At 42.9% G+C, this 246,774-nt stretch overlaps 5 protein-coding genes across 13 annotated transcripts; all 5 read right to left on the reverse strand.

Moving 5' to 3' along the window:
- Positions 1-4,642: 4,642 nt before the first annotated feature.
- On the reverse strand, positions 4,643-21,071 carry arl8bb (ADP-ribosylation factor-like 8Bb). Its single transcript, XM_061219935.1, has 7 exons — positions 20,862-21,071; positions 11,920-12,000; positions 11,534-11,607; positions 10,726-10,819; positions 10,182-10,249; positions 8,502-8,572; positions 4,643-8,013 (listed from the first exon to the last, which is right to left on the reverse strand). Exons 1-7 carry the CDS (start codon positions 20,982-20,984, stop codon positions 7,964-7,966), a joined length of 561 nt encoding a protein of 186 aa, XP_061075919.1. The 5' UTR covers positions 20,985-21,071; the 3' UTR covers positions 4,643-7,963.
- A 5,038-nt stretch (positions 21,072-26,109) lies between these two features.
- Positions 26,110-30,255, reverse strand: bhlhe40 (basic helix-loop-helix family, member e40). The gene is made up of 5 exons (XM_061219654.1): positions 29,772-30,255; positions 29,571-29,634; positions 29,158-29,265; positions 28,560-28,683; positions 26,110-28,248 (listed from the first exon to the last, which is right to left on the reverse strand). Exons 1-5 carry the CDS (start codon positions 29,846-29,848, stop codon positions 27,398-27,400), a joined length of 1,224 nt encoding a protein of 407 aa, XP_061075638.1. The 5' UTR covers positions 29,849-30,255; the 3' UTR covers positions 26,110-27,397.
- A 4,892-nt stretch (positions 30,256-35,147) lies between these two features.
- Positions 35,148-144,139, reverse strand: itpr1b (inositol 1,4,5-trisphosphate receptor, type 1b). Of its 6 annotated transcripts, XM_061220788.1 has the most exons (61): positions 143,963-144,139; positions 141,482-141,594; positions 136,882-136,952; positions 121,979-122,094; positions 121,550-121,636; positions 119,031-119,189; positions 117,410-117,508; positions 116,525-116,608; positions 116,162-116,308; positions 115,417-115,512; positions 114,936-114,992; positions 114,815-114,844; positions 113,747-113,901; positions 109,735-109,834; positions 109,440-109,600; positions 109,184-109,325; positions 108,930-109,088; positions 107,698-107,870; positions 106,922-107,041; positions 106,014-106,208; positions 105,389-105,640; positions 105,098-105,239; positions 104,834-104,987; positions 104,375-104,565; positions 103,994-104,126; positions 103,605-103,659; positions 102,968-103,133; positions 102,633-102,809; positions 102,457-102,534; positions 101,777-101,914; positions 101,127-101,252; positions 99,889-100,089; positions 99,178-99,429; positions 98,339-98,464; positions 97,611-97,739; positions 94,588-94,708; positions 94,192-94,376; positions 92,395-92,543; positions 91,320-91,431; positions 90,324-90,359; positions 80,553-80,600; positions 78,726-78,855; positions 77,006-77,196; positions 64,647-64,833; positions 64,097-64,350; positions 61,796-61,996; positions 61,441-61,551; positions 61,155-61,250; positions 60,829-60,963; positions 57,363-57,470; positions 56,385-56,577; positions 54,401-54,523; positions 49,588-49,763; positions 49,021-49,185; positions 48,534-48,723; positions 48,135-48,227; positions 45,846-45,991; positions 44,708-44,873; positions 43,710-43,870; positions 39,060-39,221; positions 35,148-36,571 (listed from the first exon to the last, which is right to left on the reverse strand). In XM_061220788.1, the coding sequence occupies exons 2-61, from the start codon at positions 141,571-141,573 to the stop codon at positions 36,485-36,487; spliced, it is 8,289 nt and encodes a 2,762-aa protein (XP_061076772.1). In that variant the 5' UTR covers positions 141,574-141,594; positions 143,963-144,139; the 3' UTR covers positions 35,148-36,484. The 6 variants fall into 6 exon arrangements, with proteins under 6 accessions (XP_061076772.1, XP_061076769.1, XP_061076767.1 ...); XM_061220785.1 differs by lacking the exons at positions 80,553-80,600; positions 90,324-90,359 and having other exon boundaries at positions 115,408-115,512; XM_061220783.1 differs by lacking the exons at positions 80,553-80,600; positions 90,324-90,359 and having other exon boundaries at positions 56,346-56,577; positions 115,408-115,512.
- Positions 144,140-161,825: 17,686 nt separating this feature from the next.
- Positions 161,826-165,368, reverse strand: setmar (SET domain and mariner transposase fusion gene). 2 transcript variants are annotated; one of them, XM_061220796.1, is made up of 2 exons: positions 165,132-165,368; positions 161,826-163,017 (listed from the first exon to the last, which is right to left on the reverse strand). In XM_061220796.1, exons 1-2 carry the CDS (start codon positions 165,206-165,208, stop codon positions 162,216-162,218), a joined length of 879 nt encoding a protein of 292 aa, XP_061076780.1. In that variant the 5' UTR covers positions 165,209-165,368; the 3' UTR covers positions 161,826-162,215. The 2 variants fall into 2 exon arrangements, with proteins under 2 accessions (XP_061076780.1, XP_061076779.1); XM_061220795.1 differs by having other exon boundaries at positions 161,826-163,022.
- Positions 165,369-195,700: 30,332 nt separating this feature from the next.
- LOC133110219 (leucine-rich repeat neuronal protein 1-like) lies at positions 195,701-210,706 on the reverse strand. 3 transcript variants are annotated; one of them, XM_061220163.1, is made up of 2 exons: positions 210,602-210,706; positions 195,701-199,006 (listed from the first exon to the last, which is right to left on the reverse strand). In XM_061220163.1, the coding sequence occupies exon 2, from the start codon at positions 198,735-198,737 to the stop codon at positions 196,572-196,574; it is 2,166 nt and encodes a 721-aa protein (XP_061076147.1). In that variant the 5' UTR covers positions 198,738-199,006; positions 210,602-210,706; the 3' UTR covers positions 195,701-196,571. The 3 variants fall into 3 exon arrangements, with proteins under 3 accessions (XP_061076147.1, XP_061076146.1, XP_061076148.1); XM_061220162.1 differs by lacking the exon at positions 210,602-210,706 and adding an exon at positions 210,209-210,529; XM_061220164.1 differs by lacking the exon at positions 210,602-210,706 and adding an exon at positions 209,707-209,767.
- Positions 210,707-246,774: the final 36,068 nt, after the last annotated feature.

Consider the following 246,774-nt stretch of genomic DNA (forward strand, 5'->3'; position numbering starts at 1 on the left):
GTTCAGGATAAGCGGGTTAGGATAATGAATGAATGAATGAATGAATGAATGAATGTTTAAATGACAGCAGCTACAACAACACCAGCAATCCACTGGAATTAGTACACTTCATGAATGGTCTTGTACACTCAGTGAGCACTTCATTGGGTATTTATGACAACATATTTTTTGGACTTAAGTCTTCTGCTGCTGCAGTCTATCCACTTAGAGTTTTGACACACTGTGTGTTCAGAGATGGTCTTTGCATACCACTCTTGTAATGTGTGGTTATTTGCGTTACTATCACCTTCCTGGTCTGAAAAACAGCTGAACCTCTTGTCTGCTTGCTTTTATGTATTTAGTTGCTGCCACATGATTGGCTGATTAAATATTTGCATCAACAAGCTGGTTTACAGGTCTACCTAATAAAGTGATCACTGAGTGTATACCCGTATAATTTTTTGATGGCACAATCATGGGGCTATCTGCTGTAGTGATATTAAATGAAAGCCAGTCTCCCCACCCCCCAAAGCTAGGGATACTGTAATGTATCACACACAAGGCCAGTCATGGTAAAGATACAGGGGGTAAGGTTTAGCTATACAGTTCAGCTGGTTTTGCAAACGTAGTGATACTGTGTTAATATATTTTCTTTCTTTTAAAAAATGAAACACAGTGTTATGGGGAAACCAGCCAGTGTACAATTATTATGGAATATAAGGGAAATAAACAATGTGATGTGGGCAGATCTTAGTCAGAGCTGAATGCACTTTCCGGGGTTTCTGTTATTCGTGGCTATTACAAAAAAATGAGGGTTTGGCAAATGCTCATTCGTTGAATTGCTAAACATTTGCATTAATTGAATTCATGTTAAAGAGTGCAATTAATCAGCATGGAAAAGAGGGCCGGCATTGTAATTCTCTGAATGCAGAGCAGGCTATCTGATCTGTCTGCTGCACTGGCCCTCTGACGGGAGGTCTCGGGGGTCTGTGAATCAGCACCAGCCTGAAAGGCTGCGTTTGTTTCTGATGTTCTCTGCCTGTGTCGGGCAGGGCATGGTGGACAGGCGGGTGGGAAGGGCTCTCATTAGCCCCAGTGCAGGCGTGACCCTGGACACCCGTACGGGGTCCTTCTTCCCCCTCTCTCCTGCTGACCAGGGAGAGTTCACAGAGCACAGACAATGTTCTTCAATACCCCCACCCCCCCCATTTAAAGTAACAGGAGCAGACAGCCTGTGTTCCTCCCCACAGATGAGAGAAGAGTATCTGGATGCAGTGCTGTCAGTGCTGTCCAGCAGGCTCTACCTCTGACAGATACCTCATACCTCCCTTATCCCTCAGAAACCTGCCAAACAGCTCAGCTTTCCTATGCTGTGATATTAGTGACGCTCATTAGCTGCTGGCTGAATCGTGAGCATTCTGCTGGAAAGTGTTTGTAACTGGTAAAGCTTTCTTCTCATTCCCTGATGGCCCCTAGATGAGGCTGATGGGAAGGAAGTAGGTACGTGTGAGGGGGGATTCTGGACAAGGCCTCAGCGCACACCCAAACCCCCCGCTGCTCACACTGGAGCCCATGTCGTACGAGTGACATCACCGCGCGCACAAAGGCAGCCGATCCTATCGCAATCTCCGATCGGGGACGGCGGTCATTAACAAGCCGCCGCAGCCAGCGAACTCTCCCAATCTGTCTGCGTCCCTCCCACGCAGAAACACGCACGCACACGCACTACAAAGCGGCCGCGGACACAAAGGCGATTGAGGAAAGCCAGGCGGCCGGGGCAGGGCTTTGGCGTGCGCTGAGAATGCGCCATTGTTCAGGGCTGACAGGGGTGCCCTCGGCCCCCATCACTGAGGGACTGGTGTGGTCACCACCCCCCAGACCGTCACCAGCCCACAGACCGTCTTATCTGATCCGAGCTGTGCGGTGATGTCACCCCGCCTTTGTGTCCAGCAGTTGGCACGGCTGATAAGGAAGACTTTCACTGCGATGTTACTGAACAGCTCATCCATTCGCTTTATTTCACACACAATGCGTCGCATGTGCAGGCTTTTCAAAGCAAGCTGAGCTAACAGGCGCACTTGCCTCTGGATATGCATGGCTCACACCCTCTGCTGCTTCAGACTGTGTTTTTTAAGAGATAAAAGTGCATCTGTTGAACGGATTTTTGTAAAACAACCTGATGTCATCAAAGATGGATGTTATCGGGTTTTGAGGGCATGATCTGAGTAGATCATAATGACAACCAAATTAAAGTGTTGGAGGAAACTGTAGTTTAGTTTGTGGAGCAGCTGACTCTCAACACATATACAAGTTCCCCTATGTGGCTGAGGGCTTGATTCCTCATCACGCCACTCACTACTGTAATCACAACTCTATCTGACACTTGTCTGAGTACAGTTAGGAGGGGGGGCTTTCTGCTCTTTTAAAAAAAAGACATATGGTGCCAGAGGTGTGTCTGAGCATATCCAATGGAGTCACTGCCGCTGCATTCATGTGGCAGAGCCCACTCATTCAGGAGCATGTCGGAGCACGAGCATGTATCTAGCTCCACCTTAACTGCGCTCAATCAGCGGAAGACGGAAGAGGATACATGTGTGTTCGGCGGTTATAGTTCCAACCGCCTAACTTCTCCGAAAACGACATCTCTCGTTTTTACTATTTCTTTTCCTTACACCTTGTGTAAATAAGACAGCTTCGGAGTTGTGTATTTATTCACTTTGAAGGAGGCTACTGACTCCTATAGGTTTCAATTCTTTATGCTAACATGGAAACCCAGCCAGTGAATGCAGAAAAATTTAAATTTTATTTAGCATCTCGTTTAAGTGTGGAAAAAGGTATATTTCCCAAAATGTTGGTGTTGTTCTTTAACCAGCTGCCCAGCCTGTTCATTATTATTTTTATTTTTTTGTATTATTCAAAATATATAATAATAATACTGGGATCAGAGCTACAAACCCTCAACCACAGGGAGTGAGCAAAGCTGAACGAAGAGCAACACTGCCACCTGTTGGCGGTTGCATATAGATCCTTCATGTCAGAAGCACAGTGGAACACACAAGCTACTTTGGACAGTTAAAGTGAAAGGGAAGGGTTTTATTAAGCATGAGTGCGCAGCCCTACCCTTCCCAGTGCACTTCAGTAAAACAGCAGAGTGCTGTCGGCTTGATAAAATGAGTTGGGATGGGGAGTTAGGCCCTCTGAGAAGATTATCCAAAGCCTGAGCTGCATTGAGAACTTAATCCAACAGCACTCTCTATTGGCAGATATGCCAAACAAAACTGTATTTCTCAGATGGGACACGCTGCAGGGCCCGCCCTCCAAGCACACGGCAACGGCAGCAAGTTCAACTGATTTCATCATATCTAACAACAGAGGGATGCATGCTACTGATTGCATATACATTTTTGTTAAGAAATAAACTGTCCTGGCCTTCTACATGGTTGCAGATGGCTTGATCAAGTGACATCTTTACGTACCAATGCGGTTGTTCTTCAGAGCAGTAAAACAACCAAATGTCAATGTTCAATAAGAGACAAGAGTAGTATAATCTCATCACTGTGGCTTCATGGTTACAGTGATCAAATGGCAGCTGAAAATAATATTCAAAATAATTTTAATACAATGTATATACTTTGGATGACTGGTGATTTCAGAAAAATTGCAGCATGCAGCAATGGACTTGAACTTAAGTTCAGCACTGACAGCGTATTAAAATTTTAACAGGCTTGATTGCAGTGATGTCACATTGTCATGATGAGGAAATACCGTGCATGGGACAGTAGCCTGTTAACCTGGAATGTGTACATGAGCAGGGTGTTCGAGGCTGTAGCGTTATTCTTTAGGTTCATTAACTCAAGTCTTAGAAGGTTGTGCATATGCGAGCGTGTGTGTGTGCATGCGTGCAAGATGTCCTCTAAAAGCAGAGTTTTGAGGAACTTTTCGCCCTCAAAGTGGGATGGGTCCACAGTTACTTCCTAGTCACAATTAGGAATGTATGATGCAAATGATTGTCTCCAGTGTAAAATGCATTAAAAAACACAGCCCTGCACATGAATATTCCATAAACACAGCCCATATCGTAAACAAAAATACTAAATTTTGTAAGTTATATATTGACCTTTTAAATATATCCTTATATGGCTAAGGGACTCCAATACTTTATACTATCTTACTTTATTCTTTAGTCAAACAATTTTGACCTCTAAAATGTGTCCCATTTGTACAAGTGAACCTGGGGTCTTTTACCACATGGAAGTGAAATTACATGTCAAGTACAAATAAATGATCAATAAATATTTGCTAACTAGACAAGATTTAAAATATATATATATATATATCTGCAATTATCAATTGAGAGATTGATTAAAATGTCTTACTAAGTAAAACTTAGAACTTAAGTTATTAATTTATTAAGTTCTAAGTATAAGTTATGTTCATTAGAGGTTATTGGATTGGAAAAGTAAACAATGGAGCAAAAACAAAAAGAAAATCTTTGAGAAGGTGAGTAATAAACAGGACCCTCTGAGACTGTTCACTCTTTCACTTGAACAGGACTGATCATTGAACCAAAGATTTCACATCAACATCCGGACTGAAAATGTTCCATCTGGTAACCGGCGCAATGTCCAATCTCACAGTGAATGTGCACGAAGAACTGACAAAATCACCCTCAAAAACCCAAAATTTATTAAGCAGTCAGACATAAACAAAAATGCAATACAGACAACAGCGTTCACCTGAATAAAAATGTTAACATTTCTTATTTACAAAGTCTAGAAGTGAATGGATCTGAGTTTTGCACATGCAGTTACAAACACATAGGGGATAATGCACCTCTGGTTTTTGTAATAGTGTCAGATTTGCGTAAAATGCAGAGGGTGGTTAAGTACTGTAGCTCAACACCAGGTACACAAGCCTTTACCCACACAGCCTCAGTGAGTCTCCGACAGCTGGTCCCCACATTAAGCACACAACAACAGCACTGCATCACTAGGCCTAGTCATGGGAGAGGTGTCTCACATAGAGCACTGCAGAGAAAGGAGGAACAGCCTGTAAAGTTCAGTGTTAACAGCATAATGCACACTTTTAGTGGAGTCGCATGGCCTCCCACGTTTCAATGAGCGAGACCGGCATCCAAGCACGTCACCTCTCTGTAGGGTTCTATGCCCATACTGATCTTATTCTCATCTGAATGGTGTCCATATGGGTTTCTGAAAATACACAGGCAGTAACACACGTGTGCGGATACTCTTCATTGACTTGAACCATCAGTCCAAACATACTTTAAAAAGACGTTCAGCAAATGTCCAGCAAGCTTATAATTGTGACTGTGTGCCATTAAAACTGGATGGGCACTGTAGCGAGAGCTAAGAGCAGAGATGGGCCAGATACGGTTAGTAAGCATGATACCTCAGGCGACCGACGTTAAGCTGGCAAAGTATGGGCAATCTCAGCTGCACCATCAATAGACATATCGCGGCTTCCAGTTTCACACGTACGGTGAAAAATATTTACATATATTCAATGTTAAAAAAGCTAAAACAAAAAGCCCCACAAACCTAGAGCCAGTTCTGTAAGTCTGATGAAGTCAGAAATCATGAAAGGAGAGAGATTTCAACACAGCTTTTCCAGCAGCTGTGCTACTGCGCTACTGGGGCTGGTCCCCAGAAGTGGCTAATCTCACCTGCTCCTGGAAAACAGGGGCTAGTCTGAGCTCCAGGGGCATTCATCACTCCTCCATATCCTCCTCCTCAATACCACACCCAAGCAGCAGTGGGCAGAAGCTCAAACAACTTCACTCTCACCCAGAAGGACCAAGGTTCAGATCCCTGGCCAGGGTGGGATCCCATGGCTGTTTCTCTGAATGCTCTGTTAAAGCTGAATTGCTTCAGCAATGCTTCACATTGCAGCTAGTAGTTTAAATGCATGTTGTGTAAATGTGTAACCCAGTAAGCTGTACCGCATACCGGACATATCAATATTTACACCGCACTAATAAATAAAAATGGTCAACTGTTCTGGACAGTTTCATGCATCCGGCTACAGAAAGGTCTTTCTGAAAGCTTTAAATTCACTGCAAATTGAGGATTTTTTCCAGTATACATGATTGTAATTTGCAGTTATAATTGCACCATGGTACCACACCTCCCACCACCTGAGTGATCTGTTCAGTCCCAGGTAAACATCCAAACAGGGTAAAACAAAAACAAGCCTCTATTTAAAATAAATTACTAAATAAAACTCCATTTGAGATGCTCAAAATGCTCAGGAAGATCATTCTTTCCAATGGCCGTGTGCTGTGTGACACATACGATGACCAATTCTCCCTGAATGAGAATGTGGAGAGGACAGGTCTTAACATCAGGTTAATCCACACAAACACCAAGGCCATTTCTAAAGTTGGTGCAGAAATGGGAGCAGGCCTGCCCTGACAGTGAACAGAGATTAAAGCTGTCCTCTGTCTAAAACAGTCTGTAATGAGGCCAGCTCAGTTTAAAAGGTTGACCATTCCGGTGACACTCTGAAAACAAACAGAAGCGTTGCTCACCAAGTCTCAACAACACAAGACATCGAGCAGTTCAGTAAGGCATTAATGGCGGAACATCCAGCACAACATGGCTAGCTCTCGCAGAAGCTTAGGCCTTGAGGCATCTCTACGGCCTACAGCCTACAGCCTACAGCACACACTCACAGATTACAGACTGCAGAACTGACCGGCAGTGAAGATGACATCACGGCTACACGACTGACTGACTGATTATGGGCCGGACTTGCAGGCTATGACACTGACCACCTTTGAGGCTGACAGACCATGGGACTAACTGACTGACTGGTCAACAGACTGACAGACTGACTATGGGCCAGACTGGCGGACAGTCCCCCCCCCACCTAGGCTTCTAAAATGGTGCAGACGGTGTGGCTCTCAGGGGAAAGTCCTCGTTCACATTCCCCAGTAAGAAAGCAAAGCAACGGCTTCCAAAACTCAGCTTGTGCTTTATACATCACACTGTGCACATTTCATCACACAACTCCCACCTGCTCAGCGTATTTACATCTGTATTGAATACAGTGGGGCACCTCCAGAGTTGTCACTAAAATGTCCACAGAAACAGGCCGTCTACCTGGGGGAGCCAATACGAATTCAAAAAGAGTAGAACCCAATTAAACTGTGCCTTCCTCCATTTCATTTATTTTTGAATTTCAGGGGGTTTCAGGGGGCAAAGCAATTTGCAGAAGGCACTTTAAACTCTTCAGTCCAAACTGGTTCATCATATGCAGTTTCACCTCATGTCCGTTATTCTACATTCATGCTCATAGTTTCTACATTCATCATTACACATGCTCACCCGGGTAATAACCAGTATATGTTGAACATTTCTAATTATTTGACCTCTTCAGTGCTTTTGGTTAATGTTTGGGGACACCTGTACCACAAATCAGTGCTACATGACTGAATTGGACCGGCCAAGGGGAACAATTCATGAAACAATCTCTGTGTCAAGGCAACAGGGCCAGAAAGCCCAATCCTACCTCACGCAGAAAGGCATGGACCATGGATGGTCCTGGACCAGTGTGACAGGCCCCTGAGAAGACTAGTTTCTGAGGTGGCAATTTAGCACACGGCAGGCAGAGGGCAGTCAGACTCCCTGTCGACAGTCCCGTGACAACTCTGGGACTTTGGAGAGCTGTTGGGGGTTAGGGAGCATCTGGAGGCCTGTGTCTTTAGTGGGGCGTGGGGCATGCTGTGAGCTGGGTGTGCGGAGGCGATACGGAGTGAGAGGAACTGAGAACTGGAGAGAGAGAGAGAGAGACAGAGAGAGAGACAGAGAGAGAGACAGAGAGAGAGAGAGAGAGAGAGCACGCGCAGCCAGGTGGGAGCATGACTTCATCACTGGGTGAGTAATGGGAGCTGACGGGGGGAATGGTGTGGCCAGTGGGACCAGGGACCAGGGGGCAGGGGAAAGGAGCGGGGGGGGCTCGGCCCTCAGCTCCTCCGGGACTTTGAGTGCTGGATAAGCCACTGCAGTGTGATATCTGTGGACAGAAGGAAGGAGACAGAGGGTGTCAGCATGTCAGCATTAATTTACAATGCTAACATACACAAATCTCTCACACAGACACATGCTCACATGCGCATTATAAAAAGGGATTCAATTCCTACACCGATCACCCACTATGGCTGTAAAAACCCTCAAATAAAAGGGGACAGTCTGAACTTCCTTAACCTCAAATTCATTGTTTAATTTCAAATCCAATGCGCTGGAGAACAGAGCAAAAAAATTGGTTGGCTGTCCAAATACTTATGGATTGCACTGTACATATTGTACACACTCAAATATAACATGTTCACACACAAAGAACACAGGCACATGCATGTACATAATATCTGTGTGCACTCATAGGACTTCATAGAAGGTCGGTTGGAGCAGACTTGCAAAAACAGTGCTAAGACATCCAGAATTTCAGGTCTCGTTTTGGATCATGAATCAACAGACTGCTGCACACCTCTGCTCCCCACTCACCTATGTTATCCTTCTCTTTACAGGAAATAGAGTAGCAGCAGATCTCTCTGTCCTGAATAGCTGCCAAGTTCCTGTGGAGTAAAAGCAGGGGGTAATTAAAGGTGTGCTGCCTCTCTCCATCACAAGCAGTCTGGGATTAACACTTGATTACGTAACCAGACTAACCACTTCATCCACTGCGGTAACCATTAATAGGCAGTTTTCTCCCCTGATTTTGGGAGCATAGCTCACTGGATCTCCAAGGTCAAGAGCGAATACGACTGTTCTGGTAAAATGCTTCACATAAAATAGGAGACAATAATTCCATTTTATGAGCTTGGCTGTCTCCGTTAGCTTTTAAAACAGACGGCACTGGAGATAAAATGTTAAGCATGGGGAAGGTGTATAATTATTTCCCAGGTGCTTCTCAACGCAGCACGAAGATCACATGACCTTTTAGTTTACCTAAAATGGCCATACCTAGATTTGAGTTGTTTCTTTTACATCAACATACCCAGTATTTTTTTTACTACAGAATTCAACCACTCTAAGGTCTATAAAGTCTCTAATTCTCATACTGTATTTCAGCAATAGTTCCAAGCACAACAACCGTATCCGCATTTGGAACCACATTCTTATTTTAATGAGTGTAATTCAATTTAAATTCAATTTGAACTATAGATGTAGTTCAGTGCTCCACACGGAAATTGCTCTCATTAAAACAGGAATGCAGCATCACTTTGTAGCAGATACCAAACAACTCAATTTGGAGACAAAACAACAGAAACATGTAGAAATGTAGGACAAACAGGTTTCAAATCCAGTTAGATCAGTGGTTTGGTCATGAGCTAATAGAAGCAGGGTTGTTGTTGTGCAAGTACGCATTCTCCTGCTTAATTCAACTTTAAGCCATGTGAGAAATGGTACAGTGGGATGCAAGAAAATGTTAATACCATGTGGTATATCATCAGTTATACCCCAAAAACCATTTATTTCCCCTGGGTTGCTACTTTCTAAATGGGTAACATTTGTGGATTTAATCCTAGCTTCCTGTCTAGAGTATAAAATCAGATTAACATGATTAACCATAGGTCATTACGACCCAGTCAATCTGGTTTGCTAAATTAGCTTGTAAATGTTCTTATTCGAGACTCCGTTACAATCCTGTCACACCTGTGTGTACCGTCTGCTCAAAAAGTACATACAGGTGATGTACTCTGTGGCAGGATCATGTACATGGCATAGGCATGTGGATAATATCAATATCAATATCAACGGTTATTCCTGTTATTCTAGCCATTCTAGTATGTGTTTTTCGGCTTAAATGACCAGTTAAATGACTGTACTTACTTACTGAGTTACGGTGGCGTATCATGTAATATAAATGTATAATTTATTTTTTCTTATTTGTTGCTCAAGATAAGATGGCACACCTCGACAAAAGCAATACTGTGGGAAATGCTACTGTAGGCAGAGTTCCCATGAGCTGACAAACACTTGTTGACTTTAACAAAGACAAAATCTACTCAATGTCTCAGAGCTTTAGGGTGACTCACTAAGAAAGCTGCGTCTGACATGTGACAGCTGCAGTCATAGGAGTTTGTGGAGCTACACTCTCCCACCAGCAAGAGGAACTCCAGTACAGTACAGCATATGTGTTAAAGGCTTACCGGCATGCAAGAGGCACTGCATGTTACTCACATTTTTTCAATAAGTTGCTTCTCATCCAAAGCAGTAGGAAGATCTCGTTTGTTCCCGAGCACTAGCACCTGATGAAGGAAGGAAAGAAAAACTTCAGACGAAGCCATATATCTTCCCCTGACTTTATGGCTCTTCCTCTCTGTAATTACAATCCCTGTTTCGCCTCTCAATCACCAAAGTTCATCAGATTCAGCGCTATCTCCAAAAAATTTAAAAATAAAAGGGAATGAAAATGAGAAACTGAGAGGTCTAGAGATACATCACTTTTTTTAGACAGTTAATCAATAGGACTACGGTCCTGTTCCATCCGTCCTTGAGCTGTCATTGGATCTCCGTGTCTAAAAAAACAGCAAAGGTGTATCCTCATTGGACTCGGACCAAGCGGATGGCTACTGGCATCATCTGTGATGTCAGTCACGTTCTCCAGCATGGTAGAAGCTGGAAGAATCATGTTGGGACAGGGTGGCGAAAAATAATCACAATCTTGGATCACCTTCTGGAAAGGAAATCGAGCTCTACTGGGTCACTGTTGAGTGCAACTCACAGGGATTCCTTGCAACTGAGGTTTGTCTAAAAGGTTGTGCAGTTCATTTCTGGAGGCCTCGATCTTTTCACGATCTGCAGCGTCCACCATGTACCTGGAAGCAAACAGTAGAGGAATTTCAGGTCACCACAAAACAAATAAAGAACTACAGTAGCCTCTACAGACTGCAAATGAGTTCACAGAGCATGAGTAATCCTATCCATCACATGGGACTTAACCAAGAAAAAACTTCCACTTGTGGACTAGCTCATGGAAAGAACGGTTGGAGCACTCAAAAAAAGCACCAAGACAGGCAGAGATGTTATCTTACGTTAAGCCTGAACACAAGATAAAATCTCTGCCTGTCTTATTGCTTTTTTGACTGCTCCAACTGCTCTTTCCGTGAACTAGTCCACAAGTGGACACTTTTCTTGGATCAGTCCCATATACTGTAAGTTTGTCATGGTTGTAGAGCACCCCCCTTTTGTTTTCTGAAACGCAAAGGCACACCTGAACTGATCCTATCCATTATATCCAACTGGGCCAATCAGCCCAAGATGTGGGCCAATCAAAGTGTGTGAATTAAAAAATGCTGACTAGCATGGCCAGCCCACGGGGCAACATAGCTGAGAAACTAGACCAGGCAACCAATCATCAGGGACATAACCCTAATCACCTGTGCATTCCCCTGTCTCCCCTGGGCTGGTTGTGCTAAGACAGAATAAGAGCGAACAAACCCACAGTCAGTGCTCAAAGATTACAGCTGCACCTGTTTTTGGGTTCCTAAAGCCTCACACAAGCCTAGCAGAGCCTAGCTGTAGAGACTCACACGATGGCGTTGACTCCTCGGCAGTATCTCTCCCACATGCTGCGGAAGCGCGGCTGCCCCCCTATGTCCCAGATCTGCAGGTGAACACAGAGCCAGCGGGCACTGCTTTGAGTCATGGCTGGACACAGCTAGCACAGCCTCCACGGTTCAATTCAAAATAATAAACGGAAAAATGACTCCATATACTCAGTGTTTATTAAAACATGTTACCAATGTTTCCACCCTCAGGTCTTCATCAGGGCGATTGCGGGTCAAAACACTAATAAATTCTGAGTGTGCTCATTTTTTCCTTTTAATATACTGTATACGACCACCAGTGACACCAACAACAATAATAAAGTATACAAACCAACATAGAGCGCGTCATAATTAGATTACAGGAATACCTTTATGGTGACGTTGCCCTTGGTGACCTTCCGCATGTTGAAGCCCACCGTGGGGATCATGTCCTCGCTGAACTGGCCGGACTGAAAGAGCAGACAAACGCAGCCAAATCAAATGACAGGAAAACTTCAGTCTGCACGGCGACCTGCGTGAAGAGAACGCCAGGCCTGCTGGCCCGAGTCTGCACTGCTTTTCACAACACAGATGGTTTTTATGAGAGCTCAAAATAGATGCGTCATTAAATTGCCGTACGCTCCCCGGCCAAGCACACACAGCGCTGGAAACGGTCTGTGAAACACGCAGACGTGTTTACAAAAACAAAAAACTACAGGGCCTAGTGACCTATCACATGCGATGAGTACGTCACATCCCTGGTGACGAGAGCAAGTACTGTAGATGGAGCTCACATTTACTGTATGACACACATGTTTACAGAACATACGTATACAGGCTGCTACAGTATCTTAAGGCCACGGGCGTGAGAGCTTTCATTATGAAGAAGAGGAAATCCGATTTGTGACCACAGTGCTAGTCATATGGGGGCTGTGGTGAGGTGCTGCCACTCTTTTTGAGAGCAAACAGTGGTTCTCTGTGTAAGCGAGACTATTCAGCCTGAAGCACATGACTGCCGTCGGGTCACCTGACAGGGGCTAAGTGGAAGTGAGTGAGGCAGTCTTGTGACTTTCCAGCAGGGGTCCCCACTGCTGTCCCAACATGCAGCTGGCTCACACTGCTATCCCAACATGCAGCTGGCTCACACTGCTGTCCCAACATGCAGCTGGCTCACACTGCTGTCCCAACATGCAGCTGGCTCACACTGCTGTCCCAACATGCAGCTGGCTCACACTGCTGTCCCAACATGCAGCTGGCTCACACTGCTGTCCCAACATGCACCTGGCTCACACTGCTGTCCCAACATGCACCTGCCTCACACTGCTGTCCCAACATGCACCTGGCTCACACTGCTGTCCCAACATGCACCTGCCTCACACTGCTGTCCCAACATGCACCTGGCTCACACTGCTGTCCCAACATGCACCTGGCTTCAGAAAGTATTAAGACCCACTGGAATTCATTTTAAATGGATAAAACTGCTATTGTTGCCCATCAATCTACACTCCATAACCATAATGACAAATTTAATTCAAAATCAAAAAATGAAATCTCTCATTTAGAGAAGTATTCAAGCTCTGTTAGAGTGATAGTTGGGTTCTTGGACACCTCCCTGACCAAGTCCCTTCTTGCATTACATTACATTACATTATTGGCATTTGGCAGACGCTCTTATCCAGAGCGACTCTTATCCAGGTTACTCAGATTGGGCCAGATGGCCAAATGTAGGAAGTTGAGAATATCTTGTAGAATATCTGAGGGATGTTATAGGTTGGCTACTGGTCTAAGCATTTTTCTTTTATGTCAACAAATCTACTTGATTTTAGAAATAGTTAAACTACACAGACCTGGAAAAAGAAAGCTAGCTCTGGCCAACACTAGATATATAGAACACTTAAAAAACATTGGATAGTGATTGCACTATTAGGCAAAGTTAGACTCAATCAAAAACATTTTTTGGATTCCATAAAATAATGAACAGTGATCAAACGTAATTATAGCCTTTATTTTTCAACTTTCCTACTTAGTATATTGTGTTCAATATTTGTCCAATGATTTATGGCTTTATTTGATTTTATATATATATATATGGCATAGTGGAAAGCTACATTCAGTTTGCCAGTAGTTTGAATTTGTGTGTCAGCGAATAAACACACAGTCCTCCGAGAGTCTTAAGAAACGGCATCAGTGAAATGATAGCTACAGATTTAAAACACACATAAATTATGATACTGCACCATTCAAATCCCTGTAGTGTTTTCATTCTTAACCCTGAAATAGCCAGAGACTGCTTGCTAGGACTAGCTTGACGAAATACCATTTCATCTTCAGAAATAAGAATCGGTTATCGGGCAGTAAACGTGTGCAATTCCGTTTCAGTTCACCGTTTAAATGTTCACACCCCTATTCTAAACTATGTCCATTCAATTCAATTTTCCACAGGTGGACTAACAAAGTTCTAGACGCATCAATAATAATTAAAACAAACAGGATGCACCACAATTTGGAGTGCCAAGGCAAAGGCAAATTGACTCACTGGCGCAGCTGGAACAAAAAAAGCAGGGCCTGTGGAACTTTCTAGACTTCACATTGACAGGGTTAGAAACCTGGTAAGGATTCAGAGAGCCACTTATGCACCTTCCTCAATAGTTGAACTACTAAAGCACAAAAAAATACTCTGTGCTTTAGCTCATCTGAAGAGTGGCTCTGTCATTTGGCTTCTCCATAGAGTGGCAAGCTGCTTTGGCTCTTCCACATAATGGATCTATGTTTTGGCACCTCCGTAGAGTGGCTCTGTGATTTGGCTTCTCCCAAGAGTGTCCGCCTGATTTGGCTTCTCCATAAAGTGTGTACATTATGTAATTTCGTTCCTCTGTAGAGTGGCTCCAAGATTTGCCCTTTCTACAGTATAAAGTGTGTACCGTTTGTAATTTTGTTCGTGTGTAGAGTGTCTCCATGATTTGGCCTTTCTACAGTATAAAGTGTGTACAGTATCAGTATGTAATTTAGTTCCTCTGTAGAGTGTCTCCATGATTTGGCCTTTGTACAGTATAAAGTGTGTACAGTATGTAATTTCGTTTCTCTCTAGAGTGGCTCCATGATTTGGCTTTTCTACAGTATAAAGTGTGTACAGTATGTAATTTCGTTTCTCTCTAGAGTGGCTCCATGATTTGGCCTTTCTACAGTATAAAGTGTGTACAGTATCAGTATGTAATTTAGTTCCTCTGTAGAGTGTCTCCATGATTTGGCCTTTCTACAGTATAAATATGTACAGTATGTAATTTCATTCCTCTGCAGAGTGGCTCCATGATTTGGTGTTTCGACAGTATAAAGCGTGTACAGTATGTAATTCAGTTCCTCTGCAGAGTGGTGCTATGATTTGGCTGCCCTGTAGTGACTCTTTGCTGAGGTCACTGTACTCTTCGTTAATTACTCACCATGCGCATGTTAGCACTGCATCCTGGCCAAACCCCACAAACTATGATCACTTAATTAGGCAGCCCACGAGCCATAAATACGTCAGTGTACAACTGGATCCATACCAGACTCAAGGGCAGGCTCAGGGCTGAACAGAAAATTGCACAAACGATAGAAAAGATGATGACAGAATGGTCCTAAGGAATCAAGTGACAAAAGAACATGATGAGCAGAACACTCATATCAGGCACAGTGCTTAAAAACCCCCAATGCAGAAAAAACATGATATTGAAGTTTGTTTGCTGCATGGCTGTGGCATATATAAGAAAATATTTTCCAGAGTTGGTGCTTTAATGGAGGCATTAACATTCCTGAGTGAGCCCAGGAATGAGTCAAAATCTTTGGACTCTTTTAACGCACGCTAAAATAGCTCTGCTGCTGTATTATGAAGAGCAGGGCAAACACTTTGTTCTACAAAACAGCACAAGATGGCCCTTCAGTTTTATAAACTCCAATCTACATTTATGCCAACTGTCCAGTGACTTTTTGGTCAAATGTTGTTCACACAATCTGTTAATTTGAGACTCCAACCAAACCCTTGTTTAAAGAAGCACTGTATATTCATGAGCAGTAGACAACTGCTGGGAATCTGGAATGGCAAGTCTGCAACAGCCACCCCAAATCCAATATTGTTTCATTCCAGTAACTTATTTATTAAAAAAGCAGTTTGCACTGCTACATTATGCCTCCAGAGGTTGCACATGTGTGGAGTACCCCATTATTCTTCAAAAAATCTTTTGCTTTTTGGCAGGAACAATTTCTTTTGACACAGTAAGCAATGTCTTAGTCGATATGATATAAAACTGATATTTATGTTTATAATTATGAATAAAAGCTGTAAAATGAATCGGTTTTGGCAGGGACAGATCCTCTTTTGTAAACTGGTTAAGGTCCCTGTGGGTTCCTGATGAACAGGGGACATGGCTACACTGAACACCCTCCCCTCTTCCCTCTGCTCTCTGTGTAGAAGAATGCCCTCTACAAAACATCACCACACAATCAGATTGGCAAGCTTCTACATCCACCTAAGGCCCAATGCATCCAAGAGAGGAAATTAGTTCATCTAAATGCAAATCTAAAGCTGATCTAAAGCTAGCTGAAGCTGGTCTAAAAGAGCAGGCCAAACGTTACATTAAGATCCAGTAACGGCATAATTCCCCCGGGGTTCAGAGGAAAACACACCTGTGAAATGCAGTTTACAGCTCACACATCCTTGCGTTCAGGAGCTGAGTCAGCACTTCTACTGCACCGTGGAGCAGGGAGAGCCCAGCCACGAGGCCCTGAGATCCTGTTACAGTGACCAGGCACCACAGAACACCCAGGACCTACAGTGACCAGGCACCACAGAACACCCAGGACCTACAGTGACCAGGCACCACAGAACACCCAGGACCTACAGTGACCAGGCACCACAGAACACCCAGGACCTACAGTGACTAGGCACCACAGAACACCCAGGACCTACAGTGACCAGGCACCACAGAACACCCAGGACCTACAGTGACCAGGCACCACAGAACACCCAGGACCTACAGTGACCAGGCACCACAGAACACCCAGGACCTACAGTGACCAGGCACCACAGAACACCCAGGACCTACAGTGACCAGGCACCACAGAACACCCAGGATCTACAGTGACCAGGCACCACAGAACACCCAGGATCTACAGTGACCAGGCACCACAGAACACCCAGGACCTACAGTGATCAGGCACCACAGAACACCCAGGACCTACAGTGACTAGGCACCAGAGAACACCCAGGACCTACAGTGACCAGGCACCACAGAACACCCAGGACCTACAGTGACCAGGCACCACAGAACACCCAGGATCTACAGTGACCAGGCACCACAGAACACCCAGGATCGACAGTGACTAGGCACCACAGAACACCCAGGATCTACAGTGACCAGGCACCACAGAACACCCAGGATCTACAGTGACCAGGCACCACAGAACACCCAGGACCTACAGTGACCAGGCACCACAGAACACCCAGGACCTACAGTGACCAGGCACCACAGAACACCCAGGACCTACAGTGACCAGGCACCACAGAACACCCAGGACCTACAGTGACTAGGCACCACAGAACACCCAGGACCTACAGTGACCAGGCACCACAGAACACCCAGGACCTACAGTGACCAGGCACCACAGAACACCCAGGACCTACAGTGACTAGGCACCACAGAACACCCAGGACCTACAGTGACTAGGCACCACAGAACACCCAGGACCTACAGTGACCAGGCACCACAGAACACCCAGGACCTACAGTGACCAATTTACCGCTCTCTCGCTAAACCTAGTGTGTAGTTACTCTACCATATAAACATGCAGATATAGGCTAGACAGATGACATTCCACCGAGGTGCCAACAGCACTCAAATGTCATGGTTTTACAAAGAGCTGTTGGTTTACATATACAGATAAAAATAGCTTAATAAGCCAATTTAAGCTATGCCAAGATCTAATTGAGGCACTGTATTTCTGATTAACTTCATTTATTTTAGTTAAAGAAGAAAGAGCGCAATTGACAGCAGCACTTAAGCTATTTCCCCCACAAAGAATAACTGAATTTAAAAACAAGGCAGTCTTGTAAGAATTATGAAGTGCCTTTGTCCTTTTAGAGGGGGAAGGGGCATGGATTTAGCCCATGAGCCTTGTATTTCACTTACATTCTATAAAAAACAGCGAGTGGCAAAAGCACATGCGACTCTGAAGCTGACGTCATACCTCATCGGCAGGCTGCAGCGAGAGACAAGCTGCAATCCGGCGATCCATCGCAGGCCACACCCAGAACACGCGCTCTCCCAATTACTGCCCACTGACTGAACAGAATGAGAGCTACCAACAGAGCTACAGGCTACTGCATGCTTTTAATCCTAGAGAGCAAGACCAGGAACATCTCAGATAATTTAGCATTGCGAAAGTCCCGCTTGCTGCAAATAGTTAGCCATGCTAACTTGGGCAGGACCTGAGAAACTTTAGCATTATCACTGGGATAGTTGCAAAGCAGTACACCACCAACCTGCATGGGTTGGGGTGGATATAAACCACAGGAGCAGCGTGGTTTAGTAAAGGCTATACATAGTGCATAGTGCGCAGTCAATGGTTTCAAATGAGTGATACCGATCCAGATTTGCATATAGGACTTTTACAAAGGAAGGCAGAAACATTGGTTTCACGGCTGCAGGGCCCATGGCCTCATACAGGGCTGTAGTAAGAGGGGTTTCCACACCTTCACTGCAGTGAGGAACCAAAGGTGCTGTAGAGAAGGCTACCATCATGAGGAAAGGGCGCTGGCAGTTCAGCAATTACATGAGCTTTCACTGTAATATCATCTCAGGGCTCACTGGAGTTTTAGGATTCATGGCAGATGGTAAAATTCACTGCAGCTAGAGAATCAGTGAAATGCAGCTCAGTGACAGCTCAGACCACGAAACCAATAATCTTACATTCACAGATGTTATCTGGCCAAGGCATCCCTATCCTCAACCAATTGACAGTTGTATGAATCTCAACAAAAACATTTTCTGTAATAAAACAGTTACTCACTGAAAACTATTTGCATCGACGTAAAAATGCAATTCTTGAATTGAACAGATGTTATAGGTTGAAGTACTCTAAGCCTAAATATTGATGAATTGGAGTGACTGCTAGCCTGGGGCATTTCTGTTCATGTGGCAGGAGAATGAGAAGGAGAAGCAGAAACACATGGTTAAAAAGAAGATGAGAAGTCACAAACACAAAGCAGCCCAAGCCTGGACCAGGACTGAGCAGCTGGGTGAATCTGAAAGTGCCTGTTACCAGAGGGCAGAGACGTTCATGTCAGAGAGCCAGCAGTCATCACAGTTATTTCTGAGATTGAATGTGTTTTTCAGCATTGGCAATATGCCCAAATAACCTATATATTTACATATTTTAGATTAGCCACTGGAGTTACAGTATACGTGGAATGTCAATAGTAATTCTCAGCACACCCCACACTGCTGTCACTGTAAATGTAGCACTAAACGTCTGTATTATCAGCACTGTCGAACTGATTACTCACATCAGTTTGTGTTGTTGTCTTCATTTGAGTATCAGATACTGATCCAAAAAGCCCTCAAAAACCCTCAAAGCACCAACAAAATGGCATTGTGATTTGCGACACACAGAGCAGGGCACTACTTTGCCTCATAAAGCCTCATTTCTATTTGGCATCACTATCTTTGCCTCCTACACATGAGTCATTATAAGGCAGCTTCCCTAAAATCCTCATTAAACTCATTTAAATGTTTTACTCTTAAGATGTTTCACACATCTTTTATAGCAAATGCATGAATTTTAAGCCAAATCTGCTGTATACTGATAGGCTATTTACCAAAATTATACAGCAACTGATTTTCGTCAAAATTCTAGAGTCATATGATTAATATTTTTTCCATGGACAATGAATAAAGGTTAATATTAGACAGTTTACATGGGTAACTAAGCAAGCCAGTAATTATATTAATGTTATCAGCTAAATATTAACATTTCCGTATTTATTTATTTAACAGATTATCTTTTTTATATATAAAACAGGATACCAGTAAAATGCACATTCAATTAGAAAGTGCTGCTAATGTGGTAATTATCAATACATTATATAATAATATAATTGATTCCATTGAAAAAGTAAAAACAATTACTTTAATTGCGTTAATTAGTGCATGACTATTATCACAAAGAGTTAAGGTTAAAACAAACAAAGAAATTTTTAAGTGATATGGTGTTGAAAAATATGCTAGTTTCATCTTGCTCAATCGTTGACGCAAAACACCGGTATCTATTCATTATGACGCAAACTCACGTGACGCGAAGCTCCTTTGGTCTGTGATACCAAAATAGATCTCATGCAACATAACAATAATAAGAAAACATACTTTCTCTATATTATCATTAACACATTTTCGTGTCGCCTATCAATTGATCAGAATCATGATTAATGCAGAGAAATGTAGCTAGCCAGCCAATGCAGAATTTAGACAAAGTTTGTTGCAACTAAAGCGGTTTAATCTGTCAACTAACTTACTTTCCTGCAATGTCAATTCTCCCTAACGAGAACCTGGTTTGAGCTCAAATGACAATACTTTGCGCGACGTTCTGATAGAAGACGAAGTCTCGAGTTTGTCCAATTGTAAAATTATCAAACTAGTTTGCTTGACTTCACCTACAGTTAGGGTTGTTGCGAAATCCTGCGCAACATTTTGCCTAGAGAACTCACAAAGATACGAAAGAGGCCTCGTTAGTTACATTTTATCCGTCTCAGATCATTACCATCGGGCTGTATCAACATATAGGCAGCTAGCTACAAATAAATATACCAAGACATAAATAATAAAACTAGCAAGCCGATATATTGCATGGCATTTCAACCGGCCTTGCTCTTACCCTAAACACCAAGCATTATTTGGAAAACATCACAATAACGAAGACAACACGCTTAGCACACTAGCCAGCTTAGCTAGATTTTCACACACGTAAAAACATGTATTAATATAGCAAGCTAAGAGTAATAAATGATACGCAGTTGCATCTTGCCATCATGCTTGCTTGCCAGCCAGCCATATAAGCTAGGGTGTTTCCATGCAGTACTGTTGACCATAGCTAGCAAGCTAACTTAGCTAAATGTAGACAGCTACCCAACTATAAAAGCACACATAGTAAACCAAATATTTACCTTTTGGAAATGAAATTCTGAAATAACCACCATCGTAATAAACTGGCAAGCATCTGCTTTATTCACAATGTTATAGCAAAATATATGTAAAACAGAAGCTAGGTAAGTATGTAGGTAGCTAGCTAGCTAACGTTAACTCACAGCTATCACGTTGACGAAAGTGGTCTTCCCAGAATATTGAAGTCCCACCAAAGTCAGTTCCATCTCCTCCTTCCAAAAGAGGGACCTGAACCAGTCCAAAAGCCGGTTTATGAGCGCTAGCATCTTGATATCGACAAACAATCGGAGATAAACAGAGTGCTGTTGCTGTATCCACTACCAGCTGCTATGTGCAGAGTGTCTACAGGAAGTGCGGGCTGTCATATGACTATGAAACAGCACGGGGAGCTCGGTTAAGAAAGGTGGACAAGTTTGGTTTCCTGGAACAGAGATCAACAGTTGGAACAGCGACATCTTTTGGTACGTAATTGTAAATGTTGGAACGTAATCGTGAATAATATAAAATGTTCCAACAATATTGGCAGTTCTGTTCAAGTAATCGTGCACATAGACTATGAGCTTACATTTATTGTAATTCACATTGTATATGTCACACCAGTTTTTTAGCATTATGTCGTAAGTATATTTGTTGGAAGAAAACTAGTGCTGTTTGTGCATTTTGAGCATGATATAAACTGTTGCACCAAGCTGTGTGTTGTATGAAGAGTTTTGAATAAGTGAACTGTAAACTTTGACTTAAAGTGGAAAATTGTTTATTTCATTGATTGATTTATTTAAATTTTTTGTTTGTTTGTTTGTTTGTTTGTAGGCCTAACTATGTATCTACTGACTTGTCATGGCTAAACCCCTTTATCCTCTTTGCCTTTCTGAAGGGTGACATGTAGCTTCATGATTGATACCATGCAAATAAAATAAAAATTCTGGATACTACGAGAAAGAATTCTGGTGGGTGAGAATGACTGACAGCTTTTTTTTAAAGATTACTTATCTTTAAAAGTAATCCTGCCACCCACCAATACAGTTCTACAGCTCAACTCGGAAATGTTTGCACACACTATTTCAAAACTTGAGTGGACGGGAATTTGCTAAGCCACAAATACCAAATTGAAATGCATTCAAAAGCCTAAAAAAATGCAGACTTTGCTTCTGATTGTGAAATTATATATACAATAGATAGAACAATCACACCTGATTCAGCTGGATACCTTCACAGGTAGAGACAATTACAATTCCATCTTTGGAATGATTTTGTTCAAGATGGACCCCTGAGGAAATACAAAAGTTGAAAGAGGAGGACAAATGGCTGGATGTTGGAGAGGGAGTGGTGTATGAATTTCTGGTGCCATCCAACAGAGAGGATGGATACCGGATGTCTGGATATATCAGCTGATTGCTTTCCCCAGTGTATAACCAGAGCGAAAATGTGGTGTGATGTTGATGAGAACATGTGGCTCTGTTGGTAGACAAAAACCAGCATGACTGTACTTCTAATATTTTTTTCACTGTAAACTACATTAATTTTGCATTAGAGTAAAGGAATTCTGTTTTTTTTTTTTCATTTGTAATGGCTGCCAATAAATCCTTTGCTTTTTAAAATGATTGTGGCACATTAAATGCAGTAAAGATGTGGCATTCTGTTTTGTAATGGAAAGTTTATAAAGTAGTAGTACAAAATTACGTACTACTTACTGCAGCTATTGTAATGCCTCTGATTGTTTTTAGATCATTGTGCTATGACTGACAAAGTAATTTTGTTGGAAGAAAACTAGTGCTGGTGTTTTTATTTTCAGTCCTGTAAGCAGTGTTTTGGTAGTTTTGGTGCATTTTGGGCATTACATGTTTGGCGCAGAGAGTTGTATGAAAAGTTTTGAAAAAGTAAACTCAGTATTGAAAAAAGTTTGTAGAAAAAGCTTTATGGGCTTGTTATGGATGTATGAATCAGTATGTATTAATAGATTGTATTTTGGTTCTTGTTTAGTACAGTTAATTTGCATTGGTGCTTTAGTGAATAGCTTTAGAAAATTGGTTGGTAGGTTGTTCCCAACATAAATACTTGCCACAGATATTCAAATGTTTTTTTTAAAATGTTCTCTTTTCTACTTATACACTACAGTATATAAAATAAAAATACCAAATTTGTATTAACAATCTAGGATGCCTAAAAACTAATTCTGTACACTCGCTTAAACTTAAAAAAAATTTTGTATTGGTCTGCTGCTGTTGTAGCCTATGCACTTGACGTGTTTTTGTGTTTTTGTGTTCTCAGCATACTCTAGAGCAGGGGTCACCAACACGGTGCCCGCAGGCACCAGGTCGCCCCCAAGGACCACATGAGTGACTAGTGACTCACTAGTGAGCTGCATCTAAAATTAAATTTTATTCTGTTGCTATTTTTTTTAATCACACTTGCATTTATATAGATTTTAAAATGACAATATCTTAAAAATATGTTTATTATACATGAAGTTTAGATAGGTTTAGGTGAACTCTGACCTACTCTAGTTCAAAGGTCAGTATTGTGCGCGTGACAAAACAAATTAGTATGACTCAGTACCCATGAAGTAGCTCTCAGTTTCAAAAAGGTTGGTGACCCCTGCTCTAGAGACTAGTGTGTGTGAAAATCCCAGGAGATCAGCAGTTTCTGAGATACTCAAACCACCCTGTCTGGCACCAACAATCATTCCACAGTCAAAGTCATTTATATCACATTTCTTCCCAATTCTGATATTTGGTCTGAAAAGCAGCCGAACCTCTTGACCATGTCTGCATGCTTTTATGCATTTAGTTGCTGCCACATGGTTGGCTGATTAAATATTTGGATTAACAAGCTTGTGTACAGGTTTCCCAAATAAAGTGCTCACTGAGCCAATAGTATAGTAGCCAATAGTAGCTAAACAAAAGCAGTTAATTAATCAGGAAGTGGCTTCAGGACAATGTAATCTTAGGGTTACAAAATTTGGTAGATTGGTCTGATACTATTAATCACATAAATCTGGTGAAGACACTTGTACCCTACAAATGAATGAAAGTTATCTGTCACATGCCGTGACACACCCATGATCAGCCTTTCACATCACTGCCACAGCATCTCTATTGGGTTCAAGACCTTGATTAGACCTATTATTTAGTAGTAGTAGTATTGTTATTGGTATTGTTGTTGTTCTTGTTGCTGTTGTTACTATTATTATTATTATTATTATTATTATTATTATTATTATTATTATTATTAGGAGTAGGAGTAGTAGTAGTAGTAGTAGTAGTATTGTTATTGCTATTGTTGTTATTATTATAGGGAGGCAGTGCTTGGTAGTGGTGCAGAAGTTTCAAGTGTGTCTATATTTTTCTGCCATGAGATGGCAGTAAAGTACCATGATAAAAAGTATAATTTAATAGATATAGGTTGTATGGCATTATCCTCACAAAAAGAAACCCTCTATTACGTTTTATTAGATGCAAAGCACCTCATGGACCTGGCTTGTAACTCCCTCATTCACTTACAGACTCACTCACTCAGTTGAGCTTAGCAGGCTGAAGATTCTGCACAAGGAAGCACAAAAGCAGCTGAAATTCAGGGGAGCTATGTAAGAGTGGTGCTTTGCATCAATTACATCAATGTGTCTTTGTTTCTACAGGGTATGCTTCCAAACCCAATTCTCCTATTGTGCAGCTTTTTGGGACCCCAAAATACAAATACAGTTTTAACAGATGCATCTGCAAACCCTTAATATATATCATAGGCCACTAGTTAATATTATATACGTATTGTTGTTGATGATGATGATGATGATGATGATGATGGTGATTATTATTATTATTATTATTATTATTATTATTATTATTATTATTGTTGTTGTTGTTTTTGCTGTTGTTATTTTTGTTGCTGTTGTTTTGTTGTTGGTGTTGTAAATATTAAAAATAATCCCGGCTTCTCGCATAAATTCAAAGACTCAGGCCAGAGTAGAATTATTTCTATAAATACATTCCATGGCCGCTTCGTTTGCAACAGCCAATGTCTGAAGCGGTGAGAGGTAAAGTGAGGTTAGAGACTGTCGTTTGCCATGCTTGCGGACAGCTGAGCTCTCAGTCTGAATCACGCCCCCTCAATGCAAAAGACTGTGAAGCGAATTGGCCAATCGCAGCTCTCCAGTGCTGAGGGAAAACAGTGTGGCAGTACATGTGACAAGACACAGCAAGGAACTTGAAATGGGCGTCGACTCGACACTCGATAGTCTCGAGCGCTCCTCTTCTTGGACGATTCTTTGCAAGTAAACCGCCCTGAACTTGCCTGTAAACTTGAAATAATTAAACTGTATTCCAGTAGAGATAAATTAACTTGGTTTGCACATTTTGTACCCTAATTAATGCACCTATTTATGTCAATGAATTGCATGAATCATAGGAAATATTCTATATAAGAGCAGGGACGGCGGAAAAGTAAAGGGTACATCCACCTGTATGTTCTAAAATACCCAACGGAAGGAGGGGGGACAGTTATATAAACGCGTGATGCATGGTTGCTATGATACCATTTCCTATCGATCGAATCTGAAATTACGGTTTTGTCCTAAACCAATTTATTCTGATATACTCGTGCGCGCGTAGGCACACGTACGGTTGCTCTGGTGCCCTGGTGAACAATAATAATTTATCTTCAGTTTGGATGCATTTGTAAATTGACCACTAGTCTATTTTGATTAGTAATATGTATTTGTGTCCATTTGCAAGTTGATCACTGATCGACTGACCGCATGACCAACACCCTTACCCTTTTTTTAAAAACATTTTTCGCATTAAATTTGAAATGAATACATCTTTTCCCGTAATGGGTTGGCCCTCCCGTCTGAATTTCCACCTAAACAAAAGCAGTTAATTAATCAGGAAATGACTTCAGGACAATGCAATCTTGAAAAATGTAAAGCATTCTGCAGAAGTCTACTTACCAGCAGTATGACATAAGTGACTGCAAACAGACACAGACAGGATATATGTAATATATATACTCATTATTGTTGCTGTCATTAGTAATTTAATTCATTCACGTTGGTAAAATATATGATCTACTATAACTGGTGCCATAAAACTGTTGTTCTCGGTTGGTGTGCCCTTTTTTCACTTTCAGCATCTGGTCACACAGATGGCCATGTTCGTGATATATAACTTGTGTGCACTAACATTAAAAAATTAAAAAATCTCAGTCAATATCACCTGCTGGGCTCAGTAGTGGGAAATCCGATTCTACTTCCATTTCATTCACGCAGGCCAAACTGCTCCCTAGCTTATGTAAGTATTATGTAACAATGTGTTATTGTTGTGCGGTGTAAGGTTACTTTGCTGTATAAGGTTACTTTGCACCTAAACATGTTCACTCACAGCCATGAATCAACAAAACTTTTTCCACAGGAAAAAATATTTTATTAATACACTTAAGTAATTTATATCAACATTTACTTTATAGACAAAATATTTACATCAAGCAACCTTCTGGTAGGTTCCAAAATGAAAACCCCAAGTACCTCTTCCGATACAAAACTAATATTCTGTTTAAAACATTACATTCACGTTTCTCTTTCCACTTCGGACTCCAGAATATACTCAAATACAGTTAAACATCTGTTATCAGTTTGTCAGCTTTAACAGGTAAAGGCAACATAGAACAGGCTTAACTTGACCAGAAATGAATACGGAGAGTGAGGTAAACCAGCTTTAGCATGGTGCTATGTACATGTTATCTTGGCATACAACGAATGGCTGTCTCAAACTCCCTCTAAATAGAATGGGTAATGCAGACTTTGTAGGTCACGTATCAAAAATAGAGATGTACAAGTAGTATAAAGAAAATAATTACAACAGGTTCCATTACCATTTTCTCACAAGAACACAATCTACTTGACGAATGGTAGTGGAGTCAAAACGCAACACTAAAATGCATGTGTGATCGTGTGTCACCCCAAGGTGCACACCGGGTCTAAAGATGGCAAACTTACAAACTTAAAATATGTTTTTGTGGGATGGGGGAGCTTGGTGTGATGGGAAAGGATGGGAATGTGTCATTTGGGATGGTTGTGGTCAACCCAATCTGACACACAGCAAACGCTGGGAAAGTGTCACTGGTTATTTGGTGTGAACTGGTCAAAAGGGACAGTCTGGTTCCAGCAGCTACAGGTGCAGGAGGCACAGAGCTTCCCATCACTGCTCTACAGCATCTTCAGAGGCAGCATCTACTGGGTATTCTGTCTTTTTCTCATTACATTCAACCAAGGTGTGTGTGTGCAAAGGGCAGGTCCTGATCACTGGGGGGCAGTCTGTGAGTCACATTCAGAGGATTTACACTGACATTCAGCACAGGAGCAGCGGAGACATCTCCCACTCTCAACCACAGCACATTTTACTGTCCTCACATCCACCGTCTTCACAGTGTGTTGCAGTGCAACGCAGCAACTCTCTCTCTCAGTCCTCCAAGCCTTCTCCCACTCAGGTGCTGGGGTGGGGGCAGGATATGAGGGGGGGGGGGGTCTCATAGGGGAAGGTATGGGTCCTGGGGGGGTTTGGCTTGCTGGGTGGTGAAGGGTGGGGGCTACCGCTGCTACTGTTTGAGGGAGGGGCTGCTCCCATTCTCCTCTTCTCTTCTGCCTTCTCAACAGCGCCCACTTTCAAAGTGCGGGGCTACTGAAATGTCCTCAGTCTTTGGTTTCCAAGTTCAAGGGGGGGACCTGCTTTAAAGCCTGCAGCAGGGCAGGCGAGTCCATGGGGGTCTGGCAGGGGGGTATGGGGGACCCCACTCTGGGGGACACGGCGAGGGACGAGGGGTGCTTCTCCGGAGACATGCCCGCGGCGGACGTGCCCATTCCGGGGTATAAGACGGGCAGGCCCCCGGGGTACCAGCACTTCTCCAGCATGGGCAGGTAGGCCGCAGCGGCGGGGGGGATGAGGTAGAAGGGCATGCAGAGGGGGGGCTGGTGGGGGGAGAAGCCCATGTACCCGGCGCCCATCATCTCTCCTCCCGACAGGGACTCGTCCTCGGAGGACTCGACTCTCTGGCGCTTGGCTCGCGGCTCCTCATCCTCTTGCTTGATGCCTTCGGCCCCCCTCTCGGAAAGCGCGTAGCCGAAGCCGCCCTCCTTGGCGTAGAGGCCCTGCCGGGGGGCCTTGGAGTGGCGTTTCTCCAGCTCCCCGCCGTAGCCGCTGTCTGTGTCGGTGTCGCTGCCGCTCTGCTCCCCGCCCTGGGGGAAGGTCCTCTGGATGACGGGCACGCAGTTCTTCCCGTGGAGCTCCGCACCCTTGGGCAGGGCTCCGGCAGGCTTCTCCTTGCGCTCCGGCACTTTGTGGGGGGGCTCTTCTGCGTAGGGGCCGGGCGCCCCCTGCAGCAGGTCCGTCGCCACCTTGTGCAGGTGACTGATCATGTGGGAGGGCGACAGGTCTCTCCCGCTGTCCTGGTTGGCCAAGAACTGGAGAACCTCCTTGGCACACATGTGGAACCCTGAGCGGAACACCTCCTCGCTGGTGCTGGGGCAGGGAGGGGGCGGCTCGCCTGACAGAAGCAAAACAGCACTTTAAAAAAAGTAAAAGGCTGAACAAAACTGCCTCCAGTTAACAGATTTTCAAGAAAAGCATTTAATATTTTAATCAATACTTGACATTTGAACTGTGTTGAATGATGGATGTTTGGTTTGGAAGAAAAGAACATTGTTGCACAATGTAATAAAAAAAATACTCTCGTGATCCTTTCAAATGCATCCACTATAACATTTTATTTACATAGATTAACAATGGGAGCATGTCGGGAATGGGCATGCAGTTGCAGGTGAATAAAGCAGCTAAAGAGCTGGGCGTTTCACTCACTGATTTGCATGCCGCTCTGCAATGCCATGATTTTCTGCTGCTGTTGTTCCAGGAGGCTGGTCAGCGCTTTCACGTGTTTGAGGGTAAGCTCTAACACCACCGCTTTCTCCAAATGTCCCAGCGTCTAAAACAGGAAGATCTCCGATAAGCACGTAGGTCTCTTATGTAACCATCACAGCGAGCGGAGGACAAACGCGATAGAGGCGGGGGCGCAGCTCAGCCACACAAAAGCAAACTGCTATTCAAATACTTTCCCACCAAATAATTTATTACCTAACACAATTCTTCACACAATCAATTAATTAACGTTTTAAAATATTGGTATTGGCAAAAATTGCAATGTCTATTTGAGGGCAGCGGTGCAATGGTATATAGCATAACACGAATATATGAATTTGTGAGTTAATAAATGTGCAGCAACAGATGTTGAAAAACATGTCTACATTTATCAGCAATATCACTAAAATTCACTTCGAGTGGTGCACGCACTTGCTGAAAATATTAAGATAAGGCTACCCTACGTGAACAACCAGATGGCGCTTTAGATCTGTTTTTTTTTCTTCTTTTTCTTGCGAATATGAGTTGATTCCAAACTTACTGTAAGTTTAAGGTGCTCCGGCAGTAAATCCTTCAGTTGAGCAATGCACTCGTTTATTCGGTCACGTCTTTTCTTCTCAATTAACCGGTGGGGTAACTTGTACGTTTCCTGCAGGGTCAATGCAACAGGTAAGGTTGATATAAACAAAAACTTTTATTAAAATGGACTATATTAATACACTAGGGTGATAACTTATGTTTAATGTCCACCCAGTTGTCTTCCGTTCAAACAACAAATATTTCAGTTTAATAAATTTAAACTTGATTTACTGAGGGTGATATTCACAGCAATTGTACAGCTATACACATTGTCCCAATGCCACGAAATAAAGTAACAGGGTAATAATAATAATAATAATAATAATAATAATAATAATAATAGTAGTAAGAAGAAGAAGAAGATAAGTTCCGTACCTTACTGTCTTCCCCGCGTTTCATGCCCCGTCTAGGTTTATACACGTACATCGGGAAATCCATTCTGTACACAGGAGAAAATGATAATGAGAAACAGTCACAGTTCTGTTCGTATTCACTTTATCTTAACAATGTTATGGGTGCAGTAGTGGAGAAGCAGAGGCGCACATTTTGATAACACATTTATTCCTTTTGACTTACCCTTGCATGTCAGCGATCTCCAGCGACGTGTGCTTTGCCATACAAGGTGGTGGCTGCGCACTTGTAATCCTTTCCATTTAGTTTCTTTGTAAAACCCCAAAATACACAATAGAATCTACTTTATTTTCTCCACTTATTCTACCGTATACAAAACAATATTCTATAGTTTTGCCAATAATGTCCTTGGAATAATTTTGTTCCCACCGTAGGTCTGTCTGTTTATTTAAATAAATCGTTTGTATGTTTGCTTTACTGTTATTTCCCCGATGTTGTTTTTCTGGAATAGTTCAATAACAGACGATGTTGCCACACTGCCATCCAAACGTGGTCGGCAGTCGTCCTGAAGCTGCAGTCCTGGTTAAGTGTATGAGTGTGGGTGGATTGCGCTACGTGTTAAATAAACCCTGTGACTACAGACACGTCTCTCGCTCAGAAACTGACCTACCTCCGTCACATGAGCCTCACGTGTTGGACAGCGCTTTCAGTTCAACTGAGAGACCAGCCCATTTTCTCTCGGTAAGGAGAATCCGCACGAGAACGTTCCTCCTAGTCACTGCAGCCGCCCAGTCCCGTGTAACACCATGCTTTACCCCGACTAGCCTATTAGTAGGCTAGAACAACCCGGAGCGAAACGTGCACGTCGACCGTGTTTACTATAGAACGTGGGACAGACTTTCTCTAAACATAAAAGAGGCGTCCCTCTCCTTCGCCAAACGTTTTTTATAACTCGCATTTGACGCAGATATTCGGGTAAATTTCAGTAGATTTTAAATGCGTCAAATAAATAAATAAATAAATAAATAAATAAATAAACACATTAGATTTTTGAATGAGGGTTTCGGAATTCTTGAGACTACTTGTCATTTGAATAATCTGTTTGCTAAAATTAACAATCCTACCCCATAACCCAAACACTCAATTATATTTTAATGTAAACTGAAAATGAGTTCCACAACTTCATGAAAATTAACATTATTATACAGTGCTATTATGCAGTGGGCTCCAGAATTATAGGCACTCTTGATAACTATCCTTGGAAAATACTGTCAACTACAAAATAATACAGTTATTGCCATTTATTTTCATGTAGATAGTCGTGTGCTTTCTTAATGATATTCTTTTCATATATATATTCATATATTCTTTTAATTAAAAAAAAAACATTTCCCCCAAAACAGGTTTCAGAACTGTTGGCACCCCCTGGTGTAATACTTTATGCAACCACTTTTCCTATAATGTGATTTAATTATTCACTTAACAATTCCTGTGTGAATTCTGATGGATACGTATATGTTTGAGTCATTCTCCAACTAGAAAATCCACCTACGACCAAGTCTCAGCCTCCAAGCAGAGACAACCAGAATTTCTGCCAAAATGTACTGGTACTTTGTTGAATTAATTATGACATTGATCTTAAATAGTGCGCCTGGACCACTGGTACCAAAACAACCCCAAAACATCAATGTCCCACTGCCATATTTGACTTCAGGTATGAGGTGCTTCTCCTTGCATGCATTCCTCTTTTGCCACCAAACATGTTGATTGGGTGTATGGCCAAAAAGTTCAGTTTTGGTCCAGAGCCATACTGCTAACCATACAGTATAGCACTCTCTTCCAGTCATAATTCCAAACTCCATGCGCTTGCTTTTGTTTTGTGTTCAGTAAGGGCTTTATTTGTGCCACTCTTCCAAAGTTGGTACTGTATGGAGCTGGTGTTTTATGGCTCTCTTTGACACTTAGTAACCCCAAGATGCAACCAATCTCTATAATTCATAAACCATGAAGCTTGGGTTCTTTATGGCCTCCCTCACCATTTTCCTTACTGTCCGTGGGGACAATGTGCACTTACGTAGCCTATTCCTGGCAAGTTTGCAACCAATCTATTTTATTTCTAATTTAACTCTGTTTAATTTTATATGAAATAAGTGTTCGGGTGACAATAATTTTGACACGTTGGTGTGGTTTAAAAAAAAAAAAAAAAAGAGAGAGAGAGAGAGAGAGAGAGAGAGAGAGAGAGAGAGAGAGAGAGAGAGAGAGAGAGAGAGAGAGTGTGTGTGTGTGTGTGTGTGTGTGTGTGTAAACGTATTGAAATAATATTCGAATTAGTTTTAAACAATTTGTTGCCTGCCAGTTTATCAACGCATTTAAAACGACGGCATATGTTTGCGTTGTTTGTAAATATACAACGACGCTTGACACGATGCTGGAACATTTGCTTATCCGCGTGCACCTGTTGGGCAATGTGTCTCTTCTCGGCTCGGTCTGTCTGCTGCAACAGTCACGTTGATCTCCTCATGGCTGAGAACGGAGGACTGGATCCCAGCTCCTGACGTCAGCCACTCATTACAACTGAAATCGCCGAACGTTCAGACCTCAATGCTGGCTCAGGGTGTGCACAAACGCATGGCCACCACTTGCAATTAACGTGAGCCTGTTGGATTTGTATTAGAATCGCAAGCGGAAACTCTAGCAACGCAAGCTTCAGGGGAACTGAAGCCCCGATTTCGCGACAAGCATAAAGACAGAACCTGTCTAGTGAAAGTGGTTCGCTAACCGTTTGGTATAGACATAAAAGCAGCACAGGAAAGTCCTTGGGATCTGATGATGAAGAGCAAGTCGATGGAATGGTTATATTAATAGGCAAGAAAAAAAGCGAGTTAAAATTTTATTGTCTTCGATCAAAACTACAAAGCGCTTTAGTATTAAATATATGTAAGGCATGCAAGAAGGTACCCCTGCTGCACTTATGAATAAATATGCCCACGCACTGAAAATCCGTATTCAATGTGTAAAACACGGGAATCAGAATCTTGTTCTGGAGGGAAACCACAGACACTAGCCACCGTGGCCCGACTGGATTAAGGTCTAATATTAAGTGCACAACTCTGATCGTATATTGGTTACGGGACACTATGGTTCCATAGTGTAGTAGTCATCACATCTGCTTTACAAGGTCCTGGGTTCAATCCCCAGTAGAAGTACTTCTTTACTGTAACCTAATGTTTAGGGCACTAAATCTAAGAGTAAACAAGTTTGAATGCTATTTATCATATAATATGGTTAGCAACTGGTTCTGAAAATCTACTGTCTTAGCTTTATTAAAGCTGTGATTAGTCACTACGGTTTTAGTGAGTCTTATTATCTGTTATGGAATCATTCCACAATAAGCAGCATGCTAATCCGAGTCTTCTTGCTGCTGAAAAGAGTAATGATTTTATTTGACCTTTTTATCGTCAACGTCCACGGTACTACCACTTTAGGATGCCTGTTGCATACCTTATTCCAAGGTTTTCTATTATTTTCTTATACTTTTAGGTTAAACTTTTATTGTACAAGAAAACAAAACAACTGCTGAATGTTAAAAAGAAGGGTGATTATTATTTTCCAAAAGGAAAGAAAGAAAGAACTTTAAAGATTTTAAATAGCAGTTATGTCAGAATAGCACAGAACAGGATTGATGGAAGGGGCCTCTGTGGGGGGGGGGATGCACAAACTGCCTGCCATTTGAAATGTTTTCCCAATCAAATGGGAGAAATGTGAAAAGTGAAAGACACCGTAGATGGACATGGATAGCACGTCAGAGCCCCTGATTCATGTGCCAGTTAAACCAAAACTTGTTTATGCAAGTTATGCACATAAACTGTGCTCAGGACTGTTCAGGATGGGGAAGGTTAACATTTCAGTTTCAGGCTCAGTTTGACAGAAGTTCCCAGAACATATTTCTTCACCAGGGATGTAAACACTCAAGCAGCCACAACCACGGACTCATGTCACAAACTTGTCACCTGCTTCATAGAAACAGTGGTAAAGCATTATCCTGTCGCAATAATATTAAATATTGGGAGCAATCTAATAAAAATGCTTCCTTGCAATTCAGTCAATCTGTCAAAAGTGTAACGTAGTCGCCAAACCAGACCCTGCCCTCCCTCCAGTAAAGAAGGCACTTGTACTGTATGGTGTAGCCTACAATTAGAGTGTTGCAGGTGTCACAGCAGTGTCAGACCACGCCAGGGGATTTCAGAGAGGATTGTGAAATAGACCCTTTTTCGTCTGACTTTCTCACTTCCTACCACCGGAATTAAAAGCATCAGCCTGTTGAGTCTTTGGGGCACAGTTCCCCCTGTATTGTATGCGGGGGGGGGGGGGGGTATCTTACCCAAAAGCAGTTTTGGAACACCCAGGTCATCTGCATGGCAGATAATTATTACAGTCCACCGTTAACCAAAACAAACCATTAGCAAAAGCTTTGATGGGTGAAACCTTTGATTGACTCAACCTGACTTCACACAGACCTGTAGAAATCAGGCAGGGTGAATGGCAGAATCATCTGCACAGGTTTTAAGACGGGGTTTAAGCCCCAGGGGACTCCAGACAGGTGCTAACCAGTTACACATGCGCTTGTGTGCTTTCAGGAGCCACGCTAGGACTGCCACAGAGGAAAGCCATTACCACAATGGCAGTCAAAAAAAGCCACACCAATTTATATATATATTCAAACCTACATCATATTGAGGACTTAATTTTTTCCTGAACAAAACAAGATTAATGTGGATACTAAATTTCAACTATAGCATAACAATAACAGCATGCCAGCATGGGTATTTGATGAGGGGCTGGAGGCTTATACTTGAAAAAACTGACTAAAGTCCCTCTGCAAACTGGAGCTATAATTGAATCCAAATAATTTGTTGCACAGACACATCATAAAAAAATATACCTTAATACAGTTTTGTACAATGCCACAATCATCTTCCAGGAAAGTCTTTGTTTTGTACTGCTAGTTGTTCATATCAAATCAGTTTAACTATCAGTTTAACTATGCAGAATTTTCTCAGTACTTTCAAACATGTTCAAATGCATTTTCTGTATGGGTTGTGTTTATGATTCTCTAAATGGGTTTAAAACACACACATGGGATGCAAGAGGGGCTTTTCCTTCCTCACCATACGATCTGTCTCGTCTTCCATAGTTCATCTGACAGATGGAATGCGTTCCATTCATTTTCTGAGCTCACAGGTGACATGAACAGAGGAGAAGAGGTTTTATTTCAATAGCATAGCTGTAAGCCTGCCATTCAAAACCACAGCCTTGAAATGCAGTGCTGTAAGTCAGAAACATAATGCATGTTTCCTTAAGGTTCCTCTACTTCATTTTAGAGCCATTATATTTCTCAGAGATGATGGCCCATTACTCCTCATTGATTTTCTTCACTAGTAAAATAAAGTTTGTGTGATAAAAAGTGGCTCTTGATATCATATGTGTCAGAGGACTTCTGTGAAATGTAGGTTTCTCTGTATCAGTCTGGCAATCATGTCTCAGTTTCTTGGCTTCCGTCAGCATTAGTAGGTACACGCCAATAAAAAAACCCATTGCAGCTTGTCAAGGTAAATGAGACTTGTACATTTTATTAAATAGCTTTGAATGAATTTTACAATTTCAACAGCATTCTGTCCTTTCATATTAGTACTCAATTTTTCAGTAACACTATTTCTTTCTGTAAATGGAGGTCTCTATACAAAGGAAACAACAGACAGACATGTACAAAAAGAAAAAAAAAAGTTTTTAGTCCACATAATTGAGAAAGCAATGTAGTTTTTTTTTTGAGTGATGTAAAAAAGACAATGTATTTTTCACAGGTAGAACTGTCAGTGCTCTCCTAACAACAAGTCTTAATACCAAAAACAGGAGCCAGGGACAGGTGTTATTCACAAAAAAGAGCATTATAATCCATAAACGCTGATAATGGAAACCTCACTGTAAGAGCCTGCACTTCAGAATGAACTAAAATCTATCACAGCCTCCCCAGCTTTAAATGAACATTATAAACCTACCCCTAAAGCAACTGTCCTAAAACATTCATGTCCAACAGTGGGTATGAATATAGATATCATAAAATACATTTATAATACAGAAATATAAATGGTGCAAACACTTGTGAGATGTGTTATTTTCAGAACACAGGAACCTATATGTTGCTTCCAGATAAATATACAATTCCTATTAAGCGCCCTGTGAATAACTTAAATATAAATTAAATATATACTTTGAATGAAATAAAATAAATAAAACTAAAAAGGCTCGTACATGCAATGCCAACTTGGTCCAACTGCTACCCTAAATGGAATTTCTTACATGAAATCTCTAACAACAGATTTCAGATTAGATTTTTTTTTCTCCCAAAACATTTTCTCTTTCAGAAAATGAATATGTTCCCTTTGAAGACACAATTTACAGATCACACACATTGACAATGGTTGCATATTAAAGTATTGATATTGCACGTAATACAAAAATAGGACGTTAAATACTGCTCGCTCTACGGGTGGTGAATACAAAAAGACGCTTTCGGCAGGCCTCTCCTCGGGCTCCGGGCTCTGTTGCATCCCTCTGAACGGCGCAGCTCTGCTGTGTTTCAAGTTCACCCAGTAAAGGCCATGTGATTGGAGTTTACTTTCCTTTTTATAGAAAACATTTGGCACCAATCCCAGCTGGACAGTGTGGGGGGGAAAGGGGTGTGGACAAAGGATGCCTCATATCTAGGCGCCTAAACTTTTATATGGCTAATTTTTGTATTTTTTTTAAAAAACACTTCTGCTTCTACTGGTACACTACGCACTGACACGCTCAGTAGTTGAAATGCCGGGACTCCTATGTGCAGTAGCAGCAGCTTCCTGTGGCCCCAGCTGGCCGGCGGCGGTGCAGGGTGTGGCCCCTCACGCAGGCTGCTGGGGGTTCACGTTCATGTGGGGCGGGTGGCCCAGGAGTCCGATGCGCTGCTTCTGTTTCCTCTGCTCGGTCATCTGGAAGGAGGCACAGCGCGGGAAGGGATTGAGGCACACAGCAAACACAGTGGTGTGTGCTGCCCCACGAACAAACACTAATCAAAAAAATTAGTGTGGAAATGTGGGGCATATGCCCCATTTCTGTTCTGCTGACAGAAGGGGGAGCAGGTTGAAATTTGGGAAATGCAGGGAGTGCAGGATGGTTAAAGTGATGGTAAATGACAGTAATTCCACTGCAGGACTAACTCAGGACATGGATTGCAGGTTCTGAGAGAGAAGTGTAGAAAAGCCATGCTGGAATAAAAGCCTGATAGGACTCCTGCAGATTCAGAAAGTGACCCTATTCTGGGACAAATAACTGCGCAGAATCAACCAAAAAATTAACGTAGGCATTAAAGAAAGCCATAATAAAATCATCACAATGGGTGGGGATGACACTGGAATAATATTTTTTCGGGACACATGCTCATTGAGCTAGTTATACATTAATTTAATTAACTGAAGTCCTTTGACAAGATCAAGAGGCATGTCAATGACCAAGCATGCCATTGGGTTTACATAATAAGCAACATCACTGTGTACAAAAAAGGGCTTTATCAAGCAGGAATTTGACCTTAGGCTCTGGGGTTCCCATGCTAATGGAAGCAGACAGAAGGTCACTCACAAACCCACAAGGATTTCTTAACTGGATTAAAAAGCATCAAACTGTTTAAAACAATAAATTGCAGGGTCATTGCTTGGTAGTATGCTATGTCTTAGTCATTCATGAAAAATCTTCTTTCGACCTATAACTCCAAATAAGAAGAACCATTAGCATACCTTCTGACACAGCTATAATGCAAGTTTCAAGTATGTTTTAAATATCTGTCTGTGCCAAGTAATTTCGGACTGAAACGTGCAGGTTAGCAAATCAGAATCCAACATCCAGACCAAATAAGCAATCTCTAATATCGCTGGATTGGGCAATAGCTTTAGGAGAAGATGGGTTTTTTGGGTTTTCTCGGAGAAGATAACGATATGGCCAACACCAAGGCCATATGGTGAACCAGCGAGGACCATTTACTGTAATGTTCCACAAGCTTGGTTGAATATCTGGTTTTGTTGGAGTAATCAGCATATCGTTTCCCCTTAAATGGCACCTCAAGTGGTCACATATAAGGCAACTAGTACCCCTTAGGTCCCCTAGCAAGGAATGGTACCACGTTTTGCATTAACACAACAAAGCACTGCAGAGATATTGTTTACTTCTTCTTGTTTGGCAAAAGTCACCTTTTTATTGTTTGACATAGCAATTTCAATGTACATGCCAAATCTCAGGGTGATCTGTTTAATAGTCTAGGAGGATATAGTCTAGGATGTGTTGTTCAAAAAATAAAAAATGGTTGAAAATATAATATGGAGAAAAATCATGGAGAAAAAAAAAAAGAATACAGGCCAAACAGTTCAAAGGTTATGGGTAAAAATCTAGCATCAAATTTGGGCTGTTGGTGGTGCTAGAGGGGTAGATGAACTGACCCCAAACTTGGTGACTGGATATCTTGGTCTGCCTTCTATCAATGTGCAAAATGTAAAAAAATAAATAACAATAAGCAGTTATATGGGTTGCCATAGACAACATTCCACTAATGATAGCAAAGAATTCTAATGATTACAATAGGTGCCTTCACACCGCGGGTGCTTGGTCCAATAGTAACAATAGTAATTTCAGACAGACATTCTGGTTTTTCCGTCTGGAATGTCTGTACATGTTGGGGAAAACCCTGACCCATGTGCTCACACAGTGGATGCTCCACTTAACTGGAATGAATGGGTTTGAAAATTAAAAACAGATATGGCACCAGCCCCAAGGATTTTGAGCCCCCCAAATGAGTTTACGCATTCTAAAAGTAAATGAGAGAAAAAGGTATTTTTTTCATTGCCACTTCCAGAGACCAGACACATCCTTTCAAGCCTTTCAGCATGAGTTTCCCTCTGTCTGGACCTAAAGTTCCTCTTTAACACTTCTCATTTTGCCACTGCCTCACCTCTACCCACACTTCCTCTACCTTGTTTCCAAAAATGGCTCTTCCGGTCAGACCAGAAGTCTTTCCATCTGTGCTTACATGCACATATTTTCATTCTGCTTAATTCACAGTAATCGTGTCTCGACAGCTGCCCCTGTCACAGTGTACCTTGGCCGCGTTGCTTGTAGCCATTTTGACGGAAAACCAGTAATGCCGCAGCTCTGGGAATTTTCTCCTATGCAGACACCAAGAGCTGATTCATTTCTAGGTCAGCACATTACATTACGATCCGTGACGTGCGTAACATCAGTTGAAATAAACCCACAGGGGCACTGGTGAGACAGAGGTGACGGCACGAGACATGCCTCCTCCACGTCTGCTCTTGATTATCCACCTCCGTAAAAGCAGTCCCAGAGGCATTTCTAGCACACTGTTTGAAAGCCTTCATGACAAAAGTTTTGATTCAAATGAAAAATGAACACAGTTTCAGCAGCGAGCCTCACCTGCTCCTTGAGTTCAGTCAGCTGGCCGGAGAGGTTGGACACCAGCTTCATTGTGGACTCTAGCTTCTCCTGCAGGCTGCGGATTTCATTCTGCTCGCCCTCACCATCCATACTGACCAGAGACATGGCCCGCATGCGAGGAAACCAGTCCAGATTATGCTCCTGCAGCACAAGATTCAAGAGCTGGTTGGGGGGGTGGAGGGTATATGTCGGTACTCCAGGAACAAACCCTACAGAGAGGCTGAGAATTGTACTGTTAACCTTGAGTCAGACAGATATTTCAGACGGGTCAATTCACAATAACATGCATTCTGTTTTATTTGACCTTATTTCTGATCATACCCAGTAGTTCAAAGGCACAATATGTTAAAAAAGTAAACTATACATGAACGAGGGCATCTGCCCAACAAAAAGACATTGTGAAGGATGTGGAAAATTCCAAAGCAGTGTTGTTGTGAAGAGTACTAAAAATAACAGCGCTATTGGGGAAGGTGCATGCCTCCAAGGAACATCTTTGCTGCCCACACCTCTGGTTTGCTCACAGGGGGACCTCAGCGATGTCACTCTAATAGACGTTACAGCCGCAACGTGTGGCACAAAATCAGACTGGGCCTATCAATTGCTATCTACTCAAACTGACAAACAAATGTAAACAGAACTAAATAAGTAAAAACTAAACACCAGTCATGAAAAAAATCATGACTTCTAAATGGTGTGCTGTAGAAAAGCAATGCCCCTTTACTTTTTGCTTGGCATTGATTTTGTTAGGTTTCTTTTGATATAGCTGACATTCATCATTATACAAATCCCTGGTTTTAATTGCATTTATATTGCAAATAGAATAACTGAATTGCACCAATGTGATTAATATTACAGAAATATATCTTACAGAAATAGATTTATAGAATAGTCCCTGCATTTGCTTTGAGGTGGTGGTATTTTTATTTCAGTTAAAACAAACAAACAAACAAAACAAAACCTCATGAACTCATAATGACATCACATGCACTGTTGCCCCAGTTGGCAGTTTGATTCACTGATGTCATTCACATGGATGAATCCCTCTTTGTCTCTGTGCCAGTTAGAAACTGAGCTGAAAATTATTAAATGATTCGGTCACATGAGAGGGGAAACAAATTTGCCCACATTTCACCATTAGAAAAAAAGAATGGATCAGTTGGTTTAAATCATTGCAACTGAGTTAAATCATTAGAGCAGACGGGCCTGAATAACAGTGGGGCCCCTAGTTTCTGGTCCTGGTGAACATGAAAGGGCTCGGTATAAGGCCAGTTATTCATAGAGTCTACACTGAATCACTGACTAATTTGATCACTCTTGATGATTCATATCTACCAAACAAACTCTAGTTTGCCAGACACTAGCATCTCCAAATTATTAGATTATTAGATGCTAGACTTATCATGTCAAGCAAAGCGAACTAAATATATTTCTCAGTCGGTTTGCCAACATTACAGGAATGAAACCTTTATTTCCTTCCTGTGTTCTGGTCACAACAGACAAACTTTCAGTACTAGACTTCGAAGTAGACATTGAATGACTTGAAAAACGTCTGCAGTGGGTCAGGAGAACATCCTCATCCACTGCACTCAACACAGGCCTGCCACATACCAGTGTTTACAGTCTCAACCTGGCCTCCAGCAAGTGTATTGCATTCCCATGAATACAACATCACAGAGTCTCTCACTGCCCCTGTACTGTAATCACAGACATGGGGGCGGAACCTCAGTCTGCCTGGGGGCATTACTGGATCCTCTCAGACCCAGCAGGGGAACCACATAGACTCATTCTGAGAAGCGAGGTGCAGGGCATACAAGCCACTTTCTGAAGGCAGTGAGTTTCAGGGTCTGTGCTTACCTACCCTGCACGTCCACGCATCTAATGACACAGCTGTGATATTGCCGTCATCTCACCATTACCTCAACGCTCAAAGACTGCTTTACCAAATACTCACTGCTGCTCCCCAAGTCTACACTGTTGTACCACATTGACACAGTTTCTCTCTAACCCAACACTGCTGTACCACAGTGACCCAGCTTCTCTCTAACCCAACATTGCTGTACCACAGTGACAAAGCTTCTCTCTAACCCAACACTGCTGTACCAGTGACAGCTTCTCTCTAACCCAACACTGCTGTACCACAGTGACCCAGCTTCTCTCTAACCCAACACATCAATAGTGTTTTCCCACATAGTTCCCCACACAAAAACTACTGTAAGGACCAACAAGACAATGTAAGGTCATCCAGTTTCATCTACAGTACTTTTCAATGTCATTAACTCAATTGATTAACTAACAGCATGTAGACGCCCATCTGAATGCTAAACCCAACATTTGAAGGACTGTGTGAGTTTTCACATGAAGCCTAGAATTCAACACCTTCCATTAAAGTCACGTTGACATTTTTCAGTAAGACTTCACATTTGACATTTGTCAAGGCATGGTCTTCCACCCACCTCCAGCCCTTCAGAGATATTTATGTTTGACAACAATGCCAGTAATTCTCACACCGCTACCACCTCATCACATTCAGCCACGTCCTCCCGAGAGCCACAGAAAACTTCTACAATAAAGTTTTTTAATATAAAAAAAGTTTATTTTCCTGCAAAAATACATTTCAGTGAAGATACTTTAAAAAATAAGATTTATTTTATTTATATTGAATGCCCGTTCTAGGTTGCAGCATAGTACAATATAAGATTCTTTGGATTAGGACAAGGAGACTTGTGTCTCCTACAGGGGACAAAAATGAATTGTTGGGGCTTAGGAAGTATTGATTCATTGGAAATGACAGATTTTTTTTTTCTTCTTATAACCACAGTGAAACACAACTTGAAATTAAATTAAAACCTCAAGAAAAAAAATCCAGCCCCTGATTCAACATAGGATTTTACATGACAAGCTTAATCAGAGATTTAAAAAAAGATTTTAAAAGATTTAAAAAAATCAAGCAAACTCTGACATTTGCCTGTCAAGTTTCATTTCATAGTACACAGACATAAAATTTCAACACCTGTGTTTTTGATGTATGGGAGACTTTGGTCCAAACGACCTACAGTACATCATGAAATGGCATTTTAATAGTAATATGGGGCACACTGAAGCCATTTTTAATTTAGCGTTCATTATTACCTCTGTGAGAAGTAGTTGTCTAGGTTGATTCAGTGTATGAGTCACTCCGAGCAATCCAATCGGAGGAGCTTGTGGAGCCCCTGTGTGGGCGCCCCACTCTGGATTCACCTGGAATGACCTGGAATGACCTGCTACACTCTGAAGCACCCCCAGGCCGTCAGGTCAGGGAGGCTAAGCTGCTATCAGGTGACTCCTCACAGGACTCCATGGCGCCCCACAATTAGAGTGGGGGCAAGTTGCATGTGACCCGGAAAAAATCACAATGCCATCAATCAGAACGGCCCCTACCGATGAGATGTATATGGCCTCCCATCAACTGGACAGCTGCTTCACACAAAGTAGCCCCACTCGGAAGAGCCGAGTCAGACTATTTATGGTGCACAAATATTAACACTTTGCATGTGAATATTTACAAAAATTATATTTTGATATTCTGTGACTACTTAATAATGGCATAACAAATCAGCAAAAACATAGGGAATGCGCACTCATCTAACCAAGTTCACAGGTGTGTGTGTGTGGGGGGGGGGGGTAAGACTGACAACGAAATGAGGATACAGTGTTCTATGAGCTCCCAAAACAAATCTTTTTTGTTTGTTTGATATTGTCTACAGTGCATCATAGAGATATATACTATTAGATATATACAAATGTTCCATTTCCATTTCCCACAGTGGTCAGTTAGGGAGGAAGGTGCTGAGGATGGCTAAAATCAGGCAAAACTGGGATTACGGATTAACACATTCCACGCCAGGACTACTCTACCTCATTTCCATTTCTTCCCCTGACAGCATGATAAAGATCTCAGGAATTCACGATCACAAGGCAGAGATCACATAGTACAATGGCAGCTTTTGAGGAGCAGACACACTTTTTGGAAAGAAATTGATTACAAGAAAGCACTGGCCCAAGAAAATAAGACAAATGTTGGGTCTATACATGATGCATACAGTCGTCCGTTCTCAGTGTGAGGTTTTATTTTCATGCAGTAACAGCCTCTGATGACTCCTCCACACCTCTTAACTTAACACATCAGTGCTGGAATGTCAAAGCTGCTGAAAGATAGACTCTAGCTTGTGGGTAGCCTTATCACATCATGAATATGGGTTTGTACTGCTTATCATCATGGGAAGATATTTCTGATGTTCACGAGAGGAAATCAACAATGTGCACTGAAGCACCAAATTGTACTCTCAGGAAACGTTTTTTTCAGAGATCAGATATGATAGTGTTGTAACATCCAGGCACATCCACTAACACCCCTGAGACGAAGTAATTTTAGCACTGGCTCCTGACCCACACTGCCCTGAAAACACCACACCCCGGCCAAAGGTCATACTTCCGGTCATATGCGTCGCCCAAAGCCGCCAGTCAAAACTTTCTGCCCAGTAGCCCCCGCCAACCCTTATTCTCCTGCCATACCACACTGCTCCACACACCCATCCCCCACTGGCCATTTCTGCTTACAAGATGCGGAGGTTGTGTAGATCATGCACGTACCCTGATCATCTGGGCAACATAGCTCTCTGGCCCGGTGTACTCCGTGGAGTCCTTCACCTTCACAAGAACTATGAAGAATAGGTAGTGCCACATGTTGTGCTCCACCTTGATGTGCTCCTCAAAGGTGACCGTCTTGTTGTCAAACTTGTCCCTCTCCAGCCCTGCAAACACAGAGGCACATGTATTTTCGGAGGGATCAGATGACCCTTGTTACTTGTGCCACCTCCCGGAAAGGGTATGAAGGTTTCACAACAACGATTGAACAAGAGCCGAATCCTAAAGTCCCTGCAATTTTGGTTTTGTCTCATTGACCATCGTGTGTTCCACAAAAGATATACAGTCATGTTGTAGAACACTTGCTCATGTCCCAGAAGCCCTCCAAATAATTGAACTATGTCTTCAAGGCTTTTACACAGCTTTCTACAATTAGATGCACGTATGAGTTTTTCATCGTGCCAAAGTTCTCATGGCTCATCTTGGTACGACCAAGATGATCAATTCAATTTCAGCATGCAGTACACTTGAACTTATTCCATAACGGAAGCAACCCCCATGGCACTAGACATGGTCCGGATGAATAGAATGAATGATTAGACAAAGCAGCATTAAACCGAAATGCATTCATGGAAAGAAGCTCTGCATACAGCTATGTGAAAATACCGAGCGGGAACACTTTCATGGCCCTTGAGGAATCTTATCTGAGGCTGTTGACTCAAGCAGTGAGAAGCAACAGGAAGTACTCCTCCACAGCAGCCATGACTAAGCCTTCTGGGAAAAGGGGTGTTGTGGGGTCATGGCTCATAGCAGATGGGGCCAGTGTTTACTTAACCAAAGAAAAGCACCCCTTATTCTGAAGCCCAGCTGTGCAGCAACCCACGACGTGGCCTCTGCTTGCTCAATGCCTGGCAGACTGCTTGCATGCGGCTGTGGCGTGCTTGCGACGCACCCATCTACCAACCAGAAACTCTGCCAGCGCAGGCTGAAGTTTTCCCACTCACCACAGATGAAGCAAGTGGTTTTGAGAACCTCCTCTTTCTTCTGCTTCTCGCTCCTGAGGTCGGCGAAGGTGTCGATGATGACTCCAAAGATCAGGTTGAGGACAATGATGATGACCATGAAGAAGAACAGGAGGTCATAGATCACCCTGGCAGCAAACAGAGGCTCCTGCCAAGGTGAATGTCAACACAGGTGAGACACTGTCTAGACTAACCACCTTACATTCCCTCATCTTTTACGACAAGGGAGTCATGTGGAAACTTTATAATGAACTCTGATGAGCAGGCAGCACGTTTGGAAGCAAAAGTCCCCTTTCAATGCCAAGCCATTGCATTTTAAATTAATACTTTTATTCTAGTAATCCGTTTCAAGAAGTGACTGACACATCTCTTATTACAGAAAACATTATTTCTACCCTTGCTTTCAGAGATGGTGTAGATCCTCACCGTTCCCCTGTTGAGGCCACAAGCTTCCTTTGCCACTATAATTCCTTTCAAAAGTAGGAATGATAAAATGCAAAGCCCTATCTTCTGTTCAGGAGGGGAAAGAGCATGCCTTGCTTTTCGCTCAATCCCCAAAGTAATTCTTGACCACGCACAAACCACATATCACTGAACTGATCTTTTTCCCTGTGTTTTTTCTGATGGCCGATTGTTGTGCTATTCATGGGCAGGCTCTTTAACGGGGGTTTTGTATTCCGTTGCTCCCTCTGATGAAAAGCTCCAATGAGCAAGGCAAACTCACTAAAGGAAGGAATTGAGCAGTCTGATTTTAGCCTAAGATAAGACATTTCAGAATGCTGAATCATGTACAGTAATCACAAGTGCTTGGTACATATTTGTACATATGACATTAAGATTTCTCTCAGTTGACATGGATCTGCACATCTTTGATTGTCTGTCAGCTCTGTCTTGTGCAGCAGGGGGGATGTTGGTTTTGTAAATATACGTTTTGCAATATATGAGGAAACAGGATCTTCTTGACTTGAAACACCATCACAGAGAGCTGCTTACTTTTTTTGGGGGGATGCCACATGATCAGTAAACAGACATGTCCTCTACCCGGCTTCTCTTGGCCACCTGCCCCCAACTGCCCTCCCCTCCACCTCAAACACACACAAGCACACACACACAAACACACCTCCTTGGAAGGCTTGCGTAAGACGTCCCCCACCCCTCCTCCACTCCGCAGCCCGTGACTCAGGACAGTGACGATGCACATCAGCAGGGAGTCACAGGTGCGCTCTTTGTCCTCGATCACCATGGCCGATGGCTGCGTGACCATGGCTGGAAAACGCCAAAAACACAGTGCGTCATTAGATTCTGCAATAACAGGCCAACATCCAGCCTCACGTTCACTGCTACACACAGCTCAGAACAAACCATAACATACAACTGGTATCGGTATGTGGTAATTATTGGCAAGCACATAAATTATGTTATTATAATATTAGGTAATATTTTTAAAAAAAATACAATTATAACAGCCAACTTATATTTAGACATTTGTTCTTTATATAATGATTATATTTTATCATTGCTCAGCCATTCACTCTTTTCAAGCATTCATGGTCTTAATCCAGATAAAATGTCCTTTGAGTGCCTGTAGATGTGTATTAGTCTCTATTTACGACAGCATGTGACTATCAAAGGCATAGTATGATTGCTTCAGTCAAATTTAAACTGAAACATAAGGCTAAAATAAATGTCCTTTCAGAGGAATGGTATCAAGCAGCATCAGTACATGAGGTGCAATCAGGCTTATGTAACTAAACACGGCAAGGCAGCCAAATCCTTTAAAGAACTCAAAACATGTTTTTAAATGTGGGGATTTCAATACAAAAAAAGGACAGAAATCCCAAAGAGATGTGGGATTTTATAAACAAAGGTGGGGGATGGAAAAAATCTATAGTGATGGTGTGGAGGATGACAAAGCAGCTGATGTTTTAAACATCTATTTATGGAAGCATTGACCAGCTGCACACTCTTCTCTGTCTTTCCTCTTCCTCAGTCCAATGGGGTGGATGACCTGTGCAGCATAGCCCAGGTGAAGCCTGGGAAGGAAAACCCCTCAGAAGGCCCTCAGAAGGCCCTCAGAAGGCCCTCAGAAGGCCCTCAGAAAGCCCTCAGAAGGCCCTCAGAAGGCCCTCAGAAGGCCCTCAGAAGGCCCTCTGCCAACAGTCATCTCAGAATGCAAAAAACGATTTGCCTACCTTCCTATGTCCAGCTCTCTAACTTCCCTTGTGAGAAGAGCCACACACTCTTGGCTAATCCCAAGCAGCCAACAATGGTGAGGGTGTGGCTGACTGTCAAAACATTGGACATGTCAATGTGGATCATGCCAAGCTATTGCGACACCTGGTCAACATGGATCTGTGTCCCAGACTTCTTGCTGGTTGCTTAGCTACATGAATGGAAGGCCATACCGCAGACTAACATCGTCAATCATCAACATATTCTTGGGGGCCAAGCAGCTGGATGAGTAATATGTTGCTAAATGTGAAAGTCAGTGGAACTGAGAACTTGTATTTCCAGGAACCCATCACAACCACTCCCTCTTCTTCTGGGATGACGAGAACTTCCTGTAGACGCCTCAACAAAATACCTTGGTGTCCACCTGGACTCAGACCGTAGAGGAGATACACACGTGGAGCAGTCAGTGAGAAAAGTCTCAAAACAACAAACCTGTGAGGACCTGATCAGCAACTACACCTCCCTGGTAAGGCCATGTTTCGAGCATAACGAAGTCATTTTGGTTGGGTGTAATAAAAGACAGAGGACACTTATGGGAAACAGTCACCTCCCAAAGCATCTTACTCCAGCCAAAACCTCCTTCACTACAGAGCAGGAGAGAACATGCAGCACCACAACAGGTGAAGGACGTGACACAACCACAACATCACCCAAGCAAGCTGCTCCCACCGAGCAGACTCCCATGCGCAAACAGGATGCTGCAGAGTAACACACACACGTTTCCAAGCCAGTCCAAACCAGTCTTAAAGCAGCAGTCCAACCCACTGTTGTTCGGCTTTTTTACAAAGTATATGTTTTTTGTTATATTAATCTGTGCTGTTTTGTGTCTTTTACCATGCGACTTTTCTGTGCTGTGCTGTATGTATATCATTCTGTGTTTATCTTTTTGTGTATAAATTCCCCTTTAACCTTTGACCTAGTCAGTATGGAGGTATTGCAGTTTGACCCCCCCCCCCCCATCACCTCTGACCCCTTCCCCCTGTTCTCTTGGAGATGCATGGGGCCTGAGAAGCGCTTCTACCCAACCAGCCACACTTCCCTGAAGCCTGCGGCAGCAGATTTACAGCTCCACAAGGTCTGGGCAGGGGCATGAGCAGTCTCGCGGGTGGGGATGCTGACTCGGGGGCTTCTGGGGACATGGCGGGCCCAATCCTCATGACAAACGCAGCAGCCTTACCTTCTCCCACAAACTCCGCTGAGCAGTTCTCTCCGCTATCCTTCCGACACACTCCAGCTGACAGGAAGTCCCCAACCATGCTCGCCCCACCCTCTGTAAAAGGGAACAACAGGAAATTAAAGTCATGCATATAGGTGGTAAATAAATACACTAATATGGAAATAAATAGATCATAATTATAAAATACATTAGTACTGTTAATCAAATAGTGTGTAAAATAAACATCACCACCAGATTCATGTATGTATGAGCAGATTAGCCATTAACTTCTGTTCAAAGTAGGTATATACCTTCAATGCATGTAAGTGTGTGTGTGTGTGTGTGTGGACGTGTGTGTTTCTGCATGTGTGGATGAGAGGGGGGGTGGTGAGTGTTATCAGGTCCTGGCAGAGGCCTTACCTAGGGTTTTGTTTGGTATCCTATCTACAGCCAGGATGAAGTCATCCTTGAAAATGATGTATCCCACAATGGAGAAGAGATAGACTAGGATGAGTGCCAGCACTGCGGTTAGGACAATAGATCGGCCATTACGCGTCACACTCTTAATCACGTTTAGCAGAGTCTCCTCTCTATAGACCAGGTCAAAGAGCTGGACAGGGGGAGAAAAGACACCGGGTTAAAAAAACAGACCAATATTAAAGGGTCTAAGAGCTCAATGACATTACAGTAGACATTATACAATATAAGAGCTGGGACACAATAGTTCCAGGATCCAGTGACCCTAATCTTAACATTGACTTAAAGAATTTGTTTGCATTAGTTTCAAGACAAGTCTGGTGATTACTAGCAAATATCATTAGCAAATATTTGCAATCAATTTGAATCTGAACGACAATGCTTCCTTTCCCGAGAGGGAAATTCCAGAAAGCTAAGCAAAGACACTCACCAGCAAGCTGTAGAAGAACACGTGGACAAAGACGCCCAGGCTGCAGATTATTAGGTAGAGTAGATGATAGAGGAACTCTACATCCATTATCATGGCCTTGTAGCCTCTGGTAAATGTTCCACGATTCCCCACAAAACTCATCAGGAAGATGATCTTATTGCCGACCTTTAGGGTTTCAGAACAAACAGACAGACTCTGTTGTGACCTTAGAATTATGGAGGTTCTATCTGCATTCTGAGATATTGAGCTCAACGATTCCAAAATGAATGGGCTCCAAGCCTTGCCTAAAGCATAAAACATAGACAGTGCGCACACGCAGGATTCAGGTCTTAAAGCCTGTTCTGATATGGATAAAATAATACATCTGCTTTTATGCGATTTCAAATTTCAGTCTAGAGGAAGAGCAATGGAGAATTAGTCCAAGTAAGAGCATTCGGAATGCGGTCCCTGGAATGTGCCGGTGACGCATTACACACCAAACCTCCATGAGTAACAAGGGGCAGAGGAAACAGTGCAGGGGGAGGAGGGGGCTGCCCGGCCACGACAGCCTGGCGGGAACACACTCACATTGAAGGCGCCCAGCAGGAACAGGGTGGGCTCCAGGCCCACGGAGAAGATGAGCCGGAGGATGGTGGACGCGATCAGGGCCCGGATGCCGTGGGGCTGGGGCAGGACCATCACGATGGCCAGGGACACCAACATGGCCGACCACAGCAGGGCGGACAGATGGGGCTCCAGGGTGCCTGAGGGACAGAGCGAGTCATGGTAATGTTTGGGGTCCATTTTCAACCCCCAAAGTCAAAGAATTATTATGAAATATAAATCCATTTCACTGGAATTTACATTTCCTAAGCATACCCCAGACGCGTTATTGAACAAAGTTTTCAGCAATAGCATCATGTCGGTGTCTCTGTCTCAAAGGAACTAGTTAGTGAGCATATCACAGACAAGAGCTAGAGAGAGATTTTGTACTTTATAATTGCTAAAGTTTGCTTCAGGGATCTTTGTTTGATCTTGTAGTAGGCTACTTGCAATTATTTTTATTTCTACTGAATGCTACATGGAACTGGATTTCAGTCAAAAAAATAAGAGTGTGCTCATAAAAAGATTATAAATTGTTCTTCCATTCTAAAATCCATTCTAACATTCAATACCAATATCTTCTCATTTGGATAAAGCAATACATCCGTACATAAGTATTCTATAGCACTGATAGAGTGGAGAAGGGGCTCACGTCTCTGCAGAAACGGCAGGCAGACATACAGCTCTCTCCCTCATTTGGGGGCCCGCAGTCAGCTTGGAGCTGGTTAATATTGCAGTCTATATAAGTAGCTTGGTCTGCCTCAAGATGCACCCAGATTTCTCATTGAAATTGTGATACTGCCTTTTATGCGGATTTCAAATGAAAACTCTTACTACGAGAGCAAATAACACACATGGCTTCTTTAACAATTTTCTTTTCTCGCCAGATAAGTGTGGTCTCGAGCATTCTGCACAGGCAGCGAGAGCTCTGCTCTAAAAGAGAGGGGTTACATAACAGGGAAAGAGTGTCACAGCTGGGTGTGCTGCACCTCTGTGAGACATTAGTATGGAGCTCTCTAAATCCCTGGGTAAGTCCCAGCATGGTGTCACCAAGGTCAGTGTCTTGCACGCTGCCAAGCCCAAACTCAGCGTCAGGTTCAGCAGCAAGCGAAAGACAGGGACAAGCGCTCAGCTCAAACGGCATGGAAATGCTTCTACTGGTGTGTGTGTGTGTGTGTGTGTGTGTGGGCGTGTGAATGTGCATGTGTGTACATGTGTACGTGTGTGCGAGTGTTTGCGTGTGTTTGAAAGGCATTATCTGAACTAGCGTGCGGCTCTCCTCCTCCCCCATCCTCTCCTCTCCATGAGGGGATCACATGACAGGTGGCAGTTACATAACAGCCGCCGCTAAAAATACAGACGCGCCTGAAAGATTCATGAGCGATGGTCGGTGTGGCACCCTGGGTCCCGGGGCTGACAGCACACACTGCACTGAAGCTCCAGACCCAGAGAACCAGCTGAACCAGAGGCTGATGTGCTCACACGAGAGAGAGAGAGAGAGAGAGAGCGTGGCTCCCATCCCCAAACCACATTCACCTCCCCTCCCATTCTCCCTCCCAGGGTTAGAGGAGGACAACACAAATCACCTTTGGCTGCCTCTCTCACATCCAGATGTTAACTCCCGGGAGAAAAAAAAAAACCCAACCCAAACCGTGTTTAAAAGGGACATGCACTCAGTTTGCTTCCTGAGATGGGCCAAGCTTCCCAGCTGCAGTCAGCCGTGGCAAACGCGCGCTCCTCATTCAGGGCCCTGTACACCAGCAGCCGGCGTGGACTGCCCTAGTTCCAGCTCTCTTATCTCACTTCCATATCCACATTCCAGCCCTGTTCACAGGAGGGTGGAGGCTCCGGGAGCCACTCGGAGCACAGCTGCAGCAGGTCAGAGGCATGCAGGTCTTCACGTGACTGCTGCTAAATCAGGGCTGTCGGCAGGCTTCTGGACAATAGAAATGTCTGTACGCTTACACCCACTCACTGACTACTCATACTGGTTTCCAGGTGTGTCAAAATTACTTAACGCAATTCTGAAATGGTTCCTACTGTAGTTACATAAACTAAATAAACTTAGACTGACAGAACGAGAGAGATAACATACAAGTGATAGACAGACTGAGCTAGACGGACAGGTACTTAACATTCCACGAGTGTACCAGAGAGTGCTGTTCTTAAAACGTTTACCGTCTTTGGATGTCATTCTCTCGCACAGGCGATGATATACATCTAGTTCGTATTTGCAGAGATTAGCAGTTAATGTCCAGGCAAAGATTTATTGCAGTGGTATTATCAGTGACGCGTGCGTTTTATCTGCGCCGCGCTGCGTGGCCGCGGCTTGCGTTCCTCCCGTTGTGCGTGTCCTGAGATGCACCGCTCAGCCAGCAGCAGTCTGCTCCATCAGAGGGAGCGTTACACAAGGGTTTCAGACAATCCCAGACACTGCACAAGGCAAGCGGCGCCTTCTCGCTCTGAGCAAAAGGACCTCTTTTTTCCGCTCAGCCGAGGGAGTCTGGAACAAAAGGGACCGCGCTGCTTTACCCCGAGAGGGAACAATCGAAAGTTTATGTGAATCACAATGTAGCCGTTCTCCCTGCACATCACCGCCGAGACAAAGAACGTCCTCATGGCTGTGAGCACAAACATCACCGCAGACCAGAGATAGCGAGAGTGAGAGTGAGAGCGAGAGTGAGAGTGAGAGGCAGCCCAGGAGAGAATAAGAGGGAAGAAAAGCAGAAGGATGAGAGAAGAACAGGTAGCCAAACTGTGCCCCTAAACATACATATAGACACGGCTACCAACTACTGCTAACATCCAGCCTACTCACACTACCAATTAACATAACACAATCCGATAAAACAGAACAGAGAAAAGTATTCCAGCACTTAACAGGACCCTGAATATGTCAGAAGACATCAGACGAGGACTGTATGGTCTTTCCCTGGCCTTCGCTTCATCAAAAGGAGCATTAGTACTGCGCGTTTACAGTTGCACTATGACATATCGATATATCGATAACCAGGTCAGGCCCCGGCGGCTGTCGTATGGTCAGGACTGCTGTAAGGGAGCGCTACTCAACTCCACGTCCAGTGGGCCGCAGTGTCTGCAGGCACTTGCTCCTACCGTGGGCTACACCACTGATTTCACAAATTATTTTACCTGCTTGGTTCAGACAGAAAGCTAATTGGTGAAATCAGATGGGCATTAAAGACAGTGAATGTTCAGGACAGCAAATGTGAGAGCTATGCTTTCAGCAAAACGTTATTGCCATCGATTTTAAATGAACATCCCATTTTCATGTTCACAACCATGATTTATTGCTTACCTGTGATTTATTTTTAAAGGCAAGAACAAATAATTGTCAACTTTCGTTCTCTCTGCGTTTTCTCCAACAGCAGCCATTTTTGTTCAGCCCACACTACCATTTCAAACTGCTAGCTAAAATTAGCTAACGTTCGTGGCAAACAGAAAAAAAAATTTGAATATGTTTGTGAATGTTACGTAATGTTTGCCATCTTGACTGCAGGTCAGGTGGTGCAGCTCATGGTTGAAGCAAATGCCTGCAGACACTGCGGCCCGCAGGACATGGAGTGTAAGGGAATGCACACCAGGACAGTCATCACTGCAGCAGACAGGGACTGCATTGCTGAAAACCCCTTCTCTCTCTCCAAACAGGGGGTGTGCTTACATCAGCAACCGCCTATTCTTCAATTCCATGGAACTCTAGGAAGTGGTGTAGATTAGTGGTTAGGCTGCTGGGTTTGTGCCCAGAGACCAAGGAGGCGGGGCACTGCTGTTGAACCCTTCAGTGAGGTGCTTAGCTTGATTATCTCCAGTAAATACAGAGCTCTATAAATGGATAATGTATAAAATGTTATATAAACAAAGCATTGACGCAGTATGGTGGAATCACATGACTTTGCACTATTTGGTGACCCAGTTTTCGGTCCATTAAAAGGTAGATTTGTGAAAAGCTAATGTCGCACTGTGAATGTGCACTCTACTTCAGCTCTGTGGTCTGAGTCACTTCCTCCTGTTTCCTGTGTTCTGATAGATTTTTGCAGCACACAGGACGGGAAACACACAAACACAAATAAGCAACCACACATACATGCACAAACAGGCACGCGCATACACATGCAAACAAACACACAGACACACACACAGACAAACACACACGGAACATGTATGAAGAAACATGCATTCCCATAGAATTTGACAGAAGCATACACACATACACTAATGCAAGCAAGTACACACAAAGAAACATTAAAGCAAGTGAACAAATGTAAATGCATCATATAAATATTGAACCTTTTTGAGGCTTAATGATCATTGGAATGACTGATATAAACAGGAAGCCTTCCACAGCTGTAAAACCATTTTTGATCAAAACAACGGAAACGCTACCATTAAACAAATCTTTTTTACTGTGAACCTTGTGAACAGGCTCAAGCTTCAGTGAAACCCCTTCAAAGCTCACAATCAAGTCAATTACCCTCATGAAATATATGACTACTGACAACCATCTTCAACTACATTTTCTACAAAAAGTAGAAACATTTTTCCTCGACCAAACCACTGAAATATGACAGGCTCCACAATCCCTTCCAGTCCCCCCTCACTTTGACTCATTCCCAAGGTTATCATTGCTAATGAAAAACTGAGCTCTCATTTGACCTCTCTGGTTAAATGAAACTTATGTACCACACAGACGGGTCGCCATCACATAAAGTAGATAAGCTGCTTGCAGGGCACATTTCAAACTAATCCATTGTCGAGCTGTGAATGCAGTGGGCAGACTTACCTCCACGGATGCCGTCCAATGGATAGAAGAAAGCAACCAACAGGTTCATGAGCACGGCCAAGTTGAAGGAGATGCTGCTCCAGAAAGACATGTTTCGGGAACACCAGTACAGGACAGGCTGGGCTGGAGGGCAGAACCGCACGGTCTTCACACACAGAACCCCTCCCCAAACACCAACACCCTTATCACTGCAAGCAGGCACTCCACAAATGGTTATAAACGTCAAACTATTCATCCATGGTCTATCTACTGTAACACTTTACATGCACTACTATCACATGCACATGCACAGTTCTACAGTTCAAATGTTCTCAGAATAAGGTACACACAGTTGCATTGGTCACTAAACAGAAAGACGATGCAAACGTGCCACAGGGTTCAAATCCTGAGATACAGTATCTAAAAATCAAGGTTATATGGTTATCTAGTTCATTTCCCCCATTGTTGGATGGCTAACATTAGGTCCTGAAGACTCAAGTGTCAGTAGTCAAGTCACAGTAACCCAACCCTTATGAGAATACTGTTGGCCCAACAGAGGCAAGACATCTGTAGCCCCATACAGAACCTGGTGACATGTTTGCAGCACACATAATAAGGTGTAGCTGTTTCTTTGTTTGATTTTGCATTCTTGAGTCACAACATTGGTTTGCGTGGCTCACTTATCAAGGCATACAGACATGGAGAGTTGTGTGAAAGCTAAAAGTGCCAAACCAGTACTATCTAGAATGCGACCAGATTCAACCAAGTAGGCCACCACCAAAACCCATTCTCAAACTGGTTTCTGGTGACTGCCAGGATACAGCGATAAGTCATACCACTTCAAAGCCAGCGGCTGAGTTAAATAAAATTTTAATTCCACCTCTCGGGGGGGGTTTCCTTGGCCCCGACAGCGATAGTTTTCAAAACCATTTTGAGCCAATCAGGAAAGAAACTTGTCTGTGCGCACGTACGCATCATAGGCAATGCTTCGGTTATGAGTGGTATGGAAAAGATTACATCAAAGAAATAGCTTCACCTCTGCAAAGGGAGCAGAGACATTAATGGTCAAAAAGGTCACTAGCACTCCAAATCTGGAAAGGTGTTTTTTTTTGGTACACAAAGAGAAGGCACTTCGACAGCGCCAACGACAGCGATTATAGCAGCGATTTCTGAATCAATCAGATGAGACCGACGTCGTCATACGTCTAAGGGCTGACATTGCGGAGGATTACTTTCCTGCACCATTTATTTAAGTTGTTTATCTCAAATTTAAAAATTCATATTTTTTCTGAATTGTGATACATGAAAAAAACTGCAGTGATTCTGAGATGAACATGCCAACTGCAGGTCCACAGAAACTCTGCAGACAATGCACCGAGAGCACAGCAGGTGATTACAGCCAGGTGCCTGTGTGTGCATACATGTGAGCGTGTGTGCATGGGTGCACAGTCATACACAGTGACTATTAGCCGTTTTGTCAGAGAATTCCCAGCTCTCGTCACTAATTCCTGCCCTGGTTTGGCATGTAATTGCCTCCAGGCAGTAGGATTGCGAGGCAATGTTCCCCAGTGTCTTTCAGGGCATCTCGATTGAATCCCCTCCTCACCTCTCCTAGCTCAGGTGGCTAACAGCGGCCCCAATCTGGTGTGGTCATGAGCTTTGCGGTCATCCCCTCAAGAAGTTTAAAAAAAAGCGCTATATACATGTCAACCATTTACAAACACTTCCTCAATCTTATCAAACTGATATACTTACATACTAAAATGCTTTACAATGTCTTAAACATCTAAACTTATCACATTTACACACCCTCAGCCCTCCCATCGCCCCCATGTCCAGAGCACTTCCTGTTTCGCTGGCAGCAAACCAAAACCAGGAGCAGCCCTGGAGGGGTGGTGGGGGGGGCAGGGAGGACAGGAGGGCATGTAAAAGAGCTACTAGTAGAGAGATAGGGAAAGGAACGCACAGGGAACCGTTTTTGTGTTGCCGGGAGCCTCTTGAGTACCTCGCAGCTTCTTCTGCCAGTTCATCTCGTTGAAGAGGTCCTCGGCTCGCAGGAAGAAGTCGTTGATCTTGCTGCCCTGTTCGTCACGCTCTGTGGTGTAGTACACACGCAGCTTGGACTCGCTGGTCAGGAACTCGCAGATGTTGGGCACCGGGAAGACTATCTGCTCCATGGTGCGATCCAGCCTCACAATCTGAACACAAGAGCCCTGTCACTGCGTGGGCATGGCCCTCATTGGCAGGGCTAGGCTACTTTAGCCCCAGGCTTGAGGAAACTTACATAGAGTAGGCCCTGAGACCCTGAACCTAGAGTTCCTCGCCTTGGCAGGGCTTGACAACTGTAGCCTGGGGATCCTTATGCCAGCCCTACGCTAGCCTGAACCCCAGGGTTTAGGAAATGGAAAGCAGTGATTGAGGTTTCATTTTGATTAGGTGTTCTCTCGTTTACTGATCTCAACAGAAAATGTGACACAAACTGAAAGGGAGGGACAGAACACAGGGGGAGTCCATCTGCAGTGTACAAGTTGGAACTATGTACCACGCAAGTCTGGTAGTTTCAACAAGAGAGTTTGCTTTGTATTATGAGTCGCACCTAGGAATTTTTCTTTCACTTCTACCCCAATATATATAGTACATAGTGGAATTGTTGTTTAGTACTTTTAACAAGTAGAAGAAGGAAATAAAGCAAGTCACTAACAAGACAGTGAACATGTTTTGACAACAACCTCGAAAAAAGCAGCAAGACCATCACCTAGCATGCTTCAGTCTATACATGAAACAATTTAGAATTTTATACACCAAAGTGCTCTTTCTTCTCAAAATAAATAGTAGAATACAAAGTAGACAGACTGACTACATAGCCTCAGGGAGAACTCCAGAGCAGTAGGGAACACAGTTACAGGCCAATAGAGACGCAGGCCTAAAGATCAGCGCAGAGGAGTAACGGAGGCTTCAGAAGCCCATGGGCGTGGGCGCTGACCTCGATCTGAGCCGTGTGTTTGGCGTAGAACTCCAGGGCCTCGTCTCCCTCTCCGTATGAGCCTCCTGGCTTCAGCATGGCCTGCAGCTCCTTGTTGTGTCGTGCCAGCTGTGGCATTGCAGCAGGAGAGAGCGAGGGTGGGAACATGGTGCACAGTGAGGAACCCCAATCTCCATCACCAACCCAATCCCATCCCTGTGTGCAGCATTCCAATAACAAGTATAATCCTTTCAGAATTACTGATATCAAACTTGATTCTGAATTCTAAAAGCGTACTTAAAATAATTTTATTTGTATTTTCTCGGGAAACTCCAGAATATTTCCGTCTGAGGTATCGAATGATGAATACTTAAGAAGCAGAACGTACAGTTAATGCTACACGTTCGATGGCTCCACATCACATGCTGACCCGCTGATGTCACAGGAAAAAATGCATTATGGGAAATGCCCATTGACGTACAGACAGGTTTCGGTATTACTATGAGCTAAACATCATGTACCCTCTTCCGGGAGTGGAACACTATCCGTCTTCTATCACCCGGAATTAATCACATTTAATAGGATGAGTGGTTATGCAGCTGAACTAAATTAAATCGGAGATAAAATGATAATGAGTTAATCAGACAGTAATAGAAGGGCAGCTTGTTAATTCTGATGAGTAAAATTACAACAACTTCGCAACTACAGATCCACAAATGCGAATAACCTTGGACTCATGATACATCTCTTTATATTACGCTACTAGCTTTAGAAGTTTATTGAAAATGTAGATCTATAAATAAAAATAAAACATTCATTCATTCATTCCTTATCCTAACCCGTTTATCCTGAACAGGGTCGCAGGGGGGCTGGAGCCTATCCCAGCATACACTGGGCGAAAGGCAGGAATACACCCTGGACAGGTCGCCAGTCCATCGCAGGGCACACACACCATTCACTCACACACTCATACCTACGGGCAATTTAGACTCTCCAATCAGCCTAACCTGCATGTCTTTGGACTGTGGGAAGAAACCGGAGTACACGGAGGAAACCCACGCAGACACGGGGAGAACATGCAAACTCCACACAGAGAGGCCCCGGCCGACGGGGATTCGAACCCAGGACCTCCTTGCTGTGAGGCAGCAGTGCTACCCACTGCACCATCCATGCCAAAACATGGTTAGCTTATTTTTTATTGGTAGTTTGAAGAAAATTGCAGCCCAGGATACAGTAATGTTAATAGATATAGAAACCTCCCACTGTGTTATGATAGGGAGCAGCCACTGAAGTCTATGAAAATGCGATTACTACTGCACCGTCACATTTCCTGATGTTAATTTCAGAGAAGATTCTCTTGGCTTTTCATACAATACCCTTAGGGTATTCAAAGCACTTCAAAATGAGAGGATGTTCTGAGCAGGTACAAACATGTCAAACACTGTATTACCTCAGATAATCTTGGTCTTTGAATATATGCTGCCTGCCCTTGTAATGAAGGTTTATTTAAATTATAAATAATATACACAATTAATAAAGTAAAATAAATAAATAAAGAAAAAAATAATGCTAATATTTTTTTCTACCTGTTCGAGGCTGTCCAGAATTACTTGGATAGCCAAAAGCAAGCAAGAGAACGAAAGTCTACAGAAGAACTGTAGCAAGTTCTCCAAGATGTTTGGTAAAACCTTCCAGCTGATTCTCTTAGGAAACTGCAAGGCAGAGTAGAGTACCTACTGCAAGATAAAATATTTTTAAGGTGAAGGATGGTCACAACCAATATTGATTCGATTTAGTTTTAACTGTCCACTGCTCTTTAGAGTTCCTTTTTCTGATATTTAACTTTCACAATTTTTGAAAGAATCTTTGCTTTACATATTTTACATGCGCTTATATATTTTTTTCATTTTCATTTTTCATTTTACTGCACTGGTGCTTAGCTCATCTGGAAAACAGCAAATAAACTACATCTGAAAGGATTGTGCCAAAAGCTGTAGAAAGACTCTTCATCAAGGTTATGACTACTTGTGCCTGTGCAACTGACATGAAACCTGATCCATTAGACAGGTACCTAAATGCATGCATTACAGGATTCCTATGAAATGAAATGTAACTGAGCCATAGCATTAAACATTAAGCATTAAAGTGTCATCAATTATGTAGAATTATGTGCAATTAAGATATTCATCTAAATTTTCATATGTGAGTACAGATGTTTGTCTGTGTGTATTTACAGTATTTGGCCAAATTTGTGTTTGTTTGCGAGTGTGGGTGTATGTGCATTTGTGAACATTTATGTATGGCCTTGCAAGTATCTGTTCCCATATTATGCGCAATTAAGTTATTCATGCAAATGTTAATTTGCGAATACAAAAATGTGTCCGTGTGTACGTACAGTATTTGTCCATATTTGTGTGTGTTTGTGTGTAGGTGTGTGCACGTACAAGTGTCTGCCCATGTTTGTGTTTTTGTGCGGATTGGGAATGCATACATATGTATGTGTGTGTACATGCACAGGTTTGACTGACAACGCGTTCGCGTTCATGTATATGTTTATCGCTGCGTGTGTGTGTGTGTGTGTGTGTGTGTGAGTGTGTGTGTGTGTGTGTGTGTACATACGGACCAAACTTTCCCCACCCCTGTAGTCGTACAGCAGTGTCTGCACAGCTCGGTCCAGCCCTGCAGCCTCCCCCACAGAGCCCACACTTACTGTACACACAGGGTACTTTCCAGAACCCACTGTACTATCAGCAGCTCTGCAGCCTGGCCTGTCTGGCACCGTGCTGCAGGCATTACTGAAAACCAAACACCAGCCCAGACAGAAACTGTGAGACGGTCTGGCTCAGTCTCCCGACCTCGGTCCGACTGGCGTTCACACACACACATACACACACACACACACACACACACGTGATCCCCTCATGGAGAGGAGAGGATGGGGGAGGAGGAGAGCCGCACGCTAGCTCAGATAATGCCTTTCAAACACACGCAAATACTCGTACACACATACAAACGCAAACACACACACCTGCACACACACACACACACACACACACACACACACACACACAGTGTGAGTGTGAGGGCTGAAGGCAGTGTCGTTCATATGTGGTTTTTTGCCTGCCAACAGCCTTTTTTTGTGCAAGATTTGCAGAGCCCTGACTTTGTGCACCTGAATGGCCTTGGGCCAGAAAACAGGCTTTGCCTGGAGCACTGGCTCGTGTTTAAAAACTTTCGTAACTGCGATGAAAGGAGGGTAACAGCTCACTGATAACAGCTCCGACAGGAATGCAACCTCAACCGACCTATGAGGTCTCCACAATGGAGCGGTATGTTAATATACTGTATACGGATACTCCCTTTATTACAAAGAAAAACACTTCTTATCACTTTCAGCCCTGCTCAACTTTTTTTTGCTAACCAGAGAGAGCAGGTTTCAGCTCTCTATGAAAGACAGTGTCTGAGCCGCACACGGCCAGCTGCCCACCTGGTGAGCGAGGATGTAGATGTTGTGGCCTACGTTCCGAGGGGAGGCGGCATGCTCGTCCTGGCCCTCCTCATCCTCGCCGGGCTCTTCGTACTCCACCTCCCCCTGCAGGTAGGCCTTCTTGATCACCTCCACCTGCAAACGTCCTGGTTGTCAATCAACACTTTCCATCGTGACCCCAGAAAAAGGGGCCCCACTGGCACAACAGGGGTTCTGATTCTGGGGCCTCACATATGCTCACATTGCTTGACATCTTTCGCCCTCTCTAATGGCCTTTGGTCCTTTGCAGTGTTGTGGTGGTTAATATAGATTTAGCAGCAGCTCACCAGTTCTTTGGGCCTCATGTTGTAGAGGATCCTCTCAGCGTTCTCGCTGTCATGGCGACTCTCCATGATAGCCAGCAGCAGTTTGGACGCGTTGTTCTAGAGGAGGGAAAGAGACAAAAAGCACATAACATACAGCAGAGCTGGCATATGAAAATATCCCCAGTCAAACCAGCACATAATTAATTCTGTATAGCATGAAGCAGATTGGGACACAGTAATGTTGATGTTAAATTAGCCACTGGCATAAGGCAGCAATACAGACAGTTGGTGACTGTAAACAACCCACCTTGAGTTCCAGCACAAGGTCCATTCTCTTCTTCCCCAAAGGGTTGATGTCATTGAGGATCAGGGCGATGATGATGTCGATGCCATTGCACTCATGAGTGGCGATGCAGTTCTAAACAAGCAAAAAATAAACAACCAAGTTGTTACTGTTCACAAACATGGCGCATCGGTGTGTGAGTGTGCTTTTGAGAGCATATGTGTGCGTGTGTATGAGAGTGTGTGTGTGTGATTGTGTATAAGAGATGAAAGAATGTGTTAGTGGGTGCTTTTGTGAGTGTGGGTATGTGCGTGCATACGCATGTGTATGTGTACAGTGAGTGTGTGTGTGAGAAAGAGGGTGTATGCCTGTACTCCACCTGGTTCTCGTGGCAGGGGCCCTGGCAGTATTCGGTGAGGCTCTCCACAGTCTGGTTGATGAGCGCCACGTTCTTCTCGTTGATGTAGAGGCCCAGAAGGCCCAGGCCCCCCGTGGTGCTGCCGCAGATGCAGTCCAGGAACTGCAGCGTCTCGCACACCAGGTTGTAGTTATTCTTGTTGTTCTGGCAGCGAAGGAAGTTCTAAGAGAACAGGAGGAGAGGGGGATATGTAGGGCGGCCTGTAGCGTAGTGGTTAAGGTAAAGGACTGGGACACGCAAGGTTGGTGGTTCTAATCCCGGTGTAGCCACAATAAAAAATCCGCACAGCCGTTGGGCACTTGAGCAAGGCCCTTAACCCTGCATTGCTCCAGGGGAGGATTGTCTCCTGCTTCGCCTAATCAACAGTACGACGCTCTGTCTGCCAAATGCCAATAATGTAATGTAATGGATATGCGTTGTGTGGGCGGAACACAGGTCAGGAACGGGACACGGATACAGACCCGCTGTTCTGGATCAGGAACTCCAGGGGTCAGGGGTCACCAAAGCCCAAGTTACACAGTCCAGGGAAACCACAGCTAACAAGCTAAGCTAGTTTCAGTCAGAGCTTTTTAGGTAATTACAGAACTGTTCAGCATTTCAAAAAGCCCAAAGGGATTCATTCGTCCCAAGAACACTGTGCAGGCTGGCAGGTTCCGGCAGAGGCTCATTACCCAGCATTCAGGCTGCTGTGAAGAACACAGGAACCAGGGAGCCCAAACCTTCCAGGACCACAGAACTGAAACCTGTTCAGCCTTCTTCACTAAGAGGACCTAGCCCTATTTAAGTGAGAACACATCCTTTTTTCTGACGAACAGTACATGGCCTTACCCAATGAACCCAAAAGCCTTCTTTGTTCTGGACCTACGGAATTGAACTCTGTTTGCACTATATCCTCTTCATAGTGAAACCAGACTAATCATCTCATGTCCGCTATCTATTTTCATTTCTGTCTGGCTGTGTAAATCTACCGGTGCAGGCGATCAGGGCCAGATGTACATACATACAACCTTGGGCACAAGTTGTCTGACGAGGCCATGTTAGTGCGTATCTAATCTGTGTGACATTATTGTCATATTTACTACGCCTATGGTTAATTACATGCTCAGCAAAGGAGACCGCCAACTAATGACATATTATGCATTAAGCAGAGCTTAAAAGGTGCAGTTTAGTCTACTGACCATCTACACTGGATGTGGGGAAATCCATGCATCTGCTGGTGGACTGGAGGAGTGTAACCAGCACTATGTAAATGCAGACCGATATTCCGGCAAATCGGTTAAGATTAAAATGTTGCTTAAAATGAACCAAATGCGAGATGGTAATGTTGCAAGGAGGTTGACCATTGCTGAGATGGAATGGGAATGTTGAATGGGTACGAGAAAGTTGCATATGTCAATGATTTTTTCCACATTTTTTTATTGCAATGATTTTTTCCATTTCAGGGTTTTTTCAGCAGCTCTGTGAGTTTCCTCATTTTAGTGCTGAGATTTCTCTGAGGCTTTGGATGGTAACAGGCAGTCTTAATGCAACCTGCAATCAACTGCTGCAACATAGCCTACACCATTTACCAAAACTAACTTCAAAAAAACAATACGCTGGTTGTTTTTTTATTTTAGCACTGCACTTTAAGCATGCATTGTTTCCAATAATGTTTTCTCACAGGCAAAAGCATGCTGTTTTTGCGATTGACCAAAGCGACTATGCAAAAATGCATTTTTACTGGCAGCCCTTGTTACTGTCCCAACAGTTTGAATGTTTCAAACATTTACTATTGCTGCATATGAGATCGATTTAATTAATTAATGAATACATTAACACATCAAACACAGATTTCTGCCTGTCTTTATATTTTTACTTTCCTGTGACTGCTCCGTGAATTTTCTTTGACTAACACGCAGACTAGATTAATGCGTGACTCCTTAATTTGTGCAGTTTGATGATTTCTTGCTCAGAGAGTTGAAATCGTGTGATTCTTGCTGCAAAGTCTTCTATCTCGCTTGCATCTTGACGTATGCCAGGTTGAGGCAGATAAAATCAAAGCAAAAATCGCGAAGCGATTCATCACCTTGTGATGACTCGCTTCTATGAGGCACAAACTGCATTTTCCGCCCCGTGCGTCCGTTTAACACATAACACGCATGTTTCTGGGCCAGAATGCGTCATATGTACATATGAAACTAGTCGCAAAACACTGAGAACACATCAGAATACACATTGTTCCGGGGCGGCGAATGAGAGTGCTCCCCCTGGAGGCCGGCTGACCTGCAGTTCACGGTTGTGGTTCTCGCACAGCAGCTGCATGAGACGCAGGATGGGCTGCATGATGGTGATGAGCACGCTCATCTCGCCTTCCTCCTGGCCCTTTTCGGCCACGCTGGGCTGGCTGTCGGGGGAAGACAGGTGGTCTTCCGCGTCGGCCTCGCGGCGGTACGTGTTGAAGGCCTTCTTGGTGACCGTGGAGGCCTCCAACAGCTGCTCTCTGACCTCCTCAGTCACCACAGCAGCTACGTCCTTCACTGTTTACGCAGGGCGGGGAGAAGTGAGGAACAAACCAAGCACAGCACACAGCAAAACAAACAGACTGAACTGCTATGGCCCCATTCTTGGACAGAGCGAAGTAAACGGCATCTTACACAGACATAGGTGTTGGGATGTTTTGCGGTTTACGTTATGAGGGATAGACCCAACACGCATGGGCCAGATAGCAAATATTTACTGGCCTTTGCACTTTGTACAGCCACCTGTCCGTAGTCAGGTGGGGGAGTGGTGGCGACCTTCTTACATCACAGCAAAGCAAACTGTGTCCTCTGACCTTTCTTGCGTACGGGCTTCTCGTCCTTGTCAGGTGTCTCGTCGTCCTTCTTCTTGCTGCCCAAGTCGCTGGTGTTGACCGACACCGTGGCTTTGATCTCCTGCTGAGCCAGCTTCATGCGCTCATAGAACACCTTGAAGAACTTCTCAGATTTCTTGTCTTCGGTGAGGCGGCAGAAGAAAGAGCGCTACAAAAATGAGCATTAAAAAAAAGAGCGTATGATGAACACACAAAGCTTAGAACACAACATGTCAGGGCAAAAGACACTTCAAGCAAGTTTATTTTAAATACATTTTTGTAAAGTAACTTACATTTCGGCCATTGATAGTTACATTTGCAAATTTTATTTAGCTATCTGTGGGAGAGGTGGTTACTTTAGTTACAGCTCCAACTGCTTGAAGCACTGTTTACTGAGCGTGGCGCAGTCCGTGTCACCGTGGTTACATAAGGCCATTTACACTGGCACAGTGATAACCTGGAAGCACTCACCTGGCCTTACAACCACCTGACATACTCCTTCAACTTTCATCTTCTCCTAGGCCAACACCATCACTGATAACTATTTGTTACTTAGAACTGTGAAGACCAAAGACAGGACCTCTAACAACTATGTAAAGAAACATAATCCACATGCATACTCCTGTGACAAAGTTTATTTTCAAAGTTGTGATCGACAAGGAGCGTACAGTATAAAATGTACCAAAAGAGTACATAAAAGAGCATCTTCATTTGTATAATCCCCCCCCTGCCAGTACCACAGTTCAGATGTGCACTTCACGATACTTGTATAGGCTTTGCAAAGAAAAATAAAAAGTATTTGATAAATGTTGCAGTTTCATGGTGACATGAAATATATATTTAATATTTATTTTCTTCACCGTTGGTACATCCTGTCCCATTTCTGCTGAACAATCCCACTCTGACGTAAAGGCTGTAATCCGCTGAGTGAGCTCCACTAGTGTTACAGTACACCAACAGTAACAAACAAAAAGGAAGAAAGAAGGGCGAAGGAAAATCCTACCCTACTTTCAGCCGGCTCAGCCAGGGGGGAGGTGAAAGGAGAGACTGGGAGGAGGGGGAGAGAGGGAGATATCAACCGGTAACTGGGGCAGTTCTGAAAGCCCCGTTACATAATCAACCTTCTTCTGTCCAGGTTGGAGCTGTAGCCGGGCCCTGGCCAAATGAGGAGAGTTATAACAGGGCCACAGGAAGTGAAATGGATGACTCTAACACTCCCATCAGCGCTTGTAAGCCACTAGGATGCCACAGCTAAAAAAAAGTAATCACAGTATGTAAGACAAACGCGCACACACACACACAGACATACAGCTGCTGACAGGTGGATTTTGAGTGCTACTCTGGGGACAGATGACATACCCCTTAAAAAATACTCCATGACCAAAATTTCCCCTGCCAAAGAATGCAGGTTAAGCCTGTGCATAAAGACTCACTGACTCAATTTATATTTTGTCACACACGCACATGCACAAGTACAGACACACACCTAGATCATGACATTTATATAGAATTGCTCTTGTAGCACAGAGCAAGTAAAGTCCCTTGGGGACAGGGGAGTGTTCCAAAGAACAAATCTGTAATCCATAAAAAAAATGTAATAATCATTACAAACATAGGGCATGGTGGTTAACATTCTGCCCTCCAAACAATCATTCGGGATCAACAACAGCAAAAGAGTGTGTGCGCTCAACACCCAGGCACACAGTGTGTGTGCTCAACACCCAGGCACAGAGTGTGTGTGTGCTCAACACCCAGGCACAGAGTGTGTGTGTGCTCAACACCCAGGCACAGAGTGTGTGTGCTCAACACCCAGGCACAGAGTGTGTGTGTGCTCAACACCCAGGCACAGAGTGCGTGTGCTCAACACCCAGGCACAGAATGTGTGTGTGCTCAACACCCAGGCACACAGTGTGTGTGCTCAACACCCAGGCACAGAATGTGTGTGCTCAACACCCAGGCACAGAGTGTGTGTGCTCAACACCCAGGCACAGAGTGTGTGTGCTCAACACCCAGGCACAGAGTGTGTGTGCTCAACACCCAGGCACAGAGTGTGTGTGCTCAACACCCAGGCACAGAGTGTGTGTGCTCAACACCCAGGCACAGAGTGCGTGTGCTCAACACCCAGGCACAGAATGTGTGTGTGCTCAACACCCAGGCACAGAGTGTGTGCTCAACACCCAGGCACAGAGTGTGTGTGCTCAACAGCGTGGCACAGAGTGAGTGTGTGCTCAACACCCAGGCACAGAGAGGAAAACGGCAGTTACATAAGAGCCTGGATGGAAAGAGCCGTGAGGAAAGCAGCAGGATAACTAACATAACCAAGTTCAAATGTGCAGGCAGTGCGTCGGAGATTGTAAAGTAATAATCCCAGCTAATATCGGCCACATTTCCCCTAATCTTATTTCTGGAAAACCGCCCCTCCCAAAACAAACAGAGTAAAATGTTATCCGTGAGACGGCCTAAATACTTATAGCAGAATTACACAGCCAGCCATGGGAACACAAACATGTTCCAAATACAACGTTGAGTTCTCTTTTATGCGATTTAAGAGGAACATTTAATTCCATACGCTGTGGGGAGGGCGAGCCGCTGTCAGATCCGGAGGGCAGTCACAAGCCCATTGTTACAACTCGAGCCGCAATCAGACACCTCAGGTGGCACACACCACAGACTTAATGCTTCCTGTAAGGTTTCTCCTGCATAATACAAAACACATTCTCATGAGGGCTGGTCTCCATAAAAAATTGAGAGCAACAAATGCATACATGAAATACACTGCTGTGAAATATATTTGTTATAATAAAAATTTTAAAACTCACATTAACAATATTTTGCCACATTTTCAATATCCAGAAGAGAGGAAGGTAACAATGTTCCACAGGCATAATGCATAATAACACACAGGAACTACTTGGAACTCAGTTTTATTTTATTGCGGGGTAGGTGGTTACTGAACCAACATGAGTTCCCCCCACAGTGACACAAGAAATTAAGAAAGACAGAAGAAAAGAAGATGGATGAAATAAAGAAAGGGTACAGGCATGATGTACTAACACCCATTGCATTTTGCAGAGAGCTTTTGTTTGACAAAGTATACAGTATTCCAAAAAAAAAAAAAAAAACTCCTTACCAACCAGTGGCTTACAGTATAGCACAGGCACTGGCTCATGTACCAGTAGAGCACACGCTGGGAGGGGGGGGTAGTGGCTTACAGTATAGCACAGGCACTGGCTCATGTAACAGTAGAGCACACGCTGGGATGGGGGGGGTAGTGGCTTACAGTATAGCACAGGCACTGGCTCATGTAACAGTAGAGCACACGCTGGGATGGGGGGGGTAGTGGCTTACAGTATAGCACAGGCACTGGCTCATGTAACAGTAGAGCACACGCTGGGATGGGGGGGAGGTAGTGGCTTACAGTATCGCACAGGCACTGGCTCATGTAACAGAAGAGCACACACTGGGAAGGGGGGGTAGTGGCTGGCGGACATAATCCCGTTGAGCTGCTTGCATAACATGCACTTTTACACTGTCTTTAAAGATTCAGGTCAGCACCCCCTGCCACCAACCTACCACCCAACGCCGGGGGCTGTCTGAAAACTCCTAATGTAGACCCAGGTGTACACAGCACAAAAAGAGTGTACACACAGCTCTCACCTATACTTACACACACTGGAAGCATGAGGCCTCAAAAGCAGTCCCAGAATGCATTTCTCTCAGTGCCAGTAAATAATTTGGGATTCTGTTGCTTCCCTTTGGCTGAAACTAACAAACTAACACCTCTTTCACAGAGACACTGCTTTCCGCCAGTCTTATCACACCTCCTGCATATTAAAGCTCATATATCCATTTCTCACACTCTGGTGCAACTTTACCACACAGCCTCCTGCTTATATTCATGTTTTACATTGCTCCCCTTTACATTGGTATATTACTGTCGAGGAGAACTGTAGCCTACATAACATATTTGTGTCACCACTTTGTTCAATGAATATCAATCACAGACAACAATAGCTTAATTAAAAATTGAATAAATGATTCTATTTTTCATAAACAAATAAAAAATTACATCGCAAAAACTTTCTGGAAATCAACAGCTTTAGAGTATAGACATTTTAGATAAACAGACTGAAAGAGTGAGAGAGAGACAGAGTGCATGCGTATGTGTGTGTGAGTGCGCCTGGGTGCGTACACCGTGTGTGTGAGTGCGCCTGGGTGTGTACACCGTGTGTGTGAGTGCGCCTGGGTGCGTATGTGTGTGTGAGTGCGCCTGGGTGCGTATGTGTGTGAGTGCGCCAGGGTGCGTATGTGTGTGTGTGAGTGCGCCAGGGTGCGTATGTGTGTGAGTGCGCCTGAGTGCGTATGTGTGTGTGAGTGCGCCAGGGTGTGTATGTGTGTGATTGCGCCTGGGTGCGTATGTGTGTGTGAGTGCGCCTGGGTGCGTATGTGTGTGTGAGTGCGCCTGGGTGCGTATGTGTGTGTGAGTGCGCCTGGGTGCGTATGTGTGTGTGAGTGCGCCAGGGTGCGTATGTGTGTGCGTGAGTGCGCCAGGGTGCGTATGTGTGTGTGAGTGCGCCTGGGTGCGTATGTGTGTGTGAGTGCGCCTGGGTGCGTATGTGTGTGTGAGTGCGCCAGGGTGCGTATGTGTGTGTGAGTGCGCCAGGGTGCGTATGTGTGTGTGTGAGTGCGCCAGGGTGCGTATGTGTGTGTGAGTGCGCCTGGGTGCATATGTGTGTGTGAGTGCGCCAGGGTGCGTATGTGTGTGTGAGTGCGCCTGGGTGCGTATGTGTGTGTGAGTGCGCCAGGGTGCGTATGTGTGTGTGAGTGCGCCTGGGTGTGTATGTGTGTGTGAGTGCGCCAGGGTGTGTATGTGTGTGTGAGTGCGCCAGGGTGTGTATGTGTGTGTGAGTGTGCCCGGGTGCATATGTGTGTGTGAGTGTGCCAGGGTGCGTATGTGTGTGTGAGTGCGCCAGGGTGCGTATGTGTGTGTGAGTGCGCCTGGGTGTGTATGTGTGTGAGAGTGTGCCAGGGTGCGTATGTGTGTGTGTGTGTGTGTGAGTGCGCCAGGGAGCGTACACCGTGTGTGTGCGCCGGTGTGTGTCTTGGGGGAAGACAGCCCAGTACTAAACAGCATAAAGGAAGTGAGCTCCAGTCAGGTGACTTCATGCAACTGCACTGCAATGAGGGACAGGAGGCTTCCCAGAAGTGTACGCTACTGCAGTGAGCTCAGCCTGCACGGGAAGTTTCCCTTCCAGGCCCTCTCCGACTCTCAAAACTGCACCCCCACAAATGCCCAAAGGACCCTGACGTAGAACAGCCCACTCATACATATTCCATACACGGCGAGCTCCTGCCCACCCCTTCTCTCTCTCAGCACTAAGCTCCTGCCCACCCCCCCTCTCTCTCTCAGCACTAAGCGCCTGTCCACCCCTTTAGAGACGGTCCCTCAGCGGAAGAAGGGTTTTCAGCCGGCGAAGCGGAGGCGGGTTCTGAAAAACAAGGTCATTCTGCTTTTCTTTTTTTCCCTCCCCTCCCTCCCCTCTCCCTTCTGTCCCGCTACTGACATCAACAAAGGGCCGTTATGCAAGCTCTATTTATATCAGCCCCGCTCTCCTTCACTGCGGGCGTCTCCGCGCACCGCTGGAACGCGAGCTGAGATCAGGGGACGACCCGCGGCCGCACCCCCGCCTCGCTTGCACCCCCGTGCTCATCCTCGTTCTCACCCTCATCCCGTCCCGCGCTCCAAAAGAGCCGCTAACGCCCCGTCTGTTCCGCGAGACCAGAGCAGATGAGCGCGGCAGCTGTGGGTGGATGCAGGCTTGCAGTCTCATTCCTTTACCTTCACCTTCTGCGTACAAACACGCGCACTGCTCTCAAACTCGGCGGAACACAGACACGCACGCCCACGCGCCTTACTCACTCTCTCTCCCTTTCTCCTCTCTCTCTCTCTCTCTCTCTCTCTCTCACTCTCTCTCCCGCTTTCTCTCGCTTTCTCTCAAAAGCTTATACAAACTTCCCAGCTGCCCGTCGCCTACGGAAGCGCTTTTGGAGTTGTTCGCCTTGTTTCCGTCTCACAGTTTCGCCCACTCTCATCTTCGCTCCACTCTCCCATTCATGCATCGGAGTGTTGTCTTATAACTCTGCCAGACCCAGGGACTGACAGACTGTGGCACTGTCCAGGACAGATGGAAACCTATCAATCAGTTGGGCAGCCTGTCAGGTCTCTCCGTATGGAGAGTTTATACATTTTCCGCTTTTTCCCCTCCCAAATTAGGAATGCCAATGTCCACACTGCAGTACCCGTCACAGCCTCCTTTGTCGATTTTGGAGAACGCCGACAAGCTTGTGCTCTCCCTCGAAGCGTGATATCACACGCTTCTTTTCACTCTGCGGTCAACAGGTTGGGGAGGAAGCCCAGGATGTGAATGATGGGAGTCCCAGTTAAGCATCGCTCTGCATGGCTGTGGGCCAGTCTGCTCACTATTCAGGTTTGGGACTGGGAGGCCCACGGATGCTTCCGATAAATGCAGACATCACTTTAATGTTTAAAAAGCATGCACCGCCAAGTAAATGACAGAAATGACGCAGTGGAATGAATGACAAACAAAATCTTTACTGACAGAAATGGAAAATAAATCCTGAGTGCGTGCAGTAGAAATGTCACATTTAAATGCTGCGTTTTAACAGTGTGTTCACAGGTGCCCTTTCTTAGGACGACGTAAAAAAACATGCACTGTAACTTCGGTTCAGGATTAAAGTAGGAGTACCCACCCCGGATTTAAACCTGCAATACCTGTTCTATTATAACTTTGCCACTCCTCAAACTGAGCCTACTGTTTACTGCAGAAAAAAAGCATATGCAAGAATGAGGTGGCATTAAATCTATTATTATCTTGTAAGCTGACAGAGAATAATGTATATACAGTGCAGTGAATAAGCAATTGGCTGATTTCCCAGGTCTATTGGGTTCAAGTAAAGATCTTGACACTCAAAAGCCATTTCTAAGCCTCTGAAAACCCAACAAACCACAGAGAACAGGGGTGAATTTTCTCAAGAAGGGAAAGCCAAAATTTCTCCAAGGGTGCAGTGACAACTCATCCAGGAAGTCACAAAAGATCCCAGAAGAACATCCAAAGAACTGCATGCCACTCTAAGCTCAGGTATGGTCAGTGTTCTTGACACAATAAGACAGAGACTGGACAAAAAATGTCATTTATCCAGACTCATTGCTAACCAAGAGAAACATCAATGCCCGTCTCTCATCTGCAAAAAAATACCTGGATGATGCCCAAGCCAATAGGGAAAATGTTCTATGGACAGATGAGCCAAAAGTGAAACCTTTTGGATGACATGGGTCCCATTACGTCTGGCGTAAAGTAAATGCAGCATTTGACAGTAAGAGCGTCATACCAACAGTCAAACATTGTGGTGGTAGTGTGATGGTGTGGGGATGCTTTTTGCCTTAGCACCTTGAGAACTTGCCATTATTGAAGGAACCATGAATTCTGCTTGATACGAAAATGCTTAAGCAGAATGTCTGGTCAGCTCTCCGTGAACCAAAGCTGAATTGTAACTGGGTTATGCAGCAAATGGTCCAAAACACAATTAGAGGAACCATTTAGTTGCAACTATTCCTGAAAAAGATAGTGCAACCAGTTATTAAGTTGAAGCAGGCAATTCATAATAATATAATAAATAATGTGTTATTTAGCTGAAGGTTTTATCCAAAGCAACCTAAAGTTGATTAGACTATTAGACAATTCCCCCTGGTGTATTGCAGGGCTAATAGCCTTGCTCATGGGACCATTCAGTGTGATAAATATGCAAAAATAGAGGAAATCCAGGATAGGGGCAATTACTTAATCATGACACAGTATACCCAAACACTAGCGAGACTGAGGTGTAAATGAGAGCACTCCATCTTCCTTCCCACTGAATCACATTTCTAGCATAATCACTGTATACTGTATGACAGCGTACTCTCTTCCCCATTCTGATCTACTGTGACATGCAGCGAGGCACGGCATCCATTAATGACAAGTTAAAGATGGTAATCTTATCACGCCCTCACATTCTAATCAAAGAAACACGAGCACATTTCAGAAAAGCCAAAACAATATAGATATTTTTGTCAGTACTGGATGACCTTGTATTTTGTATTGTTACAAGTGAAATATTTAACATGCCAAAACATAAACACAAGCAAGAAAAAATGATACAAATGTGCTTCAGAGATTTGATGGAATGGCATGTGAGGATGTGACATAATATCTGCAACTGCATTCACCTACTCTCTGTTTGCCACATGCTACAATACCCGTTTGCTAAGCAATGATCATCATTTGGGTAGTAAGGGACTTCTTTAAATATGAGGGAGCCACCAGGTTTCAACAGTGCCTACACTCCAGACTGAAGCAGCAAAGGACAGGTCATACAGTCATTCTCACGATGACTGCCGTGATTCCATTATGGGGTTGTCTTGTAAAAGGAAGAAGAGAATGTCAGAGAGGCGATTCCTTCCCTCGTTCCCCCTGTAGGAGAGGTCTGGGACTTTCCGGCAGACGGGTGAATGTCTCGGATGACAGTGGCTGATAACAGAAAGAGTGGGGGGTGGGTGAAGATAATCCATTATTACTGCGCTTGTGCTGTGCTTGTTAATCTTCTCGGAGTCAGTGGAGAGGGAGCGGAGGTGCGGTACGGTCGGGTACCACGCTCTCTGCCATTCGGTGTGGAGCGGCTCCGACGTTCACACACCCGGCAGCCGGTTGCTATGGGGTGGGCGTCAGGCTTGACGTCACTGGCCGCTCAGCCACCTGCGGCCAGCGCGCGTCACCCGACCGGCGGGCTGGTTATAACTCGCCAGCGTTTGCCCTTTCAGGGCGCAAGGGCAGGAAAGCCGCAGATGCGCCATCGCTGAGCGCCGCGAGGAACGGCTCTGAAAGGTGCGAAAGTGAGAGAACTCACGGGAGGGCCGGGCTCAGCCCCAGGCTAATGGCTGTCAGCTCTGTGGAGACCGGAGCGGGGCCGGCTCCTAAAGGAAACTGCGTGGGCAGCAACAGCTGTGCCACAGAGCCCTGTCCCGGAATGTAGAACCACATCATCTACAGACTCATAACACCCACCACACCTCACTGTCTGCAGCAGTGCTGACAACCACAACAGCACCATGGACTATCGGAAACCCAGAGGTAGATTTCCCGGACCGGACTTCCTCTCTTAGAAGGGAGGTGCTGGGTGCTGGTAAAATATGATCAACATGCACCCACTGAACCCGCATGCAGCTTTGAAGGTTTGAGATGCATTACGCCCATGTTTGCCCACAGAACTGGCCCCAACTAAACTCTGCCTCATATTAAAATGGAAACTAGCAATGTTCATGCAATGGAAATGAATGACAGAAAGAGATGTTGAAATCAGAACTGGGCAGTAAATGCATTTCCAGAGGCAGCACAGACGACGTGGAGCTCCCTGTCCAATCTGATGTCACACTTCAGCATGGTTACGCCCCAGGCCCCTTCCTCGCACGTGCAAAACACCACTTAGGGCCTTCTGCACATTACTTCACTTCTTTATTTACGCTCTCCATTCAGAGTGGCTGCAGTTGGCCTGTACAACTCTGCTTAACTTCAATTTCCTTGGCCTTCTGCTTGTTTATTTTGGTGTGCAAGTTGTGTCCCGCTGCTGATTAAACCGAAACCCCATGTCGAAAAAATAGGGGTTATGGCTGTAGCATTATGTAAGTGCACAAAATTTCAGTGCGTGTTCCAAAAGCAAAGAGCATTTTTCCCTGTGAAAGGAGCCACCATTTTAAACAGAAACAGAAAAATGACAGATAGTGCTGAAAAATGTTTGAAATGGCATATTTATTATGTGGCAAAATATAATTTGCAATGTTGAACATGTCAAGTTCAATCCTGATTTTAACATAAAATATTTAGGTTGAAACATTCACATTGAGGGATACACTGCAGAGTCAGCGACCATTTTATGCATGTGCCTGTTTCAGTACAGCCATGGGCTACAATAATACTAGAATGCTCAAGTTCAAGAAAATGCCTCCAGATTCATTGGATGGTGCTTCATCCTACAGCAAGACAATGATCCCAAGCATACTGCTAAAGCAACCAAGTCGTATTTCAATGTGAAATACTGGAAACTTCTAGGCTGGCCAAATAATTTGCCCAATCTGAGTTCAATTGAAAAAACGTTTCATGCACTGAGGAGAAAACTCAAGACAACCCCTGGACAGGAGCTGAAGATGGGTACAGCACAATCCTAGCAGAGCACAACCACAGAAGATAGTCAGCTCAGAGTCACAGACTTCAAGCAGTCATTGCATGAAAAGGGTATGCAACAAAGTACTAAACTTGGTTACTTTCATTTACATGACATTAGTATATCCCAAACCTTATGGTGCCCTGAAATGGGGGGAGTGACCAACGGGCATCAGCGAGAGCTTGGGGCAATTGTGGGGTAGAGAGAGAGGGAGAGCAGCCAGTCCTTTTTGTTCAGACAGGGGAGGCCCCGGTACTCCAGTTCCTCCCTCAGCTCACTGTGACCCAGTTTGAGTTCAGATGGAATGTTTGGAAGCCTGATACTTCCCTGTGCTGTTCGTCTGAATGGCTCTTATGTAACACAGTCACGTGAGAGTCTTTGTGTGCGAGCCGTGGGAAGGCCGGGTATCGTCAGGTAAAATATCTATGCAAATATAAGCCCATTATGTAAGCGCTCGCTTGCGCAAGCACTTGTGCTAACACCACGTCGGGTAGGAGAGAGGAGCTTGCCCTAGAATCAGACTCGCCACCCCCGTGTCCAACCCGCCCCCACCCTCCATTTTCTCCACCTTTCCGCGAGGTTTCCAGAGCGCGGCGTTGCCACAGCAACCCTGGACAGGCTCGGCGGAGCAGTGCGAGGGCGGGCGGGCTGGGGCTAGCCGGCCGGCGCAGAGTCTTGGACCTCTCCCAACAGACCATTAATCCACCGTCCGCCTCTGCTTCCTGTTCTTCAGCTTCCAGAAGAAACCTTCACCTGGGCAGTGTGGGGCTGAATTATTCACATCTGCGTGGGACGAGGAACAGGTGTCCTCGGTGCGGCAATAAACGAGCTGACTGAGAGGAGGCTGGCAGCTCCGGGTGTTCCCACAGCGTTTCCTGAGGGGACACCTTTGGCTTTATTTGGGCAGTTGGAGCTGTCGGTGGCCGTCCCCCTTCCCTCAAAAATCCACCATGGGTTCTTCCTGAGGGGCAGGTGAGGGGGTGGAGGGTATAGGATGTGTGTATTTTCTTAACAGCCAACACCTTTGCATATGGATGGATAAACCACTCCACAAAACATCGTCAGTGTGACCTTATCAGTCACAGCTCCCCAGTGTTTCAACACTCCTTCCGTCCATCTCCGCATCGCACAGATGGGTTTTTATGAGTCGACAGAATTGCGACATTAGACAAGTACGATAAAGGCATAACCTCAGGACAGGAAATCATGACCTGAGGTTATGTAAAAGTAATCCAGGTCAAAAAACACATGAAATACAGACATTTTAACCACAGAGGTCAGGGCAGGACAGAGTGGTAAACATGCCATAAATTTGACTAAAATGGTCATGCTTGGGAGCAGCAGTATTGGTGGGGTGGGGGGGATCTATTTCTGCAAGTTATCTTCATCTTCATCTTCCGCATAGCAGTGTGTAAAATGCACCTGTAATTATGCTGAAAATGTGCATTACTTACAACCACACGCATTTTAGTTGTATGCCATTCAGAATACTACTTGTAACGTCAACAATTGAAACCAAACAAAAAGAGAACTGCCAATCAAGTCAGTGGAGCATGTTTCTGGGATTTTTTTTAACGTTTTCTTCCGTTCCTCAGAAGGATGACTCCCACACAAACCACTGCTTCTCAGTAACTGAGGCTATCCGAAACCATGACCTGCGAGCTAACACTGAACCTACTGCCTTCATTGTAAATGGATGCGGTCACAAACATCCTCAAAACAAGACGGCGTCCTTAAAAGCTCCACTGGCAGAAATTAAAACTTCCAGTCTTCTAGCAATGAAGCCAGCAGGGATTGGTCCTCATATGCTCTCGTATAAGCAATAGGCATTAATAGGTTTGATATTCTGCTCAGCTTGCGGACAGAGCACAGGGACAGAGTGCCGCATTGCTACGTGAGAGGATGGTGAGGGCTTTTAATGGGGAGCTGGGGGGTAACCAGAGACTGCAGCAGCTCAGACACACTGACCTTCTGCTGGCAGTGATGACTATACCCTCCTGGATGACTAAAACAATACTTTACCGATCGACAGAACCCACCAGCCAGCCAGCCGGGGTGAGCCTCACCTGTATGACCGGATTCCCGCCTTCCAACAGGGCGATGGCCAACAGGATGCTCTCCTGGAAGATGCGGTCGCTGGTTGCGTTCATGATGAGATCGATGACCAGGTCAGAAGCTCCTTCCCGGTCCAGGTGGCACTGCACCTCGGCCATACTCATCTCCCCCCGACTCGCCGCCCCCGATCCCCCAGTTCCACCTGGAGGAGAGCACATGTCCGGTCAGCCTCCTGGACCACTGGAGCTCCAACCGTACCCTCACTATGCGGTCCGCACAATGACTACCCCCAACACACACTGTGTCAGTGTTCCTACAGTGATGTCTTACCACAGTGTTCCTACATTGACAGTACTGATGCCTCACTGACTGCAATGGTGCTGCATTGACTGAACTGTATCGACACTAACTTTACTGTCTCTATAGCATAATCTCTACCCAGTGCTCTCTCTGCTTGACTGTGATGGGGTGGTCAGTGCAGGGCAAAGAAGCACACAATTTTTTGTTTAAAGGGGCAGTCTGCAGCGTAGTGGCTAAGGTGCTTGACTAGGACCCGGAAGGTTGGTGGTTCAAGCCCCAGTGTGGCCACAATAATATCAGTCCAGTTGTTGAGCAAGAGCATGCCCTTAACCACACATTGCTCCAAGGGGGGAATTAGCCCCTGCTTAGTCTAATCAACTGTAAGTCACTTCGGATAAAAGTGTCAGTTAAATAAATGTGTTTTCAAACATGTATTAATTATATTGAAAAGTGAAAAATATTAGCTAGATAAATAATTAATGAAAATGATGCTGTTATTTTCCAGCTGAAAAATTAAAATGACTTTGGCATTTACTAGTTCATTTTATTTTTATAGCCCTGTGCCGTATGTGCTCTTGTTATCATCCATGCTGACAGTACAAGCACACTAATAACTGAACATGTAACACAAGGCACACACAGCCTTGCATGTAGCCATGCAATGACTGCTCTCTAATTTCAAGTCCAGGTGCAATCAGGAGACAATTCTCAAAGGAAGTAGGCTCCGGCTTGCGTTGCCTAGCAACCAGCAGGCCTGGATCGAATGTGTGGAAACACTTCCTGTCATCTGGGACACGGCCAGCCCCACAGCATAAATGATGGAGGACAAGGCGGTGAACAGGGGCACACCTCTTTATCATGCCAAGTGTCACCAAATTGCCATTGGCAGGGGGTACGGAGCAGTTACTCAGCTCATATAATAAGTAAGTATAATAGTACTTATATTAATATAATAAGTAACTCAAGCATTTCTCCTCAGAAGCTAACCTTGCTTCTTTTTACTTTTAAAATGCAGATGTAAATGTGGAATGCATAATTATATAAATAAATAAGTATTTTAATTATTATTTGCATTTGCGTGCAGTGGTTGAGAAGAAAAAAAACTACCACTTTGTTCAATTAAACAGCGTTGACAGTGAGGTTAACTTAGGTTAATGTTAGGTTCAGCATTCATTTACCACCAATGAAATATGCAGTTAAACGTGTAAAAACGAAAAACAAAAGAGAACGGGGTAAAACTGCACATCATCCATTTGAACTCGCACACTCACTCAGACCAGTAGAGGCTATGAGTGTCCAACTATCTTACAGACTGTAAACAATAAAGCGGCACACACATACAGTAAACAGATAGTGAGAGAGGGACCCACACATTTACACATGCGTATCTGTATACCCTGACACGCCCTTACGGTAGATGCTCTCACGCACCTGTCGGGGCCTTCCCCTGCACCCCTGCAGTGAGGGGGCCGTTGCTGAAGCTTGTCAGGCTGTCCCTCCTTCCCCCAGGCTTGAAGTTTCCATAGTAACGGTTCACCAGAATGTGCCTCAGTGCTTCACCCTACAGTCGGAGAGAGAGGACTGTCAGCTGTCACTCATCACTGGGCCAGCATCAGCTCTCTACAGGGGCCATTTCACATTTACCCACTCACCCTCCCCCTCCACTTCCCACAGAGACATAGCCACTACATGTCACAACCATAATCTTAATGAAATGCGGTCAAACCTCAATGAAGGGGATGAGCACCTAAACGGAACATGATCGGGGAATTAAACAGAATCAAACTGGAGTCATGCGTCAGCGAACGCAGCGATGCACTTTCCATCCACCCCTCTCTCTTTTGCCCTCTTTCATTGATAAAAATGATCAATAGCACAAAAGACTGGTCGCCTCAAGCATGAGTCATAGCAGAAGAAAATCATCACCTGGAATCATGGCAACAGGAGGTCAGAAAGTACAGGACAATGGTGGGGGACTTTAGTGCTGCTGGTACATGGGAGTGGAGCAGATCCCAGGAGAGGACATGTCATGGCTGAAGGTGGGGTTACGGGAACTTGGACAGATCAGAGTTTGGCTTGGTACCACAACTCGCACTCAGTCAACTATTAGTCAATGTTCAGGTGCGGCATAGGTAAAAAAAAGCACTGCATTTGCACTGGAAATTTCTCCATTACAACCAATATATGTCAGAACGAATGTACATTGGTGCCTGTAAAGGGCACTAACCAAACTCAAGCTCAAACATATCCTTTATAACAATTTCCAACAGAACTGACACAAGCTGATAGCTGAGGTAGAAAGCCAGGTGTGCATTGTTCTCGGCGGAACAATTTAGGGAAGACTGGAGCGTGTGCGCGGAGCCAGGTCAAACTGACAGCGAAACGAGGCATCGAGGACATCGGTTCCACGATCGACGTGAGATCATACTGCACTGCAGCAGCGGCGAGCCCTGAGGCTGGAGACGACGTAAAAAAGGAACATTTCTAAATTAAGGATGAAAGTGCCAAGGTGAAAAAGCCTAGAGCTCTCCGATTCACAGACGGGGCTCGCAAGCAGACACCTGAAATATGGTGATGAGTCACCGCGCATTACCACTGGGATCCAGGAGTAGGTGTGAGTTATGGATATCATCCGCCACAAGGGGAAACTGAGAAGCAGGAGAAAATGTTCACTGCCCAGAACTCTCCTCTTATTTACTGCCCGGGCAGTCTCAACCCCCCAAAGTGCGGCTCTGTTAGCAGGTCACTGACTGGCCCACCACTTCAAAATGCTCAGAGGCATACTCAGAGAGGTCTGGGTATAACTCCGACATCTTTAACCAGCATCTCCACTCTCATGCCCCCTCCCTCTCTCTCTCTCTCTCCCTCTCCCTCTCTCCCTCTCTCCCTCCCAAAATCCGCATACTTCAGGGTCTTAAGAGCCATCTGCTCCAGTGAAGCAGGGAATCCCTTACATAAGCCCTATCACATGGAGCCATGGCACTGTAGGAGCCCACATTCAGTACGCGTTTTTAATACACACACACTCACATGCACATGCACATAAGTATGTGCACGCACACGCACACATGCATACATACACATTTCAAAACCTGTCCAGAAAACATTATGAGTTATGATGGTCTCCAGCCCTCCTGTAGAACCTGTGGCTCTGTACATGCCTGAGCAGACAGGTGACATCAGAAAGGAGGAGCCCAGGCCTGTGTATACGGTCTTTGAGCTGGGGCGGGGGGAGGGGGCAGGTTATCCGTTACCTACCCTCTTTTGATCCTCCAGTTGCTTCTGTGGCTGGTTTGGATCAAGCTCCTGAGAGTGACACGTTAGCACAAGGCAAAAACACGGGGGAAAACAAACACATAAAAAGAAAAGAAATGAGAAGTATTAATACTGTGCAGATTAGTCACTTTAATGACATGCATGGAAGTGGGTCAGGTTATATCATGCAGTCACGTTGGGGGGGCTGAGGAGGGATGGGGGTGTTGCTTGAGGTGATAATATAATCATGCGGTGCTGCTGACGAACTATCCACTCAGCTAAGAAAAGTGACAAAAGAAAACTTAAATAAGCCTACAGTAAGAAAAAAATTTTTTTTAAGAAAAGAAGAAAAGAAAAAAAAAGTAGCTCAACATCAGAAAACGCAGAACGATTTCCAGTTTTGAATATGGAAATTCCGCCTGCTCTGAAAATGCTAGCAAATTGTTAGGAGTGCAGTCTTTGCTTTGAGGAGGGGTTGGCCCCAATGGAAGCAAGCGGGGGGTCAGGGGCAGAGCCAGACCCAGGTTACATAACCACAACCCTGCACTACTGACATAGAACCAGCTAAAAGCCCCCATCTGCCACCCGGATGATCCTCTAAAAACCAAGAGCTGAAGATCAGCGAGCGGGACCCCTCGGACAGAAAACGGGGAGGAATAGAGAACAATCACGCCAACGGGATTTGGGGGGACGGGGGGTCCTAATCGAGGATCTGAATAAGTAACACACAAAATAAAATCACGGGATAGCCGTTAGGGTTCTAGCCTTTGAGGTTGAAATGGGGAGGGCGGGGTGGGATGTCGTAATCTCCTAAATGACTGTAATGATGCGTATCGGTATTGTAATGACTTATGCACATACGCGTATATGCGTATATGGTGAGGGTGAAGCGGAGGCGTGCAGTGTTCTGGAGCGGCCTGTGTCGGCACGCTCAGAGCAGACACGGGAGAGGGCACACACCTCACCGGGGACCTCCGGCTCGGGCGGGGGGGCCAGCTGATCAAAGAAAAAAGTCCTGAATTAGTCCCCACCACAGCACACCCTCTCTACCCCCCCTCCTCCCCTCCTCCCCTCCACAACCTCCACCTCCTCCCTGAGCAAATCAGCCAGCGGCCTGCAGGGTCACCTGCTCCTCAAAGTAAACACGCTGCCGCGAGGAACCCGGACGCGGCCGCACTCGCTCCTCCGGTTAGCGCCTGGCAACCGCGGTCAGGTGACTGTCATGAGCCTGGCCGCACCGGAGAGCCAGGCCAGGGCCAGAGATAATCCCCACTGCTGGAGCACAGAGGCCCTGTCCTGTCCTGCCCTCCCCTCTCAGGATGACTAGTATCATTCACACTATCTATCACCTATTCAGTTCATCTTGCTATTCCGGTCATTAGCAGAAGGTCTTCTTAGGGGACTTAAGCAGCACAAAGTACAGAAATAAACATGAATATGAATTTACATAAAAAATAAATACTCTAATATATATCGCAGCCGATTAAATTAGTTAGCCTCTCCAGATTTTCCCAAAACAAGGGCCATGCTGTTGTTGCAATTTGTTTTCGAACAACACTGCACTAACCAATGAAGTAAGACAACTCATCAAGATTGTGGAGTAACAGCACTCCTAAAAATGGCTGCCGGGTAAAACAGCTCTCCCTTATCCTCATCCTCCTCGTCCTCTTCCTCCTCACTGACCCACAACGAGCAAAAGGAACAGAGCGGACTTCCAGAGATGGAGACACGCAGGGGTACGTACAGCAGCCACACAAAGCAAAGACAAGGGCAAAATAACCGAACAAACACGTAAAGTGGGCTCTCGCACTCCCCTTCATTCACGCTGAAGAGGGGCTGACCGCTTCATCCACACTACCCGGTAACAGTGAAATCAACAGCATGACTCGGAAGTGCAAACGCACTTGTTTTTCCAAGGTTCAACACTGCAAGTTGCTCTGGATAAGATGGTACTGGTAAATTTATATGTAATTTCTTAATAAGTGAACCAGAGTACTCGGTCACTTCAACAATCAAAGGAGGGTTGAAAAAAACAGCAGTGTAACATGAAACCGTTCAAAAACGTCATTAACTACAAAATAAGAGTCAGATAGTGATACTGACACATTATCTTAGTTGCACAGGAAATAGAGAGGTTTTATTTGCATGCACAGATGCTGTCTTGAATCATTTCCTCAGGAGACACAAGAGGTGTGAGTAAAAAAAAAAAGAAAAAAAAGAAAGTTCTCTAAGCAAGCAGCTATTAGATTTGGAAAGTGTACTGCCATACACAAGGAACACAAGTCAACATTCAGCTCAAATCACGACCCTGAGAAGCCCACGTAAACACCAAGGGGGCCAAAGGGGGAGCTCTGAGGTACGCCACCTTCCAGGAAACGCAGCACTTCTCCAGCAGTGCTTCCTCTACACAACCCCACAGGCAGGTTCACAATGACCCTCATGCAACACTCACAGCTGGGAATAAGGACAAATCTCCCTAAAGGTGCCATCTGTTTAATTCAAAGAGGTTTATTAACCCTCTGCATCAGGTTTGAATGAGGACAACCAAAAATAATGTATTCCTTTTAACTTCCACAGCATCCAAAAACTGTAAAATAAAGTGATGATTGATCAATTTTTGGATGCAAAGGAGATGCACTGTTTCATGTACTCTGTACAGCCCCAGCCCTTTGTCCAGGCCAATTTCTTCTAAAGAACCTTCCGAAAGGTTTAGAAGAATAAGCACATTTTTCACACAAGGCTTGAACAGCACTTTCCAAATAGCATTATAAAATTGCCTCTTATCACCTCAGACTTATTCTAATATACTAATATGCATCATATCTCCAATGAACAGAAAGTATGTTCGGAAGCGTGATAGTGAAGCAAAATATTCCCCCCCAAAAAACTACTGTTTTTGTTTTGCTCATCACTGAAAATCGACCTAAATCTCTTCACTAAAGTATTTAGAGATCGATTGTATAGTGCATTGAATGGATGTTCATACCCATCAGATTGAATTCTCCAGCCTTCTCCTAAAGCAATTCCCTCAGTTCTCCAGCCCTTGCATAAGTATGGCCCTGGTAGAGATCCATAGAGAGCGGGGTCTTTCAGCACTCCCTGGAGCCCTCAACATCTCAAGCCTCCACACTCCCCCATGCCCACCCCCAGCCTCGAGGCCTCCACACTCCCCCATGCCCACCCCCAGCATCGAGTTGACTAGATAAGAAATCTGCCAACACATCCCACCCATACTAACATCACAAGGAATAACAGGGGTTCCTTCATAGATAACTGGGAGTTAAACTTCTTGAACGCACACACGCACACACGCTATAGGCCACTGAGAAAACCTGCTTCTCAAGGAAACTGTTTCAATGTCTGTCCAAACCCCACCCAGTATTTCTCATGCCAAGATGATAACACGCCAGCATACACAAACCCATATGCAAATGTGCACCATTTCCACATGACAGCAGATAATGGAAAAATATAGCTTCATGCCCTCAGGACAAACGCTCTAGCCACAAACACACACATGTACAGACACATACAAATGCACAAGTGCAGAAGGGAAATGTCTATATTCTATCCACTATATCTATCTGATGACAGGCAGGGTTGTCTTGCAATATACTTCAGTTACTTAATCATCAGACCATCCCAAACACACCCTTCAGACAGGTAATTGTGTCACTGAAAACATTCACAAGTAGAGTAGCACATTTGCCAGAGCAATAGGACAAATGCCAGTACGGCTTAACACCAAAAGTTACGCCAGGAATATCGTCTGGCATTTGAAAATAAAACACCAACGTCACTCGCCATTGTTATTAAATTCATCAGGCAATTAAATCGAACAACATTGGCAGGATTGTGATGTCCCACTTGAAACAAATAATGTCAGCAATCCAGCTTCAGGGCAGATAAAAAAAAAACAAAAAAAACTTAAGAATAGTAATGAAATAGTGTACACGTAAACAGGGGCATTCGTACAATGTAAGTTTTCAAACCGCCAGTGTTATTACTTGTATTACAATATTTGGCCAAAAGATTTCATTATTATTTCCACAATAATGATCAATTATGTTTATATTTTCCAATGACAAAGAGAGAAAGATGGAGAACAGGAAAGAAGAGAGAAAATAGTCAGTGACAAACAGAAAGTTACAGTAAGCGTGGGCTCCTTATCCAGGTTTCTCTGGCCTGCTTTCCGTCCGACACTATTACATCAGAGTCACGCTTGGGGCCAGCGGCGGGCTTGAAACAGTTAAACATGGCCGACAGCGGGGGCCAGAATAAACGCGCCAATACCCTGCCCTTCCCCTCCGCTCCCCAGCACCACCCAGCGCGGCGCTGCCAGCGTCTCAGTAAACAGCTCCGCCACACTTTTATTGGCAATTACTGCTGAAGGTCACACATCAGTGGAGAGTCTGAATTCCAGGAAAAAAAAAAAAAGCCAACAGCAGATCTTATGTAACCGCCGCCTGAGAGCTGGCGGGAGCCCAAGAACCTTTCTGCACGCAGACGGGGAAAACTGGGACACTGCCGCATGAGCGCACGGAAATGCTCACAGCTCCCCCTGCTGGAGAGCGTGCCTCATCTCACTCATCGCAACTATGAGGACAGCCGAGGACAGCCTCCAACACCCGCCGGGATAGCTGCGAGTACGCTCTAATGAAGAGAAAAAGAAAGAGAGGGAGAGCGAGCGGGAAGGAGAGAGGGAGGAGAGGAGGAGGAGGAACAGAGTGGGAGGCTGGGAGGAAGGAAGAGAGCTAATTGGCAAGATACAAGGGCACCGTGCAAGAGAGAGAAAGGGCTGAATGAATAAATCTCACATGAAAGGGACAGGATGAGAGAGGCAGGGAGGGAGAGACAGAGAGAGAGATACAGAGAGCGAGAGTGAGAGAGACAGAGCGAATAGTCCTGTGATCACAGAGGTAATATGTGACAAAACAATAAAGTAAAGTATAAACCCCACTGGTTACGGAGTATGATAATACAATATGCAAAATCCTACAGGTTACAGCACATACATGTCCCTTCAAACTAGCACAAATATGAGAGACTTGCAGAATGCAGCAAATCAGAAGCATGCCTGCTCTGAGCACCATACTCCCATGGCATATTTGTCTAAATATTAATACATATAATAAAAGAGTGAGAGAGAGTGTGAGTGAGCGGAAGAGCTGAGACCAGGTGCTTGCGACAGCAGAATGAAGGAGGAACACATGTTGCTGTCAGACTCCACTGTACTCCGATCATCTTGAAAGATCATCTACTTAGACCACACCGCTTCTGCAAACAGTTCTGCTGTGAAAGCTACATTCTGAAGATGTGAACACCTCTGACATTAAAGGCTACACTACACCAAACCAAACAGTGACAGATTTAACATGACATAAAGCCTTATAATGATGTATGTGATACTGCCCTTCACTTTACAATGTTATGCTACAGACAACCCGCAGCCTACAGCGAATTGCAGCACATAATACTTGGGGCTCACTTAATTAGAAACTCAACAAAATCTCTTTAATGTGGTTCTGCAAGATGGAGAAGAGTTAGTATGCTGTGGAGTAAAAACAGTAAGAACGTACACGCAAAAAGGTGCTGATTAACAGACCATTAGTCAAAAGTGAAAATTAAAATCGAGAGAGGTGGGCGATTTTCATTTTCTTCAGGCATGCTGAAGATTAAGTCAGCGTTTACGCTTTTTATTTATTCATTTTATTCATTCATTTAAAATCACGGCCTGCTGCAACCCATCCCACAGCCCACCGTGGAGAAAAGGCATTATCTGCAGGGGAAGGAAAGCGTCACATTACAGAAAGGTGAGAGTAATATGACTGCGTTCAAAGGGCAGGCGGTGGTGGGGAGGTGTACAGTGCGTGGGGTTATGTAAGCGCGGTGCCTGGCGGTGGTGGAGGAGTGTACGTTTCAGTGGGGCCCCGGGGACAGGGACGCTGTGTGCCCTCCCGGACGGACACGTGCCGAGCGTGTTTGGCATCACCGGGGAGGGCCGGGGGGGAGGGCCAGGGGGGTGACCCGCGCATTCTCCAGACTGTATTATATGAGGGAACAGAGTGTTCAAGCTTGCGAGAAGCAGATTCTCCAGAGTGGGTCTGTCGCAAGGAGACGGATGCAGTGGCCGAGCTGTGGCTGTGGAACGTGCAGGGCCCTGGGGCCTGGCTCGGGCGGCGCGGGGGGGTACTGGAATGCGGAGTGCCCGACCTGCTGGCAGGAGCCCAGGGGGGCCACAGCTGCTCCTGTCAGAGCTGTCTTCACCACAACCCACCCAGCCACCCTCTCTCACTCTCTCACTCTCTACCAGTCACTCTCGTCATCACACTCATACACTCACTCTTACTTTTTTTATTCTCGATCTTTCTCTCTCATATATGGCAAAATTATGTAATGAGGTACATGGATACATTTTATCTCTTGCTTGATTTTGTATAATAGTATAATAGTATATAGTTGAGCATATAATTAAAGTGGCACTGAAAAAGTCAAATTATAATATCAGATTCAGGTAATGGTACCCATTTTATCTCCAACAATCTCTGCCCAAGAAGTCTGCTGTTACAAGCCAGTGTTTCTCTCTTTGTACAGTGCATACATCTGCTGTACATACAAGTGAAACTCGAAAAATTAGAATATTGTGCAAAAGTTCATTTATCTCAATAACTCAACTTTAAAGGTGAAATTAATATATTACATACACAAATTACATGCAAAGCAAGATATTTCAAGCCTTTATTTGTTATAATTTTGATGATTATGGCTTACAGCTTATGAAAACCTCAAATTCAAAATCTCAGAAAATTTGAATATTACATGAAATCTGAAATGAAGTATAATCATGCATATGTACTCAGTACTTGGTCTGGGCCCCTTTTGCACGAATTACTGCCTCAATGCGGCGTGGCATGGATGTGATCAGCCTGTGGCACTGCTGAGGTGTTATGGAAGACCAGGATGCTTCCATAGCAGCCTTCAGCTCTTCTGCATTGTTCGGTCTCATGTCTCTCATCTTTCTCTTGGCAATGCCCCATAGATTCTCTATGGGGTTCAGGTCAGGTGAGTTTGCTGGCCAATCAAGCGCAGTAATCCCATGGTCATTGAACCAGGTTTTGGTACTTTTGGCAGTGTGGGCAGGTGCTAAGTCCTGCTGGAAAATAAAGTCAGCGTCTCCATAAAGCTTGTCTGCTGAAGGAACCATGAAGTGCTCTAAAATTTCCTGGTAGATGGTTGCATTGACCCTGGACACAGTGGACCAACACCAGCAGATGACATGGCTCCCCAAATCAACACTGACTGTGGAAACTTCACACTGGACTTTAAGCATCTTGGATTGTGTGCCTCTCCATTCTTCCTCCAGACTCTGGGACCTTGCTTTCCAAATGAGATGCAAAATTTGCTCTCATCAGAGAAGAGGACTTTGGACCACTGAGCAACAGACCAGTTATTTTTTTCTTTAGCCTAGGTAAGACGCTTCTGGCGTTGTTTGTTATTCAGGAGCGGCTTCACAAGAGGAATACGACATGTGAAGCCCATGTCCAGGATCCGTCTGTGTGTGGTGGCTCTTGATGCATCAACTCCAGCCCCAGTCCACTCCTTGTGAAGCTCTCCCACACTTTTGAATGGCCTTTTCCTGACAATCCTCTCCAGGATGCGGTCATCCCTGCTGCATGTGCACCTTTTTCTTCCACACTTTTTCCTTCCACTTAACTTTCTATTAATGTGCTTTGATATAGCACATTGAGAACATCCAACTTCTCTTGCAATTACCTTTTGAGGCTTTCCCTCCTTGTGGGGTGTCGATGATGGTTTTCTGCACAACAGTCAGGTCAGCAGTCTTCCCCATGATTGTGAATTCTACTGAACCATACTGAGAGACAATTTAAAGGCCCAGGAACCCTTTGCAGGTGTTTTGGATTAATTAGCTGATTAGAGTGTAACACTTTGAGCCTACAATATTGAACCTTATAACACAATATTCTAATTTTCTGAGATTTTGAATTTGGGGTTTTCATAAGCTTTAAGCCATAATCATCAAAAATATAAGAAATAAAGGCTTGGAATATCTCACTTTGCATGTAATGAGTCTATATGATATATTAGTTTCACCTTTTTAGTTGAATTACTGAAATAAATGAACTTTTGCATGATATTCAAATTTTTCGAGTTTCACCTGTACCTACATACATACCTGCAGTTCAGCTGCTGTTATACCTACATACATACCTGCAGTTCACCTGCTGTACATACCTACATACACACCTGCAGTTCGGCTGCTGTTATACCTACATACATACCTGCAGTTCAGCTGCTGTAATACCTACATGCATACCTGCAGTTCACCTGCTGTAATACCGACATGCATACCTGCAGTTCAGCTGGTGGTATTGTCTGAAGATTACAACGCCCATACTGACAGGGCAGAATGTTTATACAGTTTTCTAAGTCACTCGCCTATGCTACTCTCGGCTGACTGTGTTCAACAGAGCTCTATGGTCTCCACTATTTTAGTTTTGCCTCCACAGTTCATAAACATATCAGAGCCATTGGCCACTTGTACAAGAAGCACCACACACACACACCCATGCACACGCACACACATCTCTTTAGCTACATAATTGAGCATTTATAGGATTGCTCCTTGTTCTAAATACTCACACCCGTTTTCCCTGAGGGAGGAAATGTGCTTACAAAACAAGGGCCCTTCATCCACATCCGATCCTCTCTCAACAGAGAACCCCCTGACAGAACATGTTTTTTTTTTTTCCTCAGCCTCATAATGGCTTCCTTGACTTTCATTGGTGCACCAATAACAGATTCGAAAGGCAATTAAAAAAATCAAATCAAGACGATAATGAGAACTCTCCAATACTGCCAGTAAGTAAGAGATTGAACACACCTGACTAATCAGAAACATGTCATCAGTAAAAGCAAAATGGTAATAAAAGCATAAGTAAAATGAAATTCACATTATGCACCTAGACTCACTAAGGACACACTGATAAACACTCTCACACAAACACACACACACACACACACACACACACACACACACACAGAATTGCCATTTCCTCAGACTACAGACAGTATATCATCATGTCATACAGACATCAAAATGTCAAGTTGGTCACAAGCCAGTAGTATTGTGTGGATGGTTGTTAGTACTTTCAAATAACAAAAGGAAGGGTAAAAATACTTCAGTGATGTGTGTAGGGAATAATGCAGGATATACTTTAAAGTGCAGGAGATGTTTTAAATGCAATACAGTCACAACAATACGCGCATAATTCATTTTGGTGAGGAGACAGACTACCAAGTTGGAATGCCATTGCAATTGCTATTATGTGGACTCAAATGTCTAAATAACCTGCAAGGAGTATCTGGTGGCAGTCTTGTGCAACTTACAGTATTATGAGGAAGGGTGGGGGTTAAAGCAGTCAGCCACTGCCCAAACTCTGAGAAACAGGCTTTCGACACGTGCACACATGCTGGCAGCGCATCTACAGCCCTACAGCCAGGTAAGTGCCCGTACACAGCAATACAGTAATCCCATGGAATTACTACGGCACGAGACACATGGGAAAGGCAGGTGTACTTACCGACTCTTTGGGAGCACTACGAGAGGGAGTTGGAAGGGGCGGGGGGGGGGGGGGGGGGGGGGGAGGAATCAGCACACCACTACACAACATCTAAAATACGAAAAGAAACTAGCACAGCACAGCTAAAGACAGAAACAAAATATAGATAAAATAAGTTTAAGAAATGATCAACCTCAGCCACATCGATCTCATCATCAAGGGTAATCAGCTGGAAGAGAAGAGTATAGAGCGACAGTCAGAAGATGCGTCAGTATCAAGGTTTACAGATGTGAGACTGAGACAAAACCAAAAAAAGACATTCCGTACTTAGTAATGTTAGTAAGCAAGTAGAAAATTAAAATGAAGAAATAACAGCATTTCAAAGCATTGATCCATATCAACGAAAACAGAAGCGGTTACAACCAAGCCCAGAGTTAGGAGATTAGTAAAGAAGAATTTAGACAGCCTGCATACAGCTCATTAGTCAGGGAGGCTAAAACATGCTGCTGATGTCACAGTGAAGACATGCTGCTGAAGTTTCTGCCTCCGGCCTCCATTACACTGAAGTACAGCCTGCTACTGCACAGACACGGGGTGAAATCACCAGTGTGGGGTTCATATGCAGTCTTCCGACCTGCATTTCAGGACCGGAGAATAAGGGCTACTGTGTGTGTGCGTATGTGTGCGTGCATGCTTTCACCTACAATCAATAAGGGCCTCAATATGTTAGAAGCATCTCCTGCATGTGGTGAAGACACTGCAAACTCCAGGCTTCACAGCAAAATATTCTTCAACATAAATGATCACTGACCTTTCACACTGCCACCCCCATGACCTATTCCTATATGTCAAACATGAGTAACCAGGCATTCTGTACTTAGTCAGATAAACAAGGCAATACTTGCACTGAGTTGACCCACCCAGTAGATACACGGAAATCACAGCCCCTGTATAATAGCTGCTTGGCCTTACAATCCAAAGATTTATGTCATAAAACTAGCCCCTGGGCAACTGACAAACTGCCAAATCCTTCAGAAACATATTTCAGAAATGAAGTTGAGCAAAAACAGGGAACTTCTCTTTCCTGAGTGGGAGCTCATTTGGTGGGAGGGCACATTCACCCAAAGTTGCACTCTTGCCATATTCAGTGAGAACACCAGCCACGGGCTGGATGGATGGGTCTCCGTACCTTCTCGCTGTAGCCTCTGTCTTTGGCCATCATCTCACGCAGAGTCTGCAGCACTTTGATGCACAGGCGCTCCTCGTTCTCCTCCAGGAGCTGTTTGGTGTGCTTGATGAGCCTGGCGAGAAGGGAGAGAGATCACCACCAAGCTATGGGCCAGCACATCCTGTCATTCACATTCATAACGTCCCACACAACCAACCTGATGGTACACAGATTTCATGTGGAACTGAGAGTGACTTAAAGGCTGAATGTTAAAGGACAAACATTATTGAGTGTCTGGGGGCAAAAGCCTCACTTTCTAAACGGACTTTCCCATGCGAATGAATGTGAGGAATGAATGTGTTTCCTTTACCAAACAGACAACAGTGTGGCTCAATAGCAGTATTCAAACTTTTGAAAGTTATGTAGACTTGCATCCTTGACACCAAGGAGAAGGAAGCAGACAAGATCAACAAACAAATACTAAAGCCAGCGAACGAGTGCGAGCCAAGACTACAGACTGATCAGAATTCAGACAAGAAAGGGGAATGATACTTTGAAGGAAGTTTGGCTCCTCTCCCCATTAGACTGTATGTCATCCAGGCCTAAGCAATCGGGGGAAGGGAAGTCAAGAGCAGATCTGGGTTTTATTTATTTTTTTAATCACAGTGACCTCACATGCTATGCCACGTGGTAATCCCTAGGATTTACAATAGACTAATCCCGATGAAGCACCTGCTGAAGGGCCTCTTGAGACTAGCAGCGCTGTAATCCTGATAGACAATGCGCTGAGGTGTGCCTGCGAGAGCAGGGCATGCTGGGAGCACCACCAGGCCCCATCAGCACAGCTGTCTGACTAAGCAACACTCTACACCAGCACAGGAAAAAGAACCTTGCCTCCATTTGCTTTTGGCATTCAGAGAAAACTAATGACTAAAAATGACTAAATAATGGGGGGAAAACAAAAAACGGAAGCAAAAAAAGCAGCACCAGGCTGGATGATCTCAACATGGTTTCTAATGCTCAGACACTCAGACACGGAGGTTAGGTCTCTGGCCAGGGATCCTGGGTTACAGCCCCTGCAGTACCAATCTCTCACTTGCAGATGAAGCCTCCACTCTCGCACTTCCTCCGTGCGTCCGTGTTTTCCGGGAACAGCAGCTCCGGTCGGTGCAGCACATCCACCAGCACGGAGAGCTCAGCCTGGACCAGGGGCCGGAGACGGTCCTCCAGGGCGGAGACGATGTCCTGCAGCATATAGTGCAGGGGAGTAGCCGTTACCTCACCATAAACCAGCACTACACAGGTTTATGTTCCATTTCATTCCATTTCATAGATATAAAACACATTTTCCCCCTTTTCTTCTTCTGAGCCACCCCTGTGCCATCTGAGCATCCGGCTGCACACTGAATTACTGACAGAGGGGTCTGTAAGAGTGTTGGCTGTGGGCTGTGCTGTTTTCAGTCGTGGTGTGGTCATCACCGCTGACTCAGACACAGACGGAACACACCCTGGACAGCTGTGCAGTGGCAGGCGGAGGGGCAGGAGTGGGGGAGAGAGCACGAGGTCATAATATGGTGCACTGGCACCACGGCGTGAACACGAGATGAACTCAGCTGAGCTCCCCCCACTTCCCTCCCTGCCTCGTGGGCAAGGCCAGGAGTGACTCTGCGTGAGCATGCAGGCGTGTGTGCGTGTGCGGTCGTGTGCGTGTCACAGTATCAGCCCACAGTAATGAAACTGCGTTCAGTCTGATTCCTCTTTATTCACAAGGCAACTGGATGGTCAGCCAAAAAAAAAAAAAAAAGAAAAACTGTTTGTTCAACAATTGTTAAATGGGTCGTTTCAATCCTGGATGCAGATTGGCTGAGAACGCATTCTGTAGGGATTATAATCCAATACAGTAACAGTTATTCAAACAGCCTGTTTTTAAATAATATCACTCTGCGCACAAACCACTATTTACTAAAAATATTACATTATCAATTAATTGTTTCTAAATGTTGTAACCATTGACAATACGGCACTCAGTTGCTGGCACTCTGCTTCACACTGCCTAACAAAACCCCCTGTAGCCAACACAGCGCATCCTCTTGCGTCAGAATGGTTGTAATTATGACGAGATGACCACACTGTAAATATTTTAATGATCAGTTGATTTAATAAAAAGCAGATTAATGAGGTGTTCCGTGAAACAGCATTGCCAAACATCCTGTTACCCTGAAGCTCAGAGATCCGTCAGCATGCCCATAAAGCATATTTTCAGGAAAAAGGAAATGTAATCAGAAGAACTACAGAGAGAACTTTTCAGGGCAAACATCCCATCATCACGACAGACAATAGATGGATTGTTCCGAAACCTCCAAAGAAAATAATTCTCCTCTTCCTTGTATATTATAAAGTTAGAAGCTACTTTCTTTACACTGTACTGTTCTGTGAGACAAAAGCGGTGTCACACACTCATACAATCTCCACGCATGATCAAAAGGAAGTTACCATAGAACTGGACATGAGCCATGAACTTGCGATGTCACCATTTCCTGTTTTGAGTGTACTCAGACACGGGTTCTTAGAAGCCCTGCCTGCTTTCCTTTCCAACTCATAGCACCTGACCCTCGAGAACAACCCCTGGACATTAAGTGACCATTTTAAGTCTCCCTCTTTCCCCTCTCTCCGAATTCAGAACACTCAGTCATATTCACCCGACCATTTCATCAGCAAAACATCCTTCACCACTCTTCCAAAGTGCTGCCACCCACTGCCTCGCAACCATCCTACCTGCTGAGTCTCGGCCATTACGACAGAGGAGTGCATTCGGCTCCATGCACCTCAGCGAGGTTTCACAGCTAGTGAACTTATCCTGGCTTCATTCCCATTTCGGGTTCGCAGCGGTCACCTGCAGCCTCTCGATGATGTTCCTGTAGTCACGGGACGTGGTCAGCGTGGAGTCCCTCCTGGCCGAATTCCGTGCCGACAGCCTCCAGCTCAGGGCCGTCTTCTGAACGATGTTGTTAGACTTAACAAAAAGGTTGTTCACCTGACTGTCCAGGTCCACAGGGATGGCTATAGCCCGGCTTTTCGCTGTATAACAGAAACAGCCATAGTTTACCCTGATTGAACAGTGTGTTACAGGGAACAGGTCTCTTGACTTCACAGTCATTAGATTGAAGCTGGAATACATTGTATTAGTATTGATGAATATGGAAAATGTAATTTTAAGTGGGACAGATTACCATCTTCACTTACAGTACCTGGTAATAATTAAGAATGGATAGGTGCTTGTATATCTTACCCACATCAGAGAGCACTTTGATACAACCCTCAACAGATGCCTTCTGTGTGGGCATCAGCCAGCTACAGTGATACACCCTGAACACTCCTTGTAGGAGCTGAACAAACACAGGCTGTCGAGTCTACAGAAAAAAGGTAGATGGGGAGAGAGAAAGGGAAAGATTATACTGGCATCATGTCAGGATCAGTCTGTTACAGTCTCTCAGCTGAGCCTATTAGAGAGGCTACACCATAGCAGTCACAATGTGCCAAAGCAATCTCTCAGAATCAACCCATCAGTGTGAGTGGTTAACACAGTCCGGGCTGTAATTCAAAGTGGCGTCGCGAAGGAGACAAGTACCAGGAAATGTGTTTAGGGGGGCCGGGGGCGGAGTAAGGTCTGAGGCTAAGAAGCAAACAGCTAACATACAGACATGATATCTTGACATGATATCTTACTTCCATGCCTTATTTGAGATCTGTGAGACCACAGAGCAGAACAAATAAAAGCTTACTTGTACCCAAAACTGGGTAACTAAATTCTAAAACAGTCTTGTGACAGTGAGCAATTTCATGTTGTCTCATGACCATAGTCCTGTGTTGATGACAAAATCCCTTTAGTCCAGATCTACTGGAGGAAATGGGCGTTTCAGTGCTTCAACGTCAAACACGACAAAGGGGTTTATATCTACTGATATTGTACCTCTTCTTCACTTCTACAAGTGAAGAGTTTAAACACTCTTAAACTAGTAGACCAGCAGGGTTTGCCTGGTATGTAGCAATTTTGCAATTGGTTTGTTTTGTTTCTCAACATGATCACCCTTGCAAGCCTACCAGACGAGTGTTGCACATGACACCACTAACACCAGTAAAACACCCTGTGCTACCAGGACACCAGTAACAAATACCTCAGTCATTTTCCCGAGAATGGACGCCTGCCATGAGAGAGAGAGGGGTTAACACAGTCACTGAACTCTGCATGTCGACCAGCCTCCACTGACCATTTTTTTTAACACTGCATCAATCTCAAATGGGAAGGTGAAGAGTGATTCCTTTCTACTATTTATAAACACCATCAGTGGGGTTAAGTGGGGCAGAGAAGGGACATCATCTCAATCACCTCAGACAGGGTCACAGTGCTTCCTAGTCTCACTGAAAACACTTTAGAAGACGATGTTTACCAGTTCACAAGTGAAGGGCCTGAAATGAGTTTATAATGACACATTTATTCTTTCTGATGATTAAGTGATAAGAACACTGTCCTGGTAAAAGACGTTGAGAACAGGAGGGCAAAATGGCGGAACAAGGAGCACTGCGCGCTGCTGAAGGCTTCTCTCTGAATATTTTGAACCAGAGTGGAAACGCTGAACACCAAAGCCATCAGCAGCACAGCCAGCTACTCCATACAGGACGTGACAATGTTCTCATACACCCAGAGTCTCCTGAGCTACGATCATTTCTAACACGAGTAACGGGAGAAAGATTAATGATGATAGCAGCTGGAGGGAGGCTCTGTCGGTGTAGAGCACGCCCTTTGAGATCACCAGCTGGGGGACGTAAATGTGGAGAGAGACTGTGTGTCATGTCACCAGAGTGGGGTGAAAGGTCCGTTCATAATTGACCAATTTTACCTGCAGTCCGAAGGGCATCTAGAACTGTATCAATCGGCCTAAAACACTTTGAATGTCTCTGCTTCTATTAGGTGTTCTGGTGTGACATTGCATATACTGTAGTGAGAAAAAGTATTTGCCCCTTTCCTGACATACTGTATTATTGCATCATTTGTCACACTGATGGTTTCAGATCTCTAGACAAAATATAATAGTATGTAATATATGCAATTATCAGATTCAGCAGAAATAGAATGAGAAAAAAACAGATATTTTTTACTACAGTATCAAATGTGCAGAATATGTTTTCCCACATATGTGAGGGTGAACAGAAGTGGTGTGACAGAGCACAAGAGGAGACTGAAGCAGTGATGCTGGGGAGGTGGTGGTCACTGAGGCAGTGAAGGGAGCTTCGGAGGAATTCTATTTTAAAAAAGGAACAAAAATATTGCAAGCAGTTAAAACCTAAACACAAACAAAAACATCAGAACAAGCTCCTAGTCGCTTTAACCCAGACAGGAAAGTGACTAAGCCTTACTAAGAAGAGAGGGGGTTGTGGTTTGGCCATCATTTTGTTCTAATCAGTGGTTTACCAGCGTGAATAGCCACCCCAGTGCACTGTGGGAGCTGTGCGCAGCACTGTAGGCTTTCTTGCGAAAGGGACTTGCCCAGATCTGGGAAGTGAGGAGTTTAAGACCTCGTCACATGATGTGGCTCGCCAAACTGTTCCTGGAAACCACTGACTGAATTCCTCAAATCAGTAAAAGCATTTCTAAAGAACTACAGGGAATGATGCAACTATCCAAGGGCTAAGATCGAGGCTAAGATTCTAGGGAAACAAACTGCCCCATGGGACCATGACTGATACTTACAAACATATATCGTGCAACCTACGTTGAATAAATGTAGGGTTAGCATTAATCAAAGTCAGAGAGAGAGAGAGAGAGAGAGAGAGAGAGAGAGAGAGAGAGAGAGAGAGAGAGAGAGAGAGAGAGAGAGAGAGAGAGAGAGAGATACTCCTCAGATCTCTGTATAGGGTCACATGTTCTCCAGGAACCACTAACCACAATCCCTTGCTCTATCAAACCACTCTACTTGTACATTAAGGCAGCCTCTCCCTTTCAAAAACATTTAACATTACATTTCTGTTTTATCAGGTGCAGATAATTGTGGTGCTGCTGTTTCTGTTGGCAGAATTGCACTGCCTGTGAACTCAAAGTATTCAAACATCTGACTGGATTCTGCTGATGCACAGCACTAATGTGCTTTGAAATTCGATTCGTGGTAATACCATGATCACTGGATTTTGACAGGACATTGGCTTTGCTCTTTGATTTGATAATTGAACTGTATTACCATAAACCTTTGCACTTTTTCCAGAGCAGGTCAATGCGGACCATACATTTTGACTATGTAACCAAGTTGCCAAGGTCACCTGTAGACTGGTGCTCTGATCAGAAAACGGAGAGCTGAAGAATGTGGTGACGATGCCCATGACAGTCTCAGTCACATAGCATTCCAGGACAGTGTCCGCATGTTTCCTGTCACTTGTGTTGTTACACACCTGCAAGGAAGAAAGTAACAGTAGGTTTAGAACAGGGATACACCATTTTACCCAGAAAGATTAGTTAATGCCAATTCATGTACCTTATTCTAAAGCAGGGACACTCAATCTGTCCCAGGAGTCAGTGTGGGTGTAGGCTTACAGTATACACCTGATTCTAATCAAGGTCCGTAGCAGAGACTCAAATGGTTGATTAGTAGAATCCGGTGTGTAACTGCTTGGTTGGAACAAAAGCTTGCACTACTATTGGCCAGGTAACTGGGAAGGGCTTCCCACAGTGAAGTAAGAGGCACAAATGCTTAACCACTCACATTTCCTACCTTACCTCACAAGAGGAATACAATAGCAGTTCTTTATTTCTTCACAAAAATATACAGGCAAATTAATTGAATAGCTGCCAGAACATATTTTGCAGACTAAAGGCCACTTCATCTTTAAATGTTTTGGACCAGTAAAGCATATCTTCCAAATCCCTTGCAGCTGCTATTTGGCAGTAAGCACAATTACACCATCTACAAACATTGAAAAACATCACTGAACAGTGTGTGACCTTTCCTTGGGTAATTTTCAGAGTGCAATGCGTATGGATTTTTAATTACCCGGCAGATGTCAACCAGGAAGTTCTCAAAGAGCTTCCATACATGGTTGCTGGTGTATATTTCCTTCATCTCCACCTCTGTGTCCACATAACAGTGATTCAGGAAGTTTATGTAGGCAATCTTCACCTGTGGGACCAGAAGGAAACATATATTTCCATACACCGTTCCAAATACTCCATGTTGTCGTGAGAAAAACAAGCTAGGGAAGGGCAAGTACAGTAGACACAACATCTCTCTAAAACTGGAAAGTCTGAAGTATCTTGGCTTGCAACCAATATATTCATGTTCAACTCCTTGGTGGGATACAGCTTTTCTAATCTTGGCCAGAGATGGGTGACAGGCTGTATAGAGGGATAAAGATACAATATAGTGTTAGCTACGTGGGTCACCCAGATTAAGAGATCATTTCAAGTGAAATGAATAAAGTGGAGAAAGGTACTGTAGTTTACTTTTGGGTCAAAACACAGTGAGCATCCAAAAGTTTACACAACCTACTTCTAAAGCACTAAGAGAAGGAAAGGCAAGTGTGCGCATGAACATCATGGTGGGTGTGCGTGCGCACATGCACGTGAGTGTATGTGTGTCGGTGTGCGTGTATTTTATAGGGATATTTTTAAAGCAGCACTTGAATGAACACCTGCAATGGCCAGCTTCAGTGAGAGATGAATTTCAAGCAGCTCATTAAATACACCAGCATTGAGGTTCAGCGCCAATTAGTCCTTTCTGAGACGCTCTACACTATCCAGCAGGGCTGGAAATCCGTGAGGGCATCAGCCAGACAAACAAAGCATCGGCGCCGAGCCGGATTCCCACCGCCGGCCAGACTGGCCCGCTCTCACCTCGGGGATGCAGTCCTCGTGAGTGACCACGCGCACGATGTCGTCGAGGGGCAGCAGGGAGTTGCACTTGATCTCGGTGTAGACGTTCTTGCCCTCGGTGCAGACGGCCAGCAGCTCCACCAGGTGGATGTGGTACATGAGCGGGCTGTTCTCATCCACACGCTCGCGCTCCGACCGCATCATCTGCACCAGCGTCTGGAAGGAGGAGCGGTCGTTGTAGAACACCAGCACGTCCTCGCCCGAATTCACCAGCTGTGGGGCGTGGAAAAAGGGAGAGATAGCATGTCACATAGTACCACATAATAATAATAATAACAATAATAATAATAATAATAATAATAATAATAATTAGTTATTTAACTGACACTTTTATCCAAAGCGACTTGATTAGACTAACCCAGGGACAATTCCCCCTGGAGCAATCAATTGATCAATTGATCAATAAATCAATAAATCAAGCTGTTCCACATGAAAGAGCACGGGTAACAGTGAGGTACACATTCAGAATAAAACTGAATGTGAACATTTAGTCCTAGTGCTTGTAAGTTCAATTTCATGTTACTGTACATCCCAATGAAAACAAAAAAAGAGTACCAAATTAAACAAAAACATCTACACAGAGCCACACATGCGCATGTGCACACACACATGGGCATGTCCACAGACACAGGAAGCAACAGGATAGACAGGGTCAGTACAGCGGCACATCACCTCAGCCATGACGATGTCCTGGCACTTCTTGATGAACTTGTTCTCGGCCTTGACGATGGTCTGCAGGAACTTGAGGTACTGCACGTTGCGGCCGTGCGTCTCGATACAGTGCACAAAGTGCTGCACCACGTGCTCGCTGATCTCGCTGCACAGCTGGAAGTTGTTCATGAAGATGTGCTGCATGGTGATGGCCTCCAGAATCTACAGAGAGAGGGCCAGAGCCCGGCTGAGTAAGGGCCAGAGCCCGGCTGAGTAAGGGCCAGAGCCCGGCTGAGTATGGGCCAGAGCCCGGCTGAGTAAAGGCCAGAGCCCGGCTGAGTATGGGCCAGAGCCCGGCTGAGTAAGGGCCAGAGCCCGGCTGAGTAAAGGCCAGAGCCCGGCTGAGTAAAGGCCAGAGCCCGGCTGAGTAAAGGCCAGAGCCCGGCTGAGTAAGGGCCAGAGCCCGGCTGAGTAAGGGCCAGAGCCCGGCTGAGTAAGGGCCAGAGCCCGGCTGAGTAAGGGCCAGAGCCCGGCTGAGTAAGGGCCAGAGCCCGGCTGAGTAAAGGCCAGAGCCCGGCTGAGTAAGGGCCAGAGCCCGGCTGAGTAAGGGCCAGAGCCCGGCTGAGTAAAGGCCAGAGCCCGGCTGAGTAAAGGCCAGAGCCCGGCTGAGTAAGGGCCAGAGCCCGGCTGAGTAAAGGCCAGAGCCCGGCTGAGTAAAGGCCAGAGCCCGGCTGAGTAAAGGCCAGAGCCCGGCTGAGTAAGGGCCAGAGCCCGGCTGAGTAAAGGCCAGAGCCCGGCTGAGTAAGGGCCAGAGCCCGGCTGAGTAAAGGCCAGAGCCCGGCTGAGTAAAGGCCAGAGCCCGGCTGAGTAAGGGCCAGAGCCCGGCTGAGTAAGGGCCAGAGCCCGGCTGAGTAAAGGCCAGAGCCCGGCTGAGTAAAGGCCAGAGCCCGGCTGAGTAAAGGCCAGAGCCCGGCTGAGTAAAGGCCAGAGCGCTAGTCTTCGGATCTCAGAGCTGGGGGCTCAGATCCACTGGGCGATACTGTTATAGCACTATGGGACCAATACTCTGCAAATGGGACAAATGTGCATTTAAAAGATCAAAGATCAAAAGATCAAATGCAGAAGAATTACTTTAAAATACAAAATCAGTTCTATAGGGTTCTAAAGGCAAAATTGAAATAGTACTGGAAGGAAGTGAAATCTGCTGACATTCTCAGCTGAACCTGGAAAGGTTCCTAAACTCCCGTCAGGAGGCTCACCCCAGGGTTGAGGAAGAGGCCCAGGTGCTTGTGGAGCAGGGCCTGGTTCTGCTGGTTCCCTGCACAGAAGTTCTGCAGGAACTCATGGGCCAGCTTCATAATCTCCTGCATCCGCACATCCTCCCCCTACAGGACACACACAAGTTACTGACAGCGCAGTTGACTGTAGGCACACGTACACGCACACGTACACGCAGTACACAAGATTTAAAACAAAGTTTGGTGTGCAATTCAACTGGTAGACAAAACTACTCTCAAGAGTTTCTGTGATACCATGTGCTTTTGGAGGGGGGGGAGAGGTGTGGATATTTTCTCACACAGTGATTGCTGTGGGTATTGTAACACAGTGGTTGCTGTGGGTATTGTAACACAATGATTGCAGTGGATATTGTAACACAGTGATTGCAGTGGGTATTGTAACACAGTGGTTGCTGTGGGTATTGTAACACAGTGGTTGCTGTGGGTATTGTAACACAGTGATTGCTGTGGATATTGTAACACAGTGATTGCAGTGGATATTGTAACACAGTGGTTGCTGTGGGTATTGTAACACAGTGGTTGCTGTGGATATTGTAACAGTGATTGCTGTGGATATTGTAACACAGCGGTTGCTGTGGATATTGTAACAGTGGTGGAACGGGGCGGGGCACCTTCTCATAGGGGATCTGCAGCAGCTCCAGAATGACGGCGTGGGCCCCCATGTTCCTCAGGAGCCGCTGCTGCTGCTTCCTGCTCTTCTTCCCCGAGGCCCCCTCCTGCACACACAGCTTACTGAGCCGCAGCAGGATCTGAGCACAGAGGGGAGACGACCATTGCCAGGTTATTAAAAGCTCCTCACCTGCGATTACGCCTAATATGACCAATATGAATTATAGGATGAGGCTTAATTCACTATAGGCACGATAATGCAATAAAGGTATAATGTACAGTAAAACCGGGTGATGTATTACTTTTGAGTTATTAACCTAACCTACTGTTACATTTTGAGGTTTTAAACAATATATACATATTAATTTATTGAGTTTGACATCACAATATTGTGTCAGAAATGAAAAATGGAGCAGTGGCTCCACTCTAAACAAGGCTTCCTGGAGTTAGACTGAAGAAGGGCCTAAATAATGCAAGGCTTCTTTATAACGGTGACAGTGTATGATAGAGGTTAGGGAATTTAGCTCATAACTCTGAGGTTCAATTCCCCAGGGGAGCACACTGAATATGAGCTGTGTAAGTCACTTGAGATAAGAGCATCTGCTCAGTGCGAGAAGTGTACATTCATCACAGATATGAGATACTGAGCTGGAGGTACACGGTGATCAGACAGAAGAGATACCTCCTTCATCACTCTGTAGTTGTAACTGCTGGTGCTTTCTGGCTTCTTCTTCTCTGAGCCACTGGAACTGGAGTCTCCCTAGAAAGAAAACAAATAACAGGAAAATGCCTTCAGCTCCAAAACCACATTTTGGAATCATCTACAACAAGTCGTGGTAACTGGAGCAGGAGCCACACCTTTTTCTTGTGATCGGATTCAGGAGCAGGCCCATCCCCCCCGTCTAAGGCCTCGTCTGGCCCTTGCCGCTTATACACCCACAGCTCTGACTTCTCCACGATGGAGCGCAGCTGGTCCAGGTCCGACTTTATCTGCTTGTAGTTGTCCACATCCTGGCTGGTCACCAGGAGCTGAACCTGGAGTGAGGGGGGGGGGGGGGGGGGGGGGGTCGCAGGTTCATCAACATAGGGAAATACTGTGTAATTAGACGGTAATTTATGTTGGAGCTGTGCTATGAGGTAAGATGGTGGACTGGAATGAAGCCCAGATGGAGCAGAGCTGTACTCTACAGTACCTGTTTGAAGGCCAGCAGCACCTCCTGTCTCTGGCTGAAGTGTCTGAAGAGCAGATGCAGTGCTCCGGACACCAGAGGAGGGTAGTCATGCATGGTGAGGTGGAGCAGAACCCGCAGGAAGGTCCTCCCTCCATGGTCGTCCAGGTCCAGTGGCGTGTTCTCCTCACTAGGCCAAAAACAAGAGAAGAAACAATCAAGTCAAGGTGTTGACTTGAACAACTCCGTAAAGAGGAACAAGCTTAAATTTCACCACAGAGATTTGAAAGACTGAGGTCACATTATAGGAAGTGTTTGGTTGCAATTCTTGCTGCACCAGTTAAGTTGAAGGGGGAAATTTTCACATGGGTTGTAGCATATGGGCGCTTTATAAGTTCTTCCAAGAAAAAAAAAAGGAATTATAAAGTTAATTATTAAATAAATGAATTACCAATTTAGAAGAAAACGTGATTTGTCTTTCCTTGGATTTCCCTTTGTCTAATTTAGTACTTTGTCTAATGATCAGAAACCATTCAGGGTGACAAATATGCAATAGAGGAAATCAGGAAGGGCACAAATACTTTGACGGCACTGTACCGTTCTGTACGCACACATACCCCCTCCCCCCTCTGGCTTTAGGGTTTCGCGTGAAACTCTTTACCTTCCACCAAATATCCCTTCTGCTTGTTCTTCAATGTTCTCAAAATCAAGTGCTCCTGAGGGAACATAGTGTTCATAAAAACAGGGTTATCAGGACATATACTGGATTGCTTGCAAACTTTCATTACATAAGGCACATACCGCAGCATACTGTACTACACAATGGCATTATTGTGGTACCCTGATTCTGACCTTGATTGCAATTTCAATGTGCACATTGATATCCTCAAAAAAGTTACTGCTAAAAGGGGGTAAGCTGTGGGGGAGGGGGGGGTTAAGTCCAACTAAGAACCTTTTGGACACAAATCAAATGCCCTCAGTGGCAATGGCAAATGTGCTAGGAGGGAAAATACCTCATTTATACTCTCTAGTTTAATCGTTCTCTCTCACCAGGCATGTTTTTGGGCCCGTCCAGACTGCCCGCTGACATCAGGTCCGCCTGGGAACTGCTCTCATCGAATTCCCGTTTGAAGATGCAGAGCAGGCAGGAGATCCGGTAGTCCAGCCGCACATTAAGAATGAACTGCAACACAGGGAAGAGGGGCTGTACAGCAAGGCTTCCAAAGCACAGGAATACCCGTGTGTGCTGCCTTTCGGTTGACCAGCTAATCTTGTAAGTAGTCAATTTAGTTGAGAATATAAGTCACCAGGATGGAAGAGACAGAATGGAACAATGGTTCATTGTCATTCACTTTTTGAAGCCAATTTCAGGTTTCAGCAATGAGGCATTTATACTGTATCTAGAAGAGATGAGCGATGTAGGCCTGTTACCTGCAGTATTTCAATAATCTTCAACTTGGTGTCCATCACCAGAATGTCTTCCTTCTCCGGCTCTACCTGTGCCTTCACCACGTCTCCATCTGGCGGGCTGGCGGGGGTGGAGGGCAGGAAACCACCTCCCCTCAGGACCACCTGTGTCATCAGCTCACCCACGCCATGGATGGACCTCATGACATTACTTCCTGCAGACACAAGATACACCCGGATTAGTCAAACTGCACAAACAGGGCTAATCCTGATCATTCAGCATTCATCCCACTGAGCCAATCACACAACTTATGCAAACTGAACTATTCAAACATTGTTCACAGTACTTGTACTAAGAAAGTGTTTCATCCTGATTGATTAATGCATACATACTCAAAGCTATTGAACCAATCTTATTAATAATGTCACGAGGCCAATCGTTACATTATATCAGAATTAGACCATTCATGCATCAGTGCTTACCTTTGCTCTCATCTCCCTTCTCCATTTTGTTCATGGGGTAGATGGTGCTGACATGAACACAGTCAAGAATAGCCAGTAGGATCTTAGTCAGCCTCAGCAAATCATTGAAGTTATAAAAGCCAAAATAAATAAGGTTTCGGGCTAAATTCACAACCTTAAAAAGGGTCAAAAGAAAAGGTAGAATTAACAAGGGATAATTGCTCAGGGTTTGTGATATAAAAATCACAGAAGACTTTAGCCCAAGTTGTTTCAAGGCGAACCCACCTCATATGTGAGTTTATTTTTCTCCTGGTCAGAAAAGGGGACATTCTGACTGACCACATCTCTTAAATAGTTCTCCACAAACTCCATTGTCTGGGCAAAGCGCTCCTTGATCTCGTCCCTGGTAGCTCCATTGTTGTCATAGCTGGGGCCATAGGAAAAGCAGCATCGTAAGCCGAAGAAATGTGAAAACACGGTCACTGTGACCTTGTTTACATGAACATAACAGCATCTTTAAACAATTCAACCATTCCATTAAAAACAAGGAAGCGCTGCTAAATCCCAAGGACTCACTCATCGATGGCAATCTTGGATGGGATCTCGGACCACAGCCGGGCGTATTTGACTGGAGTGACCTGCTCCTGGGGGTCACGGTCCACGTGCATGTGCAGCATCATGCGGCAGAAGGAGGCCCGCAGGTCGTAGGGCAGGTCCTCGTCAGACATGCAGCGCAGGATGAGGTCCACGTCCAGCTGGCCTGAGATCTTGTTGATGGCCAGGTACTGTCGGTCCAGGCACATGCGGGCGAACAGGTTCAGCTGGTACCTGAGTGGGCCATGCATGGAAAACACATTTCATCTCTACAATTATTAATACCGCCTTTTATCAGACACAGTAACACTAATAATTACAGGGTGGGCAACATACACAGCAAAGCCAAGTCATGCAATAATGTCAATGTATTCCATGCTTGAAAATATGGAAGTGTGGGGTAGGTAATGCAATAAACAAGAATACTAAGATTGAACTCGAGTAGCTACGGTACATATCCAAAGCAACTACACACCCAAAGCTCTGAGCTATAGTAAACATATACCCAACAAAGTGAGCCAGAGTAACTACATACACTTGCTCTGAATCCCTATAAAGGTACTGAACTATACGACATGGTAATGTAGCACAAAGCTCCTGCCATTACCTGTAGTAGCTTACCACCTCCTGGTCCTCTTTCTGGCCTTCCTTGGCATCCTGGGCCAGCTCTCGAATGCTCTTGCTGCGGATCTCCTTGCTGTTGTCCTTCCAGAAGAGCCATACCTCCTCCTCGTCTTCTTGAGACTCCACAGGACTCTCTCCAATCACTACCCCCTCAATCTCAAACCGCGACAACACAAGCCTAACATCACAGAGCAGGCACATGGAACATGCGTCACACTAATAAATATACACATCAGCACTGCACGTTCATCATTCTCAGCCAACTGAATTGACAAAGGCTCAAGGCTTTAATTTAGTGAAAGATTCACATTGAAACATTTCCTTCACAACAGCATTTGTGAGTTTCTGTTTTAGGCATTATTTATGAGAGACTTTATTTATTATGGCTGCAGAGCATATAACCAGTGAACACCATCAACCCGTGTCATGTTGCAGTTTTAAAAGGACTAGATTGCGATTGCAACAGCATGATGTTTATGACTGATTACATTGTTCGTTTACAAATAGCTTGTGTCAAAAGGGGAAAAGCATGGTTTGCTTTATGACTCAGAACTAGACTCAATGTTAATCTGCATATCAGCAGTGAAGTCCAAGATTAGATTTGTTTAGGGCTTGGTTAAACTTCACCTTGTCCTGTGTTGCACTGCGAAGGCTATTATGTTTAATGTGAGTAAAACAACTTGCCTTAACTGCAGTACAATTTTGTATAATTTTATTGTCATTACTTAACATAAGAGGTAATAATCTCAGTGTTAATGGATAAGATAAAAATGCTTACCCAGTAAGACAACAGACAGTACCCCACCTCCCTCTCTAATTGGCCTGGATGACTCAAGATCTCTCAGAGGTTGGCTGACTACAGTACTCAGAATCCTAAAGGATAACGCTCACTTGGTCTCAATGAGGATGTCACCGTTGGCCGGGTCCAGAACCGCAGTGCAGATGAGCTCCTGGGTTACAGGGATGGACTTGTTCATGGACACACACAGGTCCGATAGGTAGTCCAAGAACCTGTGGGGCATGAAGGAACAGGACACATCCCACGAGTCACACATGGGTCACACAAAGCCTGGCCTGAGAATCTCAAGCGGCTCCGTCAGTAAAAGCGCTCATGACCGTAGTCTAGGCTAGTGACATATCTGGGCTTTGGCCTCATCTGTGGCATCGACTAAAAACATGATGGGAGACCACTGAGGGCTTATAGGAACAGAACCGAGTATAGCAGCTTTTTACCTCTTTAATGCAATGATAAAACACGCTGGATTCTGACTAGCCTCACATGCAGTAAGTAATTGAAGCAAGGTTAGAAACTCCTGTGTCCAGGCAAGCTGTGTGGTCAAGCTGCTTGACAGTTCGGTTTTGAACACAGGTTGTTTGTCTGGCCTGGTGGCTCTCTGCCCCCAGACTCCAGCCGGCTCCCCAGCCCAAAATCAGTCACGTTTGTCACGTTGCGGGCAGCCCCAGACGTGCTTCCTGAGCGCTAGCTACGGCCTGGCTCTTCAGACAAGCGCACCTCTCATGTCTGTAAGTGCACAGGCATAGGTTTGTGCGGCTACACATTCCACAGTAGATCGGACGTAATGAAGCAGATTACTGCACGCATGAGAGGTCAAGTGTTTGAATAATATTTGTTTTTCCCCAGGAGCAGTTAAATAACTTCACTTCACCTCGGCTCCCGGTTCTTCCTCACGAGAGTGACGAAGGTGTCAATCTCTGCAGCCGTGATGTGCTTCTCCAGGAGCTTGCGGTTGTTGTGCAGCAGGGCGGTGATGGTGTCCTCAGCCAGGACGTCGTACCCGATCTGCTTCTGCATGAAGCGGAACTGCTTGGCGATGTATTCCTGAAGAGGTCAGAGGGCAAGGGTCAGATCTGCGAGGTCACTCATGGGGGTGGCCTTCAGTTACGAAGGGGAATCCCAGTGGGGCTTTTCTTATATTTGCAGAAGTGTTCTCCTGATTTTCCACTTCCACTTCCACTTCTAAAGATAAACAGAGGGACTGGACTTGGCCTGGAACCATTAAGCAAGCTAGCGACTAAAAGAAAATCTAGGTTTATGACATTCAGTTCAGTTTTCATGCTGAAAACAACTGTCACTTTACTGTACTGTGACAAATAGCAAGGGTTTAACATTGGTGAAGGAAGGAATTTACCACCAGATGAGGGTGAGAAAACAATGGCTGACTGCAAATTGGGAACACCAAATATCCTCCAGACACACCTGAGAAACAGTTAAGGAATGCGTAATTGTGTCACCTACTATGGGCAGTCAGGAAGGGGGGGGGGGGGGGGGGGTAATCTCCCTATTAAAATTATCCACCCATTGTAGGGTTAGAGCCTTACGATGATGTTAAACACAAATGAGCATGAGGAAGCATTCAATTCATCTTCAGCCATAACCAATACATTAGAGCACGAGTATTTCATTATTTCATCAACTCTAATGAAGTTACCAATCCCTGTCCTAATAGGATTTTGCTAATGAACTCAGAGCAGGAAAAACTACAGGGTAGTGTTCCACATGGTAACAGCCCCAGGGTATGGCCACATTCACCTCAATACAATGTGACACGGATCTAAACGAAAGCTGGAAGAAAAAAAACAAAAAAAAAACTCCCACGTATTCCACAAGACAGAGGCAAAAAAAAGGGTGCATTGATTGTATTCCCACATTTAGTGAATTACAAATTGCATATTTTCAGATAAAATAATCCATGTCTGGTTTAAAGGATTATTATGAACATTTTAATCATTATATTGCACTGTATAGCTACAGGAACAGATTACATCATAGCATAATGACATGACACCTTGCATATGCCTCTATTACAGGTGAATAAATAACCATGGATTTCAGCCCACAGAGGGCTTTGGGACACAGAAGGTGGTTGTCCATTCTCACCTGGTTCTTCCTGTAGTCTTGTTGGGAGTGTCGCAGAACCCGGTAGCACAGGCGGCAGATGTGCCTGAATGGGGCGTGGCGTTGGTCGCCCAGCTCCTCCAATCGCAGCATGGGGCCATCGCCGCTGTCCGTGAAGGGCGCCTGCAGCAGCTTGAAGATCTGTAGGACAGAGGTCATGAGTGGAGTGAGGTCATGAGTGGAGGGGACATGGAGGTGTAGAGGCTTCAGATAGGACGAGGCAAGGTGAGACCCACTTGTTTCAGGATATTCTGCTCCCTCATCAGCTTCTGCCTCTCACGGTTGGGCTTGTTGACCATGATCTCCAGGACGTCCTGCCCGCTGTTGGGGATGTCCACCACAAAGAACACCAGGTCCTCCAGCAGCTTGGTGACAAACCTAAGAAGAGAGGAGTGGACAACTAAAGATTCAATCAAGGGTCAAATAAGTAAACTATCAATTTGGCTCCGTAAAAGTGAAACACAAGGCTGGGCACAGCAGCAATGGACTCACCTCCTCTCATTCTGAGTTATGGTGCCCTTCTCCAGCTTGCTTGCGATGGATGCCAATACTTTGCTGGCGTCATTGGCAAAGTCCAAGTCTCTTACTTCTGCTGGGGGGACGGGCACAATGGCAAAGGCCTCTTTATCTTCCTTGACTGCAGACGTGCCAATCTTCAATAAAAACAAAACGATAAAGAGTATTCTCGAACATCATATGACACTCAAATCTGAAAAGAGTGGAAAAACTGGGGTGGGGGGGTGGACAAGAGGTGGGTCTGCAGAGAGAGACGATGCCATTCACTCACCCTCAGCATCACAGGCTTCTCCTCCTCCTTGTCTATGGGGTTGTTGGTGCTGTGGACCCATGTGTTTGTGCACAAGTGTCTGAGCCTCACATAGGAGCTCCTGAGATAGAAAAATATGGAACAGATCAAAGAATGGTCTCCAAATCTGTGTCTCAGACCAACAGAATTTTGGTGCAACACTGATCGGCCTTCACACATATCTGCCACGGAGATTCCATCACACACTTTGGCTGATGTAAACAGATAAGCAGTATCACTACATGTGATCATGTGGGCTCCTTGTCAAGGTCCTACCCTGGTCAATGACAGTCACAGTGTTTAAGGCAGTGCCCTTTTCAGGCCTGCCTTAAAAGGAGATCCTTTCTCCACCAACTCCCACAGTCTAGCAATAATCCAAGGCCCAGTCAAATGTACTGTGAAACTGAATTATGTCACAGCTCAATGTGGAAATGCACATTAAAGTGTAGCCAGCAGATGGAAATAAACAGTATAACACATGATCTATCTAATGAAAGAGGCTCTGCTGAACACAGTAGGCCTCATTCATGGAGAATGAGTATGATCATATTTCATGGCTAACCGTTCTTACAAACATTTCCACAAATTTTGGCATTTGTCATTTTTTTTCGTCTGCATTTGTTCTTTGGAAAGATCATAAAAAACCTCTACTGCAGCATACTGTACTTTGCACAAACATTTACCAATTAACACAAACATTTCCGTCCTCAGTGTCAAAAAGTGTACACAAATACCCTTTGCAATGTGCACTGTAAGCAATGAATTTGCTTGATTACAAATAAAAAATAGTGGAGTACAAAGCCAAATCAGAAAGGCACACAAAAATCTACACACACAGGCAGTATCAATCAAGGGAGCACGTGTTCTGCTTCCGAGAAATGTCCACGAAAACAGACACCACAACTTTATGGATGTTTTGCTAGATCAGTCAAGAAGTCATCTGTTCATCTTGTTTATTTTCTTTGAGCCTCCCAAATGTATTTTCCAGGAAAAAAAAAAAAAAAAGGAGTGATGGAGAACTTAAAACAAGCTGACAAGGCTGTTTGCTTCACCTGCATATGTAAACCAAATTATTCCCTCTGACTTCCCCACCCCACCCCACCCCACCCCCATGTGTGTACAGCTCCTTGCATGAGCTTCAGCCACAGGACACTGGCTGCATTCTCCCCCAGCATGGTGCTCTGTTGCGAAATCGACCGTTAGCCGAACAGGCTTACCTTTGTGCACTCCTGGGCCTACCCACTGTTTAAGCACTGCCAACGAGGCCCAGGGGTTATTCCAGGTTAGATGGTCGAGTGCCAAATAAAACAAGCAGATGCACGACAACATCACGCGATGCCTTTTCTCGACGCCCATGGGAGGTGCTCACCTTATCTGATCTCCTGTTTGCGCACACGCAGTTGAGTGGAGCTATGTGAGCTATTCCCATACACGCCCCCTTTCACGTGAGGCCATCAATCAAACTGACACACAGAGGTAAAAAAAAAGGAAAGATTTGTGTGCCCAAAAAGCTTGAGGCCGAGTAGAGTACTTCTTCTGCACAGCCCTTCCTTCACTTCACAAATTATGTTCAAATTACATTCAACACATATCAAACCTCCCTCTTTCAGTCTGTAGCAAAATAATGTCCCTAAATGCATTCAAAAACTAAAATTACCCAACTTTAGGAGAAGATTATGTTATTACTATTATTCGATTTTGGTTTTGCTACATTTGAATGTACACAGACCACGTAATGGAAAGTGTGTGCGTGTGTGTATACAGTATGTGTCTATGTGTGCGTGCATGCGTGTAGGTGGCAGTTCATTATGTAACGTCTGGCAACATTTGGAATCTAAAGATCTCTTGTGGGTCAGATGCAGTGACCTATGGTCACTAAGCTTCACAGACAAGGGACTTTCCTTACACAAATTTACTTGGCAGTACGAGTGTCTCATTTCAAGCCACAGAACACCACCCACCCCCACTTCCCCATTCCACAACCACACCCAGTTAAGTGGAAAAACGCTTGCCTCATGAGCACTGGCCCAACACATAAAACACCACGAAGGCCAAGCACAGGACAAAGCTCTGATAGTTCTGACAAACGTAAAATAGACAGAATTACAGTACACAATGCTGGCATCCTCCCATTGCAGACATTCAAATACAATATTACAGCCGTCAAAATGGCACGATCCCAATTAAAAAGCATTTTGCAGCTACGGAGGGATTGACTGATTCACTGCATAAAATGAGGGCTGGCTCTAGAAAATAAAGTAATGTCAGTTGGCCACCTGGACTGATCATAAATATCTCTTATTATATTGTAAAGATCAAGTACTTTCAATGTAAGCAGAACAATGGCAAAACTTTTGTTCATATTATTCTGAAATGAGTACTCTTTGTAAGAGACCCAATTCCAAGAAAATGAATCACTGGAAACCAATCATTAATCTCAAATGTCAAATGCGCAATTAATATACATTTCAAGAATAACATGCAGAGTATCCGGAAACTTACAGCTTATATATGACGATGTATGTACATGTATCATGATTCAGCTCTCAAAAAAATGGGCCAAAAAATATTTCTCAGTCACTTTTTTCCATTTAATTAAAAAAAAAAGCTAAATTGGTTTTGCAGTATGCACTTGTTGCATTGAGTTTATTTTTTCTGGCTTTCAAGCTATGATTACATGTTTAACAAAAAATAAAACTGCAAAGCAATATTTAATCAAACTTGTTGTTCATGCCCACATAAAGATGTGGTCTGCTGATCTTCATGATCAAGCAGTTAATGCTCGACTGTCTTGCAAAGGCATCACAAACCTACAAGGCCAGCAAGGCCAGCTTGGTCTTGGGCACTGAACCTTTAGCCAAATGTGACAGCTGTCTCTTCAGCATTCTGCAGCCATGTTAGCCATAATTACAGGCGAAGCTTTTATACATGAATTTATGACTGCACAGATAAGGGCTGTCAACTAAATCAAATATGGCTCTTCATTTTAGTACTGTAGTTACTGACCTAATTACTTACAGACTCAGCTTATTTACCATGTGTACTTGACTTAAAGTCCATGGCTGTACAACTGATTCTATTAAGATCATGCAACCCAACAATTCAACTATTACTTCAGATTTACCACAACATTCTCACTATGTAAGAATGACCTGGGGAACAAAATAGGTCAGGTCATGACGAAAAATCACAAAAAACATTTCAGTCTCAGTTAGCACCATCCTTTTGGAGAGTATTAGGCAAAAGCAAAAGACAATCTACTTGATTACAGTGCTGCATTTTTACTATTAAAAGCGCTCCTGCTTTTAATAGAAAACTTGCTCTGCATGAAGAGCTTGGAATGTTCCGGTAACTCTGCTGGTAGTGGCTCTTTGTGTTTATGATTATGGTCTGATACTGGTAATTATTTCGAGAACAATGATACAAGGCTCTTGGCTATGAAGACTGGCATCATGGAGGAGGGCAGCAGCACGTCTCACAGTAAGCACTGTGAAAAGAACAGGTCTGCCGCAAACATGTCACACACAACCGTGAACAATATACTGCTGTGTGCTTTTCACAACGAGGGCACGAGGACGGCCATTTACACTCAGGGCCCTGCCCTGCAATGAACTAATGTATCCAGCCAAGAGGGGCAAACCCATCAGCTCATCCAGATCAACAACAGTTTTGGGTTTCAGGGCGTTCTGCCAATAATGTGACCGTGACCGCAACTGACTCACGGCGTTTCAAAAGGACAAGCGGTGATGCACTGCGTTTCCTGTGGCAACCTCGGACAAGCAATCACTACAAAATAGCCTATGAGTGCATTTATATATTTATAGTTACTTTCTAAACAGTGAGGACTGTAGTCTCAAGAGTCAAATCTGATATCATGCCATATTCCCACCGAAGCATCCAGCCACATCCAACAAAATAGTTGATGAATGTGGCGCATTATCATAAGAGTCATGTTATAATATAAAATATGTGGTGAGTTATAGTAGCTCAGTACCTGGGCACCAGAGAGTCCCCCCCGCGCAGAGTGGTAGGGTCCAGCTCGAAGATGGAAGAGATGTCGTTGCCATCAGGAACAGATATCAGAGTGTACATGACCTTTTCCTGGGGGGTGCGTAAACGGGCTCTCAGGGCTTCATGGTCTGAGTCCAGCTGTTCAGGGGGGGGAGAGTTTGGGGCCTTCATCATATGAAGCATGAACTTATCTTAGCAAATCAGCTTTCACAACAAAAGGACCAGATTGGATGAGAATAACAAGCGTGAGATGAAGGAAAATGAGGAAGATCCAATTTCAGCCATGAGGTTAAGTGATGGGACCATGAAGATGACGTGCATCTTAAAATGATCTGTGCTTACCAATGACAACAAAGAGAGCTGCTGTCACTTTATCAGATAAATAGTAAGCTAACAGACTAATATACATATTAATGATTGTTCTGTCAATATGATTATGTTCACCGTAGGTACATAGTTCATGTTCAACTAGGTGCACATTATTCATGACTAAACTCCATACATTATAATGTATTATAATTTACAGTACTGGACTTTTCATTTATTTGACAGAGAGACTGTCAGAGACTTGCAAATCACTTACGGCAAGATGCGTATAATATAAGTAGGTACATCAATGTATATTGATAAGATCATAACCCGACCACAATCACAGGACCTGGCTTAACTGGACAGAGTTCTATGACTTGCGGAGGCCTATTCTTCTGTAGGTTCTAAATATTGCTGTTATTAAATAACAATTCTTAGAGTGATTCATAATTTATATCACATGGGATATTAAACAGAACAAAGTCAGGAGACCTGACTAAAATGAAGTTGTGTGCATGCAATATATAGTGACACACTGCCATCTACAGATGAAAGCTCATACAGCATGCTGCACAGACGACACTGGGTGATATAAACACGCGTTTATATCACGACACCTAGTGGTGCATTAGTCAAAATGACAGTTTGAAAATGGAATCTCTACCTCTATAATGGTTTCAAACTGAATGTGTTTTATGCAATGATATGTACAGACATTCACATACTGCATACTAATTTTTACCTGGAAGTTAAAGGGGATAAAGTCCGCCACCTGGGAAGAGAATGGGAGTCACATGGGGTTCAGAAGGCCTCTGTATTGATCAAACGCATGAGCCCTCAATAAAGCCTAATACTGTACTTACACACTCATTTAGTGTAGAGCGGGATTCCTGGCAGTCTTCCTCATAATCTGGGTTCACCTGAAAGGATGCACACCATGTATGAGTATAAGACACACCAACACGTTCCTCCAAATAAAACAAGTTTCATCTCTTAATGTTAATAAAAACAGCAATAGTAATTCTTATAATGTAATTATTATAATGTCCGGCCTGCCTGGTTCAAATTACAGTGAGCAGAAAAATGCAAATATAACCAGGAAAAGAGCTTGGCAAGTGAACTGAATGAGCAAATGAAAAGGTATAAAAACAATACAATAATGCAATACAAAGTAAAGTTAAATATGTACTGTATATTTACACAATAATGTGCAGAGAATGAATATTAGACATTAGAGGGGAATCAGAATTTTTCAGGCCCCCGGTATTCTGATAGAACAGACCAACAGAGGCGACCTGACAACAGGAAGTGACATGTATAAAATGCATAACACACCTGACTCACCTCTGCAGCCAGATAGCATCCAGTGGCCAGGTGCTTGAACCTAAACAGGCTGTTCCAGTAGCCAGCCCCTCCCCGGCAGGGGTCATGGTGTACCACCTGATAAAGGAAAAATATTAAATTACAGGGGAAGGACCCCAGGTGCACAACACAAAAAGGGTCAAATTCTATTATACCTTGTTCTATTATGTTCACCTCCAAACCTGGTTTTGATGACACATGGAGAAAATGTAAATTCAGCTGAAACATTAGAATGCCAGGAGGAGGAGGCTCAGTTACAGAGCCAAAATCTGTGTCCTCAAAGCCTGTTGCTAAACAATTCCTACGATATTCCACCACTGACTAATCTAAATCTTAATTTTCTCATTATAGTTAGTACAGGAGCTCAGTCAGAATACACACTAGAATAATACTACACACACCAGGAGTAAGACAACATCAAGTCTGCAGACGTACAAGTAACTCTCACTTCTCTTTGGTTATACCACTGAAAGGTGAAGAGAGAGATTCGAACATGCCTACAGTATTCCCGCAATAGGGCCACAATGGTCAAGTCAAACTACTCGGAAAAGGGATGTTGTTGTTAAATCTCAGCTGCTCAGGGTCAGACCTGGTCAAGTTTCTGGCACAGGCAAAATAATATCCACAGAGGGCGGAGTTGCTGCCAGACTCTTTCTAAAAGCTATAATAACTACCACCTGACATTTCCTGTAAACAGAATCCTTTGTTCCCGTCACGGTGCGCTCACCTCCACTTCCCACAATGCCTTGCTGCTGGTGGCGGATGTGGCGGACTGGCGTCCCGTGGTCCTGAGGAAGACGTACTGCTTTTTCCGGTGGTCGTCGCAGGTCAGGAACTTCTCCTGTTCTGCATGAAACAGCCGTACTACATCGCCCTGAGCACAGGAGTAGAGAAAACCTCCATTAGAGCACCATGACTGCTTCACAGGAGTTCAACAATGAACCATTACCTGTAACAGCACATTTCACTCTGCAGTGACAGCAAGATTAATAAGGCACTTAAAATAAAACAAATCTGTAATCTAGGAGAAGTGTTTGTCTTTAGTGATGCAAGGAGTGAACACAGGAATACATAGTGCAGTAAAGCTTACCCCTTTTAGTATGATCTCCTTGTTGTCGCTCCATTTCATGAACAGAACTATTTTCCAACTAGTGTTACAGTTCACAGAGTTCACCTGTGAGGGAAATGAATAAAAACAGAATCAGTACTTTTAATATGCGTCTAAATTGACAAGCACTGTTCTTGTTAGACATAATGATCACAGAATAAATTACCTTAGGATTCAGATCCGTGAATTTTACAGTGGGCAAGTAGAATTTGCATGGAATTTTGAAATTTGCATTTATGCATAGTACAAATTGTACTGCAACATTCTTCAACATTTTTATTTAATCATGAAAACTAAACTATCAAACCCATAATTTAATTTACAAAAAACATCCTTTCCTCTGAATAAAAATGTGTGAGCAATAATTTCAGACCAAGTTTGCTTCATTGGCAAAAGCAAGCAATGCATTATCTAAATGAGGCCACAGTAAATATAACAGGGATGGGACAGTTACCGGTTTCACAATATATCTCACTGAAGATAATTACACTGCAGAATCACTGTGAACACAATGAAATCAACATATCTGAACAAAAGTCCAAATATAATCCAGGATGAAGAAAGAAGGCATGCAGTCTTCTCATCTGCATTAGCGGTTATATTTTAATTAGCCAGAAGGGGGAGTGCCTCTCACATCAACGTTGCGTATCTGCCATAGAGCGTATTGGTATCCCCAGCGGTATCTACAGTGGTCTATTATTTCTGTTCAGTCCAGTAGCCTACTCCCCCATTGATAAAACGTACTAATATCTTACTCTTGGCCGTTCTTCACTCACACATTACCAAAAAGGAATTTTTGGGTCCTCATCAGTACTCATTGGAGAGAAAGCCCTGACTACACTGATGGACATAAGCCTGCCACCTCACCTCGTTACAGCCTGCATTGTCCACCAGCTGGTGACTGCTAGCATGAAGGGGCTGACCAGCATTTACAGGGTTAAGAACCACTTTGTCCCCAATCACCACCTGCAGACAGGTAAACCAGAATTATTCACACACACACAGACACACAAAGCACGCATGCACGCACACACGCATACACAAACCCATATGGACAGGTATGCATCCAAAAAGCATACTCTTACACAAACATGTGCACATATAGACACATACTCGCTGTCAGGCAGTCCAGGGCCCAGGGTCACAGGCACAGTACACAGAATAAAGCGCACTCTACTGAATGATGTTTATCACTGCAGGAAGAGGACAATGTCATGGTGTCCTTCATAAAAAAACGTAGAAAATAAATCAGTCCGGCACAGAAAGGCTGGCAGAGAACACTTCAAGGTGAAGTTCCCAGAGTTGGCAAACAAGATAGTTTGGCACGTGGGTTAGAATCAATGAAGGTCAAAATGCACTAGTACATCACCATTTAGTGATCAGCAGTCATTCTGGTTTAAATAAGAGTGATTTTTTATGTATGAGGATACATTTCCTCATCACTGCTGATTTTACAGCACATTCTTTAATTGAACAAACGGAATGATCTTCAGAGTTCTTTCACTTATGAACACCTGAGGTTTAGAATACGGAGTAAAAACACATCCAGAGGCTCCATGGTAAAATACTTGGAAGCGTGCATCATGCCAACTTCTGAACTCATTACAGTAATGTGCATGTGGACAGAGTATTAAGAGGGGGTCTATTTTTCTCCCCAAAAAACCTGCACTGTCCCAGAGCCAATGTTCTTACTGGGAACATGGAGATAATGTGAACACGAGTGAGATGGAGATCTCAGTCTTAGGGTTATATAACCTGAGGATCTTCGCCCACACATGTCTTTACCAGGTGATTACATCACAGCTCAGACCCACCCATTCTGCTATTGCCTGCAGCCCATAAACCAATAACATTTTTTTACAGGTAACTGCTGGACACTTGAACCTATGGAATTTATACAATATATATATATAACAGGTTCTCTGGTCATGGCCCAGGGGAATACAACCATTGCTGCAGCATTGAGGCAAATATAAGTTTAAGTGTGTCAGGTTCACAATATTAACCACCTGGCCACACTGTCACTGTACTGCAAGTCAGGAGATTATGCATAGAGGATGTGGTGACATCATCAATAATCCAGAATTAAGTCTGCGCTTTATTCTCCACTTATTCAAGGTAAGTGTGCAACTTCAAAGCAATGTATTTTTGTTTAGTTAGCTAAACATCAGCAAATATTTTGCTTGTTATATCAGGGAAAAAAAGGAATGTTATTCACAAACCCATTCTGGGTGGCATACAAAATGATATCCTATGTGCTTCACTAGGCCTCTCTCATGGTCATTGCACCTAACGACACCTGTCTGTGACCACACAGGTCCAGTGGAGTGTCTGCAGAGTTTGCCTTAACGCGCAATCTCTTTCAACCGTTCAGTCCGAATCCAAGCAGTTTGGCCCACCTGAAGGGACACGTGTGCAGTGGACAGAATCTCACAGCTACACAGCCGGTTCTGAATGTGACTTTGGGCCTCTCTATTGCGTCACTTACACTGTCCCCAATGGAGCGGAGTTTGTAGAAGGGCTGGATGTAGAACCAAGAGCCCTCATTTCCAGCCGAGTCCAGCGTCACCCTCATGGCGTTCTTTTCCAGTAGGGCCGGGAGACGCTTGTTCACCGTCAGGTACTTATTGCTTTTCACGTGCAAAAGCTGAAACAGAGGTTGAAACCATGACAATCCATTTGGAAACAGTACCCCAAAAAAACAGGGACTGAGGGACTGAGCTAGTTCAGCAGAGCTGAATGACACAGAGGATCATATTAACAATTGATAAAAACACAGGCAATATTCATTTGAGTCTTCTACTGCACTGTACAGTTTTAGTTTTAGTTTTATTTTCTAAAAGATATTACATGTTGATGGACCATTTGATGGTACAGGACTGCTAGGTAATGTGCTCTTTACAAACAACAGAATCTACAATTTTTTGATTATTCTAGATCGCATGGCATTTTAATAACTGCGAACCCATCCATCCATCCATCCATTATCTGAACCCGCTTATCCTGATCAGGGTCGCAGGGGGGCTGGAGCCTATCCCAGCATACATTGGGCGAAAGGCAGGAATACACCCTGGACAGGTCGCCAGTCTATCGCAGGGCACACACACCATTCACTCACACACTCATACCTACGGGCAATTTAGACTCTCCAATCAGCCTAACATGCATGTCTTTGGACTGTGGGAGGAAACCGGAGTACCCGGAGGAAACCCACGCAGACACGGGGATAACATGCAAACTCCGCACAGAGAGGCCCCGGCCGACGGGGATTCGAACCCAGGACCTCCTTGCTGTGAGGCGGCAGTGCTACCCACTGCACCATCCGTGCCGCCTAACTGTGAACCATGTGAATAAATTGTACCTATATTCTTGGAGCACTGAAAGCCACATAATGAACCATATGAACCTGAGAGCACAGTAAAATGTCAGTGTGAGAGATGGTGGCTTCCAGCACTGTGTTACTATCCTGATATTAACTCAATGCGAGGTCATTCCCTGTAGAAAACACATGATTCACCTTCTGGGGATGTGCTGTATCTGACTATCAGCGTTTGGACAGCAACAACTCCAGTAAGGTCTCAAATCCCTTAAATGTACAATGAAATGAACCCGCTGGCAACTGGACCTTCTTTCCTCTAACTTCTGTCTGCAAGATCTCAGTAGTTTAGGTAGCAGCTCGGCCACAGTGAGCGACAGGGTTATGAAGTGAACTACTGAACTATGTGTGACATAAACAGAGGCTACAGGCTGGAAGGAAGCGTGTGGGAAGCAGAGGTGGATGAACCCTGCTCTCTCAACAACCCCACAAACCTTCCTGGGGCCTGCATGGGTCTTACTGTACTGCCCACATAGCAATCCCTATGGGCCCCACTTCATAAATGTAACACCACGATGCTAAATTCAGCCTGGGGCCTACATTGCAAATCTCCCATCTAGATCAGCAGTTCCCCACCCTGTTCGTACAGATATACCTTCTACTGATCTAGATACAGTAAATCTCTTGGGGCTCAAGTAAAATGTGAGAATACACCGATTGCACCAGCTGGGCAGAGCACTACATCTGGGTGTAAATTGTACACATATTACATAGTAGGCCAAAGTGATATTTTTGGATTGTTCTCCTTGGTAACACTTTGCAAAAGAGAATACATCAGCCTCCGTATATGGAGCATCTCGTTTATAGATTGCACAAACAGCGCGCTTTCACATGCGAGAGAATATTAAGAGACCGGTTGAACCCCCTCCACATAGGCATATAAGGGGATAGCGAGCAGATTGAGTGCTTTTGTTTCTTTCAAGGTTGAGTCGTTTGAATTAATTGACGATCTCTCACCTCAATTAACCGGAACGGTGCACCTTTACTGGCATTGCAGTTGCGCATAGCAGCACTAAGATTTTATGCTAATGGTGCTTTTTTAGAATACTTTAGGGGATATGAAAAATAAACTAGTGGCAACATTGTAGCCAGGCAACACGCACAGCCTAGCAACAAATATGCAATAGAACTAAATCAACATGAAGACGCATTGTCTGCATCTAGTCATATTTGTAGATTTTTTTTGACCAACAGGTGTAAATATTAATCACAACGTCAGACGTAGCTACGACCGACTTAACAGTCAAGACAAACTTTTTTTATGTTCAGCTGGTGCAACCAGCTCCTGGAGCCTGAGAGTTCAAATACTGCTCTTTCACTCTTGGGGCCTGGGATATTAAAGTGGGACTGCAGAGGGGCCGGCCAGAGATGGGTCCTGAGTGGCCAGGGCAGGAGACCACAGTTAACTGAAGCAGGGTTTAAAACTGGGGCATCCGGTCTCTGGGGCTATCTGTATGCTTTACATGTATGTAGGAACAGCATCCACAGTGGAGTGGGGCTGTTGGTTCATGCTCATCGAGCAGACAGGTGGTTATGCTCTGGCTCAACTGTCTATCAGCAGCGTCCCTCTGCTTCCTGTCAGCTTGTCACATGACAAGCCCGTTGCTGGTAAGGGCGCAGACGTCACGCACCTGGATGACGTTCCCGTACTGAATCACCGTTCCCAGCAGCTTGCGGTTCTCAGACTCATTCTGCTTCTTCTCCAGATCAGCAGCATGCTGCAGTCAAAAAGCAAATTCACCAGGGCATGCCTTCCATCTGCGTGACTTAGACACTGACATTACGTGCTACTTATAAGCTGAACTGACAGTCAATGGAACACTGACCGAGTGCTCATCATCTCCACACCTAGAATTGGAAAGGTCTGCAGAGAAATCCTCACACATTTAACAAAGGAAAATTCTGTCATCCGTCATTCTGACAAGCACTTTTCCAGTACACAGCAGCTTAAAATCATGGTTTACAGAGCATAAAATCATTATTGCTATACAACTTCATCACAAGTAAAGTCCATAGTTTTGTGATGCTGTTGGTGGGAAACACACATGAACAGAACTCACATGCAGTTTGTTCAGGAGCACCGTGTCCGTAGTGCTGCTTCCCCCGGGTTTGGCAGCCTTCCAGAACTGTTTCTGTGCAGAGTATCTGTTCATGGGACACAACTTGAACAGGCAGTCTGGGGAGGGAAAGTTAGAGCAATACAACAAACCATTAACAGGGTACAGGTCTATGTTTGGGTGAAATTAGCCATTGGCCTAATATCCACAGAACAATTTAATTTTGGCAACAGAATGGCAGTGAGTCAGCAGTTTGTCTAAACTTGCTACCGCACTTTACATAAATACATCAACCCGGTCAAATTGCAGACCAAGGTCTTATTGACCCCATTCCCACACTCACAATGCACACCTAAACACTGTGAGAGTCCTTGGCCCAATGCACACATTTTCCCTCTGGCTGAGAGAACAGCTACCTGAGAGAGGCAGTGGGATGTTATTATCTGTGCCAGGAGTAAAAATAGCCCATTTGTGAACCAAGCCTGCACCAGGGAACTCTGGGAGGAGATGTCAAGAGACGAACTGTGGAACAAAGGGTGGTGAGTCACACAGGTGTGCTGGATCGGAGAGGCTAGGTAGGTCAAATGGAGATGAGGAGGTGAGCTGTATGGGTGTGTGTGTGTGTGTGCCTGTGTGTGAAGGAGGGTGGGGGGGGGGGGGGGGGTTAGAGGAGCAGGAGAGTCAGACAGTATGAGGGATGTGTGTGCTAGACTGCTCAGGAGACTTATGATGCATTGATCATGAGTTTCCAGCAGGTTTTCGATCGTGATCTTTAGCTGCAAACTAAAATGGCAGGCCATTCTGAGTTAGAACAATAAAACACATCATAAGGAGACAGCTTGGGGACTGGGTCTGAAAAGTACTGCATATTTCCAGAGAGACTTTACAAAAACCCTCCCCCACCTTTTCATTTTGTTTACTAGAACCGGAACAAAACTAATTTGTCTATTAAGACTGGGGTTTTGTTTTAATTTGGAAAAATGTGGCATTGTGAAAAGAACAGTCCAGGAATCTACAGAAAAAACCAAGTGGAAAGAGAGACCCTCATTTTGTTTTTATTCACATAATGGAAAAGATATCCTGAAAGGAGCAGACTGGCTCCTGAAAGCACTCACCCCAGCCTGTGTCAGATGAATCTGACACTAAAGCAATTACAACCACGTGGCTTCAGCCAAAGATCAGAGACACGGAAGCCAGCCTTTGAGTGGCAGGCTAAATCTCCTTTTAAATCGCTTAAGTGAGCTATTAATACTGAACAGGGAGATTTATCCCAGGTGCTCTTTGACACGATGCTGCAGCCCTGAATCTCTACCTCTGAAAGGGAGGCCGTGCTGGAGACAGGGCAGGGATGAGCACTAGCTTACACAGACCCAAAGAGCTCCACTATAGACACTGTGAGCTCATATACATGTAAACCCTGAACATTGCGAGCTCATACAGATTCAGACATGTATACAAATGCAAATGTTCACACATTCTCTGTAAGTAGAGTTGATATATTGTAGATATAGATATCTGTCAACAACAAATCTACAGCATTACAGCAAGTCAAACAGACAACACGGGCTGCCAGTCTCCTGCCCCTGCAGGTAGGTAATTCTGGGTTCAGACCCAGGTGGGGGCCATTGCCCAAGTCTGCCAAGTCTGGGTCAAGAGTTCACACACCCCAACAATAGCCCCAACAATCGCACTCAACATGCCTTAACACTGAGACACCCCATTCATAGCCACTACAGGAAGCGACTACTCCCTCCCCACCCCCAAAACCAATGTTTTAAACTGTGTTTTTTTTACTTTCACTTTCCAGAGCACTTCCTTTATGCAGGGGCGATGCGTTCGCGGTGAGCGGCCCTGATGGTCTGAGTCACTGTTTTCACGGCGTGTCAGTTGGGCTCAGGAAGCTGACGGCGTCTTGCAGCGGGTGCTGTTACTGCAGCCGGGGCGGGAGATGTGGCGTTCCTGTAGCGTAACTGCTGCAGGTGGGCGGGATGGAACCGCGCGCGGAAATGTCACGCAGCTGTTCGGCTCACACGTCACACACCGCCAACTCTACCAAGCATGCCTGAGACACCCGGTTCCTGCCCTGCACCTGTAGTACTACATTACTATGGCTGTTAATGCCAAGCCCGCGCACCACACTACCTTTACAACAGGGCTGCCCAGCCCTGTTCCTGCAGAACTACTGTGCTGTAACAAAGCACACCTCATTCAACGGCTAGAGAAAGAATCACGTCTGGCAAATTATGGTTGAAGTGAAAGCCTACTCGAGGGCACAGCTGTAGGTCTCCAGGAACAGGGGTGGGCAGGCCTGTTATAAAGAATGAGCTACCTCCCTGACCTTGAATCACTATGCAGTATACAACCATCTCTTTCCCATTCAGCTATTGTACACATACAATGAAGAAGCTACAGTATGTGATCCCAGAGAAATGGAGGATGTTTCACAGGTTTGAGCTACATACATTTTGCATAATTTCGGCTACATCTTCAGCACTATTCGGACATGAGCCCCGCCCAGTCCAGTTCCCCACACAGTGAGCCAGTGTGCAGCAGCCTGCAGCTGTGTGCTGATAGGCTCGGGAGAACTGGCCAGCACCGACACACTGCTACAAACCAGCCATTGTTCCACGGCCTTCGTATCCATTACTGCCCGATCTGAAAGTAATCACCTCTGATATCCAATAGCCCAGGTCCAGCAGATATTGCAGGCAAACTAACTTATCTGTCACATAGGGAGTCCAAAGTGTCTTGTGGGAAATTTTTAATTGGCTCACGAAATATAGCTCATATGGCATTAACTGTGTTATTTGTGCAAAGCATTAATATGTGCCACTTCTACTAATGTACAGAGAGAAGCTGTCTACCAGTGGAAATTTCCACTGAACTGTAGCAACGTGAGCAAATATGTGTCATAGGGCATGAAAAAGAGAAGAGGGCATAGGGTAAGATGAGAGAATCAGAAACATTTGTTTCAAATATCATCACGAGCTTGCAGAAAAACAGGAGTCCACCTAACCACGAAGGAGGGGGCCACACTGGATTGATCCCAGAGCTTAGAATTGTTTCTCTTGGTGCATGTGTTAGCTGCTGACTGGAGGGAGACAGGGACTGCCCCACTCTCCCCAGCAACAGAATGTGTATATAAGCTGTAACGATGTATAAGGCATTGCTCTCCGCTTTGGAAGCGCTGGACCCGATATGCATATTGTATAAAGCTGTTGAAACTCTCACTTGTGCAGAGCTGTTATTGTGTTGCAGATTTGTATCCAACATAACTTGGGGGCTCGTCCGGGATCCCAACAACCCGAATCTCACTGAATACCAAACCTGAAACCGTGCACGGGGGGAGTCTGGGACTCCTGAATAAAGACCTCTTCCCAGATCACTTAAGGAGATTTTTGGGATATCAGAGAGGCCAGGAAAGGTATCATTGAGAGACGGGGCGAGTGCCGGGATTTTCCTAAAGTTTAAATTATGAATGATGTTCTGCTTTGTGAGAGTTGGATACAGTGAATTTTAGTGCCGTGAGTCGGGGAGGACTCTAAATTGATGTTGTGCTTTCCGCCTTGACGACAATTACAGTTTTTGGAAAACTCAATATAGTCCGGGACTATGGGGAATAGTTGTGGGAAAGGCGGTTGTTGTTGTGGATGTTGCCGTTGTTCTTGTTGTGCGTGTTGTTATTGTTGTGAAGGAGATACACCTCTGTTGTATTTGTCCGGAGAGTATGGACTTGGGAGTGCAGGGAGTGCAAGGCATGTGTGCATGTGGAAAGAAAGGTTTAAATTTAATGGAAAATTGTTGGTAGAGAACACTGGCAAGTTGTCATTATCAGAGATAGAAACAAAAGCAGGTAAAAGCGAAAAGAAGCATAGGAAGTATGGTTATATGGAAGCTAGACTGTGGTTAACAGAAGCAACAAAAAGGAGAAAAGCTTTAGGCAAAAGACAAGCGAAAGGCAAAAAGAAATGACGCCATGTCATTTCAGGTGGTAAACAAAGAAGAAGATGATAATTATAGACCTCCGCAAACCGCACCATTAGGTCCCGCGGAGGGAGAGGCAGTTAACCCTCCCCAGAATATGCCACCGCTATATTCTGGGACTGTACCTAAATTGCTTCTGAGCCTGTCTCCGGCTGGGCCAGTACCTATACCCCACTCTGCTGGAAGGCAGATTCGGTAACCCAACCATATACCTGCCGACACCACCCGGCAAATCATTAAATTCTGATTACAGACCAAGACCTTGTCCAACTGACAGTCCATGCACTGCATGGACTAAAGACAAATACACAAATACATCAGTACCCCATGATACAAATGCCCTCGGGAGATGGGCAAGGGGGAACTCAGTGGGTCTACAGACCATGGACCTAGCAAGATATAAAAAGGTGATGGACTCACACCCTACAGAGGGACCAGAAGATTGTATCAGACAATTGGGACAACTGATACAAAGTTACAGACCAAATTTGGTGGAATTAGAATCATGTATGAGAGTGATGTTGGGCATTGAGTGGCGTGGAACCCACTCAATGACCAAAACCAAGCTGTCCCTTATCCAGATCCTCCTGTACCAGCTGCAGATCCTGGCCCCTACTGGGGCCCGATAAGGGGACTGCAGGACAGGCTCAGACAGGTCTATTACATTTACATTTTACATTTTAGTCATTTGGCAGACGCTTTTAATCCAAAGCGACTTACAAGTGCATAGGTTCTACCATAAGTCAGAGCATCACATCCAGAAACTAGCAAAATACACAGGAAATGCTGTTCTAAACATAGTTGTCATCAGAAGTGCATTTTTTTTTTTTTTTGGGGGGGGGGTTAGACAAGGATAGGGATATCAGAAAGGAGGGGCAGGGGAAATCAGGAGGGAGGACTAAGGTAGAGTTTGAAAAGGTGGGTTTTGAGTCTGCGTCGAAATAGGGGGAGGGATTCTGCTGTTCTGACAGTGGTAGGCAAGTCATTCCACCACTGAGGAACCAGAACGGAAAACAGGCGTGAACGTGCAGCTCGACCGCCAGGTGCACGTAGAGAGGGAACTGTAAGGCGACCAGAGCTGGCAGACCGGAGTGGTCTAGCTGGGGAGTAGGGAGTGATCAGGGATTGTATGTAAGGTGGGGCAGTCCCCTTAGCAGCCTGAAATGCCAACACTAGGGCCTTGAAACGGATGCGTGCGGCAATAGGAAGCCAGTGGAGGCCAATGAGAAGCGGGGTGACATGAGCCGACCTGGGCTGACTGGTGATCAGGCGGGCTGCAGCATTCTGGACCAGCTGGAGGGGCTTGATGGCACATGCTGGGAGACCGGCTAGGAGGGAGTTGCAGTAATCCAGGCGGGAAATGACGAGCGCCTGGACTAGGAGCTGGGTGGCTTTCTCAGTCAGGAGATGACGGATACGGCGTATATTATACAGAAAGAACCTGCAGGTTCTGGCAGTGGAGGATACTTGTGGAGCCAGGGTGAGGCAGTTATCAAGAGTCACCCCAAGATTCTTTGCCGTACGGGAGGAGCACTATGCAATGCACGCCGACTACTCTCGAGTAGCCGATTACGTGCAGAGATCGGACGAGTCAGTCATGCACTATTTGGCTAGGCGCGACAAGGTATTTAGGGCAAACAGTGGCATCCCATACCCTCAAGGAGCATGGGATGATGTAGGAGGCTATGCGATGCAACTAAAAAATGAAGGATGGAGATGCAAGACCTGCAAGCTGTAAACAAGGCGATCAGTCGAAGAGCTCCCATAGTTACCATACCAGATCCACATACTCTGCTGAATGACCTGTCACCAGAAGCAGGTTTCTTCTCGGTGATTGACCTGGCAAATGCATTCTTCTCAATACCGATTGCGAAAGAATGCCAGTTTTGGTTTGCATTTACATTCAAGGGAAAAAGATGGACTTATACTCAGTGCCCAAGGTTTCTGTGAATCGCCCACGATTTTCTCACAAGAGATGGCGGCTAAATTCGAGACCTGGAAAAAGGATACTTTGGCATGTCTAAACTTCCTCGCAGGGCAAGGACACAAGGTCAGAAAGGGAAAAATGCAATTGTGGAAACCGGAGTTAAAGTATTTGGGCCGTCTAATTTCCCAGAACGGTAAAAGCCTGGAAGATGGTAGAAAAACGGCCATCCTAAATGCACCAAAACTACAAACCAAACAGCAAGTGATGTCATTTTTAAGAATGGTAAATTACTGCAGAGCATCGATCTGTAACTACGTGGGACTAACCCAACCACTGACTGACCTCATAGACACCAGGCCTATGACTGCCCAGGAGAAGGTCCGACGGACACCTGAGGTGGAAGAAGCCTTTACGAAAGTAAAGCAACTGTTAGTTGGCTCTGCAGTGCTGGCTCGGCAGTGAAGTAAACCATTTCAACAGTCTGGACTGCAGAAATGGATTTATGACCTCAGTCTTGACACAAATATGCATACCCGATATGCATATTGTATAAAGCTGTTGAAACTCTCACTTGTGCAGAGCTGTTATTGTGTTGCAGATTTGTATCCAACAGTCTACCTGCATGTCTGTTACAGTGCATCTCTTACAATCTGCTATCCAGTCTGTTCTGTGCCCTGGAACTTAGTGTATTACGGTCATGTGTGTTGCAGTCCAGCCCATGTAGCACATTAAGAGTTTCATGCGTGTGTTACAAAGTAGTCAACCCTGTGGTCTGTGCCTCCTGAATGCGAAGACTGAGAGCCACATTCATACAAATACAATTCAAAGCCACTTTCCCCTCATTTGCATGCAGTCAGTTAGAGGGCTTATTGTACTGTAGCACCTCATTTGCATGACTAAAACCAGATATACCAGGCCTTCAAACATAAGTAAAGATTAATAAAACCAGAGATTAGCAAGGGAACGGGTACAATAAAACTTCAGCGCTTTGGCTTATACACACATCAGTACATACTGAAGTCCTGTATATTATGCTTCCAGCTTCCCAAATTTAAAAACCAAAAGGAAAAGCAGCACTATGATGTTCACAATACCTGGAATTTACAATAATGTCCATATACAACTGCAAGTCTATGATCATATCAATCATATAAAAGTTGTCAAAGTTGTTCAAAAACACATAAACCTCAGAAATATTATAGATTATTGAATATTGAAACTTGTCACTGAAGTTCATCTGGTCAAGGGACAATGACTACGGTTACAATGGTTACTTCATGTGACTTGTGGAATCAGAATTCCAACATCCAATCACATCAGGACAGATTGTGAGTTTTGTCTACATTTGACAGTTCAATGTGAGCTCTGTGATGAGATCGCAGTTTGGATTTCATGATCCCACACAATATTGAAATATTAAATAAGACAAAAGTAAACAAGATTTCTGCAAAATGGCATTCAGTGTTTGAGAAGGTAGGGCCAGGAAAAAGCATACACTGCATAGCATTCAGGAGCTATACATTTGTTGTGGCAAAAGGGGGGAACATTCCAGTTGCTATGCACATAATATATTTCTGCAAAATGAAAGCGTGTGTGTGTGTTCATATCAGTACATAATATTTGGGAAATACAGAAGTATAGCAGGAGACATACATGGAGCACTGTAGAGAAATTGGTTAAAAGACAGAAGTGAAACAATTCATAGAAAACCTGTGCTTCACAGTTTTGTTTTGTTTTTAAGCATTGACGGAGTTCCTCCTCACCTGCATGCAGTGTTATATCTCATTTATGCGTGGTTTTCACACTCATTTTATTATAGCAACAGAAACTAAGCCCAAACCAAACTGGTGATTTTGGGCCTGACATGGTGTTCAGACACCACAAGCCGCTGAAGCTGCTGATAATTAAATATTCTGAACAAAACGGGGATGCAAACATATCTCAGAGCCCATGAAAGCAAGGTCACCAGATTAAACGTTCCTCCAGGAACAGGAAATTGGTTTTCCCCTACTGTAAGTAGCAGGTCAATTTTGTTTGGTCGGATTGGGTTCAAGGTCGCCCATATTGCCTAGAACTTCATCAAGGAAAACAAAGAGGATCCCTTGTGTGTTTGGGCTTCATGCCAAAGAATTACATACTGCAGTGTACTGTTCAAGAATCAGTCTGCAGAATCTAACAACGCGTCATACTAGTGAACACTTGGGGCCTGAAGTGTGATTTTGTCAAGAAGTCTATGATTTCAGTCACAACACAAGAAATGTCAGTACAGCGTATATACACAGTATTACCATAAAATTGTGAAATTAGAGCCCACCAGGTAGAAAAAAATGTTCATGGGTTCTGCCAGCTGGCACAACTCAGCCTTTTTCAGCTGATACCAGTCACAAAGCGTGGGCTTCCATTTAAGGAAGTCAGTGGGCTGGAATGCACTCATAGGCAAATAAAAATAATAAAAATACAATTTGATACAAACAAAATATAAAATAGGCCATAGCAGAATATGCTTTGTACACCGAGACATTTCCAAAAGCTTACACCACACTGAGAGCAAACATGAAAACAGCTACAGTCTGTTACTTTGACCCAAATAAGGTCTGTATATATATAAAGCTAGAAAGTTTTTGTTGTTTAAATTCACACAATTAAAGGTTAAAGGCACATAATAACACACAGTTTAAACTCTCCCCTACCTTGAAAGCAAGTGTTAGGCAAGGCAAACAAGTCATAAGAAATAACATCTAAACATACATGGTTATACTTAAAAATTTAAACCAAAAAAGATTGCTAAGGGGTATTAATGGATCATTACCTCACTAAGCAAGAGCATCCCTCTGTCCATCCAACTAGCCACACCTGTACCATCCAATTCTTTGTAACAATGTATACTAATAAAAGCAGTATTACATTTATTTAAACAATGACAAGGCTAAACAAACAATGAGCAAATGCTTCAGATTACATCTTGTTTTCTCTTCGCCTAATTTTAACCTTATCAACCTCTTTTGCAAAACAGAATGACCAAATAAGGCAAGTGAGCAAGCCACAAAGTAGACTCCAGTGAGCAGGCAGGCAAACCACTGCTTTCCTCTGCCCCTTCAGTCTTGCTTCCCTGTACCGCCCTTGTAATTCAATTCTTACACTCCTGCTTCACACAACTACGACAACATCCCTCTCTCTGCATTCCACCATCTTTCAAGTCACTCTCCAACTGGCTATACATACACCACCAAACATCCGTTAAGAATGTATGAAAATCTGAATGTATGAATGAACTGCACACACAATGTCTCAGTTGCAATCTAAAACACTGTACAGATTGACCAATTAGACTTCAGCAAAAACTGTACCATGTGCAATCTAAACCATAGGTCTTATGCCAGCCCGGCATAGTATAACTAGTCAGAAATCAGCACACACACTCCTATTTGCTTTCCAACAAACTGCATAGTTTGTGTTGATATCTGATTGGTTATTCTGTACAGGGCTGGTCTAACTGCAAATGAGATGGTATGCACTGTGAGTACTGACCAATCAGGATTCAGCATATACAGTAATTTACCATTTGCAGTCTAAAGCCATTTGTTCCCATTTGCCCCCATTTGCTGCTATTTGCTCTGCATGGTTTGAACAAGCCTAACTCGCTACGCAGTCCTGTTTCAGCTGACCATACAGACGTAGGGAGTCCCCTTCTCCATGGGGGTCTTGCCTGATTGGCTGATTGGGTGGAGGCAGAATCAGCCTGTCCTAAGAGCATGAGGGCGGGAAGGCTGATTGGCAGTGCGCACACATGTCAATGGCAGCTTCGCATTCAGCCTCCTCCCTGCTCACAGCACCACTCCCACAGAGAACACACCTGCTGAACACAGGCCTGGACACCAGGCATTAGTACCCATACGCATGAAAAAGGAAGAGATTTGTATTCAGTCATAAAAGAGCAAGGAGAAACCAGCACAAAAACATAATATCTGCATGCCTCTGCAGCTTTCCAAAACAACCCACCTCACAGAAATGCAGGCAAGATATCAGTTGCTGTTGCTTATACTGCTTCAGACAAAAAGGCATTGATTTCATCTTGATAACCTTGATTCAGATCACTGAACTAGCATACGTGAAAATCATACGGGCAACCGTGTCAATTTATGATGAAATGGATTTGTAAAACCCTGCAGTGGGGATCTGTCAGCACCTGCATGGCCTCCATTTTCAGGCCCACTGCTGTCATATGCATTCAGCACGTCACGCTGATCAGGAAGCCTTCCGAGGCACAGCTTTGCCCATCGCCAGAACCTGACATCCTTGAAATGAGTCGCTAGCAGACAGAACACCATTACGTTGTGCCACATCCAGGCTGCAAGGATTTGGCTTTGTGGCGTTTACACAGTACTCTGCAGAGCTGGTGGCCTTGTTTTTGAAAACACATAAGAGCCATAGATGCTTTCTTTTAAGCAAGAAAAAAAAAAAAAGAATCACACACTACTGAAGAGGAATTCATCAGAGAACCAGAGTGTTTTATGCACTAAAGGTACAGTAAATACAGTATAGTATGGGTAGCACAGCTGTAGCACAATAACTGCAGGGAGAAACAGAAAAGGGGGCAAAATATCAGTGAACAATTATGGGAACCAAAGTATAAATGTGTAAAGAAAGTCAGTCAGTAAGTCCAGTAAGTTTCCATTTTCAAACAAATATTCAGTTAGATAACTGGGGATTGTGTGCCCATTTTTAGAAAATCTATGCGAAGAACTCACGATAGGATTATGTCTGAGCAGGGATACAGCAGAAACCTATATAGTAAAAGTAAACAAGCAATTTTATTATTTACATTCTTTACAAATGGAATGTTTTCATTTCGACAGCAAAGAATGAGTTCCTTGAATAAAATATTTCCTTTCCTGTTGTCCTGGAAACCACACACACTCACGCCTGTGCATTGCTGAGAAGACCATACCATTTCCCAGAGTTTTGAGATAAATCAGTTTCAGTTTCAGGGCACTCCTTTTTAATGCCACAGTCTGGAAGCCTGGCATGCTTGCTTTTCAGAAGTCTGCAGAAACTACATGAAAACTTTTCCTCACAACACTAACCACGGTGGGCAGCTGCAATCATCGAGTTAGACTGGACTGTCCCTCAAAAACACATATATGCATGAGTTCTGACATTCACAGAGAGATAAACACTTTCAAATACACACTAGTGCAGACAGGCACACCTATTCGCTTCCTCACAAACACGCTCTCGAGCTGACCCTCATTTTCATTCACTAAGGAAACACGAGCTCTCATTCCCTCCCTCAGAAGATTACACACGCTCATGCCCTCACTCACAGATGACTCACTCGCAGTGACATTCAAACACACACCAACCCTCATAGGCAGTACAAGCACCTCATGCTCAAACTGTAATAAACCCAAGGCTACCTTAAGCTATCAGAGTACAAGAATAATCAAATAATGGATGTTGAATGTGTGTGAAGACATAGCCTGAGGGTTTACCATGCATGTTGCGGTTGCAAAGTAGCTGAAAAATATTGACCACAAAGATTATGCACTTTGTGAATACAGTATCATGTCAGGAATAATTAGGTGAATTGCAATGGGCTCACTCATCTTATGTTTATAAGAACACCTGAAAGAGGTACGGGCTACTACAACACTGCATCTACCAATGAGCTGGCAGGGAGAGACTAAATGATTGTCATTTTGTTTTGCTTACTTTTTACAAAGAAGACTGATATGAATGAATCAAAAGAATTATATTTCAATTGTTAGTGTTTTTTGGGGGAATGATGGGAAAAGGTTTTCAGGAATGTATGTGCTACGGGAAGCACAAGCTCTTAGAGTCACCTCTTAGAGTTCAAGGATTTCACTAGGACAATGAAAACAAACTGTAGCAAAGGTCTTGCCTGTTCAACCTGGTCTACCCCTACGGTAGACCTCTGATAATAAAATAAGTGTGTATTCAAGTACAATAATTAGCCAATGCACAGCACAAGGCAACTATTTTTTTCTCCCGAATCGCACTGTGTACCCCCTGCTGCTCCATCTCCCTGATTACGTAGCGGCAAGGGAGTCGCATCAAAGACTTTCCTAAATGTCAGCAAGGATTTCGCAGATCCAAACCTTGCTGTAAATTACTGCAGAGGGATGAATAGTAGTCTAATCTTAGAGGGATTACTCCAAGGGTTTATTGGAAGGGGGGGAACCAAATCTCTCAGTTCTCAAGTCTTTTTACGAGTCGTATAAATGGGCTGAATTAGCTTGATGATTTAATAAACAGTTGTGAAACAATGTGGGGAAATTGCAGGTGTAGTATGTGTATGCACATAAAACTGAGCGCACCAACAATTAAAACGGACCACAGAAATATGTCAAGCTGAAATACAGCACAGTGTACTCAAGCAGCATCCTTAATGTGGACTCCAATGCCAATTCCTCTCCAGATCATCAGGCCAGGGTGAGACGACAGGATGGGCCTACACCCCACATCCCACACATTACCCCACACAGCTACAGTTCTGGACACCATAATACACTTCCACAACCTGACCTGTTGAGTGCATAAGGAAATGATTAGAAATGTCCTTTGTCGAATCTGTTGAAGTGCTGAAACTGGCCCAGAATGTTGCGTTCTGAGAGATTATAATGTGATAATCTGCTTAATAGCTGCAAAGCCAGTCCCATGTGCAAACAGGGCAAAGGAGAAGGCGGTGTTCTCAATCACACTGTAAAACATCAGACCCAGTGGTTACAGCAATCAACAGCAATGCTGGATCGCAATGACCAAAGCAAACAAGTGTCGAGCTACACATTTTTGGGTTGTTGCTGTTTTTTGGGATATTTGATAATGAAAACAAATGTGGTGTGCTACATAGAACAACACTGTAAGGAATGAGTGGCACAAAACCATGTGTTGCTACTTCAGATAAGTAATGATCTCAGCAATGGCTCAAATATCCAAGACCCAATTTTCTGATGATGGTGTTGAAAATTGAATCCATTTTTAAATATAGCTTACATAGCTGCAAATCAGATTTCAAGATCATAATCATCCATAACCCTTTCATACCTTGCAACATAATATATATAGCCATACAATATAGAGCTGGTGAAGACCTACAAACTGATGAAAGAACCATTTCTCTATGACCTAGAGTAACTGAGATCAAAGCCAAAGAGAAAATCAAAGTCGGAGTCACAGAAATTTGTTAGCCCATATCTCCGAGATTAACAATCTGAGATGAGTATAATCTTCTTCCAGTGGTTTCTTATCAGACTAAATTAGCATGACAAATCTGTGGCCATGTAGTACAAAAAGTGTGCTAAATTGACATGGAGTCACCATAATACTCTTCAATTTCATCTCTGAAGTTTCTGCTACTATTACAATGTGCTACTATTTGCCCTACACAGCATAATCAGTGCTTTAAATTTGGAGGACAGAAAAGTAATGAAAACTACAGTATGCAACCTAAATATACAACATACATGTATCCCAAACAGTGATGCATTACACTCTGTTTTTAGATCACAAGACTTTCGCGAGAAAAAATTGCCCTAGAAATGCCAAATGAATGATTGATCATGCCCACTACCAGCTCCAATATGCTGCCCATGGGAAAAAAGGGTTTTTTTCCAGCAATGATTAATTCAGGAAAATAAAGAGAGAATGATACCATAGCTACACCCACAGCTAAACAGAGCACATGGTCCATCAACAGTCCATCTCCACCTTGTTGAAAAGACCATATTTCAAGGTGTCCTGGTCATTGTCTGAAGAAGCACAATATATTTTTTACTCATTAGTATCAGAAGGCCAATGGCCACAAGGTTAATTAATATGGGAAAAGCTTCACTGGCACCGTTTCCCATTTTACAGCGCAGGTTTGCCAATGAATATCTTTACGACTTTCTGTGAATGACCCTTTGCAAAACTGTAAATAAGACTTTTTGTGTGTCTGTATGTGAGGGGGGGCAGATAAATTAAGTGCTGCAAAACCCAGCATAGCATTCACAAATATTATAAAATCCAACAAAACCAACACATATCATGGGACAGATCTTGCAAGGCAGCTCTTAATGAAAGGGTCATGTCATCAAAAGGTATGATATTACAGTATCGGAAATGGAAGCTCAAATGCAATCTACCTCCCCCTCTCTACATTCACTTTAGTTCAGTATACTTTATAACTAGAGCATGTACATTGCCAAAGTATATTATAAATTATATTTATTATAAAGTACATTACATTACATTACAAAGTGCATATAACGACTGATTGTTTATAGAGAAGCAATTATTGCTGCTAAAGGTGGCACAACCAAGAATGAAGTTTAAATAAGGAATTAGGATATTTGATAAACATTTTCATAAAAAAAAAAATGAAATTGTAACTTCACAAATGTCAGGGTCCCTTTGTCTAATATGACATCTTGTCTAAAAATCTGAAACTATTAAAAAATGCAACAATCAGGAAGGGGGAAAGTAGGGATAGGACTGTTGCATGTTCTGTTTGAGAATTTTTTTTATTGTTGAATAAATAAACATAGAATCACAAAAAAGGAAGGGGGAAATACTTTTTCACAGTACTGTATGTATTATAATACTTTCACACTTTATGATGTTTTGCCTGTAGTTATTCCGCTCGTGTGAAATTTCACAAGTCACTGGAGGCTTCTCTCAAGGCAGAAATGAAGGCTCTAAAATATTATTAATTTCTGCTAAATCACAGGCTCCACCAGCAATCAAGTTAAAAAGCATGGTAGTTCTAGAGAATATTCCCTGTCATTGCATTTATGCTAATTAGACCATGTGTTATACTGGATGCTGAAAACATAATCAAGGGCAGCCAGATTAAAGGAAAACAATACTATGCATCTGAATTTTTCAGTCTACTTTTTCCAATCGTTGAAATATGCACAAACGCCTTTCAAAACCTCACAGCCGATTCATGACACATCTCTCTGAAGATAGTGGGGGGAGATGAAGCATTCCTTACCTCGAAACTTTTTGGGAGGGTTGTTGAGGTCCCCCGTGTCTGGTTGTACCACACAGCGGTCATCTACAAGACTGAGGAAAAATAGCAGTCAATGAAACAATTCAATCAAAAGCCAATGAGAACACATGAATACATGCGCACAGATGATGCACACACACTGAACAGATATAGGGAACTTAAGCGCACTTACTGCAACTAAACTTACTCAAAGCTGTAATATGCATGACAAGACTCAAACCATCAACTCAAGAGTAGGACGATCCTACGTGCTTTAATGAGCTTCAGCTTTATGGTGAGTCCACACAAATACGGACGGATATCAATTATTTTCTTTAGCTAAGAGCACAAACCTTTACTTCACATCACCAGTTTTCCATGTAGAAGCCACACACGCACTGACACGCACACTGACACGCACACACTCAGGAAATTCCTTCTATTGCCCTCATCACCACAACTGAAGTGTTCTCCAATACAGAGCATACAATTTACTCATGAACGGGTTTGGCCGTTGAGCATTCATTCGGCCAATCGTGTCACCTCCAGGCCAAGGGTGTGTGCACCACCTGCCCTTCAGACCCCGCCAGGTCCCAGCTTCAGCCGTGTGTGAAAGATCAGCAGGAACCATGAAATGTGTCTGAGGTCAGTTTATCCTCTTTGCCATATGGTGCCCGTATCTCATACAGTGGGGGTAGAGCTGTTCTCAGTATGGGTGCTAAATGGCCACAGGAAATCAAGAGTTTGGACCCCATTCCAATTAAAGCATAAAGCCATGTGTGACCAGAGGATGGGGATTACTGGAAGCAACCAGGATTGAAAGCATTTTATACCCAGTGTGCAAGTCTGTAACCAAACTGTCTGTGCTGAAAATAGCCTAAATGCCAACACTGAACAAATACACAAGAGATTTTTATCATTCTTGAACACGATGTAATACAGAACAATATCAGCAGACTGATAATGACACTATTCGGTTTGGGATGCAGAGTTTGTTTCTAGACAGAAAAAAGGGACATTTACTGGTGGGGTGAAGGGTGGAACATTGCGCCCGGAAACAAATTTAGGTTGATTCCTTGACTAAGAATAACAGCCAACTGGACACTGTCCAGATTTTACAAAGTTCCCTAAGTGTACAAATTTGCATTGCATCACGCAGCATGCGGGAAATCTTGAAGAGGGCCAATAATAAACTGAGATTTTTAACCCTAAAAATTCAGAGACACAAAGTACCACCTCCCCCTTTATAGTTGGCACTGAGAGAAGGCCTGTATCAGTCCCCACCCTTCCCCCAGTTTCACTGTTTCTATCCCTTCTACACCTCCCTCCTGAGGACCAATCCCCTATTATTAGAACTTATACAGTAGACAGGGACTGCTTAGTCAGTTTAGGACAGCCAAGGCAAATAAAATACACACCAACTCTAGACCCCAGGCAGAAGCTTCCAATCAGGAAGCATGCGTAACAGAAAGGTATTTGGCCAAAGGAAAGAGGAGGTGACACTTCAACACTTTATTCCGACTGAAGGGCTGCTTCATGCTCAAAGTGCCTCTCTCCAGCTCTGCAGTATGTATGGTATCATGACCACTCAGTTCATATATTAAGAACATAAAACCAAAGAACACACAGCCTGCCTGCGATAACCAAGTGGGCTATTCTGGTTTCCACCATAAGTGTTCAGGTGTTATGCACAGTGGCAAACAGGGCAGCATTATCTGCATGCTTCAAAGTACAGTTCTAGGCATTAATATTCAGACCACACCCTGGAGGGTAGAATGTGGTAAATCTTGTTCAGTAGATTGCCAAGAACCATAAATTAAAGAAGTGAGCATTCCCTGGGTTCTTCCATACATCGGTGGCCTGTAGCATAGTGGTTAAGGCAAATGACAGGGACACGCAAGGTTGGTAGTTCTAATCCCGGTGTAGCCACAATAAGATCTGCACAGCCGTTGGGGGATTGTCTCCTGCTTAGTCTAATCAACTGTATGTCGCTCTGGATAAGAGCGTCTGCCAAATGCCAATAATGTAATGTAATGTAACATAGAAGTGACTGAGCAGCAGGCAAATTGATAATTTGTTATTCTAATATTTTTCTCCACGCACAACACAACATAAAACATCATGCCTTATGAAAAAGATAGTCAAAGTTCAGCTCATGGCTCATTGACGTAACGTGCACCATCCCACTGAGATGACCATGCCGAAACTGTGCCATGTGTATGGTCTGATGTGGAATGTGGCATAAAGGCATCGTTATACAGGTAAACACGCTCTTTCCTGTGTGAGGATGGTCTAATCTCTCCCATCAGTCATCACGTATCTCTCCATCAGTCAAATGCCAGCAGCACCATCCAGGCCTCAGTGGCGATGGTGAAGAACAAAGAACAAAGCACTAAACAGGAAATAGCACTGTGCCTATTTTCAGCAGGGGAAGGGAAAATGTGCTCTCCTGGTGAAAAGCTGCAAGCTGCTGACACTGTGATATGCTCGGCCACAAAGCTTTGCATATCAACAACAGTAGCCTTCTGAAATGCTGTTATGACACCGCATTCTCCACTGCACAAAAATATGCACGTATTCACTGACAAATGACAGTACCCTGAAGTGAATGTGTCAGGCGTTTGATAACAATAAATACCACCTCACACACCTGCCTGAATCAGCCCCTACGCAGCTGTAGAGTGATATAATTGTCATGCCACCACGAGCATGCCACCTAGTTCCAGCAGCATGCTTTTCAAGGGAGAAAAAGAGAAGGAGCCCAGCACAGACAGCTCAAGTCTCCCAGATTAAAACCTCAGCTACCTCCGGTAATCCATGTAACATCGCCCAGAAACGGTCCGCCATCACAGAGAAGATCTTTTTCAATGAATTCTCTTGCATAACTGGTTTTCCCAGTTCGCCGTAACAGAATACCCTGCTCCAATAGTACTTTGACAACCATCTCTCCACCCCTACCGCCTCCACAAAAATACCGGCTCCCAGATCTCCTTGCAAAGCAGACCCAAGGCAGAGCACCCACGCTGACTTTTTTTAGAAGACAAACTCCTGCAGACAATTGTGCATGAAAACGTGCTGTCCATGCACTGCTTTTTTTAGTCAAGCACATGGTGCGAGGGTACCTTAACAATAGCATTTCAATGACTACAGTGTAGCTGTAGAGCTTTATTTTGGATATAGTGCACAGTGCAGGCAACTCTTTTAAGCTGTGAAGTCATGAACCAGGACTCGGCTTAAGCTGTAAATCCATTCATTCTTCATTGATAGAAGTTTCCAGATACAACATCGGCTTTGTTCCTGTTGCTAACTGCATACAGCACTATTGACTTGAAAACATGGCAACGAATTCTTTGTTTATCAATGGGCACTGACATGGGATTTGTCAATTACTCTAACCCACCATTAGGCAGAAAAAGTCTTGGAGAGAGAGAAAGAGAGGACCCATGCACCATCCTGTCAATCACTATACTGAGTGACAGCTGGAAAGAGACCTTTGTGGATGCAGTTGATGATGTTGCATGCCTAAAGGGTCTGTGTGTGTTGTGATGCAGAGCTGGGGGTGGCCACTGCTCAAGTGGTGAACAGACAGAAAACACTCAGAAGAACCAATGGCTTCCTACCATTTACTAAGGAAACACCCAAACATCCAAATACCCACAACCAAAACACACTCAGCTAGGGGAAAAGAGGCGGCAAGTGTGTCCCCAACAGGGCGACAAACCCAGGCATGAAAAAACCCCAGCAGTCTTTCCACCTTCAGTCCGTATCCAAAAACCTCCTTCCTTAGGCCTGACACCCAGGCCTTTTATTAAGCCCGTAATGAGGTCATTGGCAGCAGCCATAGTGATTACAATGAATCATAGCTGCTGCTATACCAGTGAATGGAGATGGTGCTGTGCCCTGTTGGACAGCACCTCATATTCCTTTCCTGGCAGCACAGTGTATACAGGTCCGTGCAGGTGTGTTATTACGTATTTATTATAATTTTTTTTTTTAATGTATTGGTCTTCTGCTGCTGTAGCCTATCCACTTAGAGGTTTCACATGTTGTGTGTTCAGAGATACCACTGTTGTAAATTTGTGTCACTGTCACCTTCCTGTCAGCTTTGACCAATCAGGCCCCTCCTCTAAGCTCTTTCATTAACAACACATTTTTGCATTTTTGCCCACAGAACTGGTGTTTTTTGTTTTTCAAACCAATCTCTGCAAGCTCTATAGACTGTTGTGCATGAAAATTCCAGGAGATCAGCAATTTCCGAGATACTCAAACCACCCTGTCTGGCACCAACAACCATCCACGGTCAGTCACATTTTTTCTCCATTCTGATATTTGGTCTGAAAAACAGCTGAACCTCTTGACCATATCTGCATGAATTTATGCATTTAGTTGCATTAACAAGCCAGTGAACAGGTCTATCTAAGTGCTCAGTGAGTGTATATCCATCGTGTATGTGTGTGAATGGATGTGAGAATGTGTGCAGTACTGTGTGTGTGTGTGTGTGTGTGTGTGTGTGTGCGCGCATGTGGCTAAAACAGGGGAGGGACTACAGAAAATGGCAGAGATCGACACCCTGAGAAAGGCCAGTAGAAGATTGAACACTTACCCTAAAGTGCTAATAAATCCATTTGTTGATCCTTCCGCATACAGGGAACAAATGTCCCCAATGTGGAGAAAGCTGGACATCTTGTCAGACATTTTGGTGAACCTCGATTGTGCCTGTGAAGGAATCAAATGACAATGTTAGCTGACATGTAAAACAGAAAATAACTGTTCATTTGATTCTCTCCTTTTGTTCTTGCTCTCCCCCCCAACAGATGCTCTTATTTTTTGTGAATTTAATTAAAACAATAATATTAATACTTTATGAACATATATATATATATATATATATATATATATATATATATATATATATATATATATATATATATATATATATATATAAAGTATATTAAGCTCCTTTGGCCCTTCCAGAATAAATGGAGCTTGCATCTGGATAACTGTGCTGATGAGATGATCATTGAGGATCAATATGTGCACAAGGCAGGCAGTCCAAACTGAAGTGGATAAACCTGACATTTTTGACTGATTGATCCACCTGCTCATTGTTCCTCTAGCCTGATCGAGGCTGCCATTCCATGTTCCTGACCGTGAACACGAAGCAAGACACTATGTTCCATTTGTCTCCCTGTCTTCCTGTGTACTATTGTAAATTATTGCATACGAAACCATGCCACACACATTCGCACAGCCCCAGGGGGAAAATGTGCAGAAAATAGATATGCACATACCTAACCACCCTTCCAGCATGGAAGACAAAGAAAATACCATCCACCAATTAACTTATTATGCACCATTTAGGGCTGGTATGAACTCTTCATAATGCTTGACTATTAGTCTGACTATTCGTTTACCCTTGAAGACTCAGAGGAGCGACAGTGAAAGAGAAACTAGACAGAAGAGAGAGCATGACACACCATATTCATTTGGGGAACTGAGCATACAGGCCTAGAGTAAAGACGCTGTTGTTACAATGCTGTACTGTATTGTACATAGCCACCAAACAAAGCTGCTAACAATTTAATATACCTGAAGCATTACTACCCCTTATTCACTTTTTATGATAAAGGCAACATTGACATGTTTATCATCCACTTAAGCCATTGGGGCTACTCATTGGATTACCCACACCTGCACAATAACCTTAATAGATAGCTGCCAATGACTGCCAATAGGCAAGCTTGTATAATATTATTATTATCATCATTATCATTATCATAATAATAATTATAAAAATGATAATAATAATAATAATAATAATAATAATAATAATAATAATAATGGCGAAGTGATACATTCCTGTATTAGCAGGAATTTGAAAAAAAAAAAAGGCTAGGTCAAGCATCAGCCAAGCTGCATTGCAAACTCCTGGCTTTTATGCCACGGATATTCAAGATCATGTTTCAAAAGTTGCATGATTTTCTTTAAATACTGTCTGAGTGTTAACAATTTGCTTCATTCATTGATGTATGCAAGTCTCCTTACAAGTGCTGTTGCAGCGTGTACGCTTGAACTCGAGATGTAAATGTATCCCATAGGTTACAAATACAAACAGCAGCTACACATTTAACACAGACAGCCAGCACGTTTCAATGCACCGGCATATTAATAACTGTATCTAATTTCCGACGCTAATGCAATAAGTGATGTCATAATTCACTTTTTCTTTTTTTTGTTTTGTTTAATGCTATTTGTTGAATGCTTTTTTTTTTTTTTTAAGTTAGTCTACGTCAGCTCCGCTGTCAGAATATCTAGGTCTGATTTCAAAGCAATTTGCTATTTGGAAGTTTCGCATGCAATAATGTAGCCTAGACTACTCAAGGATTTTACGCATTTGAATTCATTCCCATACTAAAAGTGAATGGCTTTATTAATGTAGCATACGTCTTCCACAGCTCTGTTGTTGAAAAATATATAGGCTATTGCGTATTTTCCTCTTCACGTCTACAATCCCATCGAAATGGACACACTGTTTAACTAGCTATAACTAGGAAATGTTAAGTGAAGAACTAATTGCATAACCGCCGCAAATTGAACTGTAGGGTCTAATCACGACGTGGTCGGCATCGTGTCAGTCACTGGTAGATTCCATATCTTCAGCATGAAATACTGTTAATTTAACGGTACACAAAAATGACCCAATCAGAGTAATACACTGTGGAGACACAGAAAGACCTTGCTAGCAAGCTATATAGTAGCCAATATAGACAGGCAACATTAACTGTTACCTGAAATGGAAAAGTTAGCCCAGGCTACCATTTCTTCTGACAATTTCGTGTTAAACATACAAACCTGGAAATGCATCAAATATGATGCAAAGTCTGGTTTAGCCGTGCTGTCATGTAGACTAAAAATCCTCATGAAAAGAAAACATTGTTATTATTAAACATTATTTGTCCGGAGGTAGCTGTATGCAAAACATGTATATAAAATGCATCGTTCACTTCCTTGCTTACACTGATGCCGATAAAGCAAGACAGGATGCCTTCTTCTGAAAAGTGCACAGAGTTACGCGCAACTTTACCTTCACTGCGAGAAGAGCTTGACTTGAATATCACTCAGCAATGTCGGCTTGATCAGCACAAAAGAATGTCCACAGCACAGTCTTCATTTAATTCCATGATACCAAATCTCCCGACAAGTAAAGGTGGACCTTTAACAGTTTTATATTTTTTCGGAGCTCCGCTCTATAGCCTACTACCTCCACATGAGTTCTATAGACGTGCCTTGTTTTACAGATTATTATATAGCAGCGGTGGCGTCTGGGAAATGTCGTTTCAGTGGTAAAAGCCCGTCTGTGGACGGTGACGAAAATTGATCTCTATTTATAGTTGCATGCACACTACAAGTCCCAGGATGCGAAAATGTGTTTCAAGAATTGTCTTTACTGAAGTTGTGGAGAGTAGGCTTCATGTACAAGTCAATGTTCACTTAAAAACTATGATAGCATACATTATAGCCTACACAAGGTAATAATGTCTTCTGCTGCTATCACAGTCGTTTAAAAAGTCCTACAACCAATATCTTCGGCTTTGAAGCTCCAGACAAAAAAATTGTACGTTCTCTGCATCAGGACCACATAGGCTACCATGGAAGGATGTTTGGGAAACTTTGTAGTTCTGTATTATTGTTAAATACCTTTGAATGGTGTGTGCATGACAATGGCAGACAATCAGACGACAATCTTTTTGATTTGATTTTATTTTTTTGCGATATGAGCATCCATAAAAACGATTAATCAGTGCATTTCCAAATAGTATTGATCTCACAAATGATAAACCCGCGCAGGTGAGGCGCATCAGCTGATTTGTCACGTGGCTTCAGCTGATGGCTACTGAAAGATGGATTCGCTGTGAACTTTGTTTGCCAGGCAATTCAGTTGTCTTCTTGTCACACTGCGCCGTTGTTACGGGGAATCTTGTAAGAGCGCCCGGACAGATGTTTACCCCTCATATTCATTTCAGAGGGTGTTTAATTATGCAACATATAGGATAAAGCTGTTCCTTAATAGGACACGCTATTGTTTAACGTAGCACAGTCTAAAAATACGATTAGGCTGGCCCCGACCCACTGTTGTGCTGACTTTAAAAAGCTTTTAATAAGCCTTTTCCAGTAAGACGTTTTACAAAACCTACAGCATGGTTTTGCCACAGACAGTTTCACGTTATGAAGCCTATTGATTCATGTCCTAAATTATTCAAAAATAATGTTTTATCAAGTGAATGAAAGCGACTGCTGAACCAGCATATAGCCTAACTTACTTGGCAAACTGGAATTATAGCACAGGTAAGGGGTGAATTGGTAATATGGTAATATTGAGTAAAATTACATAAACTGTTCTGTATCAATGGCTAATGTATGAAACCTATAGAGAATGGGCTATTTCCAAAACAGGACAGTGTCTTCAGCCCCTGATGAATTATGTTGAAAAGCAACTGGATGGAAAATTGGCAGTGCTCTGCTGTTCCAGCATGTGGAGTTTCTTACACTAAAATACACATCCCTTCTGGATGTTTTAGGTATATTACTTGCATAGGCCTATGTGGCCATCTTAGAATCCCTGATAGATTATTATCCCTCATTTTGTTTATGAACACCCTCTCTGTCCTGTACAACCAATACAATATGTCTCATTCATTATATATTTTTTATACTTATGATAATGGAATGCACATACATTTCTCTTTAGAAGACTTCTGTGTGTCTTTGTATGGCTACATGTATGTGTATGTGTGTGTTATGTGTTCTATGCCTCAGTTTCTATGTTTGTAACACACTGACCCACAAACCCAATAGAAATGTTCCAATTTTGTAACTGGCTCACGAAAAGAAAGCTTCTCCATTATTTATTTATTTAGTTATTTATTTATTTATTTATTTGGAGCACTGATGTTTTGATGTAGCTTGGCAGAGACATTAAGAAATATCATGGACACACTGTGATATTGGAGACGGTTCTATGTTCCCTGATGAACTAGCACCGCAGGTTTGTACCAGACCCGAATAATGTATCTGCTCATTGATTTGAAGGGGAAAATAAGGCTTTAATGAATAAATAGTCTGCAATGAACAGTATTGGATAGACAACTTCTGTCTCACCTCCTTGGGGAAACCAGTGACCCAGTAATGATTTAATCTGTGAAGAAGTTCCATGGTTTTCCACAGGTTCAGTGTGTGTGTGTGTGTGTGTGTGTGTGTGCGTGAGCACATGTATGTGTGTGTATGCATGCATGTGTGTGCAACGTGCATGTGTGTATATGTGTGTGTCTGCATAAATTCACTCACCCACAGTCACAAATGAATCTCAGGTTCTCGCACAGGTCTTTTTTAGGTAATGGATGACGTGGGGTTATTGTGGAAAAGTGGGGGCCTACATTAGCATTAGCATAAGATGCTGAAAAGATGGTTGTTTCTTCCCCTCTGTTTCTACCCTGCATGGCACATGGGGCTTTGAAATGTAAATATTCTCCCAACATTTTGTTCCCACTTGCCTGCAGCTGGTGCTTTGAAGCTTATTCATAAAAAAGAAAAGCTGCACTTCTACACAGCTTACATCACTTGGTCCTGCCCTGCACTGTCCCAGTGACAAGCACAAACACACTAGTGTGTGATGCATGACAAGACAAAAATGAGCCTACAAATGGTATACTGTACATTTCATTTTGTGTATTGCGACGGGGTGACATTCGTTCAGGCGGCACAAGCAGTTGTCTGGCAGTCGGAGGGTTGCAGGTTCGACTCCCGCCCTGGGTGTGTGAAAGTGTCCCTGAGCAAGACACCTAACCCCTAAATGCTCCCGATGAGCTAGTTGGTACCTTGCATGGCAGCCAAACGCCGTTGGTGTGTGAGTGTATGGGTGAATGAGACGCATCAATTGTACAGAGCTTTGGATAAAAGCGCTATGTAAATACCAACCATTTACCATTTATTGAATTGTGCTCACCTGGTTGGCAATTGTCTTCCAGTTGCAGTCGAAAGACCCAGATTAAGTGCTTGACTGCTGCACCCCTTAACTCTAATGTTCTGAACAAAGTTGATATGCTTGTGCTCTTTGTCTTTTTGTTCTGTTTACCTGATCACTTTTAGTACTGTAAGTGTGTGAGCTGAAACAAACCTATGTTTATTTGGTAGAGCCTGGTATATTTTTACTAGTATATTATGTTGCCTCCATATATTGGCTCTGTTATTCTGGCCTGCAGCAATGTGTGGCCACACAGTCACATATTATCTCAGAGAAAGCAGTTGCCATGTGGTTTGAAAAATGAGCCAACTTTGGGACAGGACTGACATGTTTCATCCATAGGGCAGACACATATGGAATCTTAACCTCTTACCTAACGGCAAACTTCATGATACAGGCATCAGTTGTTTTGTACGTTAACTTAATATTCCACATTCTAAATATATCAATTTCCATATTGTAATGGTGTACACCTGCTGTGCATAGTCACTTCAATGGAGGTATGTGGTATCATCCTTTTACAAAGCTCTTTGTAATGCATTTTTTGAATAAACAATTTTATTTTGAACAAAGATAATATAACATAGCAAAAAACATAACCCTGTGTAAAAGCGGTGTCAGTTGATGGTGATGGTTTTAGTTTATGTTACAAACATTAATATAATATGAATTACTTAATTTACTTTAACCCCACTCCCACCACAGAAGTCTACTTTAAGACCAGTACAAGATCAGTCTACATCATCACTCCATAGGTACAGTACAGTATGTAAAACTGATCAGGTCTGCACTCTTGATTGAGAGCCATATAAAAAGAAAAGGTGCATTCTGTACTTTGATGAATGACACCACTAAATGCCAATTCAATTTTAATACAGATATCTTTAGCCTGCACTGGGTCAGTCCCATGCAAAACATGACTAATGCTCGGGCGAGATCCTTTGAGCAATATGACTGAGCACAGAGTTGGCAGACAGGTAAACTAAGCTGCTAGTGTTGCACAAGTGCAGCTGTTTTACAGTGTTGGGGTCCCAGACAGCTTTAATTGGCCTGCATTTGAATATAATGAGGAAGTGTGCTTTGTGTGCATCTTCTCCAGGGAATACAGTCATAAACAGTCATAATCTTTGCATAAACTCCGCTGATTGTCTCAGTCTGTTTTAGTCTGCTGTTGGGTACTTTGTTGTGTTTTTAGGGCATGTGTTTACAGTGTCGCTTACCTTTAAGCATAAACCATTTGACACTAGGGCTTAGTCTCATTCAAATTATGGGAACATTACTGGATTGACGCATATCAGAAGCACTGCATCAATTGAATTTAAAAGTCAGCCAGTGGGGCAGAATGATACAGCTGTTTGAAACAAGATCAGGAAACGGTTCAGTGCACAAAGGGTTCCACATCACCGAGACAATCAGCTTAAACAGAAGCTTAATCAAACCAATGTGATGGTAGTTGAGGGGTGGTGTGGAGCAGGAGGAGGGGGAGATTAAATTTAATGTTCAGATTGAATTAACACTCTTCTTAATAGACACAGGGATGGCCATCCTGCAGGGAAAGTGTCCTCACCGCACCTTAAACCCAGTATTCACTTTCCAGAATGGACCGTGTCACTCGGATAACCTGAAACACAATGAATGGCTCGGGCAGGTGCACTATCAGACCGCGTTTCCTGCTGAACAGGGGAATATGTATTTCGCCATATGGGCAGGGGCCTGTTACTGTCTGTTACAAAGGGGCTCAGTTCCTGTCTTGCATAGTGATGAGTCATTCAGAAACTACATTTAGTCTGAGATTGTGAAAAAGGATCATCAGTTCTGCGTATGTTGGAGCACAGACACGTGTTTGTGTGCGAGTTGCTTTGCGTGTGTGCATGAATCCAAGGGCATGTACTGTATATCAGAAAATGTGTGTTTGTGTGTCTGTAGAGTATGTCTGTCTTTGTGTGTTTCTGTGCGTGTGGTGGAAAAGTTACATTTTACCTGATTTTAGGAAAATAGCTTATCTAGAATGACTTATTAGTGTAAATGAAGAAAAGGGCTTAGATCCATAAATTAGCAACATTCTAAGCAGCAATTAATGTCACATAACACATCGGTGATTGGTAATCCTATAATTACAGTAACATGAAGGTCTTGAGTGAGGTGAGAATGGGTTAGAGAGAAAGGGAGAGAGACGGAGCAAAAAAAATCACAAGTTCTCAGTCGTTCCAACTGGAGCAGTGGTTGTCTTTGCCACTTAGTGGTTCATTGACTGAATGGTGTTCAGTAAAGCAGCTCCTTGCTCGATGATATTGGAAGCTCTGTGTGGTGTGGGGGATCACACATACATATGGCAGTTCCTCTCCCCCCTGAGCAACTGTCCAATACTGCTACACTGTGCTGTTTCACCAGTGTGATGAGACTGTCGTCACTGGCAACCAGCTTGTTTTCCCTCAAGGTTTGTTAGCTGCTAGGAAGTGACTGTCCAAATGAAGGGTGATTATGATGTCAGATTGCTAATTTGCATGTATTTAAATGTTTTTTTTTCTGGAGGCTGTCAGGAGATGGGGGTCTAATTTACTGACTGATTGAACTAGAAAGTGTAATGGGCTCTTCCTGCTAACCAGGGCTATAAATACATCACAAGGGGGCCATGGTGGGACACAGTGTACAAGCTGCAGCCTGAAGTGCCTCAGGATTGTTTACTGAATTTTGTTTTTAAGGGGTAGGTGCCATTGGAAAAATAGGCGAAATCAACATTAAACCCTTTGCCTGTTATGAAGATGCTGTGTACTCTCACTAACACAGATTGGAGAGCCACAGACTGTGATGATGCTGGGGGCAGACTGCCGTTGACGATTGTTGCCAAGTGAATCACAGTGTTCTCCTCGCCCCTCATCTGCTCTATAGACTGCAGCACCCTCTGCTCATTTATACATTAACACACAGCATTACCCTGTCTATTCCTCTCTATTCATTGAACAGCGCTTTCTTTTTGCTCCTGTCCTCCCCTCTCTAAGCCCCTCTCTTCTGTTCTTCGCTCACTAAATCTCTCCTCTCTTCTTCACCGCTCTCCTTTCTCTACCTTGTGCCTGATCCTTTGTGCTTCATATCTCCTTGAGCTACACCAAGGGCTGAGGCATTAGGACATACTGTCCTCAGCGCCTATTCGTCTGTCTGTGTGTGCATATGGTGTGTGTGTGTGTGTGTGTGCGCGCATGCGTGCACATGTGTTAATGTGTGTGTACATGCACGTGAGCATGCACGTGTGTGTGTGTGTGTGTGTGTGTGTGTGTGTGTGAATCTTTCAGAGTTTGTTTCCCCTGTGGATGCAGTTTCTGAAACAATGATAGTGGTGTTAACTTGAGAGATACGGCACATCCATCTGAAAGCATGCTGGTGTCAGGTGAAAATGAGCCTTGCTGTCCAGCTGGTCCCAGGCCTTTTATAATGCACCCGGGCCATAAATCACCTCATCACAGAGCTGCTCTGATCCCAGAGGCAATGAGGACCATCTCAGATGAGACGCTCTTCTGTGGCAACCCTGCCTAATTCTGAGCGAAAGGGGAAGTGGTGTCCTGGTCGTGTGTGTCATTAATCCTGCTTCGTTTCACTGGAGAGGAAAGCCTCCAGATACCAAACCCCCCTTCATCACTCCACCCGGTGTCTCCGTGTGACCCAGTGGAACCGTGAAAGTGCCGGAACACCCTGCTATTTGTGGAGCTGAAGGGATGGGAAGGTTACAATGAGTACTGCCTGGCAAACGGTTGTTGTTGTGAGCACTATAAATGCTTTCCCTGCAGCCATACCACCTTGCATGAGCCCTTCCATTGACAAAATGTGGGCTTGGAGAGTATGGCGGAGGACATGGAGGTTGGCCAGTAGGAGGAACTCTTCCCTCTCAACCAACACTATATGATGTAGAGCAGTGATCTTCATTTCTGGTCCTGGGGAGCCGCAGGGTGTGCTGGCTGTTGTTATTACTCAGCACTTAATTGATCAATTAAAGTTAATTACACGGTTAACTCACTGGACCTGATTTCATGCATCTGAATTAGTTGCTGATATTGAGGTGAAAAGATGAAAACAAAAACCAGCACAACCTGTGGATCTCCAGCACCAGGAAAGCAGATCACTGATGGAGAGGGGTGGTGACCCTGGTACTGGTCGAATTTCACGGACAGTAAATAAGTAAATCTCCTTTTGGAAAAGTTTGCTCAAAACACCCAGCCTTGCTGGCTTGCCGCCCTCCTGCATTATACACCTCTGACCCTAGTGGAGACATTGGGCACATTCTGTTGGCATTCATTCCTTCAATTTCAGGTCTTCCTTTCATCTTCAGTCTTGCCCTGTTGTCAAAATAATGGACTCTCCCTCTGCCATAGAGCTGTGCCCTGCATGGTAGAATTTACTTGACTAAAAATAAAAGACAATTATGTAGAGATAATGGTGTTGCAGTCCCCATGGTAATATGCTTATTAATCCAGCTACCCGGGCACTATAATTAGGTCTAGTTTGTGTTATGAGTTCCTTTGCTACTCTGACTTATCTCTGCACATAACCATTAGTCACCTGCCCCCTGCTTCTGCACCAGTGCCAACCGAAGGTTAAAGTTCAGACCTACATTGGTCCACAGACAAGGGGCCATTTACAATAGCAATTGTGCAGAATACCAAATGTCACACACAGATATAGAAACTACCAAGATTATCTTTGGGCCATTACAGGTTTTAGCCAGAATTCTTCAGGGTGTATTTATTTGAAAGGCAGCCATTTGGTGCATGTATCATAATATTCACAATATGGTCCTAAAGCTGCTCCACAACGTGAGGATAATCTGAACAACCACCAGAAGAGAGGCTGGAAATAGCAAAAACAGCAGGGATGAGTGTGACAGAGACACATATTTCAATGTAATGGATTTTTTGTTAATAGCTGTCAAGTAGAGGATGTACAAACAAAGAGAGAGATGTACAAACAAAAAGAACAAAGCAAATGTGTGTATGTGTGTGTGAGTGTGTGTGTGTGTGTGTGTGTGTGTGTGTGTGTGTGTGTGTGTGTGTGTGTGTGTGCACACGCACAGTCAGTTTTAAGAGGACACACCAAAGAATGAGAAGGGAGTGGGAGAAAATGGGGATAGAGAGAGGGGAGGGAGGGAGGGAGTGGGCAATACCACTGAAATAACTCTGAATCTGGCAGAGCAAATCAGTCCCCACAGATGCAAGGGACAGGGGTATTCAGGCCTAATTTCAACATGCATATTCAAGCATTGCAAAAGAAAAAGTGAGTCCACAAAAAAAAAAAAAATTAGGTATGCTAGCATTTAGAGAATAAACAATCTCCGGCCGGCCCATTCAAACAGGACCCTGGTGTCAGTATATAGAGGTTCAGCTCCAGTCACTCTAGCAGGAAATAAAGGCAGTCAAATATTAGCTGGAAGTGAATAGCTCAACAACAGGTTTGTAGCATTGTTTACCCTTTAAATGTATTACTGACCTAGCTAAAGTAAATGGGGGTCAGTTCTATAAAATGATGGAAGATGTTCTGTACAATGGACAAGCAGCTGTAGAGAAAGAATCTTACAAAGCCCTGGGGTCTTTGCACAAAAATAGGACACTGCCTTGTAGAAAATCCACAAATTTGTGGGTGAGGAGTGTTCTGGGAGATTACTTTATTTGAAGCCCTATCCCTCAGTCTCCCTAACTGACAAAAACAGACAAGAAGCATTTTTATGAAAAATTATATATTGCCCAATTTGTGAGTTTGGGTTTCTGTCAATCGTTGAGACCCTGCTGACACTGTGAAACATTTCCCGAAACACGACTGTCAAACAATCATCCCAATTAGTTATGCAGCTCCAGGCTGATAGACATGGATTTCTTAATGTTCCCTTTCCACTGTCAGTTCCAGCTGCTCACAGGAACATCGTCACATTCTCTCTGGCTACTCTGGCTCTGGTTACCAGACCCACCAAGTCCATGCAGTTTTTTTTATGTTGTGAAAAGTGACAATGGAATATAAAATGTTATCATATCAATAATTTCAGTGCTTCCCTGGTTAATGCCTGGAATCAGCCAGAGAGCTGACACTGCCCATGTTCTTTGTTAACAATGGAAGAGACATTTATTCCGCCAAAAACTAAGCTGACCAAGAAAAACATATCATGGAGAGAGATGTTGCAGCAGTTGCCTTTTAAACAAAGCTAGTCTGTGGTTATTTACTGTGTGCTCCTGTCAGCGCTAAGTGCTGGGTACACATAAACAGTCACTTCTGTTTAAGAGCTCTGATTCTGGGGTTCAGTATTTCCCCCCGGAAAGTTCTGGAGAGAGATTCACTAACTGCAAGCCTATATGGGCATCTCCCTCCTGTAGGGCATGAGGGCTCAATTAATTACTCTCTCTCTCTCTCTCTCTCTCTCTCTCTCTCTCTCTCTCTCTCTCTCTCTCTCTCTCATATCAATCAGCTTGTTGGGAACTTAGGGAGCTAGGTGTCTTGCTTAGGGACACTTCAACATACCCTAGACAACTGCTCTCACCTCCTGAGCTAATGTCACCCCTGGTATAGGAGAAGTACGTATTTTCCCAATGATTAGCACTAGTCAAGCTGAGGCATTACTGTAAGCCAGTGGATAGGGACACCCCATCAGGAGAGCAAGCTCACTGAGGCACACACCAGCTCATCTCAGGGACCTGCCACAGTCTCTCCATTTTACTGAGAATGACACGCCACTCCTGGAACATCAACACCACACAGGCTCATCAGCGGCTGGCTGCCATGTGACCATGGGAGACTGGCAGGGCCTGGGCCATCGGGCTTAGACAACCCATACTGTCATGTTCATGGTTTTAATGGCCGCAACATTGAGACATAAAGACTTCAAGAGTCTGAGGACAACCTTATCTGAATCGTAAATACAGGGACTAGGCAATTAGTATGAAAAAGGAAGAACACATCAAATCTCACAATTAAGCTGTCACAATTAAGTTGCCATTGTCAAGTAAAAACTGGAGTAAGGAGGATCTATTGAATAGTGATCCAATAGGTTTATATTGTTCAGTGACTGTTATGTTATAATGTACTGTACATGATTGTTGCAACATAACATGTCCCTCACAAACATACAGTGGGCTCCAGAATTATTGGCATCATTGATAAAAAATGCAATTGTAATTGCAATGCAATTGTAATACATACGATTTGTGATTATGTGGCAAGTTACTTTCCATTTCAGCCCTAAAATTAAAACTTCATCCTGGAGCAAACAATACAACAATAAAAGAAAGAAATACGTATATACACCATAACACACCATTCGTATTATGTTCCTGCAGTCACTATATAAACCTGATGCAGTGAATTGGTTCAAGTGGAAGTCATACGGGATTATGAACATCAAAGACGAGTTCAGGACTTAGTGCTCCTCTGTAGTTTGTGTCTCCTCCCTGCAGTGAGGCTCTGGGGTGGCTGCTGATCTATGAAGTGCAGGTTTTCCTGAGAGCATGTCAGCCAGCTAATCCCTCTTCATAATCAGCTAATCCAGTTAGCACTCCTCCTGCTGCTCTGTGTCCCGCTCCATTTTTACTCCTTCCATCAGCCCTGCAGTGCCACACCTAGAAACACAGGGGCTCTTCATCACAAGAAGGCATAATTGCTTGAAAAATAAAAGATTAAATTAACATGTCCATGTCCTTTATGCTACACAGTCTGGTTGAAATCAAATTAAGTGGTATAATTAGCAGGACATTTTTGTAAACTTGAAAAGCAGGATGGGATATTGAGAGAGAGCGTTCTACCCTGGTAAACCTGTGCTTCTGCTTGAGGACAGCATGTTCCATTGTGCTGACACAGGAATGCCCTGAAGCAGAGTTTGAAACAACAGGGAAACAAAGTTTTAAAAAAGGACGTGGAACTACTTAGATTGAAGCCACATTTCAGATGCCCTGCCCTGACCTCAGATCAGTCTCTGTCATCACTGGATGCTGCCTGTCACCAGTGCTTTCTATGGTTTTAATCCACCTGACTGTGAAAGAGAAATGTAGGGCCCCATGGTCCTCATCAAATTCATACCCATTTATTCATAGTTGCTTTTTCAGTGTTTTTTCACCATAATATGGCATGATATATCCATCCAGGCCTTTTCCATCCAGGCACCAGCTTTGTAAACTGCTAGACTGAACTGTATAAATAAATAAGACCAAAACAAAATCATCATAAATAAAATGGTAAGCCACCATAAACATGTTTGTGGTTCAATTAAGAGATAACTTACATGTCAAAATAGGCTAAGTCTACAGATAGCCAATTGAGATGGAACTAATAGGAAATTCAACAGGGCCAGTGGTCTGCTGATAGATAAGGAGCAGGCACTGTGTGTGTGTGTGTGTGTGTGTGGGTGTGTGTGTCTGTCTCAATGGGGTGGCCTAGTAGACCACATGCTGGCATCCTTCAAACTTTACAACAGACCCAGCTTCTTACTTTTTGGTTTGAATTGGAAGTTAGAACCTAAATCCTGCACCTTGGTCTGGTATTCTTGTTTTCATCACTGGTCTTTCTGGAATGTTGGCTGTCTTCAGGTATAGAGCATTTCAGGAGGAAACAAGCTGGGGGTTTGGTATTTTCTTTCATCCTGTCTATTGTGACTGTTATGTGTCTGTGTTTGTAACCTTCATAGTTTTGAAGTAGATGAACCTCATCTTTAGACTAAATAAATATCTTGACTTTCCTCTTGTTGCAAATTGTGAATTTTGATAATGGTTGACATTGCTGGACATTTAAATGAGGGTGTTGGCAGTTAAAACAGCTGGATCCAGAAATTGCTGTTTTAAATGCATTTTCATTAATCCTAATTTCTCTGACACCATCATGTAATTTACATGTACCCTACAAACATCTGGGATCTTAAGCCATGGGAGGGAAATGAAGAGGTCTTCGGCATGTAGTTTCTGTCATCTCTGAAAGATGCTACAGTCCACAAAGTCATTTCGGTTTACCAGGGGAAAGCAATGTGTCTTTAGGGAATAAAATTGCTTCTTAGAAATGCATGAGCTCAGAGGCATTAGCCAGCTGGGACTGCTGACAGATTGGACAGCTCACCTCTGCAGCATTTTTTTATTTCAGGCAATAGGACATTGGTCAAAGCTGGTCGCCATGGCACCGGTTTCCACATCTCTCTGCTTTGAACCCTTTGAATTGTCCCACTTCCTCCAAGATGTGCTGCCTGTCTGTTCTGGCCAAACCTCAAATTTCTTTTGAGTTTCCCCTTTTACTGACAAGCAACACAGCTGCTGCTGCCTTGTCAGTGCTATAAGTCAAATGGTCAAACACAGACTGGCGTTTGCTTTGGTAAAGAGATATATGAGATGACTTGCAGGACTTTAGAGTATTACGGTGAAGAGATGTATGAGATGACTTGCAGGACATTAGAGTATTAGGGTGAATAAAAATATAGAAAGGTAAAGGAAACATTCTTTACACAGGTTTAGCATAAATTTTCTGACCAGGAAACACTGCTGCAAATACTGTTACCATAATGGCAAAAAAGGGTTTTTGAATTGATTTGAGAGAAGGCGCAGAGCAAACTGTCAAAGAGTACTGCATTACAGACAATTTCTAGGTTACACATTATTACTTCTTGTGCATTATGTGTCCAATGATGGTGCTTGTGTGTACAGTATGTACAGTTTGTTGTTCTTCTTTTTATACCATAATAGCCATACTGTACACCATCACCGCAGATTTATGTAAATCAGGAATTCAAGAATCACCATCAGGAATCGAGCTTGCTGTGCACCTGGTTCCATGTTTGCTATCCAAAAGCTTAAATAAAAAATAAACTGACAAAGTTTGAGGAATAACTATTAAAAAATACATTTTTCAGTCTTTGAGATGCCAATTTCTAGAAAAGAAATTTTTACAGAAAACCAGTTTAATTCCCTCAGTGATTAACCTTGAGTCAAGCAGAAATAGATGTACTTATTGAAATTCACATTTGTATCTGGGACAACTTGATGCTCTCTCCCTCTCTCTCTCCATCTCAATGAAGACAAATTCTCCTGATGCCTGCAAAGCCCTTGAAAATATAGAAATAGATTGCAATATAGATTTTTTTAAATTCTACTGAACTAATAACTTTCATTACTGTAACACACATTCACATAGGCTTCTAGGGCACTCTGATTAGATGAATGCTGCCCTAATTATTTATTTACAAAACAAACAAATGACTGCATCAAGGGCGCACTTAATGGTAAGACATCACTGTGGTCGCACATAATGCTAAATCAAAAAAAATCTTCATATTGTAAATTACTATTCATGTATTGCTGCAAGGAAAAAAGTTGCACTTTTATACAAAGTGAGGGCAAATTAATTATTTCATAATTCATTGGCAAAAATGAGAGTAGGACTGTGGGCTGGTTTCCTTTTTTGGATTGATACTGTGCATATTCACTTTATGTGGACTGGTATTGCTGAGGGCTCAGTGAATACAATGGGAATCCAGATCATATGCATACCCACCCATATACACTTAGTTTGCATAGCGTATTTCAATTAAGCAAATACACGTTATTCAAATAAACTCTGTGTCATGATAGCCTTCCCACACACTGTGTCAGTGAAGTGTTTTCATAATTTTGCTGACAGCAGTGTAAACTATAGATCAAACCCATTTGACTATCAATGGGAGCTATAATGTGTTCTAGCGCAACTAATCGTATGTATTGTGTACACTAAAATATACAGACCTTTAAGTTATTCACATTAGGTCATGTGCAGACTGATATTACTTCTGCTTTTTAGAATGGTAAAAAAGTCAAAATAGATTTCCTGTTCCTACAAATGTTTTGCACAGACAACATATTTGAAACTGACATATATTATATCTGGTATCCCTATCCTCCTTTTTCTAACCCCAAAAAAAAAATTTGCACTTATGATGACGACTATATGTTTAGAACAGCATTCCAAGTGTATTTTCCTAGTTATGGATGTGATGCTTTGACTTGTGGAAGAACCTATGCACTTGTAAGTTGCTTTGGATTAAAAGCGTCTGCCAAATGACAAAAATGTAAATGTAAATATTACATATGTTCATAGTTCTAATATGATGTATAATGATATTATGGCACCAGATTGTTTTGTTGTTGTTACCAGAAAGATGTTGAGCAATCATTGACTAGTCTTTGCCAGCTGGTATTAAACTAATGGGGTAGAACCTAAGTTTGTACTGCAGGTAGCCTGGCTGTCACAAAATATGCTCACAGCATAGTTCTCCCTGATTTGGTTCCAAGTTACCAGCAGGGGTCCAAGTCTTCAGCATGGAACTGGTGACGATTCATTCTCACTCCTCCAGTTGCCATGGGAATTTTTGGGACTGCTTACTCATCAGTAACGTGAGTCACGCTGAGGCAGGATTGTGCTGGTATCTGAGTCCAGTCACTCTGTCTGATGACAAAGTGTCAAATAGAAATGTGCTGAACAACAGATTACAAATGTCTTTTCAAGCCCATAGATTCATACATAAATAAAAACTGTTTATGTTCAATGAAATAACAATACTTTTTATTAATAAATTGGTAAATTATGGCATTGGCATTTATATAGCACCTTTATCCAAAGCGCTGTATAATTGATGCTTCTCATTCGCCCATTCACACACACAGCGATTGGCTGCCATGTGAGACACCAACCAGCTTGTGAGGAGCAATTGGGCATTAGGCGTCTTGCTCAGAAGTAAACTTGCTGGCTATGGTGCAGTGACAGGAGCACATCGTCAGCCCTGAATGAGGATGCGGACAGTTCAGGAGGCTCCAGGTTGGTGATGACTGTTGGTGATGCTGTTCAAGTTTAATAAATATAAATGCAAAGCAAGTTTCTTCTTTCTCCTGTCTGGAATCCTCTTGATGCCAGCAAAGATGTGAAGAGTTACAACCCTGACAGCTTGACTTTCACTGCATTGCTAAGTTGTGACACTAGCTCAGGAGGTAAGAGCGGTCGTCTGGCAGTCAGACGATTGTGCTGGGCAGTATGTGCTGGGTGTGTTGAAGCGTCCCTGAGCAAGACACTTAACCCCCAACTGCTCCCGAAAAGCTGATTGGTACCTTGCATAGCAGCCTATTGCAGTTCACACCAGATGAACAAAGGTCTACAATATGCTGTACTAGTCCCACACAATATCATGAAAAGTCTCACAAAATTTGACTCTTAGACAGCTCTGCTGCCCACCATGTGAAGCACCCCTTTAAAAGTTGTAATTTATTTATTTAAAAAAATAAAAATAACTGCTTCCACATCAGTGTAATGAGTATAGTAAATGTAGTTGTCTCTGGGTGCTTGCCAATGTCAATCCCCCTCAAAAGAAATCAAACGTTGCACTCAATTGCGCATACATCATTTGTGGTGATGATGATGATGATGTGGGAACACAATCGTAATTATATTATGTACGACAAAGAAAGAGCCCGAGAACTACAGTCTCTCAGTGATGCTCAGTCTTCACCAAACAGGATCTGTATCAGCAAGGCCAAGCAGAAGTTCTGTCACTTTACTGCACTCCAGTGAGACTACTGCGCTGGTTCCATTTCTAGGTGGTCCATGGTCTCCATGGTAATTAACCCAAATGTGGAAATTAATAGATATAGGGTGGGGCCAAGCTGAAAGTGGGTCACTAAAGGAGTGGGATTTTTTCAGAATGGCTACAGGAAAGTGGGACACCCTGCCCCCCCCCCATGTCAGGGGAGTACAGTCTGCAGCTATAACGAAATACCCACAGGCTCTCTTTAATTGCTCTTACCCCCTGAGATATGAGTCCAATGAAGAGTTGGAGACATTTCTTTTGAGAACACGTTGACATAAAAACACACACATTCCCACAGATATATCATGCATATATCAGTATAGGTAGATACTCTGGAATTTAAAATATACTATACCGTACGTATATGGTTACGAAATGCCAATATCCAGGGCAAATTTCACTACACCCAAGCTATTTTCTGAAGCGATGCCAGTTAAGTACAGCTCAATCTGTAAAACTCAACGGTACGACAGCATTGCTCAAGCTGGGATACATGCACAATAGTCTGCGTACGTGTTGCAGTAGGACAGCCCTGGGGCCCTGACTCCCAGAATTACCCCTTTTTTGGGATGGTGGCCTCTGCTGAGGCGGGCTAATTGCCTCCTCCTCAGTGAGTGTTTGCCCATCCTGGCAGTGGATCTGATGTGTGCTGTATCTCTCCTCCATGTGCAGTGGTACTGACCCACATAGGACAGCGCCGGATGACTTTCGTCAAAATTCAAAACGAGGATGAAAGTGTCTTGAGCCACATCTCTGGAGGGGCTTGGCATACATTGCTCTATTTCTCTCTGTATCTGTGTCAGCTTTTCAGCAGGGGTGGGAGAGCAGGGGGCCAAACTCGTGGGTCAGACTGCACCTATATCTGGCCAACCAAGGTGTAATCTCAAGCAGGGGGTGGTGCAATGGTAGGGGGCTTGTGTCCAGGATACTCCACATGCGTATGGGAGGGCGAACAGATAAGCCAACATTTATTCAGACCAGAAGAACCGACGGCTTAGCCCAGACACCCAGGCATTTCTAGGGCCTATTGTGTGAAAGCGTGTGATCACTGTAGGCAGGGGTGTAATTACTGTCATTGCTCAACTACGGCTACAGAGATGGCTGACAAACACCTGACTTGCAATGGCTGGCAGCCAGTCAAGAAATGTAGACACACTGGCTGAAACAGTGTGTGTGTCAGTCCATAAGTATGTGGTCGTTTTGGCTCAGTACTGCACACTCAATATGGTTTTTTTGCCTTCAACAGCACCCTGGGGGCAGAGACGAGTTTTGCTTGCTTGTTACTACCGAAGTGAACTCCGTTGCTCCAATTGACCCATTTAAGGCTGTCTTTCCCCAAAACCCCTGGACTGAGCTGAAAAATATCAACCCTGGTCTTGAACCCTGGTCTCCCACATGAGAGACAATCACACTAACCATAACAGCTAGGATATAGAGCTGCCTTTTCTGTATACCAGGCTGCTCTCAGTTTATGATTTTTTCCCCTGATGGATTAGCAAACATGCAGGCACGAGATTAAAAGGCAAGATTACCCGTTAGAAATTACCATCTGCTAATTTGAAGGGATTTACATCCTTATTGGGTGATGTTCCAAATAATGATGTCCAAAACATTTCTTTTGATAAGCCTATTATTTGGCCTATGTCTCTTTTTTTGTACTTCTGATAATGGCTCCCTTGACTGTCCCTTAGGACTCTGGTCTTCATGTTGATAAAAGCCAAAAACTGACTCAAGGCAATCACAAGCCTAAAATCAAGTCTAGATACTAGATACTAGATACTTTACCTGCACTAAGAAAGTGATTGAATATACCTGAATAATCAGAATCAACTGAGAAGCCAACTGCCATTTACTTTTGGTCCCCTAAAATGGGGGAGCCAATGTATAAAAAGGGATGCAAGTCCTACCTGCATCACCTAATACCCTCAAATTAAAGGTGACAGTCCGAGACAGGGAGGTACTTTAACCTCATATTCATAATTTCATTTCAAATGCAATGTCTGGAGTACAGAACCAAAAGAACATAAAATGTATCACTCATCCATCTATTACAGACCTCACTGTAAATCATGTGCTTCCACTAGCATACAGCACACTTGCAATGCACACAGTAATGCTTGCAGATAGACATTGGATAGTTTTATCCACCGCCCTTTTCTCATTAATATTGTTAGCACTAAACCCATAAGGCTCCCGAACAGCAGATTTAAACAATGTAGAGAGCCTCTTTTTTGAGCCATTTCGCAAGGTGACCGACTGGCTGGTGCTTTAGCTATAATAATGTTGCAGGAGTTTAACCTTTACATGCCACATTTTTAAAAAGCACAAAGTTGTGATTGCCTGTAAAAAAAAATTGACATGACACCGTTCTACAAATTGATATTTATTTTGGGTACTCACTTTCAGCAAGTCTTTGTGCAATCCCGTAATATGTAAAGTATTCTGATTTTAGTGCAATAGGAACTGCACGATGCAAACATTTACAATGCTATGGGCAGAGCAACCCAGCACTACAGTCCTTGAGCCAGTCATTATTTTACCACACAGCACTACAGTCCTTAAGCCAGTCATTATTTTACCACACAGGCCTACTGATGCAAAATGTTTCAGGCCCTGGCCCAAGGCCATCTGTGTGCAGCCACTTATCACTACCAGCGATAATCAACCTACGGCATGAAAAAGGCCACGGCTCAAAGTGATGTCCAGCCTGTGTTTGTGGTGAAGCCCTTTACCGTGGAAGCCATGTTAAGGTCTTGACAGTTAGGTATTGCTGATGATAGAGACATCCAGGGGCAGGAACAGATTACAGTTCTGGGCTCCGCAGTGGCAGGGCTTCCTTTTAAAATCCTCCTCACCCACTCCCTTTGCCGGTTGGCCACTCAGAGATGGATGCGACCCCTTTCCTTGAGGGTTGTTGTTGTAGGCCCCAGAGTAGTCGAAGGTGAGCTCCTCTCCGGGGGCAATGTCCCGGCCGGCGAACAGTGCCAGCTTGGGCACCAGTGAGTGCACTCGCACGGGCACCATGAAGAGGTTGGGCTGGCAGGAGTGGTTGAGGAAACGGCCGACGTTTCCCACGGCAGCAGGGTCCACCACGGTCTCCCTGAGCCTCCCTCCCCCGCCGTGCTCCCTCACCACAATGATGTAGTTCATATCTCCGGGTCTCTGGGCCCGCTGCCTCTGGCGCGCCTCCTCCATCCCGATCACCTCCCCGGCGTACTCGCACACAAACCTCCCCCGAGGGACGGGCTCCAGAGCGCGCAGCCCCCAGCCCTTACCGTGAGAGGGAAACACACACAGGCTCAGGCCTAGGCCCCTCTGCACAACCCGGTTACCGCAGGCATCGCTGCACCCACACAGCACGTTACACTCAAACACCGGCAGGCTGTACTCAGTCTCCTCCTCCCAGTGCCGTTTCAGGTGCCCCTGACGGTCGTATGCCTGACGGTGGGCCTGCAGGCAGGAACAGCTCCCCTGCTGGCAGGACTGGGAGCGGCAGTCGCATCCTGGGAGTGTCACCTCGGTTGGGTCAGTCTCACACCCGGGGCCTGGAACGTTCTCTGGACTGTACTGCCATATGACACAGATGAATCATGACAGAGGTTAAGGCTTGTTAAAAGTTGAGGGCTACCAGGGTAATTTATAAGGAGGCAGAGAGTAAATCCTCAATTTCACTGTCAAACAAGCAGCTCTGAAAAACAGATAATGTAAAATCCTTACATTAAGTTATTAGCAAGATAATGTAAGGATACTATAAGAACGCTTTATGTCCCAATATCTATGCCACAGAACATTTAACATTATTTAATGCTAACTGCAGCCATACATTGTAGAAAAGACAAGCATTGGCACATGTCCCAACCAAGTCCTATGACCATACAACAGAATTCTGTACTTTGTTTTATTTAGTAACTAGGACACCAGGATATTGTGATACATTTTTATCCCTCCTTACAGGGGCAGTATTACAGGACCTGTCCTTAGAGAACCTCCACTCTTTATGTTTTAACCAATAGCCTGCTGAGCCTTTCACAGCACACACTGTTAGTTAAGAAAACAAATGTTTGTTGAGTCATGATTTGAGTAGGAAGAAAATATACCTGTAGTATGCACATTACTAAAACTAGATTATGTTTCGGAATAAAAAGGTCATATTTCAAAGGCCATTATTTTATAACAATCTGAAAAACAATAAAACAAATGTGTGATATTGTCAATATATACTCAGTGAGCACTTTATTAGGTTTTTATTACACTAATATTTATACTGCTCTAGCCTATCCACTTGTGTGTTCAGAGATTCTCTTCTGCATAACCCTGCTGTAATGCGTGGTTATTTGCATTACTGTCTCTTTCCTGTCAGCTTTGAAAAAAGCCGTTTCGGTCTGCAGAACTGCTGCTCACTGGATTTAAGAAAAAAAATGTTTTTGCAAAGTCTTTGCAAACTCTAGAGACTAGTGTGCGTGAAAATCCCAGGAGATCATCAGTTTCTGAGATACTCAAACCACAGTCTGCCACCCACAATCATTCCACAGTCAAATTCACTTAGATCACATTAATTCCCCATTCGGATGGTTGATGTGAACATTAACGGAAGGTCCTGACCCATATCTACATGATTGTATGCATTGCACTGTTGCCACACAATTGGCTATTTAGATAATAAGTAGGTGTAATAAAGTAAAAATGTTCATAATAAAGTGCTCAGTGAGTGTATATTACAACATCTTCATAGTGTAGGATTAAAAATATGATTTTTTTTTTAAGCAAGGTGTACCACATAAGCTGTGGCATGCTGCAAATATTGCATGTCAATCAGTAAATGAAGGCCAGAGCCAGGGCTGCCCAATATAGGTTTACATTTCAGGCCAAATTCTGTACATAGCGTTCTACCAATTAGCAACTCGCAAGATTTCTAGCTGTTGAATGGGGTGCACTTTGTTAGGGTTGGACTGAAAAGCTACAGGACGGTAGATCTCCAGGAACAGGCTTGGGCAGCCATGATTTATGTTTGTGAGCTAGAGAGAAGTATAAACTGAATAGAAACATTTAATATACAAAATAATGTACACACACAACAGTATATGCATAACAAGTTATAAATCAGTGAGTAGGTTCCACTCAAAAAACAAATCAGTTTTAAAAGTGGAATGATGTTAATGTTACCCCTTTATGGTGTAATTACATGTGATTATAATGTTCTTAATCCACAATTCTAATGCTGAGTTAATCACTACTAGTAATTGTAACCAATGAAGTTTAAGAACACATCCCAAAAAACCTAGCTACTGTTCAAAGGGTAAAATGAGATCAGACCAAATGACAGGGCAGTGCTGCCGTTTACTGGTACAACGGAGACAATACAAAAATACTCCGTATTAAGTATGTTGGCAAGTAAAAGCAGTTCAATTCACACCATAACTGCTGAAATATCATACACATGTTGCAAATAATTTGTAGCACAATATTAACCTCTACGGCAGAAAAAGATGGATCACAGGAATACCAAGAAATCAACAATAAGCGAAATAGCATTCTTATAATGAGGCTGGTAAACTAGCTAATCTAGGATGTTCAATGCGGATTTACGTTATAAAAAAGAAACGTGAAGAAACATAGACATGCATATTCTGATCATCGGAATCCAAACATCATTAGCAGACTAGCTACCTAAGTTACCTGAAATAGAGGCAAATCATCTTTACTGAAATTGCCTTTGAAGAAAACCGGAAGGTTTTCAAGACCGGTGCATACATCTTGATCAGAGACGAAGCTCATGTTCTCACATTAGTGTATTTAGTTTTCCTCGATTAAATGCCATATTTGTCGTCTGCAAACTTAATTTATTTCATCTATTTTTGAGGTTCACGCACAGTTCTTCCTCTCTGGGTTCACGGACTACAATTTTACAAGTATTTCCACGATTCATAACAAACGCTTCCGGTGCTCAAGCGTAAATTTTATGCCAAAGATTTGTTTTACTGACATCTAGGGTAGATGTTCAGAATAGCATGACCAGTCTGTTCGATGAGGGGCAACAGTAAGATGCAGAATTGATATGCTTTCAAAAGGTTTACTATGTTTTATGAATTCCACTACCTAGTAAAAGTAAACTCTGAGGAAAAGAGCAGCTTCACTGCTAAATAATAATTCGAAGCAACTTGGATTTAGCTTTATTTTATCTTGAGGTACAATAATCTAAAATTCCTACCTTATAGAGTATGTTGGCAGTAGCTGATGTTATACAGCAGGGGGTGCCATGAGACCAGACAAAAATGCAGAAACTAGATGGGGCTAATTAAACCATTCAGGAAAATCACACGAAAAGGACAACAAACCTCAGATTACAAACTGGTTATAGAAAGTATATTTCTCCTTTTATAAGGTTTTCATCTGTGGTATATTATGTAGTGCTGGTTTCAGTTTGGACATTTCTTACAGTACATTGTTTTATGTAGAGAGAACCCACTATCCAAGGACACATTGTACATTTAATTTGTACAATTCATACATTATGACTGTACGATCCATAGAAATGAATGAAACCCGTGGTATTAGCTTATTTGCTTATTAGACATTTTACCGCATTCTGGTCTGAGGTAGATGATGAGGTAGACACAGCCATCCTTGACTAATGGCCAGGAGAAGACAAAATGTAGTCGTCTCATTGCCTCAGCATTATGAGTGAATGAGCTGTGCTCACAGGAGAAGGGTGGCGGACCCAGTCAAGCACGGCAGTGAGGAATGACTTTCCCAGCACAGGGGGAGTCATCTACAAGGATATGAACAGCCGTGTTGCCATGGACACACAGTGCAGTATGGTGGCCTTTAGCAGAGGTGACAGTTTAACCTTACTGGTGTGATATCAAAAGCTCTCAATATTAACTGGTTCCACATTAAATTAGACAATCCAATTTCTCCTCAAATAAACCTACTACTGTAATACTGTTATAATCACTATTTTTGATTACTGTTCGATATACTATTGTACTATAGTAACTGTTTTACTGTTGCCAAATTTTGCATGAAATGTCACTGTCTCTCTGTCCTCTGTCAAAGTAATGTTAGCTGTTAAGGATTAATAAAGACAGCTTTCCCTTAGCCAGTTCACACTAAAAGCAGATCATTAACACTAGATAAGCCAAGGCAATCAATTGTATTAACCCTTTAGTCTTCCTTTTTTCACAGTGCAATTTTCAATCACTATGGTAACTGGATATACTGTTTGAAAGTGTCAAAACGCACGGTTCTATCTGTATAACCTATTTTAAGATGCCATTGCTTTCGCAACAACAGTTCCTTATTTTGTGGGTTGCAAAACAAACATTTTCTCTGCATTTTGGAAATCCGCATACTACAAGAAATAAGGTAATGTCAGTGTCCTTTTCACGGGGAAAATAAAACATGAGAAACTTTGATAGAATGTCCATTGTTTACTTAGAATATCTCTGGAGGAATTATCATTGTTGTTCGTATTGCCATTGCATACTTCCACAAAAGTATATATGAATACTATTATCTACGGTTTGTATAGGCTCTCTGGAACACAGAGAGCCCGGGTAGGAGCTTCCCTGACCAGTATCGGCAATGGAGTTAAAGAGAAAATGTGTTAGAAAATACAATATCACTTCTACTCAGCAAAGAACCAACTACAGACATGTTATTGAAGTGAGGACGGAAAGAATTTTAGCATTTTTTTGCCTGTGTAACAGAGCCATAGCATTTTGAATACACACAATGAGATGCATTGGTAAAAACAATTATTGAGATTCTCTGGCAAAAAATTTTGTCATTTTACAAGAAAACATTTTTTTTTGGACGCCTACATCTAAATACAGGACTTCTTTTTGGATGACTTCCAAGGAATCTCTCATCTGAGTGTAAACACAGTTGACTCCACAAAAGAAGGCCTTTTCAGTGACGTGACCCCATTTTATACCTGTGTGCAGGTTTAAATACATTCTCAAAATATTTTATTATTATTCAGTATGCTTATAAATAAGGAGCCAGCCTGCTTTTGAATAATAAATAGCATTATGGAATGTGTTTGACTTGTTGATGTGCGTTGGGTATTTGACAAAAACTTCAATCAATGGACCTCATTGAACATATTAGTATACAAGATGATATTATTGTGATTATTGTTCTTATTTTATGATCTTCTTGACCTGTTGCTGTCTGAGGAGAGCGCAAGAAGAGAGAGGCGGGGGGAAAGTGTTGTATAGTTTGTTGTTATTTTTCAGTTCTGGCAATAGCGTGTCATTACTTGTGTAACAACTTATGTTTGCTAGGATGGTGTTTTCGCTACTTTTGTTTGACTATTTAAGCTATTTATTGTTCTTACGTAAGCATAAATCATTCTATTGCATTGTGTTGTATAAAAATGGTTTTAGATATAATCCATTGATATAATACATTGAAATTGTACTTCTCTCTAGGGTCTTTCAGCACACTTATCCCTTGTTATGGGTATGCACTTTGCACTTTCTTTTATGTCACTCTGGATAAGAGCATCTGCCAAATGCCAATAATGTAATGTAATGCAATCATGTTTAGTAAGTAAAATGAAATATTTTACACCTCATGAGACCCATAATATCATTTAGTTTTCATGTGTCCTTTTTGAGTCTCCACATGTCCTAGACATAGCTTAGAAAAAACCATTCAGAAAGCTCATTTTTGGTGATATTGCCATTGAATTTTAAAGGGGATTTGTCCAGTGTTCTGGCTATGGCACCATTGTGTTTCTAAGCACACCAACCACAGACACAATTATCTGTATCTCGTCAAAAAAAGAAAATCCTTTCAGTGAGAAAAAAAGCTCATACTTTCAGTTTCAGTTTCTGTAACTTTGTTTTAGTAATACTTGGTGTAATTCTGACTCTTGGGGAAAACCCCAAAGAGTTACCTTTCAGAAGACTATTATGCTTGTAGTCAAAATGGTTCAAGAATATTAACCATTTGATTTTGTGTATGTCAAGAATGGGGTGATGCTTAAGTGGTTTTAAGCAGTCATTGTCTGTTTAGAAAGGCTGGACCATATATGCAAACAAAGATGCAATCAGTTCCTACTTAAATTGCCAATTGCTGTAGAAATGAAGGCAGAAGTGTATAGACATTTCAAATTATGTGTTTTAATTAGAGTGTTTGGCATATCCAATTGTTTGTCTGCAAAATCAATATTAATGTTGTTTAAACCTTTCTGGATGGGCTTGGATTCTGTGAAATGATTGTACCCACATGCTGAATGTTCCCTGGTCTTCAGCTGAATAAATCACCTCACTCGACTGGTTATTTAACAATTTCTGCATCCAAGAAATGAATAGCCTGTGGCATTTTCTGTGAAATAGTTATCATTATTTATAATTATACGCGTGTTTATCATGAAAAACTTAACATTTGATCTACGGCTATTTAAAATGATTTATTATATATTTTATTTTCATTTAATATTTTAAAGAAATTGCATTTGTAATTACTGAAGCTTTAAGACATCTTTGTTGTAAGCCATATTAAGTGGTGCTGCACTAATGTCTCACTCAGGGCCTGAATCCTGCAGCTTTGCAGTTATAAGTCTAGCTCCAGAATCAATACACTACACTGCCAGCCACAACAATCCTCTTTCCTGACAAAAAGAAAACAATATTTTTTCTTTCTTTTTTGTTTCATATTTCTCTTTTGTTCTTTAACCACAGTCACCATTGCTTGCAGGAAACAGTACCTTGATGGGCCCTTTGAAATGCTTGCTAAATGGCACAGGGGAGAGTCACTTGCAATCAAGCTCTCTCTGGGTAATGAAGGGAGATGATGAAGTCTTTGAAATGTTCTTTCTTCTCTAAAGTCAAACGAAAAAGTGGATGGGTCATGGTGAATGATGTGGAATGGTGTATGTGTTCCCCAATCCTCTTATCCTCAGAGCATCAAAACAAGTGATCTGAACCTAAATCTAACTGCAGGGGCAGGGGAGGAAATCTGTGGGTGCTATGGAGAGGGGTTATAGGCTCTAATCTAATTCACTTTAATGCACCTAATTCACTTTTCCCCAGTGATTTGTACTGTATTTCCAGCTTTCAATATTTTTTACAATGTACAAACCCCAATGTCAAGGGACTAGCTATCTGAGGATACTTAATTTGCCAAAAGACATTTTAATTCACAAATTGTCTGTTTTCTTCAGCAAACTGTAAGGAAGGGTGGATAGATTCATTGTATTATTCTTCAGGGAAGCCCTAAATTTAGTTTATGCCCCTGGAATGAGGTTTTGTTCTCTGTAAGAAACAGAAAGGCAATAGTCCACGGAGAATGGTGAATAATGGGAAACTAAATTATTGTTCAGTAAGACAGATTGTTGCAGCATCAGTCAGTCGCCTGTGATGAATCATCAGTAAAGTCCAGTGGTGCTTCATGTGTATAGGTCTCAGCTTTGCATACAGAGTGGTGGAAGTCATCTGAAGAGCTGGTCCATGGAGCTGTTGTATGAAGCTGTTGTATGAATCTGTTTTATGAAGTGCTGTTGTATGAAACTGTTTTATGATGTGTTGTCTTGCAAATTGCATGCATGTCCCTTGTGCTGCTAAAGAGCTATCAACAACCAATAGCACCAGTTGCAGAGGCACAAGTGGTATTCAGGTTGGATTATATAATGAGTTCAGTTGATGTCAAGGCCAGCCAAACTATGAAAAAAAATATTATGGGGAACCCCCATCCCCCATTCTCCATAGCAAAAGAAAGCAAAGGTGGAATGAAAGGGAAGTAATGACCCCAAATGATAACTCGTGCATCTTCTGCCATTTTGCCCTTTCAGGCAAATCCCCATAAAGGTCACCGTGTAGTGTAAGTGGAACTATTGAAAAAAACAAATCTAATTTTTGGCTCCCAGATAAATGTAATATTATGCTACGGCAATGTGTTTCCCCTTGGCAAAACCAAATGTAATTAACTGCTCATCTGAGCATGTTATGACAGGTTGAATTTAGCTTTCATAGCAAGATACCAATCCCTGATTATGATAAAGTTATTGGTGGTTTTATCTCCAGAGCTGTGTTTGCTTTAGAGCCCTACCTCAGCACTACTGTAGGTTTTCATCATTTGATTTATTATCCTGATTTTTATATTCCGCTGCTGAGAAGCATACTTTTAATAGTAAAGATATTACTTTATGATGTAGTATCATTTTGATGAATATGAGTTACCTTTTATCTGTCAAGTATTTGTAGTGGGTTTTAATAACAATCAGACACTATAGCGCTTTAAAAATAATGCCTCTCATTCTCCCTTTCACACACACACTCACACACACACCAATGGTGAAAGGGTGCCATGCTAGGTACCATGCTAACATCGCCCACACACTTTCCTAAATCACACTGCTGTCACACCACCCCTAGATAACCATCTAGGACAGGTAATACATAAATCTGAAACATGCCGTATCGGCGGCTGCTTATTTTTGTGTTGCGGACCCCAGCTAAGCTCACATAGAGCAGAGTCAGAGGAAGACCTTTCATATGTGGCTTTGTAGGCAGTCTTATTAGCACCTTTTTGGCCAGTGGGGGTCACTCAAGAGCAATGAAACATGCGTCCCTGTCTGATTCCTCCCATACCTGGGTGAGGCAGGCCCTGCGGAGCTATCTGAGGCTCTGAGGCTCATCCACGCACCACTGTATTTCCTTTCAGTAGCTTATCCAGTCACAGACACTGCCACAGAACTGAAATTACATGGTTCAATCTGTCAGTGGAACTGCAGTGCCAGTAATAACACAGGTCCTTCATTAATGTTGAATGTAACTTGAAAAAGTGAACCTCCATGCTGTAGAATTGCTGTGAGTGTGTGCATGTATATATGCATGTGTTATATGCTTGTTTGAAAAGATGACAGTTTACTACATAAACATACACTCAGTGAGCTCCTTATTAGGTATTTATCAGACTTATTTTTTTTTATATTATTACGTTTTCTGCTTAAAGTCTTGACACTGTGTGTTCAGAGATGCTCTTCTGCATATCACTGTTATAATGTGTGGTTTGTGTTACTGTCACGTTCCTGTCAGCTTCAACCAGTCTAGCCCTTCTCCTCCGACCTCTCTCATTAACAATGCGTTTTTGGCCGCATAACTGCTGCTCCCTGCTCCCTGTTTTTCACACCACTCTCTGCAAACTCAAACTCAGGAGATCACCAGTTTCTGAGATACTCAAACCACGCTGTCTGGCACCAACAATCATTCCATGGTCAAAGTCACATTTCTAGCCCATTCTAACATTTGGTCTGAAAAACAGTTCAACCTCTTGACCACATCTGTATGCTTTTATGTATTTAGTTGCTGCCACATAATTAAATACTTGCATTAACAAACTCGTGTACAGGTCTACCTAATAAAGTGCTCACTTTATTAGGTGTGTAAATTGTATATACAAGTCAATATCTGAAGTGAAGCAGGCTATGGCTCATGCAAACACATTTTTGGGTTTTGGAGGCAGTAGTGACTTGAGATGTTTTTCCCTCACCCCTGCTGTGTGTTTATGCAGAGCAAGCATGCTTTTTTTTAGAGAAGAACTAGCAGGAGTTGGACTGCCAGTTCAGTTTGTTTCTGTTGGAAATGGCAGAAGATGTTGAACTGAGGAGGCTGAGTATTCTGCAAAATCAGGAGGTGCATAGTGCTATGCTAATGTAAAAGCAAATGTAATGTGTAATGTATAATGTCAAAGCGAAAAAAGATCCCATACAGGGGTGATGTTTTTGCAAATGGATTTGTCCTTGGCATGGCAGAGCTTGAATTAGCTTTTATAGGGGTGTCGTTATCCTATTTAAAAACAAAAAAGCACTGTACCTCAGCAGTAGCATAAGATATGCTTTCAATACTCGATCAATTCAAGAGCATTGGGTACCAAAGCCGTGCGATTATTCCAACCTGAAATAAAATCATCTTGCTTGTCACCACCTGTTGGATATCATTAAAGAATGTGTAATCACTGCTTGTAAGCTTTGTTTTTCCATACTGTGCAGCTAAGCTAGCCCACGTGAATGTGAGCTACACCCGTTATCTGATGGCAATGAGCCGTCACCCTCATTATTTTTACAAGGTCTACGAATGCACTGCAGTGTGAAGCAATAAAGCTCTCCTTGCCAGTGTAGCGCCTTTAAAAAGTAATAGTATTTACATTCCACCACATTAAGCAGAATGCCTTTCAGTCTGCCATGACATTAAAGAGTCCATAAAGTGCCAAACGGAAGATTGGCTGATGAGTGTCTGTGTTGGGTGTTTACCAATGATGTCACATTAATCCTGCTATGGCGAGGCGCTCCCTACTTCCCGGGTTGACTGTGCTGTTTCTGATTCTGAGGGCAGCCATCTTTAACATGACCGTCATCATAAAGAGCGCATCAAGTGAACTGATGGCCACTTTAATTCTGGGTCATACTGTATTTGTGGGTGAATGGAAAAATGTAGTAATTCGTTTGGGCTATTCTGTGAATGCTATCAGGTGCTATGCTATGCTTTGAAATATGAGCACTGATTGCTGATGTACATGGTGGAAAATTGACTTCTTTCTGCACCACAAAACCTGAGTGGTGATTCAAATTCATATGATTGCAAACATTACATGCACAGTTATGGTCCTGTTCATACTCTGTAAGACGTGACTTAACCCAGAACATTTGTTACTGTTTGGTTCGCTTCAATATAGGGGCTTAATCCATGTGCTAATCTCTGGATGAGACACACAAATATTGTAGAATCTTACAGAATCATCAATAAGTGATCAATTTCTGACTTTTATGGGTCCACTATAACGACATGCTGTTACTTTGGTGTAAATAATGAGGGATGAAACTTTCCTGCAATGTGTGGTCTGGGCAAATTAAACCAGCTTGGCCTTTGTAGACAATGAGAAAATTGTGACTGATGCTGTAGACTATTCAATGCTGTAGACAAATGTCTACCATGAACAAATTGGATGGATACTTGAAAATAATGGAAAAGGCATGGCAATGACATAAATAATTGCTATTTCAAGAGCAGTTTACTACTTTATGATTGTTTTTTAAAATATGAGCTGGGACCTAAAAACTAGTGTTTATCTCAATGGGGGACATGACCAACAGCAGTCCCAAAAAGAAGCCGGCCATCCATTATCTCCTTTGGCTTGCAACCGGCAGCAACCTGTCTCCCATGTGGAGACGCTGCCATACTGTACATGCACCACTGCAGATTCAACCTTGCTGTGTTTTTCCTCACCTGTGTGCCATATTCAGTTCTGCCATCAACCTGTACTCACTCATTTCAGCACAGATGCCCCTTCCATTCTCCGCTAGTCACCTGGGCCACATTCAAAACACTTTACTGTGTTTTGCTATGATTCCCCTCGGATACTATTTTCACTGTGAACGGTCTGTAACATTCTGCAGGTTTGCTCGTGCCCAGCGAGTGAGCTGTGGCAGAATATCTGATGAAAGCAGATGCTGTTGCATACTGTATTTATAACAAGTGTCACACAGAAAACAGTCACCCTTTCAGCAAAAAAAGCCTAGTGGTTTTCATTTAGAAAGGAAAGGTTGTAATGTTTTTCTTAACTCAAAATAGCCCTGGAGATCTGGTATAGGATCTGATATAACACTGCATCATTGCATTGCTGCCACATTATTAACAAGTCAATTTGCAGGGATTATTTGAAGCATGATCCTGATGGCTGATTGGTGAAAGGTCATGTAGGGGACAGCCATCATGGTGGGCTTGGCAGGATGGGGAGCTCATGGTCAGGTCAGGATCCTGGCCTTGTGTTACTCAGTTAACACTCATAACAGTCCATGCAGTATACAGTGAGAGAACACTGCTGTATATTGTACAGATTTACTTCCTCTATCAATGCCCTGACCTTCAGAGCTGTCTCTTCAGTCCAGTGAATGCAGAGACACGCCTCTAAACCGTCTAATAAAGTGAAAGCATCAGCTGTTTCATTGAGATGGGAATGTAGTCATGAGCACTGTAGGAGAACACACAGAGCAAATAAAAATGGAAAAGTATGATTTCAGAAATGCATGACCTTGACAAGTGTTCACCCAACAAACGTGCATTTCAGGGTCACAGCGGATGCTACAGTACGGCTGAATTGCACATTATGATTGCAAATGAGACAATTAGATGAGCTAAATTCTTCTGGGAACATTGCTCTCGCAATCACTTCATGCTTCACAGTCTGGATATAACACTCAAGCGGAGCATCAGAGTATGCACCGTCTCTTACATCTATTCAGCACAAGAGCACAACCTTTCATAATGTTTGTCTAATGTTCTGGCTTGCATAATGATCAAGGTTTTACATGCTTGCAGTTTTGAATATGTATAAGTAGCCACAGCTACTTACTCTGACAGTATCCAAGATGTTCTCCTTTAGTGTATCTAGTGTACACTAGTGTATCATACTGTATCTCATATAGTGGATCAGAAGAGTCAGAAGCAGAAAGGAATGCTTTATCTCACACTCTGCCTACACTCTGCACTCGTGGTGACGCTTATGTAATTAGCCAGCCCGACTATTAATATGTACCCCTTATATTATTAGAATGTGAATATATATGTATGCTCCTTAAAAGGTCAAAGTACATTTTATGATGAAACCCATACAACAGCACATAGTGGGTTGTTATTTTTTACAAAGCTATTTGTACCTTCAACAAAACACTTTTCCTGGGTTTATGGTATTCACAGAGCCATTTCTGATTCCCTTTTGTGGCTTATTTCTAAAGCATTCTATCTCCCAAACCCCTCTGGGTAATGGAGGAAGCGCTGGTCATTTCCTCATTGATTGGACCAAGGACATTGGAGAGAGAACTGGAGAAAGTCTACAACACGCCGACAAATTAGAAATCAATGGCTGACAAATTGCATTCAATAGAGCAGGACAGCCACAGGTGAATCAGCTACAGCTGTTTCTGCCTTTATATCCACTTACACATCCCCTGATGGGTTACTCTGGTGCACAGTATACTGAAAGCATGGCAACTGCCATGCATTACAATATATCAACAGTGCAATCTTAAGAGTCCAATCTCTGCCTCAATGTATCAGCGATGTTCATTCATCACTGATGGCCACAGATTATGCGCAGAACTCACGCTATGTCATGCCAGCTATTCGTCTGCACTCACACAGCTATACATTTGTGGATGCAATGTACTGTAAGTGTACAGTATCACTGTGTGTGAGTGGCTTTCCAGGGAATTGGCCCTGCTTATTAATAATCACTCCACACCATTTATTCCTTCAATCCATAGTCTGTGGAGCGGTGGGAATAGGATGCAACCATTAGAGAGGTCAGGGAGTCCTCCGGTCCAAAAAACAATTTTCCTTGTCGTGTTTGCCTTTAATGATTTTACCAAAACTCAAAAAAAGAGACATTGCTTCCAGTGACCTATGTGAAAGTAGCAGACGAATGATGACTTGACATTTATAACTGTTTACTGCCTGAAGGTAGCAACAAAATCGAGCCTACTGATTATTAATGGGCTGTCTGTCGCATTCATGGAAAAACACACCAGATAAATTTAAGTGCTACTTTATATTTTGGGGCGTTTTAATGAATTGGTTATATTTAATAAAAAGTCCACAGTTTAGCAGACTCTCAGTTGTCATCAGTGAGAGATACAGCTCTCTTTGGATCACTGGTACTGTAGCTTTCAGTGGTACTATAATGTGACCAGTGGCATTAACATGTCCTACAGATAATTTCCAAAGAGATTTTATCAAAACATGCACACATAATAAATAATTATGTGTCCTTTATAGTGAAATTATTAACATGTTTATAATGCTGCAATTTATTTTGCATTTGTGTTCAAAGGGAAAGGTTGAATGTGTTTTTAGGAAGGTAGCAATAACTGACTGATGGATGTTACTATGACTGTGAGAGTGTTCCAGTGAGAACAACAGCCAAAACAAAAATGGATGATTAGACTTGACTAAAATGTTAAACATTTTCTATCATCACTTCTTTTTTTTAAATAGGACAGTTGCATGATGATTTTTGGCATTCACCTTATTGATTTATTTGTAATATGCTCAATGAAGCGATGTAATTGTATTTGATGAAAACATAATGCAGCAGTGCATCCCCATTAATTTCCGGGGACGCCTCTGTTCCAGAGAGTTCTTGTGCTTGTGACAGTTCTGCATTTGAAATGGCTGGAGGCTAACACTCAACACAAAATGAGCTGCTCTGGAGAGGTCATTTAAGAAAAATCAGAAATATATACAGAAATAATGCAAGCAAAAATGGATGGAGGTGAGGCTATTCTTTTAGGAAACACCTGAATATAAAAATGTGAAATGCAAGCAAGGTGATTATATACACTAATCCCCCCCACCCCGGCAACACATCCAAACACAACGCTGAGAGACAGCATAATTAGCATTGGTTCCTCATTCAAAATTTAAATTAAATGAGAGAGCCTGTCTGTCAATGTAATTACATTCAAGTTGCTATACAAGAAAAACTGCAGCAATCATGTAGTCCCCAGAGACAGAAATAGCATAGATCATCTTGTCCTTCTTTGAACTATACTTGCAGTATAGTTCAAACAGTGATACCACAGTGATATTTAACAGATTTTTTAGGTATTTATTGGACTTATTTTGTAGACTTATTGGTCTTCTGCTGCTGTCGACTATTCACTTAAAGGTTTGACTTGTGTTCAGAGATGCTCTTCAGCATACCACTGTTGTAATGTATGGGTGTTTGCATTACTGTCTCCTTCTTGTCAGCTTTGACCAGTTTCTCCTTTGACCTCTCTCATTAATAAGGTGTTTTTTCCCATAGAACTGTTGTTCACTGGATGTTTTTTTATTTTTCGCACCATTCTGTAGATAGATGTTTTGTGATCAAGTTTTTAAAATTATTTTTTCAATACAGAAAAAAGAGATACAATAACTCCACCCACCCCCAGATAGATAGATTATTTTAAAGCTTTACTTTTTGAAAAAATTGCAGGGCAACTTCTGTTAGCTGCCCTTAAGGGAGAGAGGCTGCGATGTTTCTTTGTGAATGTGTGAAGTTGGGAGGGCATTCCCAAAGCTACAGTGATGGGTATGAACTTATATGATAACAAATATTATCTCTATATATTACTCAACAGCAGTGGCAGAGTAATCACATACACTGGACTACATGGTGGTAGAAAACCTCATCAAGTGTGTCACATAGATGTGGGGCGACATTAACTCAGGCATTAACTAAGAGCAGTCATCTGTCAGTTGGAGGGTTGCCCATTTGATTCCGCTCTGGGTGTGTCAAAGTTTCCCTGAACAAGACCCTTAACCCCCAATTGCTCCTGATGAGCTGGTTGGAACCTTGCATGGCAGTCAATCGCCGTTGGTGTGTAAGTGTGTGTATCAATGGGTGAATGAGAAGCATCAAATGTACAGTGCTTTGGGTAAAGGCGCTATATAAATTCCAACCATTTACCATGTGGAGGGTGGCACTCTCCTTATTTTGTGGAAAATGTTAATGTAAGCTGACTATCATACTGTTCTTTTCACAACAAGTTAAACGCATGAACAAGAGAGAGGTATTTTGGATGTATGGTCTTTCAAAAAATTGTACTTCATCCAATTCACAATTTGGGATGAGGGATTATATTGTAGGTAGGCCAACAGTTAAAGGAGTCCATGTAGACAGAATAGGAAATCCAAAAGCAATAGAATGTGTTTATTCAGCAGTTTCTCTATGTTCAGGGCAACTTACAAAGTGAAGTTTATACAGTAAGCATTCAAAAGGTTTACAGGAGCAAGATAAGACTATAAAAAATAAAGGTACAACTCCAAACTGCTTCCACTAAGAGCTGTCAGACTCGCAGACAAACCGTTACACTGCAGGCCAGGAGATTGCCCTCACTATATCTTCAGCCTTCAGGTGTGGTGCAGGATCCTCTGATGCTCTAATTAAATGGAGCTCCGTGGAATTTCATGTCCTGGGTGACATCATCCCCGGCCAACTGTGTACTGGAGGCAGGGGAAGACAGCGCGTGTAATGGAGGGTGCAGAGCAGTGCAACTCTGCTGATGCGTCCCAGCACTCACTGATTAGCACGTAAGGATGGCTGATTAAAATCACCTGATTAAAGAGGCTGATCTGTGAGGAGCACTCTTATTAAGTGAAATTCAAACAGAATAGCTGAGCTTCTTCTTTTAAATGGGAGGAAGTAGTATCAAGTGCTCTCAAGTGGCAAGCTGGCACTTCTGCTGAAAATTTAAAAAAGTTTAATGTTCCACACGCAGCGTCCGTGGTGTTTCACTACTTTGCGTAATGTCATGTAATGTTAGCACTGACTTTCTGTGACAACCCTTCCTCTGCTGCAGTATGTCATGAAACCCTGATGAACAAATATCCAGTACCTGTTAATCTATTCCCTATACACTCTAATGAAAAATTTCCTGAGCCCGTTTTGATTCACCCAAGAATAAACCAGTATCTCCAATAGAGACTGCATTTCTGAATTAGTTTCCAAATTTTAACCACCATCCTGTGGTTAAAAGGATATCTGTGGTCCCACTCCCTCCCTTTTCTCTCTCTCTTTCTCTCTCTCTCTTCTGGCTCTTTCAGTTCTCTCCATCATAAATTAAAATACCTAAGAAAGAAAGACTAGGCGGGTGACGAAGTGGGACTGTCTATAACGCCTGCCTCCTCTCCATAAATGTTTCAGGGAGGTGAAGAGAAGGTGACGGCCAGTGATGTTGATAGTGGCCACTATCACACGTGTAATAGACAGGGGGATTGATGGGCTTCCCGCTGCGATGTGTCACTGCTGCGACAGATCTGTCTGAAACTCCTGAGCACGTGTCTCAGCCCATATTGATGTTCAGCACAAATATTCTTCCCACCGTAGAGTTCAGCACCGTCCTGTACAGCACAAAACGTGTCACACATGATTCACATTAGCCCACATGCTACATTAGCATTGTCAATTTCAGTGGTGCGTGTTTTATTAGCATTACTTGTTATCTAAAGACATTCAGTACAAGTGAATATGTTTAGACCGAGTGTGCACACTGGCACAATGAAATAAATGTAATTTCATGGGAAAATATGAGCCATCATAACACTTGCAGGTTTCACTGATTTACAAGTGATGCATGCAATCTGTCATCTCCGTTCTCTATGTTCCATTGGGATTAAGAACACACATACAAACTGATTGCTGCCTACATAGTTACAGATTGCCTCTCTCTCTCTCTCTCTCTCTCTCTCTCTCTCTCTCTCTCTCTCTCTCACTGTCTCTCTAAAAACAAAGGTTTGCAAAGAATTACTGCATCACTTGGGTTCAACACGTGAATGAAACATTATTTGACGTAGAGCACTTGCTACAGAGCGTTTCTTAGAAAGACGGCGCTGGAGGGAAAGGGTCACTGCTCCTTGCGGGTGAGCGAGCATGTGACTGCAGCCCTCCGCTGCGCTGCTGCCCGTTTGAAGGACGCCTCAAGGGGAGCGGATACGTAGCGCAGCTGAGCGGAGGCTGTTTTTGGCAAGGGTAATCAGATCTCACAGAGCGACCAGGAGACCGACACCTCGGGGCCCTGCCACCAGCAGCGTGGAGCTTCACTGGGCATAAACACAAAACAGGAACCATGAGTTTTACTCATCATTCATAAGTCAAATAATAATACAATAAACATAAAGGTTATTAATGCAGCAGTGATGCAGGTGTGATAGTCAGTAGGCTAAGGCCTTTTTTCCTACTTGTCAGTAAACATAGTGAAGAAGCATACCTTGCCATATTAAAGGGTACGCTGATTAGTGTCTATCATGAGAACAAGAATAGCAAGTTTCATGCAAACATGCTAGCTCCTATCATGCACCACACTCAGTTTTCAGTCCCTATCAGAAATAAATAGCTTTGGCATGGTGTTCAATGGACACTCATCTAGATATATAATTTCTTTTTTAATTAAATCTCTGTCTTTTATATAAGTAATATTGATTAGCGTTATGAACATTGTGTTCGCATTTGTAGTGGCTGAATCTGATCAGCTTGTGCTCCGAATAGAGTTACTATCCTTTGGTACTGTACCCTTGTCATGTGTCCTTGGTCTGAATAAATGGAAAGTATAATTTCAATTTCAGCTATTCTGGAACCACAGAAATCCCCCTCTAGGCCAGGCAGGTGGGCCTGGTTCATGACTAATCCTATTTCCTGTGAAATCCTAGTCCTATGCTACCTGGCTTTTCTACGCCCATTTGGGGATATAACTCCTTTCTCCTTTCCAGTTCCTGGAGAGATGGCTAATGGGGCTAGTGTATGGGTTCTGAAGGGGCGAAAGGTGAGATCTGATTGTGTCTGGCTTGTGCTGTGCAGAGAGAAATCACATTACACTGATAGAGCAGTGCGCAAGGTGGGTTGGATAAATATAGCAGGGCTCTGTAGAGAAGAGAAGGATAGTTATTTCTCTATCTCTCTGTCTCTCGGTATCTATTTTCTTCCATCACCCTGTTGCTGGTGCTCACCATTTTGTTTGCACCTCTTGTCTTCAAAGGATTCAACAGTAATTCCTTTTGGTTTTACATTTACAGAGTAAATATGTTAGGATCTATTCCTGCATTGTGAAAAGACTGCAAATAAAGATTATTCAAGAATGTGCTATTAAAATACACCAGTGAGCACTTTAGGTAGACCTGTACACCAGCTTGTTAATGCAAATATTTAATCAGCAAATCGTGTGGCAGCAACAAAGTGCATAAAAGCATGGTCAAGAGGTTCAGGTGTCAGAATGGGGAAGAAATGTGATCTAAGTACCTTTGACGGTGGAATGGTATGCAGAAGAGCATCTCTGAACACACAACACCTCAAACCTCTAAGGCCCCGGCCGGCAACCCTGGTCCTGGAAAGCCGCAGGGTGTGCTGGCTTTTGTCTCCACCTTAAAATAAGCAACCGATTCAGACCCAAGAAACCTGGTGAGGTGAGTTAAGTGTGTAATCAACGGCTTTCATTGATCAATTAATGCCAAGTAACAACGAAAGCCAGCACACCCTGCGGCTCTCCAGGACCAGGGTTGGCGACCCCTGCTCTAAGTGGATAGGCTACACCAGTAGAAGACTTAATAAGTCTAAAAAATATGTGATGTTATCAGTGTGCTGTCTTTTCTGCTAGTTGTAAGAAGTTTCTTGGACTCTACAAACTTCTTGGGAAATGAGTATGTTAATTATATTTCTCAAAATATAATATTTGGAGAGAAAAAACAAGTTTGTTTTCTATTGTAGTAATACTATATTCACTAAAAGCAAGTCCTCTGTAAATATATGCTCATGGGTTAGTTACAAAAGGGCAAAACATTTCATTGCAAACAATGATAATCAACTCCACAATATACTGAAAATAAATTGTTACTAACAAATGGTGGTTACTTACTCATTGCTCAATTGTTTCTGTTTTCTAATGAGTTGAAGAAAGTTAATCATTTCCAAAATTGAGAAAGGATTGTTGACTGATGGAATAGCTCATTTCTTTAATGCCACTGGCACTGCATCTAAAAGCAAATGCTGCTAGACCACTCCGAGCCCTTAATTGAGTCCTTAGAGAAATCATTGCAGTTGCACAATTGGTTCACTCAATTCTTTACTTGTTCATCAGGAATGGACAAAAATATGTTTTGAGGCAATGAAATAATATTTCATATTTACTGTGAAGAATTCATCATGAGTCAATCTTACTTAACCTTAATTACTCTGCACACAAACAGACATACATGCATACAAATGTTTTAAAACACAATCAGACATGCATAGGCACACAGAGTGTAGAATGAACATCTCTCTGGCCAAAGTTATGGATTTAATTGTCAAACAATAAGTATTAGTAATTGTTAGGAAATAGGTAACTGACATTTCCACTGTTAGGTCTACATGGAAAATTCTTAAATTATCAAATAAGTTACTGAAATAGGCAGTGCATTTTGTTTATCTTCCACAACCCTGCAGATAACCAATTTAATGCCTCCTTTCATCTGTCTGAAAAACTTTTGCACACACAGGAACCAGAGATCGAAGGGTTTCCGCACTTTCATTCACTTTGAAAGCAGTGATGTCTTTATCCTCTGTGCTTCGTTACACTAAGCCTAGCAGCAGGGAGGGACCCCACTGTGTCACTTCCTACTCCTTTGCCACTCAGGTGCATCCTGTACAGAGCTGATGACATCACCGGGAAGAGAGAGATGTCACTGACAAAGCAGACAGGTGCTGTCTCCACAGGTGCTGGATCACGCCCCAAGAAAGGCCGACACACCCAGACTGTCCTTGAAATGGCGTAAACAACCCCTTTTTTGAGCCAGAAAAAATAGCTAAAAACACTGACATTAATCATGGCCCTCATGGTGTGAGTGCTGGGAGCATTCCTGGCCTAAGGTAACTAATACATTATGTCCATTACACCAAATACATCAATACTTTGATCAGAAATTCATGTGCATTCATTTTGTGCTTTTTAAACCAAAGGCTTGTGGTACAAAGTCTAGTGGAATCCTGCTGTCCTTGTGTTGACATAGATCATAGACATTACATTTGTTTTCTTATTTGTAACCCTGGAGTGACTCTAGAGTATGTTTTAGTACTATTTAGATAATATAATTATATTTAAAAGATTAGCATAACAACATTTCAAGTTGAAGGTACCTTCACACTCAATGCGTATGTGGACATATGCAGCACACTGATGCCTTGTTTGAAAAGCAAACATAGCTTCTACTGCGTGTTATTGATGTTCCTCACACAGGAAGGGGGATGACTATGACGCCATTACAGGAAAAGTTGTATGGAGTAGGAAGGCTGTTTCAAACGCTATATTCTGATGCAACGCTGGATAACTCACCCTGAAGCTTTCCCTGAAACAAACAAAGGAACTATCTAATTGAATGGTTTTACCAGCATTTGGAGATGCAGTCCAAAGAGGTAATGCTGTGTCTCTCAATATAGGACTGAAGAACATCAGGCACTCACGCGGGGAGGGGAGATTGTAAGGACTCTGCAGACACTAACGGTGCAGGCATATAAACGATAGGATGCCACCCATTCATAAAAGGGACAGAACATAAATAAACAGCTTATAGACAGTGAAGATGTTGTTCAATAACTGCTCATTATAATTTGAAAGGAAATAATGAGTGAGTCTATGTGGTCAGAGTGCTGGACCGGAAACTACGGCGCACATTAGATGATGATATATAAAGAGAGATTCTGTGGCAGTGTTCATGGTGAGCAGACGCAGAGCAGAGACTGGACTCACACATGGAGAACTGACAGTGGCATCGCATCATCTCTGCCGGGGGATTTCAGGGCTAATGAACCTGCTTTTTAATCACTCCAGGGCCAGACGGGTGCTCAAAGTGAGAAAAGGACACACCAACCCAGAAAAACAGATTTGCCACACCTGCTTATTAGAATATATTTTGCCAAAATGAATGAATTAAAATGAATGACAACAATAATAATACAAAATGTATTTTTTTACTCACATCAAGGGGGCACATTGGGCATGTGGGGCAGGTGCTCTGACAGGGAGTAAGGATGTACTGTAGGCGGCAAATGTGTCTGTAGAAAAGACGGTTTAGCTAAAGCTCCATTATGATTATTACAAGAGAAATGTGGTACAACGCATTAACTTTTCATATCTTTCAATGTCATTTACTGGTACCAGTAAAGTATTGCTGAGAACAATTCTGGAACAACATGAGCCTATGAATAATACCATGGAGAGCTAGTGATGTCGCATATTAATACTGTATGACAGAAATATTCTGAGAAACTTGAAATGACTGGTCATTCCGTTTTAGCTTAGATAAACTTTCGGAGCAGAATCTGCCTACGTATTGCAATGGGGGAAATATGCAAAATTGTGGGTAACCTTACCAAGGAGAAAGATAAGAATTATTTAAAGTGTGATATGTGCAGTACACTGGGAACAGAGAACATGGCAGCACAAGCACAACAAAATAAATTGCTACAAGCAAATTCTATTCCTATATGAATTTCTGATGAAATACTGTCCCCTTGAGCTTTCTGGTAATGGTGCATTGCTGGTAACAAAGTTGTTTTCATCATTCATATTATTGTTATTATTTTTAAAAATGATGATACACAGCTGCTGGATGTAATATTTTCTTCTTGAAATAAAAAAAATAATTGTGTCATTGTTCCACACTGTGGGAAGATCGTTTTGTTTTTATACACATTAAAACTATTTTTGCTCATGGGATATAGCCCTTTTTATTAAAGCTGACAGTTTTATTGACAACTTTATGACTGTGCTGTGAATCAAGCGGAATATGTTAGGCTTTAATAAAATGCACTAATGCTGATGTCTATCAAGCATCAGGGTATTTGCGTAGCTTTTTGTCTTCATTGAAAAGCAATTTTGAACAATGTCATGGCCACTGTTCATAGCAGCGGAGCGATTTCACACTCCCCACTCCTCCTTCCTCTCCATCTAGTGACGCTATTCATTTAAAATGTTTACAACATATTGATGTCAAATCTACCCATAGGAGTTAAGGGGCATGAAATCAACGGGTTGATTAATAAGCCATGAACAAGGGCGTTTAAAACAGGGTTTCATCGCAATTAGCAGATATTCATTAATTAGCACAAATGTTTAGAAATGGGGGGAGCATTTGACAACTTGAGGTTCAAGCATCACTTCATGCAGTACTTCTCAACCCTGTTCCTGGAGTGCTCCGTATATGTTGGTTTTCATTCCAACCTCATCTCCTGTTCAGTTGTTACAACTGTGTTTATGTTCCATAATTGTGCACTAAAACATACTGTAAAAGGGCGGCACGGATGATGCAGCGGGTAGCACTGCCGCCTCACAGCAAGGAGGTCCTGGGTTTGAATCCCCATCGGCCGAGGCCTCTCTGTGTGGAGTTTGCATGTTTCACGTGGGTTTCCTCCGGGTACTCCGGTTTCCTCCCACAGTCCAAAGACATGCAGGTTAGGCTGATTGGAGAGTCTAAATTGCCCATGGGTATGAGTGTGTGAGTGAATGGTGTGTGTTCCCTGCAATGGACTGGCAACCTGTCCAGGGTGTATTCCTGCCTTTCGCCCAATGTATGCTGGGATAGGCTCCAGCCCCCCTGCGACCCTGTTCAGGAAGCGGGTTCAAATAATGGATGGATGGATGGATGGAACATACTGTAAAACATCATTTTAACACATAAGCAATAATATTTCCAAAATAATTCATGCTTGGGGTCTTCCTCTGTCTCCATAGATGTCCAAGGATGGTTCCCTACCTTTTTGAATCTCAGGCCACTCCTATTGATAACAACCTTGTCTGTGCATTTTAAAATGCATTGTGCAGCTGACTATTGTGTGAAATTATTCATCTGGGACTTTGTTTCTCTCTTTAATTTGCCAGTGGAGTGGTCATAGCAAGCCAAGCTTGTGGGAGCCTGTTTGGCCACCTGGCTAAATTGTGACAGTAAAAGTTTTTAGCTGACATTCTTGCCAGTTTAGAGATCCAACCTCCATTAAACAGCATGCATTCTGTATATATGCCCATTGGATCGTTCTGTGTATCGCAAGGTATTGTGTCTATCAGTTGTGAAAGCAGACCAGATCCCTAGTAATGATACCAACTGGGGAAAGATTGAAAGATTGGAACTGCTCAGCTCCAGAAATGACCACTAGAGCCCGGAGGAAGATTCCAGATGGCTGGACAGGTCCATGCTGGGCCAATACATGTCAGGAGCGCAGTTACTGGCAGCAGCAAAAGCCAATAGCGCTTCATTAGAGGAGTCCTAAGTGACCTTATAAGAGAGGCTGAAGAACAGCAGAAAGTGCTAGAGTTATATTATCAGTCATTCATTATCATCATGAAGCACATAACAGGTGTAACTTCTGCTGTCAGTCAAACATACCAATCAAAAAGCTGTACACACAAAAACAAGGAAATTGGGAACTTGCAGATTTTGGGATTATTGGCCTCGCTCATACAGTTGCCATATTAGTAATGCCATTATTCTGAGCCCAGGAATAGGAACAGGCTGGACCTGTGGAGACTAGTTCATAAAGTAGTTTCCCTTCTTCCATCTGCGTACATGGTAGGGAGAAACGACATAGTTCACCAGAAGAACCCCTCTCAGTTAAGTACTGCAGCTAATGGAACGTGTCAGGGCCTGGCACATCTTCCTTCTCCTCCCACTGTGTAGAAAGATGAAATTTTGATTAATTTCTCTCCGTGAGCTCTGGCAGCCACGGGGCTGTTTGGAAAGCAGTGACATTTATGCTGTGAGTCGGAGCAGAGACAGAGGTCACCCCACTCCGCTGAGCCGTCGCACCCCTGAGTCTGAGCCCCTCACATGGGGACAGGGACGGGCTTTGGACAGGAGGCCTAGCTGGCATGCCTGAACATGCAGCTGTTTGATGCATAAGGATGCCCAGTCTAATGTACATTCAAATCCGTGCATTAACAGATCATTTTATCCCATAGATTCAATCAAAATTGCAATGTCAAAGAAAAAATATAGTGTTAAATTAATGTGGGAACTTGTACTTTGACTTTTTACTCAATTCAGGGGTAATTTGTGTGTTTATCCCCTGCTTTCAACCATTAATTGCCATTACCTACTTTGACCGTAGATTTATTCAATGCCATCAGTGTTTTCAGTATTCTTAGAAAAGTGGCAAACAATTGCTTATGCAGGAAAAATATAAATTTTAGTGAAAGATAAAGGCTAATGTCAATTGAAAGAAGGGAGTTGGTGTACTGTATGTTCAAGCATGGCCCATTAAGACATCACTCACCACACATGCAGCACTTTGAACCTGCTCTGTGGTTGCAGCTGGGAAAGGGACTCGTATTTAAGACATGAAGGTTCATTTTATCTCACCTCGCACGTGCATCTCAGCGCAGTCAAATATCTTCCCCACTGAACGCATCACTTCAAAGATGATTTCTAATTGCGTCTGCTGCAATGCGAGCGGCCCCATTCTGTCAGTCGTGACAAACGGTAATTAGAGGGATCCATCACAGATGCTTCACAGAATTGTCCTCGGTTTTCTTTTTCAGATTTATGAAGCAGAACTTTGGAGGGCCGTTTGATGACGCATCCCTGGCGCTCCAGAGCTCTGCATAGCATCAGGTCAGTCACGGGTGCTCAGCTGGCACAGGTCACCTGAGAAGGTGCAGGAATATCTGGTGTCGAGGAAATCAGAATGCAGGCCGCTTAAGAGCCAAACATAGTTTTCCCCGGCCGCTCAGATGGTCTAAGCTGTTGTTGTGTTTCCCAGCCTGCAGGGAGATGCCCTTGTCAGCAGTGCTTTAGTCTCGGCGCCTGGGGCCCCGCGTACGCACTGCTGCCAGCGTCACCAGGTGGATGCACACCGGGTTGCCAAGGTAACAGGCCTGTAGGGACAGGATACGGGGCCTACCGAACAGACCGACTCCAACACACGTCTACTGAATCAAAGGACTCGGCTATGTCCTCCAAATGCCTACAGTTTGACTGATCTACCAACCGGAGCAGGTTAAGCAATTTGCCAGTTTGATCTACCGACTCTGCAGTTGGAGCAATTTGCCAAACTGAACACCCTGCAGCTCACAAATTAGGTTTAGCAGTCAAACTTGAATAAGTTGTAGGGAAAACACTTAACCAATCAGAAAAAAGCATATAGTAATGCATGGAAGGCCCCTGGAATCAATCAAATTTTCACCCGGAGACCAAGGTATGAGATCTTTCAGATCTCCATTATATTGTATTTATTTATTTATTTAATTGGGGGCAGTGCACATTAATCAAGATTCCAGTCTTCACATCAATGTGACTTGGCTATTTCCCTCATTGTCATCGGAAGTTGCTGGTCAGGTTAATACAGAAGATACTGTATGACAAATTATTTGACGTCATCAACAGAAAAAAAAAACCATTAAAGCCATACCATAGAGACTTCATTGAGAAATTGATTTGCTTTCAGCCACATCTGAAGGTTATGTTTAAAAATGTACAAATCATTTTTTTTTATTCCAGTAGGCTGGCTGTGAGTCTGAAGTGGCTCAGAGCAGGAAATCTGAATGTCTCCCCTGGTGGCGGCCCTGGGCCTTTTGCTCATGAGCAGTTCATGTGGAATCTGAGAAATGACTCAAAATGACTTTTTCAAGGAACTACAAATACATCATCGATCACTAGCAGGGCAAGTGGACTGAATTTATATAGTGCTTTTCACTTTACAATTGATGTCTCACGTACATCCATTCATGCTCACACACCAACGGCGATAGACTGGCACACCCAGGGTGGGGGATCGAACTGGCAACCTTCACCCAAACACTTCAAACAGTGCAAGCACACTGCGAATGGAAACTATCCTGGAAGAAACACACAAAGCAGGAACAGTGTGAGGGGGCCGAGGGCTAGCACATGTCTGTACTCAACTCTCCACATATTATCGGCCTCTTCAAACTGTGGCCAAATCTCAGATGACCCCATGAATACATTATTCAGTCTTGGGGGCTGCTTAATCTAAAGGATTAAATGGCTTCCCTACGTTACGGTGTTTTTTTTTTTTTCTAGAAATCGAAAGCATTTCCAGTCTTGAGCTCTTTGAGCTCAGGCACAGAGACACTGACCTTAAAGGGCAGCATGGAAACCACAGTATTGATATTCAATTTCACCTTTATCTTTGGAAATTCTCACTGAATCCAAGCATGACATTTTTGGATTTTGGGATCTCCTGATAAAGTTAATAGGAATTATAAAAAGAGACAGAGAGTAGCCTTTGGCTGGACGTATCACTCAAAATACCAAATAAAAGATAGAGGATGCAAGCCAATGCTATCAAGGTCAATGCAGGCTGAATCATAATACAAATACAAGGGAGATCCTAGAAGCACACTTGTTTGAGTTCCAATTTCTGGCTTGGAAGTTGTGAAGACAGCAGTCTATGCAATCTAGCACGATACCACAATAATGTCAAAACCTTGTTTCTTATCATTTTTGATAAATATGGATTGGAATTCACTGGGGTGTGAGGCTTTCATTTCATCTTTTTAATTCCAGTCACATACCTAATAATCACTCTGACTAAGCCTGCTTGAAGCAAGATTGGAACATCATGCCAAAGGGAGATTTTCAAGTTTTTCATTTTTTGTACAAAATCTTCTTGAACCAACTGAAAATGAAAGTTTGAATATTATCATAGTTAGTTATATTATTTGTTTATTTCATTTTTCATTGACCTAAGAAAGGACAGTATGCAGAAATGACCACCTCTAGCAGCCCAGAAAAACAGTAGCATCTTACATTTCAAAGCCATGTAAAATATTTAGTACCTGAAATATTCTCTGAAAACATATGGCAATTCTGACTTTAAATTCTGGCTGCCAGCCAATCACTTCTGGCAAGGCCTGTACTGTCAGTGTTGGTTTCAGCTGGCCATGTCAAGCCCTTTCCCAGTAGAATCTATGACATTCACTGACATTCTCTTCCATTATTAATTCCAGCCAAAGAGCATTTATTGCTAAATAGATTTTTTTTTCTAAACACGATTAGGGTGCAATGAAAATGTCAGCTTGCTCTATGAAAGACAACCCAAACATGCTACAGTAGCTGCATATACTGTGTGCATAGATGCGTATGCTAGTGACCATCCTGAATTTAATTTAGGGGGATGGAGTTTTAAAATGGTTACCCTTTGCTACCTTTACTGGCTAGGGAATCACTTTGTCTACTTTATCACAACTGTATATGTCTGTAGGCCCCGTCCCGCCCACCCCACACACACACACACACACACACATACACACACATAGATGCATTCATGCAAAGTTCATACAAAATAGCTGAGGAGAAATTTTGACTGTAATGAGGCTTCTAATACACAGTGCTGCTGTGACCATTTAATGATGCTGAAAATGATAAATGGTGCATTATCTGATGCATTGACACAACTATCAATTCTATATAGACGCAAAAATATGCAAGCGCACAAACACAGACACACACGCACGCACACACGCATGCACATATGCACACAATACAGGTCACCCCCTGTACACACACCAACAGTGACGCAGCAAACAGCATAAGCTGTGTAAAGATTTGTTTCCCTCTCTGTCTTGGTTAGGTTGGCGTCATTGTGCTTGATGGCCTGACTCTGTCCACCCTGACAAGCTGAATTATTCATAACCTTGGTGTTTGAGACGTCAAGGGAAATTATGCAAAAAAGGAAAAAGGGATGAAGTGAAAGCCTTCCCATTGTGGGCCCTTCCTGCTGCATGCCCTTCCACCAGAGCCAATTATCACCAATCGATACGAGCATGTCAGCTTTCAGCACAGCCTCGTTAGGTCCTGTTTGGGAGCTGTTCGTTTGGCAGTTTAACACACTGTGCGAACGATCATTTCTGTTCTTTACCTCCACTGCGAGTAGTCAATCTGGAGCCAATTAAAAAAACAAAAAAACTACCAAAAAAAACAACAGCATCCAACCTCCTCCTGCCCATCATACCCTGTCATGTCCTCACTTCCCCTGTTAACCAGGCTTGAGGGCCATTTCAAACTCATTCAGGCCTAGTGGTGTGGTGACACCTCTGATGCACAAGGGGAATGTGGAGCACATGATGTGTGGCACAGGCTCTGAACTAATTGACAGAAGCCCGAGTGCTGGGTGTACAAGTGAAGCAGTTGAGGCTGACACATTTTTTTCCGATAAGAACACACAGAGAAAGAATAAATAACTGTTGAAGGAGGAGAAAAACATAACTTTTATTTTGCTGCTGCATCCCTGTGCAGCTGGCATGCTGCCTAAAAGGCTTATGCTTCCGTGACAGAATGTACACGCACAAAAATTATAATAATTCAAGGTTGCTGTTGCCTGTCAGAATTGTCACGCCACCATGATTGGTTGACTGAAACAAAGAAAAACGGTTGCCATGGTGAGGATACTACTTTTACTGCTAGGCTACGTGTTTTTATGAATGAAGATATATTTTGTTTACATAGCTAACTAGAAAAAAGGACAGGTTTTGGGAGAAGATGGTTGCTATAGCAACAAAGCGCACTGTCTCTGAATTATAAATGCAAAACGTTGTCAGACAAAGTTCTGTCGGCAGACACTTTGTCGCAAGACACTTTGTCGCCAAATTATAAATTAGCCTCAATGGTTGGCCAGGTGCTTCATGTTCCACCCCCACAGAAGAAAGGTCAGCTGCCATTGGCCCTGATGGGAATGAGCCACTATAGAGGAGGGATGAGGTCTTGCCTTTTGTCCAGCACAACCAAATGACCAAGCCACACCTGAGCCTGCTGCTCACTGATGTCCAGTAACAGTAGTGTGACAGTGACAGGGGTCCAGTAACAGCAGTGTGACAGTGACAGGGGTCCAGTAACAGTAGTGTGACAGTGACAGGGGTCCAGTAACAGTAGTGTGACAGTGACAGGGGTCCAGTAACAGTAGTGTGGCAGTGACAGGGGTCCAGCAACAGTAGCGTGGCAGTGACAGGGGTCCAGTAACAGTAGTGTGGCAGTGACAGGGGTCCAGTAACAGTAGTGTGGCAGTGACAGGGGTCCAGTAACAGTAGTGTGCCAGTGACAGGGGTCCAGTAACAGCAGTGTGGCAGTGACAGGGGTCCAGCAACAGTAGCGTGGCAGTGACAGGGGTCCAGTAACAGTAGTGTGGCAGTGACAGGGTCCAGTAACAGTAGTGTGGCAGTGACAGGGGCCTAGGAACAGTAGCGTGACAGTGACAGGGGCCTAGGAACAGTAGTGTGGCAGTGACAGGGGTCCAGGAACAGTAGTGTGGCAGTGTCTGGGGTGTGAGGGGGGTGTGCTAGCCCAGTCCTGCCCAGCCCAGTCAGTGGGTGTCCTCTCATAAGAAAGTCCCATGCTGCTTTGCACCTGGCAGGAGGCAGAATTTCCCGATCAAGGCAGTTAACCATCCGGATAACACAAACAGGTGTCCTTTCCAAACTATGGTGTAATTTCTGCCACCACAACCCCCTCACAACGCCCCCACCCCTCTCCACCCTCCCCCTAGTCCCCAGCACATATTTTAATTAGCTGGGAGTATGCCTGTTGTACCCACTGAAGCGGCTCCATTTTTTATATTGTCCACCCTGAATGCACCTGTGGATTTTATCTTTGCTTTATTTGGAGCTCTCTGACAACTTTACCATTCACTGGTCTAGCACTGGGTCTTCAAATGCGGTTTTACACCGGTATTTGTATTTTCGCAATGACTTGGGATTATATAGTTAATTAAATATATTGATTATCCTAAATGGAATTACAATTACAAAACTAGATTATTGTGCATTTGTCATAGTGGAAGGAAATTATTTATCAACTCAAAGGCAGACTGAGATGGCAATACTTTCTATGGCTATGTCTCTGATTGGTTTATTTTATTTTTTCTACCTAGTGACAGCCTGCTTTACTGTCATTAACACTTCCTTGGTTCTCATCTTGAGAGACAACAGAAACCGACTCCAAATGTAAAATGTTTAATGCATTGGACCAGCCCAGGAGCAACATCCAGTAAATAGGACTAGTTATTCCTGCTGTCTGAACAATCAGAATTCTGCCCCAAAGAACTTAAGGATCCAAACTACAGTGTGTATTTGTACTGAATGCATTCAAACGTGTTCACGGTTCCACGTTCTCTCCCCAGCATCTGGGAGAATCCAGGACTTGTGTTACATACACTCCTGGCAACAACCTGATACCCAGCATCTGCGCCCTGTCATTACTTATGTCATACCATCTGCTCCATTGCCGAACCCCCTCCTCCCCCTTATGACTTTTAATGGAGGATAATGGCATTTATTCAAATGCAATTGATGGGAAATTGAATGAAGGACACTTGGCAGTATAAAAAAATTGAAAAATTAAATTCATATTGTACTGTAAGTAAGCATTTTGGCTTGCACATACAGCATAACTTTCAGTATCTCTAAATAGTGGTTTACAGAATAGCTCAAAATACAATAATTGCATGTCTATTAAATAAGTGAGACAATGGCATCCAAGGAATCCTCAATAAAAAAATATTAATATACCTGTGTAGCCCACTAAATGTACTCATTTGTTCCATGTAAAGGCATTTAAAACCGAACAAGCTGGCTGATGTCATTATGTCAGGTACTGCAGCAAAGAGTACAAAGGTAGCATACCTCCACCTCCTGTCATGCCTAAAGGACAATGTGCATGCTGTTTAACTCCTTTGAAGTGGAGATTCTGCTAAAGTTGCTAATGACATTCACACCAACTCCTGGGAGATGAGACAGCAGGATAAATATATGCCCAGGGGAGCATAAACTGCGAGTTTGATCTCGCCTCAAAGCGCCAAGCTGTCAGTCATAAACGCACTCGCAATACAAATTCCCCAAAGAGCCCAGTCGCCCCAAGAAATGCCAGCCAATGGGATCAGCATGTGCAATGAGGTGGATCCATGATGCACTGCAGGATGACTGCGGCGTGGTCTGAAGTTAATCTGAATTCAGGGACATGCGCTGCCTCCCGTTTCAGTTGTCATCGGCCATCTTCAATTTTTATGTGAAATCTGGGGAACTGCTCAGTGTACAGGACGAAGGAAAATGCCTTATACCTGCGTCAATATGTATCACTCTACCAACTGAAATACAGTATGTGTAATAGAAAATGTTGACTTACTTTTTATTTTTTATAGTGATTGAAAGCACTTATCCAACTAAATATACTGCATGCAAAATGTCTCGAACAATTAATGAAGCACATATAAATAAAACCGTAAGAATGTGGAATCTTTGGGAAGTAAACCTTTTGTTGCTGTTCTTGAGAATCACATTTTACATAAAAGGCTTTTGCTTGTGCGTCAACCCTACAAACAGAAAATACAGTGCAGGATTTCCTTAGACAGTGCCTGCAGTGAACATTCAGGGTGGATTCATAGGTCATTATGCCTCTGCGCACTCCTTAAGTCAGCACTTCCACAGACAGTAAATGCTTTTGGATCATGATGACCAACCCAACTGATGTGCCTCTTAGTAAGTGGCTTCACACAGTATTTCAGATGCAAGATTGCAAATTAGCCTGTTCCTTCTTCCCAATTACCTTCATTGTGCTGAGCTGATGGATGAGGCTGTCAGAATTTATTGCCAAACTGTGCCTTGCATCGGGCCTCCCTGCAGTTATGCAGAGAGCTTCTGGAGTCTCAATTCGCTGACTTTCTGTACAAGCACAGCTCAATACTGGCACTGTGTTGGATATTTGGTGTCCCACAGATGCTGTGTCTGCACTCTGGAGGCTGGGATGAACATGGAGGGTGGTGGCAATGAACACCAGTCAACAGACACACCCCCAGACACACACAGGGTCATTCGTCATGCCTTCCTAGTCTGAAAGTAACATTTTCTGAAAGTTTCCTCTAGCAGGAGCAAAGCACGCTATGTTAAAAAAAAACAACAAAAAAACTGAACAGCAGTTCAAATTGTAAATATATTCAAAGGGGTGGGGGGTTTTTCCCAAAGCTGGCTTTGCAATATTTTCTATTTTCTGAAAGAAAATGTGAATAGAAAACTACTGAGATTCTTTTAAACTTATCTGATGTTGAATGTTTCCAAGCCAGAATGAATTTTCTTACATTTTCTAAATACAATCTGAGTCTGCATTAATGTACTGCGGCTTGTGGTTAGAACAGTGCCTGAACTTCCGTTAGACTATGCAGTTCAAACAAAGAGCAAATTAAGTCTCACTGAAATCACAGGGCATTCAACGTTTTAAAATGCAAATGACAAAACAAAACTAATTCCCACAAACCAAGTTGCACACACCTGCCTTCCAGCCTAATTTGAAGGAAGTTGCAGGAAAACACATCTGGATGATTAAACCAGAACTGCTGACCCAGAGAATATGCTGCTACTCTGGCTTGTTAATAGTTCCCATTATCTGTAATTACCCGCTCTTGGATCTGTATTGATTCCATGTATACTATTAAAAGACCCATCCCCAAAGAGAGATAAAAAATGAAATGCCATCAGAGAAAATAGGCAGCTTTGAGAATGCTGCCTGTCCTACCTGCTAGTCAATATGCACAGACTTGACCTTGTTCCTATGACCCATCCAGAATCATCCGCACACTGGAATTAGTCTCTGTCGACAATGCTGTCCCCAGGCCTCTGATTTCTAATACATCCCATATCTGAAGCTGAGCCTGTTGGTCCAGAGGACTTCCAAATGGCTTTGGAATAATCAATAGTCAGGCTTTTTTTTCATAGTCGAATCATGAAGGAAAAAAGATATACTCTATTATTTTAATTGTTTCTGAAGTGTGCTGTCAAATTACACAATGACTCATAACATGGACAGCCTTGTATGAAAATATGAGAACAAAACTGCAATTTATTTTAATCTATTATTCAATATACAACATATTATGTGTGTGTTTATATCACATCAAAATTAAGTGTTTATTGAAATGTGTTCTAGCAAATAAAAAAGAATACTCAAGTGTAATTTAAAAAAGCTTTGTTCACTACATATCTAGTTATCAAACATTCACATTTCTATTGCTTGTTACAGTGATTATATCTGCAAACTAAGTTCTAAATTAAAAAAGGTTCAAAATGATAGTTGATTCAAAAAGTTCAAATGATAGTTGATACAACATTACAGTACAATTGCTAACGGTATTCAATAGACAGTATATCAAGTCTAATCTCAATTTGTCAGCTTATATTTAAGTCCATAGAAAAGTGTGTTAATATGATTCAGTGCACAACAGTCAAACTGTTTTACAAAAGAGAGAAAGGAACATTGCAAATCTCTATGAATACTGCCAGAGGAGCAAACTGATAGTTCCTTCTGTTGAATCTGCTGATCCCCGGTAAGTCCTCATCCACATCCAAGCTGTGCGATTAAAAGCATCACAAAAATAAAGCACAGCAAATGAGAGGTCTTTCAAGCTATAGAAAGCTGCCAATTTGAAAACAGGTAGTGGAGAGAAGAGGCATAATGCCATATAAATAAAAAACTAACTATCACTACCACTCTTAGATGAGCAAAGCTGAATACAAAAAAATCTGAATTTTAGGTTGTTTTTTTTTTTCAATTGCGCTCAAAAAAAGCTGAAATGTGTCTTTGTGCTCCTAAAAGCAAAGTCTCCTACACTTCACCACATGTAGTAGCTTCTCGTAGTGTCGACCTGAGTCGGCTTGGTCTCCGATGCACCCTCCTTGTCCTTCTCAGAGTCCGCCTCCCACAGATTAATAAGCGGTGGATAGAGCTCATTCAGGGGTATGGACGAGGTCTTCTGCATGTACTTCTTTAAGGAGTGGTGATAATTCTTTCTCTTGAATCGCTTGGCAATGTACACAGCGATGGAGGCCAAGCTGATGATCGCGAACATCGTGCCCATAACTGCCGCCAGGGCGGCACTGGTGCCCTGGTCAGTGATCTCCATGGCGAAGGCTGCATTCTTGGTGGTTACGTTGACGCAGGACCTCTGCGTCTGCTGGTGGATATTGGACACGGTGAGACATACCTCGTACTCAGTGGCAGGCTGCAGGTGGGTGAGGTTGTACTCGTGGACATCCACGGGCACCCGAGCGGTGTAGGTAATATGGGGGTTGTCGATCTTCATGGTGGCGGACGACCACTTCAGGTTGGAGGTCATGACGTTGGAGTTCACCTTCCAGGACACAAGGATGGAGTGGGTCTCTGTCTGCTTGACGGAGATCTTCATGAGCTGGGCACTGTCCAACAGGGTCCCATTGATCCGAATGGTGGACACCCGCGTATCAGCACCCTCAGTGTTCTGGGCCACGCAGGTGTACTGGCCAGAGTCCTCCACCTGCATATGGGAGATGCGCAGGGTGCCCTCGCTGCTCAGATGGTACTTGTCAGACAAGGTGTCCACCGTGACCTTATTCCCCACTGGCGTGACCCAGTAGATCTCAGGCTCGGGTTCGGCTGCGGCGCGGCAGTCAAGGTCAATGGTCATGCCTATGTCCAGACTGAGGTGGCTGGGGAAGGTGTCGTGGGAGATCATGGGGAGGCACTGCTCAGCAGACATTTGCAGTTGCACCTCCCGCACATGCTGGCCCCGGAGCTCGGGAGGCATAGCGCAGAACATGGAGAGGGGCTCCATGAAGCGGATGCCCGTCTTATTGGAGCTCATCCACTGGAGGACGCAGTCGCAGCGCAGAGGGTTGCTGTGGACACTGATCTCTCGCAGGTTAGGCAGCAGTTCCACTGTCCTGTGGTACAGCGCATTCAGAGCGTTGTTGTTCAGCATCAAGCTCTCCAGAGATGGCACATCCCGAAAGGCTAGCCGGTTAATGTACGACAACTTGGGGTTGTTGGTGGCCTCCAACTTGGTCAGCTCAGGGAGATTGTCGAGTGCATATCGGTCGATGGAAATCATCTCCCCCATATTGTTCACACCCAGCTCTTTTAACCGCAGCATGTTCCGGAAGTCCCCTTCCTGGATCTTGTGTACTGGATTTTTATTTAAATCCAGGAATTTCAAGTTGGGAACTTTCTGCAGTGCAAGCTGCGGGACCCTAATGAGCTTGTTGTCATAAAAAGAAAGGCTCTCCAGGTTGTCTAGTCCCATGAATGCATTTCCGGGCACATCGGTCAAGTCCATCCCAGCCAAGACCAGACTCCTCAAATTAACCAGGGGCTTGAAGTTCATGTCTAGAATCCCAATTACAGGGTTCTGTCCTATCATGAGTATCTCCAGGTTGGATGTCGACTCAAACCAGCGGCTGTCTATGATCCTTAACCTGTTGGAGTTCAGGTGGAGCCGCAGCAGGTTTCCCAGGCCGAAGAAGGCATTGGCAGAGATGGAGCTGATCTGGTTGTGGTTGATGTAGAGCTCCTGCAAGTTGACCAAGTCCTGCAGGCAGTGATCAGACATCTCTGAGATCTGATTCTCCTCCAGGTGCAGTGTGGTGAGCTGGGACATGTTGACGAGCCCCACGTCCCGGATGCTGCTGAAGTTGTTCTGGGACAGGTCCAGCTCGGTCAGGTTGAAGAGCTGCTCCAGCTCCTCGCTGGTGTGGGCGATGTAGTTGCTCTGCAGCAGGAGCACCTGGGTGTCACTGGACAGGTTGCTGGGGATGTGGGTGAGACGCAGGTCATTGCAGTCCACGGTGGTGGCTTCCCTGTAGGTGGACTGAGGGGTGAACCATGGCCTGACCTCACACACGCACAGCTGGGGACACTCGCTGGCCCTCACCAGGCACACACTCACGGACACCAGGAACAGGCTGATGCACAGCGGGCCCGGTGTGTAGGAGGAGGACGCTGTCCCCCCTGCCATGCTGCCCATCCCCTTTTCTACCTGTATGCTCCTGAGGCGGGATCCAATCCAGAAATGATGGACAACTTTGAGAGTGGGCGTGAGACTGTCATCAAACAGAAACGTTTATCTGTGTTCTATGTGGAGCCAAGGTGATTTGCATTGAGGAGAGGTGCTATTGAATGCGTGCTGCGCAAGAACTGGAGATCAGACCTTTTTCTGCCTCGGTGTCCCTATGCGCTTTTCAGAGATGTGCTTTTGCCTCTTTCTCCCAGTTCTCTCAAAGCAGGTATACGTGCCTGAAAAACAGGAAACAAGAAAGAAAGTCACAAAATTTGTGGTGTTTGACAGGCAGACAGGCACACAGAGCCAGGTATGGAGCAGTCGGTACAGATTCAGGATAAGACTATGCAGAAAGCAAATAAATAGCATTATACTTGTGAAGACAGCAGGCACGTTGTAATGGAGCGGGCAAGGAAAGGGAGCAAATGACCCCTGTTTTAGCTACACACTCCCAGTATCTTTTAGAATTGATTTTGAAGTCCTTTTACTTGTTTATAAAGCTCTTAATGTTTAGGACTGGCCTACATTACTGATTCACTATCGTTTCACAATCCCCCACCGGCCCTTAGGTCATCTGCCGCTGGTTTCTTAAATATCCATAAGCCTACACACAGGAGTACTGGCAGGGCTGCCTTCCTTAACTATACTGCAGCACGATGGAACACAATTCCCAAACAAATTAGAGATGCGGGCTCAGTGGCAACTTTAAATGGCACCAGATTATTTTTATTTTATTCTTGCCTTTTTATGCCTTTCCACTTTTATGACCCTTTACTACCTTATTTTTATATTTTATTTATTTTTATGGCAAAACACTTTGAGCTGAATGTCTGTACGGAAGGTGCAATATAAATACAGATTGTTGTTATTATTATTATTATTATTATTATTAGGGCCTGATGGAAATATTCAGTACAGCAGATGACAAAGAAAATATGTAATGATGTTATGCAGTAGACCAAAAAAAATCCTACAACATAATGGCGGAAAAGGACACAGGTGGTGCTGGAGGAAACATGTTTAAACAACGGGCTTAACAAGCCCTGTCAGCTATCAGGGTGGAAGGAAAAGATACAGCTGATTTAAAGAGGTGAGTTGCAATTAAGGCATGCTTTAGTTGATTAGATTCTTGTAAATACGTGGAATTTACCTCATTTACATATATCTGCCTCATTTTAGTGCATTCACTCCAAGCATACACACGCATGAACAGATTTAACTACATGTCAGAAGTAAACTTGCAGTGAGGCAATTCCTGCAAATCACAGCCAAATAGGGATTTTGAATAAATCCTACACCTTGTAGCGAATCCTTTAGTAAATATTGCCATGAGAGCAATAATTATCTGGGAGATATGCACTGAAAATATCTCTTGAAATATGAATGCATAAATTAGACATTTCTTCGATAAGTTAAAAAAAAAGTCAACTGGCGTGATTTATACTGTGAACTGACCATTATGCATGCATAAATCTTCCTCAAATGCAGTACTTTTGAAGTGAGCTCACATTTCTTTCAGGGCTTTTATCTGAAAAAGCGTATGAAATGTAGATCATTAGTTTTCCTAGCATGGGTAAATTCCCCCAGTTTCTTTAGAACTCTGTGTGTAAAAAAAGAACAACACTTTTTTTTCATGCATGCATTTCTTCTTCTTCTGCAGTCTGCCCCAAAATAGTCCTGTGAGCATTTCATTTTCATATATTCATGAGCACTAATACAAGTGCTTTCCCACAAACTTGTCTTAAAAGTCTAGCTTACATTGTGTAGGGTTTCTTTTTTTAAAACAGACTATTTTTTATTCTTATGGTGCACTGAGCTAAATGAACGGAATGTCGGCAATTGGTTCTTATATAAATATATTTCTAAATATCACTTTATGTACTTATTCATGCAGACTAAACAGGATTACTTTGTTCTTTACAGAAAAAGTAAGGGGAGTATGAGTAAGCAACTATCATTATGCATTAAATGTATGTATGATTAATCAGAAAAAAACTAAACTTTCAGTTGCAAAAACTGTGGCCAGCTGTCCTGCATTTCAGTTGCAAAAACCAGGTACACAACTGGTTTTGCTTGACCCAAGGGATCATGTACAGAACAGTTTGGGTGTTATATGGGGGACTCAGTTGGAGGGGATAGCAGTAGCCATTGCTTGAGTTACCCCCGTTGGATGTTCAGGTGCTAAATATCTGTGCAAGCATATGATTGGTTCTCTTCTACCCCCACTCTGCGAATGTGTGGCTAATAGCTATAGTGTGAAAAGAAGCAGCTGGCTGGCACCACATGTTTTGTATATGAGCTTGTAAATACTGTAGATCATCAATATTCCAAATTCATGTGGGATTGGATTTATTTTTTTAAAGAAGCATGCATAATAGCTTGAGTTACATAAAACAATGCAATGCGATGCGACTCAGAGAGACACAGAGGAGTCATTGACATCTTTAGCATAGCCCAACCCAGCTTTCATTTTACAGATGCTTCAGTACACAGTATTGAGAAAGTATCAAGGTGTTACAAATGGTTTTAAAAGCCTGTGAGCTGATCATTGAATTTCTTTCTAGCTGCTCCTATTTTTACTCCCCTTCCTCTCAGGCATCAACAATTGTTGGAACGCTGCTCTCACAGAATACTGGGAAATACACAGGGAATGCTGCTCTCACAGAATACTGGGAAATACACAGGGAATGCTGCTCTCACAGAATACTGGGAAATACACAGGGAATGCTGCTCTCACAGAATACTGGGAAATAAACAGGGAATGCTGCTCTCACAGAATACTGGGAAATACACAGGGAATGCTGCTCTCACAGAATACTGGGAAATACACAGGGAATGCTGCTCTTACAGAATACTGGGAAATACACAGGGAATGCTGCTCTCACAGAATACTGGGAAATCCACAGGGAATGCTGCTCTCACAGAATACTGGGAAATACACAGGGAACCGTGCTACATGCTGTGCTATAATGCTGCATTGTCAGGTCTGTCAAACTATCTGCCCTACAACAGGGGGAAAGCACTAACGTTCTGGAGTAGCTGTAAAACACAAGACATTTGAAAAGGCTAGAGGAACTAGGCAGTGGGTGAGAGTTAGCCCTTTTAACAGGCAATCGGATATCAATTAGAAGCTTGGAAGCTCCACGACTGCAAGAGTACTCAGACAATCTGAAGTAAGTGGTCATTATAACCTGGGCTGGAAACGCATTCATTCACTCAGGTCGAAGCTTAACAAAGGGAGACGTGCTGTAGCGTCTTTACCTTTAAGAGAAGCGCACCAACGGCACACTATCACACTGTCACTTGTACTTGAACAAAAGAGTTCCTCCCTAAGGACTCTACTGCACGACAGACAAAGCCCACTTAAAACATTCCTTAACCCTGTCAGGTGCAATAGCTGAGAACCATATTTATTTGTTATTTAAGAATTTATAAGGAAAAAGGAATATATGACCACAGGAAAAAGCAATGTAAAATATATCACACTGTAAGGTCTGGAGTAAGAAAGGAAAATTAGTACAAATCAAACCAATCGACACACATTCACATTAGCCCATTGCTTAGCACTCTACCAGAACAACTGAAATAACTATTCCAGCTGCAACCTACAGTAATCATTCATGCCCCAGGCCCTCAGTCTTAATGCCGGACCCAGTGCTCCATGTTGTGCCAGAGAGCCGTGACACTGTGCGACAACTAGAACTAAACCACAGTGCACAGGAGGAGCTTCCATCAATACCACTGATGGCTTTTTACCGCATGATCGCAGCCATTAATGGCCAACCATGCCGCCCAGATGCACAGCTTGATGTTTGACATGCACGCTGCACTGTTTTGAGATTGTCACTCAGACAGATTTTCATCTGCGTGTGCTGTGCTGATGTTTGCCTGCAGGGGAGGGTCATTGCAGGTCCCCAGGTCCAGGGTGGCAGCGTTTGGAAGCATTTACCTCCATTTGATTCCTCGATGGGGAAATCACTGTTCTTCTCTTGGTTCAGGAAATCATACTCAGGAAAACACTGAGCTAATCAGTACGTAGGCAACACCAGATAGGGTATCCACAATGTACATGAAGTGTTGTTTGAAATTATATTTGAATGGATAAGTGGGGGTAACCTTTGAGGCACTACAGTTGCATAATGCAGAATGCCACAGCTAATAAGCTCTTTAATATTAATTAGTTTGTAGAAGTCAAGTAGAATTCCCAAGTTGCCATTAAAAACATCCAGCTGAGTACATCTAACATTCACTGAAATTCTGTCTTTTTTTCCAGCAGCATTTCACACTATCTTATTTGTTATTGTTAGTACCATTACCACCAAGTAGGTAATACCGCAATAATTACAGGGGTCAAGGATCTATCAACAGCTAGTGTGTAGTGTAATATACAAATGGAGGAAGGTGCTCAGATATGCAGTAAAAATTTGTTTTAGCCCTCATCAGATATTTTAAAATTTAAATTTTTAAAATTAATGAAAACCCTCTGGAATACTTAATTCAAATATATATTGCAATTGTCTGGATCATGCCAAGCTAAGAAGGCTGTTTTAACTCATAACTAAGGTAAAAAGGAGTAAATTCTCCAAACAACAGTCGAGAGACTTTGTTAAACAATAGTAGAAACATTCAGGTGTCACCTGGAAAGGTGAGTTCTTAGACAATCGTGGAAAACAACCAGTGATTCTGCTTTTCTGACTGACTAGGGAAGGTCATTCCACCATCGGCCAACAAGGCCAAAGCTAAATATTTCCAGAACACTAAGTATTTAATGCAAATGCCCCAAAAATTTCATTAGAGTATCCAAAATGGCTTTCAACATTTACCATGAGAACATTGCAGTTTAACTTGTGAATCCATATTCATTTAAAAGGTGACTTCCTTAGCATCTTGTATCTACCCTGATGTGTAATGTGAAAAACTCTTGGTTTGACATCTATAAATACATTTAATAAAATCAAGAAAAACCATTGCATGCCCAGGCTTTCAGCAGTTTAGTGCAGTAAATCAATGTGAGCTAAGCATTCCCTTTCTGGAGCTGCTTGACTTTCTTTTTACATTCTTCCTAGTGCATTGTCTGTTAGTGCATCTCAGCAGTGCTCCCTCCATTTCCCCTGCATCTCCGATCACTGGTGGAATGTGACTCAGCCCCCTGCCCCTCTCCCTCACTCTCCCAAATCAAAGGTGACGGCTATGAAAGTCTCTGCCTTCTTGCAAGACCGTACAGAAATAAGGAATCTGGTACTGCGGTTACAGAAGCCATCAGCTCTGACAGAATGAGCAAATATAATTAAGTCTCTGACATAACGCCCAAATTCTGCCCCCTGGTAGGATGTGAAAACCACAACTGAACCTATCCTCAACTTATCCACCCCGATTAGGTAAGGAACTGCATCTTTGTTGGTGAATCCATGCTTCCACTATGACAGGAAGGGAAAGGTGTGGGCTGTCTCCTGACATATAAGATTCTGGAATTGCTCTTAATAGAGTTCGTCATCGCCCACCCCTATAGCTCTGGAAGAGACTTTGCCATTCCTTTTTGCCATAAACATTTCAGAGAGTTCCCAGCCAAAGTGTTTTTGAGGCATGAACCGAACCATCCAGCTACCAGATTAATTACATTACAAAACATACCAAAACATGGGCCAAAACATTATGAACTAACATATGTCTAATATGTTGTTGGTCCTCCACATCCCGCTAAAACAGCTCTGACCCGCCGAGTCATGGACTGTAGGTAGGTACACACCACTGCTGACAGGGAGCACCCTACAAACCTTGTCATTTCGGAGATACTCTGACCCAGTCGACCATGATGATTTGGCTCTTGTCAAAGTTGCTCAGGTCTTTACGCCTGCCCATTTCTCCCGCATCCCAGCCAACTGTTTGCTTACAGTCTAATATATCCTATACCTTGGCATACGCCGTTATTATGAGATAACATATACCACTATAAAGCAATGGTGTGATTTCATCCACATCAATTTTTTCAGGACAAAAACATAATTTAAAGAAAAGGTCTGTCAGTGCCATCAGGAGGAGAAGCCAAGATTTGGTGCATTGTATATGCACATTCATGTTTTGTTTTCTTAATAGTGCAAGTGCAGGATTATATCTTAATTCACAGTCATTCTTCTGAAATGTCCTGAATAGTAATATCCAGATTTTGAAAAAAAAAATGTGCAGAGGGTAATGTTTGTTCTTTACCTGATCTTGTTTGCACAGAGAGTACATTCCTCACAATGACACAGAGCTCAGAATGAAAAAAATCCCATCACAGAGTTTTGGCGTCTAAATAAACAAGATAAGGCTCCCTGCAGTGGCTCCACAGGACCCAAGACTCTGCATCTATGATTCAGGTGCCCAAGGAAATCTGCCCAAAACCACGGCGTTCATTCGCAGTGTCCTAAGGTACATCAGAGTCTAGCAGTAGCATTTTTAGCCTCTCACTGATCATCTACAAGTGTTTTTATTCTCCAGGATCACATGGGCTACAGTACTGTGCAAAAGTCTTAGGCACCTCCATAACATCCTGTACAGATAGCATTCTTTAAAAAATAATTAAATGAAAGGTCCTAAATAAACATACTATACATTTTACATGACATTTTAGTAATTTGGCAGAATAGTTAAAGACTGAATCAAATCAATATTTTTCACCCTTCGGCGTTAAAACTGCATCACTTCTCTGAGATATAGAACTGCAGGACAGCATTGGCTAAGACAATTAGCAGGAAGGTTGTTCCAAGCATGTTGGAGAACTTGCCACAGTTCTTCTGCATACTTTGGTTGGCTCCTTGCTTCTGATCTCAGACAGCCTTGATCTTGATTTTATGTAAAAAGTAGTTAATTCAATTAATTAAATTAAATACAAAAATGTCTCTGTAAAATTAAATCTTTTGGAAAATGAATATTTGAAAATCTCAAATGTGTTCTTTTATACTAACACACACAAAACAATAAACATATATATATATATATATATAATAAAGTCTAGGGTGCCTAAGACTTCTGTACAGTATTGTATCTAGCCACCTAATTTACACCCCCCCCCCCCCCCCCCCCAGCAGCACATAACAAAGTTACTCTCAGCCATGTTACAATGGAGCGAGGAGCATGTGTGGGTTGGAGGGCTGAGATTGTGGAGGTGTGGGTTGGAAATTGGACCCAGTCAATGTTTAAGCCACAGTGAGGAATGATGGGTGATCAATCACGCTGTCACCAATTCGGCTTCTTTCAGGGAAAATCCAAGCCTAATTAATCCCAGAGTGTGTGTGCATGTGTGTGCGCGTGCGTGTGCGTGCGCGTGTGTGTGTGTGTGTGAGTGCGCGTATGTGTGTGCGTACGTGCGTATGATGTGTGTGTGTGTGTGCGTGTGTGTGTGTGTGTGTGTGTCCGTGCGTGCATACATTTTTGCGTGGATGCAGGTGTTAAGTGTAGCACGGGTGATCTGGGAGTGTGCACTTTGGAGGTGTGATGACTGTGAGCAAGGTGCGGAGGTAGGCATTTGGATTGTGTGGATTGGAAATTGGACTTAAATGTCGGAAATGATAAATTTTACTCATTTTAATGAGTATCACCTCACACTGAAGACTTTGAGAAATCATTACAAATTAGAGGAGGAATGTTTAAGACACTGTGGTGAATGATGGCCAATCAATCACAGTGGCGTCACTTTAGCCACTTTCAAGCAAAACCCAAACCTAAATCATTGAATGTGTGTGTGTGTGTGTGTGTGTGCGGGTGTGTATCTGAGTGTGTTTCTGTGTGGGTGTGTGTATCTGCATGCATGTGCAAGGTGCAGGTGGGAATTACTTTCAGCGAGTGCGTGGGTGAGTACAGAGGTGATTATGTAGTCTTGAAATTACATGCACATCTACAAACAAATAAAAAAGACTGCAGTGTCTGACTCAACGCCATTGCAATTTCTGCTGTTGTACTCCAAGGCTTAAGCTATTTTTATTTTTGTCTAATTCATTATTTACAATTTATTTACAAAAATGGCGTAGACATCACGCTGTGACGGCAAAAAAAGCTACATATTGGACAGAGTATAGTGAAGATGCCTAGACAGTCTAACAAGAGGAATACTATTACTATTACACTGAATGTTGCAACCCTCAGCTGCCAGGAAAACAAAAGCCTTCTGAAGTAAGAACAGCAAGTCCAGAACATAACCAAACAAAATGCAGCTTTTGAGAGACCTGCATTTCTGCTGAACAGTTTCATTCCATCCAAATTTTTGAGAGGTATAAACATGGGGAAGAATGGCGTCTCTGAATCGTGAGTCATACAACAGTTATTCTGTCCACCATGGCATGTGTGTTTCATGTACAAATGAGCAGACAGATGTATGGACCACTGATCTGTGAACTAATATGGAACAAGAAATATGCCACATGCACAGATCACTTCAGCCCATTGATACCTATGGTTTCTGATTCAAACTGACTGAACGATTTCCCATCAAACCTGCACAGGGGTTACTGCATTAAACCAACCTATCCACTTCCATTTTGTATAAATATTTCCATAAATCACAACACCACATAAAATGTCCTTACAAATCTAAAAAACAACAATTAACAACAATGCAGAATTAATGGCTCCAGGTAAGTCCAAAGCAGCATGCACAGAGAAGTTAAGTGTGCGGAAGCTTGCTTGCAGGTGTCTGTATATGTGTGTACGCATGCACAGCATGTGTGTGGGCATATAGATGTGTACTTAAGCATAATTGCATACAAAGGTGCCAGAACATGCAACACAGATTTTAAAACATATCTTAAAGGTAATGGTGCTCATCAAAATTAAAGGTGATGATGCTTATCATTTTAATTTAACTTTCTTTAACCGATCCTATAAGTTTATAAGTTTTGAATGATAGTATTCACAGATCTCCAACACAAAAATCTCCCCCATCCACCTCCTATTGCTTTGACTGCAATGGCACAGCCTAGCCAACGTTCCATCATCTCTACAGGGAGCGAAAAAGGCTGACTTTAGCAGGTACTAAAAACAATCCACTGCCATGAAACAAATTCCCACACAGAAGCATCACTCATCTTAAGTTAAAATCTGAGAGCTATGTTAAATTTTACAGCAAAGAGTAAAGTACCATGTGAAATACACTTGCCTGTCAAATCACTACATTGCATATGTTTATATAAATAATAGCTCTTAATACAGAAAATTAACCATTAACTATTTGCTCACTAATATAAAATATGAATTGCTATATGTCATAAATAGTACATGCATTTTATTTGTATCATTATTATGATTATTATTATTATTAATATTGTTAAACCTTATTTCATTATTTTTTATGATTTTATGGAAAATATCTGAAACTTGCCCAAATACTTAGGACTGTATTTGTTCTCATGTAGCCCTTCCGTGTTCAGAAGTCCTGAAACCCTCCATAAAAACGCTGTAATTGCATACCTTCTGTGATCCAGCATGTCTCAATGTTACCAGACTTCTGATACCAGCAGGTCATTACCGAGGCATAAGAAACTGATTATGGACCTGGTGTGTGTGTGTGTGTATATGTGTGTGTGTGTGTGTGTGTGTGTGTGTGTGTGTGTGTGTGCGCGTGTGTGTGTACATACGTGCATGCGTACATGGACGAATATGTACACATGGTCCAGTCCCATAACCCCTGATGCAAGAAAATCAGCTTGTGAAAGGTTCATTTGTTTACTACAGCATCTCCAAGCACTGCACTGTCTAATAGTTACAATAAATCTAACAGCAGAAATATATGAAAATATAAAAAAATTGAACATGCCATACGGATGTACCCAATATTCAAATTTAGTTTCACTAATCAATAATATGTGGGGTAATTCATTGTAAATAGGAAGACTTAATGAACAGAACTGGTTAAAACCAAACAAATATGATTTGCTAATTTTTCACATTCCCAAATACTACACTCTACACTCACCAATAGATGTGCAGTTAGCCCATGTGACTGATATCTACCATACCTTCAATAGCGGAAATTCAATCTCACATCTGCAGGGCACAATCTTGTGGAGATGTAAGATCGAGTAACAGGTGCAATTTTCTCGGGATACACTAACTGCATAACAGCTGGATGAGCCGGGACGGCTGTTCTAAGGTAATCGGAAACAATGCATCTTAATCCGTGTAACCCCTCCCCTTTTCTTTTTCCAAACTTCTTGTGATTGTCCATTGTCTGGATCTTTTCTTGAGACTCCCTCGACATTCGCATTCCTAGGGCAATGAAAGAATCGAGACATCTGCCAGAACGCGCTCACATTTGAATGCAAATCAGAGTTTGCCAGATCATCCAGGCCGCTGCCACCGAACAACGGCGTGCGATGTACGCGTGCATCAGCTGCCCTCTGCACCAAGCCAAGCCGCGTGCGAAATACGAATGGAAGTTTCTGACTGTGAGATTTGGTGTGCGGAGATGTAACATAATTTCGCTCTCGCCTTTATGCCAAAGCATACATGTAAGAGATATATACGGCCTGGTCTTTGTCACGCTTTATCTTCATACATTATCCAGGAAGTATATATCAAATAAACGCATAGGCTATTGCAAAATCCAGCATTGCATTCAGCGTTTACTCACTGAACTGAGACCTGAATATACATGCCTACGGTTAAAAAATAACACATAAAGCGAATTTCTAAAGCACATTGTAATCACCGAGAATACTGTGGACTACCTCACTGTACACGTGCTTAGCAACATGTAGATTGGTTGTAACTAAGAATTGTAACTAAAGAATCCTATCTTATAAAGTGCGAAAGCATTCATGAGTTATCCTAGAAATAACAAAAACCGGGCCATGGGTTCGATGCGAATATAGCCTAGTCAAATGCAGTTGCCCTTGCATATCCAAGTATGAAGAATCGGTCAGATGTGTCCTTCCAGTGATAGCCTACACAAAATTGTACTTACAGTAGTGTGAAGCTGACTTAAAATGGAGTGGGTTTTTTCCCCACTTGATCACAAATGTCGACTAAGGCGTATAGCACATGTTCTATGATGCATCGAAAAAAGCTTTCAAAATAAGTGACAACACCTTCGTTTCCTCAATGACGGCAGCACCTCTATCGGTATTATCATTGATAATGATTATCTGACTATCGGTGCTATTATCTACGCAATTTCAGGGCACGCGGAATACACAAAACAAACAATAATTCATAGAAACATTTTTGCAAGTTAATATAAAGACAAAACATGGACCAATCTATGATACAATTCTCATCTCTTTTTAAGTAGGCTATAGCTACGGGTAACTGCATGGTCGGAGTGCTTGCAACAAATGCTTCCAAAAAATAAAACAGTGTCCAGTATGATTATTGGTTATTTATTTGAATTATTGTAGGCTATATGTTCCTTGGCGACGTAATAATTAGTGAACGTTAACTTGGAATATGCAGTGTAGGCTACTTACCTCGTTTTCATGGCAACCTCCTTTTCAAAATAGGACTGGGTAAGGTATAAACCTCTCCACTTAGCAGTTTAGGCTTAAACCAAAGTAAAATAATCGTTTCACTCATGAACAATAACAATAAGTAATTCACAATAAATAAATCAATACGTTCATACATACATTCTGCATATTTGTACTGCAACTTGAGACTAACCATAAACCTGGCAAAAGCAATGTAAATATTTACACTGAGATCTGATTCGGCTATAGATAAGCTTCGCGTGCCTCGCCTGACTAAACTGGAGAAAAAAAACCCGAGGCTACGTCGCCACCAGCAATCCGCTCGTTGACCACCACCGCTTCTCTACATACTGATTTTGCTCGCGTTCCGCTAAGAAAATATGATGGAAGCACCTGGCGCTGTCCAGACGACTCAGCTGATTCCGAACACGCGATTGGTTGCCAGCTGGTGCCTGTCATTCGTGTCCAAGCAGAGCACCATCTGTTCGTGGCTTGTTGTGATGGGAACAAAGGCATGTGTTGGGAGTGCGCAGTGGGATAACGCGGGGCGTGCAGGGGGGGCTGGTTGGGTTCTTGTAATTATCTTGTGGGAACGTCTTATGCTGGCGTCTCCCTCCCGTCTTGTCGGAGTCCCTGTACCCCTGCTTTTTACATATTTTTTTTTACTATATTTCACATATTAATCTCCGAAGCTACACAAATGAGTTATCCGCATTAATAGCTTAAGCTATGTACAGAACAATGCTGTGTTCATTTGGTATGAAACATAAACTTTTTACCCCTGACGTACAATATCAGGGGAATTGTGTGTTATTTATCATTTCTCTACGGATGGCAAACACGCTTTGTATGTAATAAGTGCACTGTCCAGATTGATACTAAATAGAATGTCCGCAAATACCTGCTTATCATGTGATGGGAAGACAGACACCTTTTGCCTAAAAAAAGAGAAAAGACTATGTGGAAACTCAGTGCCTATAAATGCCTGGGTTCAATAAGAACATCCAATAAGAACATTGCAGGGTTTCATTTTCACCAGCATTTGGATTCAAAGTGTGATGCCTTGCAGAATCCTTGCAGAATCTGACATCGGAATCAGAAACCAACTCATCTACCAGCGAAGCAGAGAAAAGAGCTCATGTGTCTCAAAGCCAACCTTTGGAATGATCAATTTCCACATCCCAGTCCTACAATCAGCCATTCACATACAATTATGGTATAACATTAGCAGCAACTACATTTAAATGATTGATTCACACCCCCCAATACCTGAATTTCTATTATTGTCCCAACATGTTGCGTGTGTTACCCTGCTGCTCACTGTTCCTTCAGCAGCTGGCAATGCTGTGAAAACAAGTTTACTCTATGTGCAAATGAATTAGTTAACCTGTACTGAGAAGACATGCTGAGGGATGGCAAACAGCAGAACTTAAAGCTCAACACAGCAGTGATATTTGTGGAGATGTACTGCAGTTATCAAACAGTGTTGCTGAACAGGCTGTTTTCACCAAGACTGGCTCATAAGTAATAAATATAATACAAGTTCTGATATGCCTTTGCCAAATAAATATCAGCAGTGTCATGTGGGGCAGATATTAGTTTCTGATGCTACTAAGAATGAATCCAAAATCGTAAAACTGGAGAGATTGTAAAAATTACAAAACCATGGTAACAAAAACATGTGCAAATCAAAAAATGTGCATATAAAATGTCCTGTCTCCACACTGCTGACAATAAATGTGTCATGAAACGGATATGCCAGCAAAATTAATGATAGGAAATTATGTCCATTTGCATCATAGTTTGACCCATATGTTTCAGAGACTTGAATACAGGTGAGTTGGACTTGACCTTGTACTTAAGCACTGGTGAATTGAGATTCAGTTTAGATTCAAGATAAATTAAGTTACTGAAGTAAGAACACTGAACCCTCTACTTCATTCTGTTTTTAGCTTGGACATCTCAAAAGATTTTCTTCATTAAAACAACATGTGTGGGATCAAGCAAGTGTAAGAATAATGTAATGAGGGTCTGCTATGTTAACTCATTCAAGAAAACAAACATTTACTTCTCTCATATGCTGTTATGTACGGTCCAGGGAACCCAGACGCAGACCACAGGATAATCCAAAAGAGTAGTTTTAATGTCAGTAGTCACAAGCCAAGAGATCCAAAACACAGCCAAAAACAAAAAGCAAAAGAATAGTCGAAAAAACAAGTGAGAGGTCAAAATCCAGAAAATCACAGGGCGAAGGTACAGCAGGGCAGAAGGCAAGGCAAGGCAAGGCAAGGCAAGGCAAGGCAAGGCAAGGCAAGGCAAGGCAAGGCAAGGCAAAGGGGTGTCTTTCAAGAATCTCTATAACAAGGCTTACAAACAATCGGCACTTATCAAGATCAACGTTCTGACAACGAAGCATACTGAGACTGAGGTTTAAATACAAGAGGGAAGGTGACAATCTAGGCGGGGCAGAGGAAAAGGTGGGCTAAACAAATGGACAACAGGTGGGGAAACACAATAGGGTAATAACATAATAACGGGAGGGAGACGAAAACGCGGACTGGATGCACGAAACAAAACATGCAAAACATACGGCTCCGGATTAGGGAGTAGACATTTGCATAGTTAGAATACATAGTGATAGTTAGAAACAGGTGCGAACACTTCGCTGAAATTAAACGAGTAATCAGGGATAGCATAGGGAGGCGGAGTTATAGAACAGTGCAGAAATACTAAGAGATAGCGTTAGTGAGTTAGTTTCGTGAATATTTCTAAACTACCCAATAAAAGTGATTGTTAGTTAGTTAGTTAGACAGACAGTAAGTGTATTAATCGGATTAGTACTGTACAAAACCTAGATTAGTAGTAATTAGTAAGAATCGTGCTTTACAACATTTAACTATCAAGAAAAAGCAGGAAGTAAGAATCGCGAGTTTTAGAAAAAACGTTGAACCCCGAAAAACTACCGTAACCACCCGAATAGTGGGGCACGCAGACAGGGGAGTGACTAGACTGATAAACATTCAGACGTAGACATAACAGGGGAGGACAATCGAGAACTGTAATGGGAAAACATAAACCAGGTACTATGGGAAATGAATCATAAACAAGAATAAACATGAAAACATACAGAACAAATACAGAAACATTACATATGCAGTAGCATACGTTTCTGTTATATGCAGTGTGGTCCTGAAAGCACAGCAATTTTGTTTTTAAATTGATATGTTGTCTTTGGTTGTTGGCCCTTGGCATGTAGAAGTTGTAAAATGTGTAGTACATCAAACTGTTCATGCTGGCAGTATTGTGTTGTACTGTAAGTGCAAATCCTTTTACATGTAGGCTAAAACGTTATGACTTGCATTTGCTATGTGAAGTGTGAAGCAAATTTATTTACAATAATTACAATTTACAACTGTACATCTCTCTAGATAAGAGCGTCTGCCAAATGAATGTGATATTAATTTCTGTAAGATTATTGGATTTTTAGCCACTTATGTGATACATGACATTTGAAAGATAACATTCTATTGAAAATAGTCCAAGGTTAGTACTAAAGTGTGTGTCTGTGTAAAGTTGCATGCATGGCACATGATTTTAGAGGGTATAGAAGGTGTTTGTAAGAGGGCCTTTTGTTTATTTCTCTAGGAAACTCTCCAAACCCTCATATCTGCATTGATATGGGCTATGCCACTAACCCATAACCTATGTATGTGTTTTTTGCTTTCTGATCAGAAGAGTTAAGATGTAGTGTATGATTAAGATGAGGATTAGTGATATTTTGTGGCTGTAATCTGTAAAAGAAGGAACAAAGCAAAGATTAGTCAAATCCATCAAAGTTGATTCTCCTGTCATGTAATGCAACACATTTAAAAATAATTTTAAAGTGTGCCATACTGATGTGGATTTCTGTTTGATAGAGTTTGCTGATTTCAGTGAAGAAGAAAATGTTTTTTCTACATTAGTTGTGCATTTCAGGGATTTTAATAGTCTATAGCTCCTAAGATCCAATAATGAAATCCACAGATTCCCCCTGCGTAAAACTCCAGCTCTTTCTGTGTAAGTAATGACTCACAGCAAAGAGATCTGTATTCAGTCTCACTTTCAGGTACTGTAGGAACATTAATAATATCAATGAGCTATCTGTTACTCTACATGGAGTTCTAAGGCTCTCCTTCATGAATATTAATGCAAAAGATTAGCATGGGACAGAATAAAACTCAGAATGTCTGTCTTCTTTGCAAATACAGAAATATTTCATACCAATCCAAGCAATTAATTTAATGATTTTATGGTTGAATATGAAAATAATGAATTGTACAGTACAATTTCTGCTATCAGTACTGTCGCTGAATGCATTGCACATTCCAAGTAACCAACACAAAATCACTGTCAGCTATAGGTGATTTGCATGTGACACTGCCTCACTGCAACATGGTTTATGTAATGACTCCACACCTCTGTGTACACACCATCTGCCCATGGGGATGCACAGAAGAGCTTGGCTGGATTGTTATCACTTGTGCTCAGGGTAAATAGAATAAGAAAAAACAGGGTCCTGATGAAGGGCACCTTCTTGGCCAGGGTTACAGTTACTGCAGGTTCCCCGGGCAGGAGCCGGGAGGGAGAGCCGGGATGGAGAGCCGGGACTGTCATGCCTGAGCTGTAGGCTTCAGCACGCGACGGCCATATGAGATAGGGGCTGCAAATCCAGGAGGATGAAGAAACAGGGCTTGCATGCACTGCGTCACCTCCATCTGGACATCTTCCTTCCTTCCCCACCTGGCTGAACCTGAAACAGTTATCCTAGGGGATCCAGCCCCTGTGGAATGGTTCATCATTTAAACATGATCTATCCATTTACTTATGAAGTAGAGCGCAGTCAACTGGCAAAGGTGAACCACAGGAGGAGGCAGGAAAGGGTATTTATGACACACCTATCCCCTTGTGCTTGTGGAAAATGTTTTATTTCTTATATGAATAAAAAGATATGGAGAAATCAATGTTTTTTTTAACGATTCCTGAAGATCAATGTCAGGATGAGCTGTGAGAATTTTCAGAGTGTTCGTGCTGTTTTCAGCTCACTCTGGAGATGCCATGGCAGAGGGCAAATGTTCTGTGATCTGCTGAAATCTCATAAACTGTCCAGTTCACCTCAGGCTCAGGCCAATGATGGTTGTGTGGGATGATTCTGAAAGTGTCAAATTTGGGATTAAGGTTAATGTATTATTGCATTTCAAATGTGTGAATGCACCTTAGATTAAAGAGCATGTGTCATTTAAATTTGAATCCCAGAAACACAAGATACATCAATGTGCTTTTTTAATAAGATCAAGATATTGATCTTTATATACAGTAAACCAATTTTGAGTTTAAATACATGAGTTTGAGGTTTTCCTAATAATTATTCAATTTTCAGAAATTCCCACAATACAACACCTCTCTGCTATGCTTAATCTAAAACAAAGCCAAATGGTACAAATGTGCAAGGTTCTTATGCTTTCCTTTAGAAAGAAATCCTGCTGTATATTGATTCTATGTATAAAAAAAAGAAACTGGAAAAAAATGGAAGCTAGCTAATATCTATGATGCATAGCTGATTGTGGCAGAGAAATAAGGTACCTATGATCTAGACAGCTAAGTCTACTGATATCTTGGAGTGGTAATTTGGAGAATTGCTATGAACTAATACATTTAATGACTGCCCTTAAATTAACAGCTCCCCAGCTAACCAGAATGGTTATTACTTAAAAAAATGATTTAAAAACTTTAGGAATTTACCTGTATTTCCTCATACGTTTGACTTCCCAAAAGAGTAGCAGCTATGGTTGCATTGTGCAGTTGTTTTGGCTCATAAAACACAGTATGTTTTGAGGAACAGCATGTTCAGATTCCTAAAAATAATTTGCAGATGAACAGTCCTTGAATTCATCAAAACCAAACAAAGAGGTTTTCATGATGCACTCAGATGAGTGAAATTGCTGCTACAACGGCAAGCTAGCTATAACTTCCACACTGCTTGCTAATTAACAGACTCACCAGCAATTTAATTGTCAGCACATTGTTACCATATGCACAGATGAACCCCATAGCTGAAATAAAAAATAAAGACACCCAACCCGCCATGTTATGTGTGCATATTAGACCTTTTCATTCTCAATTTGCTTTATTACTAGAGCTTGATTTACACAAGATAAAGTAATAAAATACTTTTAACCATCTTCATTGTGCCAGCTTTCTGTCTATCAGTCAGAAAACTAGGTACATTGATTAACTTTTTTCAGTGACCTTGCATTGAATTCTTATATACACTTAAGTTCATGATGCAGGTCGGTATTGAAAGAAAGTTTTATCTTTTGCACTGTGTTCTATCTTTGTAAGTCTCTCAGGCTATGCTTGGTGATATACCGTGGGTATGACCTTATCATTTAATGTTGTACTGGGACTTTGAAAAGCAGAGATAATCCAAGACCTCCCCCCTGCAGTGTCCCCACCCCCCTTCAGACAGTCTGTCAGAAGTCATCGCTCACTCTGAACAGTCGACAAGAGTCCCTCACCAAAATCTCTGGGGGGACACAGAAAATGACAAAATCGGAATATAAAAATCTGCCATTCCTCATATGCTTTTAAATCTGCCAATGCATCTATCAGATAGTCCAGTGTTGCACACAGACAGCTCTGAGACATTAATTCGGTCCACCATGGGCTGAGGGGTTGGGTCCCTCCCTATTTCATCTCTTTATAGGAAGAGCAGTTCTGAAGTAACTATTACACACAACTTGCACTTTTATTCCAGACTTTCATACCCTCTACTTTAAAACATTTAAACTGGGCCGAAGTTTCTTGGCACCTGCCTGTGTCATGTCAGCAGTTGGAAAATGCTCTACTGACAGGAATTGTTGCTATGTTTGCTCTAGAAGGTGACATCATCTTCTGTAGCTCTTCTGATCTCCCCAACAAGTTCCACTTCTAGTTAATTGATATACACTCAGTAATCACTTTATTAGACCTGTACACCAGCTTGTTAATGCAAATATTTAATCAGCCAATCATGTGACACCAACTGAATGCATAAAAGCACATGGTCAAGAGGTTCAGTTGTTTTTCAGACCAAAATGTCAGAGTGATCTAAGAGACTTTGGCTGTGGAATGATTGTTGGTGCCAGAGAGGGTGGTTTGAGGATCTCAGAAACTACTGATCTCCTGGGATTTTCACGCATAACAGTCTTTAGAGTTTGCAGAGAATGGTATAAAAAACAAAAAACATCCAGTGAGCAGCAGTTCTGTGGGCAAAAATGCATTGTTAATGAGAGAGGCCAGTGGAGAAGGGCCAGACTGGACGAAGCTGAGAGGAAGGTGACAATAACACAAATAACCACGCATTACAACAGTGGTATGCAGAAGAGCATCTCTGAACACACAATGTGTCAAACCTCTAACCGGATAGGCTACAGCAGCAGAAAACCAATAAATCTAAAAAATAAGTCTCAGAAAAACCTAATAAAGTGCTCACTGAGTATACAACTATACAGTATATAGATAACTATTGTTATCATTCAATACTTATTTGGCAACTACCTTGCCATCAAAGATCAAATGAGAAAATGGTGGTTTTTCTCATATTCTGAAAAAAAAAAGAAAAAACATTTAGGGACTTCAGGACATAGAGAATTTGGAGAGTTTTTTACAGGGCTCATGGGGGTCCATTCTAATTGCTACTTCAGCACATTTAAACAACACTGTTCTTTTGGCAAGGAAGATAACCTGATCCCTGTGATGAAAAGTGCTCACTGGCTCTCATGTCTACTGCCAGCTCGGCAACATTTGGCAGTGTGACGATCTTTGTATCTTTCAATTATATTACTTTTTCAAATCTGCACCCTTTCTATTATATGAAAAGCTCCAAGAAGTCTAGTGAGGAAACCTGATGACAAAAACATTTTGTATACATTTTTATGTCTTTCCGAGGGCTGCTCATGGGACTGCCTCAAATGCAGTCTCAAAAATAAACTAATTCCAATGTAATTGTTTAGGCAGGAGAAAGGCACGTGCTAAAGAATTATCAGTATGTCTCAGTAAAGCATGTGTACCTTTAAGCTTGCTACAGAAAATAATTAACATATGCTCCTGAGGCAGTCAGATGCACAATTGCTGACCTGCTGCGTGTGTGTGTGTGTATGTGTGTGTGAGTGTGTGTGTGTGTGTGTGTGTGTGTGTGTGTGTGTGTGTGTGTGTAAAAGGGACTGGCAGGGTCGTTGAAGGTTCACTTAGCCAGTCTTCCTGAATGCAGGCTTCAGGCACTGAATCTGTGCTGATACTGCAGCTCACAGCAGACACCACATTGAGGAGAGGCTGAGCTGAAAATCAAATAACAAATAATCCAAAGGCAATAGCCATCATCCTTCTTCTTGCAGTCTCACATTGTACAGGGTAGGGATCTTCACCTCAACAGTTCTTGCATCCATACCCCACTCTCATCCATGTTACCTGCTTTAATGCATTTAATGTATCTCATATGTTGATTAATGAATGAATCGATATCAAAGGATCTGTCTATCAATTTATCACATATTAGAGTCAAAATGCTCAAATTCATGTATGCATTACATCTTGATTACTGCATATGATATAAATGCAAGTGTATTAGGTCTTGCATAACGAGGCAAGTCACCTCTATGTAAATTTGTTTTGCAGAAGTCAGAAGCCAAACTTTATGTGATATCATAAAGCAGGTTAGGTTACCATATTCTCCTGCTATCCATTATCCAGTTGCTTTTCTGTCACATGATTTTCTCTGGTCATATTTCTGGTCCACCTAGCCTGTATAGATGAGCTACAGCAGCCGATAGAGGTGTGTATGTAAGCTCTGCTTCTCCTTAAGCAAATACCCCTGCACTTTGCTGTATTGCTCAGGTAAATTGCGAGGACAGGTAGTGCCGAATAGGAGGAGACCACCTGTGTTTCACCTGTTTAATTTATCTGCTTAGTCAAGGTGAGGGATATCTGCAGTCATTTCTGATCACTTCTATTTGTAGTAACTTCTAAGGGTGGGAGACATCAGCTCGGATTACCATGAAGTGTGTCACTTCAAGCTAAGGGCCTGGCATTTGTTCCTCCACAATAATAATAATAAGTTGAGAAGAACAATTGGCGAGCATTTTTAAAACCAAGCTTTGATGATGGAATTACAGTGGCGAGAAAAAGTATGTGAACCCTTTGGAATTACTTGGTTTTCTGCATTAATTGGTCATAAAATGTGATCTGATCTACATCTAAGTCCCAAGTATAGACAAACTCAATGTGCTTAACCTAATACCACACAAACAATTATAATATTTCATGCCTTTATTGGACACGTCCATTAAACATTCACAGTGCTGGTGGAAAAAGTAAGTGAACCCTTATGCTAATGACTTCAACAAAAGCTAATTAGAGTCAGGAGTTAGCAAACCTGGAGTCCAATCAATAAAACGAGATTGGAGCGAGGTGTAGAGCTACTTTGACGTATAAAAAACACTCAAACGTTTTGAGTTTGCTATTCATAAGAAGCATCTGCTGATGTGAACCATGCCTCACAAAAAAGAGATCTCCGAAGACCTACAATCAAGAATTGTTGACTTGCATAAAACTGGAAAGGGTTACAAAGTAATCTCCAAGACTTTAGGTATTCACCAGTTCACAGTTAGACAAATTGTCTAGAAATGGAGACGATTTAGTCCTGTGGTTACTCTCCCTAGAAGTGGGCGCCCCGCCAAGTTGAGTCCAAAGGCACAACGCAGAATGCTCAGTGAGGTAAAAAAGAAGCCTAGAGTAACAGCTAAAGGCTTGATGGAATCATTGGAACTGGTTAACATATCTGTTCATGAGTCTACCATACGCAAATCATTGAACAGGCATGGTGTCCATGGCAGGACACCATGGAGGAAGCCGCTGCTTTCCAAAAAAAACATCACTGCACGCCTGAAGTTTGCCAAAGAGTACATTGACACTCCACAACGCTACTGGGAAAATGTTTTGTGGACTGATGAAACCAAGGTTGAATTGTTCGGGAAGAACACGCAGCACTACGTATGGCGTAAAAAGGGCACTGCATACCAACATGAAAACATCATCCCAACGGTGAAGTACGGTGGAGGGAGCATCATGATTTGGGGCTGCTTTGCTGCTTCGGGGCCTGGACCGCTTGCCATCATCGAGGGGAAAATGAATTCTCAAGTTTATCAAGGTATCCAACAGAATAATGTCAGGGTGGCTGTCGGCCAGCTGAAGCTCAGTAGAAGTTGGGTGATGCAGCAGGACAATGACCCTAAACATCGAAGTACATCTACTACAGAATGGCTTCAAAAAAAGAAAATCCGCCTTTTGGAGTGGCCCAGTCAGAGTCCAGACCTGAATCCAATAGAGATGCTGTGGAATTACCTCAAGAGAGCTGTTCACACCAGACATCCTAAGAATATGGCTGAGCTGAAGCAGTTCTGAAGAATGGTCCAAAATTCCTCCTGAACGTAGTGCAGGTCTGATCAGCAGCTACCGGAAACGCTTGTTGGAGGTTATTGCTGCCAAAGGAGGTTTGACCAGTTATTAAATCCAAGGGTTCACTTACTTTTTCCACCAGCACTGTGAATGTTCAATGGATGTGTCCAATAAAGACATAACATATTATAATTGTTTGTGTGGTATTAGGTTAAGCACATTGAGTTTGTCTATACTTGGGACTTAGATGTAGATCAGATCACATTTTATGACCAATTAATGCAGAAAACCAAGTAATTCCAAAGGGTTCACATACTTTTTCTTGCCACTGTATATTACTGTATTTACTGCTTTACAAATTATATTCTGATGAGACATGATTTGATCTCTCTCTCTCAAGCTACTCTCCTTGGTTCAGACCTAAAGGTTTTTCCCTCTATGTGCAGAGTAGAGAATCTGTTCCCAAGCCGCCAGTCTAAGATACAGAAAAGGTTCATTTAATGAGAAATAAAACCCACACATCTTTTTAAAATTGACACCATGTGAAACAGCTGCTCCTCAAGGGATTTTGTTTAATTTCTATGTTTATGTAATACTTTTCTTTTCTTTTTGATTCTAATGGATAACAGCGTCTGCCAAATGCCAATAATGTAATGTAATGTAATGCAGTCACCCTGAAATAAATCAAAATGTTCATAGTGAAGTGAAATTAACTTTCTCCAAATTATTTTTTGTGTGTGTTTCTGGGGAGAGTTGGTCTCTTTTGTCACAGAATGTGCCACCCACACTTGGGCAAAGGAGTAACAGCTCAAGAGAAAAGCCGCACTGTACTACAGGAGAACTGTGCCGGTAGGAGGAGCGGTACATGTCTCAGATACAAAAAAAAGAAATTGCTTGTGGGTGCCTGACACGCTGCTGGGAAGACCTCATACAGGAGAGTCCCGGTCTGCTAACACTGACCCTACCCCTGGCAGCATGACACCTGGTCATAGTCAGTTAGTAACATGAATGATACTTAAAACCTTTCTAGGTCTATAGTGCTATTCTTCACTGTATCTAAGAATAACATTGATTAAATGTAGTAATGATGTAAATGCTTTAGAGGGTGGTTTTGGGGTATACAGTTGGCCAAAAGCATTGTGATCTGGGCCAGTTTGTGCCCCCCCAGCTCTGATTCAGGATGAGGGGACTGAGAGCAGCAGTAATGTGAGTGAAACCAGCCTTGGGCTAGCGGGCAGTTAGGCTGTCAGGACCGCTGAACCTCAACCATGCCAGATGCTGCCGAGTGTTGACAGGAGCATATGATGCCCTTCGCTGAGCTTCTGCGGAAACCGCGAACCCATCCCTAAACCTTCAAAACTCCTACCACAACTCAAACCCATCCCTAAACCTTCAAAACTCCTACCACAACTCAAACCCATTCCTACACCTTCAAAACTCCTACCACAACTCAAACCCATCCCTAAACCTTCAAAACTCCTACCACAACTCAAACCCATCCCTAAACCTTCAAAACTCCTACCACAACTCAAACCCATTCCTACACCTTCAAAACTCCTACCACAACTCAAACCCATCCCTAAACCTTCAAAACTCCTACAACAACTCAAACCCATCCCTAAACCTTCAAAACTCCTACCACAACTCAAACCCATCCCTAAACCTTCAAAACTCCTACCACAACTCAAACCCATCCCTAAACCTTCAAAACTCCTACCACAACTCAAACCCATCCCTAAACTTTCAAAACTCCTACCACAACTCAAACCCATTTCTACATCTTCAAAACTCCTACCACAACTAAAACCCATCCCTAAGCCTTCACAAAACCCACCACAACTCAAACCCATCCCTAAGCTTTCACAAAGCCCACCACAACTCAATCCCATCCCAACACCTTCACGAAACCTACCATAACACAAATCCATTTCTATACTTTCACCAAGCCTAGCACATCTCAAACCCATCCATAAACCTTCAAAAATCTCAGAGATACCTATTCCACGGAGAACTGGGGCCAGTTGCATAAAATCTATTAAAATGTTAAAAACGTGCTAACGTCAGATGTTCAGTCAGGACTAAATTGAGAAATCTTGACAATTGCACAGTATTGGCAGAGGTATGTGCTCTTCTTCTAGTTTATTATTAGTTTACTGAGAGCCTGTTCATTTATCACTTTATGATGCCACTGTTACAGCCTTTAAGAACATGATTCTGTGTTACTGCAGGATCTTGAGACTCATTTGCTCCTGCAAAGTTACTTTAGTTAAATATGGAGGGGAGCAGGACAACCTTTTCCTGGTTGACAATCAAACTCAATCTAACCTCATTTGTGCTGCTAACACTTATAGAAAACCAAATCTCAACAGGGAAATTCAGAACTCATTGTAATATATTACATTTGAAATGTTATTACTCCGGACAAAGTTGTCCAAAGCAAGGCCTTAATGACAAACAAGACCAGTTGCAAACAAGTATAATTGCAAGCTACAGAACAATCAATATTTAGTGAAAAGCTGATTAGACTCAACCACAATCCACAAACGTGAAATGAGATATTAAGTGCATGAATATTTGACACTACTCTCGAAGTGTTCATCTATATTGCTCTAAATTTAAAATCCAGTTAAATTAAATAGAATCAGTAAGTAAAGAAATAATTATTCCAATGCTGCTATGAAATTGTTTTGAAATCTAGGAGGTTAGAAACTGTCTGAAAGAGGTGGGTTTTCAGCTCATGCATATGCATGTAGCCAACCCTGAAGAACTGGACCAGTCACGGCTAATGAAAAAAGCCTGCTGCAATTGTAGCCTCACTACACCAGAAATAATAGAACTATACCCAAGAAATAGTTGCCTAACAATAAATGCAAAATGTGCAGTAATTGGTGCAGAATGGCAGGAATTGCTGTGGCAGAACACTGATTATTATGTATAAGAATACTGTACAAACTGAACATCCTCAAGGCAAAGGAAGAGACTCCCAAGTCTACAGCTACAATGATAACATACTAGCAATGCTTGGGGAGGAACCCAGTGGACAACTGTCTCATACTGTACATCTGACAACATGGCATTCTACAGAGAGCTGAATTTGAGGTCATGTACAGCCTTAGATCTACTCTTTAATCCTGATACAGGCAGCAGACTCTACACACAGTGACAGACAGCATAACTGTTTCACCTCTTCAGTGAGGGAGAGTTGGAGTGGGGAGGTGGAGGCACGTGATGACATCCCCAGGGTATGCACTTCCCTGCAGCACAGTGGTGCTAGTCCTGCCCCAGGGCCAGGGGAAGTAATGTAATCAGGAGGGAAATCCGGGAAACCTGGCTCTGGGATGGGACAGGGATGGGGATGTCCTTGAAGGAGAAAGCTGAGCGGTCCAACACCCTCGTACAATGGTTGCTGGGCAGATTTTGGAGGCCTGGTTACCTCTGACTGGGAATCCCATTCTACTCAGAGGCTTTAGGTCTCCTCTGTATTCTGTGTTCTGCCTGCTTTCCAGTAAAAATGATGGCTTTCTCTCCTCCCTCCTACATAAGCTGTGTTAGGCCCCTCACACCCCCTTTCCCACCATCAGCCTTTCTGTCCATCTTCCAATCAAGAGGAACACACCCTTTGAATATATACTCTCATTTCATTGACACTTTTCAAATTGGCTGTAGTTGATGTTTAAAATTTTAGTTGGCCCCTCCCGAGGTCTTGAAATGGCTCTTGCAATACGATGCATGTCTTTAACATCAGCAGGAGAGCCGCTACTGGCTTGGCACTTCCTGTGTGTGTGGTTAGGTGTTGTGAGCAGCATCTTACCTGCGTAAATCATCTTGGCAGGCGTCTAATGGGTCATCATGCTGTAAAATCACATGACTTTAATACTGTGATGACAATCGTGGTTCACTTCACATGATAGCAGCGATGATGTTGTGACATCAAAGCTCTGGTGCCTCGTAAAACATACGGAACTAGTTAAACCTTCCCACCGCAGAGATACTCATGAGCTCAACACAATGTTTGTGATTTATTGGTCCCTTGAAGCAATGTGGCTGGTCAGAAGGTAATCACATGAATGGGACCGGATCTTGTGTGTAAAAAAGATTTATTAATTTAGAATAAGCAGTGCTCAGTCTCTGTAAGTGATGAAGAGCACGTTGTGAACGGGGAGAAATGATCCGTCTCTGCGTCAAGGACAACAAGAATGAGACTGAATCATGCATGTGCCAATTATCCTCTGTAAACCAATGGAGGCATGTAGGGAGGAAGAACAGTCGTGTACAATGAATGTGACGCAAAAGCAGCAACACATTATTCTATTATTTATTGTTCACATTATTTTTGTGATTAAATTATTCTTATGAATATTATTGCTTTTTTATTTGTGACTGTAATTCTGGTGGAAGTGACTACTGTGGAACTGTTTAATACACAGCATCTGAATTATAATAATATCTCAAAAGTGATTTATAATCTATAAATAATGCTCATCTGTGATGTTCTCTATAAGTGCATTTGTCTAAAGGCAGCCAAAGAGAGTAGTACAGTACATGATTTCTGAAGGATAGTTGGGGAATCAAAAGTTTGGGCCTGGCAGGACCTTTGATCCAGCGTGTACATATTTAAAATTCAGCTTCTCTTGCCTGTGGACAGGGGAGAGAAGAATCTTTATCAGTTCTAACAAACTGGTACAGATACAGTTATCAATGTTTTATTACAGTCTGTACTTTGATATAGGACCTATGTATGAAGCATTATGCAGGGGGTGTAAGGGATATGTTAGGGCCTTGTGTTCCATAGGGCAACTTGCATCATTATAGAGGGCGTCCTCTAAAATGGATGCAGAAGCACATGCAATTTAAATATTAACTACTTTTGCCTGGCAACCACATGTGCTGTCCCACCAGCCTCTGAGTCTAAATGTGAGCATGGCTTATTCATTAGTTATGACCTGAGAGGTCTGTTTCAGAGGGCACCAGAGAGGATTATCCAGGCAAGTGTGTGTGTGTGTATGTGTGTGTGAGTGAGTGTTTGAATCAAATTCATACTAGTGTCAGGCACACACCTAGGACCTGGTGTTTCACGATAGTTCCGGAGTGATATGGGCAGCAGACAAGTGCAGTGAAATGAGGACAAGTTCCTTTTCCCCCTTCAAACCTGCGTTTGCCTTTGAACATTTTTCAAAATCAAAATAACTGTCTCCCCAGGATATTACTGCCAGACAAATGCTTCAGTACCAGTGTGTTGTGCGCTCACATACCTCTGCTGAATATAGGAGAGCAATTATGATAAATCTACCCTTGAAATATTTCAAAAAATGAACGCACAGAAATCATGTACTGCATAATTCATACTGATTTCAGATCAAGTCATATTCTTTTACAGCATTTTAGCCCGTTTTCATGCGACTGAGATTGCAGAAATCCAACTGTAAGAGCAGGCAATCAAACTCTCCCCAGGGGGAGTCTGTAAATGGCACTAAATGGGCAGATATCCCTGTTGTGGTCCAGCTGTGTGTTATTGATGTGCTGCCTGCTTCAGAGGGCACAGTCCTGTACCCGGCAGCCTCTCTCAGCTTCCCTTGTGTCCACACACACATGCCCTATAATAACTGCTGTTCTCCATCTCCTTCAATGCATGACAACACACACACATACACACTCACACACACACACACACACGTGCACTTACACACATACACACACATACACACACGCCTACACCCAAACACACAGACACACACAAATGTGGAACTGTCCAGAGATTATTTTAAGGAACGATGGATGGGTGTTTATGTACACGCATAATGGCCAAAGTAACCATATTATGTCAGTCACAGAAACAAACCATTGGCATGAACCAATCGCCATGAACCAGTTGTTAGCATGACTCAAACCAGAGGCCTCCAAAGCGGACCCTATCCATTGATCAGATTAGTGCATCCATGGCACCATATGTGAATCGTTTTAACACTCATGGTGTCTAACTCACCTTAGTTATTTATAGCCATTTGCTCTATACCCCACACCACTGGTGTAGCTGCAGGCCCATGATCCTGCTATGGCCCAGAGTCACACCATAATATACTCTGCTAGAATTAACACTGGACATTTCACTGAGTATCACTACCAGTTCCACTATGTGCTTTCGGTGGAGATAACAGACCATGGACTGAGGAAATATCTGTTCTGCCTGCCGCTCTGAATCTATGGACCTTGCAAATTGTGTAAACTGTGGAAATGCTACCAAATTAATTTCATTCTTTTATTGAATGTATAATTTACCTACCTTGCATTAATACTTAGTTTACTTGCTTTCTCAACTGCTTTGTACAGAGTTTGCTGAACTGTAATGCTCTCCCTAGGGAGTCCCTAAAGAGCAACCAAAACAAAGATTTAAAAATTACAAAAATAAATAAAACAAAAAAGACTGCAGAAGAAGACGAGATGCAGGATTAACAGTTTTTGCACATGAGATTGTTTGAATGGTTTTTATGTCACTCCATGTTTGAATGGTTTAGATAACAGCCCATAAAATTGAGCAAATCCAATTAAGCACCCCTGCTTCATATGGATGCACTTTTCTCTTTTCTGCAGCGATACTCAATCCTGGTCCTGGAGATTTTCCTAAAGATCAATGACTGATTAGGACCCAAGAAATCAGATGACCTGAGTTACCAGTGTAATCAACTGCTTAACTGATCAGTTGCTGTGCTTCTGGAGTTCTGTGTAACAGAAAACCAGCAGACCCTGCAGCTCTCCATGACCAGGAATGAGGACCACTGGCAGAAAGACATGCTTTTCATGGTTGCATTTATGTTCTCATTCCTTCCTGACTCTCCCTGTATTTGATCAGCTAATTGTTTCTTGACTGCACTGTTGGAGTGCCTATGGGGACCCTTGGAGGATAATCATAGAAATGCATGTTTAATTCCATGCAGGTCACATGGTAGATACAAGCTAGTGGCCCTGCTCATGACACCAGATATGATCCAGTTTGAATCTCAATGGTGGATTTTGTGCTTCTATGAACTGTGGTTTATCACTACAACGTTATTACAAAGGAAGAAAGAATATTAAAACATGTTAGATAACCTGTAAGTTCCGCCATCTCAAATCCTTATTCTGGTTATTCTGGCAGGATTTTTGTTGTTTTTACTGTTTTCATTTCTAACAGTTTACTTCTTTTGTATATTTTTTCTTTTTCTCCTTCAGAATGAAACACAAAAAGACACAACCAACAAATGAAGAATGATACTTGCATTCCTGTCTCCAAAATTAATTGAAAGGCTAAATTGAAAACATACATAGAAATCATATTTGTCTCTCTCTCGGAAAATGTTTAGTGACAATGTAAATATACAAACATTTTAGAGAAGCCAAACCAGTGTATGTCCATGTCAACAAGAAGTGTGATGAACATTATATTGAGGGGAACACATAGAATACTGCAGTATATTGCAATGAAAGAACCAGTCCAAACTTAACCTGGTCTATATTTCATGAAATCAAACATTGATTTTCCCTTCATGGATTGCCCTCTTAATCTTTGTCAGATGCATTGAGTGTCTTGAATACAGCAGGTTTCAAAACAGAAGGTCTATTTTCCTCTGCTGAAGACAGAGGTAGGTCATTGATAATTGCTGACAGAGAGGCCTGAATAATAGAGTCATCAAACTGAAGAGAAAGGGGAGGTCACCTGTCTTAACTCTGCATTCTCCCCTGGGTCATGTTCTTTTCTATGGTAACTACATGCAAATACGGTGAAAGAAAGCAATAATTAACACAGTGTCTTGTGGGTAATGCAACAATGCTCCAACAGTTTTCTTCCCATTTTGACTGTGGCTCAAGGCAAAGATGGAAGATGGAGACTCTCATCTCCATCCCCCAGCAGGGACTTAGTGTGACTTAGTTTGAAGGAATTAATTGATGCTAAGGGACCTTCCTGCCTGCCAAACCCCTATCTCTCACAACCTGAGATGGTATACCCCCAGGTTCCAGTAAGATCCACCTGCTTATTATTACCCTCCAGTTGCAAGTCTCACTTGTCCATCCAGCTCCACATAGTGGACTCTCCTGAGTTTCCCCATGTCCTTGGGCATCCATGGCTGATTCACCAGATAGACTGGCTTACTAGTTCTTAAGTGGATTCCCATATAACAAACTCTCAGTCTGGTACCTCTCTGTTTAATCATACATGTCTCTTATAAACAAATTTAAAAATTTTGCAAACAAAAATAAGCAGGAGGCAGAACGCAGCAGGGTAGTTCTTGTTGAATGCCAAAGCCCTAGATGGGGTGGAAAGCAGTGTACTCCAGGGGTCCGAGTGGGGTGCAGTGCTGTCTTGGTTTTACATGGAGGAACCTCATGTCTGACTAGGAGGCATTCAGCTTCAGATGAGCAGTCATGCAGGAAGAGGTGTCAGAGGGACCTGCTGAGATTTTTAAGGAGACCGCGTGGAGGTCGGCTTGTTTAATAATAAGCCTGAAGGCTACTGATAGGGTGTGTTCTGTGATGAGAACAAACATTCTCTCATCAACCTTCTCTGTGTCACCTTTACATTAGCATTGTTATAAAATCAATATGCTCAATATACGATAAAGGATCATGAACAGAGTAATAGACAGCTGATATACTACATATTTCCCTGGGGATGTATTAAACCTTTTTTCTTTTCATAGTGGTTGCAAAATTTAGAGCAAGCACTTAATCAATCATCCACATATGAGGTGCCACCAAGACTAAATGAACTGAAATTCAATATAACCCTAAACACGAGAAACTCTGAAAAAGAGAATACACTTGGGGCCTGATTTACTAAGCCTTTTGCAACTAGTTTGCAACTAGTTTCAGGTGCAGATATGATGCATTCTGCCCCAGAAACATGTGTGCTATGTATCGAACAGACACCCACCTACATCATCATCTACCTTGCAAGGTGTGCTTCTCTCGTTAATGGATACACATTTAAGGGAAGATTGATGAAATGACAGACTGAGATATTATCAGTGTGGCTGTTTATGTATTCCATTGAATTTACTAAAGTTTGCACATTTAACAAGGGTCGGGTCTCTGCTTGTAAAGATCAGGCATGAATAAAGGCACAAGCAAGATGGTAAAGGCTGTGAAAATGTAATGCAAGAATCACTCTACAGTATTTCAACTCCCAGAGCAAGAAATTATCAAAGGGTATAGATGAAGCAGCCACACAGTAATTAAGGCTAGGTGTTTGTCACAGAAAAGTCACAGAGCTGGCACAGCAATGTTATTTAAAAAAGAGGCTGAAATCACAGAGTAAAAGAATTAACAAGTGGATGTCATGCACAGCAGTGGGCAATGATTGAATTGCAATGTGCAGCTGTAACAGCAGCAACAAGAGCTTGAAGTTCAGTGAAAATCAGTGGGAAGTAGAAAATCAGTGGGAAGTTAAAAATATGAGTAAATGCACTGATAGGCTCCGCATTTAGTGGTCTTTGTCCAACATGGAAAGGGCATGCTTTTTGCCTTTAACAGAACAATGGGCCTCATGCAGAACCATGTTTGTATTCTGTGGTGCCATAATGTCCATCAGGCAGCCCTGCAGACCAGTATGGCCACAGCTGTGATTGATTATTATCACCTTAGCTATGGCCCATTACCTAATCACTGGGCTGCATAAGAGGCCTGGTGTCCAGGTCTCTTCAGAGAGTGTTGGGACTTTGAGGTGCTATCTGTCTCTGGTTTCTTTTTGCTTCATTACTTTTCTGTTGTAAGATATTTTAGTTGCTGGATTGGCCTTATAGTTTTGTTGTAGAATTTTGTTGCATTTTGTTTAGTTTCTTTAATAAATGGCAATAGCCAACTACCATTTAGACTTTTTGGTGTCTGTTCACCATCTGAAGCCAAGTCTCTCCCCAGTCCGGCACTTCAATTGTTATCATAGATGTATCTTACTTTTTACATACGATGGGTTCATACGTGTGTGTCGTGTTGGAGTCAAGGGCATGGCATGGCACCTACTGTAACTTCAGACAACTGTCATAAATGAAGATGTCCGCTATAATGCAGTAGTACATTTGGTAGTGTAGGTGGGAATCTAAATGTCTTTGGCAACTTCATACAAAATATATTGCAGTGTGTGACCGAATTGTGAGAGTACCAGGAAGTTATGCATACAAATTTCAAAAGTACAAATAAAAAGAGTTTGGAATGGACTTTGTGACAATTTCTAAATGGCAATTGTACTGAAATCACAAATAAGTCTGGTGTCAAAAGCAGTGTTGTGAAGTTGACAGCACCTGCTGATCACAGGCAGAAAATAATGGTGGAAAATTGGCTATAATTTTACAGGGCCATAAGAGGCATTTTCTAAAGCAAATCTGCTATTGTATTCAGGCACATTTCTCGATTGCTGCATCTGACAGGCACAGTTTAATTCCTGGTCTCATGGGAACTTGCCCACAATGCACTCAGTGACAGTCGATGTACCCCTCACTTCAAATAGCAGACAGCTTGAGATACTTATCAAGATTACCAGACAGCTTGTGGCAACTTTTTTTTCTTCCATGGTTTTTTGTACACTGTTTTAGTCAGTACCTTAAAAGCTTTCTCTTGCTCTCTCCTGAGCGGTAATGTTCTCTCAGTGCTCCAACTGCATGCACAAATATATTACTAGTACTTAATTCAGTTAGATGTGCAAAATACTATATTTTATTCAGTTCTTGTTTTCAAACTTGAACATTTAATAATTGTACTGCTGGGGAGTTTATGCTGATGAGCTTCTTCCAGTTTATATTCTGACTTTAGTTTGCTATAGCTACTACTGCAGTGTATATTTTCAGCATGTCACTTCTCATACAGTTTTAAGAGGAGACTTCCTTTGGGGAATAATCTCAATAACACAATCATTCATGTGGGAATGACTATTAGGATGACATATTCCCATGCTCACAACACTAGAGCCTTCCCGTAAGCAATTTCTCTGAATGTATCATGGACAGTAAATGAGTAGAGGTGTCAGTGTTGTTGTGCGGTTTGGTTTTACTGCTGTAGCCCAGCCTCTCAGCTACATCATCCCTGTTCCTGAGGCATGCCTCTTCCCTTGCCTGCCCTTGGACAGAGATGTTGCCTGGTTGGCTGGCTGTTTGACGTCATCACGGCGTCTTCTGACTAAAGGAATCCTCAGCTGGGAGAGCAGGAGATCCGCGTGCCGCCAGCTAGGCCCCCGGGCCCCGGGGCCCATCTCTCATTAGACAGGAACATCTGCCCTGAAAGTCTTCCTGTTGCAGGGGGAGGCGAAAATCACAGATGGATGAAGGACAAATATGACAACAGCAATGACAGTGATCAAGGCATAGTCCCCTTGATGATGCCACCACAGCATACTGTATGCATGCATGAATCAGTGACCTTTAGGTTTTCTGCATTTTCTGTCTTGAAGTAAAGTACATCGGAAGTAGACAAAAAAACAAATTTCAAGTGTACTTACAGTTTGTAATTAATTTCAACAATTTATTCAAAGTATTTAAAGTAGCCTAATGTGTACTTTTAAAAGTATAATTCCAAATATCCCTTTAAAAGTACTTGCTTGGCTTTAGCATTTGCAAAGATTTATGACTGCTACTGTACAACTCATTCCAAATTGCAAATTATGTGCCCTGTTCTGTATAATGAAAATTGTGGTGCACCACATATAACTCGATTAACCTTTATTCAAAATGGAGAGAGAACGAGTGACTTCCATGAAAAATGGAAAGGGGTCCCAGTTGAAACAAAGCATCAGTCATTTATGTTAGTACCATGCCTTCTGTCTCAGTCAAAAGAAAGGTTACATCCACTATGTGTGAGACACTGGAGTACAAATTAATCAAAAAAGTTGCTTGGTGATAGAATTAGTTAGCAAGCTGCAAATCTTGCTGATTAAATTAATAACCAGGGATCTTGATCAATGAAATTGCAGTGACACAAGGCATTGTGTGCGCTTCGGTTGGGTGGTAACATTAGCTCTATAGTCACCTTATATCTGGCTTATACATTTACCCAGCTGGAAAGAGCAGTTTGTTTGTTCCTTTCCATCTGAATGATGAATATCAGCTTTTTTTCAGATATTGTATTTGCCAAAAAAGAAGAAAAGAAACTTGCAATTGTGAGAAATGATGTGGATTTAGGAAACTCAGTGCAATCTGCTTATAAGGAATGTCATATGACTTTATTCTGAAAAGAGGTATTGCATATTTCCAGAAGCGGAGTGCATTCACCTGAATGGAATTATTAAGGACGGTTTTATTAACATCAGTCCTGTGAGCAGAGTTGTGCTTATCTTTAGCATAGTTTTGTAGAGGTACAGTAGTTACTGTTCTGAACTATTGTACTTGTGTCAATCTTTTAAAATTATTCCTAGCACACAAACAATGAAATGTAGTATCTGAACTTAGGTTAAATGTACTGGCCACATGGTGGCACAGTCTACTCAAATGAAAATAAAATTGATGTCACTTATTTATGTTTTTTTAAGGCCATGATGCTAGCTGCCAAGTTATTATAGTACACATCTATGGGCAAAAATGCAGCTACTGCCAAGTCAGCCTTTGAAACATAAATTTACTTGTGTCATTTTGTGATTTGGCAATCATTTAACAAATTACTCTTTGGAAAACCTGCTCTTTGAAAAACTAGCATTAAAGACATTCTTGCATGCTTTTGTTGTCCCCATACCAGCTGTATTGAGTAGCTTTGCTTTTGTCTGCTTTGAGAATGTTTGAGTGTAGACTGAAGGATAGTCAGGGCAATTTTAAGGTTGTCATAGCAGACAAGCAGACTAGCACTAGCACACTGAACCTTCTTTAGCTTCTATATTGAAAAAACACTTGTATTATGCATACCCATTTTTTTATGAGGCAGTTAAATATAGAGTAAGCTACGCAAGACTTATAAATGAGGTGTTTTATTAGCTCCTGCAGAATGTATATTATATGTGACCCACTATTTTATAATCAGTTGCGATGGCCAATTTCACATAAATCAATGTTTATGTAAACATTTTCATTTTGGGCTGTTTTATGGTTTCATCTTCATTATGTTGAACACTATCATGGCTTTCATAATCTATCTGCCTGTCTTAATAATCAAGACTGATTTTGATAGAGCAGGTGACATATATTTAAAGGTATTTTAATAAGAACAACTTTCATCATTAAATCCAGGCAAGAGAATTAATTAATAAATATTACATTGTATTTGTATCATCAGGAGTAAACTGACATGGTGACTGTAAGTGAGCGGGTCCAAAGTGTAAGTTATTCCTACATCCAATAGTGAGTCTATCACACTCTCAATGATTTAAACAGACATTTCAGTGTCCATAAATACAGAGTAGAAAACCCTTTTCCCCCATGTGTACAGGGCCTTTCTGTGGCCCTGTGCACATGATACAATTAAGCATAGGCACTCTCCAGAGAAAGGGAGGAACAGAAGAGAAGACATGATATGATATGAACAGCTGTGACTTGATTCTGCCAAACAAAAAGTCTGCAATAAAATGGTTCTACCTGCACAGGGTCATGGGAAGACTGGCCCAGTGACATGGCCACTCCTTGCTCTACGGGATGCAGTTACTGCCTTGTGAAGATGTCTGGAGATTGGATCATTGTTAGCTGGCTGATTGGACCTTGCACTTCTGAAATGCTTCTGCGTTGCGGCTCGGTGCCCTGCGAGACCAGAAAACAGTCAGCAACCCTCAGGCCACTTCTCTCTCCCTGTGCTCAGAGGAGAGGCATGCCACCCATGTCATGGTCTGAAGTAATGGAGTGTATCTCCCTCTTACCCATCTACGCTAGAGCCAGGATTACATTAGTGAGGACACCTCTGCGTGTGTGTGAGAGAGAGAGTGAGAGAGAGAGAGAGAGAGAGAGAGAGAGAGAGAGAGAGAGAGAGAGAGAGATAATATAGTAATAATGTAAAAGTTCAAAAATTCATGAAAAGCCATGATTCCATCATCATATGCAACGGGCCCACATGGGATCATAAAGGGATCATGGGCAGTAATGTGATCAGGAGTTAAGCCAGCATGTGAATCCTAATATTTTAACATCCCCAGTCAGAGTACCCCAGTCAATGCATTCCTTTATTCTTCTTAGAGATCCAAAGCCATCTGTTTTTGTCAGTAACATTGAGGGCTTTTTTGCATATGTCAAAAAGAGGGCAAACACAACTGCAAGCCACAACAGAAAAGTGAAATTTCTGCAGCGAGGCTCCCTTTGAGGGTGGAGAGGAAGAGAAAAAACTCTTTGCTGCAGTGAGTTACTTTCATCCTTAGTTTGGATAAATGAGTCTCTCCTGCCGAACGAGCAGAGGTGAACAAGACTGCAGAGGTAGGAGGATTCCATTAGCTGATCCCAAGAGAGGACAACCCCCCTCCAACCCATGCAAACACACACACACACACACACACACACACTCACATGCACACACACACACACACACTCACACACATGCACACACGCATGCACACACACACACACACACACACAGACACACATGCACACACACATGCACACACACACTCTCACACACTCACACACACTCTCACACACACAGACGCACACACACATGCACATACAGACACGCACACAGAGGCACACTCATACACAAACACAAGCACACCTCTGGGACTTGCAGCCCATTGATATGACACCGCACAAGAGAGAAAATGTACCAACACACCCCATGGGGCCTGGGGCTGCAGCTGCATTATGGGAGGCGTTTGGGCAGAAGTTTGCACCGCAGTTCTTCCCTGCAGCAGCTCCAGTGATTCAGCCCTGGTCCCATCAATACCCACTCCGCTCACTGTCGCTTTCTCCAGTCCCTAGCACAGAGCAGGGGAGGATCAGCTCTGCACTGCTGTGGCCAACTGGAAGTGCACTGGTATTCTTTGTATTAGGTGTTACGCACTTCATCATCATCATGAATCATAATATCTAATTGTTATAAAAATAATTATTTAAATCTTGTATGTAATCTATGAATGTAAATGGAGTAATTTGGAAAACCAAAATGGCATTGCTATGGTTTTCTTCCCTTACGATGGTATATTATTATCTGTTTATGAGTTTTTTCAGACACGGTAATGTGATGGAAAATCATAAAGGAAGGTATAAAATGGCAGGCTTTTGGAAGCCACTTTCTGGGCTGTAAAACAACAATAGAGATGAGTGTTGATGTTATCAGAGTCAAACTGGTGCCACTATGAGATAGTTAAAGAAAAAAAGAAATGATTTCAAATCCCCCAAACGATCGGGAGCAATAAATGGATGTGTTAGCTGACTGGCCAAGATATATTGAGTTAATTACATCCCTTTCCACTGGGGCAGGCAGCCTGCAGACGAGATAACACAGGCCACAGCAGAGCAGTCTACAGAGGAGATAACACAGGACACAGCAGAGCAGTCTGCAGAGGAGATAACACAGGCCACAGCAGTCTGCAGAGGAGATAACACAGTCCACAGCAGTCTGCAGAGGAGATAACACAGGCCACAGCAGAGCAGTCTACAGAGGAGATAACACAGGCCACAGCAGAGCAGGCTGCAGAGGAGATAACACAGCCCACAGCAGTCTGCAGAGGAGATAACACAGGCCACAGCAGAGCAGTCTGCAGAGGAGATAACACAGGCCACAGCAGAGCAGTCTGCAGAAGAGATAACACAGAACACATGGAATAAAAACATATTTTATCATTTCATCATTTCATATCTAATTTGTTCAATAAGAATTTGTTTGCACAATGTACCCAAAAACAGCTACACTCCCACTCTCTTTCTTTTTCTCCAAGTCAGCAAGTTTCTCTGCTTTCAAAACATTTATCAAAATGAAAATGACATTTGTAAAATTTGCACCCCTTTGCATTTTTTCTTAAAGATTCCTATAAGCATGTCCCCAAGAAGTGGAATTAATTTCACCCTCTTTTCTCTATGTAAGGATATACTGCTTTCTGACAGGTGATGTGGTGTGCAAATGCCAGAACATACGTCCATCTGTTGCACTTATATTAGCACAATGAATAAGATATTGTGTGACCATAACGCAGAGTACATTAAGTGGACTGATTGATTGAGGGCAGTGAACATGGACACATACATTCCACATGAGACTGTCATGTTTCCATATTGGATCGGAAGTGGTGTACAACATCAAAGGTAAGATGAGAACCAAGCTGAGCAAGACTGTCATGTTGAATGAGGGTGTTATGGATTTCCACCTCAGGGGACGAGGAGGAGTAAAATGTCACTGGGGGATTCTCCTGGGGAGAATGCCTGAGAGGTTGGAAATCTCCAGCAGGAAAAAAATCTGTGACTATCATTAGCATAGGCAATCACTAACAGGAGCATGCATACTACAGGCCATGTCATGCTGCAAAAATAGGACAATAATACACTGCAAACTGGTAAAAATATGAGAATATTTTCACAGAAAGAATAGGTTATTTAAATTTTTTTCGAAGGGAGGGGAGGGAGGTGTCAGGGCAAGACCAAAAAATAGCAATTTTATGGTGTAATGTTCATTTGTTTCTCTTCCAGATGCATAAAAAATTGGAAGTCTAGATTGTTCTATTACTATGGGACATTTATTCTCCAGTTCCGCCAATCAGAAAACAAGTGCAAATCATTTGCGTGTGCCTCCTCTATCACCAGCCTATCTGGGCATATCTTTTTTTCCTATTACACAGCAACAGTAGCTAACGGAGAGCAGCAGGTAAGTCCATACTCTGCATGTCGCCATGGGAGGTAACATAGCAACACTGATACCATCTTATTCTTCCTTCCTTACTAAAGAAAACAAATTGGACAGTGCAGGAATCTTATCCACCAATCCCTCTGCAGCCCTTCAAATACTTGTTTGTATAAAATGGCTTCCTTTCTTTATTATATATAATTTGTATTGTATATTACATTATAATATTGTATATTAATTTGTATCAGTTTTTATTGAATAAAACTGTGTATGTGTTGGAGACTTATACGCAGCCAAATTCATTTAGTAATGCTGTTAGTGTTGTTGCTGTTGTTATTCTTTGTTCATTTGTTTTAAATTGCTTTTTGCTTGACACCCCTGTGCGTCTGATGCAATATTATATCTAAAAATGTAAAAGAATGTGTTGGGAAGCCGTGAGAATCGTAAGTGAAAATATTTGTTGACTGATCTTAAATGACCTTGCATTGGATCACACCCCCTCCCTAACCCCTCCCCCCATCTCCCGCTTCCCTCCCCTATACTCTTCTAAATAGATAAAACAGCGCCTAACCCATTTTAAGCTCCTTCAAGTCAAACCACAACATACCTCCCACAGGGGCCAAACCCTGACCTACTTTAACACTGCAGCTAATATTCTATATCTGCCAAACCCACATTTTTGTCTGGCACAGTGCCATGGCTTTACGTGCAGCTGTAAATTTGGCAGATAAACTGGGCTCTGTGAGGATATCCCTTTAATATTTTATCTCCTCCAGCGCCATTAAAAAACGCACGGTTTGGAAATAAAAATTTCACCCTAGCCCAGGTACATGTACTTTTTTATTGTTTTCTTTTTTTTCCAACACTCCCGTGAGGGGCAGGGAGGGAAGCTTTGCAACACAGATATTGGAGCAGAATTTGCACGTTTTTTTAAGTCTAATTTCAGAACTACAGTTTATGAGGAATTTGTGAACAAGAAGTGTCTCTGTCTGTGCCAGACTACAGCTTCTCCCAGGAGCTGGAACAAAACTAGAAGAATAAACCCCCTCAGTCCAATCCAAAACCCCAAATCATTCACTACTTTTGTTTCCAAGCAGCAGATCCACAGGGTAAATCATTTTAATGAAAAACTCCAGCATGCATCACCACTAATGTTACACCTCCAAGCAAACTCAAATGATAAGATAGCCTAAGCAACAAAAAAAAGTAGTGCCCTTCCAATCTAACAAATGTTGAATAGGGTCGTACTTTTTACTACAACCTTCTGTTGTGTTTGCACAGGGTCTGGTTTAGATTATGACAACATAACAAGATCTGTTTTATCTTAAAAAGACATTCAGTCTAGTATACTGCCAATGAATGGTGCAATTCTTATTTAACCTTCCTTGCTACAGTGAAATGAGATCTTAACATAACACGATAAATCAGGGCTTCCTTTTCCAAGAGAATAATGCAATGGAAGTAAATTAATAAATAACCCCCCCACTCCTCCCCAAAGTGTGACCCAGATAGTCATGGTGTGGGTAAAATGGTGTGAGGCTGTGAGAAGAGTGTGAAAATAAATCTCATAGGAAATACAGGAGAGTTGGCAGGCGTGGGAAAGGTGCTGATTCTGCTGATTGTGCAAAGCACATGTTGTGTGTGTGTGTGTGTGTGTGTGTGTGTGCGTGCGTGCATGCAAGAGTGTGTGTGTGTGTGGACAATGGGTGCTTGTGATACGCTTCTCACAACATAAGTCTAAATGAATCACAATTATCACTTATCAGTTCTAGATGATATTTGGAACTCCCGCATGATGCAGAAATTAAATATCTCATACGAAAACGAGTTCTGCCATGTTTGCCTAGACAACCCCCTTTCCCCATTTCAGCTTTAGAAAACCTACCCACCGCAGCCCACCCTCTCCGTGGCACCTGTCTCTGCTGCCGTAAGGCCTCTGTGAGGCTGCGGTCCGTTCTCAGTAATGACCAACAGCCCAGACAGCCTGTGTCAGGAGGCTGTCCCTCATGAGGGACGGCCCGGGGCACTGTGGGCAGGCCTGTGCGTGGGTGCGCTTCGCGCCGCCGCGGTCACACCCTGCCTCTCTCCCTCCGCTGGGCACCTCGTCCTGCCGCTCCGTCCCGGCCAGACGGATTGCCGCCACGGCCCATAAACCAGCCCATGTTGGAGCAGCGTTTCCTCCGACCTCTTGTCCCTTCCCCCGGAGGAAATGATGAGAAGTAATGGTGGTTCAGGGAGGGCACGGGAAACTGTGCTTACAGGTGAGGAGATGACCTCCGCCGCAAGCTGATGACTCCCTCGCCAATGCGGGGGTAGATTCAGTAGGCCTCCCAGTCTTAGTGTTGCCCCAATTCCCTCAGCAACACTGGACAGAGACCTCGTACTGCAGGGCACAGTACCAGCAGCACAGGAGCCAGCACTGGACTTGTACTGCTCGTAATCATTTGTGAGGCATTATATCACCATTTGTTTGGCTTCATAAACATGTTCTACTAGATCAGATTTGAAGCATGTCAAACCTACTGTGAAAGTTATGTCAACCCCCCAAAACCCACCCACCCCATTAAATTAAAAATTATTTCATCCAGAAAAATAAATAAATAAATACCAGAGTGCTAATTAGGGGAGACTGTAATGTACCTAGCCGTAGGACTCAATTAAGTTAAATAGTGGTATCTGTGAGAGGTACATATTCCTGGAACCAGCACACATCAGGGACTGCGACAACTATTTAACATTTTTTTTAAATCTCATTGGTTAAAAACAAATCAGTTATATAACCACACATAATATCTGTGTCCTCTGGTGCCCGTTCCTGGGGCTCTCGGTTCATTGCGCATTTTACCTTTTTGACTGTATGTAGCTTTTTATTGTAATACTGTTTATGGTTTGTCTTTTGTAATTAGGGGTTTGTTTTGTGTTTTTGTGAGTACCTGCCTTGGCACCACAGAGGAAGTTTAGCAATTATGTTGGTGTACATATGTGCTGATATGTTGATTAATGTCCACTGTCCCAATTCAATAGATAAAATAAAGGCAGGCAGATCAAGAGGTTCAGCTGTTTTTATGACTAAATGTGAGAATGCGTAAGAAATATGGTCAAAGTGATTGACTGTGGAATGATTGTTGGTGCCAGATAGGGTGGTTTGAGTATCTCAGAAACTGCTGATCACATGGGATTTTTACGCGACAGTCTCTAGAGGTTGCGGAGAATGGTAGAAAAAACATCCAGTGAGCAGCAGTTCTACAGGCAAAAATGCATTCTTAATGAGAGATGTCAGAGGAGAAGGGCCAGACTGGTCAAAGTTGACAGGAAGGTGACAGTAACGCAAATAACCACACATTACAACAGTGGTATGCAAAAGACCATCTCTGATCACATAACGCGTCAAACCTCTAAGTGGATAGGCTACAGCAGCAGAAGACTTAAAATCAGAAGTCTAAAATAAATGTCTCATAAATACCTAATAAAGTCCTCAATAACTGTATATGCTGTCACCACCAAATTATTAACTAGCAGAACATAATTTTTCTATTTGGAAAAAAGTGAAGTGAAATTTCCCACACTGTACAGTAGGTAACTACATGGGACTGAAAAGAAAGAAAAGAACACTCCCTTTAACGGTCCAGTAATGTGTTTGGTAGCCTCTGTATCAGTTTAATCACTTGCGTTTGAATTAAGGCTAAATTGTATCTGAAATTAGTCCATTAGCATTGTGGTGAGAATACAAATCTTGCCTCCTGGCTTGTTTTTATCAGTTACAATTGATTTCCACTGTTTCTAAACCAAACTGCTTCCACAGATTCTTTCATCCTTATCACTGCTGACAGATTACTTCAGGGCCTTTTCTTCTCCTTAACACTGACGAAATATTATAATAAATAAATAAATAAATAAAGGTTTGCTGACATTAATCACTGTGTAGCTCATTACAGAGAACTGTGTCCTCAGTTGTCGCAGAACTCAGTCATGTTACTGTCAAAAAAAGTCAGAATGGAGAAATTTTGTGCCATTAGCACAGTTATGCACTCCTTACTCTACAGAAGAAGTTATTTTACTGTGAAGTTTATGTATTTGATGTGCAGGCCGCTGAGAAATAGCTTGTGAAGTCTAAAATTTTAACTTTTAAAGTTTGATTTAAATGCTGAAATGGGGAGAATATTCTTGTATGTCTGAATATATCTGCATTACAGTATATGTGGGTGTCACTGTCAGAGTGAACTGTCAGGTAGAGCAGAAACTGAACATGTGTCTATGTGCTGGACTGTTTGTTGTGTATACTGATTGTGTGTATGTGTGTGTGTGTGTGTCTCTGTGTGTTGGGCTGTGGGTACATATTTAGCTCACTGGCAAAACTGAGTCCTTGACAACATTCGCTCTGCAATTGGGGATAGAAGAGGCAACTGGATAACTGCCACAGCCCTAACTCAGTACACATCCATGCTGGGACCATGCAGCCTCTGAATGGCTATTAAAGGCAGCAGTTCTGCCGGTACCATGGAGTGTCATGGCACATCATCTGTCACCATCAGACAGGCAGTCCTGGGCTTCACAAGGACCACGTGCTGATCTGGCTCTCGCTTTGGCTACTGAGTATGGACAAATAAAACATAGGCCTAGCCCGAAGACTGATTATTTTCCTTCAGTGGAATCATAACCAGGATCATAGTGACCGGGATCATATCAAATATCACCTCAAAATCAAACGCCATTGTTTTATCTTTTACCAAATCCACCAGAATGTACATTTTCATTTATTTAAGTTTGCAGTTTTAGCGAGTTTGCAGTTTTAGAGAGGACACAGTAACACATATAAGATAGAAACTAGTCCCAGCTAGTATCTGTCACAAGTTCTCTGGAGGTTCATATTAATATATGCAGTATCCTTCCTCAGGATGCTAGGTTTTAAACATCTTAAAGGCTGGGTACGTATCAGGAGAAAACTGACAGATAACCCTGGATCACTTCTCCTCCTCTCCACACTCCACAGTCATCACTCGCTCTGACATGTCTGAAGATGAGGAGGGAGATACACATGAGTGATGAAGAGGGCATCAGCCACCTCGCCACCACAGGCAGATTGATCCCACTCTCCGGACCACCTCCATCTCTCACAGAGAGAAAACCTCTGTGTTAATATTCCATCCCAGAGACAGGATTCTGTGTGCACACATCATGAGAACTTTGCAATGGCATGGAGAAACCTTTTTTTTTTTTTTGAGAGGGAGTGCTTTATTTTCAATTACAGTATACAATGGTTCAAGTGAGTGGGATATTGAGTAGTTGTTGATTCAGGTGATTAATTTCACAGGCACGCTTCTGACAGGAAGAAGACTTTTTGTCAGCTCCTTGAGATTAAAATGAGTCCAACTTTCTCACCACCACCAGTGATACCATCCTGAGCACTGCAAGGAATAACACATAAACACATATTAAATGATATTTGAAAAAATAAGTTTAACTTATTCTAAAAAAGTTCATGTGGAATTAAAGACCTGGTATTCATTCTCATGTAAGTCAGAGTTGGTGAAACTCTCCAGAAAAATTCTGTCCTGGAAAATGTCGGCTGTTGGATAACAGCAGTTGTTATTGTCTGGTATAAATGTTTACTGAAAGCTATGTAAGCAATTATCAGTGAATAGTAAGTTACAAAATATATGGAGTATTACAAAAATCTATATCATTAATATTTAATTTACTGGTCATAGGTAAGCTAATGGGACATGGTGCATACCATTCATTCATTCACATCCTGTTGCTGCAGACAAATTAAACTGTCAGTTATAATTTATCTATCTTCTGCTTAATTGGTTTTAAGGCTCAAGCACATTAGTCACAGTCTGGCAAATTCCTTTCAAGTCCGTTGTCAGAGGCATTTTTCTTAGAATACCTACTTTGGCTTTAGCTTAAATTGCATCTTTTTTTAATTACTTCCCTTGATAAATCTAACAAACAAAGCCCTTTGTCTGACACAAATGATCCTCTAATTAAATTGTTTCCACCTACAAACGACCATGTTCATAAGAATTATCAGAGACTGCTTATTGCTGAAAACAGTAGCAAAGCATTGACTGGAATTATAAAAATAATTCTGAGCACATGAAGCACCTAAGACCTTTTCCAACACTCTCAGTGACAGTATCCTATGATGGTAATATGAATGTGAACAAAGACCTGTTCAGAGAGTGTTTGAAAGCTGAATAATAAATGCTTACTGCATATACAGTACATACCAGACTTTATACTCATGACACAAGCTAATTAGTATAAGTATATATACAGTGTATACAAACTATCACTTGTTCAATTTAACCTCTGGAAACAATTAATGCGCTTTTGGGCATACAATACAAGTAAATATGAGTGTCAGAGAAAGGTTTTTGGAAAACAATAAATGCAGTTGTAGTAACTTATACACACACTAAAAAATTGTATAACTGAATGAATAAAAAAAGGACTAGGCAACGCGTGAAGCTGTGTTGAGGGTTCATTACAGTTGAGGGCAAAGCTAGAAAAGACCACAGTTAATCCCATCAGCATGCTCTGCTTCTTTAAGGAACATCTAGTCTCAGAAAGCATCCGTACCAGCGCAGTATTATTTATACTACCATTACTGTCACTTCTACTGTCAAAAGTATCACCACCATCTCCACAATGCCTTACAGCAGCAAACAATCTCTGACTGACACACACACCCACCACAACCCGCTGTCTCCCTCCCTCCCTCTCGGCTCCTCGGTCTCTGTGACAGGTGTTCATGCCTCCTCATTTGTGAAAGTCATGGAAATATTGCACAAATTCACGCTTTGAAGGAAGACATGTCAGCCCTCATTCATCTTCATCCAACCTCTTACGTCACGGCGTCCTTCTGCTGATGTCATCTCCCGCCTTCCCCCTGAGGTCGGCGGCCATGTTATGCCTCGGGCTGTAGGTGTAATACTTCACAAGGACAGGACCTGCATTAATAATGTAGAGCGTTATGCCGCCCGTGTCATTTGTTTGCACATAATCTCACACAAGTGTCCTGCTGGAGCCCCAAACAGCGCGAGAGCTCAGAGCTCTGCTTAACTGACAACCAAGGATTAGGTGGAGAGTGGTGTAAGGAATTTTCATATTTGAAATTAAACCATTTTAAATATGAATTTTCAGAAGGGCCTCCTGGAATCTGCAATTGAGAGAGTTCATTATTTCCTTCATGAAATATACATTAATTGGCTTCCAGGATCCATCCCAAGCTTTTGTTCTGCACCTGAAAATGTATTGGGCTGAACCGTTTGCAATATATCCAATGAGAAGCCAAGTATATGTCAGATTAATTCAATATTTTAAATCACTTAACAAGTGTTGCTTGAGGCTGAAGACAGATAATTTTATTCTGCATAATAGAACAATGACGGATGGGTGGCATAAAAGGCCATATGAATATAAATATAAATTAATATTAATATATGAATGTAACATTTAGTAGATTTATCCAGTGCCTTCCAGGTGGAACTGATTTGAAAATGATCATTAATCTTAGAATGCAGACAATATGACAAAATAATATATTGCATTATGGTAGGTTCTTTGCAAATATTATTATTTTGTGATGTGGCACTACTGTGTGTGTGGGGGTGGGGTGTGCGTGTGTGCTTGCACATGCGTGCGTACGTTTAGATTACAATTTAGTTCATACCCTTGAGCTAATGTCTATGACTTCCTAAATCTCAGCCTGCAACTGTCAGATAAACAAAATTGTTTGATACATAAAATGACATATATTATTTCTGAAATAACCCCCTAACCCCCAACCCAAATAATAATTAAGTTCCAAATTCCACCTGAGGTGAACTGTGTTATTTAACCCCTTATGGGAAGATCCGACCTGCACATAACATCTCCCTTAACAGACTGATGTGACCTGCACATTACATCTCCCTTAACAGACTGATGTGACCTACACGTTACATCTCCCTTAACAGACTGATGTGACCTGCACATTACATCTCCCTTAATAGACAGATGTGACCTGCACGTTACATCTCCCTTAACAGACTGATGTGACCTGCACGTTACATCTCCCTTAACAGACGGATGTGACCTGCACGTTAGATCTCCCTTAACAGACGGATGCGACCTGCACGTTAGATCTCCCTTAACAGACGGATGTGACGCCAGTGTTGTATATGACCATTTTTCAAGACACATGACTGCTGAAATGCATTGTGATTCCTAGGCCTTACTATGGGTTTGCTATAGGGTGCCTTGGTCCATAATGAGTTAATGTTGCATCTGAGGGAGTGGCATAGATTATTAGCTGTGTCTGTGATATAAATCCCTAGAGGTAGACTAAGAAAGGGGAAAATACAACTTGGCGCTTCAATAACACAGAAGCCACATGTGCATGTGTAACTGTCAAAACAAAGACTCAAAGCTTTAACACAGCAACTCCTGTGAAACGCTTGAATGACAATCAGCAAGTCTGTTATTTAATGTATATGAAATACTGTACATAATGTCCTCAGCATAAATCAAAATCAAATCGCAGACATCTGTTTTCATAATATAGTCATCAGCAGTCCGTTTCAGCAGCAACTCATTAGAGAACAGATCTCCAAATTAACAATCATTAACATTTTATTTCTGCTCTGAGGTAGATGCAGATGCCAAGGTGACAAAATAGTGTACAAGATGAGTATGACATGTTTGTGCTATCATTAATGTGCTAACATTCACTTGCCATTGCAGGCAGGGTAACAGGAAAAGAAGAAACTGTGGCATAATGATAGCTGCTGCCTTGGAAGCAAAGTTACTTAATAGGAATGAATACCAGGTTAATTAAGACTAAAAAACAACATTCAATGAATATACCATTATAGATTAAACAGTCAGCAATTCAGTAACTGCTGAAATGTAATGCTAAAAATATTTTGGTTCTAAGACAACGCAGTGTTATTTTATAATGCCTTTTACTATGCCATGAGCTTTACATGGCAGTGCTACTAAAATATATATATATATATATATATATATATATATATATATATATATATATATATATATGGCTGCATAGCTGCCAATTATGCATCGTAAGAAGTATCAGATGACCCATGTCTCCTCTTGCAGCTGTGAAATACTTAATTCACTTAATTGTCTGTGCTACTTCCATAATAGCACAGAGAGGAGGTACCAAATATAGGAAATATAATCATATATTTGGCCAAAATAGAATGCAAAATGTATCGTAATTTAACTAAAGAAGGAAAAATGCATAATATGTGAACATACAGAAATATGCTGATGAGATGATGAATGTGACTGGATTAAAGGGAATTCATAGGCAAATCATACACAATGAATTTGCTTGTGAAATGATTTAACAGGCATAAAATTTGCTTGAATTTTGAAATGAAATGAAA

The sequence above is a fragment of the Conger conger genome, chromosome 14, assembly GCF_963514075.1.
Source record: "Conger conger chromosome 14, fConCon1.1, whole genome shotgun sequence".
In the NCBI taxonomy this organism is placed as follows: Eukaryota; Metazoa; Chordata; class Actinopteri; order Anguilliformes; family Congridae; genus Conger; species Conger conger.

Bases quoted from the DNA above. Each gene is read 5' to 3' on its own strand.
- arl8bb (XM_061219935.1), bottom strand. From the start codon at position 20,984: ATGCTAGCGCTCATAAACCGGCTTTTGGACTGGTTCAGGTCCCTCTTT. The intron at 10,820-11,533 runs GTGAGTCTCTAC...GTTTGCTTCCAG, and splicing joins CGAGGAGTCAACGCCATCGT to GTACATGGTGGACGCTGCAG. The intron at 8,014-8,501 runs GTGAGTGGGGAG...TTCTGTCCACAG, and splicing joins TAAAGAGAAGGATAACATAG to ATATCACACTGCAGTGGCTT.
- bhlhe40 (XM_061219654.1), bottom strand. From the start codon at position 29,848: ATGGAAAGGATTACAAGTGCGCAGCCACCACCTTGTATGGCAAAGCAC. The intron at 29,635-29,771 runs GTAAGTCAAAAG...TCCTGTGTACAG, and splicing joins GAGATCGCTGACATGCAAGG to AATGGATTTCCCGATGTACG. The intron at 29,266-29,570 runs GTACGGAACTTA...TTGACCCTGCAG, and splicing joins AACGCGGGGAAGACAGTAAG to GAAACGTACAAGTTACCCCA.
- itpr1b (XM_061220788.1), bottom strand. From the start codon at position 141,573: ATGTCTGACAAGATGTCCAGCTTTCTCCACATTGGGGACATTTGTTCC. The intron at 100,090-101,126 runs GTGAGCCTCCTG...CTCTCTCTGTAG, and splicing joins GCCTCTTCCTCAACCCTGGG to ATTCTGGAGGCCATCACCAT. The intron at 49,764-54,400 runs GTAAGTCTGCCC...TCTGTCCCTCAG, and splicing joins ATTGGACGGCATCCGTGGAG to GCACCCTGGAGCCCCATCTG.
- setmar (XM_061220795.1), bottom strand. From the start codon at position 165,230: ATGAGCTTCGTCTCTGATCAAGATGTATGCACCGGTCTTGAAAACCTT. The intron at 163,023-165,131 runs GTAACTTAGGTA...GTCATATGGCAG, and splicing joins ATGATTTGCCTCTATTTCAG to TACAGTCCAGAGAACGTTCC.
- LOC133110219 (XM_061220163.1), bottom strand. From the start codon at position 198,737: ATGGGCAGCATGGCAGGGGGGACAGCGTCCTCCTCCTACACACCGGGC.